The sequence below is a fragment of the Scyliorhinus torazame genome, chromosome 10 (genome assembly GCF_047496885.1).
Source record: "Scyliorhinus torazame isolate Kashiwa2021f chromosome 10, sScyTor2.1, whole genome shotgun sequence".
Lineage (NCBI taxonomy): Eukaryota > Metazoa > Chordata > Chondrichthyes > Carcharhiniformes > Scyliorhinidae > Scyliorhinus > Scyliorhinus torazame.
Window position 1 is genome coordinate 110,983,165 of NC_092716.1, and position 219,469 is coordinate 111,202,633.

The 219,469-nt window shown below is 48.3% G+C and overlaps 1 protein-coding gene and 1 long non-coding RNA gene across 3 annotated transcripts; one reads left to right on the forward strand and one right to left on the reverse strand.

The window, feature by feature from the left end:
• Window positions 1–89,606: 89,606 nt before the first annotated feature.
• Window positions 89,607–207,749, forward strand: cog4 (component of oligomeric golgi complex 4). Of its 2 annotated transcripts, none has more exons than XM_072518605.1 (19): window positions 89,607–89,789; window positions 96,264–96,346; window positions 100,026–100,140; window positions 112,025–112,199; window positions 117,809–118,002; window positions 124,114–124,219; window positions 125,873–126,030; window positions 131,360–131,418; window positions 141,252–141,385; window positions 156,767–156,885; window positions 165,030–165,196; window positions 188,004–188,169; window positions 189,009–189,071; window positions 191,194–191,310; window positions 198,082–198,174; window positions 199,049–199,132; window positions 200,483–200,584; window positions 202,794–202,922; window positions 207,320–207,749. In XM_072518605.1, the coding sequence occupies exons 1-19, from the start codon at window positions 89,628–89,630 to the stop codon at window positions 207,452–207,454; spliced, it is 2,361 nt and encodes a 786-aa protein (XP_072374706.1). In that variant the 5' UTR covers window positions 89,607–89,627; the 3' UTR covers window positions 207,455–207,749. The 2 variants fall into 2 exon arrangements, with proteins under 2 accessions (XP_072374706.1, XP_072374707.1); XM_072518606.1 differs by having other exon boundaries at window positions 89,607–89,759.
• Window positions 207,750–208,051: 302 nt separating this feature from the next.
• LOC140430852 (uncharacterized) lies at window positions 208,052–208,362 on the reverse strand. The gene is made up of 2 exons (XR_011949568.1): window positions 208,225–208,362; window positions 208,052–208,186 (listed from the first exon to the last, which is right to left on the reverse strand). It is a non-coding gene; the product is annotated as an uncharacterized lncRNA (long non-coding RNA).
• Between the last annotated feature and the right edge of the window lie 11,107 nt (window positions 208,363–219,469).

Consider the following 219,469-nt stretch of genomic DNA (forward strand, 5'->3'; position numbering starts at 1 on the left):
GATGGTGGCACAGTGCAATGTCGTTGGAGCGCAGGGCTAGGAAACATGAGTTCATAAACTTTTTTGCCAGCTCATGGAATTTGAATTAAATGAATGAAATCTGGAATTGAAATGGTTTCTTTTTCACTGAGCCACCCTCTCTCCTTTAAGGAAGGAAATCTGCCATCCTTACCTGCTCTAGCTCACAGTCCAGAGCCAGACCCTTAGTTGGCCCAATAAGCCACTCAGTTCAAGGGCAGTTTGAGATGGGCAACAAATCACGCCCACATCCCATTAAAAACTAAAGGAAAAAAGATTGGACTCAAAACGTTAACTCTGTTTCTCCACAGATGCCGGATCTGCTGAGTATTTCCAGCACTTTTTGTTTTTATTTTGTATCTGCAGCATCACAGTGTTTTACTTGTACTTTACATCTGATGGCTTTGGTATTAACAAGTGTTGCGAGTTCTTTCCTATACTCTTTTCTCTGTCCTTTCTGTGGCTCTGTTCCAATTATGGCAATCAGTGAATTTGCCCTTCTTTCTATGGTATCTATGACCTAATGCTTAGAGTCATCAGGTTTCAAATGATACCACCACAAGTTTCAGCCAGCTATCGATCAAAGAGCCAAACACCAGTTAGTTAGTTCAAGGTCAAGGGTACTTTATTTACACACAATTAGTCATGCAACATAAACACTACTAGTTAACTACACCTATCGACTAAGACAACCTGTACTTAACTTCGAGCACCCGGCTTAGGTCAGAAAACAGTGGCCGCTGTTCGATTCTGGATTTCTCGGGTCCGAAGGAGTAACTGCTGCTCAGCTGGGCTCATCCGTCTGGTAGCGGGCGTTGAACTTGTACTTGCTTCTGGTGTTGCTGCACTTGGAGATGGCCGTGACCGGGGTACCAGAACTAAGAGAGAGCGAACATATGGCGAACTCTTCTTCTTATACTTGGGGGTTTTCGCGCTCTTTTGGGCGGTCCTCCAGTTTAGGCCCTACTAATTGGGTGATCCCTGATCACTCCGTTCGATTCCTAACCAATAAGTGGGCGGGGATCTGGATTTCTGGGCGTGTACCAAGCGGTCACTGACCCCGTTGTTTGCATTTCCCCTGAACAGGGAGTGGCGCAGAAATGTCTGGGACTGTCCCGGTTGCTCGAGTACCAGTCCTTTGTTTTGGTGAAGATGGGCCATCAAATGCTAATCGGCCCCATTAAAATGCTAATTGGACGGAGTTTCGATACCGTCTGGACTTCTTGCTTACAAATATGCATTTCAGGCTCTGAGCCTGCCAGAGTCTTGGCTTGTCCATTTTACCCGCTAGGCTTTGCGAGTTTCTCTGTACCTAGTTGGAAGTGGCCATCCCAGATGGCTACACAAAGAATAATATTTGTAAAATATTTTGAAAATATTTTTATTCAAATAAGGACAAACATAACATACAAACAATCAATCAATAACAAAATAAACTAGGGTGACATGGTGGCACAGTGGTTAGCACTGCTGCCTCACGGCGCCGAGGACCCAGGTTCGATCCCGGCTCTGTGTCACTGTAGATGTGGAGTTTGCAAATTCTCCCCTTGTCTGCGTGGGTTTCACCCCCACAACCCAAAAATGTGCATGCTAGGTGGACAGGCTATGCTAAATTGCCCCTTAATTGGAAAAAATAATTGGGTACTCCAAATGTAAAAAAAAAACAAAATAGATAAACGAAACACAATTCTCCTAACTTGAGAGTTTTTCTCTTATTTCCAGTAAGCTTTCCCGTTTTTCCTTCCCCCTCATCCCATCTCCCCTCCCCCCCCACCCCCCGCCCCCCGCCCCACTTTTATCTGCTGGCAACAAACAGATCTGTAAATAGAGACAAGAACAGCTTCCATCTCATCCAGAATTCCCCAGCTGAGCCACAAAGGGTAAATTTACTTTATTTTCTCAAGTTTAAGGAATTCGGCAAGATCCCCCAACCATGTCAATATTTTTTGCGGATCTTCTGACTTCCATCTAATAAAGTTCACCTCCGGCGATCAATGTGGCAAAGGCCACCACATCGGCTCCTTTCTTTTTCTTATTCGTTCATGGGATGTGGGCATAGCTGGCTGGGCCACCATTTATTGCCCATCCCCTGAGGGCATTTAAGAGTCAACTGCATTGCTGTGGATCTGGAGTCATATATAGGCCAGACCAGGTAAGGACGACATATTTCCTTCCCTAAAGGACATTAGTAAACCAGGTGGAATTTTACGACAATCGACAATCGATTCATGGTCATCACTAGACTTTTAATTCCAGATTTTTTTATTGAATTCAAATTTGAACATCTGCCATGGTGGGATTCAAACCCTCCTCCCCAGAGTATTATTACCCTGTGTCTCTGAATTACTAGTCCAGTGAGAATACCACTACGCCACTGCCTCTCCTATTCCCTCCTATTAGTCCTGGTATTCACGGCACTCCAAAACTTGCCTCAAGAGGTCCGGGTAATATTTTCACCTCCCCAATTTTTGATAATGTTTTAAATACCGAGATCCAAAATCCCACTAATCGTGGACATGACCAGAACACATGGACATGGTTAGCTGGTCTTCCTCTACACTTCTCACCTTTGTGTGCTACCTCTGTGAAGAATTTGTTCATTCTTTCCTGTGTCAAATGGGCCCTATGTACTATCTTGAATTGTATTAAGCTCATCCTAGCACATGAAGATGTAGTATTGACCTAGAGTTTTAGAAATATTTTTATTCAATTATTTTCATTTTATACATAATACAAAGACAAAACAACACAACCAATCAGAATAACAATCCCCAATCTCACCCCAACATACCCACGCCCCACCCTCCAAAAATACCTAACCCCTCCCTCCTTCCCCTTACCCCCCCATCCCTCTTTAGCAACCAACAGTGACCAGCTCTTTGAAATACAAAATAAACGGTAAAACTCCTCAATTGCTCCTCTCCCAGTATACTTGACTTTCACGAGGTAGAAGAACTCCATCAGATCCCCCCAGCCACACTGAGGCAATGGACGGAGAAGCTGACCTCCATCCCATCAGCACATGCCTCCAGGTAATCAGCGAGGCGAAGGCTGGGATATCGGCTTCCGCACCCATCTGCAGCCCCAGCGAGTCCGACACCTCAAATCTGGCCACCAAGGGACATGGCTCCAGCTCAATTTTCATAATCACTGACATGGTGCTAAAGAAGGAGACCCATAAACCCACAAGCTTGGGACAGGACCAAATCATATGTACATGATTGGCTGTACACCCTGTACAGTGCTCACACTTGTCTGCCACCCCTGCAAAGAACCAACTTATCCTGGACCTAGTTAGGTGAGCCCTGTACATCCCTTTAAGCTGCATTAAGCCAAGCCTCGCACACAATGACATGGAGGTTACCCTCTGCAGGGCCTCACTCCATATCTTATCATCAAACACCTGCTCCCAGTTGGCCTTAGACCCCTCCACTGGCTGTGAAACCTTCAACATAATCCCTCCATAGATATCAGAAATGCTGTCTTCCTCCAACCCTGTGAGCGAAAGAACACTCTCCATTAGCGAGGCTGGCGGGGCCACAGGGAATATCAGGAAGATCTGTTTCACAAAATCGGGAACTTACAAATATCTAAATGAGTCAGATTCAGAGAGCCCAAACTTCTCCAACAGTTCCTCTAAACTGGCAAGCCACCCCTCTGTTGTGTTATGTACTTTGGGATAAAATAGGCTGCAACTCGATGCAGCTTTGACCAAAAGATACTCCAGACTTTGAAGTAAGCTCAATGTGATTTATTGAACCATTAGCACAGTTCTCTATGAGTTCGAATCTCCTGCTAATCTTGCTATCATAACTCAGTCTAACTAACCAGTCTGCTCTCAGCCACGTGGTGGGTGTGGTGCTTCTGATCTGCCCCTGTCCTACTCTCTAAGTGTCGCCTGTGGAAAGAGACAGAGCATGTGTGCCCTGTCCTTATATATGTGTTGTGTAATGCCCCCTTGTGGTAATGTCACCTCTGGGTGTCTTGACTGCCCATTGGTCGTGTCCTATTCTATGTGTTCATTAGCTATATGTCTGCATGTCATGACGTCTCTGGTGCTCCCTCTAGTGTTTACTTAGTTGTAGTGTATTTACATTAACCCCTTGTGTATTTACAGTGATGCATAACACCTCCAGGAACGGATCCCCCATTGTTTCCAACCCCTTCCTTTTCAACACCCCTAAATATGGCATCCACCCCCAATTTAAATGATGACAAAATTGTCTCCATATCTTCAAGGTGGAGACAACCATCGGATTTGGTGAATATTTTACTGGTGAGAACGGGGGCGAGACCGTCGCTAATGCCCTCAGTCCAGACCCTCTGCACGACTTTGACTCCATCTGCACCCACGTAGCTCCCGGGTCACTACACCAACCTAACACCTTCTTCGTTTGTCACCCAATAATAGTGTATCAGGCTTCTTAGCACCAAGCCCCCTGACTGTCTGTCCCTCTGAAGGACTGTCCTTCGAATCCTCCCAGTCCTACCCACCCAATTTGATCAATTTTTCAGCTCCCAAAAAAGGATTTAGGAAGAAAAACAAGCAAACACTGGAACAAGAACAAAAATCTCAGCAAAATGTTCATTTTGACTGACTGAACCCTGCCCACCAAGGACAGAGGAAAATTGTCCCACCTCTGCAGATCATTCCTGATCCTACCCACCAAGCTTGTATAGTTCAGCTTATGGAGCTGGGCCGAATCGCAGGCTACCTGAACCCCCAGATACCTAAAGTTAGAACCAGTCAAATAGAATGGCAGCAACCCCCAGTTTAACACCCCTCCCCGGAGAATTAACTGGGAAGCACTCACATTTTTCCATGTTTAACTTATACCCTGAAAAATGGCGGCGCAGTTTTTAGAACGACGGCCTCATGGCGCTGAGGACCCGGGTTCGATCCCGGCTCCGGGTCACTGTCCGTGTGGAGTTTGCACATTCTCCCTGTGTCTGTGTGAGTCTCACTCCCAGAACCCAAAGATGTGCAGGGTAAGTTAATTGGCCGCACTAAATTGCCGCTTAATTGGAAAGGAAAGAATTGGGTACTTTAAATTTATTTTAAAAAACTTATACCCTGAAAAAGAGCAAAAGCACCTCAGCAGCCCCATTATGTCACCATTGGTGGGAATTGGATCCATTGCATACAGTAAGATATCAGCGGTGTACAGGGACACCTTATGCTCCATGCCTCCCCTCATTATTCCCTCCACTGACCTGAAGGCCTCAAGGCGATAGGCAAAGGCTCTATCGGCAATGCAAACAAGAATAGGGATATGGGGCACTCCTGACTCGTTCCCCTGTTTAATTGGAAATACCCTGAGCTCATGTCATTTGTGCAGACCCTGGCTTTCGGAGCTTTGTACAAAAATCGTATCAAAGACACTTCTTTATAAATGCCACATTGTCCCAATTTGGAGCATACACATTCACCAACACCACCAATTTACCTTCCAGTGTCCCTGTGAATGTTACATAATTACCTCTCGATCTGCCACGACCCTACCTGCCTGGAACCGGACTCTTTTTCTCATTAAAATTACCACCCCCGGGTCTTAATATCAAAGCCCGTGTGAAACACCTGACTCACCCAGCCCTTCTGAAGCCTAGTCTGATCCCTCACCCGCAGGTGGGTCTCCTGCAAAAGCACCAAATCAGCTTTTAAATTCTTCAAGTGAGAGAAAACTCTCGCTCGTTTCACTAGGCCTCACAAACCTCTAATGTTCCACGTGACTAGTCTGATCGGGCGTCTCTCACCACCCCCTCCCCCTCAGATCAGCCATTTCCACTGCGAGGAATTATCTCCGATATCTTCCAAATCTCTAATACCAGCCCCACCCTTAAAATGACACAAAGGAAAAACGTTGGTCACTGTCAGCAATCTGCCTGCCCCCGCCCCCTGCCACTTCCCCTATCCCAGAAATCTCCTACCTATTTCCCCTCCAACCATAATCTCTCCTCATCATCCCATTCCCCTATCATTCATACCTACCAGGCTCATCGAAGCCCGTCTGAATCTGCCTGCTAGTGAGGTAGCCCCCCTGCCAGAGCCCACATCCAATGAACAAGAAAGGCACCAAATCCCCTCACCATCACACACACCCTACAAAGAAATGACCAAACCCAAAGCATTTAAACTTTGCAACTTTGAGCTATATATTATTTGCATTATTGCCTTAATATGAATCTCCAATTTCCTCAGCCCCCCAAAAAACAATCCCAACAACGTATACCTTCCAATACAGAATCAAAAATCTCAGTTAACCAAACATATATACATAAACATTACAATGTCCCCAAACAGTACCGTTCCATCCCTATCCAAAAGCATCCCATTCCAATGCACTCAGTTCAATCCAAGTCTCTGTGCTTTAACAAAAACCTCTGTTTCCTCCGCCGGCTCAAAAAAGTGATCTTTGGAGTTGTGCTAACCCTCAGCCTCACCGAGTACACCTCACCAAAAGGCATACCGCTCTGATACAGCATTGACTTCGCCTTGTTAAAGGCCTCATGCCTTTTTACCATCTCTGCCGCAACATCCTAATAGATCCAAATATTGTAGCTTTCCCACCGCACCCCTTATGATTTTCTTGAGCCCATTTCAGGATCCTCTCCTTCATCCAGTAGCTGTGAAAGCACACTACCCACTGCCGTGTTGGCTCACTTACCCGTGGCCTAGCCCAGACAGGTGGGCCCTGTCCAGCTCAGGGGGGAACATCTGTTCCTCACCCCCGCCCCCCCCGCCCCCCCCGCCCCCCCCCCCCCCCCCCCGCCCCCCCGCCCGCCGCGCCCCCCCCCATCAACTTTGTAAACATCTCGGCAAAGTACTCGGTCGGCCTCGGGCCCTCCACCCCTCTGGCAACCCCATGATCCCCATGCAGAAGGGTGGAAGTGAGGGCTTAAGTGGGTTGATGCAGACTCGATGGGCTGAATGGCCTCCTTCTGCACTGTATGTTCTATGTTCTATGTTCAACCTCTTGAGGGTCTCCATCTTCTCCCTCCCTTGCCTCTCAAAATGCTTGCAAAATTGGTTAGCACTGCTGCCTGACAGCACCAAGGCCCCAGGTTCCCCCGGGTCACTATCCGTGTGGAGTTTCCACATTCTCCCCGTATCTGTGTGGGTCTCACTCCCACAACCCAAAGATGTGCAGGGTAGGTGGATTGGTCACACTAAATTGCCCCTTAATTGGCAAAAATAATTGGGTACTCTTTTTTTTTAAGTTCTTGTTCAGGATTCAAATTTTGCAGCAACATTATAACTGCTCCTTCCTTGAGTCTAAGTTTTTTTAAAAGCATTTTCATTTAAAACTATAACCTTCATTCCAGCACTTGTGGGCACCACGGTAGCACAGTGGTTTGCACTGTTGTTTCACAGCTCCAGGGTCCCAGGTTTGATTCCCGGCTTGGGTCACTGTCTGCATGGAATCTGCATGTTCTCACTGTGTCTGCGCGGGTTTCCTCCGGGTGCTCCGGTTTCCTCCCACAATTCCCGGAAGACGTGCTGTTAGGGGAATTGGATACTCTGGATTCTCCCTCTGTGTACCCGAACAGGCGTCGGAATGTGGCGACTAGGGGCTTTTCACAGTAACTTCATTGCAATGTTAATGTAAGCCTACTTGTGACAATAAAGATTATTAAAAGATTATTATTAAGAATAGCCTCCGAATAATAAGTTGCATCAAATAATTGTCCACGCCATTTTTCCACAGAACCAATTGCATCACCTCACCCACCACTGCCATGTGACCCATCAAATGCCAATCTCATCCCATGCCATTCTATCCCTCCGATGCTACCTGTTATGGGCCAGGGTTTAGAAAACCCCAAAGTCTATCATGGAGTTCACCTGACCCACAACTTTTAATAGATTGTGGGATGGGGAGCACACGGCTCACTCTACAGGTGTGGTACAGCAGAAATGGAAAAGTATTTTTTAAAGCAAAACAATATTTATTCTTTGAACTCAAGTTAACCTTTTTAAAACATACAGTGAACATCTTAGCAACCATTAATTCAAATACAACCCCCAAAGACTACAACACTATGTAATCCTTTAAGCTTTCCTTTTAACATCCATAAAACTTAAAACAAAACCTTTAACAGAAAGACATCAGGCTTAACTTCACTACTGAGAACAGTCACCACGTTGAAATCAGCAAATGGACATTCATAAGCATGCAGAGATTCACACACATCCTGCTGTGATTGCAGCTTCTCCAAAACTAAAATGAAACCAAACCCACCGTGCAGCAAAAAGCCTAAAGCGAAAGTAAAAAGCTGACAGACAGCCCAGCTCCACCCACTCTCTGTCATCACTGCACAAATAAACACCCATTTCTTAAAGGTACTCTCACTACAGATATTTATATACACACCCATTTATAAACACCCATTTCTTAAAGGTACCCTCACATGACATACCCCATCTCTCACAGAAGCAATCCTCCAACCAGCTTCTGTTACCTGCATTTTTTTCTCCATCATCCCACCGCCACCGAACATTGGCAGTCGCACCAAATCAACATACCAACAGACAAACCCCATAAACTGACCATGACAACAGTCCGGATGGACAAAAACTAAGTAGTATATAGATTGTACAAGTGTGGCAGCCTTCCATCTCATAAAACGATGGTTTTCACTGACTTGGTCAACTTCATGTGAAGTATGGCCTGCTGTGATTCAGGAGCCCCACTCTGGCCTGGCAATCTCTGCCGCATTTGCTGCAGAGGCAGGCAATGGACTGAGAAGGTGCAGAATTCACTGACAATGTTTCTTCTGGGTCCTTTTCTCGGCCAGCTGAGCTTTTTATTTCTGCTCACCTCTTCCAATGCCCTTCCTAACAGTCAGCCTCCAGAGGTCATGGCCTTCAGAATATTGTTTCCCAGTGCCAGTGTCCACCATCTTCATATCTCATTTCTAGGTGTCCTTATAGTGGAGGTGTTAACACCCAGGGGATTGTGATCCAGTGGCCAGTTCACCAGATAGAAGGACTTTATGTATATGGCAGTCATTCATCTGATACCACTACTATTGTGTGAATTGATGAGCAGCTTGGTGGCAAATCTGAGATTCTTCAGCCAGTGGGCAGCCTCCTCGTCAGCCTGGTGTAGGGCAGTGAGACCACTTGTCAATTATACGCACCATGGTTTGCACTTCACCACAGTTGCACAGGAATGAGTCACGGTGTCCCCAATGGAAGACGTTGTTACGACATGGTCTGACTCCAGTGGGAAACCTGTTCAGTTTGACCCAATTGCCATGCAGGAGGTCGAAGCCTGGGATTTCCAACTTGGGTTCATCAAGCAAGTGTTGATCCGTGGGTTAGCCCTGCTGCCTCATGGCGCTGAGGTCCCAGGTTCGATCCTGTCTCCGGGTCACTGTCCGGGTGGAGTTTGCACATTCTCCCCATGTTTGCGTGGGTTTCACCCCCATAACCCAAAGATGTGCAGGGTAGATGAATTGACCATGCTAAATTACCCCTTAATTGGAAAAAATGAATTGGGTACTCTAAATTTATATTTAAAAAACCCAAGTGTTGATTCTGGGCTGTGTTGTTGGTGTTGTGACACTAGACCTTCCACAGGTACATAGCAGAACTGCCTATCTGGGTAGATTGGCCGGCTTGAGATGAGGCATTTGCTGGGTGGGTTGGTGATGTCTTCTACCAATGGCAGATCCATATTTTAGTGCCCTCTTTCTAGCAATCGTGCTGTGTTAACGATGGATTTGTGGTGGCGCAATGTTGCAGAACACAGGCAGCCAATTTGTGTTCATTGACTGGATTACCCCTGAGATGTTCCTCATGGTCTCGTTCAGCTGGACATCTACCAGTTTGCAGTGCGCATGGTTCTTTCAGACAGAAGCACAGTACTCATCTACTGAATAACAGAGAGCCAAAGAGGAGGTTTTTAAAGGTCTGGTGTTGGCTCCCCAAGAGTTTCTTGCTGGTTTGCTGATGAGATTATTGAGAGTCTTCAGTTTAGCTGAGACTTTCTGGAGGTGCGGCTTTAAGGTCAGTTTGCAGTCCTAAATGACACTAAGATAGGTGTAGGGTGGTGTTTGATGCAGCTGGCGTTTAGGCAGAGGTCAGGTTTTTGGTGACTTCTTGCATTGTCAAGGTGAGAGACGCATGATACGGTTTTGGCAGCACTTGGTTTGAGGCACCAGTTTTGTTAGTAGTCAGAGAGTTTATGAAGGTCGTCATTAAGAGCACTGTTAATGTCCTTGGAATCTCTTGTTTGGTAAGCACAGCAGAAGTCATCTGGGTAGATGAACTTATGGCTGCATGTGGCTGACAGTCATTTCTGTACAGGCTGAACAGGGTGGGGACCAGTATTGCTGTTTGAGGTAGGCCACTTTGCTGCCTCTTCCATCTGCTGGCTTTGGTCCCATATCGACTCAAAATAGTCTGTTTTGAAGAAGAGAAGCGATGGTATCAACAACCCAGGGTGGTAGGACCCTAGAAAGTTTAACCAGTAGGCCTTTGTGCCACACAGGCTGCAGTGAGAGCGAGGTAGATGAATGTAGTTTTCAAAACTACATTCATCTACCTCGATGACTGCTTTTGAAAACCATTTTCGATATAGAACATACAGTGCAGAAGGAGGCCATTCGGCCTATTGAATCTGCACCGACCCACATAAGCCCTCACTTCCACCCTATCCCGTAACTCCCCCTAACCTTTTTGGTCACTAAGGGCAATTTATCATGGCCAATCTACCTAACCTGCACGTCTTAGGACTGTGGGAGGAAACCGCGGAGCACCCGGAGGAAACCCACGCTGACACGGGGAGAACGTGCAGACCCCACACAGACAGGGACCCAGCAGAGAATCGAACTTGGGACCCTGGCGCTGTGAAGCCACAGTGCTAGTCACTTGTGCTACCGTGCTGCCCTTATGGGTAGTGGGGTCTTCTGTGCTGAGCTGCTTAGTTTCAGGATAGTGTATCCTCCACGGTTGGTTGGTGTGATAATGTGATCATCCTCACGATAACCAGGGGGCATCACTTATTGACCTCCCCTTGGGGCTCGAGAAGTATGAGTTCCCATGGTGACGGGCAGAGGCTCGCCCAGCTGCGATTCATTACCGAGCCCTTTAAATACTGTCCAGACCCAGACTGGGAGTTCCGTTAGTCCTGGGCTGGGAAACTAGTGTCGTAAGCTGCAGATGAGGCTTTACTTTTGAGTTCAGAATAAACCTGTTTAAACTTTCCGCTTTGTGTCCCCTGGATTACTACAGTTGGATACGGTGCAAGATGATCCCCCCTTTCAGCTTATAACACATGGATAGAAGAGAAATTTACCTCTAACTGGAAGCTTCTTTAGGGCCCTTGCTGGGTTAGGGGACTGCATTGATCTTAGCTATCCGCCCAATTTTTGGCACTGCTTCTCCTGGAGGGTTCTGGTCAGGAATAAGGAGAACCATTTTCTACAGGACCAAGGTGCTAACAAGAATTCAGTGCAGATTTGGTCCTTCTCTGCAGCTTTGCCAGGTTTCAGTTTGCTGAATGGACGTTTATCTGATGAACTCAGCCAAGTCAGGTGCATACCTCATTTGCTTAACAATGAGTGTGTGCTGATAGAATTTGCATGCTCCAGGACCTCTGCGTTAGTGACCTTGTTCTGCCAAGAGATACCAAGCATATGTTGTCCAGGTCTCACTACTGCAGAGGAGGACTATGAGGCTTGGTAGTCTCGCAGTTTGGTGTTCCCAGTCAGGTTGCTGCTGTGCCACACTCTCTTACCCAGCTTAGAAAGAACTGCAGCTTTTGTGATCATAGAATCTCTACAGTACCGAAGGAGGTCATTCGACCCATTGAGTCTCACCGACTCCCCTGTCCCATCCCCGCAACTCCACCCAACCTTTGGAAACTAAGGGGCAATTTAGCATGGTAAATCCACCTAACCTGCACAACTTTGGACTGTCGGAGGGAACCAAAGCACCCGGAAGATACCCACACAGAGACAGCGAGAATGTGTAAACTCCACACAGACAATCACCCGAGGTCAGAATTGAACCCGGGTCCCTGACACGGTGAGGCAGCAGTGCTAACCACTGTGCCACCATCCTGCCCTGTGATGCATGTTTTAATTTCAGCATCAAGTGACAGATTGTTGGTGATTGCAGAGCCAGGTATGTGAAACTATCAACAACCTCTAATGTCACATTGTCAATCGTTCATTAGCCGAGGCATAGAATATAAGAGCAGGGAGGTTATGATGGAGCTACATAAAATGTTTGTTAGGCCCCAGCTAGAGTACTTGATAGAGTTCAGGTTGTCCACACTATAGGAAGGATGTAATTGCACTAGAAAGGGTGGAAAGGCTCTTCCTGCTGATTCCTTCCCCTCCTTTCTTCATCTGGTTTTGCCGTTTGGATCCATGGACTTTTCCGTCAAGCAGCGGAAGGGTGGAATTCAAAAGTTACAAAAGAGAACACTGTGCTAGCTTTCAGATAGCGGGGCCAGATGTTTCGGCACCGAGAGATCAGTGGGACTCAGTTCGATTGGTTGGTTGGTGGCCGATGAATTAGCCAAAAGGCCGTACTCTGCCCGGTAAGAGGTAGTGGTTGGGTCCTGCCTGAGTGGGGTGATTTTCAGAGAGCAAGGGGAAGCAGTTGGAGTCCTGGACAATCAGAGGAAGGAACTTGTTCTCTCTTTCGCTCTTGTTCTTCTCCAGAGAAGCTGTATAGCTGCTGTATTTTTGAAACCGCAGAGACCTGAATTAATCTACAGTGAAAACCAGTACAGACAGGAAACAGAAACCTCAACTGAAAGCCTGACTGAAGAAAGGTGTGCCAGAAAACAATCATCCAAAACAAAGACTTTTATCCCTTTTACTTATTTTTTACAACCCTCTTCTCCCCTTTGTGTTTGTTCTGTCTTGTGTGGGTGTTTACAGGGTGGGGGGCATGTTAGAGTGTAGGTTAGGAATTAGATAATAGCTAACCTGTTGTATTTACTGCATATTTAATTATATTTATTGTTCTTCATAAATTAAGTGTTTAAATTTACAAACCTCGCGACTGTAGTTATTGGGCAGATCAGGGCAAAAGACTTTGGGTGTTGTTCGAATAATTATTTATTAATTTCAATTGTGTTCTGACTCTGGGTCATGTGGGGCTGGAATTGACTGCACACCAGGCACAGGGGGTCGTAACAATGGTGCAGAACAGAGAAGGCTGAGGGGGGACATGATGAAGGTGTACAAAATTATGAGGGACATCGATAGGGTAGATGGGACGAAACATTTCCCCTTTGTAGAGGGGCCAATAACCAGGGGGTATAGATTTAAGGTATAGGACATTTAGAGGGAATTTGAGGAAAAATGTTTTCACCCAGAGGGTGGCGGGAACCCTCACAACATTGAAGAAGAATTTAGATGAGCACTTGAAACATCATAGCATAAGGCTACGGACCAAGTTATGGAAAATGAGATTAGAATAGATGGCTGGGGCAGACGCGATGGGCCAAAGGGCCTCTTTCTGTGGTGTAAAACCCTATGAATTTAATGCTAAGAGATGGTAATTTGGCCACATCCTGGGCAATGATATTAGTGTTCCTGATTCTGATGGTCCAATCAAACTCTCTACAGGTGTGAGAGAGAGTCTGTCCATTTGCTGTTGAAGGTGTTCCTCGGTATGGCTTATTAGTGCTGTATTGTCAGCATAGAGCAACTCTCTGAGGAAGACTTAGTATGCCTTTGTCTTGGATCTCAGGCGAACAAGGTTGAACAGCTTTCTGTCAGTTCTGGTATGTAAGTGGACAGCCTCTGTGAAGGACCTGAAGCTATATATGACAGCAGCAAAGAGAAGAAAATGCCAAAGAGTGTCAGTGCCAGAACACAACCCTGTTTAGCCCCACTGCGGATCTCAAAGGATTTTGTTGTTTCCCTGTTCATACCTGACTTTACCCATCATGTTGTCCTGGAAAGAGGAGAACCTGAATGTCCAGATGCCCTTTGACACAGGGAGCGTTAGTGACATGTATGTAGTGATCAAAAAGCCAGCAGATCCATCAGCAAAGGAAATGGCTCCATTGAAAACAAAGGCAGGGGAAGTCGCCACTGACTGCAATAAACAACTGGAGAGATGGGTGGAACTCTACCTGGAGTTGTATTCCAGGAAGAACACCATCATCAAGAAATCTGTAGACATTACAGAAAGCTTGCCTAGCAAGCAAACATATTGACATTGACCAATGTCCGGGGGGGGGGGGGGGGGGGGGGGTTTGCGAGTGCTGTTGGGAAGGGTTTAAATTAATGTGGCAGGGGGATAGGCACCAATGCAGGATGTCGGAGGGAAGTAAAACGGGACAGAAACAGAAGGCAGTAAGGGGAAAGTGTAAGACAGAGAAGCCATAGTCAAAAATCAAAAAGGGCCACAGTACAGGGTACAGTGACTGAGGGGAGCTCAGTGAATAGGCCCAGTAATACCAAAAGGAATAAAACGGGAAGTAAAAACATGAATGGAAAGCGAAGCAGCAGGTTATTACATGAAGATATGGGTTCAACGATAAGGAAAATTAAGAGAAAAGTTAAAAGGAAAAATAACTTGGGAGAGGTTACTGATAGAGGTGTTAAGATTCAAAACAGAAGTCCGGGTCAAGCCAGGCTGGGGGCTAGCAATATTTGGAGCAGTGGACGACCCCTGGCCACATCCTGGGCAATGATATTAGTGTTCCTGATTCTGATGGTCCAATCAAACTCTCTACAGGTGTGAGAGAGAGTCTGTCCATTTGCTGTTGAAGGTGTTCCTCGGTATGGCTTATTAGTGCTGTATTGTCAGCATAGAGCAACTCTCTGAGGAAGACTTAGTATGCCTTTGTCTTGGATCTCAGGCGAACAAGGTTGAACAGCTTTCTGTCAGTTCTGGTATGTAAGTGGACAGCCTCTGTGAAGGACCTGAAGCTATATATGACAGCAGCAAAGAGAAGAAAATGCCAAAGAGTGTCAGTGCCAGAACACAACCCTGTTTAGCCCCACTGCGGATCTCAAAGGATTTTGTTGTTTCCCTGTTCATACCTGACTTTACCCATCATGTTGTCCTGGAAAGAGGAGAACCTATATATGATGGTATGTAAGTGGACAGCCTCTGTGAAGGACCTGAAGCTATATATGACAGCAGCAAAGAGAAGAAAATGCCAAAGAGTGTCAGTGCCAGAACACAACCCTGTTTAGCCCCACTGCGGATCTCAAAGGATTTTGTTGTTTCCCTGTTCATACCTGACTTTACCCATCATGTTGTCCTGGAAAGAGGAGAACCTGAATGTCCAGATGCCCTTTGACACAGGGAGCGTTAGTGACATGTATGTAGTGATCAAAAAGCCAGCAGATCCATCAGCAAAGGAAATGGCTCCATTGAAAACAAAGGCAGGGGAAGTCGCCACTGACTGCAATAAACAACTGGAGAGATGGGTGGAACTCTACCTGGAGTTGTATTCCAGGAAGAACACCATCATCAAGAAATCTGTAGACATTACAGAAAGCTTGCCTAGCAAGCAAACATATTGACATTGACCAATGTCCGGGGGGGGGGGGGGGGGGTTTGCGAGTGCTGTTGGGAAGGGTTTAAATTAATGTGGCAGGGGGATAGGCACCAATGCAGGATGTCGGAGGGAAGTAAAACGGGACAGAAACAGAAGGCAGTAAGGGGAAAGTGTAAGACAGAGAAGCCATAGTCAAAAATCAAAAAGGGCCACAGTACAGGGTACAGTGACTGAGGGGAGCTCAGTGAATAGGCCCAGTAATACCAAAAGGAATAAAACGGGAAGTAAAAACATGAATGGAAAGCGAAGCAGCAGGTTATTACATGAAGATATGGGTTCAACGATAAGGAAAATTAAGAGAAAAGTTAAAAGGAAAAATAACTTGGGAGAGGTTACTGATAGAGGTGTTAAGATTCAAAACAGAAGTCCGGGTCAAGCCAGGCTGGGGGCTAGCAATATTTGGAGCAGTGGACGAACCGGGAGTGCAGGAGGCGAAAGAGGCCGGCATTCTGGCCTTTGCGTCCCTAGTAGCCCGGCGAAGGATCTTGCTAATGTGGAAGGAGGCGAAGCCCCCCGGCCTGGATAGATGATATGGCTGGGTTCATAAAGTTGGAGAGGATTAAGTTCGCCTTGAGAGGGTCTGCGCAGGGGTTCTACAGGCGGTGGCAACCGTTCCTAGACTATCTCGCAGAGCGTTAGAGGAAGGTTGGTCAGCAGCAGCAACCTTGGGGGGGGGGGGGGGGGGACGTCCTGGGAGGGGGGGAGGGGGGGGAAAGGGGGGACTGCCTGGGAGGGTGGATGAGCAAGAGATAACATGAAGGGTTGGGGAAACTGGCACATACGGGTGAGGGCCAGTGTACAAAGCCATGTATATATCTTGCTCTGCGCGATTTCTCATTTTCTTTTTGTTACCGGGGGGGGGGGGGGGGGGGGGGGGTTATTGTGTGTAAGGGAGAAAAATTGTGTTAAAAAACTTTAATAAATATATTTTTTTTAAAAAAGATTCAAAACAGAAGTATAAAAGCCAACGAAAGGGTACTTTACCTGAATGCTCATAGTATTCGGAATAAGGTAAATGAGTTGATGGCGCGAATCATCGTGAATGACTATGATTTAGTGGCTATTACGTAAACATGGTTAAAGGATGGTCACAACTAGGACTTAAATATCCAAGGGTATCAAACTATTCGGAAGGACAGAGTGGATGGTAAGGGAGATGGTGTAGTTCTGTTATTTAAGGATGACATCCGGGCAATAGTAAGGCATGACATCGGTGCTATGGAGGATAAGGGTGAATTCATTTTGGTGGAAATCAGGAATAGTAACGCGAAAAAGTCACTGATAGGAGTAGTCTATAGGCCACATTATGGTGGGGCAGGAAATATACAACTGATGCATGTAGAAGTGGTACAGCAGTTATCATGGGGGATTTTAATCTACATGTCGGTTGGTTTAACCAGGTCGGTCAAGGCAGCCTTGAGGAAGAGTTTATAGAATGTATCTGCGATAGTTTCCTAGAACAGTATGCAATGGAACCTACGAGGGAACATGCGATCCTAGATCTGGTCCTGTGTAATGAGACAAGATTGATTAATGATCTCATAGTTAGGGATCCTCTCGGAAGGAGCGATCACAATATGGTGGAATTTAAAATACAAATGGAGGATGAGAAGGTAAAATCAAACACTAGTGTTTTGTGCTTAAACAAAGGAGATTACAATGGGATGAGAGAAGAACTAGCTAAGGTAGACTGGGAGCAAAGACTTTATGGTGAAACAGTTGAAGAACAGTGGAGAACCTTCCAAGCGATTTTTCACAATACTCAGCAAAAGTTTATACCAACAAAAAGGAAGCACGGTAGAAGCAGGGACAATCGACAAAATGGCAAAGATTAGTGGGAGACTAGAGGATTGGGAAATCTTTAGGGGGCAACAGAAAGCTACTAAAAAAGCTATAAAGAAGAGTAAGATAGATTATGAGAGTAAACTTGCTCAGAATATAAAAACAGATAGTAAATGTTTCTACAAATATATAAAACAAAAAAGAGTGGCTAAGGTAAATATTGGTCCTTTAGAGGATGAGAAGGGATATTTAATAATGGGAGATGAGGAAATGGCTGAGGAACTGAACAGGTTTTTTGGGTCGGTCTTCACAGTGGAAGACACAACTAACATGCCTGTGACTGATGAAAATGAGGCTATGACAGGTGAGGACCTTGAGACGATTGTTACCAGTAAGGAGGTAGTAATGTGCAAGCTAATGGGGCTAAAGGTAGACAAGTCTCCTGGCCCTGATGGAATGCATCCCAGAGTACTGAAAGAGATGACTAGGGAAATTGCAAATGCACTCGTGATAATTTACCAAAATTCACTAGACTCTGGGGTGGTCCCAGCAGATTGGAAATTAGCAAACGTGACACCACTGTTTAAAAAAGGAAGTAGGCAGAAAGCAGGTAATTATAGGCCAGTTGGCTAAACTTCGGTAGTAGGGAAGATGCTGGAATCTATCATCAAGGAAGAAGTAACGAAGCATCTGAATGGAAGTTGTCCCATTGGCAGACGCAGCATGGGTTCATAAAGGGCAGGTCATGCCTAACTAATTTTTGAGGACATTGCCAGTGCGGTAGATAACGGGGAGCCAATGGATGTGGTATATCTGGATTTCCAGAAAGCCTTTGACAAGGTGCCACACAAAAGGTTGTTGCATAAGATAAAGATGCAAGGCATTAAGGGGAAAGTAGTAGCATGGATCGAGGATTGGTTCATTAATAGAAAGCAAAGAGTGGGGATTAATGGGTGTTTCTCTGGTTGGCAATCAATAGCTAGTGGTGTCCCTCAGGGATCAGTGTTGGCCCCACAACTGTTCACAATTTACATAGATGATTTGGAGTTGGGGACCAAGTGCAATGTGTCCAAGTTTGCAGACGACACTAAGATGAGTGGTAAAGCAAAAAGTGCAGAGGATACTGGAAGTCTGCAGAGGGATTTGGATAGGCTAAGTGAATGGGCTAGGGTCTGGCAGATGGAATACAATGTTGACAAATATGAGGTTATCCATTTTGGTAGGAATAACAGCAAAAGGGATTATTATTTAAATGATAAAATATTAAAACATGCTGCTGTGCAGAGGGACCTGGGTGTCCCAGTTCATGAGTCGCAAAAAGTTGGTTTACAGGTGCAACAGGTGATTAAGAAGGTGAATGGAGTTTTGTCCTTCATTGCTAGAGGGATGGAGTTTAAGACTAGGGAGGTTTTGCTGCAATTGTATAAGGTGTTAGTGAGGCCACACCTGGAGTATTGTGTTCAGTTTTGGTCTCCTTACCTGAGAAAGGATGTACTGGCGCTGGAGGGTGTGCAGAGGAGATTCACTAGGTTAATCCCAGAGTTGAGGGGGTTGGATTACGAGGAGAGGTTGAGTAGACTGGGACTGTACTCATTGGAATTTAGAAGGATGAGGGGGGATCTTATAGAAACATATAAAATTATGAAGGGAATAGATAAGATAGATGTGGGGAGATTGTTTCCACTGGCGGGTGAAAGCAGAACTAGGGGGCATAGCCTCAAAATAAGGGGAAGTAGATTTAGGACTGAGTTTGGGAGGAACTTCTTCACCCAAAGGGTTGTGAATCGATGGAATTCCCTGCCCAGTGAAGCAGTTGAGGTTCCTTTATTAAATGTTTTCAAGATAAAGATAGAAAGTTTTTTGAAGAATAAAGGGATTAAGGGTTATGGTGTTCGGGCTGGAAAGTGGAGCTGAGTCCACAAAAGATCAGCCATGATCTCATTGAATGGCGGAGCAGGCTCGAGGGGCCAGATGGCCTACTCCTGCTCTTAGTTCTTATGGTCTTATGCTTGCAATGGACAAAGCTCCAGGTCAGGTGCTCTACCCCCTGAACTTATCAAGCATGGGAAACTGGCACTCTTGCAGCATCTGTATGAACATCTCTGTCTCTGCTGGAGGGAAGGGGCAGTGCGCCAGGATATGCATGATGGAGGACCGAAGCGGCGGCCAGGACTGCAAAAACAAAACTCTGAAAAGTAAACTTTTAAAACTTCTTTTTAAAAAAAAATATTTTTGCACTTTTCTTGTTCTCACCCAAAACAAGTTCACCTGAGAAGAATTTTATAAAAGAGGGAAAAATAAAGTGGTAAAGGAGAAAAGGGAGGGGAGAAGAAAAAGGGAAGGTGGGGGGGGGGGAGAGAAAATAAATAAAGAAATAAATAAATACGAGGGGGGGAGGGGAACCAAAAAAAGGGGGAAAAATGCCAGAAGGGAGCCAAAGCAGAGGGAGAAGGAGCACCAAAAGCAGACGGGCAATGGGCGAGCCAGTTCAGACGAGCCAATCAGCGAGCAAAGTGGCAGAACTGAAGTATCGCTGCATCAAAAAGAGCTGGGCAGCCAGGTGCAGTCTCCCCCGGAGCAGGGGGGAGCTGGAACTGGAAGGCAGCCTTTGCCGATGCGCTGAGGGAACATCAGCAGGTAAACAAGGCAGAGGCTAGGGCAGACATAGAGGCCGCAGTGCAGGCAGCAATGGCCAAGGCCCTGGCGGGGGTGCAGCAAGCCCTGGGCAGAGCAGAGGAGAAATTGGACACCCAAGGGAAGAAACTGGAAGCCCAAGAGGCGACCATCAAGGAGCTCGGGAAAGCAGCGACTGACGTTAGCGACCGGATCACGGCACTGGATAGGGAGGTGGCGAGACTGGGCACAACACAGGGGAGCCTGAAGGGCAGAGTGGACAACCAGGAAAACCGCTCGAGGAGGCAAAATGTCAGGATAGTGGGCTTACCAGAGGGGATCGAGGGTAGAAACCCCACGGCATACGTGGCCGAGATGCTGGGCAACTTAGTGGGGAAGGAAACTTTCCCCAGCCCACCAGAAATGGACAGAACACACCGGTCGCTGCGCCCGAAGCCCAAAGCAGGGGAACACCCGAGAGCAGTTATAGCTAAACTGCACCGGTACCAAGATAAGGAAACAATCCTATGCTGGGCCAGGAAAAACAGAACCTGCAAATGGGAAGGACATGCCACTAGAATTTACGAGGACATTGGGGCAGACCTAGCCAGGAGACGTGCCGAGTTTAATAGAGCAAAAGCAGCTCTTCACAAGAGCAACGTGCGATTTGATATGCTGTACCCAGCGAAACTCTGGGTCACATACCAAGAAAGAGAATACTTCTTTACAGCCCCTGTCAAAGCAAACAAGTTTGTCGAGGAACACGGGCTGGAAAACCACCTGGCAGGGGGCAACAACACGCCGACGGGGGGGGGAGAGGAGGGGTGAAGCAACGCCAGGCCCCCCGCCTCCGCCACGGCGAGCGCACCCTGAACTAAGAACAGACCACTGCCCGAGGGACCGTTTCAGGTGGGAGGCCAGGCCCCAGCACGAGGGAACGAGAGTAGCGGAGAAGGGAGAGCAAGCAAGAGGAGTGCAGGGTAGGATAGGGGAAGAGCGGGCAGAAAACCATAGAGGCCGGGCAGGGGAGAAGCGAGACAGTAACTCCCGAGAGGGGGGCCACCGTACTAGCAGGAAAGCTAGCGCCGGAGGCATGCAACAAAGCACGGCCGCAGCATGCCCCCAGGCTGGATGTGGGGGGGGACCACTCAACAGAGATGGGAGAGCAAACTGGGACAGGAACAGGGGAAAGAGGGACAAAGGAGGGGTACAAGGGAGAGGGGGGAAAGGGGAGAAGGGGAGAGACCGGGAAGGGGGGGCGGGGGGGTACAGGGAAGGAGAGACCGGGGAGGGGCGACACAGGGACGGAGGGACAAACATGGTTAGAAAAGGAATTGGGCTACAAAGTGCACAACCAAGGGCTCGAAACAAGGAATCGCTGCAACCACCCAGTACGGTCTCTGGGCGAAGGGAGACCCCAGAGTGCAGGGGACTACCCGCATGGCGGACGCACAGTGGGCGGCCATGTCGGGTGCCCCCGGGACAAAGGGAAACCCTGGAGCGCAGGGAACCGACCGCATGGAGAGAGCAGTGACAGCGGCCATCCTGGACGGCCCCCTAACAAAGGGAAACCCCAGAGGGCAGGGGCGCGTCCACCAGGTAAATATGGTTAATCCCACAGGAGCGACGGAGCAGAAGCCCCCCACCAGGATAGTCACCTGGAACGTAAGGGGACTCAACGGCCCAGTGAAGAGTTCCAGAGTCCTCACCCACCTAAGTAATATGAGGGCCGACATAGTCTTCCTCCAAGAGACACACCTGAGAGAGCAGGACCGACTGCGGGTAAGAAAGGGCTGGGTGGGACAAACCTACCATTCCTGCTATGGAACAAGGGCCAGGGGGGTGGCGATACTGATCGGCAAGAGGACGATGTTTAGAGCGACAAAGATGGTTACGGACCCAGGGGGACGGTATATCATGGTCAGCGGGGCCCTGGATGGGGCACCGGTCGTACTAGTTAACGTGTACGCACCCAACTGGGACAACACGAGCTTCATCAAGAAGACCATGGCAGAAATCCCTGACATAGCGACGCATCAACTAATCATGGAGGGGGGGGGACTTCAACTGTGTACAGGACCCAAAGATCAAACCCCAAAAGGGGGAAAACCTCAAGCATGGCAAGGGAACTCAGTCACTTTATGGAGCAGGTGGGAGCGGTGGACCCCTGGAGGTTCGCCCACTCGGGGGAGAAGGAATTCTCCTTCTTCTCCCCAGTACACAACGTATACACCAGAATTGACTTCTTTGTGGGAGGGAAAACGGTGCCTCCGGGGATAGACAAGGTGGAGTACTCCGCAATTGTGATATCAGACCACGCTCCACACTACATGGACGTGAGGCTGGAGACGGGCAGGGCCCAACGCCCCACATGGAGGTTGGACGTCGCCCTATGGCGGACAAGGCCTTCAACGAAAGGTTATCACGGGCCATTGCAAAGTTCACAGAGAACAACCAGAGGTCTCACCCTCCACGTTCTGGGAAGCGCTAAAGGCCGTATGAAGAGGGGAAATCATCATTTTCAAAGCGCGAAGAGATAGGGAGGAAAGGGTGGCGAGGCACCAGCTGGTCGACTCCATACTGGAGGTAGACCGTAAATACTCCGAGGCCCCAACCGTAGAGCTCCTGGCGGAGAGGAAAGAGCTACAAAGGAACTTTGACCTGCTCTCCACCAGGAAAGCAGTGCACCAACTCTACCAGGCACGTGGGACCCAATACGAACACGGAGACAAAGCCAGCCGCCTGTTGGCACACCAGCTGAGAAAGCAGGCAGCCACCAGAGAAATTGCACAAATCAGGGATACCAGAGGCACGCTAGAAACAGAACCAGAAAAGATCAACAAAACCTTCAAGGCCTTTTACCAAGGGCTGTACACCTCAGAGCCCCCAATGGGGGCGTCTGGGATGAAACGGTTCCTTGATGGACTGGACATTCCAGTCGTGGGGGAGGGCAAAAAACGGGGCTTGGAAGCACCACGAGCACGGGGAGAGATCATGGACAGCATTAGCTCCATGCAGGCGGGGAAGGCGCCGGGACCCGATAGGTTCCCGGCGGACTTCTACAAAAAATTTGCGACAGCACTGGCCCCGCACCTGCGGGAGATGTTCACAGACTAGGTAGCGAGGGGCACACTGCCGCCCATGCTAGCACAGGCCTCAATCTCGCTGATACCTAAGAAAGCCAAAGACCCAACGGAATGTGGGTCATACAGACCCATCTCACTGCTGAATGCAGACGCCAAAATACTGGCCAAAATCCTAGCCAAAAGGTTAGAAGACTGTGTACCTGAGGTGGTCGCAGAGGACCAGATGGGCTTTGTCAAAAATAGACAGCTTACCTCGAACATCAGGCGCCTGCTGAACATGATAATGACCCCCTCCGGGGAGAGAACACCAGAGGTGATCGTCTCCCTCGATGCAGAAAAGGCCTTCGACAGAGTCGAATGGAAATACCTCATAGAGGTACTGGAACAGTTCGGGATTGGAACAGGGTTCACCTCCTGGGTAAAGCTCCTATACAACGCTCCCATGGCGAGCGTACGGACCAACAATACCAACTCCCGATACTTCCAGCTGCACAGGGGCACCAGACAAGGATGCCCACTGTCCCCGCTGCTGTTCGCTCCAGCGATTGAACCACTAGCAATTGTGCTCAGAGCAGCAAAAAGCTAGAGGGGGATCCGAAGGGGAGGCAGAGAGCACAGAGTCTCACTCTATGCAGATGACCTGCTCCTCTACTTTTCGGATCCACAGACCAGCATGGACGGAATCATCGCGCTCCTGAAATAGTTTGGCACCTTCTCGGGCTACAAACTCAACATGAGTAAAAGCAAGATCTTCCCGGTACACCCACAAGTAGGTGGGGCAGCCCTAACGGGAATGCCGCTTAAACAAGCCCGACACAAATTCCGCTACCTGGGGATCCAAATAGCCCATGACTGGAAAGGGATCCACAAATGGAACCTCACCAGTCTGACAGAGGAAGTCAAAAAGGACCTGCAAAGATGGAACACACTCCCACTCTCCCTCGCGGGGAGAGTCCAGATGATCAAAATGAACGTGCTGCCCAGGTACCTCTTCCTATTCAGATCCATCCCGATCTACATCCCTAAGGCCTTTTTCAAAGCACTAGACAAACTAATCATGGTGTTCGTATGGGGGGCGGGGGGGGGGTAAATCCAGGGGGGGGCTTGCCCTCCCCAACCTACAACTTTACCACTGGGCGGCGACGGCCGAGCGAATAAGGGAATGGATCAAGGAGCCAGAAGCCGAGTGGGTGCGCGCGGAAAAGGCCTCCTGCATGGGGACCTCCCTCCGGTCCGTCGCCAAGGTGGCGCTCCCATCCCCATCCCCACCCAAAAAACACTCCAGCAGCCCGGTGGTAATAGCCACCCTCCAGTCCTGGAACCAACTACGGCAACAGCTTGGCCTGACCAGAATGTCGGGTAAAGCTCCCATCTGCAACAACCATAGGTTCACGCCAGCGCTGACTGACGCCACCTTCAAAAGGTGGGAACAGGACAGAAGGACACTGACAGTCAGGGACCTATACACGGTCGGCAGGATCGCAACACTGGGCGAACTGACAGAGAAATTCCAGCTAGCCAGGGGGAACGAGCTAAGGTACCTGCAACTAAAAAACTTCCTACGAAAGGAGACAGGGACATACCCACAACCACCACGACAAACACTACTGGAAGAGTTACTGGCGCAAACATACTAGATAAAGAAAACTGTAGTGACACGTATGACCGACTGGTAGAAGGGGCCGACACCGTATTGGACGCAACAAGAATGAAGTGGGAGGAGGACCTGGGGATCGAAATAGGGTGGGGACTCTGGGGCGAAGCACTGCATAGGGTCAACTCCACCTCCATGTGCGCAAGGCTCAGCCTGACTCAACTAAAAGTGGTACATAGAGCCCACTTAACAAGAACCCGTATGAGTAGGTTCTTCCCGGAGGTGGAGGACAGATGTGAACGGTGCCAAGGAGGCCCAGCCAACCACACGGGGGGGGGGGGGGGGGGCAGGAGCAGGGTGAGGGGGGTAGAGGGAAGAGACGGAACAATAGAGGAGAGCCAGGGAGGGGGAGGGGGGAGGCAGGGAAACGTTAACAAACTTAACGTCCACAGGAACAGAGAAAACGGGGAAGACGGGAGGGCCGCAGAAGCGGAAGTGCACAGAAGCGGAACAGACGACAACGGCAGCGAACTCCGTCTGGGAGAAGCAAGGGACGACAACACCACGAACAGATGCCTACTTATGTGTGTAAATAATTTTTAACTTTGCCAAGTGTACAGAGCTGCTGCTGTTGAGCGGGGGCATAATACCGACCGATGGCTTTGCAGGGAAAATTAAAACGTCAGCAGCAGCGACCCGTAGGGGAGTGGAGGTGAGTGCTCCGTTGGGAGGGTGTGGGAAGACTGAGGCGCGTGGGGTCACGTCTAGTCAATTGCTATTGTATATTCTCTTTTTGCACTATGTTAATGTTCACTCTATTTTGCTGTGTTAGGATTACTACTATTTATTATGATAAACCTTGCAAAACTTTAATTAAAAAAATATTTTAAAAAAGGATATACATGATGTAAAGATTGTGATCCTGTACAAGAACAAGAGTTGTGGTGCTATGCCTATGGGTCATATCGTAGTTGAATGGTGGTACAGACTCACCATGTGGTCGCAAGACCAAGGTCATTGATGTGCCCTCAATTAACACAAGACAAGTAGTGAACAAAACTGTGGCTTTAATAAGCTAAACAGAAAGCCTCCTGGCCACTGATCCCGAACTGGGGCAGGGCCGGAGGTCAGCTACCTTTATACCGAGCCCAAGGGGAGGCGGAGCCATAAGGCAATGGTTTACCACAATACATGTAGTACAGTAACAGTTTACCACAATACAGATAATACACTAACAGTGGTTTACCACATTCACCCCCTGTTAAAAAAAGAGTCCAGCGGGGGTGAAGTGGACTTAAAGGCCGAGTCTGTCGGGGGCTTTGACCTTCCGCCGTGATCGCCTCAGTCCCGGCTGCGGTGTGTGCACTGGTGTTGGGACTTGCGCGTCCGGGTGCGTGTTGTCTTCTTCTTCGCCCAGTAGTTGAGTCGGTGGAGCGGGGGGGGGGGGGGGGGGGGGGGGGGGGGTGATGGTCGCCGGTGGGCCTGCGGGTGCCAAATCTTGAAGTAGCCGGGTAGTGGTGGAGGGAGACGGTGAAGGGTCGGGGGTGGTGGTGATGGTCGCTGGGGAACCTGCAGGTGCCAAATCCCGAAGGGAGACTGTGTCCTGCCGCCTGTCATGATGTGCCACAGAGGCATATTGTGGGTTGGCATGGAGGAGCAGGACCTTCTCGACGAGGGGATCCGATTTATGACTCCTCGCATGCTTCCGGAGGATGACGGGCCCTGGGACTTGTTATTGAAAATATGGAAAAATGTGTCATTTGAAACATGGAAGTCTGGCAATATCTGGTCTGAGAGAAACATGAGAGAATGTAGGGAAAGATCCCATAAAGGGTTAACAGCAGCTGCCAGGGAAGGACTGTAAAATGCAGATATCCTTGGTCAAGCAGGCGTAGCAAACAAGACAAGCAGGATTTTGAATGAAGCCAAAAACAATGGCTCACACCTTCATTGAAAGTAACTATCTTATTAAGGATCTGGAAAAGAATGGATGAGGTTTTAGGTGTGAAAATTTGCTAATACCAGGTAAATTAAAGAAAACTGGAGACTATCAGTCTACGAGAAACTTAATTCAAAGTCGAAATTATGTGCTGAAAAAAATCTTGCATCCATTACTGGTAAAAGGAGGCCAAAAAATAAATCATCCTTAGAGTGAGGCAGATTGTGAGGAATCCTAGAGAAATAGGGCGTGCCTAGAAACCTTTAGAGACCAATAACCAATCGACCCTTAACTAAAACAGGAAGATAGTGCCTTAGTTAGCCTTGGATAGGGCCCAGAAAGGATACTTATCCTTAATTTCAGAGTGCACCTGAAAGGGACAACCAGGAACAGAACTTAGAATTCCAAAAAATGGCAATTAGGGTAATTCTCTTGCCCTAGAATACAGTCAAGAGAGATGAAGCAATGAAACAAGAATGGAAGAAATTAAAAGAGCTAAAAAAATCCTGGAAGAAAGAGACGTATCAAGACGGAGACATCTCCTTCTTTGTTAGAGTGCCTAAAGACCTGCAATATAGAGATCCAGTCGGGATTCTTAAAGCGCTTTGTAAATTTGCATTTGAAAAGCAAGCTGAATCACTAATTTTGTTTGGACACAGACAGAAGCATGCAGCTGCTCAAGTGGGCAAAGAGTGCTCTAAACTGGTTAAAATCATTGACGAAGAAAACATGAAAGAAATAATACAGGTTCCTAGTGAACACAAAAGTAAGTCTGAAGTGGCAAACGAATATAATAAACAGCTGCAGAAAAATGAAGCTTTAGAAATGGAAAATGACGAGGAATCAGTCCTAGAATCAGATAGCACAGTGACAACAGTAGGGTTGGAAACAAATGCGCCAGATAAAATCGAAGATGAATGGGAGCAGATGAGACTTATAAAAAAATTGTACATAGGAGGAAAGCAGATCCACTTAGTGGAAGGAGACTTTACAAATGCCTAAAAGGACGTACAAGTTAATCCTTCCAATAGAAAGGTGAAATTAGGGGCAGGAATTTCAGGGGTATTGGCTCATAGATACAATCCGGAGTTACAGCTAAAAATGGATGAAGCGGTAGTTCTAAGAGGAGAATTTAAAGAAGGGATAGCCAGAGCCACAACTCTGAGCCATGGGACAAAGATTATACATGTGGTATCACTAAACAATTCCGGACAGCAGTATAGTATGATGGATGAGACAGAAGTAAATCAAGCAAACATAGAAGGAATCCTGAGACATAGTGTAGGGAGAGATGTTGATATGACATTATTAGGAGACGGAATATTCAAAAATAACTCAAGGGAATCTCTGAGAGCGATAAGAAAGACATGTGCATTAAAACCTCCGGCTCGGGCAGGTCAGATAATAAGGATTTGGCGAGAGCAATGGCCACAATTCCTTTTAGACCCAGCAGGAACAAGACAGCAATCTGAATTTGAATTCAACCAAGTGCCAGCACCCCTGTCAGAGACAGAAAAAACACCTCCCAGAGCCCCCGATAACCAAGGGAATTCGGACCCCTTTGAAAATTTCCCAAAGGGATACCATTCTCATTACCCAGATTTAAGTCCGTTTCGGGAAGAAAATTGGCCTAGGCAATCTGCCACACATAAAGAAGGAGCATTTATAGATTATTTTTTTGAAACACAAGAAAGTGAAGAGGAACAAAGCCTAGTTGGGATTATTGCGCCTCCAGCGCTGGGACAGGAAGAATCCTCATCCTCATCAGAGAATGAGGAAATATTAAAACCAAGGAGAAGAAAAGGGAATCGAAAAAATTCTAAACCATTAGAAATAGGGGATTATAGCGATTACTAGAAACAACAACAACCTTCCACTTATCGACCAATAAATAAGGATTTACCATATTATATGTATAATCCAGAGACAAAAATGGTACACCACAGAGATCAGGAAGGATGGGAAAGAGAGGTTATATCTAGGGGACTTAAAATAGGAGAAATATTAGGAGGAAGTCAACAAATTGATTCTCCAAAATTACTGGAATTACCAAACGTTACCCCCAAAGCTAAAATTTGGCAAATGAGCAAAGGGTATGATAGTTTCGGAAGAGCCATGAGTAGAGTAAGGAACAGCACAGGAACACAAGGCCAGATAATAGCAGCATTAAGACCACAAGAAAGGATACAGACTCTCCCAAGACCCCGAATAACTGCACCTACTCCCATAGATAGGGTAAATTTTGCTCCACGGGATAGCCAAGTACCAATTGCAATGTTCGATAAATATATAGAACCGGTGGAAGATTTTGTACAACAGTGTACCCCCTATCTTGAAGAAGAACCGGTACGACAAATACATTTCTCAGAATATAGGGAACCAGATAGAAGTGCCCCTTTAAGAACGCCGTGCCCCAGAAGTGAGAAAGTAGTTTGGTCACTTACATCAGGTCCAGAGGAAGGACAGGGAGGTATGGTACCGTATAAAATACTAGCAGCAGTAATGAAGACAGCAGGCCCAAAGAAAGATGGGGAGAGTAGAATTGAGTATTCACAGAGGGTAAAACAGTTAGCGAAGAAAATGGGGGCATCAGGAGAATCCACCAAATTGATTGATTTACATACAGTGGGAGAAATACTTACAGGCGAAGTCTCAGATTTAATAAATGAGTTAGATTTGGGAAATGAGAGAGCTAAATTAATGAAAGAAATGACAGAGGCAGCATATGCAGGGGAACACCTCACAACATATGTCGACCGAATATGTGAGGTTAATAAGGAAGAGGGGGCCGATGTAGTCAGATTCCTGAGGGAGTTAGGACCCAAGATTCCAGGAGGGACTAGCTTCTCAACAATACTGCTAACAACCCCCAGAAAAGAAATAGGAAGAGAAATGGTCAAATTTGATTTGGCAGGCAAAGCAATTAAGGATAAACAAACAAAAGGGGAACAAAGAAGAGGAGCAGCTGCCCAAAATAATGTTTCAACACAAAATGCTCAGACCAGACCACTGAATCGACAGATACCTGATAAAACGGGACAAAATCTAGCCCAACCAGCAATGCCACAACACGGGTATAATCTACGGTCACAAGGACCACCCCCACCACAAAATCTAAATTACTTACCAAGGGAACAATTCCTAGCCCTCAGTCGGGAGGAAAGAGACAGATTAATTGAGGATAGGAGAAGAAGAGCAGCTGGTCAGGGGAGGATTGAGCAAGGTAGGTATCAACCACCAGAGTGGTACTCGGGACCCTCGCGAGGGGGATTCCGAAGAAGAGGCAGAGGAGGCCCCGGTATAAATTGAACAGATTCAGCTTCTCCCCTTAAACAGGCTGTCCAAAATCAAACAATAGAAACAGAAAAAGGGGAATTAGTAGTAAAATACAAGGGAAAGAGATTTATTGTAGACACAGGGGCTGAGGTATCAATGATAAGGGAAGAAGCTGGAAATCTTACAGGAAAAGAATACATAGTAGAAGGAGCATTAGGGAATAAGGATATTAGACCAAAAATTAGATTAAGAGAATTATTTGCAATATCAGGAAATGAGAATCTGATGGCAGGAAAAGATTTAATAAAAATAGATACAGGAAAAATAAGGATATTAAAACCAATTGATAACATGGAGGAAATAAGGAAACAGAAAGAAAAAAGTATTTTAAATGACGAGGCTTGGAAGAAGATGGATGAAGTATTAATGGGAGCAAACCGAGCGATAGGAAAGAATGACACAGATTTAATTAGCAAGAGGTTCCAACACACAATACATGGAGGACAACACAGATCACAAAAACAGTATCCTTTGACCCGAGGAGCTAAGAGCAAGCTGGAGATAACAATCAAGGAATTAGAGCAGCAGGGGATTATTCAAAAGGTCACATATGCCTCGACAAATAGTCCAATTCAAGTAGTAAGTAAATCAGATGGTACATTTAGGATGGTAACAAATTACAAAGCTCTAAATAAAGTCACGAAAAAGGATAAGAGATATTTGATAAATCCACAAACTACCTTAGAGCAAGTCGCAGGAAAAACTTACTTAACTAGTAAAGATCTGGCGAATGGATTCTGGAGTGTTCCATTGGACCCAGACAGCAGGGAGAAAACAGCATTCACCTTCGGCACTAAGCATTACGTATATTGTAGACTGTCACAGGGATATGTTAATTCTCCAAATCATTTTCAGGCAATAGTCAGGGAACTGATTAAAGACGATTTGGCTTTAGTATATATCGATGATGTATTAATTGGAGATGACGATCAGGACAAACATGTGGAAAGAGTGGCCAGGATAATTAAGACACTTAGTGAAGCAGGCTTTAAAATAGGACTAAAGAAATGTAAAATTGGGAGAAGTGTTGAGGGTGCCATCTCTGCTACTCCACTACTGGGCCGATATCTGGGGTTTGAATATCTGTGTGTGTCTCTCTCCAGCTGACACTGAAACTTCAGAGGCCAGGGGATGCCGCACTGGGACACTTCCTCTGAAGAGAGCACTGAATCGAGCCTGCCGTTTATCCCTAACCGGCAGCCTGAGGCTTATATCACACAGATCTACAGACCCCTACCAATACCCAGGTGATTCTCTCTCTTGCCGGTGGTGCAACACCCACCCGGTTCCTACTTCGCTAGAGTAGCTTTCCCAAGAGAGAGAATAGGACACTGCTGTTTATTCCCTAACCAGCAGTCTGTCCTGAGTGAATCGCTCAAGATGACCCTTGATTCTTGAACCCGGAATTAAGGTGAGGAATATTTTAACAATGACTTGGTCAGAGATCGCTGGTGAAAGATTGAAGAATTTAAACGACTCCAATTATCAGCAAATCAAGGTTTATTGCAAAACCCAGGTCAAAATCATCAACAGAAGAAAATATAATAAAATCTTAAACTCTAAACACAAACTAAGTCTATTCAAAAAGCACTATAACGGACACAACGAAAATTCTTATGATTACACAGTTTTAGCAATAGCACAAGACACAAAACAAGTTCCCTTCCCCAAAGCCTCAACCACTATTAAAGTCAAGGGAGTTTCGCAAGCTGCTGCAGGGTACTTACGGTCACAGGCTGCAGAGGTCAAGTCAAAGGTGCAGAGGTCGAGCCAAGAACGAAGAGACCCCCAATCGAAAACACAGCCCCTTTTATATTGTTTTACCTGGCTTTGTCCCGTGTTCGGCCAGCCCCTTTTGCATTGAAAAAGGTAAGGTTTAAAGTTCCCGCTGGTCCCGCCCCCTTTGAGCCGGTCAGAGCTGTATGTTTCCGGGTATTCCTCGCAGGTCCGCTCCTTCCAGCTAGGCAGACCTGCGCGATTTGAATTTGGCGCCGACTCCGCCCCCTCCTTCCAGTGAGTTTCTGCCGGTAGCTTCTGTCAAGATTGGAGTACCTCCCCCAGGTCCGCCTCCAACTTGGTTTTTTCTACCGCTCCGCGATTTGAATTTGGCGCTGGCTCCGCCCCCCTCCTCCCAGTGAGTTTCTGCCGGTAGCTTCTGTCAAGATTGGAGTACCTCCCCCAGGTCCGCCTCCAACTTGGTTTTTTCTACCGCTTATCTTCTAGGGGCTTTTCCAGCGCAATATACTGAACCCAGACAGTCTGTTTTCTAGGATAACGAGGTTAAGCTCTCTTGTGAAGAATTTCAGTGTCTTCCAGCTGCTCCGGAGATGGCTGCTATTCTCACCTCGCTATGTTGATGGGGTGTTAATTGGATTCTGCTCTGGTGGAGGCCAGGTCATTTACATTTGCATGGGGCTATGACCGTCCCATTGTCCTGCTTGCAGGCAAGCCTCCTGTGTATTCCCGTGCCCCTTTGTCTGTGTTTTGATGTTATCTCGTTGTCTGGCTCCTTCTTCCTTGTAGCTCCTAGGGGGGGTTTGTAAATACTTATGTACTTATGTCCCTACTCAGCTCAGTGGACCAAGCCTGCTGGGAAAACTGGTTCCGTTCTCTTGGCTGAAAAGTCAGTTTACAGTCTCTGAGTTTTTATTCTTGGGCAGTTCCAAAAAGGCCGAATTGCCCGAACACCTTACAGATGCCCCTTCGATACGTCCCTACCTGCTTGGACCGTATCGACACAGGTGAAGGGCAATCATTTCCTCTTGTGTGGACCGTAGGCCCCCCCCCCAACAACATGCAAAATTACAATTCCCAAGACAGTTCCCTTAATCTAGGCTACCCCTGGTTTCAATGAAAGGGAAAGTCAAGACCATACTTAATTCAAACACACAGTAACATATACACATTTCACCGGAACCCCAAACGTAAGGGTCCCTGTACATATATCACAATCAAGTAACTGAAACCCGCGAATCCATACAACTATTTACAATTGCAGCTCTTTATTTCACCAAGGATCCTCCTTTCTTGGCTGCACTTCGCTTCTTCCCGTTGAAGGCTCTTCATTTTTCCTCCGTCGTCGATACCTGCAGCTGAGAGGTTTAGTCCAACTGAGGCGACAGCATAATGTACCCCCTGTACAACATTTTCTTTGTGGGGGCAAACACTAAACCATTCTCAGGCCCCCCCTGGTGGTGATCGGACAGTTGTGAGGGTCGATCGGTTGGGCTGTGGGCAGGGGTCGCTTTACCTGAACCAGCAGTTCGGTAGCTTTTACAGTCATCCCTTCCCTGGGCGTTACACATCCCTCCCCACTGCGGTCAATTTATCCCGTTCCCTGGGTTCTGCCACCACCTTACAAAGTGATTAATGCCCCTTGTGGACATGCCTTGGTAGATCCCCATGAACACAAATAAATGTCCTGGTCAGAAGCCCACCACTTATCCCAGCAAACGGTGATCCTACCCGGTGACCCCGTGATGGTCCGGTAGGTGTTGGTGTCCAGGCGTTCCCAGTCCGAGGACCGATCCCTCATGTCCAGCCTCAGCTTCCTGGGCCACCACCATCTACCCAAAGGAACGTCCCCCTCGCAGGTTAAACACACCCGCCTGCCCTCAGTCACCCTAACCCGGTCAGTCGAAGGACTCTTCTGTCTCGCCTCTGCGGAGTTCTCCCGGTCCCACCATCGCCAAGATCATCAAACTCCACATCGTCGGGTGCCCCATCTGAAAAAAACAAAACACATCCTTGCCTCTACAGCCCTACCTACCTTAAAGTGCATGGGTTCTATCCAGCGGCAGCAGCAGCTCCCGCTTTGAAGTTGCCGCAGCCTGTCTGTGATTCTGTGTCCACAGCCCGGCTCCCCAGGGTCCTAGTGCCTGCTGCTTCATCATTTTACCATTGCACTAGGCGCTTCTGTGTTCCCACGATCCTAAATAATTCACACACCACTACACACTAATTAGAACTAACAGGGGGGGAATGCTATATACAATGCCACCCGTCTCCGGGTGGCCAAATTAAAACTGTGCCCCGCTAAACTGGGGCAGTTCACCTGTTTGGTCCAACGGCTCGGGCCAGACCGTCCCCTCCCGGGGGTTCGGGCTGCCCCTTGCCTCTCCTTCCCCAACAGGGTTCGGGGATCCCTCAGCGTTCCCTTCTACTCGGGCCCCCTTACTGCGGGACCGGGTTCTAGGGAGGTGTGATGGGGACCATCTTAGAGGGGGCTTGGAGACCCGATTGCTCCTTCGTCCCCTGACTGGTTCCCAAATCCAAGGTGATACCTCCACTTCCTCCGCCTCCTTAGCCTCTATACTAAGGCAGGCCACCTGACCCACAGGTAAGGGCTTGGGAATCGTTACTGTCCCTGGGCTGGGTGCTTGCAGCACTGTCGGTTTCTTTGGGACTGCCCCTTCGGGACAGCACCTTGTCACCGGTTGTGTGACCGTGGAGTCAGGGACCTCCCCCACCGTCGTTAATTCTACGGGGGGTTTCTCCACTACCACCCCCAGTCTTCCCCCCACCTTGCTCTTTCTTGCCCTTATGGGGTGGAACAATTTAAATTGACTGATGTGGCGTTCGCATGGGTCCCACCTTAAGGGATTTAAACTGCAAATAGCCGCTGAGGCAGCCTCCAGAATGGGACCCTGCACCTGGACCGGACCAGGGTCTGGGGCTAGAACTACCCCTGTGCTCCCTTTTTCCTGAGGCTGCTCCCTGGGTAGTCATACGGGTTCTTGTGGTGTGGGTGCGGGCAGGCCCTGGCCCGTTGCCATTGCCACCTGTCCCGACCCAGCTGCTAGGCTCTGCAAAAAGGCTAAAAGTTTCTTTACCTCGAAGGTTTCCGGGGCAGCTGCTCCTGCCGCCGGGGTCTGACTCTCTACTGCGGGAGCCCTCTCCTCCTTGCTAGGGTTCTCACACTCCCTCTTGAAATGCCCGGTCTTTCCACACCCGTAGCATACCGGTCTCTTGTCGGAGGTCCGGGAGCCCTCATGCTTCCACTCTCTCTTAGGGGCTGCTGGCACGATTTCGTGCACTTTGCCCTTAAGGGGCTTGTCCTCACCCCTCTCCCCATTACGATATGCGAGGGTAAGTTTCCTAAGGACCTCTTCCTCATTAAGGGCCGGGGTCTGCGGGTCGAACCAGTGTTCGGCTTTTGCCCTAACGTTAGGGAGACAGTTGGCAACTAGGGTTTTCAGCCAGTGGGCGGTTCTTTCCCCTAAATTCCGTCTATCCGCGGGGGCCCCGCATGCCTCCATATAGACAGTCCACAGTCTGTCTGCGAACATGGTGGGAGATTCCCCTGGTTGCTGCTTGGTTTCCCCCACCCTCATGAAAGGGCTCCCCAGATTCAAGCCCATCGCCTCCAGAACAGCAGTCTGTGCTGCCGCCCATGTGTCAGGTCTTCCCCCATTCCCAGAGGTCACTGTCCTGCATAGCTGTGCATCTAGGGTCATCAGGAGCATCTTTATTTGCTCCCCTTCGTCGCAGTCATTGATGCTGGCTGCCTGTTCCACCTCCATAAAATGAAGCGACGGATCCCCTTTTGGAGTTAGTCTGGGAACGTGGGCCACCATCCCCCTGAGCGCGGATGCCCCATGAGGAACGATAATGTCGCCCTCGACCGGTCCCCTATTTGCCATCCCCGCCGGGGGACCATACCTTCTTTGCCTGACAGGGCACATCTGCCCTACCTGGGGTTCCTGCTCCTCCTCCCCACTGTCCAGCTCTCCTGCCCCGTTGGGTAGCCCCCCTGTCCCTGGGCCAGCTACCCATATAGGAGACGCCGCTATCTGGGGATACACCGCTGACCCCCCTTGGACCGGCCCCTGACCGGGCGGTCCAAACCCTACCTGCTGACCCGGCCCCATCACCGGCATCCCAGGCAGCGGTCTGTCCCCATCCCATGGGGACCCACATACGAAACCAGGCGGACACGCCTCCAGCTGGGGGTACCCTGCCGACCCCCCTTGGACTTGCCCCTGGACGTGCAGCCCGTTCCCCGCTTGCCGACCCGGGCACGATCCCGGTGCCTCAGGAGGCGGTCTATTCCCCTTGGCCTGTGGGGAATCATCCGCTGCGAGGAGCACCTTGCCCCTTGTGAACCCCCCTGGACCTACCAGGTGTACCTGTCCCCTGACCTTGGACAAGGCCTCCTCCAACTCCGTTATTCGTGCCTGGCACGGCCCATGGGCACAGTCCCCTACTTCCTCGCGAGCCACCCGGTACGCTGCCTGGATGTCCCGGAACTTCCCCTCCAGCTTCCTACACTGCTCTGTACTCCGAGCATAGAGTTCCTGGAGCCTCCGTTCCTTTTCTTTACCCTCCACTATCTGGCAGTGGAGATAGTCCTTCTCACACCGGTTAGACTCGCTTTCCTGTTTCATTTCTGCCCATTCCTCCCGCAGTCGTTCCGCTGCGCTAGCGCTGTCCCCTGCGCTGGCCCTCACTTCTCTCAACTCCTGCTCTAACTCTACGACCCTTTGCTCTGTTTTAACTACCTGCTCGGACAGGCAAACCAGCCAAACTGCCTTCTCCAAGTGCCTTTTGTGCGCCTTACTTTCTGTCCATGCAGCAGCTGCCATTACCGGTTGCTCCGCATTGATTAATTCTGAGACCCAAGGTTTGGTGAGGTTGACCTTTTGCCACAAATACGAGGAGATTCTCTCCTCCATTTTACTTCGTTCCCTCACCCCCTCTGCCAAGTCACATACTCCAAACCACCGGGGTCCTGCCGCGGTCGCCATTGTTGAGGGTGCCATCTCTGCTACTCCACTACTGGGCCGATATCTGGGGTTTGAATATCTGTGTGTGTCTCTCTCCAGCTGACACTGAAACTTCAGAGGCCAGGGGATGCCGCACTGGGACACTTCCTCTGAAGAGAGCACTGAATCGAGCCTGCCGTTTATCCCTAACCGGCAGCCTGAGGCTTATATCACACAGATCTACAGACCCCTACCAATACCCAGGTGATTCTCTCTCTTGCCGGTGGTGCAACACCCACCCGGTTCCTACTTCGCTAGAGTAGCTTTCCCAAGAGAGAGAATAGGACACTGCTGTTTATTCCCTAACCAGCAGTCTGTCCTGAGTGAATCGCTCAAGATGACTCTTGATTCTTGAACCCGGAATTAAGGTGAGGAATATTTTAACAATGACTTGGTCAGAGATCGCTGGTGAAAGATTGAAGAATTTAAACGACTCCAATTATCAGCAAATCAAGGTTTATTGCAAAACCCAGGTCAAAATCATCAACAGAAGAAAATATAATAAAATCTTAAACTCTAAACACAAACTAAGTCTATTCAAAAAGCACTATAACGGACACAACGAAAATTCTTATGATTACACAGTTTTAGCAATAGCACAAGACACAAAACAAGTTCCCTTCCCCAAAGCCTCAACCACTATTAAAGTCAAGGGAGTTTCGCAAGCTGCTGCAGGGTACTTACGGTCACAGGCTGCAGAGGTCAAGTCAAAGGTGCAGAGGTCGAGCCAAGAACGAAGAGACCCCCAATCGAAAACACAGCCCCTTTTATATTGTTTTACCTGGCTTTGTCCCGTGTTCGGCCAGCCCCTTTTGCATTGAAAAAGGTAAGGTTTAAAGTTCCCGCTGGTCCCGCCCCCTTTGAGCCGGTCAGAGCTGTATGTTTCCGGGTATTCCTCGCAGGTCCGCTCCTTCCAGCTAGGCAGACCTGCGCGATTTGAATTTGGCGCCGACTCCGCCCCCTCCTTCCAGTGAGTTTCTGCCGGTAGCTTCTGTCAAGATTGGAGTACCTCCCCCAGGTCCGCCTCCAACTTGGTTTTTTCTACCGCTCCGCGATTTGAATTTGGCGCTGGCTCCGCCCCCCTCCTCCCAGTGAGTTTCTGCCGGTAGCTTCTGTCAAGATTGGAGTACCTCCCCCAGGTCCGCCTCCAACTTGGTTTTTTCTACCGCTTATCTTCTAGGGGCTTTTCCAGCGCAATATACTGAACCCAGACAGTCTGTTTTCTAGGATAACGAGGTTAAGCTCTCTTGTGAAGAATTTCAGTGTCTTCCAGCTGCTCCGGAGATGGCTGCTATTCTCACCTCGCTATGTTGATGGGGTGTTAATTGGATTCTGCTCTGGTGGAGGCCAGGTCATTTACATTTGCATGGGGCTATGACCGTCCCATTGTCCTGCTTGCAGGCAAGCCTCCTGTGTATTCCCGTGCCCCTTTGTCTGTGTTTTGATGTTATCTCGTTGTCTGGCTCCTTCTTCCTTGTAGCTCCTAGGGGGGGTTTGTAAATACTTATGTACTTATGTCCCTACTCAGCTCAGTGGACCAAGCCTGCTGGGAAAACTGGTTCCGTTCTCTTGGCTGAAAAGTCAGTTTACAGTCTCTGAGTTTTTATTCTTGGGCAGTTCCAAAAAGGCCGAATTGCCCGAACACCTTACAGAAGGGAAGTCAACTATTTAGGTTATTCAGTATCAAAGGAAGGTAGGGAGGCCAGTATTGAAATGAGGAAGAAGGATGCTGAAATTACTGCGCCCATCTCGAGAAAAGGGGCTCAAAAAATAATGGGAATATTGGGATATTTAAGGCCAGTAGTGAAGGACTTCAGTCTTTATCCTAAACCTATTTATGAAACACTGAAAGGGGATTTTATTTGGACCAGCGAGGCCCAGAGGGGGTTAGATCAGTTAAAGACAGCAGTTGCAATATCGGGACCATTAGTTGGGAGGCAAGAAGAGGATGATTTAAGCATTAAATTAGACATATATAAAAATGGATATGGTATGGTGCTCGCTAATCATAGCAATCAGACACCTATCAAACATCTGACAGGTAACTGGTCGAGAGCTGAACAGAAATTTTCAGACATCGAGAAATGTCTGGCAGCTATAACAAAAATAATAGCAGAGATAGAAAACTTGTCGGTTGGTAAGAAAATATATGTCACAACTGAGTTTTTGGAATTAAAAGAGCTAACTAAGAGACAGATTTGCCAGCAAGGTGCAAATACAGCGCAATGGGAAAGTTGGGAAACCATTCTTCTAAACCCTGACTTAATGTTTATTCATAACATTAAAAAGGGGCAGAAACTTGATGAACCAGTTAGTAAAACGGAGTTGGTGAATGCTTGGGTATTATATACCGATGGTAGTAAAGTCAAGGAGAACGAAGAACAAGCCAGATGGGCATTCATTTAAAAATATTCAGGAAAGAAAGTAGTGGAGGAACAGGGAATAATCATTGAGTCAGCTCAGACAGCCGAGGTAGAGGGAGTATTGCAAGGGTTAAAGGAGTGTCAGCAGAGAAAGCTGCAGGAAGTAACCGTTGTCACCGATAGCTTTTTTGTGCAGCAAGGATTGGAGAAAGAATTGAAGTTTTGGAAAGTAAACGGTTGGACGAACGGTAGAAATAAACTACTGGAACAGAAAGAACAGTGGGAAGAGATAGATAAAATTTTAGCTGATATGGAAATCCAGACAATTCATCAAAAAGCACACACAAAAGGAACTGGGGAGCTGTGTAAGGGGAATCAGGAAGTGGATGAATTAGCCAGACTTAGAACGATAATCTTGGGGACTTTTGGGAACACAGCGGCCGACCTTCAAATGGTAATTAAGCAAATACATGAAGCCACAGGGCATGGAGGTCATGTTGTAGTCGCAAGGGAGCTGAAAAAGTTAGGAATTAAAATAGCCTATTGGAGACAACGCTTAACTGCAGTCAGGAGAAAATGTGAAAGATGTATGGCCTGTGGAGGACAGAGAGGGAATAAAACATATGGGAGCATAAAAACTGAAAAACCAATGCAAGAATGGTCATTAGATTATGCAGGACCGCTTTTTCCTAGAAGCAGCAAAGGTCATTTGTACTTTTTAGTCAAAACTGATAGCTGCACGGGAGAAATTGACCTCAGAGCAACCAGCAAAGCCACTACCAAAAAGGTATTGGCAGAAATGATGACCTCAAGAGGTAGGCCAGAATCGATCCGGATGGACAATGCGTCGCACTTTAGAAATAATACCATTATTAACTTTTGTGCTGACAGAGGAATAGCAATCAATTGGGCCGTGAAATATGCACCGGAGAGTAATGGAATGGCTGAGAGGTCTGTAAGAAAAGTAAAGGATTGAATAATAAAGAATCAGAATGATAAAGGCTGGGATAAAGACATTGAGAGAATAGTATTTGATCTTAATAGTAATCTTGGAACCTCTGTCTCCCAGGGACAAGGGGACCCAAATGAATCTGGAAATTATCAAGTGGGAGAGGAAGTGTGGATGAAGCTACCAACTAAGACTGCAGGGAAAATAATCAGTGAAGCTGTGAAATGTAAAGACAAGATTGTTCAGAATCTGGGTAAACATACAGTTGAATTAGAGAAGCATGGTGTCTGGAGCAAAATAAATTGTATCACAATTAAGACACATGACCAATTGGTGTGAAGACAGTGAATTAAAACCCGTTAGCAGCATTGATTGGACAGATGATGAAGTTACAATGTCATGTTTGGAACTTACCTACATAAAATTCCGGTCGTAATCAAAATAAAGTAATTAAAGTAAATGCAGTAGCAATATCAGGAATGTATCAGGGTAAGGTTTCAATGATTGGATCACTGAGTGAGCAAAAGGGGAGGAGTTTGAGATTCTTCGAATCTCATTCAGGGGTGCAATGACAGAAGGAGGAGGCTTACCAGGCTTTAATTGTATGAAGGACATAAAGGATAAGGAAAATAAACCAGTTCAAAAAGAAAAAAAGAAAGAAATGGTGGCAAAAGAAATCCGGAGAGGGCACTTCTGGAATTCAAACGAAGATAGAAAGTACAAATTAAAGAATAGGGCCCTCTCCACACTTGACCTGTTCATTTGATTTTTCAGATGGAAAAAATAAATAACAGACAAACCAGTTCACAAGAAGGAAGAGAACTGCACTACAGTAAAGAATGTTTTAGACAGGATTGGGGGGAAAACTAATGATACAATTGGCTACATATTTGAGGGAATTGAATGACAGAGCCCGGAGGAAAACTTTACGGGTTAGAAACAAATCAAAATATCAAATTATTACTGAGCAGTGAAACCTCCGGTCAGACATCTCTAATTGGACATCAGCTGATGTCTCCAAGGGGATGGTACTACGCAATGGAGTTATTAAGGGTCTCGGCAGACAGCAGTGACTGACGAGGAACCCCAATATGATAAAAGACAAAAGTTTAAGAATTTTTGTAGCTTGATGCCATGGTGGGAAATTGTTACCAATGCAGCAAACAATATTGCATTGAAGAGCTGTAATACTTATTAAAGAAGAAATGTCATGTAAATTGGTAAGGACTGTTATGTTATGTTAATGGGGATATGTGTGCCGTTTAAGGACCTTGATCAGCATTTCTAAACTGTGTGAATGTTTTAATAGAGAGGGAATAGTGGTAGTTTAGAGTGTTGTCTTGATTTAACTGCCCAGCACATCACAAATAATATTGATGTTGTTAACGCACCATATTTAGTATGTAATGACTATTTGTCCCAAAGCCTAGAAGGGATGTGTCGATATTGTACTTTATTTTTAGCATTAAAATTGTGATAACAGTTGCAAATATGTAAAGTTGTAACACACGGTCTATTTGTGTGGTTAGGTGATGAGTAATGTGTTAAGATAAGACTTAATTTTTTTAACTGTGTATTTAACAATAAGGAGATTTTATTTGGAGAAAATGACAGTTCGATGTGGTTTTGTGAATACTGTTGGCATATTGTATTGCAAATGTTGTAAGGGAAATGATAGCAGATGAAAAGGATTTGAAGGAAATTCGTCTGAAAGATATTCTCTCATGTATACCAGGGGTTGGCAGACATACATGGTTCAGGACAATGTTAGACATTAATGTGGGAGAAGTCAGGGATAGAAGCAGGGTCAATTGAACCTTTTAAATTAATGAAGCAAGGGGTGGTACATGATATCATAATTTATCATTCCAATGAGAAACGGAAAGCAATTTGGATGACGGAAAAAGGGGACACTTAACAGCCAGTGATGGACAAAGGACATTTTGGTTACTGATGGACTGAGTTGTGTGCTGTTTCTAAGGGACATGAGGAAGCTTCTACGGTGCTGCTACCCCAAGGAAGTAAAATGCTTTGGGGGTAGTGGAACACACGGATATAGCCATTGCGTTACCTTCCTGAGCAACTGCGGCTATGGTTCACGGTAATTGGACTTGAGGAAAGAACGAAAAAAACACTGGTCGGTGATATGGATACATTTACGAATTGATTTTGGTGCACAATTTAAAATCACAAAACATGTACATACAAATGAGAAAGATTGGGGATAAATGGATGGGGGATAATTGACCAAATGATATAGTAATGTTTCAAATGTCAAGATGGGGTGTTATTGAAAATATGGAAAAATGTGTCATTTGAAACATGGAAGTCTGGCAATATCTGGTCTGAGAGAAACATGAGAGAATGTAGGGAAAGATCCCACAAAGGGATAACAGCAGCTGCCAGGGAAGGATTGTAAAATGCAGATATCCTTGGTCAAGCATGCTTAGCAAATTAGACAAACAGGATTTTGAATGAAGCCAAAAACAATGGCTCACACCTTCATTGAAAGTAACTATCTTAGTAAGGATCTGGAAAAGAATGGATGAGGTTCTAGGTGTGAAAATTTGCTAATACCAGGTAAATTAAAGAAAACTGGAGACTATCAGTCTACGAGAAACTTAATTCAAAGTCGAAATTATGTGCTGAGGACACAATTGGAAAATAAAACTATAGAAATGACAGGAATTAAAAGTACACCTCTCGAAGTCAAAGCATTTTGAACACCACAAAGGACACAATGTAATCAGATCTATGAGATGAGGTTATGTCAAAGTGAATGTTTACACCAAAGATACATTTTACAATCAAAGAGAACTACTTAGCAACGCAGGACCCAGGATATCAATGCTACTGAGGGGTAAGTAGGTAAAATTCTTCGGTGAAGGTATGGGTTATACCGGGGGATAACTTGAAAATATAGTTTGACCTGAATAGCACCCATTGAAGCTTGCATCGGAGTCGGGGAGTGAGAATTCCTGTTCACCATTTAGAATATCGACCCTTTTTTTGGTATAGGGGGAATTCTAAGAATAGTGGTGAGTTTTTAACTTCAGACTGTCAGCCAGGATGGGAGCGAAATCCCTGAGGTGGACTTCCTCGGGAAGGCAAACATACGTTTGTGAGGGGTCTCATTGGTGGCAGTGCACAGGGGCGAACGTATGGAGTGGAGCGCATCAGGAAGGACCTCCTGCCAGTGGGAGACTGGGAGACTTCTAGACCGTAGGGCCAGGCAGACGGCCTTCCAGACCGTCGCGTTCTCCCTCTCCACCTGTCCGTTGCCCCGGGGGTTGTAGCTGGTCATCCTGCTTGAGGCGATGCAGGAACTGAAGCAACTTGTCGCTCATGAAGGAGGAACCCCGATCATTATGGATGTAGGTGGGGAAACCGAACGAGATGAAGAGACTGTGCAGGGCCTTGATGATGGTGGCAGAGGTCATGTCAGGGCATGGGATGGCAAAGGGGAATCGTGAGTACTCAACAACTTTGGGGAAGTACACGTTATGGTCAGTGGAGGTGAGGGTCCCTTTGAAGTCGATATTGAAGCGCTCAAAGGGGCGGGATGCCTTGACCAGTTGTGCTCTGTCGGGGCGATAGAAGTGCGGTTTGCACTCCGCGCAGACCTGGCAGTCCCTGGTCATGGTCCCGGCCTCCTCGATGGAGTAAGGCAGGTTGCGAGCCTTGATAAAATGAAAAAATCGGGTGACCCTCGGGTGACAGAGGACATTGTGGAGGGCCCGGAGTCGGTCTACTTGTGCGCTGGCACATGTACCGCGGGATAGGGCATCTGGGGGCTCATTGAGCTTTCCAGGTCGGTCCAAGATATCGTAGTTGTAGGTGGAGAGCTCGATCCTCCACCTCAGAATCTTGTCGTTCTTGATTTTGCCCCGCTGTGTATTATTGGACATGAAGGCAACCGACCGTTGGTCAGTGAGGAGAGTGAATCGCCTGCCGGCCAGGTAATGCCTCCAATGTCGCACAGTTTCTACAATGGCTTGGGCTTCCTTTTCGACGGAGCAGTGTCGAGTTTTGGAGGCATGGAGGGTACGGGAGAAGAAAGCCACGGGCTTGCCGCCTGGTTGAGGGTAGAGGCCAGGGCAAAGTCCCACGGTCTCCACCTGGAATGGGATGGACTCGTCCACAGCGTGCATCGCGGCTTTGGCAATATCTGCCTTGATGCGGTTGAAGGCCAGGCAGGCCTCAGCCGTCAGGGGGAAAATGGTGGATTTAATGAGTGGACGGACCTTGTCCGCATAATTGGGGACCCACAGGGCATAATAAGAGAAGAACCCCAGGTTTTCCACAACGTAGCCAAGGATGGCTAGGCGAGTTGAGCGGAAAACGCATTTCTCCTTATTGTATGTGAGGTTAAGGAGTTTAGCGGTGTGGAGGAAGTGCCGGAGGTTTGCGTCATGGTCCTGCTGGTCATGGCCGCAGATGGTGACATTATCTAGGTACGGGAGAGTGGCCCTCAGCCCGTACTGGTCAACCATTCAGTCCATTTCTCGCTGGAAGACCGAGACCCCATTGGTGATGCCGAAGGGAACCCTGAGGAAGTGGTAGAGGCGGCCACCTGCCTCGAAGGCAGTGTATTGGCGGTCCTCCGTGCAGATAGGGAGCTGGTGGAACGCGGACTTCAGGTCAACTTGAAGACTCGATACTGCGCAATCTGATTGACCATGTCAGATATGCGGGGGAGGGGGTACGCATCGAGCTGCATGTACCGTTCATCATCTGACTGTAGTCGATGACCATCCGGTGCTTCTCCCCAGTCTTGACGACCACCACTTGGGCTCTCCAGGAGCTGGTACTAGCCTCAATGATCCCCTCTCGTAGGAGTCGCTGGACCTCCGACCTGATAAAGGCCTTGTCCCGGGCACTGTATCGTCTGCTCCTAGTGGTGACGGGCTTACAGTCCGGGATGAGGTTAGTGAAGAGCGAGGGTGGGGCGACCTTAAGGGTCGCAAGGCTACAGACAGTGAGGGGGGCAGGGGTCCACCGAACTTTAAGGTAAGGCTTTGGAGGTGGCACTGAAAGTCGAGCCCCAGTAATAGGGCAGCGCAGAGATGGGGGGAGGACGTAGAGCTTAAAGTTAGTGTACTCTACGCCTTGTACGGTAAGGGTTGCGACACAGTACCCCCCGGATTTCTACAGAATGCGATCCGGAAGCCAGGGAGATTTTCTGGGTCGCGGGTAAAATTGGGAGGGAGCAGCGCCTTACCGTATCTGGGTGTATGAAGCTGTCTGTGCTCCCGGAGTCGAAGAGGCAGGCCGTTTCGTGCCCGTTGATCCGGATGGTCATCGTGGATTTCGTGAGATGATGGGGACGAGACTGGTCGAGTGTGATGGAGGCGAACTTTGGAAGGCGGTGGGTGGACTGGTCGGAGGTAGCGGTGGCCAGCGTACGACCAGGTGAGCAGTGGTCCCGGGAGGTGGCGAAGTAGTTCCAAAATGGCGGCCCCCATGGGTCACATGTGGCGGGTGGCATCGAAGGTGGCATCAAAGATGGCAGCCCTCATGGGTCACGCGTGGCGGGTGGAATCAAAGATGGCGGTGAAGATGGCGGCCCCCACGGGTCGCACATGGTGGGTGGCACTGCAGATGGGGGCGGTCCCGACAGACAACAGGCAGCGCTGCTGGGCCTAGGAACAGGTCGGGCCTGGCAGACTTTGGCGAAGTGCCCCTTCCTCCAACACACGTTGCAAATCGCGTTCCGTGCTGGGCAGCGTTGTCTGGGGTGCTTACCCTGGCCACAAAAGTAGCATTTCGGGCTTCCGGCGTTGGCGGGCTATTGCGCGGCACAAGCTTGTGCCGCATTTGAGTCGGGTGTTGGCGGCGCCCACAACGTCCACGAGGGTGCCGCGTGGTCGGAGGAGTAGGTCTCCATGTTCTGAAAAGCCACTTCCAACGAGTTTGAGAGCTGCACTGTCTCTGGGAGGCCGAGTGTATCCCCTTCTAGCAAGCGCTGGCGGATGTAATTGGATTTAATGCCCGTGACATAGGCGCCCTGATCAGCAGCTCCTTGTGTCGGACAGCTGATACCGCCTGGCAAGCACAGTTCCAGCCGAGTACCCGCAAGTGCTCGAAAGTTGCAGTGGCGTCGGCTTCTTGTGGGTCCAGCTCCAGGCGATCAGGCTTGAGTGATGAATTCATCTTAAAAGTTTAGCTTATTAAATTGATGTGCCATCAATTAACACAGGACGAGTAGTGAACAAAACTGTGGCTTTAATAAGCTAAACAGAAAGCATCCTGGCCACTGATCCCGAACTGGGGCAGGTCCAGAGGTCAGCCACCTTCATACCGAGCCCGAGGGGAGGCAGAGCCATCAGGCAGTGGTTTACCACAATACATGTAGTACAGTAACAGTTTACCATAATATATATAATACACTAACAGTGGTTTACCACAGTCATGTGACCTGGGATCTGTATATAAAGAGAGGTGCATCCGGCCAGAGACAGAACATGAGAGAGAGGGTAAAGAGACGCACCTATAACTGGTCAGCAGAAGATGTAAGTTCCAGAGGAGTAGCAAGACTCCATGCTAACGTGCTCTGTATCAGATTGTCATCCTACCGAATGAGACACAAAATAAAAGGATTTTGGTTTGGGCAGATCACAGTGTTTGGTGAGTTCATCATAAAGTACAAGGAACCAAACACAACATGGTACCAGGCGTGCTGAAGATTTGAGGTTGGCAACAGCAGTGACAACGTTGGCTTGAAGACCGGTCTGGTGAACTGTAACCCGAGGCGACCCAACACGTAAAAATGCTGAAGCTCGAGATGGACGGACTGAGGGCCCCCCACCAGCTTCAAATGTCCGGTAGCGTAGGTGAGAACTGGCGGCTGTTCAAACAGCAGTTCCAACTTTATGTTTTGGTCGTGGGCCTGCAGGCCAAGCCTGATGAAAGGCAAATCGCGTTGCTGCTGTGGACAATGGCAGGTCCACAAGCACTCAAACTATATAACTCATTTGACATTGAAAGTGAGGGGTGTCATAATATACATCTATGTATATAATGGAGTGCAGACAGGCAGTGATTGACACACAGGATGACCAGTAAGCACACAGAACAGAGCTGCCAATCACCAGACCGGACACGACCACTATAAAGCCAGTGGGCACCGGTTTTCCCACTCTCTCGGGACCCAGCCTCTGAGACAGTCAGAGTTAGTGAGCTGGCCAGTGCAAACACCATGTGGTAGCTAGTAAGTCTGGTTAGGTTAGTATCAGGTTGCCAGTCAAGTCAACATAGTGTCAACCCACAGTTGAACATGTATAATAGTTTAGATGTTAAATAAAATCGTGTTGCATCTTATCAAGTGTTGGAGGTCTGTCTCTCGCTACACTGCATCAAGTGCAGTCCACATCGATTCAGCCTACCCAACACATCATGGTACCAGTGAGTGATGGTGAAAGTTGACGGACCTACCTTGAGTGAATCAGCGTTGACCAGAAAACAGATGGACCTACCGTGAGTGAATCAGCGTTGACCAGCAAACATCCATCCGGTGACATGGAAAACGTCCGCCCTCCTCCGCAGCGGCAGCAACCTCGGTGCAAATTGGAAGATCTTCAAAAAGAAGTTCCAACACTATCTAGAAGCCACCGACCTCGAGGCCGCATCAGACTCCAGGAAGATCACACTATTCCTCTCCACAGCCGGGGAGTATGCCATCCACATCTACAACTCCCTTACATTCGCTGAAGGCGAAGACAAGACAAAATTTAAGACAGTCCTACTGACATTCGACAGCCACTGCGACATTGAGGTGAATGAGAGCTTTGAACGGTATGTTTTCCAGCAAAGGCTTCAGGGTAAGGATGAACCTTTTCTTTAAAAAAAAATATTTATTAAAGTTTTTAAACACAATTTTTCTCCCTTACAAACAATAACCCCCCCCCCCGTAACAAAATAACAAGAAATCGCACTGAGCAAGATATATACATGGCAAAATGGTATATTTACATAGCTTTGTACACTGGCTCTCTCCCGCACATGCCAGTTTCCCCAACCCTTCATGTTATCTCTTGCTCATCCACCCCCCCAAGCAATCCCCCATTCCCCCCCCCCCCCCCTCCCCCCCCCCTTCCCCCCCACCCCCCCCTTCCCAGGATGTCCCATCCCCCCCTGGGTTGCTGCTGCTGACCGGCTTCCTCTAACGCTCTGCGAGATAGTCTAGGAACGGTTGCCACCGCCTGTAGAACCCCTGCGCAGACCCTCTCAAGGCAAACTTAATCCTCTCCAGCTTTATGAACCCAGCCATGTCATTTATCCAGGCCTCCACGCTAGGGGGCTTCGCCTCCTTCCACATTAGCAAGATCCTTCGCCGGGCTACTCGGGACGCAAAGGCCAGAATGCCGGCCTCTTTCGCCTCCTGCACTCCCGGCTCATCCACTACTCCAAATATTGCCAGCCCCCAGCTTGGCTTGACCCGGATTTTCACCACCTGAGATATTGCTCCCGCCACTCCTCTCCAGAACCCCTCCAATGCCGGGCATGACCAAAACATATGGACATGGTTCGCCGGGCTCCCTGAGCACCTTCCACATCTGTCCTCTACCCCAAAGAACCTACTCAACATCGCCCCCGTCAAGTGCGCTCTGTGGACCACCTTAAATTGTATCAGGCTGAGCCTGGCACACGAGGAGGAGGAATTAACCCTACCTAGGGCATCAGCCCACAGACCTTCCTCAATCTCCTCCCCCAGCTCCTCCTCCCATTTACCCTTCAGCTCCTCTACCAGCGCTTCCCCTTCTTCTTTCATCTCCTGGTATATTGCCGACACCTTGCCCTCCCCGACCCATACACCCAAGATCACCCTATCTTGAATTTCTTGTACCGGGAGCAACGGGAATTCCCTCACCTGTCGCCTCACAAACGCCCTCACCTGCATATATCTAAAAGCATTTCCCGGGGGTATCTCAACTTCTCCTCCAGTGCCCCTAGGCTCGCAAACGTCCCATCAATGAACAGGTCCCCCATTCTTCTAATCCCCGCCCGATGCCAACTCTGAAACCTCCCGTCCATCCTCCCGGGACAAACCGGTGGTTACCCCTGATCGGGGACCACACCGATGCTCCCATTGCACCCCGTGCCGTCTCCACTGACCCCAGATCCTTAGCGTTGCTGCCACCACCGGACTCGTGGTGTACCTTGTCGGTGAGAGCGGCAGCGGTGCCGTCACCAATGCCCCCAGGCTCGTTCCTTTACAGGACGCCATCTCCATCCTCTTCCATGCTGCTCCCTCTCCCTCCATCACCCACTTGCGGAGCATCGCCACATTTGCTGCCCAGTAGTAGCTCCCTAGGGTTGGCAGCGCCAACCCTCCTCAGTCTCTACTTCGTTCCAGGAACGCTCTCCTTACCCTCGGGGTCCTGTTCGCCCACACAAACCCCATTATACTCCTACCTACTCTCTTGAAAAAGGCCTTGGTGATCACGATGGGAAGGCACTGAAACACAAACAGAAACCTCGGGAGGACCACCATTTTGACCGACTGCACTCTACCCGCCAGCGAGAGCGGTAACATGTCGCATCTTTTGAAGTCCTCCTCCATTTGCTCCACCAACCTCGTCAGATTCAGTTTATGTAGGGCCCCCCAACACCTGGCTATCTGGATCACCAGATACCGAAAGCTCCCCTCCGCCCTCCTCAGCGGTAGGTCCCCTATCCCTCTTTCTTGGTCCCCTGCCTGTAATACAAAGAGCTCACTCTTCCCTACATTGAGCTTATAGCCCAAAAACTCCCCAAACTCCCTTAGAGTCTGCATGACCTCCACCATCCCCTCCATTGGATCCGCCACGTACAGCAACAGGTCATCCGCAGAAAGCGACACCCGATGCTCTTCTCCCCCTCGGACCACCCCCCTCCATTTATTAGACTCCCTCAATGACATGGCCAAGGGTTCGATCGCCAATACGAACAACAGGGGGGACAGGGTACAGCTGAAAGTACTGCGACCTCCGCCGGTTCATCACTACACTCGCCACCAGGGCTCTATAGAGGAGCTTAACCCAACTGATAAACCCTCCCCCGAACCCAAACCTACGCAGCACCTCCCAGAGGTACTCCCACTCTACTCGGTCAAAGGCCTTCTCCGCGTCCATAGCTGCCACTATCTCCGCCTCTTCCTCCTCCGATGGCATCATTATCACGTTTAAGAGCCGCCGCACATTAGTGTTTAATTGCCTGCCCTTTACGAGTCCCGTCTGGTCCTCATGGATCACCCCCGGGACACAGTCCTCGATCCTCGTGGCCAGCACTTTTGCCAACAAGTTAGCATCCACATTGAGGAGCGAGATCGGCCTGTGCGATCCACATTGCAGTGGGTCCTTGTCCCGCTTTAGGATTAAATAAATTGTCGCTTCCGACATTGTCGGGGGCAGGGTCCCCTCCTCTCTTGCCTCATTAAAGGTCCTCACTAGTAGCGGGGCCAACAGGTCTACGTACTTCCTGTAGAACTCCACTGGGAACCCGTCCGGTCCCGGGGCCTTCCCCGCCTGCATACTCCCCAAACCCTTGCTCAGCTCCTCCAACCCAATTGGTGCCCCCAAACCAGCCACCTCCTGCTCCTCCACCCTTGGGAATCTCAGTTGGTCTAGGAATCGTCTCATCCCCTCTTCCCCTGCTGGGGGCTGGGATCTGTACAGCTCTTCATAGAAGGCCTTGAATACCTCGTTTATTTTTGTCGCACTCCGAACCGTGGCTCCCCTTCCATCTTTGACTCCCCCTATTTCCCTTGCTGCCGTCCTCTTACGGAGCTGGTGTGCCAGCATCCGACTAGCCTTTTCCCCATACTCGTAGGTCGCCCCCTGCGCCTTTCTCCACTGTGCCTCCGCCTTCCCTGTGGTCAACAGGTCAAACTCCGTCTGGAGCCGTTGTCTTTCCCCAAGTAATCTCTCCTCCGGGGCCTCTGCGTATCTCCTGTCCACTCTCAAAATCTCCCCCACTAACCTCTCCCTTTCCATGCCCTCTGTCTTCTCCCTGTGAGCCCTGATGGAGATTAGCTCTCCCCTGATCACCGCCTTCAACGCCTCCCATACCACCCCCACCCGCACCTCCCCGTTATCGTTGGCCTCCAAGTACCTTTCGATACACCCCCTCACCTTCCCACACACCACCTCATCTGCCAGCAGTCCCACATCCAGCCGCCACAGTGGGCATTGGTCCCTCTCCTCTCCCAGTCCCAGTTCCACCCAGTGCGGGGCGTGATCCGAAACGGCTATGGCCGAATACTCCGTCCCCTCCACCCTCGGGATGAGCGCCCTGCCCAGAACAAAAAAATCTATCCGGGAGTAGGCTTTGTGCACATGGGAGAAGAAAGAAAATTCCCTGGCCTGCGGTCTTGCAAACCTCCATGGGTCCACTCCCCCCATCTGATCCATAAACCCCCTAAGTACCTTGGCCGCCGCCGGCCTCTTTCCAGTCCTTGATTTGGAGCGGTCCAGTGCTGGATCCGACACTGTATTGAAGTCCCCTCCCATTATCAGGCCTCCTTTCTCCAGGTCCGGAATGCGCCCCAACATGCGCTTCATGAATCCTGCATCATCCCAGTTCGGGGCGTATACATTTACCAACACCACCCACGTCCCTTGCAGCCTACCGCTCACCATTACATATCGCCCTCCATTGTCCGCTACAATAGTCTTGGCCTCAAATGACACACGCTTTCCCACCCATATTGCCACCCCTCTATTCTTCGCATCCAGTCCCGAGTGGAATACCTGTCCTACCCATCCCTTTCTTAACCTGACCTGGTCCGCCACCTTCAGATGTGTCTCTTGGAGCATAACCACGTCTGCCTTCAGTCCCTTTAAGTGCGCGAACACTCGAGCCCTCTTCACCGGCCCATTCAGGCCCCTCACGTTCCACGTTATCAGCCGGATTGGAGGGGCTCTCACCTCCCCCCCCCCCCCCACTCCCCCCCCCCCCCGACTAGCCATCTCCTTTTCTGGGCCAGTCCCGTGTCCGCGTCTCCCTCACCCTCCAGTCCCCCAGCCGGGGGACCCCCGCCCCGCCCACCTCTTCTGTGTCCCATTCCCTTTCGGCCAGTGCAGCAGCAACCCTTTGTCCCCCCCTCCCCCCCGCTAGACCCCTGTCTAGCTTTTTTGCTCCCGTCATATCACACCCGTAAGTCAACTGACACCTGCTGACCCCGGCTTCCCCCGCCGTCCCTTTGACCTCCCCGTGTGTGAGTCTCCCAATCAATATGCGTTCCTTCGTTCCCCTTCCCGCCTTTCTTCTCGCGCGCGGGAAAACCCCCCGCGCTTTCCAAAGCCTGCCCCGCCCCCTCTGGCGCAGCTCCTGTCGCGGCCTTGTCTCTCTCCCCCAGTCCGTGTAACATTTCCTGCGCGTGATTGACCCCCAATATACAACAACCATCACACATCAAACCTCAAACATCCCCCCCACCCTCACAAACCCTCAGTTAGAGTCCAACTTTTCGGTTTGTGTGAAGGTCCACGCCTCTTCAGGCGTTTCGAAGTAATAGTGTTGGTCCTTGTATGTGACCCACAGTCGCGCTGGCTGCAGCATTCCGAATTTCACTCCTTTCCGGTGCAACGCCGCTTTGGCCCGGTTGAAACCCGCTCTCCGCTTTGCAACCTCCGTGCTCCAGTCCGGGTATATTCGGATCTCTGCATTGTCCCACTTACTGCTCCGCTCCTTCTTGGCCCATCTCAGGACCAACTCTCTGTCCGTGAACCGGTGAAATCTTACCACCATCACCCTTGGCAGCTCATTTGCCTTGGGCTTCCTCGCCAGCACCCGGTGTGCCCCATCCAGCTCCAGCGACCTCGAAGGGGCCTCCGCGCCCATCATCGCCCTGATCATCATGCCCGCGTATGCCACGGCATCGGCCCCCTCCACTCCTTCAGGGAGACCCAGGATCCGCAGATTCTTTCTCCTCGACCTGTTCTCCAGGTCTTCGAGTCTTCCCGCCCACCTCTTGTGTAGCGCCTCGTGCTGCTCCACGCTCACCGCCAGGCCCAAGAGCTCGTCCTCATTCTCACTGACACTTTTCTGTACCTCCTGGATCTTTACCTCGTGGGCCTTCTGGGTTATCCCTAGTCCTTCAATTACCGCCAGCATAGGCGCCAGCATCTCCGTGTGCAGCTCCTCGAAGCAGCGCTTGATGAACTCCTGCAGCTCCGGCCCGCACTCCGCTTTGTTTCCCTCGCTTCTCCCGCTGCTCCAATGCCGCTTTTTTGGCCGGTACACTTCTGGTCCGGTCCATAAAAGTTGGAGGGGGACCTCTCTCTTCCCCTCCCCATGGGTTGTCTTCAAAATAATTCCATTGTGGCTCCTCCAATGAGCCCGAAAGTCCATAATAGCGGGAGCTGCCGAATCGTGCGGCTTAGCTCCGCATAGCCGCAACCGGAAGTCAGGATGAACCTTTTCAATCCTTTCTGACACATCTCCGCATCCTCGCGCAGTCATGTAACTATGACTCGACCACTGATTCCATGATCCGGGATCAGATCGTTTTCGGGGTCCACTCCAATTCCCTTCGCCAGCAGCTCCTGAAAGTCAAGCAGCTCACCCTCACCATCGCCATCGAAACGTGTGCTCTCCACGAACATGCTAACAATCGGTACTCCCACATCAGGGCGGCAGAAACGGCAAAGCTGACCTCCCACGAGGCGGAACGGGTGCAGGCCATCGCACAAATGCAGGGCCTACGTATCGATGAGAGTGGCCATTCTGCGCGCTTTCCCCGGGCCCCTGCGCATGCGCGTCACGACCGAGGGGACGGCGAGACCGACAACCAGACTGTGCAGGTGCATACGTCGTTCGACCGCACTGCGCATGCGCGATGGCGCATGGAACGCTCTGACGTTGGTGTCATGACGTGTCCGAATTGTGGCTCCGCCCATTTAAAGCAGCAATGTCCGGCAAAATCAAGACAGCGAAGCACCTCCCGATCCTCAGCGTGGTGCCTGACAACGAGTGGTGTGCTGTCCTCACAGTCAACAAGGCTCGCATCCGGTTTAAACTGGACACCGGCGCATCGGCGAACCTCATCTCCAAATCCGATCTCGACACCATCCGTGTCAGACCAAGCATTCTTCCACCGGCCTGCCCGCTCCTTGACTACAATGCCAATGACATAGCTGCCAGAGGCTCATGCCAACTCGGAGTTTCCAGTAAGTTATTTAAAGCGACACTGCGATTTGAGATCGTGGGACCTGACAGAGCATCCCTGCTCGGTGCTCGGGCCTGCAAACTCCTGAACTTGGTTCAGTGAGTCCACGCCATGTCATCCTCACAGGTGACGGCCTCACCTGATGAGAACTTCCAGGCTGAAATTGATGACATCATCATGCAGTGCCACATCGTGTTCGATGGAATGGGCACACTCCGGTACAGAATCCTGCTCAAACCAAACGCCACCCCTGTGATCCACGCACCATGTTGGGTGCCGGCACTCCTAAAGGACCGCCTCAAGCAGCAGTTACAGGACCTCCAGGACCAGGGCATCATATCAAGGGTCACAGAACCCACGGACTGGGTCAGCTCCATGGTCTGTGTGGTATTAGAGGTATTACGGTACCTGATAGGCTGGAGCACCATTGGTGGAAACTGTATGCTTTCTATTGGTTAGGATGTATGGTAGCTCTGCCCTGCTGGGCGGGGTATAAGAGCCCGTGCCGCCCCAGCAGCCTTCATTCTGTACCTGAGCTGCTGGGGGAAACATCTAGCTTATTAAAGCCTTCAGTTGGACTACAAACTCGCTTTAGTGGTCATTGATCGTGCATCAGTCTGCGTCAAGAAGCCGTCAGGGGAGCTTCGAATCTGCATCGACCCCAAGGATTTAAACGGCAACATCATGAGGGAACATTACCCGATACCAAAACGAGAAGAGTTGACCAGCGAGATGGCTCATGCCAAACTCTTTACGAAGCTGGACGCCTCCAAGGAGTTCTGGCAAATACAGCTGGATGCATCCAGTCGCAAGCTGTGCACATTCAATACCCCGTTCGGTCGCTCGTGCTGTAATCGGATGCCTTTTGGCATCATCTCTGCCTCAGAGGTATTTCACCGCATCATGGAACAGATGATGGAGGGTATCGAGGGGGTGCGCGTGTATGTTGACGATGTCATAATCTGGTCCACAACTCCTCAAGAACACATCGATCGCCTCAAGCAGGTATTCCACAGAATCAATGAGCATGGCCTCCGACTCAACAGAGCCAAGTGCTCGTTCGGTCAACCAGCAATCAAATACCTTGGTGACCACATCTTGCAGCAAGGCGTGCGGCCAGATGCTGCAAAGGTCTCGGCGATCAACGCCATGAAGACCCCAGAGGACGAGAAGGCGGTCCTCCGCTTTCTAGGGATGGTCAACTTTCTCGGGAAGTTCATTCCCAACATGGCGGCACACACCACAGCCCTCCGCCATCTCGTCAAAAAGTAGACGGAATTCCAGTGGCTGCCCGTTCATGAGAACGAATGGCGTGAGCTGAGGGCAAAACTCACCACAGCCCCAGTTCTGGCGTTCTTCGACCCTACCAAAGAGACCAAAATATCCACTGACGCGAGCCAGGATGGTACTGGGGTGGTGCTCCTCCAATGGGATGACTCCTCCTCATGGGTCCCAGTTGCGTATGCCTCCAAAGCCATGACGCCCACTGAGCAACGGTACGCTCAGATCGAGAAGGAATGCCTGGACCTCCTAACGGGAATCGACAAATTTCACGACTATGTGTATGGCCTCCCAAAGTTCATGGTTGAGACGGACCACAGACCACTAGTCCACATAATCCAGAAGGATTTGAATGACATGACGCCTCAGTTACAATGAATCCTTCTTTTTTTTTGTTTTGTTTTTGTTTCGTGCTTAAACAAAGGAGATTACAATGGGATGAGAGAAGAAATAGCTAAGGTAGACTGGGAGCAAAGACTTTATGGTGAAACAGTTGAGGAACAGTGGAGAACCTTCCAAGCGATTTTTCACAGTGCTCAGCAAACGTTTATACCAACAAAAAGGAAGGATGGTAGAAAGAGGGAAAATCGACCGTGGCTATCTAAGGAAATAAGGGAGAGTATCAAATTGAAGGAAAAAGCATACAAAGTGGCAAATATTAGTGGGAGACTAGAGGACTGGGAAATCTTTAGGGGGCAACAGAAAGCTACTAAAAAAGCTATAAAGAAGAGTAAGATAGATTATGAGAGTAAACTTGCTCAGAATATAAAAACAGATAGTAAAAGTTTCTACAAATATATAAAACAAAAAAGAGTGGCTAAGGTAAATATTGGTCCTTCAGACAATTAGAAGGGAGATTTAATAATGGGAGATGAGGAAATGGTTGAGGAACTGAACAGGTTTTTTGGGTCGGTCTTCTCAATGGAAGACACAAATAACATGCCAGTGACTGATGGAAATGAGGCTATGACAAGTGAGGACCTTGAGATGATTGTTTTCACTAAGGAGGTAGTGATGGGCAAGCTCATGGGGCTAAAGGTAGACAAGTCTCCTGCCCCTGATGGAATGCATCCCAGAGTGCTAAAAGAGATGGCTAGGGAAATTGCAAATGCACTAGTGATAATTTACCAAAATTCACTAGACTCTGGGGTGATTGGAAATTAGCAAACGTGACACCACTGTTTAAAAAAGGAGGTAGGCAGAAAGCGGGTAATTATAGGCCAGTGAGCTTAACTTCGGTAGTAGGGAAGATGCTGGAATCTATCATCAAGGAAGAAATAGCGAGGCATCTGGATGGAAATTGTCCCATTGGGCAGACACAGCATGGGTTCATAAAGGGCAGATCGTGCCTAACTAATTTAGTGGAATTTTTTGAGGACATGACCAGTGCGGTAGATAACGGGGAGCCAATGGATGTGGTATATCTGGATTTCCAGAAAGCCTTTGACAAGGTGCCACACAAAAGTTGCTGCATAAGATAAAGATGCATGGCATTAAGGGGAAAGTAGGAGCATGGATAGAGGATTGGTTAATTAATATAAAGCAAAGAGTGGGGATTAATGGGTGTTTCTCTGGTTGGCAATCAGTAGCTAGTGGTGTCCCTCAGGGATCTGTGTTGGGCCCACAATTGTTCACAATTTACATAGATGATTTGGAGTTGGGGACCAAGGGCAATGTGTTCAAGTTTGCAGACGACACCAAGGTGAGTGGTAAAGCAAAAAGTGCAGAGGATACTGGAAGCCTGCAGAGGGATTTGGATATGTTAAGTGAATGGGCTAGAGTCTGGAATACAATGTTGACAAATGTGAGGTTATCCACTTTGGTAGGAATAACAGCAAAAGGGATTATTATTTAAATGATAAAATATTAAAACATGCTGCTGTGCAGAGAGACCTGGGTGTGCTAGTGCATGAGTCGCAAAAGGTTGGTTTACAGGTGCAACAGGTGATTAAGAAGGCAAATGGAACGTTGTCCTTCATTGCTAGAGGGATGAAGTTTAAGACTAGGGAGGTTATGCTGCAATTGTATAAGGTGTTAGTGAGGCCACACCTGGAGTATTGTGTTCAGTTTTGATCTCCTTACCTGAGAAAGGATGTACTGGCGCTGGAGGGTGTGCAGAGGAGATTCACTAGGTTAATCCCAGAGCTGAAGGGGTTGGGTTACGAGGAGAGGTTGAGTAGACTAGGACTGTACTCATTGGAATTTAGAAGAATGAGGGGGGATCTTATAGAAACATATAAAATTATGAAGGGAATAGATAGGATAGATGCGGGCAGGTTGTTTCCACTGGCAGGTGAAAGCAGAACGAGGGGGCATAGCCTCAAAATAAGGGGAAGTAGATTTAGGACTGAGTTTGGGAGGAACTTCTTCACCCAAAGGGTTGTGAATCTATGGAATTCCTTGCCCAGTGAAGTAGTAGAGGCTCCTTCATTAAATGTTTTTAAGATAAAGATAGATAGTTTTTTGAAGAATAAAGGGATTAAGGGTTATGGTGTTCGGGCCAGAAAGTGGAGCTGAGTCTACAAAAGATCAGCCATGATCTCATTGAATGGTGGAGCAGGCTCGAGGGGCCAGATGGCCTACTCCTGCTCCTAGTTCTTATGTTCTTATGTAATCCCAGGCACAGGGCCGAGTGGCCTGTTTTTGTGCCATAAATTATGTTCAATTCTTTGTCAAGGAGGGCTCCATTGTCCCATCATAATAAAATCCCTTTGACCATTCGAATATCAGTCCGGTAACTAAGAGCTGTAAGTGTGCCGACACTGGAAATCTATGAGCAACAATCCTGCCTACTCTGCTCTATACATTCGACTGTCTTCCAGTGTCAGGCGAAGAAACTCATGGAGTCATACTGCTTTGCAGCACAGAAAGAGGCTCTTCGGCCCATCCTGTATGTGCTTGCCATCAAGCACCTGTCTATTCTAAGCGCTATTTTCCAGCACTTCGTCCATACCCTTGTATGCTTTCAAACTCAAACGCTTGGAGCACAATTCAACGTGAAAAATGCTATGTCCAGTTTTGGATGGGTTCAGTGGGCTGTTTCTCGGTGGCTGCAAGAAACACCCCAGTATTCACCGACACTTTGCCATTTTAGTAAGCTTCGTGGAGTTTCTCTCTGCCGAGGCTGCAATACAGTCATTACCTGCTGGTGAACCCAGCAGGAAAGGCTCCTTGCAGATCGGGGTGTCATTCTGTCTGCCTTCCCTGATCTCCACCCACAGCCCTTCCTTTTCTCTGATCCCCCTCCCTCCCAACCTTGAAGAAGCCCCCGTGAACACCCCCTCACCCCCCCCTTCCACCTGGTTAGGCCCGATCCCTGACAGTGCCAACCTGGCACCCAGACACCCTGGCACTTCCAGCCTGGCACCCAGGCAGCGTCCCTGCCAGTCTGCCAGTGCCAGGTGCCCGGGCGCCAGAGGGAGGACAAGGGTGCCACCCTGTCATGCCCCCGACCACCCAGAAGTCTCCAATGACCTGGGTGAATTCCCCAGGTGCCATTACGCCTGGTCCACGTTTGTGGAAACCAGTACTAAACAGCACCCTGGCGAAGTCTCCCAGGGACAGCTGTTAGTTCCTGGGCGCTGGATGCCAAAGCAAGTCATCTGCAGAGAGCTTAAGTTTGGGCTGGGCCCTCATGGTGATCCAAAAAGTGCTATGAGAACAGTCTGAAGACTTCACTTAGGTGTATCCATATGGACTTTGAGTCCTGGGAAAAACTCACACAGCTAACTATGCGTGGCACAGCCAAATCGAAAGCAGTGCTGCCTCCTTCGAAAGCCAGCACGGAGGCAGAGGGGAAACGCAAACAGAGGAAATGCCAAACCAGCCACTTGTCCAAAACTCAGTCATTCGCGGTACCCTGTCCTATCTGCAGCAGAACTATCCGGGAGCAGATTGCCCTTAGCAACCACCAACGGACCCGCCGGAACGCTACCCAACACCCCAGACAATGAACATAGTCACTGTCGCTCAATGAACAAGAAGGACAAAACCTTTACATTCGACCTATTTCACAGTTTGGCGCAAATAAAATATATGGCAGTGAAATACGTGAACCGGAGCTGGGAAGTGAGGATGGCAGGTCAGTTTGACGTCCCCAACCTGTGATGAACCATCACATTCAGCACATTCCTATAGAACACCTACAGTGTGGAACGAGACCATTCGGCCCATCCAGTCTGCACCGCACCTCCGAAAGAGCATCCCACCTAGGCCCAGTCCCCCGTAACCCTGCTAATCTCTGGACACAAGAGGGCAATGTAGCATGGCCAATACATCTTTTTTTAAATAAATTTAGAGTACCCAGTTCTTTTTTTCCAATTCAGGGGCAATTTAGTGTGGCTAATCCACCTACCCTGCACATCTTTCAGCGGTCGGGGTGAGATCCTTGCAGACATGGGAAGAAAGCGCAAACTCCACTCAGTCACCAAGGCATGCCCATTATTGTTTAACAGGGTATGCTACGAATTTCTAAGCTCTGGTGGTGTGAATAAGTATTAGATTTAATTACTGCAAGCTGCACGCAAACCGCCTCCACTTAATAGCCCCGGTACATTGTGTCACCTGAACAGCAGCTTTTGGATTGCGGCCAAGGCAGAGCAGAGGAATGCAGATGTGCAGTTAGAGCCTCTACTTCCTGTCCAACCTGTTCCAGAAAGGTGCAGTTGCATTCTTCGGGAGAGCGGCTGTGAATGTCGGGACCCCACCGTCATCCTCAGGGAAAGGTAGCTGATACAAAGGAAAAGTTGCAGATTGAAAGAGAGTACAGTTGGATGTGTCACCTGAATCTGGCACCCAGCTCCAGCCCACACCATTCCAGCTGAAACCAACCCAAGAATGGAGTAAAGGTTGCTCACAAATAATCATTATGTTAAAGAATGTGGTAAGTCCATTGAAGGAGTTTTGGTACTTGGCTTGTTCCCAGAACCTGGTGTGGGACCTGCTGTGCAATTTGCAGTGTATTTGTATCACAAATTGATTCTAGATCAAGGTGACCCCCACTTCTGGATCAAGGTATCCCCCACTTCTGGATCAAGGTGTCTCCCACTTCTGGATCAAGGTGTCCCCCACTTCTGGATCAAGGTGTCCCCCACTTCTGGATCAAGGTGTCCCCCACTCAACGAATCCTTCTCAAGCTATGCCGCTATGACTTTGAACTCTACACGCCATGCAAAGAACTCATTGTTGCAGATGCCCTTTCCAGGTCTATCACCGCACCGTGTGAGCAAACTGACTTTGTCTGCCAAATCAATGCGCAGGTGCAATTGTGTGCCTCCAACCTTCCGGCCACTGATGAGAGGGTCATCCAAATTCGTGAGGAAACGGCCAAGGATCCTCTGCTACAGCGTGTGATGCAGCACCTCACGAATGGCTGGCAGAAGGGACAGTGTCCCCAGTTTTACAACGTCCAGGACGATCTGACGGTGGTGGACGGCATCCTCATGAAGCTCGATAGGAGTGTGATTCCGCAGAGCATGCGAGCTATGGTGCTCGGTCAACTCCATGAGGGTCACCTGGGGGTCGAGAAATGTTGATGCAGAGCTCGAGAGCCAGTCTATTGGCCGGGCATCAGCCAGGACGTTGCCAACACGATCCTCAACTGGCCCACATGTCAGAAATTTCAGCCAGCTCAACCCAAAGAAACTCTGCAGCAACATGAGATAATGACCTCCCCATGGTCCAAGTCGGTGTCGACCTTTTCTACGCCAAGGGGTGTGACTATGTCCTCCTGGTCGACTACTTCTCCAATTACCCAGAAGTGGTGAAACTGTCCGACCTCACGTCGAAGGCGGTGATTAAAGCATGCAAAGAAACGTTTGCCAGGCATGGGACACCGCTCACGGTGATGAGTGACAACGGTCCAAGTTCTTACAGTCAGGAATGGTCTGATTTTGCCCGCCTATACAACTTTCGTCACGTAACCTCCAGCCCCCACTACCCACAAACGGGAAGGCCGCAAAAGGGGTCCATATCGTCAAGAGATTACTATGCAAGGCTGCAGACTCAGGCTCCGACTTCAACCTGGCGCTGCTGGCATACAGAGCATCCCCGCTGTCCACTGGGTTGTCTCCCACGCAGATGCTCATGAACCGCACTCTGCGAACCACGGTTTCAGCCATCCATGTTCCAGACCTTGACCACCTCACGGTCATACAAAAAATGCAACAGTCTCGGGCCCAACAGAAATCAGCATACGACGCTCATGCCACGGATCTCCCCGAGCTGGTCCCAACTGATCGTGTTCGTGTGCAGTTGCCTGATGGCGGCTGGTCCGCCACAGCTGTGGTGGTCAAGCAAGTGGCCCCGAGATTGTTCCTCGTCTGCATGGCTGATGGCTCCTTCCTTCGATGCAACAGGCAGGCGCTGCGCAGAGTTCCACGCCCGCCACCCAACCATGATGTCCCGCCTCACACAATGCTTCCTCCGGACGTGCCCTACCACGAGGCCACCTATCTACCAGCAATCCTGCCGACCTCTGCGACCACCGCATTGGCGGCGGTCCCGCCTATCCAAGTGCAGTTGGCTCCTGATCCACCCTTGAGGCGGTCAACCAGAATTCGTCGCCCGCCGCAGAGACTAAACTTATAGACTGAACTTTTGCACAACTGTGTTACCTTATCATTTTGACCTCTGTAAATAACGTTTTTTACCATTTCATCTGCCCTATATCTGCACTAGCGACACCTTGCTATGTCCATAAGGTAATTTTAGCACATTCTGTATATAGTCACGCACATAGACACATCCACACGCACATGCACCTTAATATTTATTATCTCAACATACACAATACGAAACAAAAAAAAGGCGGGCAGATGTCATAATATACATCTATGTATACAATGGAGTGCAGACAGGCAGTGATTGACACACAGGATGACCAGTAAGCACACAGAACAGAGCAGCCAATCACCAGACAGGACGCAACCACTATAAAGCCAGAGGGCACCGGTGTTCCCGCTCCCTCAGGACCCAGCTGCTGAGACAGTCAGAGTTAGTGAGCTGGCCAGTGCAAACACCATGTGGTAGCTAGTAAGTCTGGTTAGGCTAGTATCAGGTTGCCAGTCAAGTCAGCATAGTGTCAACCCACAGTTGAACATGTATAATAGTTTAGATGTTAAATAAAATCGTGTTGCATCTTATCAAGTGTTGGAGGTCTGTCTCTTGTTACACTGCATCAAGTGCAGTCCACATCGACCCAGCCTAAGGGGGATCGGAAGAACTTTGATGAAGTAATGAAGCGCTTTGACAAGCATTGTTCCCCCAAGAAGAATGAAACGTTTGAGCCCTATATATTCCGTATGCATACCAAGAGACCTTTGAATCATTTGATAGTTTTGTCACAGACCTGAGGTTGAAGGCCCGGTCATGTAACTTCGGTGACTTAAAATCCTCATTAACCCGTGACCCAATTGTCTGTGGTGTGCTTGATGAAAAGCTTTGGGCAATACTATTGCGGGAGGAAGATTTAGTGCTGGAAAAGACAATGAAGATTTGCCAGGTGAGCGAGATTGCTGGACAAAGAATAGGCGCACTCTGCTCGAAAAGGTTTAGAGCCAAAATGGACAAAGAAGCCAGCGCCATTAGTACTGTGATGCATGTCATAAAGCCTGTTCCAGGTGTGGTCATGTGGGGAACTTTGCAAAGTAATGCTTTCAGTGTTCCACCATAGATCATGCACGATATGATAGATGATAGATGAAATCAACACAGAAGAACAAGTTTACATCGATCTCATCATGCCTAGAAATCAAAGGGTGAACAGAAACAAAAATGGAAGCACAATCAGATCAAAGCATGAAGACAATCAGAAGGTTCTGAACAATTTCACGTTCGTATAATGCTCAATGATACTTTAATACGGTGTGACTTTGACCCTAAAGCGTCAGCGAACCTAATAAATCGGCATGTTTTGCAGAAACTATATGTGAAGCGAGACTTTGCAAATTGGTCAGAAACCACGATAGACTTCGGTACAGGACGCGATAGACTTTTGATGTTTGTGAATCAGTGCTCTCAGTCACAGCCACAAAGCATACAATACTCTTTCACATTGTAGATTTGGATATTGACTCATTAATTGGTATAAAATCGTGTGAAACCTTGAATCTAGTTGAGCGGTTAAATCTCCTAGGAGTTGGCTGGTGTAGCCGGTTAAAATGGCTAACTCCCGATTAGAATGGCCAAACTCTGATTTAAAATGGCGAACGCAAGAGGCTGATGGGAAAATCAGCCAACAGGACTCAAACAGACAGCTGCAGGTAAAACAGTGTATTCGCCTCTGAGGAGGCCAGACAGACTCGATACCTGCAGCCATCAACATAACAACACACCAGCATTCTGAATACTAATCAGCAATCCCCGGGAACAATATGCTACAAATTAGACACACAAAGCCAACCCAGACTTTTCGACGCCAGCAGGAGCCGACACAAAGAGAGGTGAACGAACACCCCAAAACCGCCCATCGATCAAGGAATCGCTCCAGCATTGGAAAATATCGAACCAAGTGATTGGGACGCAGTCCAATCACTTGGTACCAGGTACAGGGTCCACCCTGAAAGGCGGGAAGCCCCTGGGGACCATAAGAATAGGGGCCAAGTTCAAATCGACCCTTCTTCACCCTTCTGCGCCCCTCTCTTCTCCTCTCCGCACCCTTCGTGACCCTTCTGCTGACCTTCTACAACAGCCGCAAGAACTGTAAGTCTTACTCCAACGCTTGCTACGAGATAGGCACTCCTGACTATCGACCTGTACCAGCTTTGAATCCCGCAGGCTCAGAACCCATACGAAAGGCCATTTGTTTCCCTGACCTGGTGGGCCATTTCCAAAGTTAAGTATTGGCCTGTTAGTTGTAGGAAGTAGCTTAGAAGTAGAATTAATGTATAAGTATTGACTGCTGTATATAATAAATGTGCATTGATTTAACTCTTACTAAGCGGTGTGTTGGATTATTGATCATTACTCGGACTTGAACCACGTGGCAGTATCAGAAACCTGGCGACTCAAGAGCAAAGGTGATAGAACAAGAGCAATTAAACTAAGGCTAAAACGAGCAACACTGGTCACCTGAACACAGTGAATCACTCCAAGGCATTACGGTGTGCACGGTGTATGAGGATTTAGAAGAAATCCGAGTGGAAGACTACAAACCATGCATAGGGACCGAACTGCCGGCGGGCGTTCCACAATTCTGGCTAACAGTCTTGAAGAACATGCATCGACTCAATGGCATGATACGAGGATATGATGAACCCCTATTAAAGCATCTGCAAGATGTGAGTGTTAAATAGACAGTGATTGACAAACCGCAGAGCTTCACTCTGGAGATTACATTCGGGCCTAACGAGTATTTCATGAATGAGGTGATCACAAAAGTGTATCAGTTGGCCACTGAAATCGTGCGTGGATGAACCGCAGATCAGGCTGCACAATCAACTGGAGGGGCGGCAAAATTGTAACAGTCCAAGAAACTCGAACGAAACCGAACCAACAGGGGTCGAAGCAATCAAACCACAGTGGGCTAAATAGCTGGCTTGTAAAGCAAACCAAGGCCAGCAGCACGGTTCAATTCCCATACCAGCCTCCCCGAACAGGCACCGGAATGTGGCGACTAGGGGCTTTTCACAGTAACTTCATTTGAAGCCTACTTGTGACAATAGCGATTTTCATTTCATTTCAAAAGAACCACATCCAGGGAATCATTTTTCAACTCTTTCAGGCCCACTCCAGTTCCACAGAGTGGAAGTTTAAGCCCAGCAATAGTGGCCAAACGAAAGGCTGATTTTGAACTTGGCGCCCTATTTCGAAAACATGTAATTCCGTGCGCAAAGTTATATTTTTCAGGTGAAAAGATTGCCGATCGTGCTGAATCTGAGGCCGAATGCCATAAAAAGCCATTTGAGGTTACAGACGATGATGAAGGTGAGATGGATGATGAACACTATGAGCTGCTTGTACATCTCTACTCCGGCAGCACACATGAGGCTCCAGAGATAAGCCTCTGGTGGTCTGCAAGCAATCATGAGGTGGTCACGGGGGATGACCGGAACGCGTTGGATCTGTGGACAGTGAGAGTTTGGAGATGACGCATGCAGAATTCAAGGTTGCTGAAACAACTGACGATCAGCCTTTGAGAGAACCAGAGGTACAAGAAATCGTACCGATCTTAGAAAAACTGGCCTATGACGTCCAGCCGCAAGTTCTGGAAATGGCTTCAATGACGCACTCCCAAGCAGTCGGCGACACGGAGGACGAGTGGGAAGATATTGATGAAGAGGCTGAATGCGGTGATGTGGAGGTTGAATTATTAGGCGGCTCTAACACTGATCCTGAAGGCAACCTAATGACCATATCATTATGCAGTTCGACAGACCACGAGTTTGATCTAGAAGACCAGGGCTTGGATCAGCTCAACCAGAAGCCATAGTCATCTCCAGTGATGACGACCAAGCCACTGATGCTCCAGCAAGCCGGGATGAGGTGAGACCGCAAAACATGGTTCCATCCTCCGTGCTGACCCCAGAAACTGGGCTGATCCACCATGCTGATGAAGCCATAGAAATGGACGTGACGAATGTGATATAAAATAGTTACTTTAGAGATACTAGTTAATGTAATGTAGAAATAAGCCACTTTGATTCTTGCAGTTAGGGACAAAGGAATTTGAGACCGCATGGAAAAAGCAGGAAGAGGTGTGTCTATGAGAGTGATGCTGCATTGATAGGGGCCAGAGAAAGGGATTGGAAGTGAGCCAATCAGAATAGATCGAACAGGTCAGGAGGGACATAGGCTGACCTATGTCCGTCGAGTATGTGAAACTTGATACCATTTGAATTGATTTTGCAGAGATCCCTTTGTCTTTTAGTTCAGTCGTTTTTCTGGGATGTAAGAGGCTGGATGTCTCTTACGTTTCTGTAAGATGATTCAAGCTTGCAAGCTAAATAAATAACTTCTGTTTACGTGCGAATCCGTCTCAACTTTTATTGAGGCCAGACTGACAGAGAAAGAAATTTGGAGATCTACATTTGGTGCCGAAAACCGGGATTTCTCTGGGCGATCCTGATCCAACTGCGAAATCAGAATTAGACTGATTATGAACAGGAGGATGGGGAACAAAGGGCCCTCAATGTAGAACCGGAAAACGACCGCGCATTGATTGTTCCCCTCTTCTTATCGTCTGATTAGTCTGGTCACTCGCGGTTGGCACAGAAAGACCGCCTCGACGAAATCACAGGTCAGTCTGGGGATTAGCACTTTAATTGATGGGATTTCATATTGTTGTTTCGGCTTGGGTTAGGGTTTTGGGCTGATGGGACTTTAATAATGAAGGTTCAGTCTATTATATGGGTTCAGAGGCTGATGGGACTTAATTAATGAAGGTTCAGTCTATTATAAGGGTTCAGAGGCTGATGGGACTTAATTAATGAAGGTTCAGTCTATTATATGGGTTCAGAGGCTGATGTGACTTCATTAATGAAGGTTCAGTCCAGTATAACTGTTTTTAAATCTGAAGATGGTTCAACTCTATGTGTGAGTGTTTTAAATATATAGTTGATTAAGCTAAAATTGTCTCCTTGGACTGTAAAGTTCCGAGGTCTAGTTGAGATTGTGAGGAATGCTGCATATTGGTTGAAGCAGAAGTCTCTCAAAGGGTTAACAGCAGCAGGCGGAGTTGAAAACAGACAGTGCTTCTCACTCAGGCTTTGAGATAACAGCAGCAGCCGTAGTGTAATCGGATACCTTTCCTTTGAGTCAGTGAACACCAGCAAAGTTACGTTTTGAATTAATTAAAGGAAACCAGTGGGTTTCTCCACCTCTTTGATAAAAGTTATTATTTTCGAAAGCAATTGATTGAAATTGCCAGAATCTTAAGTTTTACTTACTTGAAATAAGGTTTATCTCATTTTATCTGGAGATTAATAGAAACTTAAAGAAGATCATGGACACCATTTTAAAAAGTGTCAATCTGGAGATGATAGTTGATTTTGCTAATACTTATGTGTATGTAAAAGAAAAAAAAACTTGTTAAAAGAAAAAATTGTTAAGATAAAGAAATAATTAAGTTGTAAATGTTATACAAGTTTGTGTTAAGCAAATTGTAAATTTAGTTCTGAGTTGAGATCAGAGCTAAGCTTGCAAGTTGCAGTAATTCAATTTGAATTTTCAAACATTTTTAAGTTTAAAAAAAAAAAGAGAGCAAATAGAGAAAAGAAGGACACAGATCTTGAATGCGTTGAATAGCACATTTCAAAGGCCCATAAATCTTTCTGTTATCTTAGACCTAAAACCTAGGAAGATTGACGAGCCATAGGAATTTCTGGGGCGTTTTAATGAAATCTACCGGGGGCAGTCAGGCGATTTGCTGTATCAAAATGGTCAGAATTCCCCTCAATACTGTGCTATGTTAATGCATTGCCTACCACCTTCTGTGGTTACTGCTGTGAAATGTAATAACATGAATTGGACGGAGAACGACCCTTCCCAGATGGCAAGGGCAGTCAGATTTTACTGGAAGGAGGGTGTAGGCCAAGAAGGAGGCTCAGTTACAAAGGTTAAGACTGAGTATGTAATGAAAAAGGATGATCTGCGACCCCAACAAGCGGCAGAAATGGTAGTTTACCAGCAGGAGCTCCAATATAGTGACTTTGGGTGGGTGGATCAGCGAAGAGGAGGATGAGACAACAGTGCTATATTTCTATCACCCCCCAGTGGTGGACGTTAGACATTGAACAGTCACTGCATCACGTTACCCTGGCCTATGACAGAACTGGACGAAACAGGGAGTTGGAGGACAAATACCGGCCATTACTTGAGACCGAATGGCCAGTCAAGGTTACAGCCACAGTCACGGGAAAAGAAGGTACAGCCGATTTTGTTACAATATCACCACATTTATGGCCACAGTCAGCTTCGGTAAGCCCTCATATTACACGTCAGGTCCATGACCAGTACCATGCCAGGGATATGGGGCGAATGGTCAGCATCTTACCGCAGCTCGTCAGAATAGGTATGAGATATACCTTTTGAACAATCCACGTCTGACATTTAAATACTGTACCACTATCAATCCAGCCTGTTTTCTTAGTGGTCCCCCTGTCCATGAAGACGCACCTGGCCACGACTGTTTAGCCTTGATTCAGGAAACTACCACAATAAGGGGCGATTTGAGTGACATTTCGTCAGAACAACCTGACATGATTATGTGTGGTCAAATATCCCACCGGGGTTTAGTTAATGACCTACTGCAGGCCCTCCTTCTGCCAGCGCAGATTTCCGTTATTAAATGCGCTGCCCACACGAATGGTACAACCCCAGTTGACGTTGGTAATGAACGAGCAGATTGTGCAGCGCGCACAGCCGCACAAATTCAGCAAGTGATGGTGCCTAAAATGTTAAGTCAGACGAAACGATCTACTATGAATGTGTCTGCTTCTGACAAGCCAATGCCAACCATCCAAGACGTCATAAGGTTACAGGAGGACACTCCTGAGAGTGATAAACAAATGTGGAAACGGTTAGGTTGTACATATGATTCTGTTTCCTCTTTATGGACCACGCCTGCACATCAGACTTGTATGTCTGATGTACTGGCTTTATGGGTCATCGAATGTGTACACTTTGCAACTCATTGTGGGGCTCGAGGGACTAGTGATTTGTTGCTGGACACTTGGTGGCACCCTAAAATGCAGGGGTTGGCCCAAAGTATCAGTAATCGGTGTTTGATTTGTCAGCAATATAACACCGGAAAAGGTATCCCTTGTGGGAAGGGGCAAACCCCGTTGCCCAGTGGTCCCTTTGAGACGCTCCAAATGGATTACATTGAGTTGGAAAGGTGTCAATGTTACAAATATGTTTTGGTCATTGTGGATGTGTTCAGCAGATGGGTCGAGGCGTATCCGACTATCGATAATAAAGCTGCTACTGTGGGTAAAGTCTTGATGAGGGAAATCATTCCCCGGTACGGTATACCAGCTCAGTTAAGTTCTGATAATGGGCCTCATTTTATTGGACAAATTAACAAGGAGTTTTGCTCCCAGTTGGGCATACGCCAGCAGTTACACTGTGCTTACAGACCGCAGGCAGCCGGGGTGGTTGAGAGACACAATCAGACCCTCAAAACTAAATTGGCTAAATTAAGAGCAGACACGGGACTGACATGGCTTAAGTTGCTCCCCGTTGCCCTCTTCCAGCTGCGGGTTACACCTGCGGGACCAGCCCGGCTCTCTCCCGCCGAGATTCTTTATGGCAGGCCTCTTAGAACTCCTTGGAGCCTGCAGGTTCCCAGACGGGTTCAGTTTCATCAGATGACTGAAGAAATGACCACCTATGTTCTAGCCCTTACGCAAGTGCTCAAGGAACTCCATGGCCCAGTCCGTGCGGCTCACCAGCCATTGCCCCAGTACCTAGCTCACTTTCAGTCCAGCCCGGTAGTTATGTCATGGTCAAAAATTGGACTAGGAAGGGGTCGGAGCCGCGATGGGATGGGCCCTTCCAAGTTCTCCTTACCACCCCCACAGCAGTTAAAGTGGAGGGGCGAAGTGCTTGGGTCCACCTACATCACTGTAAGTTGAGTCCATCTCCACTACTGTAAAAGGTCGGATACTAACCTGCCTCCCTTCTCCAGTGCTATTTTCCAGGTGTGGAGCATGATGGAGTGGCTACGCATCGTCTGTCTGATATTTGGCCTCACTTCGCTTGGCGTGTTATTGGCGATGGACATGGAAAAGGGGAATATTATGTATCTGTGTAGCCCCAACCAATCTACAAGGATACATCACCTATGCAAAGGTGATGTTCTTCACTGCCCCCATATACGAGGACATGGTATCGACTCATGGAAGGTCATCAAAGTTAAGGAGAATGCGGGAGTCATGAAGCAGCTGCACCGGTCCCGGCGATGGGAAGGGAACATTATATGGACATTGCCTTGTTTTTGGAATACATGTAAATTTGATTTTGGATGTGTTAAAAGTGGTACAATAAAGGTAACATCAGGCTGTCAGAAGAGTGTAGGAAGAGACCATGAGAAAGAGAAAGGGACTAGAGAGAGGATGGGGCGTGTGAGAAGGGAAGTACAGCTAGAACGTAGGTTACCGGGAGATGCACTTAAGTTAATTAAAGGCCAAACTGAGGAAAACCCGGGTAGTATGAATCTCTTCTACCAGATTTACCACCGTCTGTATGGCCAGGGACGGGTTGTCTGCTACCCAAACCCCGCAGCGGTGTCTAGGTTATTTTCTGTTTCACCGCTTTGGGGCACTCCCCAAACGGTGGTTCATTGTCAGCGTTCCGAGCCATTGCCCGAGCACGTCACTCTTCCTTACGATCCGGATTCAGCACCACCGGCTATTTGCCTTCCCCTCCCTCGGGATAATTCCCATTCACAGTACGATAGACTGCGACGGTGGAGGGCGTACATACCTAGCCACTTCACTCCCAATAGGGATTCCCGGTCGTACGAGAATTGCTTCAGCAGTGAAGGATATGGCTGTTTGCTGGTAGAGGTGGACACAAATATAACATGTCTGTTTCCCACCTGTACGGACAGGAGGTGCCATATCACCCAGGCGTCTGGCCAATGCGTTTGTTATAACACCACTTGCGTTCCCGATATGCTGATTGTGATGCTAGTCTCCACACGGAACAAGGATACTACTTTTTATTTAATGGTACGGCGACCAACGTTTTGTCACCCCCATTTCCCCGCCGAATTGCTATAGGGACTCTAGTCCCTACCACAGTCCCCTGCCCTTCGGCGTGGAACCTGCATAATCAGTTAGCACGCCGGGCAGTCTCTGCTGAATTTTGCGAGAACTGGAAAAAACCTCAGGTTCTTGCACCCAACCGGGGCCACTCAGCCGGGTGGGGCATTCTGAGCGTATTGACACTGGGAGGTGTGGGGGGTTCCTTGGCTGTTAGTGATCGGAATTATTTTATTTGCGGCCTTACCATCTTGGGAAATGAAACCTTGGGAGCCCTCGGGGCAATAACTAAGGAGTTGTCTCAGCTACGGTTGTTTGCAATGCAGAACCGGTATGCTCTTGACTATCTTCTGGCCCGTGAGGGTGGGGTATGCGCCATAGTACAGGGCAAGTGTATCATGGGTGTTCAGGACTTGACCGCTAACATTACTAAATTTATGGATCGCATACGGGATCACTTGGACGGGATGCAGGATCCTGACTCTTGGGGTAACTGGGGATTTGGAGGATGGAAGGACTGGTTGATAAATATGGCCATGTATCTAGTGGTAGCTATCGGCTGCATCTTTGTGGGCCTGGCCATCCTTAAATGTGTGATGGGTAGAATGCGGGGTGCACTAGATCAGATCACCGCCCCAATCACCGAGAAAAAAAAATTTAACTGTTAAAATCCATGAGGGTGAGGCAGATGAAGGGGGGCTAAGACAGGAATTGGAAATGCAGCGACGGATCTTTTTAGATGAGGAACCGTAGCTATAGATTGGATAGTTCGGTTATCATGGAATGATAAAAGGAGGGAATGACGAATGTGATATAAAATAGTTACTTTAGAGATACTAGTTAATGTAATGTAGAAATAAGCCACTTTGATTCTTGCAGTTAGGGACAAAGGAATTTGAGACCGCATGGAAAAAGCAGGAAGAGGTGTGTCTATGAGAGTGATGCTGCATTGATAGGGGCCAGAGAAAGGGATTGGAAGTGAGCCAATCAGAATAGATCGAACAGGTCAGGAGGGACATAGGCTGACCTATGTCCGTCGAGTATGTGAAACTTGATACCATTTGAATTGATTTTGCAGAGATCCCTTTGTCTTTTAGTTCAGTCGTTTTTCTGGGATGTAAGAGGCTGGATGTCTCTTACGTTTCTGTAAGATGATTCAAGCTTGCAAGCTAAATAAATAACTTCTGTTTACGTGCGAATCCGTCTCAACTTTTATTGAGGCCAGACTGACAGAGAAAGAAATTTGGAGATCTACAGACGTGCTCATACTGACCAGAGATGGGGAGGCACATTGATCTCTTCGGACACCTCACCACATAATGACAACCAGCGCCACAACGGATGCCGTGACACACTGTGGCACTTCACCAATCCAGAAAACAAAAAAGAAAAAAGAAGAAAAGGCTGGCAGAACTACCGCATCCCGTCAGCCAACCAATATCGAGATCACTTGCAGGTAGCAAGCAACACCATGTCAGAAAGCAAAACAGGGCGAAGCATAAGACAAGCAGGAAGCAGGCAAGTGAGCCAGACTCCAGAAGTAGACACCGAATTGAAACAATGGTTTCTGCACAGAATGCAAATGGACACTCTTTTTGTAAAACATACTCACTGTATCAGTGATATGCCATATCTGCATAAAATGTAATGTGTAATGTTGCCTGTAAAAATAATTTTATATTGGTTGGGGGCGGAGGCTGCCTGGGGGCGGGCCGGTGGAGGCGTGGAGCATGGGCTGGAGGCGGGCCCAAAAAAGGGGATGGCAGATCGGCGATGGGGGTGGTGGGGGAGGCAATGAGCCCCCCAACTAGACTGATCACCTGGAATGTTCGAGGGTTAAATGGGCCGGTCAAGAGGGCACGTGTGTTTGGGTATCTTAGGGGACTGAAGGCGGACGTGGTAATGTTGCAGGAGACGCACCTGAGAGTAACTGACCAGATTAGATCGAGGAAAGGCTGGTCTTTCACTCGGGACTAGACTCAAAGACTAGAGGGTTCGCGATCCTGATCAATAAGCGGGTGGTGTTTGAGGCGGGTAGAATAGTCTCGGATGTAGGAGGTCGGTACATTATGGTCAGTGGGAAACCGGAGGGGGTGCAGGTGGTATTAGTAAATGTGTATGCGCCAAATTGGGATGATGTGGAGTTTATAAAGAGGATGCTGGGGAAGATACCGGACCTGGACTCGCACAGGTTGGTCATGGGAAGAGACTTCAATACAGTTATTGACCCTGGCTTGGACCGATCAAGCTCGAAAACAGGCAGGGTGCCAGCAATGGCAAAGGAACTAAAAGGGTTCATGGAGCAGATGAGGGGGGTGGTTCCATGGAGATTTGGTCAGCCGAGGGTGAAGGAGTTCTCCTTCTACTCACACGTGCATTAAGTACTCCTGGATTGATTTCTTCATTTTGAGCAGGGCATTACTGGCAGGGGTGGTGGACACGGGGTACTAGGCGATCACAATCTCAGACCATGCTCCGCACTGGGTTGACCTGCAGGTTAGTAAAGACAGTAACCAGCCCCCGCACTGGAGGTTGGATGTGGGACTTTTGGCTGACGAAGGGGTGTGCGAGCGGCTGAGGAAATGTATTCAGAACTACCTGCAGGTCAACGACACTGGGGAAATTTCAGCAGCGATGGTCTGGGAAGCACTGAAGGCGGTGGTCAGAGGGGAGCTGATCTCGATCCGGGCCCATAGGGAGAAGGTGGACAGGGCAGAGACAGACCGACTGGTTAAGGAGATACTACAGATCAATAGGAGGTATGCGGAAACCCCAGTGGCAGGGCTTTTAAGGGAATGGTGGAGGCTACAGGCGGAGTTTGGCTTGTTAACCACAGGGAGAGCGGTGGAGAAGCTGAGAAAGGCGAGGGGGGCGATCTATGAGCTTGCACAGTAGCTTAGAAAGAGGGAGGCAGCCAGGGATATAGGGAAAGTAAATGACGGAGATGGGAACCTGGTTGGAGATTCAGCAGGGGTGAATAAGGCGTTTAGAGATTTCTACAGTAGGCTGTATAGGTCGGAACACCCTATGGGGCCGGAGGGGATGAGGCACTTCTTGGGGGGGTTGAATTTCCCAAAGGTGTGCGGGGAGCTGGTAGAAGGGCTGGGGGCCCCGATCGGGTTGGAAGAGATAGTGGAGGGTCTGAAGGTCATGCAGTCGGGTAAAGCCCCGGGGCCGGACGGGTACCCAGTGGTACCCTGGGTACCACTTTATAAAACGTTCTCTGGGATATTGGGGCTGGTGTTGATGAGAATGTTCAATGAGGCAAGGGAAAGAGGAGTGCTGCCCCCGACGATGTCACAGGCCACGATTTCGCTGATTCTGAAGCGGGACAAGAACCCGGAGCTGTGTGGGACCAACAGGCCGATATCCCTGTTGAATATGGACGCCAAACTGCTGGCCAAAATTTTGTCCTCCAGGTTTGAGGATTGTGTTCCGGATGTTGTTGGGGAGGACCAGACGGGGTTTGTTAAGGGTCGGCAGTTGGTGGCCAATGTAAGAAGGCTGGTAAATGTGATCATGAGGCCCCCGGAAGGTAGGGAGGTGGAGGTAGTGATCGCCATGGATGCAGAAAAGGCTTTTGATCGGATAGAATGGGATTATCTGTGGGAGGTACTGGGACGGTTCGGATATGGGCGGGCTTTATTGACTGGGTCAGGTTGCTGTATAAGGCTCCTGTGGCAAGTGTACGGACAAATAGGACAACATCGGACTATTTTAGACTGCACCGGGGGACGAGACAGGGCTGCCCGCTCTCCCCAATGTTGCTCGCGCTAGCTATAGAGCCGTTGGCAATTGCTCTGAGAGCCTCAAGGGGCTGGAAGGGGCTGGTCGGGGCTGGTCCGGGGTGGGGGGAGCACAGAGTCTCGCTCTATGCAGACGACCTGCTTCTGTATGTATCGGACCCAATAGAGGACATGGAAGAAATCATGAGGATTCTAGGAGAATTTGGCCGGTTTTCGGGGTATAAGCTAAATATGGGGAAAAGTGAGATGTTTGCGGTCCAGGCGAGGGAACAGGAGAGGCGATTGGGGGAGCTGTCTTTCAGATTAGTAGAGGGAAGCTTTAGGTACCGAGGCATTCAAGTGGCGCGGGAATGGGACCGGCTGCATAAATTAAATCTGGCCCGGCTAGTAGACAAAATGAAGGACGATTTTCGGAGATGTGACGTGCTCCCGTTGTCATTAGCTGGGAGGGTGCAGACGGTGAAGATGACGGTCCCCCAAGATTCCTGTTCGTGTTTCAATGTTGCCCTATCTTTATTCCATCTTTTTTAAAACGGGTCAACAGAGTGATCTCTGGCTTTGTTTGGGCGGGCAAGATCCCCGCGGGTAAGGAAGGCAATGCTTGAGCAGAGTCGGGGAGAGGGCGGGCTGACGCTGCCAAATTTTAGTAACTATTACTGGGCGGCGAATATAGACATGATCAGGAAGTGGGTGGTGGGGGAGGGGTCGGCATGGGAGCGTATGGAGGCGGCTTCATGCAAGGGCACCAGTTTGGGGGCATTGGTAACTGCGCCTCTGCCATTCCCGCCAGCACGGTACTCCACCAGCCCCGTGGTGGTGGCGGCCCTGAGAGGTGCTCTTTCCAAGAGCCGGTGCAGACTCGATGGGCCGAATGGCCTCCTTCTGCACTGTAAATTCTATGATTCTATGAACCCCAGAAATGCGCGGGGCATGATAAATCGATGTTTTCGATGTGACATGTGGGAGCAGAGGGAGCATCGGTCTGGTCCCCAATCTGTAATAATCACCGGTTTGCCCCGGGAAGTATGGATGGGAGGTTCCGGATATGGCGGAGAGCAGGGGTTGAGAGGATGGGGGATATGTTTATAGAGGGGAGCTTTCCGAATATGAGGGCGCTGGAGGAGAAGTTTGAGTTGGCGAGGGGAAAACAAATTCAGGTACCTGCAGGGGTGGGACTTCCTATGTATACAGGTGTCAACCTTCCCGTTCCTACCACCAAGGGGGATTCAGGACAGGGTAGATTCCAGAGGGTGGGTAGGAGAAGGGAGCGTCTCGGACGTTTACAAAGAACTTATGCAGTCAGAGGAAACGCAGACCGAGGAGCTGAAGCGCAAGTGGGAGGAGGGGCTGGGAGGAGAGATAGAGGATGGTCTATGGGCGGACACGTTGAGTAGACTCAACACGTCTGCAACATGTGCCGGGCTCAGCCTGATACAATTAAAGGTCGTTCACCGGGCTCACATGACAGTGGCCCGGATGAGCAGATTCTTTGGGGTGGAAGACAGGTGTGCAAAATGTCGGGAGGACCAGCGAACCATGTCCACGTGTTCTGGGCATGTCTGAAGCTGAGGGTATTTTGGCAGGGGTTTGCAGATGTCATGTCCACAGTGTTAAAAACAAGGGTGGCGCTGAGTCCAGTGGTGGCGATTTTCGGGGTGTCGGAAGACCTAGGAGTCCAGGAGGAGAAAGAGGCAGACGTTCTGGCCTTTGCTTCCCTGGTAGCCCCGAGACGGATACTATTAGCTTGGAGGGACTCAAAGCCCCCGAAGTCGGAGACCTGGCCATCAGACATGGCTAGCTTTCTCTGTTTGGAGAAAATCAAGTTCGCCATGAGGGTCAATGTTAGGGTTCGCCCGGAGATGACAACCGTTCGTCGAGTTCTTTGCGGAAAATTAATCGTCAGCAGAAGGGGTTAGTTTAGCTTAGAGTAGGGGGTTAATAAAGGTGGGACCTGTAAGGGAGGGAGACGGCTTTTGCACTATGTTTATAGTTTCATGTACATTGTTTATTGTGTTGTTATACCAAAAAATACCTCAATAAAATGTTTATTAAAAAAAAAGAACTGCGCTCATCCAGGCAAATGGAGAGTATGCCTCTTCCTGAACTGTGCCTTGTAGATGGTGGAAGAACTTTGGAGAGTCAGAAGGCGAGTTACTCGCTGCGGAATTCCCAGTCTCAGACCTATTCTTGTAGCCACAGTATTTATATGTCTGGTCCAGATCAGTTTCTGGTCAACGATAGCCACCAGGATGTTGATAGTGAGGGATTCAGTGATGATAATGCCATTGAATGTCAAAGGGTGCTGGTTGAATTCTATCTTGTTGTATATTCCATTGTGTCTTGGATCTTGATTGATTTACAGTTTGAAACCATGAGGCCGGCTTCCGGTTGCGGCCATGCCTGAATAGGTCGCACGTTCGGCAGCTCCCGCCGGGAACGGACTTTAGGGCTCTCTAGAGGGGCCCCAACGGCACTTGTTCGACGGCTTCCGGTGTGGGAAGGTGACAGCAAGGTCCCCCCGACAGTATATGGATTGGACCAGGAGTGGAGCGGTCAAAAAAGAGATCTTGGAGCAGTGAAAAGTGAGAGGGAGAAAAAGCAAGATGGCGGCGGGTGGAGACCAAGCAGCATGGGCGCAGTGGTCGCAGGAGCAGCAGGAGTTTCTTAAACGCTGCTTTGAGGAGCTGAAGACAAAAATGCTGGCGCCAATGAAGGCGGCGATTGAGAAGCTAGCGGAGACCCAGAGGGCGGCGATCTGGGAGGTACGACAGAAAGCCTCGGAGAATGAGGACGAGATCTTGGGCCTGGCAGTGAAGGTGGAGGCGCACGGGGCGCTGCATAAGAGGTGGGCGGAAAGATTTGAGGACCTGGAGAATAGGTCGAGAAGGAAGAATCTTCGGATTCTGGGTCTCCCTGAAGGAGTTGAGGGGCCCGATACCGGGGTATATGTGAGCACGATGCTCAATTCGCTGATGGGCGCGGGAGCTATCCCGAGGCCCCTGGAGCTAGATGGGGCTCATCGGGTCCTGCCAAGGAGACCCAAGGCCAACGAGCCGCCAAGGGCTGTAGTGGTGAGGTTTCACCACTTTATGGATAGAGAGCGGAGCAGCAGGTGGAAGAACACGGAGATCCGAATCTACCAGGACTGGAGTGCAGAGGTGGCCAAGAAGAGAGCTGGCTTTAATCGGGCCAAGGCGGTGCTCCATCGGAAGGGGGTGAAGTTCGGTATGCTGCAGCCAGTGCGATTGTGGGTCACATTCCAAGATCGGCACCACTATTTCGAAACGCCTGAGGGGGCTTGGAGCTTTATACAGACTGAGAAGTTGGACTCAAATTGAGGGTTTGTTGTTGTGGGGGGGATGTTTGCTGTATATATGGTTTTAACTATGTGTAGGGAATGTTCCCTTGGTTGGGTGCTGGATGGGGATGGATGAAGGGATTTGATGGGGAGACTGTGGGAGAGTGTGGGTGCCGGTGTTGGAGGGAGGGGAGGCCCGGGGATGGGGGAATTAAGATAAGGCCGCAAAAGGAGCTGCGCCAGAGGGGGCGGGGCCAGCTCAGGAAAGCGCGGGCTTTTTCCCGCACTAGGGAAGGACGGCGGTGGGGGTCGGAGGAGCGCACACTGACTGCTAGGGAGGAGGGGAGGGGGTATTCCCACAATGGGGGGGGGGGGTCGATGGGAAGGCGGGAGAGGCCGGGGTCAGCAGGAGTCAGCTGACTTACGGGAGTGTTATGGGGGGAGCAAAAGAGCTAGATATGGATCTAGCGGGGGGAGGGGGGAGGGGGGGTATAGGGTTGCTGCTGTATTGGCCAATGGGGAACTGGAAATAGGAGAGATGGTCGGGGCGGGGGTCCGCCGTCTGGGGGACTGGAGGGTGCGGGAGGCGCGGGCACGTGACTGGCCTAGAAAAGGAGATGGCTAGTCGGCGGGGGGGGGGGGGGGGGGGTGAGAAGCCCCCCAATCCGGCTGATAACTTGGAATGCGAGGGGCCTGAATGGGCCAGTTAAGAGGGCCCGAGTGTTCGCGCACTTAAAGGGACTGAAGGCAGACGTGGTCATGCTTCAAGAGACACATTTGAAGGTGGCAGACCAGGTCAGGTTGAGGAAGGGATGGGTAGGACAGGTATTCCATTCGGGGCTGGATGCGAAGAACAGAGGAGTGGCAATACTGGTGGGGAAGCGGGTGTCATTTGAGGCCAAGAATATGGTAGTGGATAATGGGGGTCGATACGTGATGGTGAGCGGTAGGTTGCAGGGGGTGTGGGTAGTACTGGTAAACGTATACGCCCCGAACTGGGATGATGCCAGATTTATGAAGCACATGCTGGGTTGGATTCCGGACCTGGAGGCAGGAAGCTTTTGATAATGCGGGGGGGGGGATTTCAACACGGTGCTGGATCCAGCATTAGATCGCTCCAGATCCAAGATGGGGAAGAGGCCGGCTGTGGCCAAGGTGCTTAGGGGGTTTATGGACCAGATGGGGGGAGTGGATCCGTGGAGATTTGCTAGGCCCCTGGCCAGGGAATTCTCATTCTTTTCCCATGTACATAGAGCCTACTCCCGGATAGATTTTTTTGTTTTGAGTAGGGCGCTAATCCCGAAAGTGGAAGGAACGGAGTATTCGGCCATAGCCATCTCAGACCACGCCCCGCACTGGGTGGAGCTGGAGTTAGGAGTGGAAAGGGACCAGCGCCCGCTGTGACGTCTTGATGTGGGATTACTGGCGGATGAGGAGGTGTGCGGGAGGGTGCATTGAGAGATACTTGGAGGCCAATGACAACGGAGAGGTGTAGGTGGGGGTAGTCTGGGAGGCGTTGAAGGCGGTGGTCAGGGGAGAGTTAATCTCCATTAGGGCCCACAGGGAGAAGAGAGAGGGCAGGGAGAGGGAGAGGTTGGTGCGGGAGATTCCAAGGGTGGACAGGAGATATGCAGAGGCCCCCGAGGAGGGACTACTTAGGGAGCGGCGGAACCTCCAGACGGAGTTTGACCTGTTGACCACAGGGAAAGCAGAGGCACAGTGGGGGAAAGCACAGGGGGGCGACGTACGAGTATGGGGAGAAGGCGAGCCGGATGCTGGCACACTAGCTCCGTAAGAGGGTGGCAGCGAGGGAGATAGGTGGAGTTAAGGATAGCAGGGGGAATACGGTGCGGAGTACGGTGAGAGTAAATTAGGTATTTAAGAACTTCTATGAGGAGCTGTACAGATCTGAGCCCCCAGCGGGGGAAGAGGGGATGCGACGATTTTTGGATCAACTGAGGTTCCCGAGGGTGGAGGAGCAGGAGGTGGCTGGTTTGGGGGCGCCAATTGGGTTGGAGGAGCTGGTTAAAGGATTGGGGAACATGCAGGCGGGAATGGCCCCGGGGCAAGATGGGTTCCCGGTCGGGTTTTATAGGAAATATGTGGATCTGCTAGGCCCGTTGTTAGTGAGAACTTTCAATGAGGTAAGGGAGGGGGGGACTCTGCCCCCGACAATGTCCGGGGTGCTGATCTCTCTGATTCTGAAGCGGGAGTAGGACCCGCTGCAATGTGGGTCGTATAGACCGATCTCGCTCCTCAATGTGGATGCTAAGCTGCTGGCAAAAGTGCTGGCAACGAGAATTGAGGACTGTGTCCCTGGGGTGACAGGAGGACCAGACGGGATTTGTAAAGGGCAGGCAGCTAAACACTAATGTGCGGAGGCTCCTCAACGTGATTATTATGCCATCGGTGGAGGGAGAGGCGGAGGTAGTGGCAGCTATGGACAAGGAGAAGGCCTTCGACCGGGTGGAGTGGGAATATCTTTGGGAAGTGCTGCGGAGGTTTGCGTTCGGGGAGGGGTTTATCAGTTGGGTCAGGCTCCTATATAGAGCCCCAGTGGCGAGTGTGGCTACGAATCGGCGGAGGTCGGAGCACTTTCGGCTGTACCGAGGGACAAGGCAGGGGTGCCCCCGTCCCCCTTGTTGTTCGCATTGGCAATTGAGCCTTTGGCCATGGCACTCAGGCAGTCCAGGAAATGGAGGGGGTTGGTCCGAGGGGGAGAGGAACATCGGGTGTCGCTGTATGCGGACGACCTGTTGCTGTATGTGGCAGATCCAGTGGAGGGGATGGTGGAGGTCATGAGGATCCTAAGGGGGTTTGGGGACTTCGCGGGCTATAAGCTCAACGTGGGGAAAAGTGAGCTCTTTGTGGTGTATCCAGGGGATCAGGGAAGGGGGATAGACGACCTACCATTGAAGAGGGCGGACAGGAACTTTTGGTACTTGGGGATCCAGGTGGCTGGGAGTTGGGGGGCCCTGCACAAGCTCAATTTGACGTGGTTGGTGGAGCAGATGGAGGAGGATTTCAAAAGATGGGATGTGCTGCCACTCTCGCTGGCGGGCAGGGTACAGTTGGTTAAAATGATGGTCCTCCCGAGGTTTCTCTTTGTGTTCCGGTGCCTTCCCATTGTGATCACCAAGGCCTTTTTTAAACAGGTAGGTAGGAGCATCATGGGTTTTGTGTGGGCAAATAAGACCCCGAGGGTAAAGAGGATGTTTCTGGAGCATAGCAGGGACAGGGAGGGCTGGCGCTGCCGAATCTGTGCAGCTACTATTGGGCAGCCAACGTGGCGATGATCCGTAAGTGGGGAATGGAAGGAGAGGGGTCGGGGTGGAAGAGGTTGGAGATGGCGTCCTGCAGGGGCACGAGCCTGAGGGCGTTGGTGACAGCACCGCTGACGCTCTCGCTGACAAGGTACACCACGAGTCCGGTGGTGGCGGCAACGTTGAAGATCTGGGGGCAGTGGAGACGGCATAGAGGCGAGATGGGAGCCTCGGTTTCGTCCCCGATTCGGGAGAACCATCGGTTCGTCCCGGGAAGGATGGATGGGGGGTTTCGGAGCTGGCATCGGGCAGGGATCAGAAGAATGGAAGACCTGTTTATAGATGGGACCTATGCGAGCCTAGGGGCGCTGGAGGAGAAGTTTGGGTTACCCCCGGGGAATGCGTTCAGGTATATGCAAGTGAGGGCGTTTGTGAGGCGGCAGGTGAGGGAATTCCCGTTGCTCCCGGCACAGAGGATTCAGGATAGGGTGATTTCGGGTGTATGGGTCGGGGAGGGCAAGGTTTCGGCGATCTATCAAGAGATGAAAGAAGAGGAGGAGGTTTTGGTAGAGGAGCTAAAGGGCAAGTGGGAGGAGGAGCTTGGGGAGGAGATAGATGAGGGTCTGTGGGCTGATGCCCTGAGTAGGGTTAATTCTTCCTCCTCTTGCGCCAGGCTCAGCCTAATACAATTCAAGGTTGTTCACAGAGCACATATGACAGGGGCGAGGATGAGTAGGTTCTTTGTGGTGGAGGACAGATGTGGGAGGTGCTCGGGGAGTCCGGCAAATCACGTCCACATGTTCTGGTCGTGCCCGGCACTGGAGGGGTTTTGAAGGGGTCTTGCGAGGACTATGTCCAAAGTGGTGAAAGTCCAGGTCAATCCGAGTTGGGGGTTGGCATTATTTGGGGTAACGGACGAGCCGGGAGTGCAGGAGGCGAAAGAGGCCGGTATCCTGGCCTTTGCGTCCCTGGTAGCCCGGCGGAGGATCTTGTTATTATGGAAGGACGCGAAGCCCCCAGTGTGGAAGCCTGGATAAATGACATGGCAGAGTTCATTAAGTTGGAGAGGATAAAGTTTGCCTTACGAGGGTCTGTGCAGGGGTTCTTCAGGCGGTGGCAACCGTTCCTAGACTATCTCGCGGAGCGCTAGGAGGAGGTCAGCAGCAGCAGCAACCTGGGGGGTGGGGTCTCTTTCGGGGGGGTATTTGGACGGGTGGGGGGGGGGTTTCCCCAAGGGTACTCTTGAATGTCATATGGTGGGGGTTAATATATGTGGGAGAAACCCAATGTATAAGGAGTTTATTATTTTTGATTGTGGTGTTTGTGTTCTTTCTTTTTTTTGTTATGGGAGGGGGGACTTTTTTGTTAAAAAATGTTGTTGGAAAAATTTGAATAAACATATTTAAAAAAAAAGAAACCATGAGGCCCTTGGACAAAGATAAAAAATAGGAGAATTCTCTGAATGTCATTGTAAAATATACATTCTATCGTTTTCTTTTAACGTTTAGAACCAATTTGATCTTTATTATTTACCTTTTGTGCGATGACTTGCTCATTCCCTGCAATTATTTTACTTACAAATAAAATCTGATTATCTGTTTTGAAAGAAAAATAGAATTTTATATTGGTGTTTTGTGTGGAAGGCGGATGTGCCTATGGGCCATAGTTGGAATGATGTGAGACCTCCAACCATCAGGTGGCAGTACAGACACACCATGCGGTCTCAAGACCAAGGTCATGTGACCTGGCTCCTGTATATAAAAAGGCACATCGGGCCAGAGACAGAACACAAGATAGAGGGTAATAAGATGTACACGTAATAGGTTAGCAGAGATGCTAGCATTAGTGGGAACACTACAGATTTAGAACAAAAAAGAGAGAAATAATAACAAACTAACTAATAAAAATAGGACAAAAGTATTTTAAGTGTGATAAGTTAAAAGTTGCTTGTTGCAAGAGCAAAAAGAACTAAAATGACATCCAGAAAAAAATGTTAAGTATTTGGGTCATTTGATCAAAGCTGGAAAGATACAGAGATCTTACCTCGAGGGCAATTGGTAGCATGGCAGAAAGAGGGGTTGACCTGGTGAAATGAAAAATGAAATGAAAATCGCTTATTGTCACAAGTAGGCTTCAAATGAAGTTACTGTGAAAAGCCCCTAATCTCCACATTCCGGCGCCTGTTCGGGGAGGCTGGTACGGGAATTGAACCGTGCTGCTGGCCTGCCTTGGTCTGCTTTAAAAGCCAGTTCTTTAGCCCTGTGCTAAACCAGCCCCTAATAATCTTTTTATTGTCACAAGTAATGAAGTTACTGTGAAAATCCCCTAGTCGCCACATTCCGGCGCCTGTTCGGGTGAGGTGCTGCGGAGGGTAAGTCTCCATTTTGTGGGCGAGGCTGGGGCTGATGCAGCTGAAGGTAATGTACATTGCGCACTTTACAAAGTCTTGGATGAGCCGGCTGTTCGAGGGGGAGGGGTCCTGTGAACCATATACAGATGTTTTGTGCCTGCTCTCTTGGTAGGAGCAGCTACAAACCACAGAGCAGTGGTAAATTAACATAAAAAATTCAAGGCATCATTGCAAATTAAAATTCAATACATTCATGCATGTAGCATAAGAAATTAAGGAAGTGAGTTAGAAGTGCAACTTAAAGGACACAGTGGCGATCACTGAAATTTGGCTACACGCTTGTGGGCTTGACTAGGAGATAAACATACCAGCAGATGAAGTTTTCTGAAAAATGGAAAAGGAGCACAAGTAGTCACATTGAGAAGGGATAGAATTACAGTATTGGAAAGAGGGAATATCAGAAACATAGAAATTTACCACATGGAAGGACGTCATTTGGAACTGAAGAAGTCATATCAGACTTGAAATGTTATATCTATTTCTCTCCACAGGTGCTGCCAGACCTGCTGGGCTTTCCCAGCACTTCTTGTTTTAATTCAAGAGGATTATGATCTGAAAAGAATGGGCACAGGGTACAGGGAGGGGATGGCACGAGGTACATTGCTCATGTGGAGAGCCATGGTGTGGAGATGTCAGCGTTGATGGTTGTACAGTCGCTGAGTGGAAACTTTTGGCCAAGTTCCGCACACATGAGTGCGACCTCAACCGGGACCTTGGATTCATGTCGCATTACATTCACCCCCCCACCATCTGGCCTGGGCTTGCAAAATCCTACCAACTGCCCTGGCTTGAGACATGATGTACCATCAATTCACAGCGAGACCATATGAACAAGTGAACAAAGGTCTTATTACACAAAGAACTAGCCTGCCAGTGACTTCTGTACAAAATGAGTGCCACCCACTGAGCGCAGGATGATATACCGTCCCGGGGGAGCGGAGCCAGAGGCGGGGCCCACCGGGGTTCCAGCTCAATCCTTAAAGGTTACAGGTTACACAGGCACCACATCTCCTGGTGAATATATTCACCACATTCACCCCCTGTTTAAAAAGAAACACAAAGTCCGGCGGGGGTGACGTGGGTCAAATGTCCAGTCTATCCGGAGGCCGGACCGTCCTTTTGGACCTCCTCAGCTCTGGCGGTGCAACGGGCACGGATGTCGTAGATGATGGTGACTCCGAGAGCGTGTTGTTCGGAGCTTCCGCCCGGCCTGTCGGAGACGGTTGCGGGGTAGTGGTCGGAAGGTGGGTGGCGGGTGGCAGCAGTGAGGACGCGGGGGGAATTGCAGGCGGGGGGGGGGGCGGCGTAGGCGCGGGAGGCCACGGGAGCCACAGGGGGGCGAAAGAGACACGGTTGGTGGCGGTAGGCGAAGCTGGGATGCGCATTGGCAGGGGAACCAGCGGGTGCCAGGTCCCGTAGGGAGACTGTATTTTGACGTCCGTCTGGGTGCGCGGGGTAGGCGTAGTGGGGGTTTGCGTGCAGCAGCTGGACCCTCTTGACTAGGGGGTCGGTCTTATGACTCCTCCCATGCCTCCAGAGAAGGACAGGCCCCGGAGTTGTCAGCCAGGATGGAAGCGAGACCCCAGAGATGGACTTCCTGGGGAAGACAAACAAGTGGTTGTGAGGGGTCTCATTTGTGGCTGTGCAGAAGAGCGACCTAATGGAGTGGAGCGCGTCGGGAGGACCTCCTGCCAGCGGGGAACAAGGAGACTTCTGGACTGAAGGGCAAGAAGGACGGCCTTCCATACTGTCACGTTCTCCCTCTACACCTGCCCGTTGCCCTGCGGGTTGTAGCTGGTAGTCCTGTTCGAGGCGATGCCATTACCGAGCAGGTACTGACGCAGCTCATCGCTCATAAATGATGTGCCCCGGTCACTGTGGATGTATGCAGGGAAACTGAACAGCGTGAAGATGCTGTGCAGGGCCTTTATTACTGTGGCCGAGGTCAGGTCGGGGCAAGGGACAGCGAAAGGGAAGCGGGAGTACTCGTCAATGATGGTCAGGAAGTACAGATTGTGGTTGGTGGACGGGAGTGGCCCCTTGAAGTCGATACTGAGGCGCTCAAAGGGCCGGGAGGCCTTTACCAGATGGGCCTTGTCTGGCCGATAGAAGTGCGGTTTGCACTCCGCGCAGACTTGGCAATCCCTGGTCATGGCTCTGATCTCCTTGGTGGAGTAGGGCAGGTTGCGGGACTTAATAAAATGGACAAGCCAGGTGACCCCTGGGTGGCAGAGGTCGTTGTGGAGAGCCCGCAGTCGGTCCTCCAGCGTGCTGGCGCAAGTACCGCAGGACAGGGCATCTGAGGGCTCGTTGAGTTCCCCAGGACGATACTTAATATCGTAAGTATAGGTGGAGAGTTCGATCCTCCACCTCAAGATCTTATCATTTTTAATCTTGCCCCGCTGTGCATTGTCAAACATAAAGGCTACCGACCGTTGGTCGGTGACGAGGGTGAACCTCCTACCAGCTAGGTAGTGCCTCCAATGCCACACAGCTTCCACAATGACTTGCGCCTCCTTCTCGACAGAGGAGTGTTGAATCTCGGAAGCATTGAGGGTTCTAGAGAAGAAGGCTACAGGCCTGCCCGCCTGGTTGAGGGTAGCAGCCGGGGCGACGTCGGACGCATCGCTCTCTACCTGAAAAGGGATGGACTCGTCCATCACGTGCATGGCGGCCTTAGTGATATCGGCCTTGATGTGGCTGAAGGCCGAGCGGGCCTCAGCCATCAGGGGGAATATCGTGGCTTTAATAAGTGGGCAGGCTTTGTCCGCGTAGTTGTGGACCCACTGGGCGTAGTGTGAGAAATGCCCCTGGCACCGTTTGAGGGCCTTGAGGCTGTGGGGAAGGGGAAGTTCCGTGAGGGGGCGCATGCGGTCGGGGTCGGGCCCCAGGACTCCGTTTTCCACGACATAGCCGAGTATGGCTAGCCGTGTTGTGCGGAAAACGCACTTCTCCCTACTATATGTGAGGTGAGGGATTGGGCGGTTTGGAGGAACTTCTTAAGGTTGGCGTCGTGGTCCTGCTGGTCATGGCCGCAGATGGTGACATTGTCCAAGTATGGGTATGTAGCCCACAGCCTGTACTGGTCCACCATTCGGTCCATTGTTCTCTGGAAGACCGAGACCCCATTGGTGACGCCGAAAGGGACCCTGAGGAAGTGGAAGAGTCGGCCGGCTGCTTCAAAAGCTATGTGGTGGCGATCTTCCGGGCGGATCGGGAGCTGGTGGTAGGCAGACTTCAGATCCACCGTAGAGAAAACCCGGTATTGCACGATCTGGTTGACCATCTCTGCAATGCGGGGGAGGGGGTACGCATCCAGTTGCGGGAACCGGTTAATGGTCTGCTGTAGTCCACCACCATCCGGTTCTTTACCCCAGTTCTGACAACCACCACGTGAGCTCTCCAGGGGCTGTTGCTGACCTCGATGACTCCCTCTCTCAAGAGTCGCTGGACCTCTGACTTGATGAAAGTCATACCTTGTACCGCCTGCTCGTGGTGGCGACGGGCTTACAGTCGGGGGTGAGGTTTGCGAAGAGCGAGGGGGGGGGGGGGCGACCTTAAGGGTCGTGAGGCTACATACCATGAGGGGGGGGTAAGGGTCTGCCGAACTTCAGGGTCAGGCTTCGGTGACTGCATTGGAAGTCTAGTCCAAGCAGTAGAGGGGCGCAGAGGTAAGGGAGGACATACAGCTTAAAAAGGGCATACTCAGCGCCCTGTATCGCGAGGTTCACGACACAGTACCCCCGGATCCGGACCGAATGGGATCCGGAGGCGAGGGAGATCGTTTGAGATGCGGTGTAGATGCGCGGGGAGCAGCGCCTTGCCGTTTTGGAGTGCATGAAGCTCTCCATGCTCCCGGAGTCGAAGAGACAGGGGGTCTCGTGCCCATTGACCCGGACGACCATCATGGAACTCCTCAGGTGCTTCGGCCGCGACTGGTCGAGGGTGACGGCGCCGCGCTGCGGGTAATCAGTGTAGTTGGAGGAATCTGGGTCATAAGTCGCACGTGTCGGATTGAGGTGAAGATGGCCGCCCCTGCGAGTTGCACGTGGCTGATGACGCGTCTGAAGGGGGCGTTTCCGGCAGGCACGCAGCCGCATTACGGGGTCTGTGGGCCTGTGAGTCCATGTGGCGGGCCTGAGGAGCTTTCGGCTTTTGATCTGGCCAGACAGACTCTGGCGAAGTGGCCCTTTTTGACGCATGTCGCGGAGCGGGCTGGGCAACGCTGCCGTGGGTGTTGGCCCTGGCCGCAGAAGTAGCATGACAGTCCCCCGGCGTCGGCGGGGCCCACATGGGTTTTGCTGGGTATGTGGGGAACGCGCTGAGGCTCTGGTAGGCCACCTCTAATGAGGTGGCTAGTTTTACCGTGTCCTGCAGGTCGGTAGCCCTGTTTTCCAGCAGTCGTTGCCTGACGTAATTAGAGCGGACCCCAGCCACATAGGTGTCCCGGATCTGCAGCTTCCATGTGCTCCTCAGCCGTCACGTCTTGATAATTACAGTTTCTGGTGAGTAGGGTCAGGTTTTCCAGATATTCGTCCAGAGATTCTCTTGTGCGCTGCCGGCGGGTAGTGAGCAGATGCCGCGCGAACCACTCGTTTACAGGCTTGATGAAGCGCTTCTTCAGAATCGCGACCGCTGCCTCATACATGGCCGCCTTTTCGATCAAAACTGAAATTTGATGGCTCACCCGGGTGTGGAGGAGGTGCAGCTTGCGAGCTTCGGGGATAGGCGCTTCGGAGGAGCCGAGGTAGGCCTTGAAGCAGCGGAACTAGTGAGAAATCCCCTTAGTTTCTGGAGCACGGGCGTCTAAGCCAAGTTTTTCTGGCTTGAGAGCGGCGTCCATCGTGACGTTGTTTGTGTAATAAATTGATATACCATCAATTCACAGCGAGACCATATGAATAAGTGAACGAAGGCTTTATTACACAAAGAACTAGCCTGCAGTGACTTCTGTACAAAATGAGCGCCACCCACTGGGCGCAGGACTATATACCGTTCCGGGGGAGGCGGAGCCCACCGGGGTTCCAGCTCAATCCTTCAAGGTTACACAGGCACCACATCTCCTGCTGAATGCATTCACAAGACAATTCACACCTCTTATAACCTGTGATTATCCCTCTCGCCAGTTGCTCCGTCTGGACCTGTAGACTTAATTACCTGCAAAACATGCATTCAGTGTATCGGATTGCATCTTTGACTTTGTTTATATACATATGTTTCTGGAACCCACCTCTTCATTCACCTAAGGAGCTACGCTCCGAAAGCTAGTGATTCGAAACAAACAAACCTGTTGGACTTTAACCTGGTGTTGTAATACTTCTTACATGTGGAGAGTCAGCACAGGCAAGTTGGGCTGAATGGCCCCCATCTGTGCTTTAGCAGTTGCGTGATACTTTCAGGGCATGCCTATTGGCACAGCAACTATCCCATGGGTTATGCTATGGTATAATTTAGGGTTCGAAGCTATTTTTACAATGCTAGTATAATTACACATTGCAACTGGTTTTGTTCCTGGTCATCTGAATGAGGAGGTTTGATGCAGTTGCTTTTGTTGTGTGGAGTCAATGGACTCGCTGTAATGACTTGGGTGAGAGGGAGTTTAACTTTTATAAGTTGTGGTTATTTTGCGCAGTGAGTGAACCCAGTTTACTCCTGGCCTGTGTTTGATACAGACACTGGATCTGTGTGGGTCGCACTCATTTGGGCCTCCCCCGTGTCGAGGGGGACGGGACATGACGTAACTGGAAGCGGATGTGCCGGAAGTGGTTGCCCGGGGTGACGGTGAAGATGGCGGTTGCTTCCACGTCGCGCGGCGTTGGTCGGAGTAACAGCTGCTCCAGTCTGTCCATGGAGTTTCTGGAGGGGCTGACGGAGATCGCGGAACTGCAGGAGGCCTACAGCAAACTGTGCAGCGAGGAGGTGCGGCCGGGGGAGCTGAGACCGAGAGGGGTAGTGTGTCTACTGGCGGAGACAGAAGCACTCCAGTCATATATATATAGAGAGAGAGAGAGATCACTCTAATCATATATATATATATATATATATAAATAAAAAGAGAGAGAGATATCACTCTAATATGTATATATGCAGATCACTAAACAAATATATTTTTCCCTCTTAAGGGACAATTTAGCATGGCCAATCCACCTACCATGCACATCTTTCGGTTGTGGGGGTGAGACCCATGCAAAATCGGGAGAATGTGCAAATTCCACAAGGACAGTGACCCAAGGCTGAGATTGGACCTGGGTCCTTGGCGCCGTGAGGCACCAATGCCAACTACCATGTCACCCCTCTAAACATATAGAACATTACAGCGCAGTACGTAACGTTCGAGGTGAGCAACCGCACAAAAGTGATGACTGTTAGAAAACTCAATATTTATTTAACCTACTAGATACAACTCCTGCCCACATTTGTACTGGGCTATTTCTGTCCCATGGAACCGTTGCTTAAGGGTGTAGCTCACTCACCTGGGGAGATCATATTCAGGTGAGGCCACGAAGACTGATATTTCAAACCGTTTAATCTCCAGTCAGATTATAACACCCACCCCCCCCCCTCTCCCCAAGTCTGATATGTCGCCCATTTCAGCGGGAGGGGGGAGAAGAATCTTTTGCCCTCTTTGCACGGAGCTGTTTCTCAAGCACCCATTGTGCTGGCCCTGGTGGGGTGTAACGGACCGGGAAGTGACGTTTTACAGGCCGAATGCCTGCTTTGGTCCACTGTGCAGGGTTCGTTGGCTCCCACCAATCTGTTTGTTTGCACCTCCGTTGGCAATGACTCCATGCTTGGTTCCGATGAGGTGGCATCCCGCATCTCAAAATTGAGGGGATCGTCCGCCTCACCCGGTATCAACGGTGACTGCACTGCAGAACGGTCGCTACTGGACGTGGGGACTTCGGATTTCCTTTGAGAACCTGTAGGGCACAGCTGCAGAGGTGGTTCACGTGCCGATACGATTCCTTTCACTACACACTCACTGAATATGAGACCGGGCCTGATCCCCACATCACTATCCCCGGGATCCACAATGCCATGTCGGCCAGACATCGACTGGGTCACCTGCGGAGAATTCCTTAATGGGCCTGGGTCAAAGTACCTCGGAGTGTCCCTGCTGGTCGCGGACCTTCTCTCCAATGTCCAGCAGGACGAGGCTCATCCACATTCGCAGCCAGCAGCCCATTGATAGCTTGGAAGGTGTCACCCCGATGGTGGTGTGAGGCATGATGCGGTAATAGAAGAGGAAACGGGCCAGACAGGTCTTCAGGGAACCAGAGGTCTGCTTTCGCATTCCTAACTTAAAGGTCTGTATCGGCAGTTCAGCCAATCTGTTGGAGGACAGGTGGCAAGGCGCAGACGTACATGGTGAATCCTGTTCATTTTCATGAAAGCACTGATTTCGCCACTCATGAAAGCTGTAACGTCTGACACTAACACCTCGGGATGGCCATGGGTGCTGAAAGCTTCTCAATCGTAGCCCGCGATGTTTTGTGGACATGTGGTGGACTCCGAATGATCCACTTCGAACGGAATGAGTCAGTACATCGCTCCTTGAAAAGATTCCACAAAACCCTCATGGAGTTGGACCCACAGTCAGCCTGGCCATCCCACCCTCGTCGCCAGTGTAAAGTTCCAGGCAAGTGCCTGCGTGGGTTTCACAACCACACAGGTGATGACTGTTAGAAACCTCAATATTTAATTAATCTACTAGCTCCAACTTCTACTCCCTGAAGGGTCTCTCCACGCAGCAACCACACTTGGCCAGCGTATTTCTGTCCCATGGAAACCTTGGGTGTAGCTCTGCCTCATCTGGGGAGATCATATTCCGATGAGGCCACGGGGACTCTGATGTGGCCGACCCTGTGGCCTCCAGTCGGGTCGGAACAAGCTATTTCACTCTAATCAGACATACATACACGCGCGCACGCATATATATATGTATACTATAAATATATACACAGATCATTGATCATATACATATATATCACTCTAAAATATATATATGCATAATTACTGATCATATATCGCACTAATATATATATGCACAGATCACTGTAATTGTATGTATTACTCTAGTCACCTATATATAATATATATATATACATTATGCACACACATCATTCTAGTCCTATATATATATATACATACACACGCACATCACTAATATATAACTATATATATAGATCACTAATCATACATACATCACTCATACCGATACACGCATCACTAATATATTTATAGCACTCTAATCCTATACATGCACATCAATCACTAATCACACATATTTATACACAGATCACTAATCTCATATACAGCAATCTAATCATATATATCTATAATCTATATATATATATATATATATAGATATATATGCAGATCACTCCATATCATATAAACATCTCATTTCAATCATATAAATGTCACTCTAATCAAATACACACACATATAAATATATAATTATATATAATACTCTCTATATATTACTCCAAATGTCACTCCAGTCATATATATCTCAGAAATCACATATATCACTAATCGCACACATATATCATCACTCCAATCATATGTGTCATATTATTCCAATCACATATATATTTATCATATCTGACTGCAATCACATATATCTCATAATATATAATTCAAATCACATATATATTATAACATTAACCTTTTAGCCATATATGCAGCTGTATACTTACACCTGTAAACACAGTTATGGATATGTCAATGCCACTTTGGAACAAAAGTGTATAACATGGATATATGGTAGGTTCTTGGCTGATGCTTCATTCTGAATTATCTGCTGACGCTTCATCCTGAATTGTTTTCTTGGCAATTATTATTCAGTGAAGTTTTGCTATTGCCTTCCACTCTTGGGCAGGGCAAGGAGGTGGGTCTACCTTAGCTGGAATGGGAATTGAAGCCATGCTGTTGGCAATAGTACAATAGTATTCTGAACACTGTGTTCACCGACTGTACTAAACAGGTGTGTCCCCCCCCCCCCCCCCCCCCCCGCCCCCCCCCCCCCCCCCCCCCCCCCCCCACTCCAAACATGGACATAGCTCAGGCCTTTTAACACCTCAGGACCAAGGTATGTTGCACACAAAGTATTTCAGAAAGTGAGGTATGTTGCACACAAAGTATTTCAGAAAGTGTTGGAGTGTCGGAAACATGGAAGCCAATTCACTTGCTGCGAGTGCCCACAAACTGTATTTGAAGATAGTTGGGGGTTAAAAGGCACTCGGGGAAAATTCTTCTTGGAATGATATCATGGGACCTTTTATGCTCAACGAAGAAGGCACCGTCTCACCAGAAAGACTCTTTGACAGTCTGCCTCTCCCATACTACTGCACCAGATTGGTAATCTGGATTATGGCCTCAGCTCTGTGGTGTCAGATTTGACCTCACAAGTCTCTCTATAAACATTGTTTCTTGTCCAAACACTTTCATTTGCAACAGAAGATCCACAGTTTGCGTACGTTTCACAAATGAAAATAGCTAGAGTGTCTTTCACGACCATACAGTATGAAAGCCGAGGAAGATTTAGGAAGTGCTTTATGGGCTATTATGGAAAGGGATGACTGAAGAAGCCAAAACAGACAGTGAAGAGAACTCTTTGTGCCCCATCGTTGCCACTGTGTTGGCAAATGGGAAAATATATGTTTACATATGTGTATGTAAAATAGTTGCGTGACATTTATGTGAATATTTTTCTTCCCTCCCGCTTAATTTTCTCTTCTTTCCTACCCGTGACCGTCATGGCTTTTACCTCTAAATCAGAAGGTTGGGGTTCAAACTGACACTCTGGTGCATTACTGAGGGAGTGCTGTGCTGTTTGAGGTGCAGAGGTTAACGTTAAAAATAAGTAAAAGTTAAAAATGATTTAAAGATTAATTGAAAATTAAATGGCAAATTGGACTTGAGACCATAACCAATTTGAAGGGCCCTCTCAGCTGAAAGATTCCATAACCCTATTTTGAAGGTGAACAGGGGAGTGCTCACTGGTATCCAGGCGAATATTTATTCCTCAACCAATATCACAAAAACAAATGATCTGGTTGTTAGTGTTATGTATTTGCATTAATTTTTATTAGCTCTAGTGAAGCTCTTGTATTAATGGATTCACCAGAAGTGACGTTGTAAGTCCTCTTGCGGGAAATCGAGAGAGAAGACTAGCCGCATGAGAGATGACACACTGTAAATAAAGCTCTGTTGAGGTTAGCACGTTGCTTATTTGTGGGAACTTGATGTGCAGAAGTTGGCTGCCATGCTTTATACCTAACAGCAGTACCTACACTTGTACATCATTCGTTGTAAAGTGCTTTAGAACATCCTGTTGTTGTGAAAGGCACTATACAGATATAAGTTTTTCTTTTATCCATCCCGAATTTCTTTTGGTGGTTTATCTTTGTGGGTTCCAGCCCTTAAGACCCTCTTGTAACAGCTCAGTTGCGTGGCGACTATTTCAGACATGTAGTGTAACAGTAATTAGCAGCAGGCTATTTTACAATGGAGGGCATCATAACTGAACCTGATCCCGAATGCATCTAATCTCCAGACACTTGCACTTTACAACAGGGGCTAATAGCTGATGATCAGGTGTGAGAAGGGGGTCATAATGCTAATGTTATTGGACTAGTAATCCAGAGGCCTAGATTAATACTCTTGAAACATAAATTAAAATCCCACCACAACAGCTGTGGGAGTTTAAACATAACTAACAAATAGGGGCTGGTTTAGCACAGTGGGCTAAATAGCTGGCTTGTAAAGCAGACCAAGGCCAGCAACGTGCGTTCAATTCCCGTACCAGCCTCCCCGAACAGGCGCCGGAATTTGGCGACTAGGGGCTTTTCACAGTAGCTTCATTTGAAGCCTACTTGTGACAGTAAGCGATTTCATTTCAAATCCGGAATAAAATTCTGGTCTCATTACTGGTGGTCATGATGCTGCCGGGTTGTTGTAAAAACCTATCTGCTTGACTAACGTCCTTCAAGGAAGGAAATTTGTCGTCCTTTCCTTCCCTGGTCTACATATGATTCTCGATCCCCAGCAATGTGGTTGGCTCTTAACTACCCTCTCAATTGGCCTAGCAAGCAACTCAGTTGTAGGTGGTTCACCACCACCCACTCAAAGGCAGTTTGGGATGGACACAAATGTAGGCCTTACCAGTGATGCCCAGATCACAAGAATTAATAAAAAGCAACCCAGTTTTGGATCCAGAGAGGATAAATGAGGTGTTGAAGGCCTTCTATGAGGGTCTGTATAGGGCTGGAGGTTGGAAGGGGGTGGTGGAGGAGGAGGATGATATGGGTCACTTTCTAAATGGGCTGGACTTCCTGGAGTTGAAGGAGGGGAAGAGGCAGGCACTGGAGGAACCATTAGGGCGAAAGGAGGTGATGGTGTGCATTGGCATGATGCAGTGGGGCAAGGCGTCGGGGCTGGATGGCCTGGCGGAATTTTATAAACAGTTCGCGACAAGAGTTGGCCCCAACCTTTTGGGCATGTTTAATGAAGCGGTGGAGAAGGGGGAGATACCGGCTACGCTAGCACAGGCTTTGATTTTGCTGATCCCAAAAAAGGGAAGTTTCCATTGGAGTGCATTCCTCTAGGCCCATCTCGCTGTTGAATGGGCAGCAAACAGATTCCTGTATGTGCTTCAGTCCCCCCTGACAGCAATCGGAGCAGGGTTTCGTGTTGGAGGATGTTCATGGCTATATTTGAGGAACTGTTTGATGTGGGGGCGGGAAGTGGGAGGGAGGAAAGAGAGTAAATGGGGAAAATGTACAAACTATATACTGTGTAGGATGTTACGGTTGTGTCACTATGTTGAACATGTTTGGAATAAAATAGCTTTTTAAAAATAAAAAGCAAACCCAGAAATTTCATTGTAGCAGCCCAGTTACTGCTGAAATCATGTCATTTAGTGGAATCAAACCCAGGACCACCTGCTTTGTATACTCGATTACTCACAGAATAAACCTTTGAAGCCTCACGGAGATCATTAGTTCCATCAGATGCCCAGTTTAGTTCCTGCTCTGTGCTCGTTTAACTAATGCTGCATTTGAGTTTCACTATTGGGTGAGAGGTGGTTGGTCTTGCTATGATATTATGGTCATTTAATAGCTTACTGACAGTGTCTAGAATTACCAATGCAGAATGGTTACTTTTGTAAAGAGCCAGCGATTAGCTGTTCTCTGTGTATCTGACTCCAGCAAAACCTAATGCATTTGGGCAAAAAAAACATAGACCTTTGGTGATAAGAGTGCCACTGGGCATCTTTGCCCAGTGAGGAGTGTTTGTGTATTACGTCATCTTTGGTTTGTTTGTTTGTTCTAATGCTTTATCCTTAAGGTATGTACATATCTGTAATTGGTGCAAGCTGGTCAGGTGCATTTATTTTCTTCTCTGCTCTTTCTGTAGGAGGAGGTTGAGGCAGAGCTTGGGACTCTCATTGGACAGCAGAGCAGCCTGGACAGTAAGATGGTGGCTCTACACCGCATGGGGTAGGTACTAAAATGGAGAAACAGTGATTTAAAGAACTAAATTTAATAGATTGCAGTAAATAGCTGAGCTAAGAGATTTATTTTTGGATCAGGTGGCACGGTAGCACAGTGATTAGCATTGTTGCTTCACAACACCAGGGGCCTGGGTTCGATTCCCGGCTTGGGTCGCTGTCTGTGTGGAGCCTGCATGTTCTCCCCGTGTCTGCGTGGGTTTCCTCCGGATGCTCCGGTTTCCCCCCACAGTCCAAAGATGTGCAGGTTAGGTGGATTGTTCATGCTAAATTGCCCTTAGTGTCCAAAAAGGTTAGGTGCGGTTAAGGGGATAGGGTGGAGGTGTGGGCTTAAGTAGGGTGCTCTTTACAAGGGCCGGTGCAGACTTGATGGGCTGAATGGCCTCCTGCACTATAAATTCTATGATCAGGTTTTCATTTGTACTGAATGAATCCAGAACTGTTGCGTGAGACAAATGACACAGGAATTAGGAGCAAGAGTAGGCCATTCGTTCCTTCTAGCTTCCTCTGACATTTAATAAGATCATGGCTGATCTGATTGTGACCTCAATTCTACTTTCCAATCTGTCCGCTGTACCCTTTGACTCCCTTGTCCATCAAGATTCTATCTACCTCTGCCTTAAAAATATTCATGATGTGGAGATGCCGCCGTTGGACTGGGGTGAGCACAGTAAGAAGTCTTACAACACCAGGTTAAAGTCCAACAGGTTTTTTTTTTGAATCACTAGCTTTCAGAGCACTACTCCTTCCTCACCTTCGGGAGCCACGCCGGCCGACCTTCGGGAGCCACGCCGGCCGACCTTCGGGAGCCACGCCGGCCGACCTTCGGGAGCCACGCCGGCCGACCTTCGGGAGCCACGCTGGCCGACCTTCGGGAGCCACGCCGGCCGACCTTCGGGAGCCACGCCGGCCGACCTTCGGGAGCCACGCTGGCCGACCTTCGGGAGCCACGCCGGCCGACCTTCGGGAGCCACGCCGGCCGACCTTCGGGAGCCAAGCCGGCCGACCTTCGGGAGCCACGCCGGCCGACCTTCGGGAGCCACGCCGGCCGACCTTCGGGGCCCACGCCGGCCCATCCTCGGGGCCCATGCCGGTCGACCCTCGGGGCCCACGCCGGTCGACCCTCGGGGCCCCACGCCGGCCGACCCTCGGGCCCCACGCCGGCCGACCCTCGGGCCCCACGCCGGCCGACCCTCGGGGCCCACGTCGGCCGACCCTCGGGCACCACGCCGGCCGACCCTCGGGGCCCACGCCGGCTGACCCTCGGGGCCCATGCCAGTCGACTCTCGGGGCCCATGCCAGTCGACTCTCGGGGCCCATGCCGGCCGACCCTTGGGCCCCACGCCTGCCGACCTTCGCGGCCCACCATTTTCTCTTTTTATTTGCTGCTGACAAATTGGAGGAATCGCAATCACGCCCAAAGCACGTGATGGCGACGTTCGGGGGGTGTGACCTGCTCACTGCCTCCCTTCAGGCAGGAAGATTACGTAGAAATCTTCTGTATCGCCGATTGCGCAAATTCTCTTCCTATTTCTCTTCAGCAGCAACAGGGGCAGCGGTGGAAACAACTGCTGCAGCAGCTGGGGTACAGCTACCAGCACCAACGTTGCAGATCAGACTACTGACGTCAATATTAGCCTATGCCTTGGCAAACAGACTCGGCCAGAAAGGCTCAATGGTCACACCAGCTGTTTTAATCAGGGCATTGGGGTTGTCTTTGGTGGCGGTGATCTTGGCGTCGTGCAGGATGAGCTCCCTGTAGATACAGGCGAGTTCCGAGATGGAGGCCATGGAGCTGGATCTCTGCGGGTGGGTTCGATGGTGCTAGTCGCCGGGGGAAAACGCAGCCTCAGCTTCGTTCAGCAGAACCGAGCACTTCCGAACTGGGCAGAGTGAGCAGTAGCTGGCTTTAACAATGGCGGCTACTGCGCACAAATTTGCGTAATCGGGAGCGGCGCGACGGACGGCTCCGTGATCTTCCGACACACGCCCACGACCCACCCGCGGGTCGCGACCCTGATTTTGAAAATGCCTGTTCTAGGTAACAGAGTTCCACAGACTCTCAACCCCCTGAGAGAAACAAAATTCTCATCTCCATGTTAAATGGCAGATTTTAATTTTAAATGGTGCCTCCTAGTTCTAGTCTCTCGCACGAGAAAAAACATGCAAACATACAAATTAGGAGCAGGGGGTGGCCACTTGACTCCTATGACTCTCTCCGCCATTCAATATGATCATGGCCAATCTGATTGTAACTTCAACCGCATATTCTTGCCAACCCTCCGAAAACCTTACACCCCCTTGTTAATCAAGAATCTATCGAGCTCTGCCTTGAAAATATTCAATGACTCTGCTTCCACTGCCTTTTGAGGAAGAGAGTTCCAGAGACTCACTACCCTCTGAGAAAAGATTCTCCTCATTTCCATCTTAAATGATTGACCCCTTATTTTTAAACAGTGACACCCGAGTTCTAGATTCTCCGACAAGAGGAAACACCCTCCCAGCATCCACCCTGTCACGCTCCTACAGGATCTTACATGTTTCAATAAGATTTCCTTTCATTCTTTTAATCTCCAGTGGACACAGACCCAACCTGGTCAACTGTTTCTCATAAGATAACCCCCTTTACCCTATTCCAGGAATCGATTGAAACTTTTCTGATCGCCACTGTGCAAAATATTGCAGCTTGGCACCTTGGCAGTGCCAAGGTGTCCAAGTGGGACCAGCAGTGCCAGGGTATCACCCTGCCCAAAGGGCATGCACCTTGGGGGCCTCTGATCACCGGGGAGACCTGCACAAGTGCAATTCTGTCTGGTCCCTGTTTGTGGAGACCAGTACTGAACAACATTCACCTGAGGTCTTGCTTTAATATGCAGATTTGCCAAAAACTGATCCCGTGCACAATGGGTTAGATTTACATTGTGAGATCACATTAGATCTTGCAAGCTGTTATGGGCCGGGTAGGTCCCGGGAGCGGGTCTCCCGGCTTCTATTGACCACGCTGCGCTGCAGCGAGCTACTTTTCAGGCACAGCGTGACCATTTGATCGCGCCCATTGAGTTGCTGAAATGCAACACATTTCTTTCCCTGGTGGTGATATCCCTTTAGTTTGATCTCAAAATTAATACAATAATCTATTAACCTAGCACATGCAATTCTAATTGTTTTATGTACGTTATGAGACATTACTGTGGCATCACACAGCAGAGAAATCCAAAGTTACCCGAGAGTTCCTCAATTTATTGCACAAATAACGTGCCTGTTCATCTTTTACTTTTTTATTAAAGGAGTCCAGCTGAAACTTTAACCTGTTCTTTCTCTTTACTGACTCTGTCTGACCTGCTGTGTACTTCCAAAACTTTCTGCATATATTGTCTTAAGGGACAGTTTAGCGTGGCCAATCCACCTACCCTGCACATCTTTGGGTTGTGGGTGTGAGACCCACACAGACATGGGGAGAATGTGCAAACTCCACACGGACAGTGACCCAGGGCCGGAATCAAACCTGGGTCCTCGGCTGCCATAAAGCAGCAGGGCTAACCACTGCCCCACCATGCCGCAAGAGAACATCTGTATATAATGTGTAGTCCAATGTCCTCCATTTTGTATACACTTCATGGTACTTGCATTGTTCCTTTATCACAATCCTCTTTTGCTTTCTTCTCCAGTCCAAACTTGCAGCTGATTGAGGGGGATGCCAAACAGCTTGCAGGAATGATCACATTTACATGCAATCTGGCTGAAAATGTCAGCAGCAAGGTTCGGCAGCTCGACCTGACCAAGGTACAGCAATTGCGTTCTAATCCATGTACAACTGTGGTGTGATTCACTGCTATTACATTCATAAATAGTAACGGGAGACTGTCAGTTGTTAAAAAAAAATTCTTTCTGTTGTCTGGTAGCCCCAGTTTTTGAAACAGTCAACTCCATTGTAATCCTCCCAGGAGTTACTGTAGACTTTCTGCTGCTGGGAAAATCTCAGGTTTACACCCGAGTCTATTTACCCCAGTTTTCTGCCACACCTCCCCACGTTAGACGTTTTAGTTGCTGTGATATGAAGAGTCGAAAGTTCTGTTCCTTTTTCACAAACACCCATTTATTTCCTTCCAACAGCCTTTGCACAAAACTCTCACTAAACATCACGTTACAGAGGCCACCTGAAGCCCCTTTACATATCAGTGTCAATTAATGGATACTTAACATAAATGAGACAACTAATTGCAATGTCTCTTACCCCATTACTTAACACCCCAAAGGCATGTTAAAATATGGGCATCATCATGCATTGGACATTCCTGGGACCTCGGCCAAGTGCTTTGACAGTACTTTCACTATGAAGGATATCATAGTCATCTACGTTTGCACAATTCCAAGCTGGATTTATTGGATAGGGACCAGGTACAGCATTTATTTTCGAGAATTTATATACACTATTTTAACTCCTATTTTTGAAATGAAGTTTAATATGGAAACTGTCTCTGCAGACTCAATTTTGATAGTGAGACGAATTGTCAATGGGACGAGGCTTGGTTGATTGATTGGAAATTGGTCAGACTACAGCATACGGTCAAAAAATCAGCATGTATACAAAACAAGAACAATGTTTTGATTTTCTGTATCTTGAGTCGAGGTTGGTGGGGAAGTGATCTCTGTAGCCAATTGGACTGTTTTGGTCTGGGCAGTATTTGCACAAGCTTTAATTTTAGCCGAAGATCTAAACTCTGGAGATGGGCTGGGAAACCCTCATTACCCACAGTTGAACCTTAAGAAGAAGTACACTACAATAAATATACCCCCAAAATGGTATTTTAATTCATTATGGATGATTGTTTGGATTGTTTTTAAATATTTGTGAACTGTTTGAGACTGGGTAGAATGTGGAACTTGTTGCCACATGGAGTGATTTTGGTGAATAGTGTAAATGAATTGAAGGGGAACTGGATAACGACACAAGGGGCAAAGCAATACAAGGATATGCTGTTAGGGTGAGATGAACGAGGGTGGGAGGAGTCTTGTGTGGGCCATAAACACTGGCATAAACCATTGGGAAAATATGTACTGTAAATTCTATGTAATCAACGCAATCTCTACATCTTCCTATGTTTTACTGCTATGTATTATTCAACCTGAAATAAATCTTTCTGTTACAAAAGCAGAAAACGTGCTAGAAGTACTCAGCAGGTCTGGAAACATCATTGGTGGTAGAAACAAAGTTAACCTCTCAGGTTAATGACCGTTAGCAGATCTAGCAAAAGTTAGAGATGTAACATAAGCACAGTGGCAGAGAAAGAGGTGGGTGGTCTGTGGTGGCATGGACGACAGGCATGATTCCATGACAAAAGCAACGGTAGTGTAAGACAAAGGGTAGTGTAATGGGACAAGTAAAGAAACAGAAAATGTCAATTACAAAGGCAATGCTTGTGATGCAAAGAGTTTGGATGTTACAATTTGGAGAGACTGTCACTAAGTGCGATTTCTGGATTTAAAAAAATATTGCACGACGTTTATTTTGCCCTTTGGTTCAATAAGGCACCGCACAAAAGGCTACTCCACAAGATAAGTGCCCATGGAATTGAGGGTAATATATTAGCTTAGATAGAGGATTGGCTAATTGGGAGAAGAGGGGCATTTTCAAGATGGCAATCTGTAACTAGTGGAGTGCCATAGAGATCTGTGCTGGGGACACAAATATACACAATATATATTAATGACTTGATGTGGAGATGTCGGCGTTGGACTGGGGTGAGCACATTAAGAAGTCTTACAACACCAGGTAAAGTCCAACAGGTTTGTTTCAAACACTAGCTTTCGGAGCACTGCTCCTTCCTCAGGTGAATGAAGAGGTATGTTCCAGAAACATACATATAGACAAAGTCAAAGATGCAAGACAATGCTTTGAATGCGAGCATTTGCAGGTAATTAAGTCTTTACAGATCCAGAGATAGGGGTAACCGCAGGTTAAAGAGGTGTGAATTGTCTCACGCCAGGACAGTTGGTAGGATTTCACAAGCCCAGGCCAGATGGTGGGGGATGAATGTAATGTGACCTGAATCCAAGGTCCCGGTTGAGACCGTACTCGTGTGCGGAACTTGGCTATAAGTTTCTGCTCGATGATTTTGCGTTGGTGCGCGTCCTGAAGGCCGCTTTGCAGAGCACTTACCTGGAGATCAGAGGCTGAATGCACTTGACTGCTTGAGACGCCCAGCTTCTGTCGCGACATGATGGACTTCCTACAGAAACTCAGCACCCATGGACCAGTTGAACCAGGAACATTCCTCGTCACAATGGACGTCTCAATACTCTACACCAGCATCCCCCATGACGACGGCATTGCTGCAACAGCCTCAGTACTCAACACCGACAACTGCCAATCTCCAGACACAATTCTGCAACTCATCCGCTTCATTCTGGATCACAACGTCTTCACCTTCGACAACAAGTTCTTCATCCAGATGCACGGAACAGCCATGGGGACCAAATTTGCACCTTAATATGCCAACATCTTCAGGCACAAGTTTGAACAAGACCTCCTCATTGCACAGGACCTTCAACCGACGTTATACACCAGATACATCGATGACATATTTTTCCTTTGGATCCACGGTGAAGAATCACTGAAACGTCTACACGATGACATCAATAAGTTCCATCCCACCATCAGACTCGCCATGGACTACTCTCCAAAATCAGTTGCATTCTTGGACACACTCATCTCCATCAAGGACGGTCACCTCAGCACTTTGCTTTACTGCAAGCCCATGGATACCCTCACGATGCTCCACTTCTCCAGCTTCCACCCTAAACACATTAAAGAAGCCATCCCCTATGGACAAGCCCTCCGTATACACAGGATCTGCTCAGACGAGGAGGAGCGTAACAGACATCTACAGACGCTGAAAGATGTCCTCGCACGAATGGGATATGGTGCTCGACTCATCGATTTACAGTTCCAACGCGCCACAGCAAAAAACCGCACCGACCTCCTCAGAAGGCAAACACGGGACATAACCGACAGAGTACCATTCATCGTCCAGTACTTCCCTGGAGCGGAGAAACTACGACATTTTCTTCGCAGCCTTCAACACGTCATCGATGAAGATGAACATCTTGCCAAGGTCATCCCCACTACTTGCCTTCAAACAACCGCGCAACCTCAAACAAACTATTGTTTGCAGCAAAGTACCCAGCCTTCAGAACAGCGACCACAACACCACACAACCCTGCCATGGCAATCTCTGCAAGACGTGCCAGGTCATCGACATGGATACCACCATTACACGTGAGAACACCACCCACCAGGTACGCGGTACATACTCGTGCGACTCGGCCAACGTTGTCTACCTCATACGCTGCAGGAAAGGATGTCCCGAAGCATGGTACATTGGCGAGACCATGCAGATGCTGCGACAACGAATGAACGGACATCGTGCAACAACCACCAGGCAGGAATGTTCCCTTCCAGTCAGGGAACACTTCAGCAGTCAAGGGCATTCAGCCTCTGATCTCCGGGTAAGCGTTCTCCAAGGCGACCTTCAGGATGCGCGACAATGCAGACTCGCCGAGCAGAAACTTATAGCCAAGTTCCGCACACATGAGTGCGGCCTCAACCGGGACCTGGGATTCATGTTGCATTACATTCATCCCCCACCATCTGGCCTGGGCTTGCAAAATCCTACCAACTGTCCTGGCTTGAGACAATTCACACCTCTTTAACCTGGGGTTACCCCTATCTCTGGATCTGTAAACACTTAATTAACTGCAAATGCTTGCATTCAAAGCATTGTCTTGTATCTTTGAATTCCCGTAACAGCCTCCCCGAACAGGCGCCGGAATGTGGTGACTAGGGGCTTTTCACAGTAACTTCATTGAAGCCTACTTGTGACAATAAGTGATTTCATTCATTCATTCATTCATTTGTCTATATATATGTTTCTGGAACGTACCTCTTCATTCACCTGAGGAAGGAGCCGTGCTCCGAAAGCTAGTGTTTGAAACAAACCTGTTGGACTTTAACCCGGTGTTGTAAGACTTCTTACATGGCAATCTCTGCAAGACGTGCCAGATCATCAACATGGGTACCACCATTACACGTGAGAACACCACCCACCAGGTACGCGGTACATACTCGTGCGACTCAGCCAACATTGTCTACCTAATACGCTGCAGGAAAGGATGCCCCGAAGTGTGGTACATTGGCGAGACCATGCAGACGCTGCGACAACGGATGAACGGACATCGCGCGACAGTCGGCAGGCAGGAATGTTCTCTTCCAGTCGGGGAACACTTCAGCAGTCAAGGGCATTCAGCCTCTGATCTCCGAGTAAGCGTTCTCCAAGGCGCGCGACAACGCAAAATCGCCGAGCAGAAACCTATAGCCAAGTTCCGCACACATGAGTATGGCCTCAACCGAGACCTTGGATTCATGTCGCATTACATTCATCCCCCACCATCTGGCCTGGGCTTGAAAAATCCTACTAATTATCCTGGCTTGAGACAATTCACACCTCTTTAACCTGGGGTTACCCCTATCTCTGGATCTGTAAAGACTTGATTACCTGCAAATGCTTGCATTCAAAGCATTGTCTTGCATCTTTGACTTTGTCTATATATATATATACATATATATTTCTGGAACATACCTCTTCATTCACCTGAGGAAGGAGCAGTGCTCCGAAAGCTAGTGTTTGAAACAAACCTGTTGGACTTTAACCTGGTGTTGTAAGACTATTAATGACTTGGACGAGGGGTGCAACCTTGTGTTGTAAGACGATTAATGACTTGGACGAGGGAAGCAATGTACTATTGCCAAGTTTTCAGATAACACAAAAATAGGTGGGAAGACAAGAGGAGAGGATGACACAAAGAGTCTACTGAAGGATATAGACAAGTTAGGTGAGTGGGCAAAAACTTGGCAGATGGAATATAATGTAGAAAAATGTGAAGTTAGGCACTTTGGTAGGAAGAATAAAGGAGCTGAATATTTAAATGGAGAAAGACTGCAGAAACTGCAGCATGGAGGGATTTGGGGATCCTCGTGTATGAATCGCAAAAAGCTAACATGCAAACTCAGCAGGTAATTGGGAAGACAAATGGAATGTCGGCCTTTCGGGAAGGGAGTATAAAATATATAAAGTATAAGAATAGGCAAATCTTACTAAAACTGTACAAGGCACTAGCTGGACCACACCTGGAATACTGTGAACAGTTTTGGTCTCCTTGTCTACGGAAAGATAGGCTGGCATTGGAGGCAGTCCAGAGAAGGGAGGGATTTTCTTGTAGGGGGAGGTTGAGTAGGTTGGGCTTGTACTCATTGGAGTTTAGAAAAATGAGAGGCGACCTTATTGAGACATATAGGATTCTCAGGGGGCTTCACAGGGTAGATGGTGAGAAGTTGTTTTCTTTTGTGGGAGAGTCTAGGACCAGAGGCCATAATCTCAGAGTAGGGGGTCACCCATTTTATTTTTGTCTCTTATAAATTTAGAGTACCCAATTATGTTTTCCAATTAAGGGGCAATTTAGCCTGGCCAATCCATCTACCCTGCACATCTTTTGGTTGTGGGGGTGAAACCCATGCAGACACGCGGAGAATGTGCAAACTCCACACGGACAGTGACCCACGGCCGGGATTCAAACCCGGGTCCTCAGCGCCATAGACAGCAGTGCTAACCACTGCGCCACGTGCCGTCCTGGGCGGTCACCCATTTAAGACAGAGATAAGGAGGAATTTTTAAATCTGAGGGTGTTAAATCTGTGGTGTTCTTTACTACAGAGGGTTGTAGAGGCTGGGTCATTAAGTCTGTTCAAGGCTGGGCAGCACGGTGGCGCAGTGGGTTAGCCCTGTTGCCTCACGGCGCCGAGGTCCAAGGTTCGATCCCAGCTCTGGGTCACTGTCCGTGTGGAGTTTGCACATTCTCCCCGTGTTTGCGTGGGTTTCACCCCCACAACCCAACGATGTGCAGGGTAGGTGAATTGGCCACTCTAAATTGCCCCTTAATTAGAAAATATGAATTGGGTACTCTAAATTTTTTTTAAAAAGTCTGTTCAAGGCTGAGATAGACAGATCTTTAATCAGTAAAGGAATCAACGATTATTGGGAAAAGATGGGAAAGTGGAGTTGAGGAATATCATTTCAGATCTGTAATGATCTCATTGAATGGCAGAGCAGACTTGATGGGCTGAATGGGCTACTTCTACGTCTTACGGCCTTAACGTTGAACTCCTATTAACACCAACATACTAAGATGGTACCATTCTACTGAACACTAAGCTAATAATCCAGGGTGGTTAGCACTGCTGCATCACAGCTCCCGGGTTCAATTCTCACCTCTGTGTGTAGTTTGCACTTTCTCCGCATGTATGCATGGGTTTCCTCCGGGTGCTCCGGTTTCCTCCCATTCCAAAGATGTGCAGGTTAGGTGGATTGTCCATGATCAATTGCCCCTTAATGCACAAAAGGTTAGAAGTTAGGTGGGGTTACTGGGTTAAATAGGATAGGAACTTGACCTTTGGTAGGGTACCCTGTCAGAGAGTCGACGCAGACTGATTGGGCTGAATGGCTCCTTCAGTACTGTAGTGATTCTGTGAGTTGAAGCTTTTTAAATATGTTGTGTGTAACAGGACCATTCATTTGCTCTGATTGAACCAGTCAGATTCTGTTTTTAATGTACTGGTTTAAAAACCTTTACTGGTATTCTGGAAGTTGAGTTTCATGAAAACCAGAAATCATGGACCTCATCTGCAGGATTTTAATCTTCCATTGCTTCAATAAGGGATGCAATATGTTCAATGTATGTCGACCTTGCAAGAATATTTAGGTAATTAGTCATAGTCAATGAGAGACTGTCTGTATCACTCTACCAGAGAGAGAGACATGCCTGTGCTCCCTTGTGGAACATGTCTCTTTCCATTGGAGAAAGACCATTGGGTGCATAACTTCAGGGGCACCACTCTACATCAAGTATGGGACGGTTGACAAAGCGGGTCCCAAATCGATCTCAGTCAGAAAGGGAGTTTAACATGTACTGTTGGCCTTACTCTAAACCACAGGCTCGACTTCTAGCCAACTGAGATATCCCACCCCCCCTCCCCGCACCCCATCCCCCAATTGTTGGCATAGTTAAGTTTTAAAATAATTTTCTATTGGAAAACACAACAAAGCTTGCAAGAAGATTAGTTCTGTATCCATTTAATAAAAATTACATAATCTTGTCCTTACACAAATAATTAGATTTTTTAAACTTTCTACCCTGAGGACATTTGAATCTCCCTGAGGCACTGTTCCAGTGGCATGGACAGCTTTCAAAAGCCCATTCATATTCTCTGTGAATGCTGTCAGACAATTAGCCCTGGAGTATAATCAATACTGATCTTACCTGACACTCACATATATGTACTTTCTGTTAATGGAATGCCAATGAGTGGGAAAGTTGTCTGTTTTCCTTCATTGCCTCCCCATGCCTGGGAGGGTTGAAGTAAATTGTAGCACCTCGGCTACACCAACTTTCAGCCCAGCTAATATCCGCACATTGGGAATCCACATGGAGCCTTCCTAGAAACATACACAGAAAATAGAAACGGGAGTAGGCCATACGACTCTTCGATCTTGCTCCGCCATTCATTTTAATCATGGCTGATCATCAAATTTGATACCCTGATTCCGCCTTCTCCCCCCCCCCCCCCCCCCACCCCCCCACCCCATACCCCTTGATCCCTTTAGCCCCAAGAGCTATATCTAATTCCTTCATGAAATCACACAATGCTTTTGCCTCAACTACTTTCTGTGGTAGTGAATTCCACAGATTCACCACTCTCTGGGTGAAGACATTTCTCCTCTCCTTCATCCTAAAAACGGTTACCACATATCCTCAAACTATGATCCCTATATCTGGTAAACCTTTGCTGTACTCCCTCCCTACGATAAGGACACCACAACTGCACACAGGTGTGGCTTCACCAACGACCAAGGCCAAAATGCCATTTGCCTTTACTGCCTGCTGTACCTGCACGCTTACTTTCAGCAACTGATGCACGAGGACAGAAAAGTCTCACTGAGTAACCATCTCTCTCAATTTAGACACATTCAAATAAAAATCTACCTTCCTATTTTTGCTACTGAAGCGGACAACCTCACATTTATCCACCTTGTACTGCATCTGCCATGCATATGCCCACTCAAGCAACCTGTCCAAATCGTGTTGAAACATCTCTGATCCTCCTCACAGCTCACCTTCTCAGCCAACTTTGTTTCATCTGCAAATTTGGAGATAATACATTTAGGTCCCTCGTCCAAATCATTAATATATAATGTGAACAGGTGGGGTCCTAGCACAGATCCCTGCGGTACCCTACTAGTCACTGCCATTCGAAAAAGACCCATTTATTGAAACTCTTTGCTACTTGTCTGCTAACCAGCTTTCTATCCACCTCAAGACACTACCCGCAATCCCACGTGCTTTAACTTTACATGGTCATTCTCCCTGTGTCTGCGTGGGTCTCATCTCTACAACCCAAAGATGTGCAGGGTAGGTGGATAGGCCATGCTAAATTGCCCCTTTCAATAAAACTTTACACGGTAATCAGTTATTTGAGACCTTGGCGAAAGTCTTCTGAAAGTCTAAATAAACCAAATCCACCGGTTCTCCCTGGTCAACTCTACTAGTTACTTGAGCTACACCCACTGCATGGGTGCTCACAAGTTATGTTCTTGTTGAATAAATATATATATTCTAAAAACTCTGCTAGTTACATCTTCAACGGATTCCAGATTTGGCAAGCATGATTTCCCTTTCGTAAATCTATGCTGACTTCGTCTGATTATACCACTGCTTTCCAAATGCTGTGCTATGAAATCCTTGATAATGGACTCTAGCAACTTCCCTACTACCGACGTTAGTCTCACTGGTGCATAGCTCCCTGTTTTCTCTCTACCTCCCATTTTCACTAGCGGGCTTATATTAGCTACCCTACAATCTGGAGGAACCATTCCAGAGTCAAAAGAATTTTGGAAATTGACTACCAATGGTTCTACTATTTCTAGGATAACTTCTTTAACTACTCTGGGATGAAGATTATCAGGCCCTGAAGATTTTTTTAAAAAATGAACGGGCAATTTAACGTGGTCAATCCACATACCGTGCACATTTTTGGGTTGTCTATAGCTTTTTATTGCTAATTTGCATGTCTCTTCTTTGAATATAATACTATCTCTAATTTCCCTTGTAAGCCATGGTTCATGGCCACAGTTCCCTTTCTACTCTTGCGGCAAATAGTAATAAACCACTTTTGGAGTTCACTTATTTATTCCTTGAGTGCTGCCATTACCTGTCCACTGTCATAGAATCCCTACAATGTAGAAGAAGGCCATTTGGCCCATTAAGTCTTCTCCAACCTTCCGAAAGAGCACCCTATCCAGACCACTGCTCCAGTCTATCCCCATAACCCCACCTAACCTGCACATCTTTGGACTTTGGGAGGAAACTGGAGCACCTGGAGGAAACCACGCAGACATAATCACAGATGTTTCTTTATCACATACATCTCTGATTTCCTGACTAATGCTATTCCCAACATTACCACTGCAGTTTGATGGTCTGTAAACCACCCCGACGAATGTTCTTTTGCCCATTGGTGTTTCTTAACTCGACCCATACAGATTACACATTGTCTGTGGTAATATATTTCCTCAATATTGTATCAATATCTTCTTTAATCAGCACTGCAACTCCACCACCTTTTCTTTTTTGTCTGTCCTTCCTAAAACCTGAATAACTCTCAATGTTTAGTTCCCATCTTTGATCACCTTGGAGCCATGTCTCCATAACCCTAACTATATAATACCCAATTTAAATCTATCTGCGCAACTAATTCATCCATTTTATTTTGAATGCTCCGCACGTTCAGGTACTAAACTTAAGGCTAGTCCTTTTAAAGTTCCTTATCTCATCCCTACTATTTTGTACGTGTCCTTATCTGATTCTAGCCTTGATTTCTCTGCCTATCACTTTTCTTATTCTCCTTGCTGTCTTTTTCTCTTGTTCCTGATTCCCCCTGCTCTGACCCCATGCATAGGTTCCATCCCCCTGCCATATTAGTTTAAACCCTCCCCAACCGCTCTACCCCTCCCCCAGGACATCGGCCCTGGTCCTGCCCAGGTGTAACCCGTCCTGTTTGTACGGGTCCCACCATCCCCAGAACCGGTCCCAGTGCCCCAGGAATCTGAAACTGTCCCCCTCACACCATCTTTTCAGCCACATATTCATCCTATATATCCTGTTGTTTCTGTTCTTTTTTTTTTAATTAAAAAAAATTAAATTCAGAGTGCCCAATTCATTTTTCCAATTAAGGGGCGATTTAGCGTGGCCAATCCACCTACCCAGCACATCTTTGGGTTGCGGGGAAGAAACCCACGCAAACCCCACATGGAGAATGTGCAAACTCCACACGGATAGTGACCCAGAGCCAGGATCGAACCTGGGACCTCGGCGCTGTGATGCAGCAGTGCTAACCACTGTGCCACTGTGCTGTCCCCTGCTGTTTCTAGTCTGACTAGCACATGGTACTAGTAGTAATCCTAAGAGAACCACCTTTGAGATCCTACTTTTGAACTTGCTTCCCAACTCCCTATATTCTGCTTTTAGGGCCTCATCCCTTTTTTTTACCTCGTGTCATTGGTACTGATGTGTACCACAGCCACTGACTATTCACCCTCCCCCTTCAAAATGTCCTGAGACCAGGGAGGCAACATAACAACCTGAAGTCTCTTTTGCAACCACAGGAACGTCTATATATTCCCCATACAATTGAATCCCCTATGCCTATTGCATTTCTACGCCTTTTGATGCTCCCCTGTGCAGCAGCACCAACCGTGGTGCTATGAATTTGGCTGCTGCTGTTATGCCCTGAGAGAGCATTCCCCTCAAGAGTATCCAAAACGTTATATCAATTTTGCAAGGGAATATCCAGATGTGTTTCCTGCACTGCCTGCCTACTGCCTAGTCCTCTTGCTCTGCCTGGTGGTCACCCATTCCCTTCCTGCATGTGGTGTGAGCACCTCTTTATACGTGCTATCCACAATACTCTCCACCTCACGGATATTCCACAGTGTCCCCCAGATGCCTCTCCAGCTCCGAACTTCTGGCTTCTAGTAGCTGCAGCTCGAGATACTTCCTGCACACATGCTGGTCCTGGGAACTGGAAGCATTCTGGTCTCCCACATAGAGCAAGAAGAGCAGACAACGGCTTGGAGCTCTGCTGCCATGCCTTCGCCCTTTAAGTTAAATTGATCCTTTTAATATCAATTCCCAGGAGCTCCTTTATTAGTTCAAAAACAATGTCGGAAATATATTTTGTTAATAATTTGATACATAATTTTTTTCCAATTAAGGGACAATTTAGTGTGCCAATCCACCTAACTTACACATCTTTGGGGTGTGGGGGCGAAACCCACGCAAACACGGGGAGAATGTGCAAACTCCACACAGACAGTGACCCAGGGCCAGAATCGAACCTGGGACCTCGGCGCTGTGAGGCAGCAGTGCTAACCATTGCGCAACCATGCTGCCCCTCTGTTTGATTCAGAGATGATGAGTGCCTGAGGAGAAAGGGAGGGAGAGTAAACGATGACCAGTAGACTCAGTGTGGTAATCAAGGTCTTATCTGTGTCTTGCAGAACCGGATTTACCAGGCCATACAGCGAGCAGATGACATCTTGGACCTGAAGTTCTGCACTGACGGAGTACAGACAGCTTTGCGCAATGAGGACTATGAGCAGGCAGCAGCACACATCCATCGCTACCTGTCGCTCGACAAATCTGTCATTGAACTCAGCAGACAGGGCAAGGAAGGTGAGGGCTTAAATATCTTGGCTCATTTAAGCTTCCAGAACTGAATCTGCAATGGTTTCGAGCTTTCACTTCTGTTTAGAATCTTGCTCAAACTGATTGAATTTAAATCTCCTTCCCCCATACATTTTTTATATATGAAGCGGTTTCGTGCAGGATCAGTCTAGCTCCTAATGTTGGAACCACAGTTGTGTAGCTCCGAGGAAAGTGAAGAAAAAGGATTCTCTGGCCTGAAGGGAACAAGAGCTTGGTTATGGAAATGGATTTTGGTGCTGTGATGCAGAAAAAAATTAACTAAAGGCTTTATGCTGCATGTCCCTTAAGTCTTGTAGAAGCAACAAGAACATCTTATGCGTGATATATTCCAGAAGGCGAACACAGTCCTTAATCAGAAGTGAAGATGCATGAAGAGAACCGAGCTTCTGTGCACTTGTTTTATTATTTTCCAGGTGTGCGACTGTACTTGTGAGATAACAAACCATTTCCATTTTTTTATGAAAGTCAGGAATGCACCTTTGTAATTGTGCTGTAGGTTATTTATTATACAAGGTAATAGTACTGTGCTACAGTAGTCAAACACTGAGCTCAGCTCAGTAAAATCAACAAAGAAATAAGCTTGGAAGCAGGTTACGAACCCTGTACTGTCATCATGATTTAAAATGTATTATGAGTGGATGGCATGCTCTGGTATCATTACAAACTTCACCCAAAATCTTGGGTTACGGTTGAAGTGGAATTTTCAATTGGCAATTTTGGTAAGAGTAGATGAAGGCTTTCAAGCAAAGATTGATTTGTATGACACGAAAGCATAAACTAAATAAGCCAATGACAATACTGTTAATGCTGCCCTGCCTGAGAGGCATTCATGGGGCGTGGGCATTGCTGCCTGGGCCAGCATTTATTACTTATCCCAAATTGAGTGGCTTGCTTGGCCATTTCAGAGGCAGTTAAGAATCATAGAATTTACAGTGCAGAAGGAGGCCATTCGGCCCATCGAATCCACTGGCCTTTGGAAAGAGCACCCTACCTACGCTCACTCCACCACCCTATCCCCATAACCCAACCTAATCTTTTGGGCACTAAGGGGCAATTGATTATGGCCAATCCACCTAACCTGCAAATCTTTTGACTGGGGGAGGAAACCCGGAGGAAACTCACGAGGACAAGGCGAGAATGTGAAAACTCCACACAGCCATCCGTGGCCTGAATTGAACCCGGGACACTGGTTAACCACTTTGTCAACAAGCCCCTCATTACACTCCTCCCCCTCATAGCCCTCCTCCCCCCTCATTACCCTCCCCCCTCTACCATCCTCCTCCTCCTCCCTCAATATTCTCCTCCCCCTCAATATCCTCCTCCCCACAATATCCTCCTCCCGACAATATCCTCCTCCCCACAATATCCAGCTCCCCTCTATACCCTCCTCCCCTCTATACCCGCCTCCCCTCAATACCCTCCTCCCCTCAATACCCTCCTCCCCTCAATACCCTCCTCCCCTCAATACCCTCCTCCCCTCAATACCCAACTCCCCCTCAATACCCAACTCGCCCTCAATACACACCTCCCCCTCACGACTCACCTCCCCCTCAATACCCAGCTCCCTCTCAATATCCTCCTCCCCCTCAATAACCTCTTCTCCTCAATACCCTCCTCCCTTCAATACTCACCTCCCCCTCAATACGCTTCTCCCCCTCAATACGCTTCTCCCCCTCAATACCCTCCTCCCCCTCAATACCCTCCTCCCCCTCAATACGCTTCTCCGCCTCAATACCCTCCTCCCCATCAATACCCTCCTCCCACGCAATACCCTCCTCCCCCTCAATACCCTTCTCCCTCTCAATACCCTCCTACCCCTCAATACCCTCCTTCCCCTCAATACCCTCCTTCCCCTCAATACCCTCCTTCCCCTCAATACCCTCCTTCCCCTCAATACCCTCCTTCCCCTCAATACCCTCCTTCCCCTCAATACCCTCATTCCCCTCAATACCCTCCTCCCCCTCAATACCCTCCTCCCCCTCAATACCTTCCTCCCCCTCAATACCTTCCTCCCCCTCAATACCTTCCTCCCCCTCAATACCCTCCTCCCCCTCAATACTCTCCTCCCCCTCAATACTCTCCTCCCCCTCAATACTCTCCTCCCCCTCAATACCGTCCTCCCCCTCAATCCCTCCTCCCCTCAATACCCTCCTTCCCCTCAATATCCTCCTCAAAACCCTCCCTCTCCTCAATACCCTCCACTCTCCCCCTGGTTGATGTTTCCGTCTCGTATCTGTTGCGGATTGTCAACCACATTGAAGGGGCGGCACGGTGGTGCAGTGGTTAGCACTGCTGCGTATGGCGCTGAGGACCCAGTCTCGATCCCGGCCCTGGCTCACTGTCTGTGTGGAATTTTCACATTCTCCCCATGTCTGCATGTTTCTCAGCCCCATCACCCAAAAATGTGAAGGGTAGGTGTATTGGCCATGCTAAATTGCCCCTTAATTGGAAAAAAACTTGGGTCCTTGAAATTTAAAAAAAAAGGGGAAAAAAAAGTCAACCACGTTGGATCTTGTGATGGTGACTGGTGGGAGAAGGTCGAACATAAAGGAGCTCCCGTTGTGGTCATTGGTTTTTCGACTTTCTAACCCGGTTGCAGGGGATTTTGGTTCCCAAAATTGGCCCATCGTGTGGGATAAGGAATTTGTCAACAAAAATATATCAAAATCTAAGAAGGTTGGTGGCAAGAGGATTACAGAGGTTAATCCTTCGACAAAACCAGAAAGCCCACGAAGCTCAGCAGGAGGGAAGGCGGTGGACCCAACCTTGGGTGGCTGCTCATATCAAGGTGGAAACGCTGACTGAGGTGATGGCGCAGGAGTTTGATAAACAGTTTGCAAAGTAGTTTGAGGAGCAGGGCAGGGTGATGATGGGAACCCTGACGCAGTCAATTGAGGAGGCACTTGGCCCGATCCATGAGAAGCTGGAAAAAACCTCAGAGGCGATGAAGGAGCATGGAGAGGCGCTGAAGTTTGTGGAGGCGGCCTTGTCGCGACATGGGGATCGAATCACCTCGTTGGAAGCTGTTATGTTGCTCGTGGAGGAGAGGAACAAGACTCTGAAGGCAAAGGTGGATAACTTGGAGAACAGGTCGAGGAGACAGAGTCGTGGGGTTGTTGAAGGGGGTGGAGGACCTGAAACCGACTGAGCACTTTTCTCAGATGTTTGCCAAGCTTTTGGGGTAGGGAGGGGGTGAATATCCCCTGCAGAGTTGGATCGGTCCCACCGAGTACTTCGGCAAAAACTTTGTCGGATGTGCCGCCGCGGGCGGTGATTATTGGATTCCACAGCTTCGAGGAGAAGGTTGTGCAATGAGCCAAAGTGCATTGGGACTCGAGGTGGGAAGGAAACATCATCAGGTTATACCAAGATGGGTGGTACGGTAGCACAGTGGTTAGCCTTGTTGCTTCACAGCGCCAGGGACCCAGTTTCAATTCTCAGCTTGGGTCACTGTCTGTGTGGCATCTGCAAGTTCTCCCCGTGTCTGCGTGGGTTTCCTCCGGGTGCTCCGGTTTCCTCCCACAAGCCCCAAAATAAGTGCTTGTTAGGTGAATTGGACATTCTGAATTATTCCTCAGTGTACCCGAACAGGTGCTGGAATGTGGCGACGAGGGACTTTTCACAGTAACTTCATTGGAGTGTGAATGTAAGCCTACTTGTGACAATAATAATAAAGAAGAGATGTCAGAGCGGACTTGGCGAAGCAGCTCTATTCAGGAGTGGAGTCAGGTTTGGAGTGGTGCACCGAGCGAGGCTGAGAGTGACTTTTTGATCAGAGGAGGCGGAGGTTTTTGTCAAGGAGCATGGACTTGGACTTGATCGAATGGATCCGATTGGGATTTTAATGGGGACAGTCAGGAGGGGTTGGTTTGAGATGGGTTGCAGTTTGTATCTGTTGTATGTCTGGGATTGAGGGGACTACGTTTGTCAGGGGGTAGTGGTCAGGGCAACGGAATGGGGAATACATGGCCCCTTTGGGGTAACTTTTGTAAGTATTGCAAGGTTGTTGGATTTTGGTAGCTCATCCGTAGCTGGTATGGGCTAGGAGGCGTCATTTTCCTTTGTTCTTTGAGTATCCATCTTGTGTGTGGGGGGGAGGGGGGGTTACCATTGCTACTTGTAAAGATTCAGCTAGTGAACTGCAGTGACGTGGGGGAGGGGCAGCGGCTTGTTGGACCTACTTGAGCACGGTTCAGTGAGCCGAGCTTACTTGTTTGGTGGGGGAAGGGGATGGGGGAGAGAGGAGGAAGTTGTTTTTCTGGAAAGTTTTTTTCAGAGTAATGGGGGGAGGGGGACAATAGGAATCTAACTGGGACTAAGGGCTTGTAAGTATCTCGCCCGTGGGGTTGGTGGCTGGCTGCCTTAGGTGGGTCCTGGCCAGACCAGGTAAGTGCATCAGATTTCCTTCCCTAAGGACTTTAGTGAACATGATGGGCCGAATGACCTCCTTCTGCAATGTAGGGATTCTATGATTCTGTGAACCAGAGGGGTTTTTATGACAATAGGCAATAGTTTCATGGTCATCATTAGACTTAATTCCAGATATTTTTATTGAATTCAAATTTCACCATCTGCTGTCACCACATGGCACTGGATTTGAACCCAGGTCGCCAGCGATTACTAGTCTAGTGACAATACCACTGCACCACTGCCTTCCCTGTACTGACCAGAGAGCAAATTCAGCACTCTCTGGTCTACATTGCGAAGTACCTTGCAATTTAATCTCTAGGTTATCTATGTGAATGGGTTATAGATCATAGAAAGATCATAGACTTTACAGTGCAGAAGGAGGCCATTCGGCCCACGAGTCTGCACCGGCTCTTGGAAAGAGCACCTACTTAAGCCCTCACCTCCACCCTATCCCCATAACCCAGAAACCCCACCTAACCCACTGTATCCAATCCACCTAACCTGCACATATTTGGACTGTGGGAGGAAACCGGAGCACCCGGAGGAAACCCACGCAGACACGGAGAGAACGTGCAGGCTACGCACAGACAGTGATCCAAGCCGGGAATCGAACCTGGGACCCTGGAGCTGTGAAGCAACTTGCTAACCACTGTGCTACCGTGCCGCCCGGGTTCTGAGATCTCCAAGTTTTGTCCTAATCCTGTTGGCTCTTATATGTTTATTTTGAGTGTGGTAACTCAAGAAAGGCAACTCAATGAGTGTTAAGCACTGGAACTACTGTCTACACATGGCATAGTATACAGAGGTCATCTGAAATGAAATGAAATGAAATCGCTTATTGTCACAAGTAGGCTTCAATGAAGTTACTGTGAAAAGCCCCTAGTCGCCATATTCCAGCGCCTGTTCGGGGAGGCTGGTACGGGAATTGAACCGTGCTGCTGGACTGCCTTGGTCTGCTTTCAAAGCCAGCTCTTTAGCCCTGTGCTAAACCAGCCCCATATCTTAATAGATGAACATGAAAAACTCATTGCCACCAGTGTCAAATTCTTCCAGTTAAATTTGAGCACCATAATTCAGAAGCATTAACAAAAAGGGTCTGATTGAATTAATGTGAAATAGACATCAGGGGCCAAACCTCAACTGATTGTACCTAATCCTCCCAACAGCCAATATCATTGATGCAAACCTAAACCTATTGCAAGAGGCAGAGCAGCGGCTAAGAGTAATTGTGGCTGAAAAGTTTGATGTGGCCATCACAGAAGGTGACCTGCCACAGGTCGAGCGCTTCTTCAAAATTTTTCCATTGCTGGGATTACATGAGGAAGGGCTAAGCAAGTTCTCCGAGTACCTCTGTAAGCAGGTAAGGAGACCAGGAAGACAAAAAGGTTGTTTCTGTTCAATTTATGGTGTTGGCATTGATTTTCTTTTTCAGCTGAGCATTTCTATCAAGATCCGTGTCTGAAGCTTCAGGTCTGTCATCCCTTGTGTCTATTGTTGCTGTCTACATGCTCATTCCTCTGTCTTCCTGTGCTGAAATCAAGACTCATCACATTTTGCCTCCTGTTCCAACATGCTTTATGCTAGGACAGAAAATTATGGAACTTTTCCGATCCGTCATCCCACGATCGGCAGGCTTTTAAACCCTGGGTGAAGTGGATCCACACCGACTGTGGTAATGTCACTTGACTGGTAATCCAGAGACCCATGCTAATGCTTTGGGAACTTGGGTCACATCCCACCACTGCAGCTGGTGGAATTCAATTTCAATGAATGAATCAGGATTATAAACCTAGTCTCAGCAATGGTGAGCATGACACTATCATGGATTGTTTCAAAAATTGGTTCACCAATGCCCTTTAGGGAAGGAAATCTGCTGTCCTTACCTGGTCTGGCCGACATGTGACTCCAGACCACGACAACGTGATTCACTCTTAACTACTCTCTGAAATCACAGAATCCCTTCAGTGCAGAAGGAGGCCATTCGGCCCGTTGAGTCTGCACTGACCCTCTGAAAGAGCATTCCACCCAAGTCCACTCCCCCACCCTATCCCAATAACCCCTTAATCTAGTTTACACATTCCTGGACACTAAGGGGCAATTTTATCTTGGCCAATCGACCTAACCTCATCGTTGGACTGTGGGAGGAAACCAGAGGAATCCCGCGTAGACACGGGCGAATGTGCAAACTCCACACAGGCAGTCACCCAAGGCCAGAATTGAACCCGGGTCCCTGGTATTGTGAGGCAGCAGTGCTAACCACTGTGCCCACAACATGATGCCTTAGTAATGGCCTAACCAGCCACTCAATTCAAGGACAATTAGGGATGGGTAACAAATGCTGGCTAAAACTGGAGAAAAAGTTCACTTAAAACAAACCCATAGCGAATCAACAGCCCGTTTATACTTCGTACACAATTAATCTTTTATATTTAAGTTTGTGGGAAAGAGAATTGGGAGCCGTATAAATTGGGCTGCTGATTTGTTTCACATTCCTGCTCGAGACCAACTCCTCCCTTAGCCCATGTCAGCTTGGTTCAGTTAGTAGCATCTCGTAGATAGTAGATAGTAGATCTCGGAAACTTACCGGGTGATGCAGGAGGAGGAGGAGGAGGAGGCTTCGGTGGCGGAGTTGAAAGGTAAGTGGGAGGAGGAGTTGGGAGAGGAGATTGAAGAGGGGACGTGGGCAGATGCCCTAGGGAGAGTGAACTCTTCCTCTTTGTGCGCGAGGCTCAGCCGCATACAGTTTAAGGTGCTGCACAGGGCACACATGACTGGGACAAGGATGAGCCAGTTCTTTGGGCGCGTGGACAGGTGTGTTAGGTGCTCAGGGAGCCCAGCAAATCACACCCATATGTTCTGGGCATGCCCAGCGCTGGAGGAATTTTGGAAGGGCGTAGCAAGGACGATGTCGAGGGTGGTTGGATCCAGCGTCAAACCGGGCTGGGGGCTCGCAATATTTGGGGTTGCAGGAGAGCCGGGAGTGCAGGAGGTGAAAGAGGCCGGTATTCTGGCCTTTGCGTCCCTGGTAGCCCGGTGAAGGATTCTTCTTCAGTGGAGGGATGCGAGGGCCCAAGCGTGGAATCCTGGATCAGCGATATGGCGGAGTTTATTAAATTGGAGAGGGTGAAATTCGCCTTGAGAGGGTCGGTACAAGGGTTCGTTAGGCGGTGGAAACTGTTCTTGGACTTCCTGGCAGAACGATAAACAATGGTCAGCAGCAACCCGGGGGGGGGGGGGGGGGGGGGGGGGGGATTTCAACTTTATTTTTGTTTATTTGCCCTGGGGGATCTGAGGGGGTGTACATATTTGCTATGTTTGCTTTGTGTTAAATTCGGGGTGTTAATTTATTATTTATGTATAGGGGGAGGGGGGCACGGGGGTTGTTTTAATTTGTTCTGTATTTAATTTTACTGGGTTTCTTTTCCATTTTGTTGTTGATATTTTGAGAAAACCCGAATAAAAATTATTTTAAAAAAAGAAAAGAAAAGGAGACCAAAATTGCACACAATATTCTAGGTGTGGCCTCACCAAGGCCCTGTATAATTGCAGCAGCACATCCCTGCTTCTGCACTCTCAACCTCTCGCAATGAAGGCCAACATGCCCTTAGCCTTCTTTACCACCTGCTGCACCTGCATGCTTGCCTTCAGCGACTGGTGCACAAGGCCACCCAGGTCCCGCTGCACACTCCCCTCTCCCAATTTGCAACCATTCAAGTAGTAATCTGCCTTCCTGTTTTTGCTTCCAAAGTGAATAACCTCATACTTATCCAAATTATACTGCATCTGCCATTGATTTGTCCACTTGCCCAACCTGTCCAGATCGTGCTGTAGGATCCCTGCATCCTCGTCACAGTTCACCCTCCCACCCAACTCTGCAAACTGGAGATGTTACATTTTGTTCCCTCATCCAAATCATTAATATATATTGTGAATAGCTGGGGTCACAGCACCGATCCCTGTGGCACCCCACTAGTTACTGCCTGCCAGTTTGAAAAGGACCCATTAATTCCTACTTTGTTTCCTCTCTGCCAATCAGTTTTCTATCCACCTCCATACACTTCCCCCAATCCCATGCACTTTAACTTTGCACAATAATCTCTTATGCGGGACTTTGTCAAACGCCTTCGGAAAGTCCAAATGTACCACGTCGACTGGCTCCCCCTTGTCAACTGTACTGGTTACATCTTCAAAGAATTCCAACAGATTTGTCAAGTATGATTTCCCCTTTATAAATCCATGCTGACTCTGACTGATCCTGCCACTGCTTTCTAAATGTCCCGCTATAAAGTCCTTGATAATGGATTCAAGCATTTTCCCCACTACCGATGTTAAGATTACTGGTCTATAATTCCCTGCTTTCTCTCTACCTCCCTTTCTGAATATTGGTGTGACATGAACTACCTTCCAATCTGCAGGGACTGTCCAGAGTCTATAGAATCCCGGAAGATGACCACCAATGCATCCACTGTTTCCAGAGCCACCTCCTAAGGCAATCTGGGGTGCAAATTCTCAGGCCCTGGGGAGTTTTCCGCCTTCAATCCCATCAATTTTTCCCAGCATCATTTCTCTACTAATGTTAATCTCCCTCAGTTCTTCCCTCTTATTAAACCTTTCATTCTCCAACATTTCTGGCATCTGATTTGTGTCTTTTGTGAAGACAGAACCAAAGTATGTATTCAATTACTCACCCATTTCTTTGTCCCTTATTATGCATTCCCCTGTTTCTGTCTGTAGGGGGCCTACATTTCTCTTTACCAATCTCTTTCTCTTCACATTTCTATAGAAACTCTTAGTGTCAGTCTTTATGTTCCCTGCAAGCTTACTCTCGTACTGTACTTTCCCCTTCTTAATCAATCCCTTTGTCCTTCTTTGCTGAATTCTAAACTGCTCCCAATCCTCAGACCTATTATTTTTCTTGGCCAATCTGTATGCTTCTTCCTTAGATCGGATACTATTTCTAAGTTCCTTTGTAAGCCATGGTTGGCCCTCTTACCCATTTTGCTTTTGTGCCAGACAGGAATGAACAGTTGCTGTAGTTCCTCCATGCGTTCCTTGAATGTTTGCCATTGTCTATCCACTGCCATCCCTTTAAGTAACTCTCCCCAATCTATCAAGGCCAACTAACTCCTCATATCTTCATGGCTCCCTTTATTAAGATTCAGCACCCTAGTCTCCGAATCAACTACTTCACTCTCCATCTCGATAAAAAATTCTATCATGTTATGGTCGCTCATCCCCAAGGGGTCTAGCACAGCCAGATTGGCAATGATTCACTTCTCATTACACAGTACCCAGTCTAAGATGGTCTGCTCTCTCGTTGGTTCCTCCACATATTGGTCAAGAAAACCATCCCGTGTGCACTCCAGGAATTCCTCCTCTACAGCATTGTGGCTAATTTGATTTGCACAATATATGTGAAGATTAAAATCACCCATGATCACCGTATATTCCCTTATTACATGCATCTCTAATTTTGTGTTTAATGTTACTCCCAACATTACCACTGCAGTTTGGGGGTCTACATGTGACACCCACAGTGGGCAGGCTTCATTTTGCGACGTTTCGCGAGATCACGTTAGATCTTGCGAGGTGTGACGAGCCAGGTAGATCCAGGGAGCAGGGTTTCCCGTCATTTATCAGCGATGTTGCGCCGCGGCGCGCTACTTTTCGGGCACAACATGGCCGGTAGTTCCTGCCCAAAGGATTTGTTATGTCGAGTTGGATCGGCCATACTGGTGACAGAAAGGAATTAATTACAGACGGTACTCGGAGACTGAGGGAAGAGGATCCTGCAACGGGACATAGACAGATAAAGTAATTTGGCAAAAATAATTGGCAGGTGGGGTATAATGTGGGAAAATTTGAACTTGTCCACTTTGGCAGGAAGAGTAGAAAAACATTATTTTATCTAAATGGAGAGAGATTGTAGAAGTCTGTGGAACAGAGAAAAAGTTTGGTCAGGTTAGAAGTTTAGAATAATGAGAGATGAACTTATTGACACATATGAGATCTTCAGGTGATTTGACAGGCTGGATGCGGAAAGGATGTTTCCCCTTGTAGGACAGACTAGAACCCGGAGATGAGAAATGTTTCTTCCGAGAGTCATGAGCCATACAAAGATATGTCGAGGGGCAGGTTGTGTGTTGAGAAGGAGAGAGGCTGCAGAAGAACTTGGACAGACTAGGCGAGTGGACAAAGTAGTGGCAGATGGAATACAATGTGGAAAGGTGTGAGGTAATGCACTTGGTAGGAAGAATAGAGACGTAGACTATTTTCCAAATGGGAAAAGGCTTTGGAAATCAGAAGCACAAAGGGACTTAGGAGTCCAAGTTCAAGATTCTCTTACGGTTATATCAGGCAGGTTCGATCCCGGCTCTGGGTCACTGTCCGTGTGGAGTTTGCACATCCTCCCCGTGTTTGCGTGGGTTTCGCCCCCACAACCCAAAAGATGTGCAGGATAGGTGGATTGGCCACGCTAAATTGCCCTTTAAGTGGAAAAATGAATTGGGTACGCTAAATTTATTTTTAAAAAAGGAAGGCAAATGAAATGTTAGCATTCATGTTGAGGGAGCTAGAATACAACAGCAGGGATGTACTGTTGAAGCTGTATAAGGCTCTGGTCAGACCCCATTTGGAATATTGTGAGCAGTTTTGGGCCCCGTATCTGAGGAAGGATGTGCTGGCCTTGGAGAAGGTCCAGAGGAGGTTCACAAGAATGATCCCCAGAATGAAGGACTTGTCATATGAGGAGCGGTTGAGGACTCTGGGTCTGTACTCAATGGAGTTTAGAAGGATGAGGGAGGGGGATCTCATTGAAACGTACAGAATACTGAGAGGCCGAGATAGAGTGAACATGGAGAGGCTGTTTCCACTAGTAGGAGAAACTAAAACCCGAGGGCACAGCCTCAGACTGAAGGGACAATCCTTTAAAACTGAGATGAGGAGAAATTTCTTCTGCCAGAGTGTGACCAATCTGTGGAACTCATTGCCGCAGAAGGTTGTGGAGGCTAAATCACTGAGTGTCTTCAAGTCAGAGATAGATAGTTTCTTGATTAATAAGGGGATCAAGGGTTACATGGAGAAGGCAGGAGAAAGGGGATGAGAAACATATCAGCCATGATTGAATGGCAGAGCAGACTCAGTGGGCCGAATGGCCTACTTCTGCTCCTATGTCTTAAGGTATGCATAACCCTCTCTTCCCCAGGGAGTGGTGGCGGCAGGGTCATTGAATATTTTTAAGGAAGAGGTAGATATATACTTGAATAACAAGGCAGCAAGGTGGAGTTGAGGTTACAATCCGATCAGCCATGATCTTATTGAATGGTGGAAGAGGCTTGATGGGATGAATGGCCTATTCATGCTCCTAACTCGTATGTTTGTATGGAACCTGTTGATGTACCCTTGCTTTGGATGTAAATATGCTTTTAGTTGACTCATTGTTGCCAGCCTGATCTGTTTTCTGTTACCTAAGATTGCAAACAAAGCTGAAGAAAACCTTCAACTGGCACTGAGCACTGAGATGAGCGACCGGAGGGCGGCTGTTACCTTTGCTGACACCCTCACGCTGCTCTTTGAAGGTAGGACTTTCTCGGTGAATCTATTCAAATAGTCGCTTTAACAGGCTGGGCAGAAGGAATTCAAACAGTGGCCTGCACTTCCTCATTCTGAGTTTGAATCCAACTATTCCATGACATGAAAGTCACCTCTCTTGCTGCTTCACTGACCTAAAGAGCAAAACGTCTTGTAGAATTAGTGTGCTTAAGCTGGGAAATTTATAAAAAATCTTTTGTGTTGTGGACACCAATGACAAGGCCAAGATTCCTGGTTGGCCTGTGAAGGTTGTGGTGAGCTACCTCCTGGAGCCACTGGTACAGGGTTCAAAAAACTGAGTGTCTTGCTGAGCAAATTCACAAGACAGTTTGTGTTGGCTGCATTGCTGTGGGTCTTGAGTCACATTTCTGTCGGACTGGATTAGGGCAGGCAGATATCCTTCTGTACTCTGATTTTAATGACACCTCACCCTGATGGTGCTCCTACTTTGTGGAGCTGTACCTCACACTGATATTGCTACCATTCTCAGCTTCAATTTTCTGAGACTTTCTACTGCCCCTGTTATTCTTTCATTCCTTTTCCTGCTGGGGTAGAGTAACAAACTAAACAGTAACTTTACACACTGCTAGTTAATAATTGGTTACCGGTAAAATAGATGTATTCAGAAAGCTGAATGTTCTTTCCCGCTGACTGTGAGGGCCCTGTACTTTTCAGCCCAGATAAGGCTGATATTTATTGCCCGCCCCTAATTGCCTTTGAGGTTCTTGAACCACTATGGTCAATGCACTCACAGTGCTGTAAGGGAAGGGGTTCCAGAATCTTGACCCAGCAACAGTGAAGGAGCAACAATATTTTCCAAAAAGGATGGTGTGACTTGGGAGGGGAACTTGCAGGCAGTGGTGTTCCCTTGTGTATGCTGTCTTGGCCTTCCAGGTGCTGCAGGTCACAAGTTTAGAGGGTGCTGTTGAAGGAGCCTTGCTGAATGCTGCAGTGCATCTGATAGATGGTACATACCGCAGCCATGGTGCGCTGGTGTTGGAGGGAGTGAATGTTGAAGGTGATGGATGGGGTGCCAGTCAAGCGGGCTGCTTTGTCCTGAATGAACAAAGAAGAGCAAAGAAAATACCAGCGCAGGAACAGGAATGGTGCTAAGCTTCTTGAATGTTACTGGAGCTGCCTTCATCCAGGCAAGTGGAGAGTATTCCATCACATTCCAGACTTGTTCCCTGTAGATGCTGGGTAGGCTTTGGGGAGGCAGGGGTATTTGCAGTATTTATTTTATATGGCTGATTGAGTTCAGTTTCTGGTCATTTGGTAAACTTCAGGATGTTTATGATGAGGGCTATCGTGATGGTAATGCTGTTCAACATCAAGGGGCGATAGTTAGATTATTTTTGGAGGCAGCCATTACCTAGCACTTGTGTGGCACAAATTTCACAATTATCTGCCCGAGTTTATAAAATATTCAACCCATAACAGCCTATTTGCCACTGAGAACTGAAATGGCAGCGTCACTCAGAGAGGTTTCATGATGGCTGGTAAGTGATTTGACCAATACATGCAGGTGCCTTTCTGGGTTTGAGGCTGAGGCACATGGTTGATTTGAAGTAAAAGCAATTTGGAACTTGAAGGGGTGATTTTGACAGTACAGCACTTGTATTGTTTGATCTGTCTCACAGGGATCGCTCGAATAGTGGAGACTCACCAGCCCATCGTCGAAACGTACTATGGTCCTGGGCGATTGTACACACTTATTAAATACCTACAGGTGGAGTGTGATCAACAAGCTGAAAAAGTAGTGGATAAGTTCATTCAGCAGAGGGATTACCACAGAAAGGTAAGTCAGAGCTCCTTTATCTCTGTATGAAGACATTTTTGCTTTGTGTTGTTTTGTAGGGTCCCCTCTATGCTTTCTGTTGGCCCTGCGTGGGTTTCCTCCGGGTGCTCTGATTTCCTCCCACAGTCCAAAGATGGGCAAGTTAGGTGGATTGGCGAGGCCAAATTGTTCCAGGGTGGGGGATTGGACCTGGGTAGCTCTTTCAGAGAGCCAGAGCAGACTTAATGGGCCGAATGGCCTCCTGCACTGTAGGGATTTTATGACATCTATGAGGAAGTTATCATTGATTGATGCAACAGAAAATGAGTCTATTCAGCCCAACGTGCCTCTTTGAAAGAGCTATCCAATTAGTCACATGCCACTGGCATTTCCACAAAGGTGTACAAATTGTTTCCCTTCTAGTATTCCTCCAATCCCTTTCAAAAGTTATTATTAAATCAGTTTCAACCACCCTTTCAGACAGTGCATTCCAAATTGTAAAAACTTGCTTACCAAAAGTAAATTCTCACCTGCTCACCGTTGCAAATCCAAAATCAATTAACCATGATAGCAGCACAGTGCTGGCCATGGTCACGCCACAGTAATTGAGTGTTAAGGGGGAGCAACGGGTCATTGAACAGTGCCTGTTGGGGATGTGTGCAGATCTGAGTCTTGGAGATGAGTGCAGATCTGAGTCTTGGAGAGGAGTGCAGATCTGAGTCTTGGAGAGGAGTGCAGATCTGAGTCTTGGAGAGGAGTGCAGATCTGAGTCTTGGAGATGAGTGCAGATCTGAGACTTGGAGATGAGTGCAGATCTGAGACTTGGAGATGAGTGCAGATCTGAGTCTCAGAGATGAGTGCAGATCTGAGTCGCAGAGATGAGTGCAGATCTGAGTCTCAAGAGATGAGTGCAGATCTGTGTCTCGGAGATGAGTGCAGATCTGAGCCTCGGAGCTGAGTGCAGATCTGAGCCTCGGAGATGAGTGCAGATCTGAGCTTCGGAGATGAGTGCAGATCTTAGCCTCGGAGATGAGTGCAGATCTGAGCCTCGGAGATGAGTGCAGATCTGAGCCTCGGAGATGAGTGCAGATCTGAGCCTCGGAGATGAGTGCAGATCTGAGCCTCTGAGATGAGTGAAGATCTGAGTCTCGGAGATGAGTGCAGATCTGAGTCTCGGAGATGAGTGCAGATCTGAGTCTTGGATATGAGTGCAGATCTGAGTCTTGGAGATGAGTGCAGATCTGAGTCTTGGAGATGACTGCAGGTCTGAGTCTCGGAGAGGAGTGCGGATCTGAGTCTCGGAGAGGAGTGCGGATCTGAGTCTTGGAGAGGAGTGCAGATCTGAGTCTCGGACATGAGTGCAGATCTGAGTCTCGGAGATGAGTGCAGATCTGAGTCTCGGAGATGAGTGCAGATCTGAGTCTCGGAGATGAGTGCAGATCTGAGTCTCGGAGATGAGTGCAGATCTGAGTCTCGGAGATGAGTGCAGATCTGAGTCTTGGAGATGAGTGCAGATCTGAGTCTTGTAAAGCACAATAGCACAGTGATTAGCACAGTTGCTTCACAGCTCCAGGGACCCAAGTTCGATTCCCGGCTTGGGTCACTGTCTGTGCGGAGTCTGCACGTTCTCCCCGTGTCTGCGTGCATTTCCTCCGGGTGCTCTGGTTTCCTCCCACAGCCAAAAGATGTGCAGATAGGTGGATTGGCCATGATAAATTGCCCTTTGTGTCCAAAAAAAAAGGTTAAGCTGTGGTTACTGGGTTATGGGGAAAGGGTGGAGGTGTGGGCGTATGCAGGGTGCTCCTTCCAAGAGCCGGTGCAGGCTCGAGGGGCTGAATGGCCTCCTGCACTGTCAATTATAAGATTCTATGAGTGCAGATCTGAGTCTCAGAGATGAGTGCAGATCTGAGTCTCAGAGATGAGTGCAGATCTGAATCTGAGATGTATGCAGATCTGAGTCGCAGAGATGAGTGCAGATCTGAGTCTCAAGAGATGAGTGCAGATCTGTGTCTTGGAGATGAGTGCAGATCTGAGCCTCAGGGATGAGTGCAGATCTGAGCCTCGGAGATGAGTGCAGATCTGAGTCTCCGAGATGAGTGCAGATCTGAGTCTCCGAGATGAGTGCAGATCTGAGTCTCCGAGATGAGTGAAGCTCTGAGTCTCCGAGATGAGTGCAGATCTGAGTCTCCGAGATGAGTGCAGATCTGAGTCTCCGAGATGGGTGCAGATCTGAGTCTCCGAGATGAGTGCAGATCTGAGTCTCGGAGATGAGTGCAGATCTGAGTCTCGGAGATGAGTGCAGATCTGAGTCTCGGAGATGACTGCAGGTCTGAGTCTCGGAGATGACTGCAGGTCTGAGTCTTGGAGATGACTGCAGGTCTGAGTTTCGGAGATGAGTGCGGATCTGAGTCTCGGAGAGGAGTGCGGATCTGAGTCGGAGAGGAGTGCGGATCTGAGTCTCGGAGAGGAGTGCGGATCTGAGTCGGAGAGGAGTGCGGATCTGAGTCTCGGAGAGGAGTGCGGATCTGAGTCTCGGAGAGGAGTGCAGATCTGAGTCTTGGAGATGAGTGCAGATCTGAGTCTCGGAGATGAGTGTAGATCTGAGTCTCGGAGATGAGTGCAGATCTGAGTCTTGGAGATGAGTGCAGATCTGAGTCTTGTAAAGCACAATAGCACAGTGATTAGCACAGTTGCTTCACAGCTCCAGGGACCCAAGTTCGATTCCTGGCTTGGGTCACTGTCTGTGCGGAGTCTGCACGTTCTCCCCGTGTCTGCGTGCATTTCCTCCGGGTGCTCTGGTTTCTTTCCACAGCCAAAAGATGTGCAGATAGGTGGATTGGCCATGATAAATTGCCCTTAGTGTCCAAAAAAAAAAAGGTTAAGCTGTGGTTACTGGGTTATGGGGAAAGGGTGGAGGTGTGGGCGTATGCAGGGTGCTCCTTCCAAGAGCCGGTGCAGGCTCGAGGGGCTGAATGGCCTCCTGCACTGTCAATTATAAGATTCTATGAGTGCAGATCTGAGTCTCAGAGATGAGTGCAGATCTGAGTCTCAGAGATGAGTGCAGATCTGAATCTGAGATGTATGCAGATCTGAGTCTCAAGAGATGAGTGCAGATCTTAGTCTCGGAGATGAGTGCAGATCTGAGCCTCGGAGATGAGTGCAGATCTGAGCCTCGGAGATGAGTGCAGATCTGAATCTCCGAGATGAGTGCAGATCTGAGTCTCCGAGATGAGTGCAGATCTGAGTCTCCGAGATGAGTGCAGATCTGAGTCTCCGAGATGAGTGCAGATCTGAGTCTCCGAGATGAGTGCAGATCTGAATCTCCGAGATGAGTGCCGATCTGAATCTCCGAGATGATTTGGGCGGCATGTGGCACAGTGGTTAGCACTGGGACTGCGGCGCTGAGGACCCGGGTTCGAATCCCGGCTCTGGGTCACTGTCCGTGTGGAGTTTGCACATTCTCCCCATGTCTGCGTGGGTTTCGCCCCCACAACCCAAAGATGTGCAGGTTCGGTGGATTGGCCATGCTAAATTGCCCCTTAATTGGAAAAAGAAAAATAATTACCAAAAAATATTTCGGGGCAGCACGGTAGCCTTGTGGATAGCACAATTGCTTCACAGCGCCAGGATCCCAGGTTCGATTCCCGGCTTGGGTCACTGTCTGTGCGGAGTCTGCACGTTCTCCCCGTGTCTGCGTGGGTTTCCTCCGGGTGCTCCGGTTTCCCCCCACAGTCCAAAGATGTGCAGGGTAGGTGGATTGGCCATGATAAATTGCCCTTAGTGTCCAAAATTGCCCTTAGTGGTGGGTGGGGTTACTGGGTTATGGGGATCGGATAGAGGTGTGGCCTTGGGTAGGGTGCTCTTTCCAAGAGCCGGTGCAGACTCGATGGGCTGAATGGCCTCCTTCTGCACTGTAAATTCTATGTTCTATGTTCTCTGAGTGCAGATCTGAGTCTCCGAGATGAGTGCAGATCTGAGTCTCCGAGATGAGTGCAGATCTGAGTCACCGAGATGAGTGCAGATCTGAGTCTCCGAGATGAGTGCAGATCTGATGTAAATGGTGTGAAAAATGTTACTGCTGGAAACCACAGAGGCACACGTTCGAATGGGATAACACCATTTTTTTCGGTGTATTTCAGTCAATTGACCGCAAGTTAAAAAGTAAAGGCCAGGGAGAGTCACTGCCATTTCCCCCTCAGTTTTTGCCTCTTCTCCTGAGTGTTAGTTTGCTGGTACTGTTAACATTGAAAGACCTTGCTCAAGGTCACTGTTAATGCAGGATTTTACTTATAATTGTTATCTAATCACCTATGTTGAGAATTGTGTATGTTGTGGCTCGGTTTAGGCATTCTATAATGGCAGGCTAGATTCACACAACCGTCAAAATAAATATTGGGCTGGTTATGGGTTTAAGAGCTCAAATAATAGACAATATTTCTGCCCTCTTCCTTTTTAGCTCAAGTATACTGGGTTATCTTTAGTACCTTTGTCTCCCACCGAGCATAACTAACGTGATGCAGGCTAGAGATCCAACCCTGTGACCATCTGGTTAGTATCTCACCACACACCGCACCATGCCATCATGGAAGAGGACCCGTTTATATCCCCTCTGTCATTAATGAACTGTTGGGTAATGGCAGCTTGTGGGATAGAAATCTTAACTTTTGGTTCCTTGTCAACTATATATGTATGTCTTCTACAAATAGTTTGATTGAGCTTTCTCTTGGCAATCTGGTGTTGTATTCTTTTGGCTAGGTGTGCTGCATATTTTTTTCTATGTCCAACACTACAGATGACTGTCTGTCTTCTCGGGTAAATTCCCAAGAGCAGCCATACTCTGGGATCTTGCCCGCATGGCCAGATGTTCAAATCTGAATAACAACGAGCTACTTGACTTTATGGACCAATGCAGTTGGGTTCAGCCTTATCCTCAAAGTGTAGTAATCCTGTTTCTCTTCTGCCGGCCCCAGTTCAGGCCAGTTGCAGAATCTGCACTAAAACGGTTTAATGCAGTATGATGTGCCATGGACCATTCTTTCCCCAGGAAGGCAGGCAGGGACCGCAACCCTATAAAATGTCTGCCGGGAGGTTTGCGCGTGTGGGCTGACCTATTTTTTACTTCCATTGTTTTCTATCCCACGAAAAGGCAACTAACCTCCAGTTGGCAGTGGTTAAGCCATCCCTTTCTGTGAAATAAACCTGCATCTAACCTCATCGGCACAAAGGTGTGAATCAATGACCTGGTGCTAATTCTGGTTTGAGAGTTATTATTTGCAATTGGATCCTTACTTTCAATGCCTGTGTTACATGCAAAACAAACATTGACTTCATTCATTTTGTGGCTTTGCAGTTCCAACGAGTGCAGAACAGTATGATGAGAAGCTTAACAATGGATAAGATAGAGCCCAGGTATGAATGTACTCTTGAGTAGCTATAAACTGATGTGGATACTGTTTGTTGTTCATTATCTTCTCTTTCTTTTGACAAATGATGGGTCTGAATTTCTTCTGAAGGCTTGATTCATGGGTACTGATGCAATCCAGTAGCTTACTCTTCTCTTATGAACCCAGGCATCAAGTGCTGACAGTGTAATTTGACCATTGAAGGCATAAAAGGAGGACATTCAGCCCCACATGTCCATGTTAACCAACTCAATGCATACCGCTCCTCTGCTCCTTCCCCATAGCCTTACAAGAAAATTCCCGACATAATTTATCCAATTCTCTTTTGAGTATTGTTAAATCTGATTCCACCTTTCAGTAGTGCATTCCAAAAATGTTTTCTCACCAGTGGTTCTTTTGCTAACCACCTTAAACCTGTGATTTCTTATTTTCTCCTGATTTATACTATCAAATCCTTCATGGTTTTAAAAACCTCGCTTGAAACCCCTCTTAACCTCGGCTCTAAGGAGAGCATTTCCGGCTTCGATGGTCTCTCCACATAACTGTAGGGGCTGGTTTAGCACACTGGGCTAAACAGTTGGGTTCTAATGCAGAACAAGGCAGCAGCGCGGGTTCAATTCCAGTACCGGCCCCGGCCTCCTCGAACAGGCGGCGGAGTGTGGCGACTAGGGGCTTTTCACAGTAACTTCATTGAAGCTTACCTGTGACAACAAGTGATTTTTATTATTATTATTAGTCCCTGATCATTGGTAATATTCTAATAAAACTTCTCTACGCCTGGCAAATAGGTCCTTCAGGACCTGGGCAGCTCAGTCAGTAGTGGTGCTACCAAGCCAGACTTGGTTATGGACATTGAAGTCCCTCACCCAGAGTACATACCCACCCTCAGTGTTTCCTCCAAGTGATGTTCAACATGATGAGTATTGATTCTTCAACTGAGGGAGGATGGTAGGTGGTAAACAGATTTACTTGCCCACAATTTGCCTGATTCCAGGAGATTCATGGAGTCCGAAGGCAATGTTGAGTACTCCCAGGGCAACTCCCCCTGACTGCATACTACTGTGCCACTGGCTCTGCTGGGGTTGTCCTGTCTGTCGGGCAGGACATACCCAGAGATGGCGATGGTTGTGTTGCTTCAAGTAACAGCCTGAACTGGTCACACTAATAGAATCATACCTTATAAGGGCAGCACGATGCTGCCTCATGGCCCCGAGGTCGCAGTTACGATCCCGGCCCTGGGTCACTGTCCGTGTGGTGTTTGCATATTCTCCCCATGTTTGCGTAGGTTTCACCACCACAACGCAAAGATGTGCCGGGTAGGTGGATTGGCCACGCTAAATTGCCCCTTAATTGGAAAAAATTAATTGGACACTGTAAAATAAAAAATAAAAAACTCATAGCCAATGTCCGAGATACCTACACCTCCTCCTGAGGTCCCCTGCATTAAGTTGCCAGTCTTCAGCCAATTTCATTCACTCCACGTGACATTAATAAATGGCTGAAGGCACCCGTTATGAGCAAAGGTTACGGGCACTGAAAACTTGTGCTCCAGAACTAGCTGCGCCCCTAAACAACCTGTTCCAGTACAGCTACAATACTGGCAAAACCCAGTAATGTGGAAAATTGCCCAGATATGTTCTATCCACGAAAAGCAGGACAAATCCAGCCTGGCAAATTACCGCCTCATCAGTCTCTTCGCATCGAAAATACATCATCAGCAAAGTGATGGAAAGTATTGTCAACAGTGTGATCAAGTGATACTTACACAGCAATGACCTGCTCACTGACACTTGGTTTGGGTTCCACTCGGGCTACTTGTCTTCTGACCTCGTTGCAGCTTTGGACCAAATATGGACAAAATAGCTGAATTCTAAATTGAGGTGAGAGTTACTGCCCTTAACTTCAAGGCAGCATTTGATTGAGGATGGCATCGATGAGCTCTAGCAAAACGGGAGTCAAGGGAAATAAGGGGGAAACATTGCACTGGTTGATGTCATCCTGGCACAAAAAAAGATGGTTGTGGTTGTTGGAGGCCAATTGCCTCAGTCCAAGGACATCACTGCAGGAGTTCCTCAGAGTAGTGTCTTAGGCCCAACCATCTTCAGCTGCTTCATTAATAGCCTTCCTTCCATCATAAGGTCAGAAGTGGGGATGTTTGCTGACAGTTGCACAACAATCACTACCATTCGCAACTCTTCTCCTGAAGCAGTCCATGTTCAAATGCAGCAAGAACTGGTCGAATAAGTGGCAAGTAACATTTGAGCCACCCAAGTGCCACGCAATGACCATCTCCAAACAGGAGAGAATCTAACCATCTCCCCATGACATTCAATGGCATTACCATCGCTGAATTTAACTTCATTGCAGTGTTAATGTAAGCCTGCTTGTGACACTAATAAAGATTGTTATTAACATCCTGGGGATTACCATTGACCAGAACCTGAACTGGACTAGGGCAGCACGGTGGCGCAGTGGGTTAGCCCTGCTGCCTCATGGCACCGAGGTCCCCGGTTCAATCCCGGCTCTGGGTCACTGTCCGTGTGGAGTTTGCACATTCTCCCCGTGTCTGCGTGGGTTTCGCCCCCACAACCCAAAGATGTGCAGGTTAGGTGGACTGCCCAAGCTAAAATTGCCCTTAAATTGGAAAACATTAATTGGGTACTCTAAATTTATAATAATAAAAAAATGAAGACTGTGGCTACAAAGGCACTGGAAATTCTGAGATGAGCAACTTACCACCAGATTCCCTGAAACTTGTCCAGAATCTACAAGGCACAAGTCAGGAGTGTGATGCAATATTCTTCACCTGGCCGAATGAGTGCGGCTCCAACAGCACTCAAGAAACTTAACACCATCCAGGACAAAGCAGCCCACTTGATCGGCATTCCATCCACCAACTTAAATAATCACTCCTTCCACCACAGACACATAGTGGCAGCAGGGTGTACAGTCTACAAGATACATCGCGGCAACACACCAAGGCTCCTTTGACAGCACCTTCCAAACCCATGACTTGTACCACTTAGGAGGCCAAAAACAACAGATGGCGCCACCTGCAAGATCCCCTCCAAGCCACAACCATCTTGACTTGTAACTATATCACTGTTCGTTCACTGTCAGAAGGTCAAAATCCTGGAGCTCCTTCCCTAACAGCACCGTGGGTGTACCCACATCACATGGACTGCAGCAGTTCAAGAAGTGACTCGCCACCACCTTTTGGTCGAACATCTTGAGCTGTCGCGGTCTATGTGATGTAGGTACACCAACAGTTCTTAAGAAGGCTGTTTGAGATTTATGACCCACATTTGCAGTGAATGAATGGTATTATAGTCCCAAGTCAGGATGGTGTGTGACTTGGAGTGGATCATGCAGCTGGTGGTGTTCCCATGTGTCTGCTGCCCTGTATACTTCCCTCCGCCACTGCCTGCTTTCATCCTGTTGGCTAATTTTGTATCCAAGCTGATATGTCCCTTTAATCCCATGGATTTTGCTGGCCTGTCTATTTTGCGGTACTTTGTCAAATGCTTTTTGAAAGTATGTAAACAACATCAGCTGCACTCTCCATTACTTGATCAAAGAACTCTGAAGTTAGTGAATGTTGTACCTAAATTTAACAAATTTGTAAAGAAATTACTGGTGTATACTTTTCAGAATTCCAAGAAATGTTGCTCCTGATTATTGGCTCTGAAACTATCACCGTTAGGCTGGTTCGTCTGTAGTTGTTGGGTTTATCCACTTTTTTTAAGCAGGGTGTAAATTTTGCAATTCACTACGGCCAATCCACCTAACCTGCACAACTTTGGGCGGTGGGAGGAAACCGGAGCACCCGGAGGAAACCCACGCAGACACGGGGAGAATGTGCAGACTCCGCACAGACAGTGACCCAGCGGGGAATCGAACCTGGGACCCTGGCGCTGTGAAGCTACAGTGCTATCCACTTGTGCTACCGTGCTGCCCTATGTCCAAGGTGGGGCCAGAGCCTCTGCAACATCCATGAATTCTCCCCTCCGTAATCTGGAAATCCTTCCATCTGGACCAGGTGGCATTTCTGCCACCCTTTTCAGTATCTCCTCTTCATTTATTTTTATCCTTTTCAGTATTGCTATTGCCTCATCCTTTATATCTGCATTGGCAGCTTTCTCCTCTACACATACATATATTAATTGTCTCTTTAATTTTCCATGTTTCTGAGTCACTGGACAATGATCAGAAATTGAATCAAGGCCGCCCTTTATCTCACTCTCTCAACAGCATGTCCTCTCCCACCCCCAAGAACTCTTTTTCATCCACCCCTCTGTTCAACCAGACTTGCTGGATAGTGATCAGCAATCAAATGCTTGCTGATATTTTGTTCTCTCCAGCCCAAGAGCACCTAAATACTTGCTGTAGGAGTGTTTTCAGAGAGTAAGTATTGAGCTGTCTTTTATGTGAGGCATTTCCCTTCTTAATTACGGATCAGTTAACACAGAGACTCAAGGAGACAGCAACTCTGGTTTAAACGGTTTTTATTTTCCAAGCTTGGTCAACGCACAAGGGAGAGCAATTTGGGGCAGTTCCAAATCAACTCTGCTTTACATCCCTTTTGGTTTAGCAATTATAGAAATTTCAAAAGTCAGTAACCCACCTCAGATGGGCGTGGGCCAGTCATTACTGCTATAGATTATATATATTGACTCGGGTAGCATGGGACTGCATGATCAGCTCATGGACAGTTGGGAACTTGTGCATGGTCTTCTGATGTTTCCAGACCCCCTTATCTACTGCCTTTGTTTCTTTGTATATACAATCCCCCCACCTTTGCCTTGTTCCTGACTGGAATCATTGTCTGCATTCACAATGGCTGTCTGGGGACTGCTGATAAGGGATGTTTTTGCTGAACAGGTTGTTTCTGTGTGAATCTGCCATCTAAAAAATGTGGCTAGGTTAGCTGGCTATGTCCCATTATGCCTCGCGGCCATTTCTCTGTTACTAAAGATTTGTATGGGTTAGAAGTATCTGTTTGGGTTAGAAAAAGGTGAGTTTTAAACCAGCTTTAGACAGTTTACTCAGGCTCTACTTGCAGCTGCAGCTTGTAATTAGCTAGTTGGATTAAGCCAGTTTTCAGAGGCTAGAGTTAGGCAGTATAAAAGTGGACAATCTTACAGTGCTGATTTTGTTTGCACTGGAGTGCTGACTTTGGGCTGCATTAGAGTGCTAAAGTAGGAGTTCGGTGACTGAGGGAGTTTGGTGAGGAGGGGGCATGGTGCTCCCTTAATTTCCTACATTTCCTCAAAGAGCGTGCGAGGAGCCGGGAGTTTACAAAGAGTGCAGCTGACTGGGAGCAGTGTCGGAGGGTGGAATTCCAGCTGGTTCACAGGGCAGAATCTCAGCTACATTCTGTAAGGTAAGAGTGGTGTTTTTTTGGGGGGGGGCAGCAAGCTATATTTGTATCATTCAGCAGAATCACCAATTTTAGAGGGTTCACTTGAGAGAGTAGCAGCAGTATATATATATATTTCAAGGTCCTAATGGGTGTATAATCTTTAGTTGTTTTTTCCTTTTAACTCTCTTTGGGAATTCAGATCAGAGGGGATGGAGACTAGGGCAGTTGCATGCGCCTCCCGTAGGATGTGGATGGTGACGGACACCACGAGTGTCCCCACTGACTACACATGCGGGAAGTGCAGTCAACTCCAGCTCCTCGGAGGCCACATTGGGGAACTGGAGCTGGATGAACTTCGGATCATCCGGGAGGCAGAGGGGGTGATAGAGAGGAGTTACAAGGAGGTAGCCACACCAAAGGTGCAGGACAAGAGTAGCTGGGTTACAGTCAGGGGAAGGAAAGGGAACAGGCAGACTGTGCAGCGATCCCCCGTGCCTGCTCCCCTTCAAAACAAGTATACCATTTTGGATGCTGTTTGGGGGGGCAGGAGGGGAACATACCAGGGGAAGGCCATAGTGGCCAGGTCTCTGGCACTGAGCCTGGCTCCTTGGCTCAGAAGGGAAGGGGGGAGAATAGAAAAGTGATAGTGATAGGAGACTCAATGGTTAGGGGAATGGATAGGAGATTCTGTGCTCGCGATCGAGACTCACGTAAGGTATGTTGCCTCCCTGGTGCCAGGGCCAGGGATGTCTAGGGTCGAGTCTACGGGATTGTTAAGGGGGAGGGGGAGCAAACAGAAGTCATGGTGCACATAGGCACCAATGACATAGCTAAGAAAAGGGATGAGGATCTAAAAAGTATTTTAGGGAGTTAGGTTGGAAGCTAAAGAGCAGGACGAGCAGAGTAATAATCTCAGGATTGCTACCGGTGCCACTTGCAAGTGAGGCAAGGAACAGAGAGCGAGTGCAGCTGAACCCGTGGCTACAGGGCTGGTGCAGGAGGGAAAGCTTCAGATATGTAGATAATTGGGATACCTTCTGGGGAAGATGGGACATGTACATGAAGGACGGGTTGCACCTAAACTGGAGGGGCACCAATATCCTGGGCGGGAGGTTTGCTAGAGCACTTCGGGAGAGTTTAAACTAGTTTGGCAGGGGATGGGAACCAGAGCTACGGATCAGAGGATAGGGTAGCTGTTGAACAAGCAGAAATAGTATGCAGCGAGTCTGTGAGGAAGGATGGACAGTTGATGGGGCAAAGTTGTACTCATTAGGATGGGTTAAAGTGTGTCTGTTTCAATGCAAGGAGTGTCAGGAATAAGGGAGATACGCTTAGAGCATGGATCAGTACTTGGAACTACGATGTTGTGGCCATTACAGAGACATGGATTTCACAGGGGCAGGAATAGTTGTTAGATGTTCCGGGGTTTAAATGTTTTAAGAAGATTAGGGAGTGAGGTAAAAGAGGAGGGGAAGTGGCACTGTTAATTAGGGAGTGCATCACAGGAGGTAGTCGAGGAGGGTTTGTCTACTGAGCCAGTATGGGTGAAAGTCAGAAACAAGAAAGGAGCAGTCACTTTATTGGGAGTTTTCTATAGACCCCCCAATAGCAGCAGAGAGATAGAGAAACAGATCTTGGAAAGGTGCAGAAATAACGGAGTTGTTGTCATGGGTGACTTCAACTTCCCTAATTTTGACTGGAATCTCCTTGGTGCAAATGGGTTGGATGGAGCAGATTTTGTCAGGTGTGTCCAGGAAGGATTCCTGACTCAATATGTAGATAGGCCGACGAGGGGGAAGGCCATATTGGATTTGGTGCTTGGCAACGAACCAGGCCAGATGTCAGATGTCTCGGTTGGAGAGCATTTCGATGGCAGTGACCACAACTCCTTGACCTTTACCATAGTCATGGAGAGGGATAGGAACAGACAGTATGGGAAGGTATTTAATTGGGGGAGGGGAAATTATACTGCTATTAGACAGGAGCTGAGGAGCATAAATTGGGAACAGTTGTTCTCTGGGAAATGCACAACAGTAATGTGGGGGTTGTTTAAGGAGCACTTGTTGTGAGTGCTGGATAGTTTTGTCCCACTGAGACGAGGAAGGAATGGTAAGGTGAAGGAGCCTTGGATGACAAAAGAAGTGGAGCTTCTAGTCAAGAGGAAAAAGGAAGCTTACGTAAGGTTGAGGAAGCAAGGATCTGGCACGGCTCTAGAGGGTAACAAGGTAGTCAGGAAGGAACTCAAAAATGGACTTAGGAGAGCTAGAAGGGGGCATGAAAAAGCCCTGGCGGCAAGGATTAGGGAAAACCCCCTGGTGTTACACACTTATGTGAGAAATAAGAGGATGATCAGATTGAGAGTAGGGCCGATCAGGGATAGTGGAGGGAACTTGTGCCTAGTCTGAGGAGGCAGGGGAGGCCCTAAATGAAAACTTTGCATCAGTATTCACTACAGAGAGGGACCTTGTTGCTCTTGAGAACAGCGTGAACCAGGTTAATAGATTCAAACAGGTTGATATTAAGAAAGAGGATGTGCTGGAAATTTTGAAAAGCATTAGGATAGATAAGTCCCCTGGGCCAGACAGGATATACCCAAGGTTTCTACGGGAAGTGAGGGAGGAGATTGCTGCGGCATTGGTGATGATCTTTGCGTCCTCACTGTCCATTGGAGTAGTACCGGATGAATGGGGGGAGGCAAATGTTGTTCCCCTGTTCAAGAAAGGAAAAGGGAAATCCCTGGAAATTACAGACCAGTCAGTCTTGCGTCTGGGGTGAGCAAAATACTGGAAACGATTCTGAGAGATAGGATTTGTGATTATTTAGAAAAACATAGTTTGATTAAAGATAGCCAGCATGGCTTTGTGAGGGGCAGGTCATGCCTCACAAGCCTCATTGAATTGTTTGATGACACATTGATGAAGGTTGGGCAGTGGATGTGGTGTATATGCATTTCAGTAAGGCATTTGATAAGTTTCTCCATGTAGGCTCATTCAGAAAGTCAGGGGGCATGGGATGCAGGGAAATTTGGCTGTCTGGATACAGAATTGGCTGGCCGAAAGAAGACAGCGAGTGGTAGTGGATGGAAAGTATTCCGCCTGGAGTCGGTGACCAGTGGTGTCCCGCAAGGATCTGCTTTGGGCCTCTGCTCTTTGTGGTTTATATCAATGACTTGGATGAGGAAGTGGAAGAGTGTGTTCGGAAGTTTGCCGATGACACAAAGTTTGGTGGAATTGTAGATAGTGTAGAGGACTGTTGCAGGTTACAACAGGACATTGACAGGATGCAGAGCTGGGCTGAGAAGCGGCAGATGGAGTTCAACCTAGATAAATGTGAAGTGATTCATTTTGGAAGGTCAAATTTGAATTCTGAATGCAGGGTTAAAGGCAGGATTCTTGGAAGTGTGGAGGAACAGAGGGATCTTGGGATCCACGTGCATAGATCCCTCAAGGTTGCCACCCATGTTGATAGGGTTGTTGAGAAGGCGTATGGTGTGTTGGCTTTCATTTGGGGGATTGGGTTTTCAAGCCGCGAGGATTTGCTGCAGCTTTATAAAACCCTGGTTAGTCCACACTTGGAACATTGTGTCCAGTTCTGGTCTGTAGATGCTTTGGAGAGGGTACAGAGGAGATTTACCAGGATACTGCCTGGTCTTATGAAGAAAGGTTGAGGGGGCTAGGGCTTTTCTCACTGGAGCAAAGAATGAAGTGACGTGACACGATAGAGGTGTACAAGGTGATGAGAGGCATGGATATGGTGGATAGCCAGATACTTTTCCCCAGGGTGGAAATGGCTGTCACCGAGGGGACATAATTTTAATGTGATTGGAGGAAGGTATAGAGAAGATGTCAGAGGTTGGTTCTTTACACAGAGAGTGGTGGGTGTGGAATGCACTGCCAGCAGAGGTGGTGGAGTCAGAGTCATTAGGGACATTTAAGCGACTCTTGGACAGGTACATGGACAGCAGTAAATTGAAGGGGTGTCGGTTCGGTTGATCTTAGATTAGGATAAATGGTCGGCACAACATCGTGGGGCCGAAGGGCCTGTACTGTGCTGTACTGTTCTGTGTTCGCTATATTACTGTTATGCTTTAAGAATACTGTTAGTTCTTACTGCATGTGCCTCTATGCAGGGAGTACATTCCCTTATATTTATAGCTCTATCTGTTAATTCTACTTCTGTGTACCAAGGAAGTTAATACTGCCAACTTTGCCCTTCTTATCATGTATCTTTCTTTATCATATCTACTCTAATCTACTGGTCCTTTGCTCCAAGCTGCTCCAAATCCCCTTGCACTTGTTAACCAGAATCAGCTTCTTGACCAAGGATGGAACCTGAGACCTTCTGGTCTGTGTAGTTTAGCCGTACAGCAGACAATGTACTTAAAGCATCAGGAGCAGTGGGTTACTGTCCCATTTTGCATGGACTAGGATATGGATGAATGGGTTTTATAATTTTAGGAATTTATTTTTGATTTTCAGAGAATTGGACACCATTTTAGCAGAGGTTACATTGATGAATGCTCGCGCGGAGCTGTACCTGCGTTTCATCAAGCGAAGGATCACTGCTGATTTTGAAGTTTGCGATGCTTTAGCCTCTGAAGAAGTGAAACAAGGTACAGAAATCTTGCTGTCAATGGTGCAATTTTCACACAACTTCAGAACTGTTTGTGTTTAATTCAAATTGTTTTAAAGGGGATATTTTGTCCCCCGTCTGCAGTCCAGTCTCCCCTTCCTTAATACCTTTGTTGCCGGGAGGACAGATGAGTGGGTGAGATGATCACAACTTCTCCACCCTATTGGGAAGGTGCTCAACTGGCAACTAAACAGAGAGGGAATTGAACTAACTTCCCACCACTGCATGACATTGCATGTTTTCTCCCTTTCCGTAAGACCATAAGAAGTAGGAGCAGAAGCAGACCACTCAGCCCATCGGGTGTGCTCTGTCATTCAATTAGATTATTGACTGATCTGAAATGATAATCCTTAACTCCACTTTCCCACCTTATCTCCATAATCCTTAATTCCCTTACTGATTAAAAATCTGTCTATCTCAGCCTTGAACAAACTTAGCGACCCAGCCTCTACAGCTCTCTGCGGTAAAGAATTCCACCGATTCACTATGCTCTGAGAGAAGAAATTCATCCTCATCTCTGTCATAAATGGGAGATCCCTTACTCTGGTCCTAGACTGTCCCACAAGAGGAAACAACCTCGCACTATCTGCCCTGTGAAGCCCCCTAAGAATCTTGTATGTCTCAATAAGGTCGCCTTGCATTCTTCTAAATTCGAATGAGTACAGTCCCAACCTTCTCAACTTCTCCACGTAAACAGATCCTTCTATATACGGCGTCAACTTTGTGAACCTACTCCGGACTGCCTCTAGTGCCAGTATAATCTTTCTTAGCCAAGGGGATCAGAACTGTTCACCGTTTTCTAGGTGTGGTCTAACTAGTGACAATTTTTATACCCCAATCCCTTTGAAATGAAGATTTTCGTTTCATTTGCTTTCCCTATTACCTGCTGAACTTGCATGCTAGCTTTTTGTGATTTATGCATGAGGACCCCCAAATCCATCTGAGCTGCAGCTTTCTCCATTTCGTTTTTACTTTTTTTATAAATTTAGAGTACCCAATTATTTTTTTTCCAGTTAAGGGGCAATTCAGTGTGGCCAATCCACCTAACCTGCACATCTTTGGCTTGTGGGGGTGAAGCCCACGCAGACACGGGGAGAATGTGCAAACTCCACACAGACAGTGACCAGGGTGGGGTCGAACCCGAGTCCTCAGCGCCATAGGCAGCAGTGCTTGCCACCTTGCTGCCCGTCTTTCTCAATGTAAATAATATTCAGCTCCTTTATTCTTCCTACAAAAGTGCATTGGGAACAGCTTGGCAAATGGAACATATGCAGGGAAATTCAAAGAAAATATTAAGGAAAATGTCTAATTTCACGTTTTTCTGCATATATTTCATCTGCCAAGTTTTCGTCCACTCACTTAGCCTGTAGACTCTTTGTGTCTTCCTCAGCACTTTTCACTTATGTTTCTGTCATCAGCAAACTTGGCAATAGTACATTCACTTCCCTTGTCTTAAGTAATTAATATATATTGGCCCCTGTGCTGACCCCTGTGGTACTGCAGGTTGCCATCCTGAAAATGCCCCTTTTATCCCAAACCTTTGTTTTCTATTAGTTAGCCAATCCTCTATCCATGCTAATAAAATACCCCCAACACCATGGGCTCTAATTAAGCAGTCTTTTGTGTAATACCTTATTGAATGCCTTTTGGAAATCCAAGTATATTACGTCTGGTTCCCCTTTATCTATCCTGTTCATTATCACCTCAAAGAATGATAATAAATTTGTCAGCTATGATTTCCCCTTCATGAAGCCATGTTGACTTTGCTTGATTATATTGTGCATTTCTAAATGCTACGCTATTACATCCTTTATAATGGACTCTAACATTTTCCCAAATGACATGTTAAGCTTAACTGGCCTATAGTTACCTGTTCTTTTTGTCATGGCCCGCCCCCCCAAACTCACGCACCACCACCACCCATTTGTTTGGAATGGGTGTTACATTGGCAATTTTCCAATCCTTTGGGACGTTTCCAGAACTCCAAAAAGATTTTTGGAAGTTACTACCAGTGCATCCACTATCTCTGTAGCTACTTCCTCCAATATTCTCGGATGTAACCCATCAGGTCCAGGACTTATAGCCTTCAGCCCCATTAGTTTCCCAAGTAACTTTTCTCTAGTGATAGTATTTATTTCTCCCCCTTTTGCCTCTTGATTGTTTAGTAATTTTGGAATGTTATTAAGTTTCTTCCATTGTGAAGACTGATGCAATGTATTTATTTAACTCCTCTGCCATTTTGTGGTTCCCCATTATTATTTCCCCAGTCTCATTCTCTAAGGGGCCTATGTTCTCTTTGGCCTCTCTCTTTCTTTTTATATATTTAAAGAAGTTCTTGCTGTCTGTTTTTATATTACTTGCTTACTCTTCGTTTACCTCCTCCCTCTTCATTATTTTATTTGATAATCTTTTGTTGGTTTTTAAAACTTTTCCAATCCTCTGGCTTGCCACTCATCTTTGCCACATTGTATGTTTTTTTTTCTTTCAGTCTAAGGTTATCCTTCACTTCCTTGGTTAACCATGGTTGATTTATCCCCTTCCTAGAATCCTTCTTCCTCACTGGGATAAATTTTTATTGTGATTCACAAACTATTTTCATAAATGTCAGCCATTGATGATCAACTGTCTTTTCTGTCAAACACCATTCCCAGTGCACTCCAGCCAACTCTGCCCTCGTTACTTTGCAATTACCTTTAGTTAAGGTGAGTACAGTTGTTTCTGACCCACGTCCCTCACTCTCAAAATGAATGCTAAATTCTACCATGTTACAGTCATTGTTTGCTAGGGGATCTTTTACGATGACATTGTTTATTAAACTTGCTTCATTACACGTTACCAGATCCGAAGTAGCCTGATCCCTGGTTGGATTCACAACATATTGTTTTAGGAAACTCCCAAATGCACTCTATGAATTCTTCCTCATGGCTAACTCTGCCAATTTAATTTTCCCAGTTGACATGAAGATTAAAGACCCCATGACTAAGTGCTGCTATTTTAACATGCCCTCAGTACCTCCTGATTGATGCTCTGTCCTACAGTACAGCTATTGTTAGGGTCCCATAGACTACTCCCATCAGTTTAGAAATGTCTTCTTCCCCTTGTTATTTCTTACTTGCACCCATATGGATTCTACATCATCCGATCCAAGATCATTTCTTGCTGTTGTACTTATTTTAATTTGGTACGAACAAAGTTACCCCACAACCCTTTCCTTCCTGCCTGTCCTTCCAAAAAGTCACATACCCCTGAATATTTATTTCCCAGCATGTAACCATTTCTCTGTAATGGCTATAAGATCATACCCATTAACCTCAATTTGTTCCATTTATATCTTTGTTCTGTGCTGAATACTGCATGTTTACTTTACTGCCTTGTTACTCCCTTCGTCTTCCTGCTGCCGTTATATGGTATCTGGGTGTCCTACAGTGATTTACACTAATCCTCAATGGTAAATTGTAGGAGGCCATTTGACCTAGAGGACATCGAAGTGGAGCCTGATACTGTCCTTGGCAGGGTCCAACCATGTAGACATAGCAGCAGGAGTCGGTAGATCATGACCCCAGGAGTTAGAAGGTTGCACGATTTCTACCCTCTTCACACAGAAGTGCTGAATATAGGAACATGGAAAATAGAAGCAGGAGGAAGCCATTTGGCTCTTTGAGCCTGCTCCACCATTCGTTATGATCATGGCAGATTCAATACCCTGGTTCTCTCCCCCCCCCCCCCCCCCCCCCCGCCCCCCAGTCCTAAAAGATTTATCCCTTATCCTCAAACTATGATCCCTAGTTCTGGACTCCCCACCATCGGGAACATTCTTTCTGAATCTATCCTGTCTAATCCTGTTAAAATTTTGTAAGTTTCTATGAGATCCCTCTCACTCTTCTGCACTCCAATGAATATAATCCTAGCAGCACGGTAGCACAGTGGTTAGCACAGTTGTTTCACAGAACCAGGGTCCCAGGTTCGATTCCTGGCTTGGGTCACTGTGGGAAGTCTGCACGTTCTCTCCGTGTCTGCGTGGGTTTCCTCCGGGTGCTCCGGTTTCCTCCCACAGTCCAAAGATGTGCAGGTTAGGTGAATTGGCCATGATAAATTGCGATCAGTGACCAAAAAAGGTAATGTTGGGTTATTGGGTTACGGGAATAGGGTGGAGGTGTGAGCTTAAAGTGGGATGGTCTTTCTAAGGGCTGGTGCAGACTCGATGGGCCGAATGGCCTCCTTCTGCACTGTAGATTCTATGATTCTAACCCATTTAGTCTCTCCTCATATGCCAGTCCTGCCATCCCAGGAATCAGCCTGGTAAACTTTCGCTTCACTCCTTCCATAGCAAGACCATCCTTCCTCCGATAAGGACACCAAAACTGCACAAAATACTCCGGGTGTTGTAGCCATCTGGGATGGCCAGTTCCCGATTACAAAATGGACACTTTGCAAAGATTGCAGGGAAAATGAACAATACTAAGAAAACAAGCAGGTGCAAGGTTTGTCTGTTGATTGGAGTCGTAGCTCCCAGACAAGACCGATACTGCAAACCATTTCCATACTAATGAGCCATCCCTGGCACAAAACATTTAAGTAAACAATACCAAGACAGACATACCCGGCGCCAGAGGAGACCAGAACAAAGCAGGCCAACGGCCACCTAGGACACGCCCAGCCATCAGGGCACCCACCCCCTATTGGAGGAAATCGATCGGAACGATTGGGAAACGGCCCAATTAATTGGGGCCAAGTTCAAGACCCGCCCAAAAGCGCGCGAAGCCCCTTTTAGGTATAAGAAGAATCTCCCAAGAGAGAATCGCTCTCTTGTGGCCCTGGCTTTCACCAAGGAGCGACCTGCCCAACAGCAACATCAGAACAAGTAAGTCCAAGGTCAACGCACGCTACGAGACAGATGCTCTTAGCTGTTATTCCATACCAGTTCGACCCCAGCAGCCTCAGAACCGAACAACGGCCATTGTTCCTCTGACTGAGTGGGCGCCCGAAGCTAAGTATAGGCTTTAACAGTAGTGATAGTTTAGTTTGTAGTGTTTTATGCATGAGTATATTTGACTGTGTGTAAATAAATGAGCATTGAGCTTGAACTTACTAACTGGTGTATCGAGTCTTTGAACAGTATTCGGTTTTGAACCTTGTGGCGGTATCGAAAGATACCTGGCGACTCTAGAGCAAACGTAATTAGAATTAAGGAAGGCGACCATATTAGCCGCCATCTTCAAAGCCAAATTAAGAGAAACACAATTAGCAACATTTACTGGCGACTTCTGACGGGACTCGACTTAGAAGTGGCCTAACCACTCCGAGAGAACCCTAATTTGAATTGGAATCCAATTAGAAACAGAAAAACCACAAGTGTAAGAACAATACTGATAAACCTCCGAGATTCAGAAGTGTGTTAATGCATGCGTACTAACAGGGATATAAGGTAAACCTGAGAGATTTTGTTGCGTAAAACTGTCGGGAATTTTGTAGGTCGGAAATTAGCGTAAGCCGTACCCGTGTTTACATCACCACTTTATCACCTCCTGTTCCAAATTCAGTAGAGAACCCAGATAGCGAAAATGGCAATGAAGGCAATTGAACGCCTTATGAACCCCCAGGAATTCGAGGTCGCAGCGACCAGTAGAGTAGGACAGTGTCCCGTATGGGAAGAGGAAATCAGAAAGTACCTCAAAGGGAAAGGATGGCCACTTTGGAGCGAATTCTGCGCGAATGACTAAACAGATCCCGGGAGTATAGGACATACTTGGTGGAGACATACCTGTCAGAGATCCACAAGAAGAGCTTAGGGAAAGCTCGCAAACCGATGGCAATCGTGTCCTGCTTGACACAATTGCGAGGCACAGAGGAGGTCGTTAGGACGCTCCGTAGAGAGATAGAGGAGAGAGACAGAAATAGTGAGGGAGATGTGAGCGAGTTTGAGAAAGAGAATAAAGATTTGAGAGAACAGTTAGCAGCGAGGGACAGAGAGGTGGATGATGCCAAGAGGGCACACCAGTCTTATCTCGCCAATTTGAGTAGTTTTCAGACCCAATATGATAAGGCCTACCAGGACACGCACCGTGCGGTCTTGGTAAGACAAGAAACTGAGCAACAGGTAGAGAAATTGCAGAAACAGTGCAATGATTTGAAAGCAGCCCTATGAGCGCTCCACACTTCCACGACGGAACAAAGGCAGAGCTCAGTAGATCACGCAAAGGGCCGGAAGCAAATTGCAGAATTGCAATTTCTGTTTTCTGTCCAGAATGGGTTTCAAAGTACGTTTGGACTCCAATTAGACCATGAAAACAGCCCCGATTGGCAGGAGTTAAATGAAACTGCCCACAGATACGTACATGGGACATGTACACACGAAAAACCCCAAAAGAGAAAAGCACCCCAACCCCCGACTGAACAGGCAGAACACCCCCCCCCCCCCCATGAACCCTGTAATCACACACCGCAGGGCCGCAGCAGAAGGAAACGCAGATTTCCTGTATACAACTCCGTTAACCGTGACCCAATTACGGGACGCGTGTGGAAAGATTACACCGTTCCATCCCACATCAGACCCCCACCAGTTTTTCGCTAGAGTTAAACAGCAGGCTACCATGTACGGCCTGGACGAAAAGGAGCAAGTGAAGCTCACAGTTTTAAGCCTCGACCCTTCAGTCGTGGCAGCCCTTCCCGACCCACAGAATGTAGGAGGAGGCACACTCCAAGAGATGCACACAGCGATCCTAGATGCGATCGGCTATAACAGAATGGACCCGGTAGAAGGCCTAAACAAGTGTAGGCAAAAGAAGACAGAGCACCCCACAGGGTTTGCTGGACGCTTGTGGATACATTTCACAGCAGTTTTCGGAGAGTTAGCCCGCGCCCATTTGTCCCCAGATAACATGGCCAAATGAACTCGAATCCTAGTCTCTCACGCGACAGACGCAGGACAGAGAGCTTGCGCAAATTACGACCCCTCAGACGAGGCTCACAACGAGAAATGGGTTTTGAAGAGATTGTCCCGCACTTGGGAACAATCCGTCCAAGGCAAAACCGCATTTGCAAAACCTGAGGAAGAGCAGTCAGAGATGAATCCAGTTAAAGTGCACCAGAACCCCACATGGGTAAATGAGGGCAGGAACAGCTCACCACAGCTAAAATCCCAGGAATGTTACAACTGTGGACAACTAGGACACTTTGCACGAGAGTGCAATGCGCCCCAAAAGCAGCAGAGAAAGCAACAGACAGGCACCCTAAATGAGAATAGGGCAAAGCCAATCCATAGCGTAGCGCCCGTTCAGAGAACATAGACATGAACGGCACCGACTGACGGTGTTCGGACTCCCCAACTTGGGTCTGCGACACCCTTTGGGACAAGTCCGGTAGACCGGTCGTAGCAGGCAAAGTCCGGGGACACCCCGTAGAATTTCTTTGGGACACAGGAGGGTCCCGCACCACACTCAATTCCTCCACGATGTTTCAGCGAGACACGTGGCCCTCAACAGACACCATCACACTCAGCGGCTTTACAGGTCATTTACACCAAGGACACATCACAGCCCCTGTAGCGATACAAATAGGGAACATTACAATTAAACACCCCGTAGTTTTGGTCGATCTACCCCAGACAGCTGAACACATCCTAGGAATCGATTTTATGAGCTCCCACAACCTCTCTTTTTATCCAGTTAATAAATGTGTTTGGAGAATGGCAAAGGCAGCACGAGCCCCCGCCATGCTCACAGTTGGAGACTATGAAAACAGGATTAGCTCAGTAGGAGACTTCTGGTTTGACCCTCGAGCCATTAGTCAGGACAAACAGGTTAGGGAAGTCCTGCAGCAACACAAAGCACCATTTGCACAGCACAAGCTGTGGCAAAATAGCTGGCTTGGTAAATATTACAGGTCCCGACCCCAGACCCCAAAAGCAATATGGTTTTCCCCAAGAGGCAGAGGGAGAAATCTCAACGGTAATAGAGAGTTTGCTTGATCAAGGCGTACTCAGATCAGTAGCCTCCACAAACAATACACCAATTTGGCCCGTCAGGAAACCCGGTGGATCATGGCGACTGACCATTGATTACTGGGAACTGAACAAAGTAACCCCAGTAGCAGCCCCCACCTTCGCCACGAGTCCCGAGACCATGCTGAAACAGGGACTCCAGTCAAATTTTTGGGGGGTTTTGGACATTAGCAACGGCTTTTGGTCCATTCCATTGGATACAGCGTGCCAGTACAAATTCGCCTTTACATTCCAGGACAACAATATACGTGGACGTGCCTTCCACAAGGCTTCCACAACTCCCCCTCCATTTTCCACCGACAGCTGGCAAATGGACTAGCAAAATCCCCCCCCCCCCCCGATTGTCTGGTCCAGTATGTAGATGACTTGCTACTACAGACAGACACAAAGGGAGAGCACATTTCGCTTCTCGCCGAACTCCTAGCACTCCTAAAAGAAATTGGATATAAAGTCAACCTCAAGTAGGCCCAGATTTTGCAGGAAAAAGTGATTTACTTGGGTAAAGTATTCACACATGGGAAACGCGAGATCGAGCAAAAGCGAATTGACTCGATCGTCACATTGCCCCTTCCCCATAATGTCTCAGCCCTCCGGTCATTTTTAGGACTGGTTGGCTACTGCTGACACCATATCGATGGTTTTGCCACAAAAGCAGTGCCGCTATCCGAACTTCTCAAGAAGCAGGCACCTTGGGAATGGCTTCCACAGCACACGGATGCCGGGAATGCTTTAAAGAGAGCCCTCAGTACAGCCCCCGCACTACAGGTCCCAGATCCACTTTCCCCGTATGCAATTAGAGTTGCAAGCACCGATCGAACCCTTTCGGCCGTGCTCCTCCAAGAATGCCATGACCCGTAGCATACGCCTCACGCGTGTTAGATCCTGTCGTGCAAGGATTTTCAGCTTGCGAAAGGCACCTGTTCGCAGTTTTTTGGGCAGTACAGTACTTCGCCTACATTACAGGACTCAACCCCATCACCATTCTCACTGAACACACACCAACACAGCTATTATTAGATGGTCGACTTAAAGATGGCGCAGTCAGCCAAATCCGCGCAGCCCGTTGGACCCTTTTACAGGGACGTGACATTATAGTCAAAAGAACCAAGACCCACACCTTCTTAGCCGATAATTTGCAATATGCAGGAACCCCTCATGAGTGTGAGATCATCACCACAAAACACAACCCAGGCCCATTTATACCTAAGACAGCTCCCAGAAAAGCAGGTAATACACCCCAGAGACCCCAGCCCACAGACACGTGCGCACCCCTGAAAATTTATGTGGATGGCTCCTACACAGTTTTGAACGGAAAGAGAATTACCGGTTGCGGCATTTATGTAGAGGACGCGCCCTTGAAGAGATTTCACTAAAGTTGCCAGGACACTTAGGCTCGCAGGCAGCAGAACTGGCAGCAATCGCTTATATTGTAGAACACCCCGACTCGTTTCCGACCCCAGCAGACATCTATTCGGACAGTTTGTATGTCTGTAATAGTTTAACGGAATTCCTACTCCTGTGGGAAACTAGAGGATTCGTTTCCGCAGACGGAAAGCCCCTACTCTCAGCCCCATTACTCCGACATAACCTAGAGACAGCTAAAAATAGGAAATATGGCATAATTAAGGTTCGCAGTTATCACCGTTCTTCCCCCCCCCCCCCCCCCCCCCACCCCGTAACGTTAAAGCAGACGCCCTAGCGAAGGCAGGTTCCAGGCATGGTTACTTTAGGAACCCCCCCCCCCCCCGAGAGCACCCCAGTACACGCGGTTCAGGTCTCACAGACCAACATTCAGGATCTAGCAAAGGCACAGAAGGAAGATGAAAAACTCAGGGAAGTTTTAAAAGGAACCTTCCCAGCCCCGTATGACAAGTTTAAAAACGCAATCACCACACATGACAGTGTGTTTTTAAAAGAAGGCATTTATGTAGTTCCCAGCCAGGACAGAACTCAGATTTTTTGTCAGTTCCATGACAATCATGGACACCAAGGCATTGAACCCACCCTAGCCCACCTCAGACCGCTCTGCTGGTGGCCTGATTTAAAAGCCGATGTTACTCACTACATCGAAAATTGCTTGATCTGTGCCCAGAACAATCCGGACAGATATGCAAGAAAGGCTCAGCTTAGTCACACCTGCCACGTTAATGGCCCCTGGACGAATTTGCAGATAGAGCACAAAGGACCCCTACCCCCTTGCAGAAATCGTTATCAGTATGTGTTGGTGGTCATCGACTCCTTCACAAAATGGTTGGAAGTTTTTCCATCCAGAACGAATACGGCCAAGACATCAGCTAAAATACTAACACATCACATCTTTACAAGATGGGGCCTCCCACGCAGTATAGAGTCCGATCGAGGCTCCCATTTTACAGGACGGGTAATGAAAAATGTCCTCACAATTTTCGGAATCAGGCAAAAGTTCCACATAGCCTACCACCCCCAGTCAAGCGGCATTGTAGAGAGGATGAATAGGACTCTAAAAGCCACTCTCAGGAAAATGGTACAACAGCATCTGGGATTCACTTCTCCCATTTGCTTTAATGTTCCTAAGAAACATGGTATCCACGTCCACAGGATACACCCCCCCACACCCTGATGACCGGATGCCCCATGAAAGGGACAGAGTATTTATTAGGTCTGGATTTGGCCAGCCCCGCAGTCACCGCCCTCAAGCATGAAAATGCTGTACAACAGTTAATAGAGAATATAAAGGCAGCCCAACTCGCAGCAGCTGTGAGACTTGGGACCAGGAGGAAACAAAGCAAGGCTTGTTTCGATAAAACGGTACACGCCACCGAGTTTGTAGTAGGGCAGCAAGTGATGCTTTCCCTATACAATCCCAGTTCATTCCTTTCCCCCAAATTTTCCAGACCGTACTCCATTTCGGACAAAGTAAGCCCCTCGGTATACAAGATCACATATCCCAATGGCAAGTCTGCGTGGTTCCACATAAACCAGCTTAAGGCTTATGGCTCGCAGAACAACCATGCACACCACATCTTGCTCGCAGCAGCAGACGAGCACGTCCCGCCCACAGATGACTTATTCCTACCCTCCCCCAGCCAGACCAGCCCGTCCTCAGGCACAACTTCAACTCCATCCCCAGAGGCACGACTCCGCCTTTCCCTTCCTTCAACCGACAGCGACAGTGATAGCGACAGCAATGACGACAGCCACAGCACACCACGTTATGATTATACCCCTGCACCAGGCCCCACTCCCAGCGAATCCGAGCATGATTCCAGTGACCCCTTCGAGATCACATACATCAAAGCCCCTGACCCAGACCCACCGCCTGATGATTACGGATTACAACCTAGCAGCTCCAACCTCGACACACTATTCTGGCACCGCGACAATTCGTTCAGGCTCATCCGGAATGATGAGATGGACCCCAATTCACCCCAAGCAGCTTTAGCCAAACTACTCCAGTCAAGAGTATGGCAACCGGGAGAAGGTGATGACATGGAGTCTGACTCCCACCAAACGAATCCCTTTGCGACCCTGTTCGCTACTGAGTAATGAGGTGTCCAGATGATGGAAAAAAAAGGAACAGATGGAGAGATACGGTGTCCTTTCTGATGGAACCTGCACCATGTTTGTTGTATGTTTGTTCGGTTAATGTACATGTTGTTTGGAAATTTGAAAGGTTTTCATGGCGCCACGCCACCACCCCTTTGATGCCCAATGACTGTTAGAGGAACTAGTTTGTCGACAGACAACCAACCGTTCAGAGGAACTAGTTTGTCGACAGAACACCACTCATAGCTATTCTCCTGATTCGATCACGAGAGGCAACCCCCACGATGACCACATTCTTAACCGTTCTTGCCGGTCGCTTAGGCAGTGGAGAAACGGCACTGGTTCCCGCCCTGCCTGAGGACCCCCTTCTGGTCAGCTATGCTCGGGTAGAGCACATACGGCACTGATCACCATCCTACCTGGGGATTCCACCCATTTCTTACCCTGAGCGGCCCATACGCACCCCATTTTGGCACTTTCAGTTCAAAATTCTTGTTTGTTTTTGGCGACCCTTAGGTTGCTTCCGTATGCTATTTACATCCTCAAACACTAGGATGGTAGATATGTCAGTATTTTTCTCCAATGTCTTGTCCCAAATATTTGGTTTAAAAAAAAAATGTGGGAGTCACAGATGGTGACCAATCGTAATGGGTAATTGGCAACAAAGGACAGACAGACAGACATACGAGATCTTAAGCAAGATAATAACAGATATTATGCTTGTGTCCATAGAACTCCGGAACCTCAGGAACCCCAGAGGAAGAAAAAGAAGAAGACAGAAAGACGGAAAAGATGAAGACAACCTTCGTGTTCACCTGGATCTTAGCGGGATCCCTTCAGTTGTGCGCGGACGCTACCCCCCTGATCCCTACCACACAGGCCGTGAATGATTCCCACCCCTGCCATGCACAGAACCCCGAGATAGTTAGTCCTAAGACAGTTAACGATACCCCGACCTGGTGTGATAAGTTTACCACCTGGTATTCACTATCCTACATAGTAGAAGCCCTCTTAGTACTGGCGATACTTTGCAGTGTCATGCAGACACTTAGAATCAGAAAATGGCGAAAGAGAGCCTACCGCTCTCACACCCCGGTATACACGTTTAGGTCCCCTATTTTCGGACTTCACCAAACCCCCGAACCCCTTGACATGAATTAAAGTGCATCCGCTTCTCTTTATGTGTGTTTTGTTCAATAAAGAAATGTAAACCTCTGTGTCTGACTGCCAGGCCAGAGGAACCTGTGTACGTTTTGTACATTTAAAGTGTTATAGATTATTTTTGATTGTTTGAGTGAGGATAGTTTATTGAGGATAGTTAAAGGTCCCAGTTTTTTTATTTTGTAATACATGCCGAATGACATAGCGCCCCGTAGAGCTTTATACTGATGTATGTAAGTAAAATGATTTTAGGTAAAGAATTGTGTTTCATAGGATAGGGCAGTGTAGAGCTCATGAACTGCTAATGGGTGCCCCGCTTGGTCAGAGAACAAAGACGACGCAGTAATGTGATCCTTCACGCTTCGCGTTGAGGATCACAAGGAGGGCTTGTAGCCATCTGGGATGGCCACTTCCCGATTACAAAATGGACACTTTGCAAAGATTGCAGGGAGATTGCAGGGAAGAAGGACACTATTGAGAAAGCAAGCAGGTGCAAGGTTTGTCTGTTGATTGGAGCCGTAACTCCCAGACAAGACAGATACTGCAAACCATTTCCATACTAATGAGCCATCCCCGGCACAAAAGGGTAACATTTAAGTAAACAATACCAAGACAGACACCCCGGCGCCAGAGGAGACCAGAACAAAGCAGGCCAACGCCCACCTAGGACTCGCCTGGCCATCAGGGCACCCACCCGTCTATTGGAGGAAATCGATAGGAACGATTGGGAAACGGCCCAATTAATTGGGGCCAAGTTCAAGGCCCGCCCAAAAGCGCGCGAAGCCCCTTTTGGGCATAAGAAGAATCTCCCAAGAAAGAATCGCTCTCTTGTGGCTCCGGCTCTCACCAAGGAGAGACCTGCCCAACAGCAACATCAGAACAAGTAAGTCCAAGGTCAACACACGCTACGAGACAGACGCTCTTAGCTGTTATTCCATACCAGTTCGACCCCAGCAGCCTCAGAACCGAACAACGGTTGTTCCTCTGACTGAGTGGGCGCCTGAAGCTAAGTGTAGGCTTTAACAGTAGTGATAGTTTAGTTTGTAGATTTTTATGCATGAGTATATTTGACTGCGTGTAAATAAATGAGCATTGAGTTTGAACTTACTAACTGCTGTATCGTGTCTTTGAACAGTATTCGGTTTTGAACCTTGTGGCGGTATCGAAAGATACCTGGTGACTCTAGAGCAAAACGTAATTAGAATTAAGGAAGGCGACCATATTGGCCGCCATCTTCAGAGCCAAATTAAGAGAAACACAATTAGCAACAGTGTGGCCTCACCAATGCCCTGTACAATTGCAGTAAAACAGCTCTATTCCTATACTCAATCCTCTCACTATGAAGGCCAATATACCATTTGCCTTCTTTACTGCCTGCTGTACCTGCGCGCTTACTTTCAGCGACAGATGCACGAGGATACCAAGGTCACGCTGAGTTTTCACCTCTCTAAATTGACACCCATTCAAATAATAATCTGCCTTCCTATTTTTACTATCGAAGCAGATAACCTGACATTTATCCACATTATACTGCATCTGCCATGCATATGCCCACTCACTCAGTCTGTCCAAATCCCGTGGAAGCTGTGAGGATTCCTCCTCACAGTTTGCCCTCCCACCCAGCTTTAAATCATCTACAAATTTGGAGATAATACATTTAGGTCCCTTGTCCAAATCATTAATATATAATGTGAACAGTTGGGGTCCTAACACAGATCCCTGCGGTACCCCACTAGTTATTGCTTGCCAATCAGTAAAAGATCCATTTATTCCAACTTTTTGCTTCCTGTTTTCTAACCAGCTTTCTATCCATTTCAAGACCCTACCCGTAATCCCATGCGCTTTAAATTTACATAGGAAATAGTTAAGGGGCCTGGACTCTGCTCAATACTGCACTGTCCTGTATTTGAGTTGTGTTGAAGCAGGATGTGAAAGTTGCAAATAATGGATGATTATAAATAACAAGAATGTACTTTTAATAACTTGATAAACAGTTTCAATATGCAACTTAATCTAATCAATTTGTAACGGTTTGGGATACAGTGTTACATTTTATGAGTAATTTGATGGTGTCCAAATCTAGAGTCTACTAACAAATCCAGTAGGGAATTCAGGAGAAACTTCCTTAGCCAGAATGATTAGAATGTGGAAATTGCTGCCAAGTGGAGCAGTTTTTGAATAGCTAGATGAACACAAGGGAGAAGGGAACAGAAAGATGTGTTGATAGGACCAGATAAAGTAAGATGGGAGGAGGTACACATGGAGCCAAAACAACAGCTGGTTGACACGTTTCTGCACTGCAAATTGGATGTTAATTGGTATTGCCTTTTAAAAATAAATTTAGAGTACCCAATTATTATTTTTTCCCCAATTAAGGGGCAATTTAGCATGGCCAATCCACCTAGCTTGCACATCTTTTTGGGTTGTGAGGGTGAGACCAATGCAAACATGGGGAGAATGTGCAAACTCCTCACAGACAGTGACCTGGAACTGGGATTGAATCCGGGTCCTCAGTGCTGTGAGGCAGCAGTGCTAACCACTGCACCACCGTGCCGCCCAATTGGTATTATCTTAATGTGATTGTGCTGGCTGCAATTTCTCTCTGTGTATTGCTAACTTTAAAGATACTGAATGGTTTGCTGACCTGTTTCTGTGATTTAATTACTTGTTACCCAGAGCATCAGAAGGCACTGGATAAGCTATGTAACCTCTGCTTGCTGAGCCGGAATATGCAGGAGTTAATTGGATATTACATCACTATGGAGGAGTACTTCATGAGAGAGATGGTCAACAAGGTAACTGAATAATGCTGTAACCTCTCACATTTGTCTGTGAAAGCATGATTATCCTCATAACCCCCCAAGGAGGGAAAAACCAGCCTGGGTTCCTTCTGCTGAGCACAGCCTAAAAGTCCCAGACACAAGGGATGAGGCTGCGATTTGCCCCTCAATCTCAAATGGTCCAGTGATACTCACTGTCTCGATAGCTGTGTGGAAATGACTATTAGACGAGGTAGCTGAGGGATTGTATCATACTAAGAGTCCGTACCTACAGGAGAGAAAAATGAGGAAGAAAGCTGTAGTGATGATAATGAAAACAATGTTTGTTAACTCGCACCAGAATAACATGGCATCACTTCTGGACACCAGGTGGAGGCTTGGCCTCTCTACATGTAGAGAAGGAGGATAAGTGGTTGGGCAAATCACCTCAAGAAACTGAGGTCTTGTCCTATTTGGCTCAGTTTCACCCCATGCTTACTGTTCAGGAGGAACCTACTGGAGGTACTTTAACAAGATCATGGCATCTATTATGAAGAATTCTGGGTGCCGTGTTGTGATATCAAGACAGAATAGTACGATTAATGGTACACATGGTTTCTCCTGCTTCTATTTTCTACGTATGCTTCACAGCTCCAGGGTCCCAGGTTCATTTCCCGGCTTGGGTCACTGTGTGGAGTTTGCACTTTCTCCCTGCGTCTGCGTGGGTTTCCTCCGGATGCTCCGGTTTCCTTCCACAGTCCAAAAATGTGCAGGCTAGGTGGATTGGCCAGGCTACAGTGCCCTTAGTGTACAAAAAGTTTAGGTGGGGCTACGGGGATAGGGTGGAGGTGTGGGCTTAGGTGGGGTGCTCTTTCCAAGGACCGGTGCAGACTCGATGGGCCGAATGGCCTCCTTCTGCACTGTAATGTCTATGATCTATGTCAGAAGGTAATCTGATAAGATTTAGCACTTTATCCTGTTCCATTGGAGGAACCCATCCAAACCACTAACCTTCCTTTTTCAGGCACTGACTGATTTGTGTATTCTAGCAGTTTTTGTTTCTCTACCTGCTGACTCAGTATACACCATGATTGAACTGAATCTAGCTGAACACTGCCGTGACCAGCTTAATCACCTGTGTGCTCCCAGTCCATGTGTATAGTGTCATAGAAGGTCTTGAATTAATCCTGCTTCTGAATACTACTGTTCCATGGTTTCTGCATCATACATATACGTAGCTATAGTCAACAGATCCCCATTCTCTCAGTAATGCGCATGGTAGTGTGGTGGCCTGCATCAATGATCTAAAGAATAGTTGTATGGAACTTGAGTATTGCTGAGAAAAGATACAGTTTGTTGAAGCTTTTGGTCTTGCACTCATCAAGACTTTAGCAAGAATACAATGTAAGGGAAATTTATACATGAGAAGAGAGTGCAGATTGGTTGGCAAATGATCTCTGATTATTAGAGGCATTGCCATGGAGAATGCACCAGTTGATGAAAATGAAAATCGCCTATTGTCACAAGTAGGCTTCAAATGAAGTTACTGTGAAACACCCCTAGTCGCCACATTCCGGCGCCTGTTCGGGGAGGCTGGTAGGGGAATTGCACCGTGCTGCTGGCCTGCCTTGGTCTCCTTTAAAAGCCAGCGATTTAGCCCTGTGCTAAACCAGCCCTTGGTGACTGGCAGTTAATTGACAGCTGTTGTTTGAAATTTAAACCAGGGAGCTTGACTCTGATTGGTCAAGGCATTGTAGATGCATTCCTCAGGGAAATGCCTTGATCAATCAGAGTCAAGCGCCCTGGTTTAAATTTCAAATGATGAACGAACAAGTTCCTTTTTTGGCTACCAAAACTGTGGCCGAGCCCTACGGCAGATATGTGATGGTCAGCGGCACGTTGGTGGTATTGGTCAATGTCTACATGCCAAATTGGGCCGATACGGCGTTTGTGAGGAGGCTAATGGCTTCCATTCCAAATCTGGGCATGCATCAACTTTTTTTGAGGCAATTTAAACTGTGTGCTTAATCCTAAATTGGATTGATCTAGGCCTAAGTCGCTGGCTCCATCGGGGGTAGCAAAGGTACTGTTAGCTTTTACGGAGCGGGTGGGTGGGGGGCAGATACGTGGCAGTTTTTACACCCAAGTGATAAAGAATTTTCATTTTTTTCCAAGATCCACAAGATTTATTCTAGGATAATTTTTTTTCTGAGGGGAGGTCTCTTCTCCCTTGGGTGAGGAAGGCGGCGTACTCGACTGGTTATTTTGGAACACGGTCCACGTTTGGTGAACTTAGTTCTGGAGTCGGGCCTGGAGTGGAGATTGGGTGCAGCTCTGTTAGCGGATAAAGGGTTTTGCGGGCGCATGTCTACTGCAATCGAGGAATATGTTAGGTTCAACAAGAGTGAGTCTGGCTCACCCTCCATGTTGTGGGAAGCCCTTAAAGCGGTTATTTGAGGGGAAATAATCTCCTATAAGGTACATATGGATAGGACTGCAAGGACCGAGCAGCAGGGGCTGGTAGATGCTATCCTTGAGGTAGGTCACTAGTACTGGCGTGATCCTACCCAGGAGCTGCTGGCGAGCAGGAAGAAGTAACAGACCCAGATTGAACTGCTGTCCACAGGCAAGGCAGTGAGCCAGCTGCGTGCTCGAGTGGGGTATTTTATGAATATGAGGAGAAGGCCAGCTCTCTTTTAGTCCATCAGCTGAGGCGGCAGGCAGCTTCCCAGGAGACCATACAGATTAGGGATAAAAGTGATAGCTTGGCCTCGATTAAAGCTAATGCAACTTTTGAGGAATTCAACAAGAGTTTTACAGGTCGGACCCACAGAGGAGAGTTTCTTCAATGTCAATTTCTTAGATAAGTTGCGGTGGAGGAGAGAGAGAACCTGGAGGAGTAGGCGGCCATGTTATGCCCTGAGGAGATACTAAAAGGTATTGGATTGATGCAAACAGGTAAAGCTCCTGGCCCTGATGGATTTCCTATTGGGTTTTATAAAACATTTTCGGGTCAGTTGACTCCATTGATGGTGGGCATGTTCAATGACTCCTTGTCCCGGGTTCGTTGCCAGCCACACTATCGCAGGCTCTATCTCACTTATACTGAAGAAGGACAAGGAACCCATGGAATGTGGTTCATATCGACCCATATCCCTATTGAATGCAGATGGCAAACTACTTGCCAAGGTGTTGGTGCTGCGACTGGAGCCCTGTCTCCCGGACATGATTGCGGAAGACCAAACAGGCTTCATTAAGGGTCGGCAATTTAATTTTAAAAAAAAATCTTTATTGTCACAAGTAGGCTTACATTAACACTGCAATGAAGTTACTGTAAAGAGTCCCTAGTCGCCATGTTCCGGCTTGTGTTCGGGTACACAGAGAGAGAATTCAGAATGTCCAAATTACCTAACAGCACGTCTTTCAGGAGGAAACTGGAGCACCTGGAGGAAACCCACGCAGACACGGGGAGAATGTGCAGACTCCTCACAGACAGTGACCCAAGCCGGAAATCGAACCTGGAACCAAGGAGTTCTGAAGCAACCGTGCTACCCACTGTGTTACCCAGTTGTGGGCCAATATTGCCACAGTGTTGGTGCTGCGAATGGAGCCCTGTCACCCGGAGGTGATTGAATATTGTTCTTTTCCCCTTCTCCCGTGCTCGAGCCAGAGGTGATTGTATCCATGGATGCCAAGAAAGCATTTGATAAGGTGGAGTGGAAGGACCTTTTTGCGATCTTTGGGAGGTGTGGTTTGGGGCAAAGGTTCATTTCGTGGGAAGAGCATCGGGTGTCTTTATATGCAGACGACCTGCTGTTTTATATTGAGGATCCAGTCGCCACTATGGGTGAAATAATGAAGCTACTGAGGAGGTTTGGTTCCTTCTCAGAGTACAAGTTGAATCTGGAGAAGAGCAAATACTTTCCGGTCAATCCCATGGGGAGGGGAACCAATTTGAAAGTGTTACCTTTTCACCTTGCCATGTCTAGCTTCCGTTATCTGGGTGGCCTATGATTGGGCTCTGCTTCATAAATCTAGTCCGAATTGCATAAGGTGGGATAACCTTCCCCTGTCCTGGGTGGGCAGGGTCCAGACTTGTAAAATTAATATCCTAATAATAATCCTATTGTCACAAGTAGGCTTACATTAACACTGCAATGAAGTTACTGTGAAAAGCCCCTAGTCACCACATTCCGGCGCCTGTTCGGGTACACGGAGGGAGAATTCAGAATGTGTCCAAATTACCTAATAGCATGTCTTTCGGGACTTGTGGGAGGAAACCGGATCATCCGAAGGAAACCCACGCAGACACAGGGAGAACGGGCAAACTCCACGCAGATACATAGAAGATAGGAGAAGGAGGAGGCAGTGACCCAAGCCGGGAATCGAACCTGGGACCCTGGAATTGTGAAGCAACTGTGCTACCGTGCTGCCCATCCTCCCGAGATTTTTATTTATTTTTCAGTGTCTCCCCATTTTTCTCCCTAAATCTTTTTTTGTTAGGGTTAATAAGTTGGTAGCCTCCTTTATATGGGCGGATAAGTCCCCAAGGACTCAGAGGGCATTTCTTTAAAGGGACAGACAGCTGGGGGGGGGGTCTCGCGTACCCCAATTTGCATTTTGATTACTGGGCGGCCATTATTGAGAAGGTGTTGGGGTGGTTCAGTGAATCCGAGTTCCATACGGGGACAGATGGAAGCGTGTTTGTACAGGGGCTCGAGCTAAGGTGCGATGATAATGGCCTTGCTGTCGTTTTCTCCAGCAAGGTATTCTTCAAACCCAATGGTGGTATCCACTCTAAGGATATGGAAGCAATTTAGGCAACATTTTAGGCTTAGATCCATGTCATTGCTGGCCCCAATCTGTGATAACCAGCGATTTGTGCCGTTGAGCTTAGACTCGACATTTAGGTCATGGTGGGGGAGGGGGTCTTGAGAGATTTGGGGACTTATTTGTGGAGGGACGGTTTACCAGTCTGGAGAAGCTGTCGGCAAAGTTTCGACTCTGGGACAAATTTGTTCAGATACCTGCAGATTCGTATTTTGTGCAAAAGGCTTTTCCATCATTTCCCATGGCACCACCATCGTCAATGCTGAGGAGGATTCCACCTTTAGCAGAGTCTGGAGGGGAGAGTATTTCAGGTGTCTATGGGCAGATCCTGTAAGTGGAGTCGGCCACGGTGGATGGGGTTAAAGGGAGGTGGGAGGGGCAATTGGGACCTATCTTAGATGAGGCAGTGTGGAGCGAGGCCCTTCACAGGGTAAACTCCACATCTTCCTGTGCACGGCTCAGCTTGATCCAGCTTAAGATGGTACGTAGGCCAAACCTAACTAAGGCTAGTATGAGAGGTTTCTTTCTGGGGGTGGAAGACGAGTGTGAGCAGTGTTCTCGGCAGCGACCAATCGCATCCTATTCTAGTCATGTCCCAAGCTGGTAAGTTTTGGGTTGCCTTCTTCAATACACTGTCAGTGACTCTTTTTCTAAAAATGTATTTTATTACCAACATGTATCAAAACAGGTTACAGCGATTAAACACCCTAGGAAACATACTTCCCAACCATCAACTGTACAGATTTTTCCCCTTTTTCACCCCCCTCCCTCGTGACGAACAGCCCCTCAAACATAATCACAAACATGCCCCACCTTTCCTCAAACCCCCCTGAAGAGCCCTTTAACTCATTCTTTATCTTCTCTAATCGCAGGAAGTCGTACAGGTCACCCAACCAAGCAGCTACTCCCGGTGGCGATGCCGACCGCCACTGCAGCAAAATCCGCCACCATGCAATCAGAGAGACGAAGGCCACGACATCGGCCTTCCTCCTCTCCATGAGCTCCAGATTCTCTGAAACCCCAAATATCGCCACCAAAGGGTCCAGATCCACTTCCTCCTCCACTATCCTGGCTAAGACCGTGTTCCCAATTTTTCACAACCCCACAACACGTGCGCGTGATTCGCTGGCCCCCGTCTACACCTCTCACACTCATCTGCTAACCCCTGAAAGAACCAACTCATTCTCGCCCGAGTCATGTGCACCCTGTGCATCACCTCATCAGGCTCATCCTTGCACAAGAGGAGGTCCCATTTACTCTACGCAGTGCCTCACTCCATACTCCCCAATTGATTTCCCCTCCCAACTTTGCTTCCCATTTCTCCTTGATTTTCACCACCCGCTCGCCTCCCTGCTCCCCCAGCCACTTGTATGTATCCCCAATTCTTCCCTCCCCTTCCACATCCGAAAGCAGCAGTAGCTCCAGCAGGGTGTCTCCAGGCAACCTAGGGAATCCCCTCCCGATCTTTCACGCAAAGTCCCTAACCTGCAGATACCTGGGGCTCCCCCTGGCAGTCCTTAGCTCCTCCAGACTGGCGATCCCTTCCTCCAAATACAGATCCCTCACCTTGACCAGCCCCACCTCCCTCCACCTCCAGGATACACTATCCATCCCCCCGGCTCAAACCCATGATTCTCGCACGGCGATAGCGCCGACATCCCTTCCACCCGAAAATGCCTCCTCAAGTGATTCCATATCTTCACTGTGGACTGCACCACCGGGCTCCTTGAATACCTACTCAGAGCCATTGGCAACGCTGCCATCACCATAGCCCTCAAACTAGACGCCTTAAAAGATTCCTCCTCCATCCTAACCCACTCTACCCCTTCTCCTTTCCACCACCGCCGCACCTTGTCCACATTCGCCGCCCAATAATAAAGAAGTAAGTTTGGCAACGCCAACACCCACTGCTGCCTCAGCCTCTGTAGCAGGATCCTCCCCACCCTCGGCACCTTACCCGCCCATACAAAGTCAGAAATGATCGTGTCCACTTTCCAAAAAAAGGCCTTTGGTATAAAGATCAGGAGAGCTTGAAAGATAAGCAAGAACCTCGGCAGAATATAAATTTCCACCACTTGGACCCGCCCCACCAGTGTTAAGTGCAGTGTATCCCACCTCTTAAGATCCTCCATAGCCTCCTCCACCACCTTTGTTAAGTTCCATTTATGAAGCCCGTCCATCCCCTCGCTACCTGAATCCCCAAATACCTAAACCTCCTCGCTACCGTAAATGGCATCCCGCCTAAATTAGCCCACTGTGCCAGCTCATTCACCGGGAATACCTCGCTTTTCCCTACATTCAGCTTGTACCCTGAGAACCCTCCAAACCTCCCCAGCAGGCTCATAAACCTTCCCATACTCTCCAACGGATCTGAAACATGCAGCAAGAGGTCATTGGCATAGAGCAACACCTTATGCTCCCTCTGTCCCCTCATAATCCCTTGCCACTCTGCTGACCCCCTTAGAGCCATCGCCAATGGCTCTATGGCCAGCGCAAACAGCAGGGGCCATGTTAGCGATTTTTAACGTCAATCTGGAGCTTTGTCCTTTGGGGTGTCAGACTCGCTGGGGCTGCAGACGGGGGTGAAGGCGGATGTCCTCACCGTTGCCTCGTAAATATTTCAGAGATGAGTTCTGCTGGGGTGGAGGTCTTCTACTCCGCCCAGCGCCTTGGTCTGGTTGGGTGACCTCATGGAATTTTTGTAATTGGAGAAGGTCAACTACACGGTCGGGTCAGTTGAGAGGTTCTACTTGAGATGGCAGTCATTGATTTCCTTCTTAAAGAGTTGGTCACCGTCAGTTGTTAGTGGGGCGGTTGTTTTTTAGTTTATTGAGGGGAGAGGGGTTTTCTCTTTTGGATGAGATTTATATAGTTGGTTGGATTTGGGCTATATTTTGTATTGTATACTATCTGTCTTTTGTGTTGTTACTTTGTTATAAGTTTGTTGTAAATAAACATTCTTAGATCATAGAATCGCCACAGTGCAGAAGGAGGCCATTCAGCCAGCGGGTCTGCATCGACCCTCCGAAAGAGACCCCTACCCAGGCCCATTCCCCCACCCTATCCCCGCAAACCTGCCTAGGGACAATTTAACAGATCCAATCCACCTAACCGGCACATCTTTGGACTGTGGGAGGAAGCCAGAGCACCTAGAGGAAACCCACGCAAACACGGGGAGAAAGTGCAAACTCCACAGTCGCCCGAGTTCGGAATCGACCTCAATAAAAATATTTTTTTTAAAAATGGGAATAAATCACTAATGGAATTTGAGATTTTCTCAGTTTGTATCGCTGAGCTACTCATTGAATAAACTGGCCGAGGCATTTAAAGGTTGTAATGTTTCATTATAGGCTGTTGCGATGGATGTCTGTGAGAAGGGCCAGTTGACATCCAGCATGGTGGATGATGTGTTCTTCATTGTGAAGAAGTGCATTGGCCGTGCTCTGGCGAGCTCAAACATTGACTGCCTGTGTGCCATGATCAACCATTCCACCACTTTACTGGAGTCAGATTTCAGGTAATCAAGGAACATGAAACCGCACACTCCTCGTCATTAATGTTAAAATGTTTATTGGCACCCCCAAGGCATACCAATCTATACTATTGTCTCGCACATTTTGGCAGTGAGATCAGCAATTTATTCTGTTTGATGGTACATAGTGTAAAGTTTAAATGTGTACCATCAAAATAAAATGTTAATCGACTGTCGCAAACAATGAACCTCGTGTAATTTAGATTGCAATGGTAAATTTGGGAAACACTCCGCATCTGTGGAAATGGGAAGGGAGGGTTAGGGATTCAGGGCGATGACTTTCATAGGTTCTGGCAGAATGTTGCTGACTTGAAACATGAAGTCTCCCTTCCGCTCTCCACAGAGGCTGTCTGATCTGAGTGTTTCCAGCATATTATTTCCGATTTCCAGCACCTACAGTGTTTTCCATCTTCCATTTGTGGAAGCTGCAACAATGCAACATCAGGCTGTTAAAACATTGACATCTGTTGGGAATAGTATCCCTGTCTCTGAGCTGGGTGCCACATGTTGCCTTTTCCAGAGATATGTCGCAATTCAGAAGTGTGGTTTTCTTTGATTTCGACTTTTCCTGGCTCTCACAGAGTAGTCTTTTTGAGATTGATACTTGGTGCTTTGGGGAATTGACCCTGTGTTCTCCACCTACAATAATGTCATGTGTTGGCCTGTTGCAACTTCAATATTTCTGTAATCTTCAATGCTGCTTTCCCCTACTCTCGCCCCTCCCCCTCACTGCTTTCCCATGCTCCGACTGCTTACCGTGCCGCTTTCTCTAGCTGCTTCCCCCCTCCACTCTCGCCGCTACCACCGCACCCTCACTGCTTTCCACACGCTCCCGCTGCTTACCCTGCCACATGCCCCCGCTCTCGCCTCATCCCCCCCGCTCTCGCCTCATCCCCCCCGCTCTCGCCTCATCCCCCCGCTCTCGCCTCATCCCCCCGCTCTCGCCTCATCCCCCCACTCGCGCCTCATCCCCCCCGCTCTCGCCTCATCCCCCCGCTCTCGCCGCATCCCCCCGCTCTCACCTCATCCCCCCGCTCTCGCCTCATCTCCCCGCTCTCGCTGCATCCCCCCGCTCTCACCTCATCCCCCCGCTCTCACCTCATCCCCCCGCTCTCGCCTCATCCCCCCGCTCTCGCCTAATCCCCCCGCTCTCGCCTCATCCCTCCGCTCTCACCGCATCCCACCCGCGCTCGCTGCATCCCCCCCGCTCTCGCCACATCCCCTCCGCTCTTGCTGCTTCTCCCACCACACTCCCCCGCTCTCGTCGCCTCACCCCTGCACTTGCCACTTCCCCTACTTTTTCCACTAACCCCCCCCCCCCTCGCAGCGTTCCCTCCTACCCATCGCCACCCTCGCATCTTTCTCCCCACTATCGTTGCTTCTCCCAACTGACACAACTTACCTCTGCTTACGACTAACACTTGAGTGCACCTACGATTGGGCACCACTCACCACCACCGTCTCAAGGACAATTCGGGATGGACAATAAATTGACACAATAAAGTTGATGCCCACATCCCAGAAATTAACAAATAATGGGTCAGTGATGGTACAGGAGGCAACTCTGGGCCAGTGATAGGACAGGAGGAATCTCTGGGTCAGTGATGGTACAGGAGGATTCTCTGGGTCAGTGATGGTACAGGAGGAATCTCTGGGTCAGTGATGGTACAGGAGGAATCTCTGGGTCAGTGATGGTACAGGAGGAATCTCTGGGTCAGTGATGGTACAGGAGGCAACTCTGGGCCAGTGATAGGACAGGAGGAATCTCTGGGTCAGTGATGGTACAGGAGGAATCTCTGGGTCAGTGATGGTACAGGAGGAATCTCTGGGTCAGTGATGGTACAGGAGGCAACTCTGGGCCAGTGATAGGACAGGAGGATTCTCTGGGTCAGTGATAGGACAGGAGGAATCTCTGGGCCACTGATAGGACAGGAGGATTCACTGGGCCGGTGATAGGACAGGAGGAATCTCTGAGTCTGTGATGGTACAGGAGGAATCTCTGGGTCAGTGATGGTACAGGAGGAATCTCTGGGTCAGTGATGGTACAGGAGGAATCACTGGGCCAGTGATGGTACAGGAGGAATCTCTGGGTCAGTGATGGTACAGGAGGAATCTCTGGGTCTTGATAGGGCAGGAGGCATCTCGGAGTCAGTGATGGTACAGCAGGAATCTCTGGGCCAGTGATAGGACAGGAGGAATCTCTGGGCCAGTGATAGGGCAGGGGGAATCTCTGACTCAGTGATGGTACAGGAGGAATCTCTGGGTCAGTGATGGCACAGGAGGAATCTCTGAGTCGGTGATGGTACAGGAGGATTCTCTGGGCCAGTGATAGGACAGGAGGAATCTCTGGGACAGTGATGGTACAGGAGGAATCTCTGGGCCAGTGATGGTAAAGGAGGAATCTCTGAGTCAGTGATGGTACAGGAGGAATCTCTGAGTCAGTGATGGTACAGGAGGAATCTCTGGGTCAGTGATGTTACAGGAGGAATCTCTGGGTCAGTGATGGTACAGGAGGAATCTCTGGGTCAGTGATGGTACAGGAGGAATCTCTGGGTCAATGATGGTACAGGAGGAATCTCTGGGTCAGCGATGGTACAGGAGGAATCTCTGGGCCAGTGATGGTACAGGAGGATTGTCTGTGTCAGTGATGGTACAGGAGGAATCTCTGGGTCAGTGATGGTACAGGAGGATTCTCTGGGTCAGTGATGGTACAGGAGGAATCTCTGGGTCAGTGATGGTACAGGAGGAATCTCTGGGTCAGTGATGGTACAGGAGGAATCTCTGGGTCAGTGATGGTACAGGAGGAATCTCTGGGTCAGTGATGGTACAGGAGGAATCTCTGGGTCAGTGATGGTACAGGAGGAATCTCTGTGTCAGTGATGGTACAGGAGGATTCTCTGGGCCAGTAATAGGACAGGAGGAATCTCTGAGTCTGTCATGGTACAGGAGGATTCTTTCGGCCGGTGATAGGACAGGAGGAATCTCTGGGCCAGTGATAGGACAGGAGGAATCTCTGGGCCACTGATAGGACAGGAGGATTCACTGGGCCGGTGATAGGACAGGAGGAATCTCTGAGTCTGTGATGGTACAGGGGGAACCTCTGGGTCAGTGATAGGACAGGAGGAATCTCTGAGTCTGTGATGGTACAGGAGGAATCACTGGGCCAGTGATGGTACAGGAGGAATCTCTGGGTCAGTGATGGTACAGGAGGAATCTCTGGGTCAGTGATGGTACAGGAGGAATCTCTGGGTCAGTGATGGTACAGGAGGAATCTCTGGGTCAGTGATGGTACAGGAGGAATCTCTGGGTCAGTGATGGTACAGGAGGAATCTCTGGGCCAGTGATAGGGCAGGAGGAATCTCTGGGCCAGTGATGGTACAGGAGGCATCTCTGGGCCAGTGATGGTACAGGAGGAATCTCTGAGTCTGTGATGGTTCAGGAGGAATCTCTGGGTCAGTGATGGTACAGGATGAATCTCTGGGTCAGTGATAGGACAGGAGGCATCTCTGGGCCAGTGATAGGACAGGAGGCTACTCTGGATCAGTGATGGTACAGGAGGATTCTCTGGGTCAGTGATGGTACAGGAGGAATCTCTGGGTCAGTGATGGTACAAGAGGAATATCTGAGTCAGTGATGGTAAAGGAGGAATCTCTGGGTCAGTGATGGAACAAGAGGATTCTCTGAGTCAGTGATGGTAAAGGAGGGATCTCTGAGTCGGTGATGGTACAGGAGGATTCTCTGGGTCAGTGATGGTACAGGAGGAATCTCTGAGTCAGTGATAGGACAGGAGGAATCTCTGAGTCAGTGATGGTACAGGAGGAATCTCTGAGTCAGTGATAGGACAGGACACATCTCTGGGCCAGTGATAGGACAGGAGGCTACTCTGGGTCAGTGATGGTACAGGAGGATTCTCTGGGTCAGTGATGGTACAGGAGGAATCTCTGGGTCAGTGATCGGACAGGAGGAATCTCTGGATCAGTGATAGGCAGGAGGAATCTCTGGGTAAGTGATGGTACAGGAGGAATCTGTGAGTCTGTGATGGTGCAGGAGGATTCTCTGGGCCAATGATAGGACAGGAGGAATCTCTGGGCCAGTGATGGTACAGGAGGATTCTCTGGGCCAGTGATAGGACAGGAGGAATCTCTGGGCCAGTGATAGGACAGGAGGAATCTCTGGGCCAGGGATAGGACAGGAGGAATCTCTGAGTCTGTGATGGTACAGGAGGATTCTCTGGGCCAGTAATAGGACAGGAGGAATTTCTGAGTCTGTCATGGTACAGGAGGATTCTCTCGGCCGGTGATAGGACAGGAGGAATCTCTGGGCCAGTGATAGGACAGGAGGAATCTCTGGGCCACTGATAGGACAGGAGGAATCTCTGGGCCGGTGATAGGACAGGAGGAATCTCTGAGTCTGTGATGGTACAGGGGGAACCTCTGGGTCAGTGATAGGACAGGAGGAATCTCTGAGTCTGTGATGGTACAGGAGGAATCTCTGGGCCAGTGATAGGGCAGGAGGAATCTCTGAGTCTGTGATGGTACAGGAGGAATTTCTGGGTCAGTGATAGGACAGGAGGAATCACTGGGCCAGTGATGGTACAGGAGGATTCTCTGGGTCAGTGATGGTACAGGAGGAATCTCTGGGCCAGTGATGGTACAGGACGAATCTCTGGGTCAGTGATAGGACAGGAGGAATCTCTGAGTCGGTGTTGGTACAGGAGGATTCTCTGGGCCAGTGATAGGACAGGAGGAATCTCTGAGTCAGTGATAGGGCAGGAGGAATCTCTGCGCCGGTGATAGGACAGGAGGAATCTCTGAGTCAGTGATAGGGGAGGAGGAATCTCTGGGTCCATGATAGAATAGGAGGTATCTGGTTCAGTGATAGGACAGGAGTAATCTCGGAGTCAGTGATGGTATAGGAGGCATCTCTGAGTCAGTGATAGGGCAGGAGGAATCTCTGAGTCAGTGATGGTGCAGGAGGAATCTCTGGGCCAGTGATGGTACAAGAGGAATCTCTGGGTCAGTGATGGTACAGGAGGAATCTCTCGGTCAGTGATGGTACAGGAGGAATCTCTGGGCCAGTGATGGTACAGAAGGAATCTCTGGTCCAGTGATAGGACAGGAGGAATCTCTGGGTCAGTGATAGGATAGGAGGAATCTTTGGGTCAGTGATGGTACAGGAGGAATCTCTGGGTCAGTGATAGGACAGGAGGCATCTGGGCCAGTGATGGTACAAGAGGAATCTCTGGGTCAGTGATAGGACCGGAGGAATCTCTCGCTCAGTGATGGTACAGGAGGAATCTCTGGGCCAGTAATGGAACAGGAGGAATCTCTGGGCCAGTGATAGGACAGGAGGAATCTCTGAGTCAGTGATGGTACAGGAGGCATCTCTGGGCCAGTGATGGTCCAGGAGGAATCTCTGGGTCAGTGATGGTAAAGGAGGGATCTCTGGGCCAGTGATGGTTCTTGGAGGATTCTCTGGGTCAGTGATGGTACAGGAGGAATCTCTGAGTCGGTGATGGTACAGGAGGATTCTCTGGGTCAGTGATGGTACAGGAGGAATCTCTGGGTCAGTGATGGCACAGGAGGAATCTCTGGGTCAGTGATGGCACAGGAGGAATCTCTGGGTCAGTGGTGGTACAGGAGGAATCTCTGGGTCAGTGATGGGACAGGAGGAATCTCTGAGTCAGTGATGGTACAGGAGGAATCTCTGAGTTAGTGATAGGACAGGACGCATCTCTGGGCCAGTGATAGGACAGGAGGCTACTCTCGGTCAGTGATGGTACAGGAGGATTCTCTGGGTCAGTGATCGTACAGGAGGAATCTCTGGGTCACTGATAGGACAGGAGGAATCTCTGGGTCAGTGATAGGACAGGAGGCATCTCTGGGCCAGTGATAGGACAGGAGGATTCTCTGGGTCAGTGATGGTAAAGAAGCATTCTCTGGGCCAATGATAGGACTGGAGGATTCTCTGGGTCAGTGATGGTACAAGAGGAATCTCTGGGCCAGTGATGGTCCAGGAGGGATCTCTGAGTCAGTGATGGTCCAGGGGGAATCTCTGAGTCAGTGATGGTACAGGAGGCTTCTCTGGGTCAGTGATGGTACAGGAGGAATCTCTGGGTCAGTGATGGTACAGGAGGATTCTCTGGGTCAGTGATGGTACAGGAGGAATCTCTGCGCCAGTGATGGTACAGGAGGAATCTCTGGGTCAGTGATGGTACAGGAGGAATCTCTGGGCCAGTGATGGTACAGAAGGAATCTCTGGGCCAGTGATAGGACAGGAGGAATCTCTGGGTCAGTGATAGGATAGGAGGAATCTTTGGGTCAGTGATGGTACAGGAGGAATCTCTGGGTCAGTGATAGGACGGGAGGCATCTCTGGGCCAGTGATGGGACAGGAGGATTCTCTGGGTCAGTGATGGTAAAGAAGGAATCTCTGGGCCAATGATAAGACAGGAGGAATCTCTGGTCCACTGATGGTACAAGAGGAATCTCTGGGTCAGTGATAGGACCGGAGGAATCTCTCGCTCAGTGATGGTACAGGAGGAATCTCAGGGCCAGTGATGGAACAGGAGGAATCTCTGGGCCAGTGATAGGACAGGAGGAATCTCTGAGTCAGTGATGGTACATGAGGCATCTCTGGGTCAGTGATGGTCCAGGAGGAATCTCTGGGTCAGTGATGGTACAAGAGGAATCTCTGGGCCAGTGATGGTACAGGAGGAATCTCTGGGCCAGTGATAGGGCAGGAGGAATCTCTGGGCCAGTGATAGGACAGGAGGCTACTCTGGGTCAGTGATAGGACAGGAGGATTCTCTGGGTCAGTGATGGTACAGGAGGAATCTCTGCGCCAGTGATGGTACAAGAGGAATCTCTGGGCCAGTGATGGTACAGGAGGAATCTCTGGGTCAGTGATGGTACAGGAGGAATCTCTGGGCCAGTGATAGGGCAGGAGGAATCTCTGGGCCAGTGATAGGACAGGAGGCTACTCTGGGTCAGTGATGGTACAGGAGGATTCTCTGGGTCAGTGATGGTACAAGAGGAATCTCTGAGTCAGTGATGGTTCAGGAGGAATCTCTGGGTCAGTGATGGTGCAGGAGGAATCTCTGGGCCAGTGATGGTACAGGACTAATCTCTGGGTCAGTGATGGTACAGGAGGAATCTCTGGGTCATCCCTCCGCTCTCACCGCATCCCACCCGCGCTCGCTGCATCCCCCCCGCTCTCGCCACATCCCCTCCGCTCTTGCTGCTTCTCCCACCACACTCCCCCGCTCTCGTCGCCTCACCCCTGCACTTGCCACTTCCCCTACTTTTTCCACTACCCCCCCCCCCCCCCCCCTCGCAGCGTTCCCTCCTACCCATCGCCACCCTCGCATCTTTCTCCCCACTATCGTTGCTTCTCCCAACTGACACAACTTTCCTCTGCTTACCACTCACACTTGAGTGCACCTACGATTGGGCACCACTCACCACCACCGTCTCAAGGACAATTCGGGATGGACAATAAATTGACACAATAAAGTTGATGCCCACATCCCAGAAATTAACAAATAATGGGTCAGTGATGGTACAGGAGGCAACTCTGGGCCAGTGATAGGACAGGAGGAATCTCTGGGTCAGTGATGGTACAGGAGGATTCTCTGGGTCAGTGATGGTACAGGAGGAATCTCTGGGTCAGTGATGGTACAGGAGGAATCTCTGGGTCAGTGATGGTACAGGAGGAATCTCTGGGTCAGTGATGGTACAGGAGGCAACTCTGGGCCAGTGATAGGACAGGAGGAATCTCTGAGTCAGTGATGGTACAGGAGGAATCTCTGAGTCAGTGATAGGACAGGACACATCTCTGGGCCAGTGATAGGACAGGAGGCTACTCTGGGTCAGTGATGGTACAGGAGGATTCTCTGGGTCAGTGATGGTACAGGAGGAATCTCTGGGTCAGTGATAGGACAGGAGGAATCTCTGGATCAGTGATAGGCAGGAGGAATCTCTGGGTAAGTGATGGTACAGGAGGAATCTCTGAGTCTGTGATGGTGCAGGAGGATTCTCTGGGCCAATGATAGGACAGGAGGAATCTCTGGGCCAGTGATGGTACCGGAGGATTCTCTGGGCCAGTGATAGGACAGGAGGAATCTCTGGGCCAGTGATAGGACAGGAGGAATCTCTGGGCCAGCGATAGGACAGGAGGAATCTCTGAGTCTGTGATGGTACAGGAGGATTCTCTGGGCCAGTAATAGGACAGGAGGAATTTCTGAGTCTGTCATGGTACAGGAGGATTCTCTCGGCCGGTGATAGGACAGGAGGAATCTCTGAGTCTGTGATGGTACAGGGGGAACCTCTGGGTCAGTGATAGGACAGGAGGAATCTCTGAGTCTGTGATGGTACAGGAGGAATCTCTGGGCCAGTGATAGGGCAGGAGGAATCTCTGAGTCTGTGATGGTACAGGAGGAATTTCTGGGTCAGTGATAGGACAGGAGGAATCACTGGGCCAGTGATGGTACAGGAGGATTCTCTGGGTCAGTGATGGTACAGGAGGAATCTCTGGGCCAGTGATGGTACAGGACGAATCTCTGGGTCAGTGATAGGACAGGAGGAATCACTGGGCCAGTGATGGTACAGGAGGATTCTCTGGGTCAGTGATGGTACAGGAGGAATCTCTGGGCCAGTGATGGTACAGGACGAATCTCTGGGTCAGTGATAGGCCTGGAGGCATCTCTGGGCCAGTGATAGGACACGAGGATTCTCTGGGTTAGTGTTGGTAAAGGAGGACTCTCTGGGCCAATGATAGGAGAGGAGAAATCTCTGGGTCAGTGATGGTACAGGAGGAATCTCTGGGCCAGTGATAGGATAGGAGGAATCTTTGGGTCAGTGATAGGATAGGAGGAATCTTTGGGTCAGTGATGGTACAGGAGGAATCTCTGGGCCAGTGATAGGATAGGAGGAATCTTTGGGTCAGTGATAGGATAGGAGGAATCTTTGGGTCAGTGATGGTACAGGAGGAATCTCTGGGTCAGTGATAGGACAGGAGGCATCTGGGCCAGTGATGGTACAAGAGGAATCTCTGGGTCAGTGATAGGACCGGAGGAATCTCTCGCTCAGTGATGGTACAGGAGGAATCTCTGGGCCAGTAATGGAACAGGAGGAATCTCTGGGCCAGTGATAGGACAGGAGGAATCTCTGAGTCAGTGATGGTACAGGAGGCATCTCTGGGCCATTGATGGTCCAGGAGGAATCTCTGGGTCAGTGATGGTAAAGGAGGGATCTCTGGGCCAGTGATGGTTCTTGGAGGATTCTCTGGGTCAGTAATGGTACAGGAGGAATCTCTGAGTCGGTGATGGTACAGGAGGATTCTCTGGGTCAGTGATGGTACAGGAGGAATCTCTGGGTCAGTGATGGCACAGGAGGAATCTCTGGGTCAGTGATGGCACAGGAGGAATCTCTGGGTCAGTGGTGGTACAGGAGGAATCTCTGGGTCAGTGATGGGACAGGAGGAATCTCTGAGTCAGTGATGGTACAGGAGGAATCTCTGAGTTAGTGATAGGACAGGACGCATCTCTGGGCCAGTGATAGGACAGGAGGCTACTCTCGGTCAGTGATGGTACAGGAGGATTCTCTGGGTCAGTGATCGTACAGGAGGAATCTCTGGGTCAGTGATAGGACAGGAGGAATCTCTGGGTCAGTGATAGGACAGGAGGCATCTCTGGGCCAGTGATAGGACAGGAGGATTCTCTGGGTCAGTGATGGTAAAGGAGCATTCTCTGGGCCAATGATAGGACTGGAGGATTCTCTGGGTCAGTGATGGTACAAGAGGAATCTCTGGGCCAGTGATGGTCCAGGAGGGATCTCTGAGTCAGTGATGGTCCAGGGGGAATCTCTGAGTCAGTGATGGTACAGGAGGCTTCTCTGGGTCAGTGATGGTACAGGAGGAATCTCTGGGTCAGTGATGGTACAGGTGGATGCTCTGGGTCAGTGATGGTACAGGAGGAATCTCTGCGCCAGTGATGGTACAGGAGGAATCTCTGGGTCAGTGATGGGACAGGAGGAATCTCTGGGTCAGTGATGGTACAGGAGGAATCTCTGGGCCAGTGATGGTACAAGAGGAATCTCTGGGTCAGTGATGGTACAGGAGGAATCTCTCGGTCAGTGATGGTACAGGAGGAATCTCTGGGCCAGTGATGGTACAGAATGAATCTCTGGGCCAGTGATAGGACAGGAGGAATCTCTGGGTCAGTGATAGGATAGGAGGCATCTCTGGGCCAGTGATGGGACAGGAGGATTCTCTGGGTCAGTGATGGTAAAGAAGGAATCTCTGGGCCAATGATAGGACAGGAGGAATCTCTGGTCCACTGATGGTACAAGAGGAATCTCTGGGTCAGTGATAGGACCGGAGGAATCTCTCGCTCACTGATGGTACAGGAGGAATCTCAGGGCCAGTGATGGAACAGGAGGAATCTATGGGCCAGTGATAGGACAGGAGGAATCTCTGAGTCAGTGATGGTACAGGAGGCATCTCTGGGTCAGTGATGGCCCAGGAGGAATCTCTGGGTCAGTGATGGTAAAGGAGGGATCTCTGGGCCAGTGATGGTTCTTGGAGGATTCTCTGGGTCAGTGATGGTACAGGAGGAATCTCTGAGTCGGTGATGGTACAGGAGGATTCTCTGGGTCAGTGATGGTACAGGAGGAATCTCTGGATCAGTGATGGCACAGGAGGAATCTCTGGGTCAGTGATGGCACAGGAGGAATCTCTGGGTCAGTGGTGGTACAGGAGGAATCTCTGGGTCAGTGATGGGACAGGAGGAATCTCTGAGTCAGTGATGGTACAGGAGGAATCTCTGAGTCAGTGATAGGACAGGACGCATCTCTGGGCCAGTGATAGGGCAGGAGGCTACTCTCGGTCAGTGATGGTACAGGAGGATTCTCTGGGTCAGTGATAGGACAGGAGACATCTCTGGGCCAGTGATAGTACAGGAGGATTCTCTGGGTCAGTGATGGTAAAGGAGGACTCTCTGGGCCAATGATAGGACTGGAGGATTCTCTGGGTCAGTGATGGTACAAGAGGAATCTCTGGGCCAGTGATGGTCCAGGAGGAATCTCTGAGTCAGTAATGGTCCAGGGGGAATCTCTGAGTCAGTGATGGTACAGGAGGCTTCTCTGGGTCAGTGATGGTACAGGAGGAATCTCTAGGTCAGTGATGGTACAGGAGGATTCTCTGGGTCAGTGATGGTACAGGAGGAATCTCTGCGCCAGTGATGGTACAAGAGGAATCTCTGGGCCAGTGATGGTACAGGAGGAATCTCTGGGTCAGTGATGGTACAGGAGGAATCTCTGGGCCAGTGATAGGGCAGGAGGAATCTCTGGGCCAGTGATAGGACAGGAGGCTACTCTGGGTCAGTGATGGTACAGGAGGATTCTCTGGGTCAGTGATGGTACAAGAGGAATCTCTGAGTCAGTGATGGTTCAGGAGGAATCTCTGGGTCAGTGATGGTGCAGGAGGAATCTCTGGGCCAGTGATGGTACAGGACTAATCTCTGGGTCAGTGATGGTACAGGAGGAATCTCTGGGTCAGTGATGGTACAGGAGGAATCTCTGGGTCAGTGATGGTACAGGAGGAATCTCTGGGTCAGTGATGGTACAGGAGGAATCTCTGGGTCAGTGATGGTACAGGAGGAACCTCTGGGTCAGTGATGGTACAGGAGGAATCTCTGGGTCAGTGATGGTACAGGAGGAATCTCTGGGCCAGTGATAGGGCAGGAGGAATCTCTGGGCCAGTGATGGTACAGGAGGCATCTCTGGGCCAGTGATGGTACAGGAGGAATCTCTGAGTCTGTGATGGTTCAGGAGGAATCTCTGGGTCAGTGATGGTACAGGATGAATCTCTGGGTCAGTGATAGGACAGGAGGCATCTCTGGGCCAGTGATAGGACAGGAGGCTACTCTGGGTCAGTGATGGTACAGGAGGATTCTCTGGGTCAGTGATGGGACAGGAGGAATCTCTGAGTCAGTGATGGTACAGGAGGAATCTCTGAGTCAGTGATAGGACAGGACGCATCTCTGGGCCAGTGATAGGACAGGAGGCTACTCTCGGTCAGTGATGGTACAGGAGGATTCTCTGGGTCAGTGATGGTACAGGAGGAATCTCCGGGTCAGTGATGGTACAGGAGGATTCTCTGGGTCAGCGACGGTACAGGGATAATCTCTGGGCCAGTGATGGTACAAGAGGAATCTCTGGGTCAGTGATGGTACAAGAGGAAACTCTGGGCCAGTGATAGGACAGGAGGAATCTCTGGGTCAGTGATAGGACAGGAGGAATCTCTCGGCCACTGATGGTGCAAGAGGAATCTCTGGGTCAGTGATGGTACAGGAGGAATCTCTGAGCCAGTGATGGTACAGGAGGCATCTCTGGGCCAGTGATGGTCCAGGAGGAATCTCTGAGTCAGTGATGGTACAGGAGGAATCTCTGGGCCAATGATAGGACAGGAGGAATCTCTGGGCCAGTGATGATACAAGAGGAATCTCTGGGCCAATGATATGACAGGAGGAATCTGTGGGTCAGTGATAGGACAGGAGGAATCTCTGGGCCAGTGATGGTACAAGAGGAATCTCTGGGTCAGTGATGGTCCAGGAGGAATCTCTGAGTCAGTGATGGCACAGGAGGAATCTCTGGGTCAGTGATGGCACAGGAGGAATCTCTGGGTCAGTGATGGTACAGGAGGAATCTCTGAGTTAGTGATAGGACAGGACGCATCTCTGGGCCAGTGATAGGACAGGAGGCTACTCTCGGTCAGTGATGGTACAGGAGGATTCTCTGGGTCAGTGATCGTACAGGAGGAATCTCTGGGTCACTGATAGGACAGGAGGAATCTCTGGGTCAGTGATAGGACAGGAGGCATCTCTGGGCCAGTGATAGGACAGGAAGATTCTCTGGGTCAGTGATGGTAAAGAAGCATTCTCTGGGCCAATGATAGGACTGGAGGATTCTCTGGGTCAGTGATGGTACAAGAGGAATCTCTGGGCCAGTGATGGTCCAGGAGGGATCTCTGAGTCAGTGATGGTCCAGGGGGAATCTCTGAGTCAGTGATGGTACAGGAGGCTTCTCTGGGTCAGTGATGGTACAGGAGGAATCTCTGGGTCAGTGAAGGTACAGGAGGATTCTCTGGGTCAGTGATGGTACAGGAGGAATCTCTGCGCCAGTGATGGTACAGGAGGAATCTCTGGGTCCGTGATGGTACAGGAGGAATCTCTGGGCCAGTGATGGTACAGAAGGAATCTCTGGGCCAGTGATAGGACAGGAGGAATCTCTGGGTCAGTGATAGGATAGGAGGAATCTTTGGGTCAGTGATGGTACAGGAGGAATCTCTGGGTCAGTGATAGGACGGGAGGCATCTCTGGGCCAGTGATGGGACAGGAGGATTCTCTGGGTCAGTGATGGTAAAGAAGGAATCTCTGGGCCAATGATAAGACAGGAGGAATCTCTGGTCCACTGATGGTACAAGAGGAATCTCTGGGTCAGTGATAGGACCGGAGGAATCTCCCGCTCAGTGATGGTACAGGAGGAATCTCAGGGCCAGTGATGGAACAGGAGGAATCTCTGGGCCAGTGATAGGACAGGAGGAATCTCTGAGTCAGTGATGGTACATGAGGCATCTCTGGGTCAGTGATGGTCCAGGAGGAATCTCTGGGTCAGTGATGGTACAAGAGGAATCTCTGGGCCAGTGATGGTACAGGAGGAATCTCTGGGCCAGTGATAGGGCAGGAGGAATCTCTGGGCCAGTGATAGGACAGGAGGCTACTCTGGGTCAGTGATAGGACAGGAGGATTCTCTGGGTCAGTGATGGTACAGGAGGAATCTCTGCGCCAGTGATGGTACAAGAGGAATCTCTGGGCCAGTGATGGTACAGGAGGAATCTCTGGGTCAGTGATGGTACAGGAGGAATCTCTGGGCCAGTGATAGGGCAGGAGGAATCTCTGGGCCAGTGATAGGACAGGAGGCTACTCTGGGTCAGTGATGGTACAGGAGGATTCTCTGGGTCAGTGATGGTACAAGAGGAATCTCTGAGTCAGTGATGGTTCAGGAGGAATCTCTGGGTCAGTGATGGTGCAGGAGGAATCTCTGGGCCAGTGATGGTACAGGACTAATCTCTGGGTCAGTGATGGTACAGGAGGAATCTCTGGGTCATCCCTCCGCTCTCACCGCATCCCACCCGCGCTCGCTGCATCCCCCCCGCTCTCGCCACATCCCCTCCGCTCTTGCTGCTTCTCCCACCACACTCCCCCGCTCTCGTCGCCTCACCCCTGCACTTGCCACTTCCCCTACTTTTTCCACTACCCCCCCCCCCCCCCCCCCTCGCAGCGTTCCCTCCTACCCATCGCCACCCTCGCATCTTTCTCCCCACTATCGTTGCTTCTCCCAACTGACACAACTTTCCTCTGCTTACCACTCACACTTGAGTGCACCTACGATTGGGCACCACTCACCACCACCGTCTCAAGGACAATTCGGGATGGACAATAAATTGACACAATAAAGTTGATGCCCACATCCCAGAAATTAACAAATAATGGGTCAGTGATGGTACAGGAGGCAACTCTGGGCCAGTGATAGGACAGGAGGAATCTCTGGGTCAGTGATGGTACAGGAGGATTCTCTGGGTCAGTGATGGTACAGGAGGAATCTCTGGGTCAGTGATGGTACAGGAGGAATCTCTGGGTCAGTGATGGTACAGGAGGAATCTCTGGGTCAGTGATGGTACAGGAGGCAACTCTGGGCCAGTGATAGGACAGGAGGAATCTCTGAGTCAGTGATGGTACAGGAGGAATCTCTGAGTCAGTGATAGGACAGGACACATCTCTGGGCCAGTGATAGGACAGGAGGCTACTCTGGGTCAGTGATGGTACAGGAGGATTCTCTGGGTCAGTGATGGTACAGGAGGAATCTCTGGGTCAGTGATAGGACAGGAGGAATCTCTGGATCAGTGATAGGCAGGAGGAATCTCTGGGTAAGTGATGGTACAGGAGGAATCTCTGAGTCTGTGATGGTGCAGGAGGATTCTCTGGGCCAATGATAGGACAGGAGGAATCTCTGGGCCAGTGATGGTACCGGAGGATTCTCTGGGCCAGTGATAGGACAGGAGGAATCTCTGGGCCAGTGATAGGACAGGAGGAATCTCTGGGCCAGCGATAGGACAGGAGGAATCTCTGAGTCTGTGATGGTACAGGAGGATTCTCTGGGCCAGTAATAGGACAGGAGGAATTTCTGAGTCTGTCATGGTACAGGAGGATTCTCTCGGCCGGTGATAGGACAGGAGGAATCTCTGAGTCTGTGATGGTACAGGGGGAACCTCTGGGTCAGTGATAGGACAGGAGGAATCTCTGAGTCTGTGATGGTACAGGAGGAATCTCTGGGCCAGTGATAGGGCAGGAGGAATCTCTGAGTCTGTGATGGTACAGGAGGAATTTCTGGGTCAGTGATAGGACAGGAGGAATCACTGGGCCAGTGATGGTACAGGAGGATTCTCTGGGTCAGTGATGGTACAGGAGGAATCTCTGGGCCAGTGATGGTACAGGACGAATCTCTGGGTCAGTGATAGGACAGGAGGAATCACTGGGCCAGTGATGGTACAGGAGGATTCTCTGGGTCAGTGATGGTACAGGAGGAATCTCTGGGCCAGTGATGGTACAGGACGAATCTCTGGGTCAGTGATAGGCCTGGAGGCATCTCTGGGCCAGTGATAGGACACGAGGATTCTCTGGGTTAGTGATGGTAAAGGAGGACTCTCTGGGCCAATGATAGGAGAGGAGAAATCTCTGGGTCAGTGATGGTACAGGAGGAATCTCTGGGCCAGTGATAGGATAGGAGGAATCTTTGGGTCAGTGATAGGATAGGAGGAATCTTTGGGTCAGTGATGGTACAGGAGGAATCTCTGGGCCAGTGATAGGATAGGAGGAATCTTTGGGTCAGTGATAGGATAGGAGGAATCTTTGGGTCAGTGATGGTACAGGAGGAATCTCTGGGTCAGTGATAGGACAGGAGGCATCTGGGCCAGTGATGGTACAAGAGGAATCTCTGGGTCAGTGATAGGACCGGAGGAATCTCTCGCTCAGTGATGGTACAGGAGGAATCTCTGGGCCAGTAATGGAACAGGAGGAATCTCTGGGCCAGTGATAGGACAGGAGGAATCTCTGAGTCAGTGATGGTACAGGAGGCATCTCTGGGCCAGTGATGGTCCAGGAGGAATCTCTGGGTCAGTGATGGTAAAGGAGGGATCTCTGGGCCAGTGATGGTTCTTGGAGGATTCTCTGGGTCAGTAATGGTACAGGAGGAATCTCTGAGTCGGTGATGGTACAGGAGGATTCTCTGGGTCAGTGATGGTACAGGAGGAATCTCTGGGTCAGTGATGGCACAGGAGGAATCTCTGGGTCAGTGATGGCACAGGAGGAATCTCTGGGTCAGTGGTGGTACAGGAGGAATCTCTGGGTCAGTGATGGGACAGGAGGAATCTCTGAGTCAGTGATGGTACAGGAGGAATCTCTGAGTTAGTGATAGGACAGGACGCATCTCTGGGCCAGTGATAGGACAGGAGGCTACTCTCGGTCAGTGATGGTACAGGAGGATTCTCTGGGTCAGTGATCGTACAGGAGGAATCTCTGGGTCAGTGATAGGACAGGAGGAATCTCTGGGTCAGTGATAGGACAGGAGACATCTCTGGGCCAGTGATAGGACAGGAGGATTCTCTGGGTCAGTGATGGTAAAGGAGCATTCTCTGGGCCAATGATAGGACTGGAGGATTCTCTGGGTCAGTGATGGTACAAGAGGAATCTCTGGGCCAGTGATGGTCCAGGAGGGATCTCTGAGTCAGTGATGGTCCAGGGGGAATCTCTGAGTCAGTGATGGTACAGGAGGCTTCTCTGGGTCAGTGATGGTACAGGAGGAATCTCTGGGTCAGTGATGGTACAGGTGGATGCTCTGGGTCAGTGATGGTACAGGAGGAATCTCTGCGCCAGTGATGGTACAGGAGGAATCTCTGGGTCAGTGATGGGACAGGAGGAATCTCTGGGTCAGTGATGGTACAGGAGGAATCTCTGGGCCAGTGATGGTACAAGAGGAATCTCTGGGTCAGTGATGGTACAGGAGGAATCTCTCGGTCAGTGATGGTACAGGAGGAATCTCTGGGCCAGTGATGGTACAGAATGAATCTCTGGGCCAGTGATAGGACAGGAGGAATCTCTGGGTCAGTGATAGGATAGGAGGCATCTCTGGGCCAGTGATGGGACAGGAGGATTCTCTGGGTCAGTGATGGTAAAGAAGGAATCTCTGGGCCAATGATAGGACAGGAGGAATCTCTGGTCCACTGATGGTACAAGAGGAATCTCTGGGTCAGTGATAGGACCGGAGGAATCTCTCGCTCAGTGATGGTACAGGAGGAATCTCAGGGCCAGTGATGGAACAGGAGGAATCTATGGGCCAGTGATAGGACAGGAGGAATCTCTGAGTCAGTGATGGTACAGGAGGCATCTCTGGGTCAGTGATGGCCCAGGAGGAATCTCTGGGTCAGTGATGGTAAAGGAGGGATCTCTGGGCCAGTGATGGTTCTTGGAGGATTCTCTGGGTCAGTGATGGTACAGGAGGAATCTCTGAGTCGGTGATGGTACAGGAGGATTCTCTGGGTCAGTGATGGTACAGGAGGAATCTCTGGATCAGTGATGGCACAGGAGGAATCTCTGGGTCAGTGATGGCACAGGAGGAATCTCTGGGTCAGTGGTGGTACAGGAGGAATCTCTGGGTCAGTGATGGGACAGGAGGAATCTCTGAGTCAGTGATGGTACAGGAGGAATCTCTGAGTCAGTGATAGGACAGGACGCATCTCTGGGCCAGTGATAGGGCAGGAGGCTACTCTCGGTCAGTGATGGTACAGGAGGATTCTCTGGGTCAGTGATAGGACAGGAGACATCTCTGGGCCAGTGATAGTACAGGAGGATTCTCTGGGTCAGTGATGGTAAAGGAGGACTCTCTGGGCCAATGATAGGACTGGAGGATTCTCTGGGTCAGTGATGGTACAAGAGGAATCTCTGGGCCAGTGATGGTCCAGGAGGAATCTCTGAGTCAGTAATGGTCCAGGGGGAATCTCTGAGTCAGTGATGTTACAGGAGGCTTCTCTGGGTCAGTGATGGTACAGGAGGAATCTCTAGGTCAGTGATGGTACAGGAGGATTCTCTGGGTCAGTGATGGTACAGGAGGAATCTCTGCGCCAGTGATGGTACAAGAGGAATCTCTGGGCCAGTGATGGTACAGGAGGAATCTCTGGGTCAGTGATGGTACAGGAGGAATCTCTGGGCCAGTGATAGGGCAGGAGGAATCTCTGGGCCAGTGATAGGACAGGAGGCTACTCTGGGTCAGTGATGGTACAGGAGGATTCTCTGGGTCAGTGATGGTACAAGAGGAATCTCTGAGTCAGTGATGGTTCAGGAGGAATCTCTGGGTCAGTGATGGTGCAGGAGGAATCTCTGGGCCAGTGATGGTACAGGACTAATCTCTGGGTCAGTGATGGTACAGGAGGAATCTCTGGGTCAGTGATGGTACAGGAGGAATCTCTGGGTCAGTGATGGTACAGGAGGAATCTCTGGGTCAGTGATGGTACAGGAGGAATCTCTGGGTCAGTGATGGTACAGGAGGAACCTCTGGGTCAGTGATGGTACAGGAGGAATCTCTGGGTCAGTGATGGTACAGGAGGAATCTCTGGGCCAGTGATAGGGCAGGAGGAATCTCTGGGCCAGTGATGGTACAGGAGGCATCTCTGGGCCAGTGATGGTACAGGAGGAATCTCTGAGTCTGTGATGGTTCAGGAGGAATCTCTGGGTCAGTGATGGTACAGGATGAATCTCTGGGTCAGTGATAGGACAGGAGGCATCTCTGGGCCAGTGATAGGACAGGAGGCTACTCTGGGTCAGTGATGGTACAGGAGGATTCTCTGGGTCAGTGATGGGACAGGAGGAATCTCTGAGTCAGTGATGGTACAGGAGGAATCTCTGAGTCAGTGATAGGACAGGACGCATCTCTGGGCCAGTGATAGGACAGGAGGAATCTCTGGGTCAGTGATGGTACAGGAGGAATCTATGGGTCAGTGATGGTACAGGAGGAATCTCTGGGTCAGTGATGGTGCAGGAGGAATCTCTGGGTCAGTGATATGACCGGAGGAATCTCTCGGCCACTGATGATGCAAGAGGAATCTCTGGGCCAGTGATGGAACAGGAGGAATCTCTGGGCCAGTGATAGGACAGGAGGAATCTCTGGGTCAGTGATAGGACAGGAGGAATCTCTGGGCCAGTGATGGTACAAGAGGAATCTCTGGGTCAGTGATGCTACAGGAGGCATCTCTGGGCCAGTGATGGGACAGGAGGAATCTCTGGGTCAGTGATAGGACAGGAGGAATCTCTGGGCCAGTGATGGTACAAGAGGAATCTCTGGGCCAGTGATAGGACAGGAGGAATCTCTGGGTCAGTGATAGGATAGGAGGAATCTTTGGGTCAGTGATGGTACAGGAGGATTCTCTGGGTCAGTGATGGTAAGGAAGGAATCTCTGGGCCAATGATGGTACAAGAGGAATCACTGGGTCAGTGATAGGACCGGAGGAATCTCTCGCTCAGTGATGGTACAGGAGGAATCTCTGGGCCAGTGATAGGACGGGCGGAATCTCTGGGTCTGTGATGGTATCGGTGGAATCTCTGGTTTAGGAAAAGGCCATAAAGCACAGGAAGATTGTGTCAGTTGCAAATAGTTGTTTTCAACAGATTTTTCTTTTCTAGCTTCAGCAGCAACTGGTCTGAGCAGTGTGTGATGGTACAAGAGGAATCTCTGGGCCAGTGATGGTCCAGGAGGAATCTCTGAGTCAGTAATGGTCCAGGGGGAATCTCTGAGTCAGTGATGGTACAGGAGGCTTCTCTGAGTCAGTGATGGTACAGGAGGAATCTCTAGGTCAGTGATGGTACAGGAGGATTCTCTGGGTCAGTGATGGTACAGGAGGAATCTCTGCGCCAGTGATGGTACAAGAGGAATCTTTGGGCCAGTGATGGTACAGGAGGAATCTCTGGGTCAGTGATGGTACAGGAGGAATCTCTGGGCCAGTGATAGGGCAGGAGGAATCTCTGGGCCAGTGATAGGACAGGAGGCTACTCTGGGTCAGTGATGGTACAGGAGGATTCTCTGGGTCAGTGATGGTACAAGAGGAATCTCTGAGTCAGTGATGGTTCAGGAGGAATCTCTGGGTCAGTGATGGTGCAGGAGGAATCTCTGGGCCAGTGATGGTACAGGACTAATCTCTGGGTCAGTGATGGTACAGGAGGAATCTCTGGGTCAGTGATGGTACAGGAGGAATCTCTGGGTCAGTGATGGTACAGGAGGAATCTCTGGGTCAGTGATGGTACAGGAGGAATCTCTGGGTCAGTGATGGTACAGGAGGAACCTCTGGGTCAGTGATGGTACAGGAGGAATCTCTGGGTCAGTGATGGTACAGGAGGAATCTCTGGGCCAGTGATAGGGCAGGAGGAATCTCTGGGCCAGTGATGGTACAGGAGGCATCTCTGGGCCAGTGATGGTACAGGAGGAATCTCTGAGTCTGTGATGGTTCAGGAGGAATCTCTGGGTCAGTGATGGTACAGGATGAATCTCTGGGTCAGTGATAGGACAGGAGGCATCTCTGGGCCAGTGATAGGACAGGAGGCTACTCTGGGTCAGTGATGGTACAGGAGGATTCTCTGGGTCAGTGATGGTACAGGAGGAATCTCTGGGTCAGTGATGGTACAGGAGGATTCTCTGGGTCAGCGACGGTACAGGGATAATCTCTGGGCCAGTGATGGTACAAGAGGAATCTCTGGGTCAGTGATGGTACAAGAGGAAACTCTGGGCCAGTGATAGGACAGGAGGAATCTCTGGGTCAGTGATAGGACAGGAGGAATCTCTCGGCCACTGATGGTGCAAGAGGAATCTCTGGGTCAGTGATGGTACAGGAGGAATCTCTGAGCCAGTGATGGTACAGGAGGCATCTCTGGGCCAGTGATGGTCCAGGAGGAATCTCTGAGTCAGTGATGGTACAGGAGGAATCTCTGGGCCAATGATAGGACAGGAGGAATCTCTGGGCCAGTGATGATACAAGAGGAATCTCTGGGCCAATGATATGACAGGAGGAATCTCTGGGTCAGTGATAGGACAGGAGGAATCTCTGGGCCAGTGATGGTACAAGAGGAATCTCTGGGTCAGTGATGGTCCAGGAGGAATCTCTGAGTCAGTGATGGTACAGGAGGAATCTCTGGGTCAGTGATAGGACAGGAGGAATCTCTGGGCCAGTGATAGGACAGGAGGAATCTCTGGGCCAGTGATGGTACAGGAGGAATCTCTGGGCCAATGATAGGACAGGAGGAATCTCTGGGTCAGTGATGGTAAAAGAGGAATCTCTGGGCCAGTAATGGTCCAGGAGGAATCTCTGAGTCAGTGATGGTACAGGGGGAATCTCTGAGTCAGTGATGGTACAGGAGGATTCTCTGGGTCAGTGATGATACAGGAGGAATCTCTGCGCCAGTGATGGTACAGGAGGATTCTCTGGGTCAGTGATGGTCCAGGAGGAATCTCTGGGTCAGTGATGGACAGGAGGAATCTCTCGGCCAGTGATGGTACAGGAGGAATTTCTGGGTCAGTGATAGGACATGAGGCATCTCTGGGCCAGTGATAGGACAGGAGGAATCTCTGGGTCAGTGATGGTACAAGAGGAATCTCTGGGTCAGTGATAGGACAGGAGGAATCTCTGGGCCAGTGATAGGACAGGAGGAATCTCTGGGTCAGTGATGGTTCAGGAGGATTCTCTGGGTCACCGATGGTACAGGAGGATTCTCTGGGTCAGCGATGGTACAGGAGGAATCTCTGGGCCAGTGATAGGACAGGAGGAATCTCTGGGTCAGTGATGGTACAGGAGGAATCTATGGGTCAGTGATGGTACAGGAGGAATCTCTGGGTCAGTGATGGTGCAGGAGGAATCTCTGGATCAGTGATATGACCGGAGGAATCTCTCGGCCACTGATGATGCAAGAGGAATCTCTGGGCCAGTGATGGAACAGGAGGAATCTCTGGGCCAGTGATAGGACAGGAGGAATCTCTGGGTCAGTGATAGGACAGGAGGAATCTCTGGGCCAGTGATGGTACAAGAGGAATCTCTGGGTCAGTGATGCTACAGGAGGCATCTCTGGGCCAGTGATGGGACAGGAGGAATCTCTGGGTCAGTGATAGGACAGGAGGAATCTCTGGGCCAGTGATGGTACAAGAGGAATCTCTGGGCCAGTGATAGGACAGGAGGAATCTCTGGGTCAGTGATAGGATAGGAGGAATCTTTGGGTTAGTGATGGTACAGGAGGATTCTCTGGGTCAGTGATGGTAAGGAAGGAATCTCTGGGCCAATGATGGTACAAGAGGAATCACTGGGTCAGTGATAGGACCGGAGGAATCTCTCGCTCAGTGATGGTACAGGAGGAATCTCTGGGCCAGTGATAGGACGGGCGGAATCTCTGGGTCTGTGATGGTATCGGTGGAATCTCTGGTTTAGGAAAAGGCCATAAAGCACAGGAAGATTGTGTCAGTTGCAAATAGTTGTTTTCAACAGATTTTTCTTTTCTAGCTTCAGCAGCAACTGGTCTGAGCAGTGTGTAGCTCATTCATTCAATGTGTATTCATAGCATGTCTTTACATCTGCTGCTTTGCTGTTTTGGAACATCATGTCACAGATTCTCATGTTGTAAAGTGTTGTGAGATGTTTCTGTTGTTCAGGGAGGTGCTCTATAACAAGCTGCGAATGGGATTCCCAGCCACCACTTTTCAGGACATACAGCGAGGTGTGACCAGTGCTGTGAATATCATGCATTCCAGCCTGCAACAGGGCAAATTTGACACCAAGGGAATTGAAAGCACAGATGAAGCCAAGCAATCCTTTTTGGTATGTGATTTTTCAATATACGCTTCCCTCTGCTTGGAAAGTTGTTTGCCTGTTGTGTTATACCTCCCTCTGCTGTCAGCAGGCTGCCAGTGAGAAATCATTCTGCCGAGCATCGTGGTTTGTCTCCACAACCTTGCAAAGAATCACTCACCCAGAGATGACCGTTTTTTTGAATGCAAATTTTGTGCTCAGCTGAGGACTGAGACCATTTTCATTTGGCAGACCGCAATGTAACATGAGGTGCTCCTAAACACTTGGTGTCTCCAGGCACCATTGTCACAAGCTTTGTGATAGTTCATTGTGGTCACTAAACAATGGCTTGACTTTGACCAGGACCCTATGCCTTTTCAGTGTTGCCGACTTCCTCCTTTCACAGGCTTGCAATTGTGTTTAAGGGTAGTTGGTGGTTAGAGTGAACCATTTTCCCTTCAGGTATCGAGTGTTGGCATGGAGGGCTCCTTGTCAGGTATAACGCAATTATCTGCAGAGTAAAGCTTTGCTCTTTCTTGCCCTAACAATGTGGCTTGTCCTAATCTGAGTACCCACCACTGGACCAGTGTAACATCCCTTTCCCACCTATTCTCCCGAATGTAACTGCTCATTTGGTGCAGTTTTGTGCTTGCTGAACTCATTTCATGTTGGACTTCTGAAGACCATTAGCCTGGGTTTGATTTATGCCCAGGGAATGAATCTCCCATGTCTTACTTAGCACCAGCCAGTTTCAGAAATGAGCTTCCTGAACTATTGTCATAAGCGTGTCACATACTCCTCTCATTATTTGATGGGTGTTGTGTATTTGTCCAGCTCATTATTCTAATTTGCTATCTTGTTTCATTTAGGTGACTCTGAATAATGTGGAAATGTGCAGTGAAAATCTTCTGACCTTGAAAAAGACCCTGGAGGTATGAAAATATCAATTGCAAGGTATTACGAACCCGAATCCCGACAGTTGCTAGGATAATGGACAGAAACCCCAATATTTTATTTAATTTGTAAGATTGTGAGGAAAGGATACCTGGCTCCAGGAGTGATTTCACACAAAATAGGGAAATGGTACATTAAAACAAACTTAATTATTAACACAGTATTACTAACTTTAACATCATAAATACAATCGGTGGGATTCTCCATTGCCTGACTCCGAAATTGGGAACGACGATCAGGCGCAGAATGGCTAAATCTGCCATTCGATGCCGAAATCATAGCAGGTGCCGGTTTGACGTTGGGTCGCAATGCTCCACCCCCTCCAAATTGGCGCCATTGAGACGTGTGCCGTGCACAGTCGCAACCCTGTTGGAATGTCATTAGCGGGCCCAACTGCTATGCTCCGCCTCTGATGGGCCGAGTTCCTGACGGCGTGGGCCACGTGTGGTCTCTCCGGTCGTGAGCCGGGCATGGCGGCTGCGGAGAGAGAGCGCGGGCGTGCAGACAATGTCCAGCGCCGTCACACTTGGCCGAGATCTATGCCGCTGGCTGGGAGACTTCTGCCAGGGCTGAGTGGAGTAGTGGGGGGTGGCCAGGAGGTGGGCTGTGGCATTGGGGTGGGCGGGTATGCAGTCCAGCACAGTCGGCATCATCTTTTCCGACGTGATCAGTGCAAGTGTGGCGGATGTAGGCAGCACGGACCTAGCGATTTTCCAACCGTTTTCCGAGCGTTCCGCTGGTGTTTCATGACGCGTCGGTGCTAGCCTCTCACCAGTAGCAGAATCGGTGTGGGTTTCGGGCTGATTTTCCCGTCGTGAAATACCACGGATCATCCGTTGGCATTGGCACTTAGCCTCAGGAACGGAGAATTCAGCCCAATAGCTTTCAGTTACTAGATAAACAATGATTGACAATGAAACAATCATTACTGCTATCTTTATCTCCACTGAAACAAAACCTATCTCAGGTCAAAATGCACTTTTAAATGCATTTAGCAGACTCTGGAATACTTGCTATAAAGAGCTATCTTGGATAAACCACTTTGAAAAAGAGAAATCTTTTGAGACTGTTTGAAAGAGAGAGACCTGACACCCTGTCAGAATAATGCAGAATTTCTGGCTTGTGCAGCCCAAGCTCCTCCCATTAGTTACATCATCTTACTAAGGTGAACACAATGTCTCTAATTATCTACTCCACATGGAACTCTCTTTATATAAAGAAAAGTCCATCAGCTCATCTTCAGCGAACAGTATTCATGGCGGGAATTAATTATGGTCTTACTTTTATGGTACTTTAATTGCACCTCTGTTTCCAAAAAGTGTCTGCTGCCTTTCAAACCAGGATTTTTAAAAACATGACTGCAGCAGTCACATTCTATCCCAGGCGTTTAACCTTAACTGCACCAAATACATCTGAAATCCCCACAAAGGACAGACATTTTGTTCCCGGATTAACGTTCTTTGAGTTCTCTTCATTTATGGAAGAAGCAGCCAGCAGGGTAAGGTAGAGTCCTGCGATAATCCACCAGCATCGGACCTGAGTGACCCTTCATTACTTGATCAGCTTTATCATTGTGCATTTAGAGACTTGTCAACTTTGGATTTAACTGTGATGCTGTGCAATCTGTCACCAGGCATTAACTGTACACGTGCTGATGCTCACTATACCGTACTCTAATTGAGGTCAAGCAGCTAATTGTTTTCTTGCTGCACGATTACCATTTCTCCCTGCCTATGCACAGTTATTCACCAAGGGTACTGTACTCAGTTAGGCATGTCTGCTATTTGAGAAAAAGGGGTGTGCAGCAACTGTAGTGCACTCCAATTTCAACGGCGATGATGTCAAACCAAACCAGCCAAGTTTCAAATTCTACTTGCTTCTCCATCTGTCAATCTCTCTCCTGGCCAAATGAGAAAGTCTGGCTGGGCCACAGCTTGGAAACAATTTTTTTTTTTTTTTTTGCCAGTTTTATCTGCTCCTCACCTGAGGGTACTGCTTCATACTAGGAATGGTGTCATAGAAGTCACCAGTCTTTCACTGCGGCGGAAGCAGGATTGTAAGCTGCAATGGTTTAATGAAGTAATGTATGCCTCTCCACAGAGTGACTGTACAAAGCTGTTCAGCCAAGGTCTGGGAGCGGAGCTGGCTCAAGCAAAGATTGACAGCTGCCTGTCGGACCTGGCAGCCGTTTCCAACAAATTTAAGGACCTCCTGCAGGTGAGTTTGTCATAAGGGAATAGTGTAGATGGGCTTTAGAGTGGTTTCACAGATCGGCGCAACATCGAGGGCCGAAGGGCCTGTACTGCGCTGCAATGTTCTATGTTCAAACTTTGCCGAATATTGTCTTTTAATGAGTTCATTGCAGACCCCAAAATGAATACAAACCACTCAATAATAGAATTGTTATGGTACAGAATGAGGCTATTTGGTCTATCGTGTCTACACCCCCTCTCCAAACGAGCATTAAGACTTAGTGCCTTTTCCCCGTATCTCTGCACATCGTTTATATTCAAATTATTATCTAATGCCCTCGAGGATGCCTCGAGTATAAACTGCCTCCACCACATCACCAGACAGTGCATTCCAGACCCAAACTAGTTGTTGTGTGCAAAAGTTTGTTCTCACATCACATTTGCTTCTTTTGCAAATCACTTTGAATCTGTGCCCTCTTGTTCTTGATCATTTTACAAGCAGGTACGGTTACTCGCTATCTACTCTGTTCAGTCCCCTCATGATTTTGAACATATCTCCCCATGGCCTTGTTCCCGACCACTCCAATCTATCCTCATCCTTGTATTATGATCCTGACAGTTGCTAGGATACTGGACAGAAACCCCAATATTTTCTTTTAATTTTGCAAGACTAAAGAAAGGATACTTCGCTCCAGAAGTGATTTCATGCAAAATGTGGATTTGGTGTATTAAAACAAACTTTATTACTAACCCAGTATTAAAATATTTTTAACATCACACAAGAAAATAACTTCCATTTACCCCTTAAAAAAAGTTAATCAATACAGTGACACAATGACCCTTAACTGCTATCTTTATTCCCACTCGAACAACAAAACCATCTCAGCTTTCAATCAATTTTCAAATACAATTAGCAGATCCAGGCATACTTGCTTTACAGAGATGTTCTTTGAGATTGTTTTAAAGGAAAGACCTGAATCCTGTCAGAACTATGCAGAAACTCTGGCTACATTTCTTCAGAACCTATTTCTCAGCTTGTTTAAGCTCACCTTCCAGCCACACAATTCTGAACTGCTTGGAAAGAAACTGCTAATCTATCTACAGACATATCTTTAACTGAACTGCAGTGAGAGAAGATTCTTGACACCTGCTCACATTCCAATCTAAAACTCAATTAAATTATTTTTCTGCAAAATGTCTGGTACCTTAGTTCCTCTCATTAATCACATCATCTTACCAAGCTGAAACACAATTTATCTAATTAACTCCACAGGGCACCCCCTTAATCCAAACAAAACTCCATTAGTCCAAGCTTTTACAATGCCTTAATTTCACCTCTGGCTTCCAAAACCTTTCCAACCAAGATTCTTTAAAAACACTTTAACTGAAGTCATACACAGACTAACACAGGCTTTTAATCTTTACTGCACCAAATACCTATAATAGAATATATCTGAAATTCCTACATTCATCTTGCTTGGAACCATTCTCACAAACCTCTGCACAATCCCCAAAGCGTTCACATCATTCCTATAGTATGGCGCCCAGAACTGTACACAATATTCAACTCGAGGTCTAAATATGTCTTGTGTAAGTTCAGCATAACATCCTTGTTATGCACGGTAGCATGGTGGTTAGCACAATTGCTTCACAGCTCCAGGGTCCCAGGTTCAATTCCGGCTTGGGTCACTGTCTGTGTGGAGTCTGCACATCCTCCCTGTGTGTGCGTGGGTTTCCTCCGGGTGCTCCGGTTTCCTCCCACAGCCCAAAGATGTGCAGGTTAGGTGGATTGGCCATGATAAATTGCCCTGAGTGTCCAAAAATTGCCCTTAGTGTTGGGTGGGGTTACTGGATTATGGGGATAGGGTGGAGGTGTTGATCTTGGGTAGGGTGCTCTTTCCAAGAGCCGGTGCAGACTCGATGGGCCGAATGGCCTCCTTCTGCACTGTAAATTCTATGATAATTGTTCTTGTACTCTATGCCCCTATTAATAAAGCCCAGGATACTATATGTTTTATTGACTGCTCTTTCCACCTGTTCTGCCACCTTCAATGATCTATCCACACATGCGCCCAGGTCCCTCTACTCCTGCACCCCTTAAATAATTTTACCCCTTATTTTATCTTGTTTGTTCATGTTCTGCCTACCAAAATACATCATCTCTCACTTCTCCGCATTGAACTTCATCTGCCACCTATCTGCCCACTCCACTAGCTTGTCTATGTCCTTTTGAAGTTCTACACTGCTCTCCTCTCAGTTTACAATGCTTCCAAGTTTTGTCTCATTCTCAAGCTTCGAAATTGTCCCCTGCACACTAATATCTAGATCATTAATATATCAGGAAAAACAAGGAGCCCACTACTAACCCCTGGGGTACACCACTACAAATCTTTTTTGAGCCTGAAAATTATACATCGACCATTATCCTCTGTTTCCTATTATTCACCCAATTTTGTATCCACATTGCTACTGTCCTGTTCATTTCATGAGCTATATATTTTTTCACAAGTTTGTTGTGTGGCATTGTAACAAATACCTTTTGAAAGTCCATGTACACCGCATCAACAGCATTACCCTCATCGACCCTTTCTGCTACCTCTTCGAAAAACTCCAGCAAGTTAGTTAAACGCAATTTCCTCTTAAGAAATCCATGCTGGCTCTTCCTAATCAACCCACATTTTTCCAAATGATTATTGATTATAATAAGAATAACTGTTTCTGGAAGCTTCCCCACCACTCATGTTAAACTGACTGGCCTGTAATTGCTGAGCTTATCCATACAACCTTTTTTGAACAAGGGCATAACATTGCATAACATAACATGGGCAATGCATAACATTACATGGGCAGCACGGTAGCACAAGTGGGGGCAGCACAGTAGCACAAGTGGATAGCACTGTGGCTTCACAGCGCCAGGGTCCCAGGTTCGATTCCCCACTGGGTCACTGTCTGTGCGGAGTCTGCACGTTCTCCCTGTGCCTGCGTGGGTTTCCTCCCACAGTCCAAAGACGTGCAGGTTAGGTCGATTGGCCATAATTAATTACCCTTAGTGACCAAAAAGGTTAGGAGGGGTTATTGGGTTATGAGGATAGGGTGGAAGTGAGGGCTTAAGTGGATCGGTGCAGACTCAATGGGCCGAATGGCCTCCTTCTGCACTGTATGTTTTATGTTCTATTTGTAATTTTCCAGTCCTCTGGCACATCCCTTGAGTCCAGAGAAGATTGTGACTAGTGCCTCTGCAATTTCCATTCAAATTCACTTCCTTCAAATTCCTTGTCAACTTTCAGTATTTAAAAAAAAAATTTAGAATACCCTATTAATTTTTTTTCCAATTATGGGGCAATTCAGCATGGCCAATCCACCTACCCTGCACATCTTTGGGTTGTGGGTGCGAAACCCACGCAAACACGTGAGAATGTGCAAACTCCACATGGACAGTGACCCAGAGACGGGATCGAACCTGGGACCTCGGCGCCGTGAGGCAGCAGTGCTAACCACTGCATCACCGTGCTGCCCCTTCAACTTTAAGTACTGACAATCTATTCAACGCTTTCTACTTATCAGTTTTAACCTTTCTAGTGTTAGAGTTTTTTACTTGGTCACCATGTCCTGTGTAACATCTGCTTCCTTGGTAAAGGCAGATGCAAATTATTCTTTTAGTACCTCAGTCTTGCCCCCTGCCTCCATGTGTAAATTCCCATTTTAAGCCCCTCATCAGCCCGACTTCTCCTTTTACTATTTATATGCCAATAGAAGACTTCGGGATTTCCCTTTTTGTTGACTTCCAGTTTTTTCTCATGATCCCTCTTCACTTCTGTAATGTGCCTTTTCACCTCTCCTCTGAACCTTCTGTCTTTCTCGGAGTTCTCAACTGTATTTTCTACTTGACACCTGTCCCAAGCACACTTTTTCCCCAACTTAATTTTTTTCCTCCTTTTTCATCCATGGAGCTTTGGGTTTCCCTTGTGAGGGAATATACCTTGACTGTGCCCAAACCATTTCTTTTTTCAATGTGTGTTCATTGTGCCGCTCCAGTTTTTCCCACCAACTTGCGTTCCAGTCTAACCAACCCAGCACCCTGTTGCCCCATTGAGGTTGACTCTTTCCCCAGTTAATCTTATCCTATATTGCCGATTGTCCTTTTCAGTCACCATCCTAAACCTTATGACACAATGTTCGCTGTTTCCTAGATGTTTGCCCACTAACACTTGATTTATTTGGCCCACCTCAATTCCAAGAACCAGGTGTATTCCTTTCCACCGGGAGTAATCCAGAGATTACAACCTTTTGAGGTCCTGCTTTTCAATCTGCTATCTAGCTTCCTAAATTCTTGTTGAAGGACCTCATCCCTCTTTCACTCTCCCCGTTTACCAACACTAACAGTTATTGAGTGCGATGCACTCTGGGACTTTCCTTTTTAACAAAAATATATATATTTTATTCCAAACATGCATCAGAACAGGTTACAGCAAATAAACACCCCGGGAAATATACTTTCCAACAATCAACTATACAATCTGTACACATTTTCCCCCTTTTTCACCCTCCCCCACCCCCCCACGACGAACAGCTCCTCAAACACGGTCACAAACATCCCCAACCTTTTCTCAAACCTCCTCTGCTGAGCCCCTTAACTCATACTTTATCTTCTCTAACCGCAGGAAGTCATACAGGTCACCCAAACATGCCGCTACCCCCGGGGGCGATACCGACTGCCACTCCAGCAAAATTTGCCACTGTGCAATCAGAGAGGCGAAGGCCACGATGTTGACCTTCCTCCTCTCCATGAGTTCCGGCTTCTCGGAAACCCCAAATATCGCCACCAAAGGGTCCGGGTCCACCTCCTCCTCCTCCACTATCCTGGCTCAGACCGTGAACAACTCCCACCCAGAATCTTTCAAATTTTTCGCAACCCCAAAACATGTGCGTGTGATTTGCTGGCCCCCGCCCACACCCCTCTCACTCATCTGCTACCCTCTGAAAGAACCCACTCATTGTTGCCTGAGTCATATGCACCCTGTGCACCACCTTAAACTGTAGCAGGCTCATCCTTTCACAAGAGGAGGTCCCATTTACCCAACGCAGTGCCGCATTCCATCCTCCTAACTCCGCTTCCCATTTCTCCTTGATCTTCACCACCCTATCGCCTCCCTGAACCCCCAGCCCTTGTATATAGCCCCAATTCTTCCCTCTCCTTCCACATCCGGAAGCAGCAGTCGCCGCAGCAGGGTATATCCCGGCAACCTCAGGAAACCCTTCGCGCAAAGTCCTTAACCTGCAGATACCTGAACTCACTTCCCCTTGGCAGCTCTACCCTCTCCCTTAGCTCCTCCAGACTTGCAAATCCTTCCTCCAAATACAAATTCTCTGGGACTTTCCTGACTACCTGCCTGCCTCCCCCTCCCATTCCCTCTCTGACTGCACTTCCTTCAACTGCAGGGTGAGCACATTTAAAAACGTGCTATCTGCGAACCTCTGAGCCTCGCGGATGCACCGCTGTGCCTCCAGCTGACACTTATGTTCCAAAACCTATTCTCAAGCTGGTCACGCCTGTGGCACTTCCTGCAAATGTGGTCACCCAGACTGCAAGGAATGCCTAGCGTTCCCACATGCTGCAGGCCGAGCAAAACACAGGACTGAGCTCCACTGTCATACTTCAAAGGCTCCTACTTCAAATTTATGCTGAGCAGAAAATAATTCAAATTATTTAAAACTAAAAGCTAGAACTCTTACCTTTCCTTAATGCAGCTTTAAAGTGGAGAAAAAACCTTACCCACTACCAACCTATCAGCTCTCCCATGTGCTGACACCACTTTTCAAAAATTGAATTCAGTCTTTTGATTGTCTGGAGTCTGGAGGCTCTGCTCCGCCCCGCTGCTCCCTCACAGCTCAGCTCCCGAGTGTCTGGAACTCCGCGCCGCTGCTCCCTCACAGCTCAGCTCCCGAGTGTCTGGAGCTCCGCGCCGCTGCTCCCTCACAGCTCAGCTCCCGAGTGTCTGGAGCTCCGCCCCGCTGCTCCCTCACAGCTCAGCTCCCGAGTGTCTGGAGCTCCGCGCCGCTGCTCCCTCACAGCTCAGCTCCCAAGTGTCTGGAGCTCCGCTCAGCTGCTCCCTCACAGCTCAGCTCCCGAGTGTCTGGAACTCCGCGCCGCTGCTCCCTCACAGCTCAGCTCCCGAGTGTCTGGAGCTCCGCGCCGCTGCTCCCTCACAGCTCAGCTCCCGAGTGTCTGGAGCTCCGCCCCGCTGCTCCCTCACAGCTCAGCTCCCGAGTGTCTGGAGCTCCGCGCCGCTGCTCCCTCACAGCTCAGCTCCCAAGTGTCTGGAGCTCCGCTCAGCTGCTCCCTCACAGCTCAGCTCCCGAGTGTCTGGAGCTCCGCGCCGCTGCTCCCTCACAGCTCAACTCCCAAGTGTCTGGAGCTCCGCGCCGCTGCTCCCTTACAGCTCAGCTCCCGAGTGTCTGGAACTCCGCTCAGCTGCTCCCTCACAGCTCAGCTCCCGAGTGTCTGGAGGCTGTAAATCGCTCCATTGCTCCCTCACAGCTTCCGAGTGTCTGGAGGCTCCACTCCGCTCCACCGCTACCTCACAGATCCTGAGTGTCTGGAGACTCCGCTTCGCTCCACTGCTACCACACAGCTCAGCTCCCGAGTGTCTGGAATCTTGACGCTCTGCACCACCCCGTTGCTCCCTCACAGCTCAGCACCTGAGTGTCTGGAGGATCTGCTCTGCCCTGCCCCACTGCTTCCTCACAGGTCAGCTTCTGACTGCTGTATGTTACTAATTAGGATTTTGTCTTACAGGAAGGTTTAGCAGAACTCAACACAACAGCAATCAAACCTCAGATTAAGCCCTGGATAACTGGATTCCTCTCCATCTCGCACAACATTGAGGAGGTGAGAACATTTAACCTTATGCAAAAAATAAGCAAGTGCCTGAACACTATTAAAAACATCTCCAACTTCAGAAATTTGCTCGTGTCACCGTGTCTTGAAAATACATGCAGCTCTCAGAGTTGAGGTTGCTTGGTGTAGTATGGGGCACATTATTTATAAACCCATTATCTCACTGCCCAATTTGTACATTTCTGTATTCCACTACCTGTTAGCCCAGTGCATTGTCACTTTGCGTCTCAAGTGGACAGTACATCCCACACATATAAATCCATTGTTGCCTTAGTTTCACAATTTATCTTTTTTTATATATTAGCTGTAACATTCACAATCTGTACAACACTTTGTTATCCTTTCTACATGTTGTACACCCAACATGACCATCACTGATAAAACCACAGGCAAAACATCAGAATCTCTTCATCGTTTCCTCAGCCCAGATTGCAGCATAAAAACCCCTGGACTATTGGGCACCTTTGGGCAATCAGCAAATCAACAGTTCAGTCATAGTCACATCCAAAACACAACCGAGAAACAGAAGACCTCCACAAACAGCATTGTTATTAACTGAGGTCCCAACACATGAGGTATAGATTGATAGGAGTTAGCACTGGGATGCAGTAGTCTGAGGGTGTCATCAATTGCAGACATGCCTGAAACCCAATAATAGACCAATACTAACCAGCCTCCAATATCCTATATGTTCAGTATAATTTGTTGTAGAAGCGTTCTTAATGTTCTTAAAACTGCCAAAGTGAGCAATGATATTCAATTAGTCCTAAACAACCATTTAATAAGGGAGCAAATTCCTGATGTGTCGTATTGCAGCCTGTCCACTTGAATTCTACTTGCTTTACACTGTTTTCTTTTATTCCAGGAGGAGTTTAATGATTATGAAGCCAATGATCCCTGGGTCCAACAATTCATTCTCAACCTGGAGCAACTAATGACAGAATTCAAGGTGTGTGTGCAAGATTTGCTTAAAATCCATAAAGTTTCAGTGAAGTTGAAGTCCGGGACAAGAAATGCAGCTTTCTTAATTAGGATTTTAAATTATAAACTGGCAGCAACATTGCCTCTTAATTGTTCTTTCCCCAAAATGTCAAGACAATGAAACTCTTTATTCCCCACCCATCTCCCCATACCCTGGTTTTGTTTTCCTGCAATATTTAGTTCTGTACAATGTCAGCTACCTTCAATTATATTGACGTTCCTTTTGCGACTTGAGCATTTCTGTTTTTAGACCTTGGACCATCTTCTGTTTCTGTGTCTAAAATAATGAGAATTCTAGATGTTAACCAGCCGCCAGACTAGCTGAGTGAGAGTGGAGTGCTTGCGCGAGTGGGAGGATGTATCACAGTAGCGTTTTGACACAGAAACCTATCTGACGTCTACTTTATTTGTGATTTCAGAGGTCATTATTGTTCATAGTGGATTAGGTGTGATGAAAAAGTAAATGAACACCCCTCATCTTTCACCATCCAGTGTTCTTCTGCAAAACTGGGTGTAGAGTAGCTCTCTGCTTTCATAACTCCTCAGTCCTAGTCGTTGAGTGAAAGAAGTATCACTGGGTATGGAGATTGAGATTTGTACAGTTTACCAACTAACAGAATCCTTTGATTGAGTAGGGTGTGAAGCAGATCTGTTTGCCCAGTGGATCGAGGCACTGTGAACTGAGGCACATGACAGGAGGTCACGGGTTCAATTAGTACTGTTGTTAAAAAAAATGTTGATAACCCAATTATTTTTTTTCCCAATTAAGGAACAATTTACATTGGCCAATCCACCTAACCTGCACATCTTGAGTTGTGGGGGTGAAACCCACGCAGACACGGGTAGAATGTGCAAACTCCACACGGACAGTGACCCAGGACCGGGATTCAAACCCGGATCCTGAGCGCTGTAGTCCCAGTGCTAACCACTGCGCCACCGTGCTGCCTCAATTAGTACTGTTAGCTAATCTCAGTGAGGGTAAACTTTGCAACTAGTACCCAATTCTGACTGTGTCCAGTGACTCTCACTGGTCAGTGTTTGGGGACATCAAATAGCGATGAAGTCCAGTTCGGCTCTGATGCCACCCACTGGCGGATAGTCTGATTATTGTCTTAGTCACACTGCCCACGAGTAACAAGCATTATAGAACCAGATACTTGCAAGCGTCAGCTCCTTGAGTAGCAAGGAGGAAAGCAGTGAAAATAAAGCTCCTTGTCCCACTTGTACAGTGAAGCCCACAAAACACAGTCCGTTTTTGTACAGATGCTCACTGATTCTCGAGGTTGTTTCTATGTGTGACTGTGTCTGTGTTTTCTAGGTTGGATTGTCCCAGGTGATCTACGATAGCCTCACCAGTTTGATGACGAGCCTGATCGCAATTGAACTGGAGAAGGTGGTCCTCAAGTCGACATTCAGCCGGGTATGAGTGGCAACGGTTATGAGTACTTCAATATTTTGTACATGTTCTGAAATAAGCTGAACTGATGGTTCTTTGGGTGAAGGAGCCAGCCATGTTTGTTCCTGAACTGTACCAATGTGTAAAAAGGATTATTTTATGAGGGCAGGTTGCACAGATTGGGTTTATATTCATTCAACTACAAGTATAGAAGATTAAGGGGTGATCTAATTGAATACTTAAGATGATCAGTGGATTTAATAGTTATCTTTCCGATCTCAAGGGGGGGGGTCCAGAACAGGGAGGCATAACCTTAAAATTACTAGACTATTTCACCCCAAAATAGTTGGGATTGAGAATCAGTTGAAAAATTGAAGCTGTCTTTTTGAGGGTTATGGAACTAAGGCATAATTGATGTTGAGGGACAGACCAGTCAAGATCTGATTGAATGGCTTGGTGTTAATCTGGTTACTATGTTGGTATGATCGCAGGCTTACTCCTAGCTTGGCAACAGGCTATGTCACTTGTGTTATGGATGTCAGCAATGGTTAGGATACTGAACCAGACGGGTAACGTTTTTAAGTTTTAATGCGGTGCAGAAATGGGGCTTCGTTATTTTATAAACAAACTTTATTAAAATAAAACAATATTTAAACATTTACTTTAATTCTAACACTAACAAATTACATGCAGTTTCTTGACTGTAACACATTAGTTCCCATTACACAGCACGTCCAATAAACATACAGCTCTTATTCCAATTACATAGATAGGCAAAAATGATACTGGTATTTATGAAGCAATTGCCTGCTGTAAGTCAAGTTCCTTTAGAAACCTAATCGAACATCTGTATCTGGAACAGCTTCCTTCGTGACTTCTCTGGGTGACCTCCACAGCCTTCTGTTGTTAATGTTTAAAAAAACATTTTTACCTATCTCTCTAAACTCTGCCCACCCCTCAAACAAAGATTCTCCCCTGAGGTGGCCAGACTTGAATCCCTTGTTATCATGGCTAATTGTCTACTCCTGTTTTATTGAAAATGACAAAGCTATACCATTCAATTGCAACTAATCTTCCATTGGCTGACTCCATAATGTTAGCTGGTCAAACAAGGTTGTCCCTAATGACAATGGATCTTAAAACAAAATTCAATTAAGGGGCAATTTAGCATGGCCAATCCACCTACGCTGCACATCTTTGGGTTGTGGGGGTGAGATCCATGCAGACACTGGGAGAACGCAAACTCCACACAGACAGTGACCCAAGCCCGGATGCTTTGAGGCAGTAGTGCTAGCCACTGTGCTGCCCGACAATGGATCTTGAGTGGATCATCTTGTTCAGTTAAGTCTGAATGGGACAAGGTAACTCAGGCTGTGGACGTATCCCTCTGAGTCTGCTGCCATCAGTTTTTCTAACCCCTAAATTGCCTGCTACATCTTGGACTCCATTTCTGGACCCAAGTTCCTAATATCTCCCTATCATGACACTTGTCTCAGCAACCCTGGGCTAGCAGGGGAGAAACAGTCCAGGGATCACAGATGATGTCCAGTACAGACAAGGAAAAGAGGAAAACTGCAAAAGGTGGAAAAAATATGCTTCAGAAACCGCAAGGCATGGAAAGATGCTGAATATATGTACACGTTTTCGCTGAAGCTTCTTTTTCTCTTTTCCATCTGATCTCTAGCTCAGGCACATTGATGATAGGAAATAACTGCAGCTGTCAACTAACAAAGGGAATGACAGGGTTAGCACTGCTGCCTCACGGCAGCGAGGACCCGGGTTCGATCCCGGCCCCAGGTCACTGCCTGTGTAGAGTTTGCACATTCTCCCCATGTCTGCGTAGGTCTCACCCTCACAACCCAAACATGTGCAAGGTAGATGGATTGGCCACGCTAAATTGCCCCTTAATTGGAAAAAAGAATTGGGTACTCTAAATTTATTTTAAAAATAACAAAGGGAGTAACCTCTTCAGCACAGAGTGAGACTTATTTACATAGTTTGACATCATGGCAGGCAATGCATTTGCCCACAAGGCCATTTGATTAAAATGGGAAGGAGGGGCTCGAGAAACTCCTTCATTTACAAAACAGATTTGAATGAGACTTTGTTTGTGCATTTATTTAAATTTTCTCACCTAGACAGTGGAAATCTCCCATCTTTCTTAACATTCACTTGTCTCTTAAAAAACTAACTTTGCCCGATCTCCTCCTGAACTCCTTTGGTTACTTTTCAGCTTGGTGGGTTGCAGTTTGATAAGGAGCTCCGATCGCTTATTGCGTACCTGACATCGGTGATCACGTGGACCATTCGCGACAAGTTCGCTCGCCTGTCCCAGATGGCAACCATACTGAATCTGGAAAGGGTGAGTGCCTAGTGTAAGGTGTAGTAAAGAGAATGGGAAGAGGCTGGTGGGAGCATAAAGAAGAAAGACTTGTATGTATAACTCCTTACACAATCTCAGGAAGTCCTAAACTGCTTTACAGCCAATGAAACACTTATGAAGTGTATGCATTGTTGTGATGTAGGAAAGCAGCATGGAGTTGTTGGGCCGAGTGACTTGTTCCTGAACTGTAAATTAACGTAGCTCCTATAACAGGAAGTGACAATATTCGTCAGTCATAACAAATAGAGCTCATGAAGCTGGCATGATTGAGAGAGATCTGAATGATGTGTTTTGAAGCAACATAGAGAACTACGTACAGCAATCTCAGCCTGGATAGTGAATGGATGGGGGGGTGGGAGATAATGTGCAGGGGGAAGTGGGTCAAGACAGAGCAAAAACAGCTGAGAAGGCGGCCCTGACAATTTGGAGATTCTGAGTGAAACAGGCACATTCAGAGTGTAAAGGCAAGGTGGCTGAATGAGAAACTGCTGATAGTGCAGTAGAGAAACAACTTTTGGGGTGGTACTCAAGAAATGGAGAATGCACACAGGCTGGAGAATACATGGTAGAGAAGGGTGAGATCATAGAATTTACAGTGCAGTAAGGGGCCATTCGGCCCATCGAGTCTGCACCGGCTCTTGGAAAGAGCACCCTACTTAAGCCCACACTTCCACTCTATCCCCGTAACCCAGCAACCCCATCTAACCTAAGGGCAATTTAGCATGGCCATACCACCTAACCTGCACATCTTTGGGCTGAGGAAGGAAACCCACGCAGACGGGGAGAACATACAAACTCCGCACAGACCAAATCACTGTTGTTGATGTACTATTTGTCTTTCTTTTTTTAAAAATTTAGAGTACCCAATTCATTTTTTCCAATTAAGGGGCAATTTAGCGTTTTCAATCCACCTACATTGCACATCTTTGGGTTGTGGGGGTGAAACCCACGCAAACACGGGGAGAATGTGCAAACTCCACACGGCCAGTGACCCAGAGCAGGGATCGAACCTAGGACCTCGGCGCCGGGAGACTGCAGTGCTAACCACTGCGCCACCGTGCTGCCCCGATGTACTATTTGTCAATGTACGCTGTTGATTATTCTTTTTGTCTACTATGTACGTACTGTGTACGTTCCTTTGGCTGCAGAATTCGGTACATGTGACAATAAATAAATCAAATCAAATCAGTGACCCAAGCCGGGAATCAAACTGGGAACCCTGGAGCTATGAAGCAACTGTGCTAACCACTGTGCTACCGATCCGCATGTAAGAATGAGAAATTGAGTAGTGAGGCTGACCAGAAGGTTGTCTAGAGATGCACCTCCCATGTCGAATAAGATTAGTTTTGGTAACAGGAGAGATGAGGGTGGAACACACAAGAGTTGTAGAAGTTAAAGAAAAACCTTTGAATCAGATTGATTATGAAGCTGAATTTTGGATTGAACACAGTGACCAGGGTTCCAGATATCTGGACTGAGTCTGTAGCAGGGAAGAAGACTGAGTCAGTATCCACAGGAACTGATGAACACATCTTTGTTTTTGTGTCCTAAAGCTGGAGGAAGTTTTGGATCAGATAGACAATGACTAGAGTCAATGGAACAATCAGAATATTGATGGAGTAGGGGGTGAGGGACAGCTACGTTGTTAGTGTATAAGTGAAAGGTGACCCTATGTTTTTAATAACCTCACCAATGATGAGGAATGGATGAAACCTTGAAACGTGGACATGGGAGGAGAAACCATTTGAGAGAATGTAATAAAAACTACTCAGCAGGTCTGGTAGCATCAATAGAGCGAGAACATCAGTGTTAACATTTCAGTTGATGACCCATTGTCATAACCTTTTTTATAATTTAAAGTGCCCAATTCTCTTTTTTTTCCCAATTAAGGGACAATTTAGCGTGGCCAATCCATCTACTCTGCACATCTTTGGGTTGTGGGGGTGAGACCCACACAGACACTGGGAGAATGTGCAAACTCCACACGGACAGTGACCCGGGACCGGGATCGAACCTAGGTCCTTGGCGCTGTGAGGCAGCAGTGCTGACCGCTGTGAAACGTGCTGCCCATTGTCATAACTGACAGAACTTGGAGATGGGGATGGTTTTTTAGTACTGCAAGAAAATGGGTTTGATGGCAGGGGCTGGGTTGGGGGGTGAAGCACTATAAGCCCACTGACTCTTACAGCTAGTTTGACTGCACTTCCTCACACCCGAGTTGTTGTCAGAGCTCCATGCCATTCTTCCAGTTTATCTGACCCACTGCATTTGTTCTGACAATGTGATCTTCAGTAACAGCACTTTATATAGGTCTTCCTTTTTCCTCAACTCCGGAATGACCCCACAACTATGGTTGACAGGGTCCATGATTGAGTCCATTCCATTTCCACAATTATTCCCTTACCCCTGCCCCTTGCCCGCAGAATCACAATAGGCTTCTCTTGTCCACTCCTTTACCACCTTGAGTGTGATACCAACACTAAACACATTTTCCACTCCCCTCCCAGCATTCCAAATAGGCCATTCCCTCCACAACCACCCTGGTCCACTCCTCATTTACCTCCAATACTGCATCCCTTCCAACTGTCTATGGCAACTGTGGGGGATGCAACATCTGCCCTTTTATCTCCCCCTTTCTCATTGTCCAAAGCCCTACACGCTCCTTCCAATTGAAACTTACTTGTACTACTTTCAAATTTGTAATTGTATTTGCTACTTACAATGTTATCTCTTCTCCATTAGGGAGACTGAACATAAATTGGGTGACCGTTATGTAGAACATCCCCATATAGTCTGCAAGTGTGATCCCAGGCTTCCAGTTGCCTGTCACTTTAATTCTTTGCTCCACTTCCACTCTGACCTTTCTGTCCGTAGCTTCTGACACAGTTCTGTTAATGGTCAAGAATGAAGCTCGAGAAACAGTACCCGATCTTTTAACTACTAGACACTTCACAGCTTTTTGGCCTGAACAGCGAGTTCAACAATTTCAGATGATAGCCTCTGCCCCTGTTTCTTGTTTGGACAATGCTACGGATAATTCTATTTTTCACATTTACACCTCCTTTAGACCGACCTTTTGTTTCTTTACTTGCCCCATTACCATCTCCTTTTCCCTTGCACCATCATCCCTTTGTCATTTAATCTCTACTCCTTTCACCCAAATACAGACCTTTCCTTTTGTTCTTTTATTTACCTCTTTCCCACTTAGCAAGTCATGTGTTAAATTTCTTAAGTATTCCCAGCTCTGATGGAGGGTTCCCCTGAGACATTAACTTGATTCCTGTCTTCACAGATGTGCCTGAGCTGCAGGGTATTTCCAGTATTTTGAGAGATTGAGGACGATTAAGTGGTTGAGTGTTGGAGGGAGCAGAGTGACTGGAGAAGATGAGGGGGTCAGTGAGCCATAGTCACATCCCATAGGATGCCGATGGTGACTGACCCACCCTTTATTGATGCTGTGGATGAGCAGGCTGATTGAAAGATTCAAACAAATTGAGGACAAGATAGTTACAAGACAACAACAGTGTGATTCAGAGTCAATCTAAAACATGGCATTAGCTCCAGCAACACAGTTGCTTAGGAACTTCTGAAGCTCCCAAGAGAAGAATGGGCATGGGCCCATCAAGTCCTCTCCATCCAGGGAATATTGTTATTCTAATGTTCCCCTTGTATCAACAGTTGTTGACTTCCCCATTCAAGGGACATATTGATTCATCTAATAGCGTTGTTTGACCCTCGATCAACATGCTCTTTGGGGAGTCTGTCGGGAAAATTTCTACTCTGTTTAACCTTGCATGAAACTTGAGTGTTATTGTTGCTCGTTCTAAATGAAATACCTGTACCATTTCATTATTTGAACGAGTTGTGTTATGTCTCTTGTCAGGTTTCTTTCTCCAACGAAAACATGTTTATTTGTTTGTTCCTTTCTGAACCTAGCCTCTATAAACCCTTGTTCATGCCACTCTTCCCTGAACTCCTTCTCATATCTATTTAATGACCAAAACTGCTCATCATATTCCAGAAATTGGCCGTTGTGTGGGTACTGAATTGGTCGGTACAGTGTCAGTATCATTTGCTTTGCTTTTCAATCCAATGCCCCCTCGATATCCTATATTAATAATTGCCTCACAGTGACCAGTTGTTTCCTGCTTTGATCAATTACTACTCCCAGATTCTCTCCCAGTTCAGTCTTTGCCTCTGGAGACCTTTTCTATTAGTGGACGCACATTTCCAGTTTCTTGTTTCCACGTGTCACTCGAGCAAGTCAATATTCATCTTTTTATTTCTGGGTGGATAACTCCACTGTAATGTATTTCAATCGCTATTTAACGTGGGGGTTTGCAGCATACATCTCATGACACTTTCTGTTTCTGCAGGTCACTGAGATTTTAGATTACTGGGGACAGAACTCTGGGCCATTGACCTGGCGCCTTACGCCTGCTGAGGTGCGTCAGGTGCTTGCACTGCGGAATGACTTTCGTAGCGAGGACATCAAGAGGCTTCGCTTGTAGCATCCGAGTGTGATCATTCTTCAGAGAATCAATTGTTGTCATTCCTCTTGGGCAGCGAGATGTTGACTTTTGAAACTTCAGGCCTTGTCGAGCATTTGAAAAAAAACTTCATTGACGTGGTCTGGAGTGCAATGGGATTGACTTTCCTGCTTTTCTGCTGGTGTATTATAGGATCGATGTGCATTAATTGACAGATTGTCTGAACATGTCCAGCTTCAGTGCCTTTGGGACAGGTTCAGAACCAAACAATATATCCACACCCTGCTCCTGGAATAAAGGGTGTTACTTCACTACATTTGAACTGTGCTGTCTAAGTTTGAGAGTGAGAGAGATTGTTTTTAAGGTGTAGTTTCCCAAATGCGATCTATTACACTGTCCATTCGGACCAGGAAGAATCCTAGATTCTATAGGTGACGTGAGATTTCCTGATTTTGGCTGAATTGGCAGGACTCCGTATCTCTAAAAAGTGAAGCGGTAACCAGCATTCGATTACTGGATCTTATTTCCTGAATTCTTTTTGAAAACATGGGCACTGGTATGTCACCTCAAGGCGGGTTGAGACGTGGTTGTCGTAATCCCTACGTAGAACATAGAAAAATACAGCACAGAACAGGCCCTTCGGCCCACGATGGTGTGCCTAACCTTTGTCCTAGATTATCATAGAATTTACAGTGCAGAAGGAGGCCATTCGGCCCATCGAGTCTGCACCGGCTCTTGGAAAGAGCACCCCACCTAAGGTCAACACCTCCCCCCTATCCCCATAACCCCACCCAACACTAAGGGCAATTTTGGACACTAAGGGCAATTTATCATGGCCAATCCACCTATCCTGCACATCTTTGGACTGTGGGAGGAAACCGGAGCACCCGGAGGAAATCCACGCACACACGGAGAGGATGTGCAGACTCCGCACAGACAGTGACCCAAGCCGGAATCGAACCTGGGACCCTGGAGCTGTGAAGCAATTGTGCTAGCCACAATGCTACCGTGCTGCCCTTAAGAACAAATAAATCTACACTATATCATTCTACCGTAATCCATGTACCTATCCAACAGCTGCTTGAAGGTCCCTAATGTTTCCGACTCAACTACTTCCATAGGCAGTGCATTCCATGCCCCCACTATTCTCTGGGTAAAGAACCTAACTCTGACATCCCCCCTATATCTTCCACCATTCACCTTAAATTTATGTCTCCTGGTAATGGTTTGTTCCACCCGGGGAAAAAGTCTCTGACTGTCTACTGTAGCCACCTGAGTTGGCCATGTCCCGATTTAAAATGGAGAAAGGCTGAAGGGAAATTCAGCCAACACATGCAGAAACCAGCAGGTGCAAGTTACTGTGTATTAAACTCTGCAAAAGCCCAGACAGCATCGATACAAGCAGCCATCTACATACTAATAAGCAATCCCCGGGAACATTCACAACATTAGGGACAAACAAAGCTAAGCGAGACTCCCCGGCGCCAGCAGGAGCCAACACAAAAGAGGTTAACGGACACCTCAAGACCACCCATCGATCAGGGAACCGCTCCAGTATTGGAGAAATGAACCAAGCGATTGGAACAAAGTCCAATCACCTAGAACCAGGTACAGGGTCTGCCCCGAAAGGCGGGAAGCCCCTGGGGACTATAAAGTTAAGCCCCCAAGCTCAAATCATTATTTTTGACAGGGTCACTCCGCAACGCAAACCAACCCTTGAGAGTGAACTGTCCAAGCTGCCGCAGCACTGAAGTAACTCTCAAGTCGACGCTCGCTACGAGATAGGCGCTCCTAGCTACCAGTACATACCGGCTTTGAACCCTGCAGTTTCAGAATCCGAACGAAAGGCCATTTGTTTCCCTGACCTGGTGGGCCAGTCCGAAGCTAAGTAAAGGCCTGTTAGTTGTAGAAGTAGCTTAGAAGTAGAATTTATGCATGAGTAGCGATTTACTGTGTATAATAAATGTGCTTTGATTTGAATCTTACTAACTGGTGTGTTTAGTTATTGATCATTATTTGAACCTCGTGGCGGTATCAAAGATACCTGGCGACTCGAGAGCAAAGGTTATAAAACAGAGCCAACTGAACCAACCAAAAGTTAGCAACACTACTCTATCTATTCCCCTGATCATCTTATAAACCTCCATCAAGTCGCCCCTCATCCTTCTCCGTTCTAATGAGAAAAGGTCTCGCACCCTCAACCTTTCCTCGTAAGACCTACTCTCCATTCCAGGCAACATCCTGGTAAATATACTATGCACCTTTTCCAAAGCTTCCACATCCTTCCTAAAATGAGGCGACCAGAACTGTACACAGTACTCCAAATGTGGCCGTACCAAGGTTTTGTACAGCTGCATCATCACCTCGCTGCTCTTAAATTCAATCTCTCTGTTAATGAACGCTAGCACACCATAGGCCTTATTCACAGTTCTATCGACTTGAGTGGCAGCTTTCAAAGATCTCTCTGCTCCTCCACATTGCCAAGAACCCCACCGTTAACCCTGTATTCCGCATTCATATTTGTCCTTCCAAAATGGACAACCTCACACTTTTCAGGGTTAAACTCCATCTGCCACTTCTCAGCCCAGCTCTGCATCCTATCTATGTCTCTTTGCAGCCGACAACAGCCCTCCTCACTATCCACAACTCCACCAATCTTCGTATCGTCTACAAATTTACTGACCTGCCCTTCAACTCCCTCATCCAAGTCATTAATGAAAATCACAAACAGCAGAGGACTCAGAACTGATCCCTGCGGTCCACCACGTAACTGGTATCCAGGCTGAATATTTGCCATCCACCACCGCTCTCTGACTTCTATCGGTTAGCCAGTTCGTTATCCAACTGGCCAAATTTCCCACTATCCCATGCCTCCTTACTTTCTGCATAAGCCTACCATGGGGAACCTTATCAAATGCCTTACTAAAATCCACTACATCCCCTGCTTTACCTTCATCCACATGCTTGGTCACCTCCTCAAAGAATTCAATAAGACTTGTAAGGCAAGACCTACCCCTCACAAATACATGCTGACTATCCCTAATCAAGCAGTGTCTTTCCAAATGCTCAGAAATCCTATCCCTCAGTACCCTTTCCATTACTTTGCCTACCACTGAAGTAAGACTAACTGGCCTGTAATTCCCAGGGTTATCCTTATTCCCTTTTTTGAACAGGGGCACGACATTCGCCACTCTCCAATCCCCTGGTACCACCCCTATTGACAGTGAGGACGAAAAGATCATTGCCAACGGCTCTGCAATTTCATCTCTTGCTTCCCATTGAATCCTTGGATATATCCCGTCAGGCCCGGGGGACTTGTCTTTCCTCAAGTTTTTCAAAATGCCCAACACATCTTCCTTCCTAACAAGTATTTCCTCGAGCTTACCAGTCTGTTTCACACTGTCCTCTCCAACAATATGGCCCCTTTCATTTGTAAATACTGAAGAAAAGTACTCGTTCAAGACCTCTCCTATCTCTTCAGACTCAATACACAATCTCCCGCTACTGTCCTTGATCGGACCTACCCTCGCTCTAGTCATTCTCATATTTCTTACATTTGTGTAAAAGCCTTGGGGGTTTCCTTGATCCTACCTGCCAAAGATTTTTCATGCCCTCTCTTAGCTCTCCTAATCCCTTTCTTCAGTTCCCTCCTGGCCATCTTGTATCCCTAAAGCGCCCTGTCTGAACCTTGTTTCCTCAGCCTTACATAAGTCTCCTTTTTCCTCTTAACAAGACATTCAACCTCTCTTGTCAACCATGGTTCCCTCACTCGACCATCTCTTCCCTGCCTGACAGGGACATACATATCAAGGACACGTAGTACCTGTTCCTTGAACAAGTTCCACATTTCACTTGTGTCCTTCCCTGACAGCCTATGTTCCCAACTTATGCACTTCAATTGTCTGACATCGTATTTACCCTTCCCCAATTGTAAACCTTGCCCTGTTGCACGCACCTATCCCTCTCCATTACTTAAGTGAAAGTCACAGAATTGTGGTCACTATCTCCAAAATGCTCCCCCACTAACAAATCTATCACTTGCCCTGGTTCATTACCAAGTACCAAATCCAATATGGCCTCCCCTCTGGTCGGACAATCTACATACTGTGTTAGAAAAGCTTCCTGGACACACTGCACAAACACCACCCCATCCAAACTGTTTGATCTAAAGAGTTTCCACTCAATGTTTGGGAAGTTGAAGTCACCCATGACTACTACCCTGTGACTTCTGCACCTTTCCAAAATCTGTTTCCCAATCTGTCCTCCACATCTCTGCTACTATTGGGGGGCCTATAGAAAACTCCCAACAAGGTGACTGCTCCTTTCCTATTTCTGACTTCAACCCATACTACCTCAGTAGGCAGATCCTCCTCAAACTGCCTTTCTGCAGCTGTTATACTATCTCTAATTAACAATGCCACCCCCCCCCCCCCCACCTCTTTTACCATCCTCCCTAATCTTATTGAAACATCTATAACCAGGGGCCTCCAACAACCATTTCTGCCCCTCTTCTATCCAAGTTTCCGTGATGGCCACCACATCGTAGTCCCAAGTACCGATCCTTGCCTTAAGTTCACCCACCTTATTCCTGATGCTTGCGTTGAAGTATACTTCAACCCATCTCCGTGCCCGCAAGTACTCTCCTTTGTCAGTGTTCCCTTCCCCACTGCCTCACTACATGTTTTGGCGTCCTGAATATCGGCTACCTCAGTTGCTGGACTACAAATCCGGTTCCCATTCCCCTGCCAAATTAGTTTAAACCCTCCCGAAGAGTACTAGAAAACCTCCCTCCCAGGATATTGGCGCCCCTCTGGTTCAGATCCAACCCTTCCTACTTGTACAGGTCCCACCTTCCCCAGAATATGCTCCAATTATCCAAATACCTGAAGCCCTCCCTCCTACACCATTCCTGCAGCCACGTGTTCAACTTGTCAGGATTGTAAAATGCAGATATCCTTGGTCAAGCAGGCTCAGCAAACAAGACAAACAGGATTTTGAATGAAGCCAAAAACAATGGCTCACACCTTCATTGAAAGTAACTGTCATGATATTCAAACACACACATCATGATAGACACACCAACAGACAAATCAGAACACACAACACCACAACCAATGACAGAAAGATATAAAAGCACAGACACAACCCCTGGTGGTCAGGAAGAGCGGCAGAGGAGAACCAGGACACAGCTATAGCCGGGGACTCTCAGGGAGACAGCACGTGCAGAGTATCCAGAACGAACTGTAATATAAGAGTTATAATAAAATAGAGTTGTACCACATACAACTGTGTTGGCTCATCTGTGCACCAGAGCACCCAACACCACATGGTACAGGAGTGGATCGATACCTGCCGGCATACATCCAGTGTACAGAGACAACCAGCAGTGCCCAGACATGATGTATGAGCTCCCGGTTCCGCAGGCGCTCCAGTGCGACGGCGACCTCCACGAAAACTGGCGGCGATTCCGGCAAATGTTCGAGATGTTCCTGGCGGCAGCTCAACTCCAAGACCTGGATGATAAGGAAAAAATTGAATTTCTCCTCATCGTCGCCGGTGCAAGGGCAAGAGCAATGTTCAGAAGGTTCAGGTTCTTCAGGAGGCAGCAAAGGCACGATTACCAGGCAGTCATGGGCAAATTCGCCAAGTACTGTGAAGAATACGCAATCCAATGGGGACTTAAAGGTAAGAAAAGCTGCAGTACTCACCTCGTGGCTGGGATCCCGGAGCCCGAGGTCCCGGGCCTGAGAAAAGGCTGGGTCGAGGTCGACGGCCATCTTGCTAAAGGTATAACGCTAGCAAAGTTGCGCGAGAAGTGCGCAGAACCGGAAGTTTCGTATGCGCATGCGCAATATGGTGCGCATCCGCAGTTAAGAAAATGGCCATCGGTAAAGGAACAGCGATCTGAGCATGCGCAGTCGCTTCCTACGTGCTACATACCGAGCGTCAGGATGTCAGAGGCCCCAGACTGCACCAATTTAAAAGGGAAATGTCCCAAATCCAATTTAAAAGGGAAACGTCCCAAATCAAAAAAACAAAAATCTGTTAAAGCTGTAAAACAACCTTCCCTCACCTGGAATGACAGCGCAGTGCCGCAAATTGACCCAGGAGATGAATTTTACCTCCGAAGAACCCTCCGACAAGCAGTTACCTACGCACAAGCCGATGATTCCGACCTTGAATACTTCGATGACGATTTTTACAGTGTTTCCGGACCTCGCGAGCCCAATGATAGCTCCGTGGTCCTATATGACTATGACTCGGACGAACCTTTCGTGTTGCACATTGGCGGCCCCCATACTGAATCCGACGCAGATGCGGATTCATTTTTCGGATTTGAGGATCTTCAACCCAGCAGATATGACGTTCCAACTTATCAGTACCGGATGATGCTGCAGCCTGACATTACCAGACAGGGAGCGGTGCAAGCACACGGAGAGTGCCCTGCTGCCACACAGAGCGTGGTCCACGTCCCGCTCAACGTTCCCGACTCTATGAAAGAAGACATGCAAGACTCCAGAGTGCAGTCCTCGCATGAACCAGAAGTGACTCCAGTGTCACAAGCTTCCACAGCAAGCTCGTGGACAGCCTCCACGATAGAAGTAACGCAAGACTCCAGAGCGCAGTCCTTGCACGAACAAGAAGTGACTCCAGTGTCACAAGTCTCCACAGAGAGCTCGTGGACAGCCTCCACGATAGAAGCAACGCAAGACTCCAGAGCGCAGTCCTTGCACGAACAAGAAGTGACTCCAGTGTCACAAGCCTCCACAGAGAGCTCGTGGACGGACTCCACGATGGAAGGAACGCAAGACTCCAGAGCGCAGTCCTTGCAGGAACAAGACCATGAGGGTCTAGCAACCTCTCCTGACCAACCAGCGGCAGACGATGCAAGTCTGCCATGCTCCCGTGAACAGCAAGAAGGCTATAACAGCCTACCATGCTCCACTACACAGCAGCATGACCATGACGGTCTCTCATGCTACAATAAAGGGCACAGCGCTGAAGACTGTTCAAGCCCAACTGAAGACAAGCCAAAGGAATCGCCTCGTCCAAGCCCGAAGAAAAAAGGTTTATGCGCTGACCTTCAGGATCATAGTAGCCGAACAGAGATTAATAATGCAGCACGGCCACAGAAGGATGCTGAGGATTTCCTAACGAAATTAATTGTATGTTTAACTTGCAAGGAGCAGACTGAGAATTGCCAGTGTTTTAGTACGGATCGAAAAAATGGACAAGACATTGATCCTCAGGTAATGGAAATAACACAACCTGACTCATATCCACAGCAGGGACAAATGTCTCCCTTCAACACAATGCCGCAAAATCCCAACTTCGGAGACCAGCAGTTAGTCAGTAATGACTCTTCAAACCTGGAAGGGAACATTAATTGCATTGAACCTATACACACTCCACTGATTATTGAGCAGAACATTGGAGCAAGAATCCTGAGGACACCGACATCGAGTAGCCAGATAACGAATTTAACACCCACAGCAGTTTCAAGTGAACCAAGTGTGCTTTCCACTAATGATGAAGATGCAGATAAGGTCGAACCGATTATCCATTGTACCACACTAACCCCAGTGCTCAAGCAGTTATGTATGGGGAGTATAATGTGGGCAATTGAGAACAGTAAAAAAGAGACTGTGACCATGCCAGTCCCAGCAAAATCAGACCCAGAGACCATGAAGGCATGTACATCAAACAAAGTTACATATGAGGTACCTGAGAAGAAAAGTGAAACGGAATGTTCTTTGGAAAATGGTACAATGTCGATAGAAACAGTGGATACTATATTCGAGACCATACATATGGGAGAATTTGGGGGTAATAAACAAGGTTCTGCAATGTCTGGGGGAAGATTTAAAGTTCCAAAGAAGAAAAGCCCAAATGAAGGACAATGGCAAGACAATGACAGTCCACCGACATGGTGTGCACCACCAGATGAAAACTCTGACAATTTACCCAACCCTAGTGAACAGCAAGCTGCTAATGACGATCTATCCACGGGATGTGAGACGAGTGACGACAGCATCCCACTTCCCATGCAAAAGGTGCAAGGTGACAGACCTCGCCTAGTGCGTACCAAGGCACTCAACGATCACGGTGGGACCACTGACGACTGCGGTGGCGGCGCACCGCTTCCACCCTCGATGGCTCGAGCCTCTCCACTGGTTGGTGCATTCCTGCATGTTCCGACTCCAGAAGTGCAGCTTCAGGGAATCTCGGCTGCCTCCAGTGAACCTGTTGGGACTCCGGACGGGGGGCATCGACGGAAGGCAGACCGGACTCCAGATGGGGAGCAGCCAAGCGCCGACTCTGATCTGCGCACGCCAGACCTTGCTCCGGACGGGCGGTGTCGCGGCCTCGGTGATGGCACGCTCAGGGTGACGGCAGATGCCACGGCGACAGGGAATGGATCGCGTGGCAGTCCCACTGGGTCGGCAGTGGCAACCAGCACCGGCGGTCCAAGATGGACACACCAACTCGCGCCATCGCCAGACGTTGATGCGAGCAACAATTCTCTATCCAAGGCGACATGCTTCGACGTTTCTCTGCGGAGTCGCCCTTCCGGCACAGCAGGTGGCCGGAACCAGCGTACACGGTCTTGGCCAACTTCCACATCTGGCACAGTCATCGCCTTGCATGATATTAGTGATGGTGCTACTTCAATGGCAACGACCCATCGGCTACAAGATGCCGTCCACCACAAACATAAAAAGAAAACAGACTCCACCTTGTTCCTGGCATGCAGGGCGGATGGATTGGTGCGTAGGCGCAATCAGCGGGCTCTGTGCCGCCTTCCACGCTCGCAACTGCACCGTACGCACACGCCGGATCCTCCACTGGTTCCCAAGGATGACTTCGTGGAGATGCCACGGATCATGCCCCTTCCATCGCCACCAGAACCAAACCACAGCCAGGGCACCACTAACAAAGATGTTGAATGTCATATTTGCAAGAATGAAAAAGACCAAGCACTGCAGGAAGTACAACAAATGGTAAAGTAGAGACTTCGGCAACAGCATCACCTCCAACAGTCCAAGGTGAACCAGTGTGACCACAAATCTCCACAGCTGAACCGGCTTGAGGACCAGCCCATTCTTGAGGCGGTCACCCACTAGACTGGACTTATAACGCTGTTAATACGTTCAAAAAGTCAAACACTTCTGTATTATAACCTGTTGTTGTTTATTGTTCCAGATATCGTCTGACCGGACCAATGTTCAAGTTTTTTTTTCTCTCGCATCCAAGTTTTGTTATGGTACAACCTTGTTAGTGTGACGCACCCGACATCGCCCCATGTAAATAGTTACGTCATAAACACACGCTGTACACAACACAAACGCACACTCTTAGATGCACTCACGACACAATTGTATTTATAACCACGTAGGCACTTGTCTTTGTAAAAAAGGGGGATGTCATGATATTCAAACACACACATCATGATAGACACACCAACAGACAAATCAGAACACACAACACCACAACCAATGACAGAAAGATATAAAAGCACAGACACAACCCCTGGTGGTCAGGAAGAGCGGCAGAGGAGAACCAGGACACAGCTATAGCCGGGGACACTCAGGGAGACAGCACGTGCAGAGTATCCAGAACGAACTGTAATATAAGAGTTATAATAAAATAGAGTTGTACCACATACAACTGTGTTGGCTCATCTGTGCACCAGAGCACCCAACACCACAGTAACTATCTTAGTAAGGATCTGGGAAAGAAAGGATGAGGTTCTAAATTTGCTAATACCAGGTAAATTAAAGAAAACTGGAGACTCAGTCTACGAGAAACATAATTCAAAGCCAAAATCAAAGTCAAAATTATGAGCTGAGGACACAATTGGAAAATAAAACTATAGAAATGACAGGAATTAAAAGTAACACCTCTTGAAACCAAAGCATTTTGAACATCACAAAGGAAACAATGTAATCAGATCTATGAGATGAAGTCATGTCAAAATGAATACTTCGTTGGATTAGAAGGTTTAGATCAAAGATACTTTTTACAATCAAAGTTAATCAAGAGTTACTTTACAATAACGTCAGAAAAACTTAACTGTTAGAAAGCGAATATAAACCTCGAGACCAGGGCAACGAGAACCAGAACTCAGAGGGAGAGAGAGAGAAGCAGAGAAGGAACAAGCAGCTAGAGTCAGATTACAATCAGCTCGGTCATGGGAAAGAGACAGGGCAGAGCAGCCGAGCTAAAATAGCTAATACATCTAAGGAAGACTAGAATTTAATGAGGAGCCAGAGTCAGCTCAGAGACAGCCAGCAGAGCCAGCTCTCATATCTCGGTACATGGGAAAGATAGGACACAGCAACTGAGCTAACCAGCTAATACATCTAATGAAGACCAGATTTTAAAAAGAAGATTGATTGTCAAGTTGGGCCTGAAGGTCCCTTCAACCAACCAGCAGGATCCAGAAGCAAGAACTTTTTCCTTTCTGTAAAGAAAGTATTTGCAGCTTTTAAAAGAAAATATATAATAATAAAATAACTTAAATGTTTTAACCTGAAACAGTGGTTATTAGTCTACTTTACTTACTTAGCAATGCGGGACCCAGGATCGATGCTACTAAGTGGTAAGTAGATGAAATCTTCGGTGAAGGCATGGGTTATACCGGGGGTTAACTTGAAAATATAGTTTGACCTGAATAGCACCCACTGAAGCTTGCATCGGAGTCAGGGAGTGAGAATCCCTGATCACCATTTAGAATGTCGGTCCTTTTTGGTATAGGGGGACTTCTAAGAATAGTGGTGAGTTTTCAAAAACAAACTGCACTCTCTCCCTATTCGTAGCCTCGCTATCACGTGGCACCGGCAACAAACCAGAGATGACAACTCTGTCTGTCCTGGCTTTTAACTTGCAGCCTAACTCCCTAAACTCGTTTATTACCTCCACACACCTTTTCCTACCTACGTCGTTGGTACCAACGTGCACCACGACTTCTGGCTGCTCCCCCTCCCCCTTAAGGATCCTGAAGATATGATCCAAGACATCCCTGGCCCTGGCACCCGGGAGACAACATACCTTCCGGGAGTCTCGCTCGCGACCACAGATGGGAGTATAATGGGGGGAATCCACAGATGGAGTATAATGGGGGCTATCCCATACCACCCACATCCTACAGGAGGAGCATGCAACTGCCCTAGCCTACATCCCCTCTTACCTTACAGAATATAGCTGCCCTGTGGACTAACTGGACCTCTGACTCTGCTCCCAGTCAGCTGCACTCTCTGTAAACTCCTGGCTCCCTTCTCGGCCTTTGCGGAAATGAAATGAAAGGAGCACCTTACTCCCTCCTCACCTAACTCCCTCAGTCACCAAACTCTCACTGTAGCACTCAAATGCACCAAATTCAGCACTCCCTCAGTCACCAAACTCTCACTATAGCACTCAAATACACCAAATTCAGCACTCCCTCAGTCACCAAACTCTCACTATAGCACTCAAATGCACCAAATTCAGCACTCCCTCAGTCACCAAACTCTCACTATAGCACTCAAATACACCAAATTCAGCACTCCCTCAGTCACCAAACTCTCACTATAGCACTCAAATGCACAAAATTCAGCACAGTGCAAACAAGGTCTGCACTGTAGGGGATCACTTTTATACTGTGAATCTAGCCTCTGAAAACTGGCCTAATCCAATTAACTAATTAACAAGTTCCAGCTGCAAGTACCTACAAGTAGAACCTTTGTTTAAAGCTGATTGAAAATTCACCTTCTAAACCAAACAGCAACTTTTAAGTTAATTAACTAAATAAAAGACTAGACTTTAGTTAAAAATGAAGCCTTATACTCCCCCAGTCACCAAACTCTCACTATAGCACTCAAATGCACCAAATTCAGCACTTTGAAGAACCAACACTGACTGACACTCTGATGCAGTACTGAGAGAATGCCACACTGTCACGAGTAGTCTTTCGGGTGAAGCCCCATCTACCTGCTCAGGTGGATGTAAAAGATCCCTTGGCACCATTTTGAAGAAGAGTCGGTGTTCCGGCCAACA

Excerpts from the sequence above, each read along its gene's own strand:
- cog4 (XM_072518605.1), top strand. The coding sequence starts at position 89,628 with ATGGCGGTTGCTTCCACGTCGCGCGGCGTTGGTCGGAGTAACAGCTGC. Across the intron at positions 112,200-117,808 it reads CAGCAGACAGGGCAAGGAAG|CCAATATCATTGATGCAAAC; the intron begins GTGAGGGCTTAA and ends TCCTCCCAACAG. Across the intron at positions 141,386-156,766 it reads CTCTGAAGAAGTGAAACAAG|AGCATCAGAAGGCACTGGAT; the intron begins GTACAGAAATCT and ends CTTGTTACCCAG.